Source organism: Nymphaea colorata, chromosome 4 (genome assembly GCF_008831285.2).
Source record: "Nymphaea colorata isolate Beijing-Zhang1983 chromosome 4, ASM883128v2, whole genome shotgun sequence".
Taxonomy (NCBI): domain Eukaryota; kingdom Viridiplantae; phylum Streptophyta; class Magnoliopsida; order Nymphaeales; family Nymphaeaceae; genus Nymphaea; species Nymphaea colorata.
In genome coordinates, this window is record NC_045141.1 from 20,327,098 (window position 1) to 20,611,457 (window position 284,360).

At 39.4% G+C, this 284,360-nt stretch overlaps 22 protein-coding genes, 2 long non-coding RNA genes and 1 pseudogene across 51 annotated transcripts; 9 read left to right on the plus strand and 16 right to left on the minus strand.

The window, feature by feature from the left end:
• Positions 1-19,314: 19,314 nt before the first annotated feature.
• On the minus strand, positions 19,315-21,714 carry LOC116253321 (high-affinity nitrate transporter 2.1-like). Its single transcript, XM_031628094.2, has 2 exons — positions 20,585-21,714; positions 19,315-20,151 (listed from the first exon to the last, which is right to left on the minus strand). The coding sequence occupies exons 1-2, from the start codon at positions 21,398-21,400 to the stop codon at positions 19,378-19,380; spliced, it is 1,590 nt and encodes a 529-aa protein (XP_031483954.1). The 5' UTR covers positions 21,401-21,714; the 3' UTR covers positions 19,315-19,377.
• Positions 21,715-24,133: 2,419 nt separating this feature from the next.
• On the minus strand, positions 24,134-25,021 carry LOC126410039 (uncharacterized). Its single transcript, XR_007573294.1, has 2 exons — positions 24,702-25,021; positions 24,134-24,620 (listed from the first exon to the last, which is right to left on the minus strand). It is a non-coding gene; the product is annotated as an uncharacterized LOC126410039 (long non-coding RNA).
• Positions 25,022-28,545: 3,524 nt separating this feature from the next.
• Positions 28,546-31,370, plus strand: LOC116252136 (thioredoxin-like 3-2, chloroplastic). Of its 3 annotated transcripts, XM_031626217.2 has the most exons (6): positions 28,546-28,807; positions 28,916-29,395; positions 29,570-29,644; positions 29,845-29,911; positions 31,037-31,057; positions 31,143-31,370. In XM_031626217.2, the coding sequence occupies exons 2-6, from the start codon at positions 29,055-29,057 to the stop codon at positions 31,239-31,241; spliced, it is 603 nt and encodes a 200-aa protein (XP_031482077.1). In that variant the 5' UTR covers positions 28,546-28,807; positions 28,916-29,054; the 3' UTR covers positions 31,242-31,370. The 3 variants fall into 3 exon arrangements, with proteins under 3 accessions (XP_031482077.1, XP_049933179.1, XP_031482078.1); XM_050077222.1 differs by having other exon boundaries at positions 28,547-29,395; XM_031626218.2 differs by having other exon boundaries at positions 28,551-29,395; positions 31,040-31,057.
• An 891-nt stretch (positions 31,371-32,261) lies between these two features.
• On the minus strand, positions 32,262-39,272 carry LOC116252424 (pentatricopeptide repeat-containing protein At1g09900). Of its 11 annotated transcripts, XR_004172170.2 has the most exons (4): positions 38,449-39,272; positions 34,685-37,839; positions 33,773-33,866; positions 32,262-32,947 (listed from the first exon to the last, which is right to left on the minus strand). XR_004172170.2 is itself a non-coding variant. In XM_031626679.2 (3 exons), exon 3 carries the CDS (start codon positions 37,574-37,576, stop codon positions 35,027-35,029), a length of 2,550 nt encoding a protein of 849 aa, XP_031482539.1. In that variant the 5' UTR covers positions 37,577-37,836; positions 38,465-38,533; positions 39,045-39,272; the 3' UTR covers positions 32,262-35,026. The 11 variants fall into 11 exon arrangements, 5 of the variants coding, with proteins under 5 accessions (XP_031482539.1, XP_031482538.1, XP_031482537.1 ...); XR_004172171.2 differs by lacking the exon at positions 33,773-33,866; XR_004172168.2 differs by lacking the exon at positions 33,773-33,866 and having other exon boundaries at positions 32,262-33,201.
• Positions 39,273-40,687: 1,415 nt separating this feature from the next.
• On the minus strand, positions 40,688-51,213 carry LOC116252635 (amino acid transporter AVT1C-like). 2 transcript variants are annotated; one of them, XM_050077375.1, is made up of 13 exons: positions 50,885-51,213; positions 48,699-49,010; positions 48,102-48,421; positions 47,457-47,671; positions 46,482-46,505; positions 45,893-46,073; positions 44,109-44,328; positions 43,846-43,981; positions 43,718-43,739; positions 42,183-42,326; positions 41,632-41,675; positions 41,490-41,552; positions 40,688-40,945 (listed from the first exon to the last, which is right to left on the minus strand). In XM_050077375.1, the coding sequence occupies exons 2-13, from the start codon at positions 48,875-48,877 to the stop codon at positions 40,850-40,852; spliced, it is 1,644 nt and encodes a 547-aa protein (XP_049933332.1). In that variant the 5' UTR covers positions 48,878-49,010; positions 50,885-51,213; the 3' UTR covers positions 40,688-40,849. The 2 variants fall into 2 exon arrangements, with proteins under 2 accessions (XP_049933332.1, XP_049933331.1); XM_050077374.1 differs by lacking the exon at positions 50,885-51,213 and adding an exon at positions 50,295-50,793.
• Positions 51,214-59,279: 8,066 nt separating this feature from the next.
• LOC116252915 (phytochrome-interacting ankyrin-repeat protein 2) lies at positions 59,280-66,165 on the minus strand. Its single transcript, XM_031627537.2, has 3 exons — positions 65,433-66,165; positions 62,981-63,152; positions 59,280-59,760 (listed from the first exon to the last, which is right to left on the minus strand). Exons 1-3 carry the CDS (start codon positions 65,562-65,564, stop codon positions 59,549-59,551), a joined length of 516 nt encoding a protein of 171 aa, XP_031483397.1. The 5' UTR covers positions 65,565-66,165; the 3' UTR covers positions 59,280-59,548.
• Positions 66,166-67,917: 1,752 nt separating this feature from the next.
• LOC116252288 (uncharacterized) lies at positions 67,918-71,773 on the minus strand. Its single transcript, XM_031626445.2, has 7 exons — positions 71,658-71,773; positions 71,241-71,503; positions 69,953-71,017; positions 69,633-69,827; positions 69,395-69,546; positions 68,283-68,393; positions 67,918-68,146 (listed from the first exon to the last, which is right to left on the minus strand). The coding sequence occupies exons 2-7, from the start codon at positions 71,358-71,360 to the stop codon at positions 68,089-68,091; spliced, it is 1,701 nt and encodes a 566-aa protein (XP_031482305.1). The 5' UTR covers positions 71,361-71,503; positions 71,658-71,773; the 3' UTR covers positions 67,918-68,088.
• Positions 71,774-75,730: 3,957 nt separating this feature from the next.
• Positions 75,731-93,301, minus strand: LOC116253533 (dual specificity protein kinase YAK1 homolog). Its single transcript, XM_031628380.2, has 19 exons — positions 92,683-93,301; positions 89,682-89,881; positions 89,232-89,385; positions 89,036-89,145; positions 88,880-88,949; positions 85,452-85,534; positions 85,299-85,377; positions 85,172-85,212; positions 84,212-84,334; positions 82,828-82,978; positions 82,621-82,735; positions 82,386-82,468; positions 82,211-82,285; positions 81,680-81,754; positions 80,675-81,492; positions 79,781-79,960; positions 77,758-78,044; positions 76,815-77,282; positions 75,731-76,228 (listed from the first exon to the last, which is right to left on the minus strand). The coding sequence occupies exons 1-18, from the start codon at positions 92,872-92,874 to the stop codon at positions 77,209-77,211; spliced, it is 2,910 nt and encodes a 969-aa protein (XP_031484240.1). The 5' UTR covers positions 92,875-93,301; the 3' UTR covers positions 75,731-76,228; positions 76,815-77,208.
• A 3,541-nt stretch (positions 93,302-96,842) lies between these two features.
• Positions 96,843-103,312, plus strand: LOC116252479 (pentatricopeptide repeat-containing protein At3g18110, chloroplastic). The gene is made up of 4 exons (XM_031626768.2): positions 96,843-100,683; positions 100,815-101,015; positions 101,688-101,778; positions 101,920-103,312. The coding sequence occupies exons 1-4, from the start codon at positions 97,040-97,042 to the stop codon at positions 102,481-102,483; spliced, it is 4,500 nt and encodes a 1,499-aa protein (XP_031482628.1). The 5' UTR covers positions 96,843-97,039; the 3' UTR covers positions 102,484-103,312.
• Positions 103,313-110,079: 6,767 nt separating this feature from the next.
• Positions 110,080-114,063, plus strand: LOC116253325 (F-box only protein 13-like). The gene is made up of 2 exons (XM_031628097.2): positions 110,080-110,606; positions 112,334-114,063. The coding sequence occupies exon 2, from the start codon at positions 112,334-112,336 to the stop codon at positions 113,594-113,596; it is 1,263 nt and encodes a 420-aa protein (XP_031483957.1). The 5' UTR covers positions 110,080-110,606; the 3' UTR covers positions 113,597-114,063.
• Positions 114,064-116,795: 2,732 nt separating this feature from the next.
• Positions 116,796-128,063, minus strand: LOC116252771 (rop guanine nucleotide exchange factor 14). Of its 7 annotated transcripts, none has more exons than XM_050077435.1 (10): positions 127,635-128,063; positions 127,137-127,374; positions 122,568-122,784; positions 122,182-122,361; positions 121,123-121,509; positions 120,768-120,922; positions 120,604-120,678; positions 119,129-119,398; positions 118,520-118,867; positions 116,796-117,542 (listed from the first exon to the last, which is right to left on the minus strand). In XM_050077435.1, the coding sequence occupies exons 4-10, from the start codon at positions 122,243-122,245 to the stop codon at positions 117,147-117,149; spliced, it is 1,695 nt and encodes a 564-aa protein (XP_049933392.1). In that variant the 5' UTR covers positions 122,246-122,361; positions 122,568-122,784; positions 127,137-127,374; positions 127,635-128,063; the 3' UTR covers positions 116,796-117,146. The 7 variants fall into 7 exon arrangements, with proteins under 7 accessions (XP_049933392.1, XP_049933391.1, XP_049933389.1 ...); XM_050077434.1 differs by having other exon boundaries at positions 122,568-122,789; XM_050077432.1 differs by having other exon boundaries at positions 122,568-123,037.
• A 9,288-nt stretch (positions 128,064-137,351) lies between these two features.
• Positions 137,352-139,154, minus strand: LOC116252322 (benzyl alcohol O-benzoyltransferase). The gene is made up of 2 exons (XM_031626497.2): positions 138,614-139,154; positions 137,352-138,423 (listed from the first exon to the last, which is right to left on the minus strand). The coding sequence occupies exons 1-2, from the start codon at positions 139,049-139,051 to the stop codon at positions 137,485-137,487; spliced, it is 1,377 nt and encodes a 458-aa protein (XP_031482357.1). The 5' UTR covers positions 139,052-139,154; the 3' UTR covers positions 137,352-137,484.
• An 11,230-nt stretch (positions 139,155-150,384) lies between these two features.
• Positions 150,385-153,773, minus strand: LOC126410047 (uncharacterized). Of its 2 annotated transcripts, none has more exons than XR_007573309.1 (2): positions 151,348-153,773; positions 150,385-150,628 (listed from the first exon to the last, which is right to left on the minus strand). It is a non-coding gene; the product is annotated as an uncharacterized LOC126410047 (long non-coding RNA). The 2 variants fall into 2 exon arrangements; XR_007573308.1 differs by having other exon boundaries at positions 150,385-150,818.
• A 2,217-nt stretch (positions 153,774-155,990) lies between these two features.
• Positions 155,991-166,607, plus strand: LOC116252491 (protein SAWADEE HOMEODOMAIN HOMOLOG 2-like). Its single transcript, XM_031626783.2, has 9 exons — positions 155,991-156,192; positions 157,117-157,202; positions 157,286-157,331; positions 157,410-157,551; positions 161,291-161,354; positions 162,690-162,741; positions 163,093-163,236; positions 163,345-163,464; positions 165,712-166,607. Exons 1-9 carry the CDS (start codon positions 156,139-156,141, stop codon positions 166,066-166,068), a joined length of 1,065 nt encoding a protein of 354 aa, XP_031482643.1. The 5' UTR covers positions 155,991-156,138; the 3' UTR covers positions 166,069-166,607.
• A 9,536-nt stretch (positions 166,608-176,143) lies between these two features.
• Positions 176,144-180,721, plus strand: LOC116252486 (long-chain-alcohol oxidase FAO4A). The gene is made up of 3 exons (XM_031626779.2): positions 176,144-176,688; positions 176,778-177,047; positions 178,694-180,721. Exons 1-3 carry the CDS (start codon positions 176,332-176,334, stop codon positions 180,542-180,544), a joined length of 2,478 nt encoding a protein of 825 aa, XP_031482639.1. The 5' UTR covers positions 176,144-176,331; the 3' UTR covers positions 180,545-180,721.
• A 2,843-nt stretch (positions 180,722-183,564) lies between these two features.
• Positions 183,565-185,621, minus strand: LOC116252489 (polygalacturonase-like). The gene is made up of 4 exons (XM_031626781.1): positions 185,136-185,621; positions 184,545-184,834; positions 184,194-184,422; positions 183,565-183,962 (listed from the first exon to the last, which is right to left on the minus strand). Exons 1-4 carry the CDS (start codon positions 185,586-185,588, stop codon positions 183,738-183,740), a joined length of 1,197 nt encoding a protein of 398 aa, XP_031482641.1. The 5' UTR covers positions 185,589-185,621; the 3' UTR covers positions 183,565-183,737.
• A 1,433-nt stretch (positions 185,622-187,054) lies between these two features.
• Positions 187,055-189,076, plus strand: LOC116252487 (pentatricopeptide repeat-containing protein At1g77360, mitochondrial-like). The gene has a single exon (XM_031626780.2). The coding sequence runs from the start codon at positions 187,223-187,225 to the stop codon at positions 188,786-188,788; it is 1,566 nt and encodes a 521-aa protein (XP_031482640.1). The 5' UTR covers positions 187,055-187,222; the 3' UTR covers positions 188,789-189,076.
• Positions 189,077-190,745: 1,669 nt separating this feature from the next.
• Positions 190,746-192,889, minus strand: LOC116252488 (pentatricopeptide repeat-containing protein At1g77360, mitochondrial-like; annotated as a pseudogene).
• Positions 192,890-211,060: 18,171 nt separating this feature from the next.
• Positions 211,061-213,290, plus strand: LOC116252356 (protein MODIFYING WALL LIGNIN-1-like). The gene is made up of 3 exons (XM_031626555.2): positions 211,061-211,632; positions 211,738-211,943; positions 212,726-213,290. The coding sequence occupies exons 1-3, from the start codon at positions 211,495-211,497 to the stop codon at positions 212,976-212,978; spliced, it is 597 nt and encodes a 198-aa protein (XP_031482415.1). The 5' UTR covers positions 211,061-211,494; the 3' UTR covers positions 212,979-213,290.
• A 994-nt stretch (positions 213,291-214,284) lies between these two features.
• LOC116252118 (protein decapping 5-like) lies at positions 214,285-219,867 on the minus strand. 4 transcript variants are annotated; one of them, XM_050077216.1, is made up of 7 exons: positions 219,560-219,867; positions 218,073-218,152; positions 217,591-217,662; positions 216,512-217,501; positions 215,234-215,425; positions 214,996-215,106; positions 214,285-214,795 (listed from the first exon to the last, which is right to left on the minus strand). In XM_050077216.1, exons 1-7 carry the CDS (start codon positions 219,702-219,704, stop codon positions 214,652-214,654), a joined length of 1,734 nt encoding a protein of 577 aa, XP_049933173.1. In that variant the 5' UTR covers positions 219,705-219,867; the 3' UTR covers positions 214,285-214,651. The 4 variants fall into 4 exon arrangements, with proteins under 4 accessions (XP_049933173.1, XP_031482054.1, XP_031482055.1 ...); XM_031626194.2 differs by having other exon boundaries at positions 216,512-217,498; positions 218,073-218,173; XM_031626195.2 differs by having other exon boundaries at positions 215,234-215,419; positions 218,073-218,173.
• Positions 219,868-239,668: 19,801 nt separating this feature from the next.
• Positions 239,669-243,162, plus strand: LOC116253418 (abscisic acid 8'-hydroxylase 1-like). Its single transcript, XM_031628220.2, has 7 exons — positions 239,669-240,178; positions 240,290-240,605; positions 240,852-241,238; positions 241,335-241,509; positions 241,845-241,951; positions 242,061-242,179; positions 242,466-243,162. The coding sequence occupies exons 1-7, from the start codon at positions 239,958-239,960 to the stop codon at positions 242,563-242,565; spliced, it is 1,425 nt and encodes a 474-aa protein (XP_031484080.1). The 5' UTR covers positions 239,669-239,957; the 3' UTR covers positions 242,566-243,162.
• A 12,923-nt stretch (positions 243,163-256,085) lies between these two features.
• Positions 256,086-259,638, minus strand: LOC116253703 (uncharacterized). 4 transcript variants are annotated; one of them, XM_031628664.2, is made up of 8 exons: positions 259,258-259,638; positions 259,100-259,153; positions 258,896-258,971; positions 258,422-258,501; positions 258,279-258,328; positions 258,130-258,172; positions 257,931-258,029; positions 256,086-257,082 (listed from the first exon to the last, which is right to left on the minus strand). In XM_031628664.2, the coding sequence occupies exons 1-8, from the start codon at positions 259,462-259,464 to the stop codon at positions 256,861-256,863; spliced, it is 831 nt and encodes a 276-aa protein (XP_031484524.1). In that variant the 5' UTR covers positions 259,465-259,638; the 3' UTR covers positions 256,086-256,860. The 4 variants fall into 4 exon arrangements, with proteins under 4 accessions (XP_031484524.1, XP_031484522.1, XP_031484526.1 ...); XM_031628662.2 differs by having other exon boundaries at positions 258,114-258,198; positions 259,258-259,635; XM_031628666.2 differs by having other exon boundaries at positions 256,842-257,082; positions 258,114-258,172; positions 259,258-259,637.
• A 1,964-nt stretch (positions 259,639-261,602) lies between these two features.
• LOC116252320 (F-box protein SKIP31) lies at positions 261,603-266,997 on the minus strand. Its single transcript, XM_031626492.2, has 9 exons — positions 266,537-266,997; positions 265,727-265,963; positions 265,552-265,625; positions 264,507-264,582; positions 263,470-263,580; positions 263,198-263,372; positions 263,008-263,126; positions 262,419-262,479; positions 261,603-262,094 (listed from the first exon to the last, which is right to left on the minus strand). The coding sequence occupies exons 1-9, from the start codon at positions 266,627-266,629 to the stop codon at positions 262,024-262,026; spliced, it is 1,017 nt and encodes a 338-aa protein (XP_031482352.1). The 5' UTR covers positions 266,630-266,997; the 3' UTR covers positions 261,603-262,023.
• Positions 266,998-268,961: 1,964 nt separating this feature from the next.
• LOC116252319 (RNA polymerase sigma factor sigB) lies at positions 268,962-275,417 on the plus strand. 2 transcript variants are annotated; one of them, XM_031626490.2, is made up of 7 exons: positions 268,962-269,247; positions 271,627-271,793; positions 272,112-272,714; positions 272,998-273,228; positions 273,307-273,447; positions 274,625-274,825; positions 274,936-275,417. In XM_031626490.2, the coding sequence occupies exons 1-7, from the start codon at positions 269,133-269,135 to the stop codon at positions 275,215-275,217; spliced, it is 1,740 nt and encodes a 579-aa protein (XP_031482350.1). In that variant the 5' UTR covers positions 268,962-269,132; the 3' UTR covers positions 275,218-275,417. The 2 variants fall into 2 exon arrangements, with proteins under 2 accessions (XP_031482350.1, XP_031482351.1); XM_031626491.2 differs by having other exon boundaries at positions 272,124-272,714.
• A 135-nt stretch (positions 275,418-275,552) lies between these two features.
• LOC116252318 (ABC transporter G family member 14-like) lies at positions 275,553-280,116 on the minus strand. Its single transcript, XM_031626489.2, has 5 exons — positions 279,763-280,116; positions 278,801-279,623; positions 278,331-278,585; positions 276,636-276,829; positions 275,553-276,504 (listed from the first exon to the last, which is right to left on the minus strand). Exons 1-5 carry the CDS (start codon positions 279,925-279,927, stop codon positions 275,854-275,856), a joined length of 2,088 nt encoding a protein of 695 aa, XP_031482349.1. The 5' UTR covers positions 279,928-280,116; the 3' UTR covers positions 275,553-275,853.
• Between the last annotated feature and the right edge of the window lie 4,244 nt (positions 280,117-284,360).

A 284,360-nucleotide genomic window follows, 5' to 3' on the forward strand; every position in this document is an offset into this window, starting at 1 on the left:
GTGCAGACACTATTTGACACCGGACACTAGAATGCCAAACCGATGAAAATTTATCTTGGTAGAGAGGAAAATCTAGCATGCTTTTGCAAATTAATAATAGTTCATACATCTTTGACGTGTTAAGACTTACAACCACTGCTACTTAAAAGCATGTACTGGTAAATAAAGCATCGTAACGCTATAAATTAGTTAGAAGATTCTTTTAGTAATCAGTTGCTGCTACCAACTAACAGTGCCATACACAGATATAGCACCTTGATGATTATTGCATTTGTGTCACTTTTTTGAGTTTCTAAGTACTCACGACAACTCATGGGCTACGACATGATTGACGATGCTTTGCAAGTCTTAATTGTTCCTTTCATTAGCCTTTAACTAATTAAAAAACAAAAACCAAATATGCCAGGTCATCTGGACGCAAGATTGCAGCAAATCCAGTAAATGAAAGAACTAAGCAACTGTGATCCTTTTTGAGGTTTTCTTGCAGAAGCAATTTAGAATCAAGCAAATGGTGATAATTCATCTCGGCCTAAGCATAGCCCTTAAACAAATCAATTTAATTAAGCATTGTTTAAGTTTGCTCATAATGGCATGTAAGGTGAAAACCAATGAATTGGCCACCAAGTACAGTTGATCGAGTTGACTATAGCAGGGTGAAAATGGTGATAAGAAGCATGCATGGTCAAGATCTCGTCAGTTGATGGGAATATTACATTGTGGGGAGAGGGAGAGTGGCTGAGGACCACCATACTGGTAGAAAACAAATTAACTGTGGCCTCTCGTTGCCTAGGCCAGGAACTTTCAACCAAGGGAAACCATAAACTCCTCTGCCCTCAATTTAAAATCCTGCTCACACTAGGGCTACAAGGTCACATGCAAATGACAAAGCCGTACCCAACCCATATTTTACATGTGACCCTTCTATGGATTTCTGGCTTCACAATAAATGGACCCTTTGAATAAGTAAAACTGTATAAAAATTCTATAAAATCTAACATATAGTTAATCAGCAAAGATATAAAGACTAGCTAGATGGTATATAAGATTAAAGTATGGCTACATCCTTTTTTTTTATATGTGTGTGTTGACCTAAAGTAAACTCTTCATCTTTGGTGTACTCCGTTAAGAAATGTGTGCAATAGGCAACGCTACTAAAAAAATATAGTTTGGCACGTTTCCCCAATTATTCCAAGCAAAAAAGCACCTATGAAGTTCTCCTACGTTACACCTCTCCCTTTCAGCTACTTAATCTATTGCGATTCAAAATTTTCACTAGTTGATCTACATTCAGAAACTAGAAGAAAAAAAGGAACTACGAAGACTGGGTCATATGCCTGGGAAAGTATTTTGGCTCACTGTGTTTTCCCTCAAGAGCACATGATGGCGTTGGGGTACTTCATGAATATTTTTATGTAATGACGACGTGTGCCAATTAAACTAGTGACAGACACGAGCTAAATCACCCTTGAATTGGTTCAGTGAGAAAATAATTGATTAACTATTCTAGCGATGATGTGTGTGTCTGCTAGAGAGAGAGAAAGAGAGAGAGAGAGAGCCGATAAAATGATAATGTATATCAAAATTGGGGGACAAGACGTTCCCTATATACAAAAATTGGGGACAAGAAGTCCCCTAGTTACAGTAACAAACCGCAAGACAAAAGCAAAAGAGGAAGTATAAATACAACGTACAGAAAAACAAAAAAATGAGTAGAAAAAGAGTAGAAGGACGAACCGACATCAACTCCCAGTCGCAGAAAGAGGACGACGTCGCAGCTGAATGGCAAAATGAACATCTCCCTGCACAAGCCGAGCCACAGACTCCGGCAAAGAGAAGGTGCCCATGAAGACCCTGTTGTTGCGCTCCTCCCAAAAAACACGGTCCCAGGAAACAGACAAATTGGGGAAAGAACAAAAAGAAAAAGAAGACGAATAGAAGGTAAGTCTGTAAGGCTACCAACAAGGGAAAGCCAGACAGAGACAATGACACTAAAGAAGAAAGGACGAGATGTAAAAAGGTGGACCCGAGACTCAGCTGCGGTGAGACAGATGGAACATTGGTTAGCTAAACTGATTTCAAGGCGCTGTAAGTGGTCAAAAGTATTAATGTGGTCAGCAAGAAGAAGCCAAGCAAAAGCAATGGCACGAGGAGAGGGGCCAGGGAACCAAAGGGATCGGGGTGGAAGCGACGCAACGAAAGAACCAAAGGAAGCCAGGTAACAAGAAGAAAAGGTAAAACTCCGGGTAAGTGAAAGAGGCCAAACGATGGAAGGTCGCGGATGAAAAGAGGAAGAGCGAAAAACATGTCACACCAAAAGTGAGAGGGAGAGAGAGAGAAAGAGGGGGGAGAGAGAGAGAGAGAACTTGTGCTCTCAAAAGAATAAGCTCAGTTAATTCCTAGGTCATCGGTTCAGTCTTTTTGGAGACTAATATATTAAACTGAGTCATGACTCAAACCTTTCCATTAATTATGGAGAATTCCAATCGCAATGATGCTTGGGTACATCTAGATTCAGAAAACACATTACAATAATGTTGACCATTTTCCAGAGAACTTAGCGGTTCACAGGGAAAATAATTTCAGGAACAGAACAAAAATAGTTAAAATGTATAATGACCCCTTGTTTTGGACGTATATATTGATGACAACTATCATGAGCAGAAGAAGATGACATATCCAGACTTCAAAATATGGTTTGCAATTTGACTGAACCACGTGTTGGATGGAAGGTTATCATCAGATTTTCAAATAATTCAACTGTAAACCTAAAGAAGAAAGAAAAAAAAAACGACGATCGATAAAATTTCGATGTTGCAATGATTTATAAGCTCTCCCCCTTTACTGTTTTTGTCTCAAAGTCGGTCACTTGGCTATCAAAAATGTTGAGAGAGGTACGCAGTGACACGGGAAAGGTGGTCCATTGTCTAATTAAATTCATAGGATTAGGGGAATAATGGATCAATGCTAGTACATTCTGTTGGCACTAGAAGAGGAAAGAAGATGGCGTACGTCTTTCACAACTCTCCTTTTTGGTTGCCTTCAACGGCGTACCAATAACTGTATGTGCTAAAGAAACTGATTCGGAATCATGAAGCAAAAAAAGACCAAATCGAGTAAAATGTTCCTCTTTCATTTACCCAAGTCGCTATCCCTTCTGGCTTAGATCTTCCATTGGAAATCTGAGATGGCGAAATTATCAAATCATAAGGTGCTGGGCTTGTCCAGTTGGCTGTAAACGAGAGAAATCTTGGTCCACATGACATGAATTGATTTTGATGGTATTATTTTACATATGTAGTTGTTTACCAATGTAAACTTATAATATCAAAGATGCCTCCAATTCATTATGACATAATGTGACCATGCTAGCACCTTTGCCCTTTTGAAGAGTTTTTTGTTTTTAGGGGAGACAGGCAAAGACACTATTTTACTTTTCTCCATTTTAATTTTATTCATTTTCAGCAATTATTTTTCTTGGTAACCATATGATAACTTTGTCTGTTTTTCTTTGTCTCTGTCTTAAATCCTAATAATAGAGAAATCATTCTTAGGATGGGAGATCACTTGGCAGCACATAGAGTCAAGCCAACTCAAAGCCAGCTCGAGTAAGCTCATTTAATCTATGTTATTTATTTTTTTTGTAGTTTTTAAATTTAAAACTAAGAAAAGAGATTAAGTCAAATGGAGAGTTGACAGAGTCAAGCTCAAGCTAAACTCAGTCTATCATGTCGAGCTCGAGATGACCTTGTATAACTCGAACCGAACAATACATGAGGCGAGTTGAGTCGAGCTGACTGAGCTCGAGATTGACTCGGCTCATGTACAGTCCTAACTGCAATGACTCAAACTGTGGCACATAAGTGTAAAACTCTGAAGTTAAGGCCCTTCTAAAACCTGAAAGCCTTCGCAACTCTCTGATGTCTCTGTAATTCTTATTACATCCACAACATAGCAGCAGCCTTTATAAAAGTGGAGCAGCCTCACGCCGAATGGCTTATTATTTTTGCTGCCAAGTGGACTAAAATTAGGATATTTTGCTCCTAAGATGATTGCTTGCTGTTAAAGCGCTCTGCTCCGGAGTTAGTTGGTATATATCTTAGTTAATTTGTTTGGTCTTCAATGCTGAGGAGGAAAACGTCAACTCCCAACAGGACTTTATTCGCGAGTTCCTATACAAACTGCGTAATTCCCAAGTGCTTCAGACCAACTAGAGCCTCAATGGTGCCATTTTAATCACTAAAGTTGCTGTCCAAATTTCATTATATATATGGGCTAGCTAATTGCTTCATTTCTTGGGCTGTCCCAAGAGTTCCATCTCTATTAATTCTTGACAGCAGGTTAATCCAACCACACCATCGAAAAGAAAAGTGACAGTTTGAAGTTTAGCTTAGTCGAGTGCTGATTTTGCCTAGTCCTTTAATGATCGGTTATCTGTCCCAAATCAATAGAACAAGGGAACGTTGGGCCATTGAACATGATTGAGTGATTCTTAAATGCATATGATGTGAACTTCAATATTCCCATCATATGATAATCTGCAGACTTACATACCTTAGAAACTTTATCGCTGTTGCAACATCGAGCTCTCTTCACCTGGTTCGGTAGTTGGACTTAAGATGTAAAGGTTAAATAAAGTCAAAACGTTCAACACCCAATTGGAGATATGTCTCATGACAAAAACTGGTAGATGTTTGTTTATATATAGAAAAAGCTTCACCGTTGTCCCTTTGCTCCTTGACTGGAGCAACTTTTTATGAACGGCAAGTTGAATCATAAAAAATACGGAAATTGTTCACATGGAAGACTTCATCAAATTTTGGAGTGCAATACCTCAGAAGATTCTCGCTTTGGAAATGGCAACGCCAGCCATCATATTTCCCATCATTGGTTCTGTTGTTGTTTCATCTCTGCACCTATTTATGAAATGCTTTCTCATCCCTCTTTCTTGGGAGGCTTTAGGCTCTAGGGATGATAATTTTAACATCTTCCTCTCTTTCTTTCTCTGTCAAGGTGAATTAAGTATTCTGAACCATAAGATGCAAAAGCATAATGTAACTAGCAAGTACAAGTAAGTGAAGGATGGTAAAGATTGATTAGGAAATGTGGCTACAAAAATACGATGATGGTTGAGATCCTGGAACGAATGCATAAACATTTTTATTGGGAAAAATATGAACAAATGCCTCTCATGAAGTCCTAAGCAGGCGGCTTGTTTGTTTGAACACTACAGAAAACCCTCTTTTTCATATGAAAGTTCTTTCATAGGTCTGCCTCCTTGAAAAACAATTCCCTGATTGATTCCACATGGTTACGGCCGTTTGAAGCCCATCCTTCTTTTCGATGTGTCTGCACTTTTTGAAACAAATGGGCCCAGCTTGTTGCTTCAAAAAAGCGCAGGCAGAGGTGTGAGGCTCTTCAAAACCAAAACTTCGCCAGTTGGAGTACTACTGATTTTATTTTTCCCATCAGATGGGCAGTAACAAAGATGAGGTTCGATTCATGACTTGACCGAGCAACTTGTTCACGAGATGTAAGAACAACTTTTTCTCTTCGAATCTTTAATTCCCACGACAGTTACAACTTAAGTGCGTGTTGAGGAAAAGTAGTTAAAAGATGGATCTACTGGTTCACTGTCAATCACAGTTCATAGATCTAGGAAAAGAAAACCTTTAGATTTCTTTCCTGCTCTAGTAATCGTTTTGAAATTAATGATTTCCCTCGCCCTCATTGCCGAAAGCAACACCTAGGCCTAATAATGCGTCATACGTAATGGTAGAAAGATATCGTTTTCGTGGAAATGAGTGGACCAATTGATGAATTCTCCGCTAAGACATGAACTCCCAGTAGAATCCGGATACCATGTCTCAGAAAACCAGTACGCCACATAAACAACTCAGGATTAGGGTGGCGAAGCAGATGCATATTTAGGTTAAGCGAAAGCTTGGTTCCAAGATGAACACTGCCCATATATGATATATCCTAGACGAGCACCCATCTAGACTGTGGCCAGTGCCATTCATTCACCCTGGAGCTATAGCACGTAATTCAGTAAATTCCACTCCCTCTGTCTTCAAATTTCAATTGTTTCTTTTTCTTATTAGTCAAATCTCAGATAACCAGTTGTTGGGGGCATGATTTTAGAGAGAGAAAGAGAGAGAGAGACAGTGCATATGTTCACTCGGCAAGAGCAAACCAAGGAGTTTTACTACCCGGTGAACTTCTGACCCCCTTCTACTGCTTGATATGAAGAACAAAGTTGACAGCCCATTTAAGGTGATCACCTCGACATTCTTCACTACCCTTTCCCACCTGCACTTTACCTGAGGCAAAAAAACGTCGATAATATCTATGTGCAGCTGCGGTTTGGCCGCCGTTACCAGAAGATGCTGTACTCTGCAAATATTTTAAAGAAGGATAGGTGAATTCGTTGACGAGGGTGAGTCCCACCAGCACTTGACGAGGCTCACCGGCATTTGTACTGCCTTGGTAATGAAACTGAATTTTCATAAGAAAAAAGAATACCCAGGTAATCGGCTCAGGTAGTCTATATACCCCTCTCTATAAATTAGTTATGAACCATAACGTATGTATATGTGCCTGCAAGTGAGTTGGCCCCAACAACGTCCCACTCTGCAACAGAACCTTATGTCATCATATTACGCCATGCAACTGCCTGATAATACATGAGGCATGGCGTCACAAAGAGGCAACCCGAGACATCAGCTTCTTTCCCTTTCCCATGGACCACACCCATATATAACAGTGCACAGCATTTGCAGACCACCATTAATTTACGCAGAGGTTGGTAAATGAGAAAATGAAGACAAGCTATTAGCTTACGTTGGGATAAGCTTATTGTGGAAAACATTTTCTTTTATTGCTAATCGAAATACAATTGAGACCATAAACCTCTCAAGTCATGTATGTCAGGAGCTTATTGTAGAAGATTCTTGTTTCAAAGATGTAAGTGTGGGATTTGGATCTGAAGTTGTTTACCTGCAGCAAGCCAATTGATTAAGATATGGACTCTCCCATATAAAACGGCCATCTTTAGATAACGTTTAATATTAGCTAAGAAATGCTGTTCAATCCATTGGAGCCAGAACTATGGTTTCATATGGTTTTGGTAGGTCTATAACATATCTAATCCGAAGGCTACTCTCAGTTAATTTTGTTACTTGATCACTAATTATTTGGAGATATAGCTTACCAGGCCGTAGGAAGAAGCCAGTTGATATCTTAAACTTCGTTTATGAAAATTATAAAGAACTTAGTGCATCATGTGTTTATGAACTCTATAACACAAAGATGATAACAATACTAAGAAAGCCAGAACCTCTTGCTTTGTTAACTCATGTCATGTGCATATATATATATATATATATATATATATATAAAATAGAGAGAGAGAGAGAGAGCGAGAGAGAGGTGCCCTCATTTGAAGAATTTTAATTGACCCCCCAGTCTGTGGGCAACACAAATGGCAAGTACAGGAGCATCAAATGGAGGTTTAGGGTGTGCAACGGAAGATTAATTTATTTATAATAAGAGCAGCAGAAGCAGCTGTTGCTGCAATACTAATAAAGTAATAGATATTATTGTAGGAAAATCATCATTATTATTTATTTTATTCTAAATAATTATAAATGTCGCTGTAATTATCATTATCAATAGTATGCTGGTGGTCCATTTATTAAGATATGGCTGAAATCTCCATGTTATAGTGAATGGCAAGGCTTGTGATACTCCAAGGAGTTGAGGGCTATTATGTTCCCGTTCTTGTATAATTGAAGAAATCGGCTGTCTCTTTTTCCACCCTGAGCTCCCTCCCTCTCCCTTCATGCTTCCCTCTCTCTCCCTCTCTTCTTATGGGTTTCTTGTATTCTTTATGGTTTTTGTTTTAGATGCATCAGATTCACCCTTTATTCCGGGTTCTGGTGCATTTCTTTGAGGCGAAATTCATGGCATGCTCATCTTGCCGTGTCAAGATCTCTTTGTAGGTAGATTTTGTAATCTTCATTTTGTTTTCCTTTCTCATCTGGTTTCTATCCAGCCATTAGATTAGGGCTGATTACCTCTGGACAGCATTAGATTAGATCTGATTGCGTCCGGATACTGTCCAGGGTCCATGGATCTTTCAGGCTTTCTTAGTTCAAAATTTTGGTTCAAACTTTTGATAAATCATGATTTCCCTTTTTCCTGCAACAATGATATCCTGGTTTTACATTTTCCCGATAAGAAAATTTCTTGGTTTGCTAAGTTACACATCTACCATCTTTCTTCAAGCTACTGGCCATTTTCACCTAGAGAATCAGTACCATCCCTCCAATATCAGGGCAACGCCAAAGGCAAACCACAGGTTTCCCTCAGGTATGCTCTTAAATCCTGCTGACTTATTCTCTTTGGAAAAGAAGAGCAGAGTTCTTTCAGTCGTGTTGGTTACGAATATTTCATTCTTTTCTCAAAATGGGTACCATAAATCTATTTTTGGTAGTCAACAAAACGTTTTTACGGCGATCAAAAAGGAGCGAAAACGATTCAGTTTCGGAAGCCTGCCTCGATTCATTCCCCAGTTTCCTCATAACCTTATGAGTTAGAATTAAAGGCCTCAATATGGTGTATACTTAGATCCTCCTCAGTTTCAAATCGATTCAGAGGGGACTTTTCGTTCTCTTTCTATTTTTAGGAAGAAAGGTTCTGATCATCTTTTTACCGATATAAATATTGCTAAATCGGAAACCACTTCTGACACGATCATTTACAGTTTTCCTACTATTCGTAAGCTACAGCTACCAGGATTCCTGCTTTTTTTTTTTTACCACGAATGTCTCTCTCTCTCTCTCTCTCTCTCTCTCTCTCAAAAGAAGGGCCAAGGGGTGCAAGAGTTGCATAAAAGTTGTACGGGAGAAGAGTGATGTTGTTTTCCATGGAGCTGTGGTGCATGCACCATAACACCGAGGAAAAAGGTGCTTTTGGTTTCAGAGGGTCCTCCTACTGTCTCCTGCCCACTGCTGCTGCTGCATGGATGGATCCATCGATGGATGGTTGTGGGGATATCTTTCGGTCGCTGCTTGCAGATGTAGCATCAACAAGATTCACATATATCTGAGGTGGCCCACTCCGCCATTTCTCTCCTTCTGCACATGCAATTACGTGCAGATTGTACGTGTGGGGACATGGAAAGAGTGACAGATATGAGAATCTTGATGATGCTGCATCGGCAATTAGCGACTAATTCTCGTTTTGATACGCGTTCGTTCTCTGTAGACGGATGGAAGCCCGCCTGAGGGGAAGAAGACAGGAAAATCTAAGAAGAATGGTTGCGGTTGTAGACTATTGAAAGGGTATTGTGAATCTATTATTGCGGTTCATTGTCACCCTGAACTTTTCCGTCATTTATATCCTTCCAGCAAGATCATATAAGGTTTGTGAAATATGCAGCTACTGGTCAATTTGCGAGGAGGAAGATTGTTTTCTCTAGCACCCTCTTCTTTTTTCGTAGAGAGAGTATATTGGATCCGTAGTTTCTTATTTTACTTCCTATTTTAGATGAATGCATCGTTCGGTTTAAGAGAAAGAAGAAAAAATTCTGGCTGTTGATTTGAGCTGTTGCAGCACTTACAGGATCTATTTTATTCGCCGTGGCCGCTGCACATCTGTAAGTGTTCCTTTTGTGTTCGCTCTCACGATCTAATGATCCGCGAATAGCTAAGTTATTTATCCATGAGATCTATCCTCTTGGCAGACAGAAGATGTACCATCTCTGCGATCTTTCGTTTTATACTTCCTAATTTCCTTAAGTTTCTGTTGCTAAAACTTCCAGAGGTCTGTTCTCCCTACCAAAGCAAATTAAAGAAGCAAAAAGAAGAAAAAATCCGCACATCGGATATCATCTTAGCAGACTAGTTGCTGATCTTAAAGTGATATGCTCAAGAAGAAATACAGGAAATTCAAATGGCCGAAATATTATATTCCACTCCCAAAGGAGTACTTTTGAAATGCTAAAGCAAATGATTTGACCTTTTTTGAGTGCTACTATTCTCGTTTGACGTGATCCGTGAACCAGGTTGCTTTTCTGAATGCAAGTTGACGTTTGTATTATTTTTTATTAGATTTGATTAGTGGTTGATGAACAATAAATTGAATTGACATGAGCTTCTTAATTTCTTAATGCCGTCCTATACTATGTAGAGTAGTGAATAAGTGGAAGCTGTTTAAGATTGAATTAGTGGAAGGAGATATGATAAATTGATCTGATTCTCTAATTAAAATATTGGTAAAGCTTTCCCCTGTTCTAGCATCAGTGGATATCTTTTTCAAAATTTAAAAATCTAGGATCACAACAAAAGGGGTACATGCCTTTCATAAAGGTACAATATTCCTTCATTTGAAGTTTTTCAATGGCATTAGCCATTATGGCATTTATATTCGCTTTTCTAGGTTGGTGTTCTAACATTCACGCATTTTTCAAGCTCTTCTATGCCCATGTTTTAAAAAATGTGCATTCTTGGTCCTTTCAGCTTCTATACTCTACCTTCTCAAGCTCATGCCCTGCAAATTCCCACAAAAATTTTTTCAGCTATCAATTCTATGTCCAGCCTCAAGGCGCCGGTTCAAACGGATTTCTTGTCGACTTCTTTAAATGGCATTGGGATATAGTTAATGAGGACACATGTAATATTTTTAGAGAATTTCATCGAAGCACATAGCTTCCTCTGGACATGTACAAGTGCTTAATCACACTCATTCTCAAGCATAGATAAGATAACCATACATCAAACTATTGTCCAATCTTTATAATGGGGAATTTAAGAAGGATTACTGCTAAGGTAATTGAGACAAGAACTAGGTCACTCCTCGAATTAATTTTGCATGATCTGTTTACACTTATACTGGAAAGAGATATTCAACATGCTCTTATTATGGCACCCATTTTTCATGTTTAAGGTGGACTTAAGAAAGGCATTTGACTATATATCATAGTCCTATTTGCTGCAATTGTTGAAGTATATGAATTTTGGTAAACAATATATGTCTTGGATCAAAGAGTTGCTTACCAAATCAAAGACATCTATCGTTATCAATGGACGCTTAAGACCCTCCTTCATACCACAACGAGGAGTTTGGCAAGGTTGCCCCTTTATCCCTGCCTTGTTCAACAAAACAATGGAAGGTTTAGTAGTTTTAATTAAAAGGGCAGCCGCAAGTGAGTTGCCTAACCCTATCAATGTGGATGACCTCTCATCTAATATTATTCAGTATAAAGATGACTTGATGTTTTTTGGGGAAGCAACTTTTCAACAGATAATGGTAACATTGCTCATTATTTGTATCTTCTCTATGACATCTTATCTTGACATTAATGAAGACAAATTGTCTATTACCTTGTTAAATGTTGATGCATACATTAAGTTTGAATCTTTGATGCATCTCTTTCAATGCAAATGATCGATCTTTATATTGAATACTTGGGGCTTTCCCTTCAACTACAAGCAATCAAAACACCTTCTTGGTTGCCAATCATTGATAATATTAACAATAGATTGGCTTCTTGAAAATCTAGACATCTATCCCAGCTAATAAAGTAACCATGATCAAGTATGTCCTCTCCACTCTGCCTTCTTATTTCTTGTCGGTGTTCTCCCTACCTGCTAAGGTGGAAAATGGGCTGAATCACATTCTCAAAAAAATTTTGTAATGTGGGCCTAGCCTGAAGAAGAAAAAACATCTTGTAGCTTAGAAATCTATTTCTCTACCCTTTTCTCGTGGAGGTCTAAGAATTCCACATATCAGAAAAAGAAATATATCTTTCATTTTAAAGTGGTGGACTTTTGTCCAAGACTCCAATTCAATTTGTGCGATGGCTTTCCGCCACAAATGCAATTTGCATAGTCTCTTATGTGCAGTTCAAAGATAGTTTCCATATAACAATTTTCTTCATGGGAATGAGATGGTGAAGGGCGTTTCTCTGTAGCTTGTGCTTACAATTTGTTTTAACCTCTCAGTGTTGATTGGTTCCTTCATAATATCCTTTGAGCTGGGGGTCCTACTCGACGATCCAAAACTTTTTGCCTAACTTATTAAGATGGACCACATATAGACTCAAAATAGCCTAATGAGGTCTGGTTTTCACCTTGCTAGCAAATAGCCATTAAGTTGTTGTGCCGAAGAAACTACCACTCACTTGTTTTGGTTTTGTTGAGTGTCTCAAGATATTTCATGTGCTTACCTGGTTTATGCTTGAAGTCAAAACATATCTACGATTCAGGATCTTATTCATGGACCAGTTACTTCTTGGTGGGTCATATGGAACTCCAAGAATGATATTATTTATAAAAATAAGGTTGTCTCAGTTTGCATTACATAATTCATTTTGTATGATGTTTGGTTAATTACTCATAACTTATAGGGGAATGACAGTATCTACAACCTCTTACAAGAATTAAGAGTTGAGTCTTAGAAGTAACCTATATTCCAAGTTCAACCCTTCTTTGGATGTTATTTTCCTCTCTCTCTCATCCCACCACCCCCACGCCCCTAGGTTGGTGAGTAGAAAACAAAGTTCAAAGGAAAATTACACCCTCAGAAATCGTATACAATATAATTAAATCATAGCAGTGGCCACACGATGTGCAGACACTAATGTTCGCAGCAGCTGGTCATTATAAGCAGTAACTGCTTAGAGTCACCTTGCGTTGCTCTGCGAACTGATCAGGCTGTACTTTTTTGGTCCCTGCTTCACCTATATTCATATATCTAAAAATAAAAGCTCACCCCCACATGGGCAGACATAAAGCACGTACGCAGTCAATCATAATCACATGCATGTTCATAGAAGCACACGCATTCCCCTCTTTCTCTCTCTCGGCTCACTTTGTGATGAAATACTTCAAACCAGCCGAAGGATTTTTTGCTAAACCTTTATCCGGAATTTTGTGTGGAACATGAACGAAAAGAAGAAAATCTTAAAACGCATATTTCCACTCTTCGATTCAACACGATGGTTAAAGACTAAAGAACCATGGACGTACAACGCATGGACTTGGTTTCAACATTACACTTGATGAACTTGGTCGATCTCCCTTTCTCCAGAAGCTGAAGTCCTGTACATCCAGATGGCTGGAACTGTAAATGTCTGTTTGTTGAAATATAGTCTTTTCCGTCTTCTATAAATCATTCATGCACAGTGAAAAATTGAAAAGAATTTTTTAGAATCACAAATCTTGCAAATTGGGACGGGAAAAAGAGGGTGACTGCAACACGTAAATCATTCACGGTTTCTACTTCAAATACAACGATGGTATATGTCTACCTTCCTGCAAATTCACCTTTTTATTTCATATATAATCTTTTAGAACTTCAACGTCTCCCACTCTGATCGAAACTACTTATTAACAGGAAAAAACTGCGACTATGGTCACCGACCATTCAAGCTAGCTTCCATCAGTGAATATTTTTTTTAGATTTCAAACTTCCTTCATGAACAGGAAGCTCCGTTCCATGGCGGTGCAAGGCCTTTAAGCTATCTCTGTAGGTTGTCTTTGATGCCTTGGGAAAATTTCCTGAGTGGGCCAGCAATTGCTTGTGGCATGTGCCCTACTGATATCAAACAGTTCGCCCATTGAGAAATCAAGGACAGGCACGCAGAGACGGCAAAAGGACCCTGCAGTGTCTCGATGGGAGCCATGCCATGCAGGTACCACCGTCTTTTGAACCATGCACTATATGTTGCCAAAATTAGCAGAAAGACAGCAACAGTAAGAGATCCCCTTGTTTGTTTGTTTCTTATCGTTGCCTAAAATCGTGACTGTGAGAGATATATATCTTTCTTCTATATTCAATATAGCTTAGAGTAATATGTCTCATTGAAACATATAACTTATGTACTGTAACCAGGTGAGATGTAAAGTGGAGATTGAGTTACTATAAGTAAAGGTGGCTCTGGTTCCAAGGGCCATTGATGTCTGGCCGTGCAAGATATGCATTGGAATGCTTGCCTATCGAATAATTTTGAAAATTAAAAGAAAATGTTCAAGAGGGCATCGGCTTCCTGGTGGTACGTACATTTTTTATTTGGCATGCATTGTTCTCATTGGATTCAGCTTTGCCCGCGTTACAGAGAAAATGTGTCCTAGAATATTCATCATTAGGCCACAGACTATTATTATTCAGAAACTGCCAGACGAGGACCTACGGTCACCAAATCGTCGTTGGTCGTTCTTTTTCCCCGAAAGAAAAATTCATTACTTCATGTTAAAAAAGTTTTACAACTTAGGTGGGCGTGTATTAAGTTTTCATTTTAATCAAGGACAATATTGAAAAGTATACCACTTATACATTAGGCACCTACATATATAGATGGTGTGTAAATCAACTTTTCAGAATTCAGCTACTAACTTACTAAGACATGAGAGTTGTTTGTGATTAAATTGCAGTCGTTTGCCTCCTCCATACTTTCAGAATGCAGTTGTTAGATGATAAGTTGCATAATTGACGATTCAATATCCAAAGTGCTATTCATCCTTTCTTGCGAATATGTGAAGTTGGTGATTATGATGCATCTCCAACTATGTATATGGATGGATTTATCGACTAAAACTATAAGATTCGAAATGAAGAATGAAAATCAAAAGTAATATTAGATATAATGGATAATATATATATATATATATATATATATATATATATAGAGAGAGAGAGAGAGAGAGAGAGGGAGAGAGAGAGAAACAGACAGACATGCAGACAACAGACACACCCAAGTCCTAATTAACAACTGTAACTATTGAGCCAGCTTCTCAGTTTTCTCCTTATTAATTAATCATATTTAATGAGAGAAAAAAAGAGATTAGGACATTTAAGGTTGTCGCCAATGTACATGTAAGGATCTAGTGTTCTGTTTGTGCATGTGCACGCATGCGTGTATGCCTCCCTCTCCCTCTATCTCTCTCTCTCTCTCTCTCTCTATATATATATATATATATATATATATATATATATATATATATATATATATATATATATATATATATATATATATATATATATATATATATATATATATATATATATATATATATATATATATGGGTGCTCTTGAGAACACCTTATACACCTAGTTATAGATGTTCATTTTTCATAAACAATGTTTTTTTTTGTTCAGCCAATCTTGCAGGTAAGATCTACATATATATTTTACTAGACAAACATATATATATATATATATATATATATATATATAGACACACACCAAATTTTGAAGACAAGAAAATTCATGTTTTCAAGCCCAACTTACACAATTTCCTTCATATAAAGTTCGTAACATAAGCATAGCTTCCGGCCAGAAGCACCATTGCATTATTCTCTCTTTCTCTCTCTCTCTTTCTCTCCCCTCTGTCTCGTTGCGGCTGAGTCTCGAGTCCACCTTTTTACCTCTCGCCACTTTTTTCTTTAGTGTTCTTGTCTCTTTCTGGCTTTTTCTTGTTAGTAGCCTTTTAGATCCACTCTCCATTTGTCTTTTTTTCTTCTTCTGTCATTCCCCTCGCTTGGCGGTTTCCTGGGGTTGTGTCTGGAGGTTGTGGCTCATTTCAGCTTAGTGGCGCATTTGAGAAGCGCGCAATAATACGGTCTTCAGGGGCGCCTTCTCTTCGTCGGAGTCTGTGGCTCGTCTTGTGCAAGGGGGTGTTTATTTTGTCATTCGGCTACGACGTCGTCCTTCGTCTGCGACTGGGTGATTGTGCCGCTCCGTCTCCCCACTCTCTCTCCACCCCTTTTATTTTGTTTTACTATACATTGTATTATATATTTCGTTTCTTTGCTTATATTTGCGGCTGTTATTGTATTGGGGGACTTCTTGTCTCGAAATTTTGGTATAAATTATCATTTTATCGGTTCTCTCTCTCTCTCTCTCTCTCTCTCTCTCTATATATATATATATATATATATAGATATATATATATATATATATGTTTGTGTGTGTGTGTTTATTTATTTCTGTGAAGAAATATGCCGTCTGACCTTTTAGAAAAACGAATCAATTTTGAACCTTGAATATTATAAAGAATTACATTAAGGAGGTGAATGGTTCATTCTACCTCCCCAAGCACTCAGTTTTTTTCCAATCTATAACGTTGGTACACAGAGGTACTTAAGCACAGTGATTTGTTCACATTATTCCATATAATTAAAAGGTACGTTACCTCTAACATCTTCCAGTGTCGTATATAGTATCATAGAAAAAGCTTGAAAAATAGAACCAGAATATTAATGTACGAAGCACAACGTTGCATGAAATGTAATAAAATGATCGACATGTACACAAATTAGAAAATAAAGTTTTTGCATGAAATGAATTAGTGAAATGAATATTGACTTTGCTACGTTTTCGCTAGTTGCCCACACATGCTATTCAGCTTAACCTTGCATAAAATGTCTTTACCGAACCCTATTGATCAACTGCCTATTTGTCACATCAATGTAACTGAAGTTTGTTGCCTCCACAGTGGCATCCGAAAGTTCTAAGTAGTTTGGTGAAGAATGAATAAAAATGCATTTTTGTAGGAGAGAGAGAGAGAGTGTGCATAACGACTCGTTGCAATACTAACTCGGGTGACTAGTATATGAATAACACTTATAAAACCTTCAAGGGTTCTTAATATTATCAATATAAAACTATTTTTACTTCTCTCGCATAAAGTGTCACCACCCTCCACTCCTTAGCTGACTACGATTCACTCTTAAAGAGACATGCATGTATTTGGACAATTGATAGTAAGGGTCCTAAGAAACTGTTTGATCCTAACAAATAAGGTAAATTCAAGGAACAATGTGTGTAGGGTGACGTGAATCTGCCTCTTTATTTGCAGAGATGATAGCAATAATGTGTTACTATTGTCAAACACTGATTTTCCTTCCATTGGAGGTTTTTTCTTTATTTGGCCCTTTCTATAAATAATTGAATAATTATTTTTCTAATTTTGTATGTTTTGCCTCGCACAGAATAGGAATTACCTCACTGTGTAAGAAGGCATGCATTATTATGCTGTGTATCTTGTATAAAAGACAAGCTAATGAAATTTTCAACTTAGCTCAACCTTTTAGGGTGGTGTTCACTCTTTCTGTATCATGTATTACGCTGTCCTGATCACTATACAATAGCATATGCCCGCTAGATCGGTCTGAGTTAGAAGTGGACAACGGGTTGGGTACCGGACGGGTCGATCAGGCCCGGGTTTGGACCCGACAAAAGCCCAGACTGGCCTAATTCGTTTCGATAACTTTTTAATATTATTTTTATTTTATTAATAATATATAATTTATTATTAAAATATATTATATTCAAAAAAATATTTTAAAAATATTTTTTATTTTGATTGGGCCTGGCCTGTCAGGACCTTACTTTTACTTTTGTCGGATTGCAAACTCGATGCCTAAGCTTAGTCTCAGTATTGCACTAACAAATGCATAATGGGTTCAAATCCTATAACTAATATTCTTTTGAACTGTAAATGATGGTGACAGAACGGGCATCATAGATTCGTAGGGTAGGGGGCGAAGAGAGGTTAGCTTGGCCTCTTGCAAACGACCACTATACAGTCGCATATTTTTTTTCTTGGCAATGGACAACAACTTTTCAGCTTAATTAATTCCCATTTTGTTCTCATACATAAGAGTGGACACCTTTTTTTTATCTTTTGAGGGTATTCTTGTTATTTCACCGCGTGGAAGCCAAACATATGATAGCTAGCTTCCAGGTCCAGCCAACTCAACCTAATAGGGTCACCTTTCCAACACTCAACCCCATATTGAAAATGAAAACCCTTAGAACCTCAAGAACCTGAGAGGAGGTTGCCTAGGTCAAAAGAAAAGGGGATATTTTGATAATTATTTAAAAAAATGTCCTTTTTAATCTTTTCATATTTTTTATTTTGTTCTTTCTCTTTACAAAAACTTTTCGTTTTTATTAACTGAAGGTATTTTCATCATTAACTATATTAATGCACAAAAAAATTGTGCACCAGGTGTACATAATCAGTCCCAACAACTTTGAGTCGCATGAAGCACAGGTAAACCCTGCCCCTGGAAAGGAACAAGTTGAGGGTTCAAGGACAAGAGCGAGGTTTGAACCCTCACCCAACTATCCACCGGCTTGCCCCCTCTTCAATTATTACGTAAAGTATTTGTACTTAGGAAAGTAAATAGTTATTATATATATATATAGCTATTGTATCTGTCTCAAAGATACAATGAATGAACCCACCATATAACCCATGATTTTCTTTGTGCTGCATGTACTCTTCTGGCATCGCCATTGAATTCAAGTATGACACATATTAATGTATATGCGCTTATTCTTTTGCAGTTTCGGGTCATTATCAACTGCTGTTGTTCATCTGTTATGTATAATATCGTTTCTCCTTGTTCTCTGGTAGCTCTGAGCTCTGCATGTATTGATTGCCAAGACTTGATAAGTTCATGATCCTCATAAATGCTCTCGTTGCCTGGATGCTGCATCATAAAGTTTGCGTCTTCCAGCTGCTAAGGGTGCAGACGGGTCGGATTCATCAGTCCCATCGAGTTTCTACCCATGTATTTGAATTCATTGTGGATCTGCATGCCAGTCCCAAACATTAATCAGATTGACCGCAAAAATCAGGAATCTGTTGATGGTGGAGTATCTTATATAGAGTAAGTGCCCGACATGATGCGAATTTGCTTGTTAAAACTCTATTAAAATTCAGATCGGACTCAAGTGTAAATGTATGTTTGAAATGTTAAATTAGTCGAGTTACAGTTGTAAGAACTTGACTCTTTTAAACTCAACTCGGCTCAACTATATAATGAATGCTGAACTATAATAAATGAATAGTTAAACGAGTAGCAATTGAACGAGTTGAACAAATTAACGATTTAAACAAGCTAAAAGAAACAAAACAGACTTAATAAAAACAAGTTAAGCGAGTTGAAGATGGTATCGTCAAGTCAAGATCGACATAGAATCAAGCTCAATCCTATTCTACTTGATCAGGTTCAAACAGTGTTCGAGCTCAAGTTTTTTTAGTTGAATTGAGCTCACTCGGTTCGTGTGCAGCCCAATATAGGGGTTGGGTACTTTCCGCAACAGTTGGTGAGCCTGATCATGATGAAGGGCACATGCCAATTGCCATACATATTTCAGATATCAAAGGGGGTGCCGACATCTTCCATAAAACAGAAATGCTTGTATGAACAGATCAAAGAGAAGCCTCGATGCCTGATGGATTATACTCTTGAAAAATGAAAACCCATTATGATTCATTATTAGGAGTTAGAACAGATCATAACTACAATGCTTATATTGTGTAAAGCCACGTGAAATGTACAGGGTAATTAAATTGGAGACTACACACGCGGGGGTGTGGTCTCTATTGGGGTTCTCACGGATGCCACGCGCTTGCCTCTCTCAGGCCTGCTGTTCTCTGCAAACTTCACGCTTCCATGGTGCAGTCCCTTCTCTTTCTCCGCGCCGGTCCACTCTGATGCATAGAAATGCTCCTCGGTGACGCCCTTCGATTGCGGCAGGAACATGCTCCCCCACGGAGGGAAGTGCACCAAAGTGGCCGGGAGGGTGCAAGCTATGATCATCACGCCCATGTAGGTGAGCCCATCTGCACCAGAGTATTTGGCGCTGGTGAAGAAAAGGAACTGAGTTAAAGCAGCACCCACATTTCCCCCGGCACCCGTCATGCCGGAAATTACGCCGAGGGATCTCCGGGATATGAAAGGAACGATGCCAAACGTCGCCCCTTCTGCCGCTTGTGTACATATGGAGAATAAGATCATGGCCAAGATCGAGAGTGGTAGAGTGTTGGCCTTTCCTAGCCAAATGCAGAAGAGACCTCCTAGAGTTTGCAGGATCCATAGGTTCCACAGACGGCCGCGCATGCCGAATTTTCGAGCTCCAAAATCAGACGCAAGTCCACCAACTGAGCGAGCAAATATGTTGGCCAATCCGGAACTAGCAGCAACGATGCCGGCAGTGTGGAGTTTCAGGTGGAACCGATCGTAGAAGTACTCGGCGATGACATTGTCTGTGGTAAGCTCGACGCCTAAAGAGTAGCCATACAGAAAGACAAAGACCCATGTCCTGTAATTGGTCACCGCACACCACAAGACCTGCAATATTTCCAGTACAGAAGTGAACACTTGTCCACGAGACAGAAATCATAATATAATTTGACCATCTAATTAGTGTCATTATATCTATAGTTCTGATTCTCTTTCTCTTTAACTATCATAATCTAGTTTTACAAAAGTACCAAACTTGATTATTTGCCCGAAAAGTACCACACTTGAATATTCAAAAGAAAAATATATTTTGTCTTAAAAGGTTAATTAAACTGTATTATGTAATACATTCTTTCCAACCAGAGAATGAAGAGCAGAGGTGATAAATAGATCCATATACAGCATTACATTCCGTTTGGGATTAGAAAAAGCTGTAATCTTACCTTCTTCTTATATCTATGATAAATACCATATGCACTTCTTTGAACTTGAATGGAGAAATAGGTTTAATTGTGTATGTGTGTGTGTAAATATATAATACCTTAGAGAATTCATCCTTGTGAACATCTCCCTTCTTGTGGAGAGTTCTCAAGTTTCCATCCGGCAGGTCCTGTCCTTGACAGAGGATAAGGATGCCCATGATGAGAAGCATGAGTCCAGGAACAAAAAAGGCTATCCTCCACGCAGTAAATGGAGTAACACCCATCTTGTGAATCACCTGATACAAGAGTGGCATGATGAGTTGGGTAGCTCCCCCTCCCATGTTACCCCACCCAGCAGCCGTCCCATTGGCAGTTCCCACGATTTTGCTGTTGAACATGACGCTCATCCAGTACTGGCACGACACGAAAGTCGCCAGCGAGAATCCAATCACAAACCGGACGGCGACGAACCCGGTGGCGGTGGACACCAGGGCCATGCAGAACACCGCCGGCGCCGATAGCAAGAGGAGGAATGCGCACCCATGGCGCGGCCCCAGCATGTCGCAGACGGCCCCCATGACGAGCCTGGAGAAGATGGTCCCGGACACGGAGGCGACGCCGGCGTGGCCGATGTCGGCCTTGGTGAGGTTCAGGTTGTCGCGGATGATCGGAACGAGGGGAGCGGCGGCGAAGGTGGAGACGAAGCAGGTGAAAAAGGAGAGCCATGAGAGATGGAAGGTCAGCATGTGTGGCCTGCTGAAGGACAAGAATTTGATCACTTTCGCCCTGTTCTCGGAGTCCACAGGCAATGCGAACCATGGTGTGGCTTCTGTGGGGACTTCAGGGGAAGCCACAGACAGGGGAAATGCCGACTTTGTGCCATGGACTCCGTGCATGGAAGTGCCTGGAGACCCTTCTGTGTTGTTGGCAGCCATGGAAGCAACTTCAGAGGTTGCGCGCAACAGCAAATGAAAGAGAAAAGGAAGAATGGAGATGTTGTGACCCCCAGGCTTTCGTTTGGGGATTTATATAAGCTTTAAGAGTGGAGATGATGCAAGAGATGCCAAAATGAATATACTGTGTGGGGGTCAAGAGTAAGGGAAGGGATAGGAATCCATGTCGCCACTTACAGCGTCTCTGAGATGGCCCTTTGGACCCGACGAGATTCCAAAGGTTGGAAGATTGAGTACTCACCAGTTCAAGATTCCATCTCAACATATGATCTAATATTCCTGTTTAAATGAATCAATCTCCGTCTTCAAACTCTGTTAAAACAAGAAATTAGTTTCCTTTTAACTGAAACATAGCTTTTTTCCTGATCGAAGGCAGCATCTGGGCATTCAAATATTTTTACAAAAGATAATCAAGAAGTCGTAATTTTAAAAAATTTTCAGGGCGCTAAAGATCTTTCTTCAAAATATGGTGGTTTTAATCTCTATCCAGAATGTGAGGGTGCCGAGGCCACCTGTCTAAGACTCTGCACTATAAGTCTCAAGTCGACGCACGTTGCCGTGTTGTGTCATGGAGGAGAGAGTACCCGGGGCTACGCTTTCGTCTCTTTACATGTGTCTTTAACGTTTTTTTTTGGTTAATAAACGGGAGGGAACCCACCGCCTTCTCACTTGAAGTTGAAGTATTTCCTCCTGCTTGTAAACCCTTTAGGGGTTTAGAGTAGCGTTTAGAGTTACTTCAGTAGTACACTCTTTTAACTTAACATGTTATTGTTTGGTTTTAACTTAACATGTTATCATTTGGTTTAAAAGAATAGTATCTATAGGAATCAAATTTATATGCATTGACAGCATGCCACTCGACCCGGCCGGTTATACCATGCTACTCAAGGAAGCATTAAATTGAATTTTGAGACGTTGGGCAGAACATTTTTAACAGAATAATAGTAACACCGAGCAGGGATATAAACGGTTTGGACCCAGATGCGGGTCTGCCATCTACCGGATCTGACTTAATTGGATTCTCAATCTAAATTGGAACTCAGATTCAAACAGCCATTTGATCTTCATCAGACTTTGAATCCCTTACAAACCAATGGATATAAACAAATGGCCTATTCCAGAATCCAACTTGTTTCTATGAATGTTTTATTGAGCTATTTAGGGGGCAATTGATTGCCCATCATCTAAAATCCTCAAGATTTGAAATCATTGATGTAAAGATCGTATCATTCCCTCTTCAAATGTAAAAAGAGAAAATAAGCATTTCAAGTGTGGATCTTATGTCTGTCCTAAGATACTTTAGTTTGATGAACTATGAATCTTACTGCTAACCTTTTGGTACATCAAATCCATAGATTTTAAATTCGAAGTAATCAAACACACCTTCAGATTTACATCCGGTTGGAATTTGGGTTGGAACTAGACATTTCCAAAATTAATATTTAATATGGACTGCATGTATGTAACGAGACTCCGATTCGAATGTTGTTTTTTAAAGCAAATTCTGGTCCAACAGATTCGTTGAATCATTCTTGGATCCTTATTGGAAGCGGAACCAGGATTTTTGCAGACTTTTCTTTCCTTTTCTTTTTTTTTTTTTGGAGTGCGGGCTTGTTCCAGCACCTCTTAAATTTACTGAGCATGGGTTGCCCAAGTAGCTACGCTCCGGACAGAAGCATTCAATGCCATTCTTTGATGAGAGACTTCATATTCGAAATTCAATTAAATCGTCAGATATTTGGGCACCTGTTATTCACGGAATCCTCCGGCAATGTACATCCATATTACTTCGGCCAATTGCTTTAACGTGACGCTATTTAAAAAAAAGAAAACAAAAAGTTGAATTCCTATAATATTAATACGTCAGTTTTTGAGGCCCCCCACTTGTTAAAATGAAGACCCAAGAAGAAGGAATATATATTGGAAATAGCCATCCAGCTCGTCCTTTGGGAAGCAGAAAAGCTTCTGGGTTAAGTCTATTACGATCTAATCCGCTCTAGCTTAATGAGACATATACTTGAATCATAAACAGAAGCAGAACAGTCAAAACCAAATGCTGATCACTCACTCGGTATAAAATCTCATGAGCCCCAATTTGGGCAGTTGGTCACACATTCATTTTGAACTAGGATCTTAATTTGGATTTAAACCTTCATATCGGGGATTATCCTAATATAATATGATTTAAATCCAATTTGTGCTACTTAATGGTAAGTAAGGAGGATGTTTGGATTCATGCTTTCACAGATTTGATCTGGATACAAATGCCAAACTGCTTAGACCCCCCTTAAGGGGGTGTTTGATGTGAAGGTCAAATTCACAAACATATTCCTTTTTCTTTTTAATGTTTCCTTGAGACAAACTTGAGATATGTACTTAGTGGTGAAGCCAAAAGGGGCCGGCCGGGTCATGGTCATTTTAAATTTAAAAAACAAGTAACTTTAAAATTTTTAATTTGCCACATAAAAATTTTGAAGAAATATATTTTGGTCCCTATCAAAATTTCGAAAATCATATTTTAACCCCCAAATAAAAAAATTCCTAAATGTTCCCCGGCTGGACCTATATCCCAAAGTCTTAATTCCATTAACAAATGGGTCTTGGGTCTCTTGACAGCGCCTTTGGGTACCAAGAAATTTCTCAACCCGTCATTTACCACCTGCGTGACACATGCATGCACACACACACACACACACACACAGAGAGAGAGAGAGATTGATTTGTATATTATACACTCAAATATTTGATATGTTTCCTTCTTTGTCTTAATAAAGATATGATATACAATGGAATATTGTATAAAAAAACATGAACTTTCACTTGCTATGAGATTTTGACAACATCTACACAAAACCGTATCCCTCCTCTGTAAAGGGAGGGTCATAAACCCGTATCCTCTCCTCACTGCCTCGGCTCAGACGCCGTTCGAGAATCACACGACAAGTACTCAAAAGGGTGAGAATTCACGTATCGGCTCGGCGCGGACGGCGGCGGCCGGAAGCCCTTTGGCAAGCAGTTCTTCAGCTGGGGGGCTTCCGCGGCTTGTTCGTGCTTCTTGGTTACTCTATGCACTTCGGCAGCAACGTCTCCGGACTCTACGGCAAACGCCTGCATCGCTGCGGGACCAAGCCTCCGGTAGGTCGCTGCAGATTCCGGCGGGAAGAGAAGCAGCAGCAGGACCATGATGATCATGGTGGTGGTGCTACAAGGGGCCGGAGACATTTTAAATTCAAAAGAGAGAAAGAGTATATTGATTCTTAAATGGTAGGGCACTGGGAAATACCTTATATATATATATGTATCAGTATATATATGGGAGAGAGAGAGACGAGCAGGTCTAATAAATGAACTCGTGACTACCGCATCGCATGTTGATGGAGAAAGCAGAGGGAGTTGTTCTTGGCAAGGCAGGCGGTACAGCTCATATCCCCTGGTGGGGATGGCGTGAACCCCCGCAATTTGACCACATTGTGGGGAGAATGCTCGTGCACCTCCATTAATTTACTCCCTCCGAGCTCTGCGTCGTATGGTACAGGACCTCCTCTCCTGCTGGTCAGATAGAGAGAGAGAGAGGAGCTTATTACTCAAGCCTCAAGGCCTGTGTAGGGCACCCCTGCCCCCTTACATGCCCACACATGCGTAAAATTTATAACTTCCCCTCATAGATGCATAGGATACCCTTTAATTTGAAGAGGGTACTGGTCTTTTCCCTTTTTTTTTTTTCTTTTGCAGTACTGCCTAGGATGATTTCATGCATCCCTTTAATCAAAGGAAAGAGCATAGGTGATCCCCTTCCCACTTTTCCCTCACATTTAAGATCCAATGTTTCTTTGGAACGGAATATGTTTTGATTCGAATGTTGCACATGTTACTACTCTTTGCAGTTCAAACAAATAACACCCATAAAAATTGGACTAAGACTATATCATCAACATGATACTCAAACCAACCTACCACACCCTTAGAGAACTTATGATTCATGAGGTTCGTTAGCTAGATTCCCACAAGAAAAGTCAAAAAAACAAGAGCAGCACCAACATTGTCAACGATCTAACACTAGGCCCTCTTCCACCTTAAAACTTTTAAATGGTCAATCTTCTTGCATCTGGTCAGGTTGGTAAGGTTTTTCACTTTATATTTGTATGAAAAGGATCCATCCGCCACTTTATAAGGTTCGCTATAGTATCAACTAAAAACATGAACCTAGCAAAAGATATTCATCAATTGACCACCATTAAGTTTCACTGTCGTAAATAATTGTTTGATTCACACCTAAGGCAGTCAACTAGAACTGCTGTGGGAGAAATAAATAAATAACCAACCTAAGGTGGTTAATTGGCCGACCTATCACATTATGCCGACTTTCTGACTTGGCTCGGTAAAGATGACTAGTTCCCAATGGGAAGCAGCCACTTTCCTTGTGATGGACCGACTTTATGGCTTTATTGTCAACTGCCGGCCAGTCCACCAGCTCCCCTTCAACGTTTAGTCTACCGGACGAAACGCAATTGGAGGGCGCGGGACTCTCTCTCGCAGGTGCACTGATAGATCTCTCAGCCACCTAACGCTTCTCAACTGCAAATTCAATTCGGTGGAAACGATACTTAGCATCAATGTTTGTTCACTTGTGATTAAATATCGGGTCCCGATGGGTAATTGAGTATCAGATATTGGTATATAAAATATTTTTAATTGTCATGCTAATAGTTTGCTCTCTTAAAACTTTTGATGCTTTGTCGAGGGTTTCTAAGATACGAAAAGAAGAAATGTTAAAGGTTTAGTAAGTCTTGAACCGGATTCAATGGACATGAAGTTGATAGTTGGGTGAAGTCCAATAACTAATTAGACTAGGAAGGACTTCAGGCCTACCCAAGCCACGCTTTATCGAACCTCAGCCCAATGCCCATCCTGTATATAGGAGGGCCTCTGTGTTCAATCCAGTACCGGACATGTTTTTATATGTTTTGTATGTTCAATTTGAGGGCATTTACAAAGGCGTTCTTCCAAGTGAAACAGACACTGAGGGGCGTTCCGACTGTGCCCTCTTCTTGCCATGGACTGACTTCATCATGAAAAAACGTTCTGCCCCTATAATAGGTAGCTGTTCTTTTCTGGCAAGTAAATGAGTTTGCAGAAACTGCAAATCCAAGTGTTGAATCTTTGACAGTTATATATACATGCATACATACATACATACATATAAAGGAGCATGGGCAGAACCGAATCTGCTAACTAAAGATTGACAAGCTACTCAAGCCTTATCAGACTGACCCATTTGCAACTATTAAAGGTAGAATATACATGTGGAAGTTTATGAGTTTAACATAAACTAAATGCTCCAGTTTTGTATCCATGAACAGGGTTTATTTGCTTGCGCTGTTCATAGCTCCTGTAGTGAAAGCCTAAGATCGATCTAGTATGAGATCAAACCATGATTTTGTATTGAATTTTATCAGTGTAAAGAGTAAAAAGAAGATTTCAAGTGAATCTTTGGTCATTTGACTTAAGATGCTTAGTTTGATGAGCCATAGAAAGGGCCAATAAGACGAATTGGGAGAGAGCTTGTGTATTGTGCTAAACACCGATGAAGGAAGGATGCAAATAAATCAAAACTGATCACTAATAATCTCACTAATGTAAGAACCTGCTGCAAAAATTGACCTTTAGCCGGCTTCAACTTGTATATTTAAACGCTCGAAACCTTGCTTAAGAAACACCCATTTTCGTATGTTGGACCTTATACTATACAAGCAATTAAGTCCTTGAAGATGTCTTATAATCTTTATATAAGACTATTATGGCATTATTCTCAATTAGTCTTCCACATTTAAGTCCTTAAGTGCATTTTAATAATTTCAGTTAGTTAAATATGGTTTGCCTTAATGTTAACTAGGCATAAGTTCGATAACACATACTATTAGTGCATCTAGCTGCGTGGGGGAACACAAAGGTCTTACTATGATTGGGATGAACGTTAGGTACTTACTACTGAGGCACTCTTTCTTCAAAACCAAGTAATGGGAAAATTTTGCCGAGATTTAAGTTTACATGTTTAGATGGCTGCAGGTTGGGGCTTTTACTGTTATTTGATTTCTTTTAAAATTTTCATTTACAACATACACGAGATATTACAGTGCTTTTAGTTGAGAGCTTCAGTAGCTTGCCTGAAGACATATAAAACCTACAACAGTCGGATCCAACCCACCTGAAGTTGTGTTTGCTCCAAAAGCGCTATGAAGCAGAACATTAGTCATTAAGCCAATCCCTTTATGAACCCTTCAAAATTTCCAAGAATCTTCAATAAAAGAGTAAATTCTCCCATAACGAGGTGACATCTTGCCTTAACTATCCTTTCTAACCCTTGGAGCTTTATTTATCTAAAAGTTAAAATGTCATAAAATCAAATAAGGCATTGATCGTTTTCTAACATGGGAAGAAAGGAACTAAGAAATGGCTTGATTACTTTTCCATGGAACATTTGACCAAAAAAAAGAAACACCCAACTTTCTAGAGAAATATCAAAAGCATATTCTAGTTTGATAGTGCTAGTTTAACTGCGAATGGCATTGGGTTGGAGATGATCCAATTTAACAATTAAACGGAATCATGCTGCACTTTGAAGAAGAAAAGCCTGAACGATAACTGAATTTTGATAACAAAATAACCTGGTTTTATGTAAGTTTCGGATGTCATGCCTGTCAGATCCAGATTTGGCTTTAAGAATTCAAATCTGAGTCCCAACAGGATTATCTCTGACTCAGAAGATTCTAGGAATGAACGAATCAGAACCATTTATTCCCTAAGCGCAACAGTGTAGTGTTTAAATAAAAATCACATTTTACTATTCCTTTGGGAGTTAAGAATGTCATGATGGAGTGTTCTTTTCTATTAACAAATGCCATTCCCACTATTTTCTTCGACTTGAATTGGACGTCGACGAATTTTTCTCTAAAACCAAATATGGATGCAAATCTTTGTAATAAGATTCAGATTTTTTAACGAATTTCATTAATTTCAATTTGTACTACGATTCGAACATGATACTGCAAATGTGCTCCCGATCCAGTGTTGGTTTCAGTATCAAACTGAGGTAATGGGATCTGAATTGAGGTCAGCTATGAAATAATCGGATCGATGATGTTCTAGGTTGCAGTCAGCATGAAACAGGGCCCGCTTCGTTCACTTAACAGGAGTGGAAAATCTGAATCAGTTCCGACGCCATTGTTGAGGAAAATGTGACGGCTTGAAAATGCGGCAAAATTTTTCCTGACAAAGGCTCCTGAAAGCGGATCAAAGCAACTAAAGCCCCCTTGAATCTCTCCCGCGTATCTTCGTGAATCGCGTGGGAATCGTGAAGCAAATCATTCTTCAGGGGCTAGGATTCATAGTGTTGGAGCTATAAGAAACTTTTCTGCAGTTCTCCTCTCTTTCTCAAACGGTCATCATTAGCTTTTCGCTTACCTCTGCGGTCTTTCCTTCCTCCTCCTTTGATTGCAGGTGTGAATCAATTACAACACCCCCCGCAAGAGATCGATCACGGTTCGATTTTTGTCCATCTTCCCTCTGTAACCCTCTCTTCAGAGGGCTTGCGATCGTGGTTCACTTCTGTTTTCTTGGGCTTCTCTCAAACAATACCATGTATGTGGTCGCCCAAAAGTTTTTGTCTGGATATCTGCTGTGCCCACCGAAGATTGCGGCGCTTGGAGTTGTGGACGTGGCGCCGTTAGATCATTTGAGGTTGGCCGATCAGTTTATTGTTCATGATGGCAGAAACCCATCAATTGTTTCGACCAGAGTTGGGTCCTCTTTCTTTGGCAAGAGATTTTTGAGCGCAAGCGGGAGATTGGATGTAGAGGGCGTTTGTCACGACCTCGACTTGCCGTCTTCGATGGCACTGGCGCGAATCGATAGTGAAGAACAGTTTAATCGAATCATCGCCGAAGCACAGCGCCTCGGAGAATTGCTGATTATTGTCTGGTTCGTCTTCCCGTCTCAGTGTTTCACAATCGTGAATTTATATTTGAAATCAGCTGAGTCTTTAAGTGCCATCTAGATGGCTATTGGTGGTCTTATTCTCTAAGGTTGCTTTCAATATCTTCATTTATTAATGACTAGTACTTTTGAGCGCTGTTGATCCATTTGAACTTGCAGGGCAGCTAGTTGGTGTAGAAAATGTATATATTTGAAACCAAAGTTGGAAAAATTGGCATCAATGCACTATCCAAGGTTAGTGCTCCCCCAGTCTTCCTATAGTTTGTTCTGTTTATCTTTCTAGGTACTTTTTGAAGATTAATTTCCAATGGTGACTGGAACTCATGAAACACAGGCCATTTGCAATGCAGTATTTAACTGTTCTTATGCTCTTCGTCATCTGCAAGCTGGAAAGTTCTTTGAGATTGTAATTCACTTTCTTATATTTCCTTCAGGGTCCGTTTCTACTATGTTGATGTTAATGCTGTTCCTCAAAGGCTAGTAAATCGAGCAGGCATCGTGGTAAGTTCAGCACAGAATCCATGTATGAGTTGGCGTTCTGCTTCTTTGCTGGTCTTAGACTCATCTTTTTCACTATTGCGTTTCTGTTTTCCTTTTTGAAGTATGCAGACGCGGTCTTGTGTAACGGCCTTTACCACAGTAGGATAATGGTATGGCTTAGAATATCCCTACCATTTGGAACAAATGTGAGAAGGAAACATACATTATAGCCTGGGCGATTGGAGAAACATCTCTAATGTATATGGATAGCAGATCCCAGAACTATTTGTCAATAGAGAGCAGAACTTTGAAAACTGACCATCTCCCACTAAGAGCAGTTACAAGAATACTTGGACATACTGTGCCAAAAGAGCGCAAAGTATGTTGTGAACAATGAAGTACATTGTTACTGAGGCGTGAGGGTATTAGATTAGTAATGTAGCATATGAGATCAAATATCGGTGTAAATCTTATTCTTTTTTCTTAATACTTCTCTCTTTTGATGTTTCAATGAAAATGTGAAATATATAAAGAAACTCTAGACATAGCGGCTGTCAAATATTGGGTACTGAACTGGTGGGAGAGATTAAATATAGCCCAAGGCGTGTCTTTTCAGCAAGATACTTGTGCTTGTAGTTTTTTATGTCTTGATGTTTTACCATGGCCTGCACTGTGACTGCACACAAAGAGTCTAGCGACTTTAATTTTGACCGGGATGCCGTTCATGTGTTTATTGGCTAAAGCTTGCTTCATACTGAACAAGTCAAGGTTGAGCAAATAGCCCAACCTTACTTTCTGAATGAGCAAAGCTCGATTTGCATCCTTCATTCTTGATAGGCTCATTCATTAACTGTTATCGTCTTTCTTTAGTCCTCTATTATTGCTCAAGCATAGTGCAGCGGTTGCTTCAGTTATTGGCAGAGTGGTTCTCGACTGAGTTTCTCTTCTTTCTACATGTTTTACAGACTATGCCGATTCACTCTGTTTTGCCTGAACAGTATGCTGACATTGTGATACTTTTGTAGTTTCCATCGCTTTGGATGAATTTTAGAATTTCATCTGAATGTTTTATTACTGCGGCACTGACTTACAATTTTTGTGCATTGTGTATTTTTTGTTCTATCCTTGGACGTGATCAAAATTAAGCAGAAAATGCCAACTATCCAGGTGAGCTTACCTCCAATCTATTGTTCTCAAAGTTCAGATTCCAGAAAGTTCATTTTCTCTAACTGGATAAAATCCAAATATCTAGCTGTGGAAGAATGGGAACAAGCAAGAAGAAATGATTGGTGGCCACAAAGCCTGGATTGTTGTTCAAGACGTACATCAAATGATTGAGAACGCCTATTAATCATTAACATCTGCAGTATTTGCTGTATCGGTGGTCATTTGCGATCCACAATTTGAGAAAATTGATATCGTCTTTCATTAGTTTGTGACTAGTAATTTTTGTTTCAAAAAGGAAATTCCTTCTGCTTCATACTTGCTCCTTCCAAATGCGGGATGACCCCAAATTATGTTTTCATGGTTCTCATGTTCATCCATAGAGATTTGCCTAGGTATCTTTTGCATCTCGCTTAGTGCTGACAAAGCAGTTAAATTTCAAGGTGAATCCAAATTCTAAAGTTACTTTGAACTTTCCTTTATGATCCACCATCCTCAATCTTCTTTTCTGGGGTTGCTTAATCAGAACGAGTGACGTTCCCCAAGTTTTGAGCACTTTTTTTTGCATGCAGTCAGTTTTGGGGGATAATATATGGGAAATTCAGATTTTCAAACTTTATGTATTATCCAGGCCAGGAATCTCGATTTAATTAGATTATAATGGAATTATAATTTGGCGGATTATCCAAATATCCCATTACTTAGATGTTATTTGATTCATCGGCATCACTGCATTGATAATGAGAAGTGCCAAGCATGGGCTTTGGAAAACCTGAGAATCTACTTGAAAAATACAACTGAAGTCTACCGATTGAGGTTGCATACGCTGGGGAGCATGAAGTCTACCAAATTTTCACCTATAAAAGGTAAATTAAGGAAAAATATTATGTACTTTTGAGTAAAAGGCACTACCTGAATATTTCAGTCATCAATATTTCAGTCACCAATGTGCTCATGAAACTAAATGAACAGATGTGATCCGCAATTTGTAAGTGGAGCAATGGGCTAATTTGTTTTCTTTTTTTCTTTGTAAAGTTCTTATTCTGTAAAAATTCAAAAGTCAAGTGACAGAACATTAGTAACTTACGGAATGATAATTGAACTTTGAAAAACATGAATTACTTTAGTCTATGGTTTCCAAAGATGAAACGCACATTCGTATTCTCGTGAAGTTCAAATTGTGATCAATGGAGACGTTGAAGTAGTATGCATTGCACTTGACTTTACATTAACACTTTCCAGTCCAAGTTTTCCTTCCAAACATATTTTTGCAAAAAAATATAAAAAGAATAGAAAACCAACTGCACCCAAAGGATTCTCTTCACAAACGAATCTTTTATTATACGCAGAATGCAGATACATGCACAATAATAATAATTTAAAGATGTAACTGGGGTGCTTAGGACCGCTGTAGCCAAATAGGAAAGATCGTAACTGGCGAGCGTAAAAGTAGTTGAATCTTCGATCAAACAGTAGACATGTCCCGGAAGGCAGTTCGAAAGTAAACCCCTGTGATCTTTCTAATCAGCTAGTTTGCTGTAAATAAGAAAGAAAAGAATCAGGAAAAACTATGGTTACTTGCATGCGGAACCCCTTTAATTGATGTCGGTAAGACGATGATGATGATTCGCGTCGGTCATGACACCTCACAATGAATAACACATAATACAAAAGAAGCTTGTCCAAGCTGGTGCTGTAGCCATGCCCCTAAATAATAGTTTTTTATCAGCTTATGATCCACTGATTTTATGCCGTACATGCCACTGGAATTACAAGAAGCCATCTACAAGGACCATGGACCTGCTACAATCAAGGTGCTTTACCATTTAGGGGTTGAGAATTTTGCCGACAAACATCGCAGCTCCCCTTGAAAATGTGGTACACTTGTAGAACCTGAAATAAACTGCTGTCAATGAGATCCAGCAAGCACATTAAATGGAGTGTTACCATGGTCCGGATGCCATCAAGTAGTGAACGCCTGTGGTAACGGATAACATCTGTTCTATGATTGAATATTAAAATCCAGCAGCAGTTAGGTCTGCTTTCTTTAATTTTTAGCCGTACTGTTCCATTGTTCATATAATGCTGATCTATGTAAAATCACTAGTTAAACCTGGAAGGTTCAAGTTTGAGGCGCTCACTTTAACCTGAAAAAGGGAGCAACTTTTAAATTCAACCGAAATCTACCTCTAGCAATGAAGAATAGACAATTTATTAATCTACTTCTGCGGCTCTGCCTATAAATGTACTAGCAAAATTTCCAAGCAACTAATTTAAACATAGAAGATACATATCTGGTACACAACCAATGTAAAGCATAAGAACATAGGTAGCAAATGGCATATGCAAAGTGGAAAAGTAGGAAAATTGTGGTTTCCAGACCCAGCCACATTATTCAAAACAGGGTAAAAAGAAAAGGAACCAAACAAAGAAAACTTGAAGAGTAGAAATTACAAAGGACGATATAAAAGCAACTACCTAAATAAAATAATGCATATACCCACAAAGTTCTCAAGGTCTTTTTCTAACTAAACTATAAATGGCGAAACTAGAAAACCTTAAAAGATGAAATGCATTTGGTTTCTTTTCTACCACAAAAACAAATGAGCAGCTTCCTTCTACGAAGGAGAGGGAGCTGTTATAATTTGTGCAGTGCATTTTTTTCCTGATAAGCCAGAAAAATATTACGTCATAGAAATGTCCATGGTAGCATCTTACCTCGATGTTTATCTCTAAAGAAAAATCTCGCAGCATCTGATCATTCAGCAGTACACCAAAATGAGCCTTGTGACCACTAGAATTTAAGCCCCAGCTGCTAAATATATTATTGAACAAAATGAAATTCTCTAATCTAGCATTCAAGGTGCAGAATCAATCTGACTCTTTAGCATCAAATGCATAAATTAGGTTTCTTGCTAAATTGATGTGAACAAGATTGTAAACCCATGTTTACTTAAGTACGGAACTGCATGTAAGCATGAATAAAGCAGAACTACATTTTCATTTTTTGATTAAACAAATCGAAAGAGGATAAGGAGACACAGACAAAGTTCTACTGCCACCATATGCTACATGAAAGACAAACCATCCATGCCCAAATCTTACAATATTAGATGTCTATAAATTACAAATGGATTTTATTTTTCAAATGTATTCATACTTCGGCACTTCTGCAATAGTAGATCACACTTAGATGCACACAATTTATTAGCACAGTTTGGCTTTGAGGAAGCAACTTGAAGTGACGGGCAAAGCAAAGCAGGGAAGTGAATATTAGAAAAGGAACACTAATTTCTTGTTAGCTATGCATCTTAGTAGACCAAAATAGATGGACCTGTTAAATGGTCAACTCCCAAACTCACGCTACCATCATTTATTTATTTATTTTTCTTTTAGGTGAAACCAAGTTGAATCTTAACTCATTTCTTTATGACAAATAAAGCATGAAAAGTGACATGTTAATGGTCAATACAAGCATTTGTCATGAGTTAACCAGAAAAGGAAGCAAATATCCAATACCAACTTCATCTATTAAACCAGGGGATCGCAATAAAGTTGATGGTCAATAGCTCCAACACTCGAACTACACAATAAGGAGATGACCAGAATTATAGAAAACATAAAACTTACTTTATGCTTCACGGAAGGTGTGCAAATGCCTAAGAAAGCTGCATGAAGAGACAAGGCCAAAGTGTAATCTGGGACAAGTCCAAAGTGTAATCTGGGAAATATTGAAATTGAGATATTGGAAAGGCACAAATATCTGACATGTTGGGAGCATCCTGCCAAGCCTTCATAGGAAGAATCAGTAGATCTGTTACCTCCAAAATAAGGTTTTCCAGATCCTAGTTTCAACTGTTGGTCAACAAACAGTTTGCAATTCATGATTCTGGAAGCATTTTCTAACACATAACCATCATCCTAGACAGCTTTGTGGCCCATAAGCAGCAATTCTGCTCAAACAAAGAGATATTACTGCTGCTGAGGTGAAATGCATCCCCTTTCCACAAATTGCACCATAAGCCTCTCTGCTTCACTTGAATTTCCCACTAGAATCAATCTCTCCTTCACTTTTCTACATATTTTTACATCAGGAATTAGGTTTCTCTTAAACATTCGGCAAGCAACTTTGTAAGACCATAGTGGGAGCCCTTCATCCAAGAATCTCTTGATTAGCACATGACATGTATCAGCATCTAATTTGGAGGCTGTCCTTAAAACTTTATCCAGATGCGTATAAGCCTCCTCAAGTTTTCCAAATTTACAAAGCTTCTCGATTACCTGGTTATAAGCAGTCCTAAAATGATGCTTCTGCATCATCTTTTCCAACAAGCCCAATAGTTCTTCAACCTTTCCCTTCTCACAATATCTATGAATTACTGTTCTGTAAGTTACAGCAGAAGGAATCAACCCCTTTTTAAGCATCTGGTTTATTAGTCGAGTTGTTTTGGCTAGCATGCCCTTCCGTCCGAGAGCATCAATCAACGTAGTATATGTCACCACATCAGGATGCCTATTGTTCAGATACATGTCATCAAATAATGAAAGTGCAGATTCAGTATCATCTTCCTTGCAGAACCCATGAATGAGAGTTGTGAAGTTCACCACATTAATCTTACATCCCTTTCTCAAGCATTCCTCCATGAATTCTTTTGCATTAGCTGATTTCCCATCTCTACACATATCATAAACCAGTAAATTGATTTCAACAGCAGTAGGAAAAAACTGTTTCTCTATCATCTTCATAACCAATTCACAAGCCTCAGCAAATTTCCCCTCTCTTCGAAGACCATGAATGACAGCACCATATGTGATAGCATTTGGAGTCCACCACCTCTCTTCACTTGCATCAAGCATTACCCTTGCCTCAGTGGACCTCCCCAGCTTACAAAGCCCATTAAGCAAAGCAGTATATGACACAGTATTTGGCTTGCATCCATTTTTATGCATCTCCTTGATTATCTTCTTTGCATGGTCTATCTTTCCTACCCTACAGTACCCATCCACAACAGCACTATAAGTTACGACATCAGGAATGCAACCATCCATGAACATCCTATTAACAACCTCTTTGGCTTCATCCATTTTCCCTTCACGGCAGAAAGCATGAACTATTGCACTATATGCGACTTTATCAACTGGAAAGCCCTTACTCTTTGATTCCTGCAGGAATTCAAATCCTTCTTTTGCATGTCCATTCTTTGAGAGAACATGTACCAGTGTGGAATATGTAACCTGGTCAGGAATTAAGCTATTCTCTGTCCACATTTTCTCCAACAAGCCTCTTACTTCTCCAATCCTTTTATACTTACACAGGAATACCATTATAGTATGGTAGCTAATCTTATCAGGTGAACACCCATTTGCTTGCATTTCTTCAAATAAATCTATTGCATCATCAACTCTGTGACGAATACAAAGGCCCTTTATCAAAATATTGTAGCTAACAACGTCAGGAGGTACACCTATCCTCTGCATTCTGTCCAAGAACCGCATTGCCTTCTCTAATCGGTTGGCCATGACAAGGATGTGGAACACGGTGTTGCAGATGAACAAGTTTGGTTCACGCCCTGCCCTCTGCATCCAGTTCAGTGTTCGCAATGCACCTCTTAACTTGTTTGCACGGCTACAAGAGATCATCACGTTTGCAAAATCCTCTGACCTTTGATCAATTCCCCGGCGCTTCATCAATCGAAGGATCCGACGAGAATCTTGGCAAAGCTTGGTCTTGCTGAGGACCTCAAGCATTGTGTGGTAAACTTTACCCCCATGCCGATAGCGCCATTGTCGATCGGCCCAATAGAAGAAACTGAGGGCAACATTTTCATTTCTCTGAGCACGGAGAACAGCACAAACTTGTTCTTGTGTCAAGCTTCTGAGCAGGTTCCTCAACTTCCCTTCCAAGTCAGTATTCCATGAGAAGCGTTGCCCAATTAGTCTACAGATTTCTCTTACTAAAGGGTGCTTAGCTGTATTCTCATCTTCTTCAAATTTCCGAATTTGCTCCTTGTGTTTAATATTCTCAGAAAATACCAAGTCTCCACATTCAAGGTTTGATTCTGCCTGTAATTCCCTATTTTTGCACTCGCTGTCAAACTCTGCAACAATTTGTCCCTCTTGGTCTTCATCATCACATTCTTCTTCTTCTTCTTCTTCTTCTTCTTCTTCTTCTTCTTCTTCTTCTTCTGTTTGATCATGTTGTTGATTCTCTCCATCCTTCTCTACAGAACCCAAAATTCTGAATCCCAAATGCCCTGTCTCTTCAACCGCTGCTCTTTTACTGCCATACTCAAAAATGTTTAGAACGTCAAAGCCTTCCATGTTTTCTTTGTGTCTCCTAGACTTTACAGACAGTTTCTTCACAAACTGAAACTTTTCATCATCACCATCATTGCAGTGTTCCGTATCAGCATGGGGGTTGCAAGAATTGAAGGTTGCAGAGTCAAAATTACAGAATAATCTAGAAACTAGAAAACTACATGGGCAGCCATGCAGCCTCTGAGGAGTTGCTTTCAGCAGCATGGTTGACCACTAAAAAACAGATGCCCCATAAACTTGTGGATGTTCTTACATAAAAGAAAACAGAACAGAAGTTTCAAGTTAGCAAGCCCTGCCCACTGTCTTTTCCACCAGAATTGTAAGCTAGACTGGTGAAGAATCATTGTAAATGGTGTGAGTTCTGGAGGTTTTCATATACTCGGATGCTGGTGCATGTTTGCACTCAGAGTACTCTGTTCAGAAATATTCTTCTTCGTAGAAGACGTACTGAAAATTAGGCAATGCTTCTGGGATGAAAAACATAAAGAAGATCATGTTTATTGCATGGACGTTCCAGAAATATTTCAAAGGTACGTCAATGAACAGATGTAAATTGGCGGAGATTGTCAATACAGAAAGAAATGCAGCTAACTATCCTGTTAAGTGTTAACTGGGTTAGACATGTCCAGAAACAAATTGAACACATATGGGAACGATCTCAGTAAACAGATGCCGTTTTGAGTTTTTGATGCAGTATCAGCTGAACACTGTTAAAGGTACAACAAAAAACCCACAAATAGTAACCCAAAATCTCAAATGAAGCAAATTTCTGCACTAAAATGGTAGCAAGAAGCACGAGAAAAACAAATGGAATTTCTCCATTACACATTCATATTGAGCAAGAAATATGCACCTAAAACAGGGAATTCTTCTGAGGGTAAGTACTATTTAAGAGACTTGGAGTTTGGAGTCTATACTCAAACAACGTTTCTTTGGGGATCATTTACAACCAAGAAACCGAAAAAAAGTTCACATGCACGACAGTTTGATTTCAAAAGGGATATTTGAACATTACGAGTGAAGGGTGAAAAAAAAGCATAGGAATACAATGAAGCGTGAAAACAAGGAAGAACCACCTTCATAATCACGTACGTAAGATCAGCATGGAGGAGAATGCATGCCAATTTTCTTCGAAATTCGCCCAAATTGATGTCTTCAATCCTGCCATAAAGAAGGTCGTCTTCGTTTGGTAGAAGTTGCAAATGGAGTATACATACGGAAATGGAAACTGCAAGGACGATTCAAAGTGAACAAGAGCAAACTAGTAGATGAGCCGGCAAATGCAGATTGCCGGATTCTGCTCGAGGATGGTTCCTCCTTGGCCATCCTTGGACGGCCATCCTCGGCTGGAACAATGGAACCCTGGCATCGGAGTTCCCGGCCCGAAGAGATGAGTATATTCCGAAGAAAAGCACGACCCCACCCCGCCACATCGATACTCCCATAAATAGAGAGAAAATTAGGCGCCAACAAGTTAGAAAACCCAACTGGCTACCATATAACTAATACACAAAGACGAAAAAGAATGCCTAAATTTCTCCGATACAGAGACAAATGAGAAAGAATAGCCAAGGTATGTGACGTAGTGGGCTCCCAGAGACTGTCACCGGTGCCTCCAGCCGGAATTGCCGGTCTTGGCTCCGGCGCTGCAGTCCACTGATGAGAGGCAAACCTTTCATAGCCGGAGAACTTGACCAACGCCGTAGACGTATGCCCAACGGACCAGCTTCTTCATGCTTCCCTCTTCTACGCGCCGGCGGCTGGCTAAGAGAGGGAGTCAGAATGCGACGGAAGGCGCCTTACATACAGGGTCGTTTATGGCCCCATTCCAAACCAGTGAGATCCAAATCTGGTGTGGGCGAGAGAGATCACTCCCATTAATGTATTGTTCAGTTTGGAATATTTGATTGAACCTTGTCCCACATGGATCAAATAACTGCATGAGGCCGTTTTAGCTGTTACCATCTTCGACTAATTGGATTTTTTTATCGGACATAAGATTCAAATTCGAATGTCCAAAATGCAGAACCAAAATCAGACTTGCATGTCTGTTAAATTAGATCTTCTCTGGGCTCTCGAACTTCCTAATGTCATTACCAAGAAAATTTAATACTGAATCCAAATTCCGTCGTTAATCAGAACCGCAGGCGCAGTTTCTTATTGCGACAGACTGAAAGAATTTTGCAAGACCGCACTGATCCGATTTCCCTGGCTTAATGTCCTCGGCCTCTTTCACGTGGAGGGAGAGAGAGACGATCGAAATGACTTGCTCCTCGGGCTTAATGGGTGACTTCAGTAAAGTCTTTGCAAGGTGGACATGAAGATGTGAATTTTAACATTTTTTTATTAGGAAGGATTGAAGATTTGTGACTTGACATTAAAATAAAGTAAATTAAGCCAGCATTGAATCAAAATTCAATAAAGAACGTCAAGCCTTGCTACTACAAGAGAAGCCAACCTACCCCTTAACACTTTGTTTGGATAGAGAGAAAAGGGAGGAAAAAGGAACAGTCAATTTTGTCTTTGGGTTGTTAGTTCTAAAAGAGAGAAAGGAAAGGATTAAATGAAGTGTATTTGAAAAGAACGGAAAGGAGAGGAAAGAAAGAGGTCGTTCATCTTCAATCCCTCCAGAAGTATCATTTCCTTTTCATTCATCCAAACAAAGCCTAAAGGTTTGCTGTTGATTATCTTTATCAAAGCCTCTAAGCATATGTCATGCAAGTACATGCTGCTCCATCCTGGTGTCCGAGATTACGAACTTAGTCCTAATCTCCAACTCTCTGTTCTTTCCACTGGATTGAACAATGATTGACTTTAGTAAGCGAGAGATGCCCAAAGACGGCCTGATGCTATCCCCCTTTCTCCAATCCCCAAGGCCCAAGATTGCTTTTGAATTTGGATGGATTCCAGTAGACCCATCAGCTTGAGTATTCTGTGTTTTACCGTCTCCAATCCAAAACATGCTGCCTACCCAACCAGCTATGCTACATCATTTGGAACAGACAAAGATTGTCTTGAATCACGACAGTTTTATTATGTAAAAGTATGTTATCTAAATCTTCAAATTTGGCATTTTTATAACTGAGATTTACAAAAGTGAAAGGTAATCTTATTTAAGGAAACCTGCTGACGAAGTTCTCTAACTATTACAGCTCTGTAATAATCTTACTAGCAAACAATTTACGTAACCCCACACACACACACACACACACACACACACACACACACACACACAGAGAGAGACAGATCTTGGACAGTAGGTAAGAGATCCTGCGGAAACATAGACAAGGCTTATTGGCAGATGAATAGGCGGCATACAACAAAAAATGAGAACATCTATATCTCCACTCATCGAGACAAAATTTAGGCCCATAGGATGGTTCATTCTTATCCGCTAGAACATACAAAAACTTAACTTGACAGTGCCAACATATTACAGATGTGCCCCTTCATGTGCACGAGAGAGAAAGAGAGAGATCAACCTAGGCTTTCAATAATTTTAGATACAGCAGAATATGTGCCTGAAATAGAGGAAGCAATCCCTACTGTGATAATGAAGGAGCATAAAGAACCCTGCAAGAGCGACGAATATATTCAAATCGATTGAGTAATTAAAAAAGAAAGGAAATATTACGGAAGGTGCATAAACAACCAGTACACATGATCGAACACAATGAGCTATAGCCAACCACCAGAATACACAAAGACACTTCAATGTGCTTTCCATATAGAAAATAAAATTTGTCAATCTGGGTTATGAGCCAAATCTTGACAGCTTTGACCAGCAATTTCATTTAGGTAACTGCATGACATGTCGGATGTGCATCAATCTGGCTCTGATTTCAAACACATTTATATTTTTAATGGTCCTCATCTAGTTTAGGTTGCCCTCCTTTTTCATTCCAACAAAAATTCAGGGAGATGATACAGAAATTCTAGTGGCAGCATATGCATCTCCAGAAAACTGCATTTCGCCTAAACTACTTCTGAAGAATTTGTTATTTTTATCCAGAAGTATAAATGAGTTATATATATATATATACCAATGATCTCAATTAGGACCCAAAAAAAAACATTGGAAAAGCTTCACCGGCCAGCCATACAAAAGATCAAATACCTGTACAAATGTGATCTTTCCCCGAAGGATGCTGAGGAAGCAAGCACAAGGAAGAATCAAGGTCTGTCAAAGTTGAATGCACATTTAGTTTCTGTAAGATAAGTAATGGACAAATAAAATAGTGAAAAGCAATGTCACATACAACAAGCATTGTTAGGAGGGACCCAATCAGTGCCATCACAAGACCTGTTTATAAGATAAATAAAACGTCAGAGCTATCAACTATAGCTTCCATTGGCAACCAAAATTTTAATTGCAAGATGACAGCGGTATTGAAAAGGATTCTCTCATAGAATGACAAAAAATATCAATAAAGAACTATCCAACTGCTATTTGTGAAAGAAAAAATAAAAAACGCTGAATGCTGATAATTTGAAAAATTCTTCAGTGTACAAACACAGCTATACTGGCACCTTCAAAGTGCTGACTGTCTCTGGAAAATATAGAGTATTATCTTTGCAAACAGCTATTCGGTTCAGGAATGTACATGATAATGCTCTGAAATAGTCCCACCATATTCACACAGATTTTTTTCACAAAGAACAGGGGGAAATGGTCCATGTTATTCCCAAAAATGAGACAATAGGAAGCAAACTTTCTGTCACTATATGCAAGCACAAGAGCTAGTAACAGAAGAGTATATTCTAATGTGGTAACAAGTTTCTCTAAAGCAGATTAGGAAATCAAACTCACCAAAAAATGGAACACTCAAAGCCACAACCAAGGTGGAGATGACAAGCACTGTTCTGATGACGATTGCATAGATGTGAGACTTGAGGTGGGTTGAGGGTATCAACTCTTCTAAACTTAGAGCCACTGGAGACAATGTCAATGCAAATGTACTTCTTGTTAAGGAATGCAACCATCAATAAGTGGACAGGTCCAGTAAATTTGAAAGGATGAACTTGATGTATGATACAGTGATGCCAAAGTTGTCAAGAACTATGGCAAAACTAATAGCAATCATGAATTATGCACAAGAGTTGTGGAATCTATGCAATTCTTGCCCACATCCATGCAAGGATGTGAAAGGCCAGGAGCCCAATCCAAGGTGTACCCAGAAAAACGAAGTTATATAGGAGCTGAGAAGGAAGAATAAGGTCTTCTTCCTTTTCCACACTCAGCCTAATCTTTGGAATAATATGATTTATCATTTGCCCCCTCTAATACCCCTTCCAATAGCCACTAGGGGAACAACAATATATCAGCTCTGAGTGTATTTCATGAATTACCAGATAGTAACAGAGTAAGACTATTTCTATTGTAGAGAATTACTAAAAGATGAGATGCAATAAGAGAAATCAGTATGTTGTGTGGTAAATATATAAATGTACATATAAAATACTTACATAAATATATACATTCATGCATGGATTCAGACACAGACACACACAGAGAGAAGAAGAAGAAGAAGAAGAAGAAGAAGAAGAAGAAACTAAAATCATTTCTGCATGCACATGCAGATTTTGGAAAAACAAACTCCATAGTAAATGCTTGGCAAGTCAAAGGGAAATGGCCAAAAAAATGGAAAGAGATAACAAGTTGCAGAAGTGTAATAGTTAATGAAATATGAATTATATTTTATGAGAAAAGAATAATAAAGGATCGATAGATAGAGAAACATCAATCATCAAATTAAAAGGAACGTAAAAGAAGTCAATGAGGCCAGAGATGAACTTCATAAGAGGTTGACGAAGGAATGACACAGAGACTGTCACATGGATACAGATGAATGAGGCAATAACTGGATTTGCTTGGCAGAATGCAGTCATTTTTCAAAATCAGGATATGGGAACACAACACAATTCTCAATGCAAGCTATAAAATATGATTATTATCAAGTTATTATGATAAAAAATAATTAAAAACGAGCTCAAAAGTTAATATAATGTAGTTCAGGACAAATTACAGGAAAAGCCAGGTGAACACAGAATATGAAATCAAGTCTATGGAGACCATCGAAGAATAGATAAAGCCAAATAACACATTTGACGACAGAAGACATTGGCTTGTCTGTATCAACCAAGTATCTTAGCATGTAGGAGAAATGGAGAATCATGTCATGTCGGGAGGGGTTACACATGCTAACTCTCAAGCGGAATTCAAAATTGGAAAGCTTTCTTAAATTAAGCATTATGTTATCCAGAATAAACCATATTCTACATACACATAAAATGTCTTCAGCAAGTATTAAGCTTAAAACAAAAGATCAAGATAAGTTTGTGGATATTTTGTAAATGGGTTCACCACCTGCAAAAGAACCACAATTAAGTCATCCACTTGCTGAAAAGAATAAATTGTTCCAAGACAATGTTTGCAGAAGCAAGAAAAGGTACTACATGTTCCAGCTGCATACCGTTGTCCAAACTGCAATCTTTGAGGCAACAAAATTTTGGGGCATGTTCAGTGTGAACTGTGAGGCTGTTGCATCTCCAGACATGGTGTAACCCATGAAAGCAACTCCAGCATATAAAATTGTACAAATTACAAAGCTGAAATTACAAAATAAATCTTTTAATGTCTCTTTAATGTCTCAGAAAATAGAGAATGCTCAATAACAGAAGAGATACCAGATAATGGTTACTGAGGTGGTCAAGAAAGACAAAAAAAAAAAGACACCTTGTCAGAAGAACCGTTGGGTACTGGCTGGGTTTCTTCATTGAAGAATAAATATTTGGGAAGACAGCATGCCCCGAATAGCAGTATCCAAAAAGTCCAATTGCAACAGGGAAGTTGGTCAGGGAGAGAGCAGTCCCTTTATGTTTGAAACCAGCTTGATCGACCAAACCAACCCAAAATAAACAAAGTGCAACCAGTATTGATGCAATAACTCCTCCAGCTGAATATTAGCAAAATCAGACAAAAGATTTTGCAAACCAATAGCATGAATGTGTTTGCCAAACAAACTCCCATTGCATTTAATATGTAGTCAGTCCATTCTTAATTAAGTGGAAATCACAGAAACAAATATCATATTAAGACAGCAAAAAACCAGAGGCACAGCAGGTATCATTTTTCTTTGTGAATTCATGTCCTGATCAACATTATACTACAACCAGAGAAAAGATAATGCTTGGTAGACAGTAAAGGTACAGAATTGGTTTCCCTTTATTTAAGCAGTGGAGCCCATCTTGCTGGACAAAACAGTGTTTTCATCAGCTGGCAATGGTGGAGCCACATATGAGCCAGAGGGGCCACAGATATATGACAATGGCTATTTTTCTTCCATTCAGCTAAAATGGTTACATATCTATACACACCACACCCCCCCCCCTCCCCCAACCCCCAACCACAAAAAAAAAAAAACCTGTAAATTTATAGTATTACCACTAAGTGACTGGGTTAATGCAATGCATTCCAAGCCAAAAACAAGTCCTGATAGCCCAAACAAACAAACTCTTCATGACATGAGTTCTTAATGTGTAAACTTAAAGTCGTTGGAAAGAGTAATGAGGGAAAGAAAATTCTAACAGATACATATGTCTATGTTATGTTGGACTGACGAGGTACAGCACCACACACTGAGTATTCTTCATCAATGCTCTCAGAATAGGCCTGAATGAATCGAATCAGTTGAATCGGTGGGAACTGATTCAATTCAGTGGGCAATTTAAGGGTGTCATCTGTCAGCTTTTGACACATTTTAAATATTTTAAGATTTTTGTACGGTTAATTTTGATATATTTTCTTTGTTTGTTTTGTTCAAAAATTTGTAACATTTTTAGCTGATTCACAACTGAATCAGCTGAATCAGTGAATCAGTTGATTAACAAAATCAGCGGACCTGCCAATTGATCCAGTAACTAATTTTTGCAATACTGCTCCTCATTGTTACCCCACTATTCTAGACCATCAATAGAAAGTCTTTTCAGGTATGTCTCATGGGTGTGAGTATGGGCATGGACACAAGTGAGCCTGCGGACATAGGTGTGGACAATTCCAAAAAAAAATGAGTACAGACACAGCTATATTATGTGTGTGTGTGTGTGTGTGGATACAGAAGTATCCACATCTGTGTCCAGCCATATTGACACAAATCTGGCACCCATTTTGTCATGTCCGTGTGACAAAGATTTTTCAGTCAGTCAATGCTGGTGTGGTGTTTCAAGAATATGTTCACACGCTAAGGGGAAAAATTCGAAACATTCACGAGATGCAAGTAACTCATTTTTTGCCAAAAATAAAAGTTTGAAATGCAAGGGTGGTATATGCTATAAAAGGAACCCAGAAAGTGGAGGGACTTGTGAAAAGTTTGCAAGGATGGGTGCAGCACTTTTGGACGATGGACAAGAATCAAGCATACTTTTGAAACAAGCACGGATAAACACATGCATAATTTGGCCTGTCATCAAAGTGATATAAGCCTTTCTTCAATAAAAAATGACATCAAGCAAAAATTATACCTGAGATGTAGCTCAGTAAGCTTAGATCGCGAAGCCAAACAGTGGGAAGGACAGCAAGGCAGGTCATGATAGCGAACAGGTGGTGGGGATCAAGTTCAAAGCCACCTAGACTTAGATGTGCATTGGGAAAGAGTGAAGTCAAGTTATCACTCTCAAGAATTATATATTCAACACAACAAGCCTGTTTCAACAAAGCCAACAAAACCAGCATTAAAAGGCAGCGATACAGTGGGAACAAAGAACTAGGTGGCATCATATTGGCATGAACAAATCCTTGGCATGTAGACGCAGTTCAGATCATGTGAGAAAATTCCCTCACTGAACTTACATCACACAAACATTTGACTCATGAATGAAAGTGTGTGAGATCAGATCACAAGCAGGATATCAGAATCAAGAGAAAAGAAAAAGGTATAATTTGAGTGCCGAACAATTTGAATCCTCTTTCTTTACTTTTCATGATATGGTAATTCAATATTTCAACCTAATTTGCAAACAGAAGAACTCAGATATGTAAAAATAACTTTAGAAGTCCATAAGACAAGAAATGGGTAGGCATATGAAACTGTGAAGAGAGAGTCACACTTACGTACAATTCCGTGTATAAAATTATCTGCATAAAAAAAAAGAGAGAGAGAATCTATTAGCTTACATATCAATGACAAGTTGCACAAAACAAAAGTTTGTAGGAAACAAGTAACATATTTTGACATACTGCTTATGTTAGAGAATGCCACAACACCGAAAAAAAACTTGAAAAAAGAAGAATTAGATGTCCCCATTGCAATGGATGCACTAGCACTAGCAGTACGGCATAAAAGATTCTGTAACATTACAAAATGAGCTGCAGTAGGTCATGCGGGCAAAAATAGCACGTATGACATGGAAGGTGAGATGAATGCTCAGCATTCATGAAAGGAAGACTAACAGTTTGCTTCGAATTTTAGAGTTAAATAAGAACCAAAAGATTTAAGAGACTTTGAATCTCACCTTTGAACTACTGTCCTACCTTCTGGTACGTATAATCTACAAAAGCAGCATTCCTAGAAAGGAAGAAGCTAAGCACCAAGGAATCACATTCTTATTTTTGAATACCATATATTAGAGCAATGTACATGGTGAATTTTTTTGGTACAAAATGGTCTTGTACAAGTATTAGGTCCACTAGGTAAAGACCAACATGAGATGATTTTCTGAAGTAGAATGAGCAAACAGCATGTGTATATGCATGTTCCGTGTACTAGACGGAGGGGAGAGACAGCGACAGTATGAAAAAGGTTCCATGACTTGACTTGATGTTTAGCAACTCTAAACTAGTGTCCTTATGTACCAATTAGTGTCATTGGCATCACTGAGTATTTCTGTAGCTGTCCATAAACATGCTTCATCTGCCAACACATATTAGAAGTGTTCAATTGTTTAATAGTGTTCTGCACAGTTGTTTGAAATATTCTGCATAATAAAGGAAAATGCAATTTCCCTACCAGCAAGACCAGTTGAAGCTGCTGAGATTAATACGCAATCTTAAAATTTGTACTTTTCATAAGAATAATAAGAAACTCACGGATATAGCAAGACGACCAAAGGTGCCAAATGCAGCCTGTCCAATATCAGGGTAAGTTTCGAGCCCAGGTTCACTGTCCAAGCAGTGGCGGAGAAGGATCCCCGTATAATAAGAAAGAATGCCAAAGGTAAGCAACACTAGGAGTCCAAGCCACCCTGCTTCCTTAACTGCATATGGGGTAGAAAGTATTCCTACTCCACAGAGAACATTTATCCCTAAACAAGAATAGTAAAGAAAGGCATGTCAGTTTGTATCAGGAGTAACTATTCACTGGCCATCACAACATCTAAAGAATAGGTGCATGCACCTCATGCAATGTTAGTTTCACACATTTTGTTGGCACCTCAACAGGAAATATGCATGTGAGGAAACTCACCTTTCCTCATAATCATTTTTTTTTCCTCCAAAACTCCATTCACTCGTAATTGGATTTCACAAAAAAATTAAGGGCTTTCTAATATCCATATTTTCAAGGACAGAAAAAACAGAAATTTTGAAAATCAAGTTTTGGCAGTCAAAACATAGAACACTAATTTGAATAATTTGGTTCTTTCACGAATCAGTATAATCCATCAATGACTTTTGGGATTGGTGAGTGGCTGTGCTTCAAAAGATTACTGAAAAGAGAACTAAAATGAAAAGTACCATTGATCACTGACTGTCCATAAGAGCAATCACGACCAACTGGCATCTCATGTGATGTCCATGCTTCATCTTTTTCATGTATTGCCTTCTTTGATGAAAGCCATGTAGATTCTGCAGGTATGGAAGCATGAGAATCCTGCTCTTGCTGCTGTTCAGACCTTGTTGGTAGTAATGGCTTAACCAGCGAAACAAGTATCTCAGGAGTATGCATTCTTTGAAGTGAACTTGTTAAATAAGAGCTGCTCAAGCGGGACAAATTTGGAGTGCCCAGAAACCCGATATTTGGGGAAGCTACAGTAGTGTACATATCAATGGATTGCCTGCATACAAACAATACTACTTTCACTTTACCAATAGATTTGAATTTAGACAAAACAGATGACAAGCTAACGGTTTAATCTAACTGCAGAAGAGAGAACATCAGTTTAAGCATGTATCCATGAAGCTTCAGCCTTTTGTCCAAGCCCGTAAAACAGAAGAACCTTTTGGCCCAAGAACAAGAGCTCTAACACCATGATAGTCGACAGTTACAGCCAAAAATATGACATGCAAAAGAAAATCACTTCACATAATATCTCAAACTACAAAACATTATACCTGTAACTTTGTGGCCATGATGTGGTATACGAATTCGGCCGTGTACGCTGAGGGCTGTCAGGTGGAGAAGAATCTGAAGAATCCGATTCATCTTCCTCTCTTCTTTGATCCTTGTCAGCTGCACTTTCATCATCCTCGCTCTCAATGTAAAGCCTCTGCTCGGAACTCAACTTCTTCATGTTTTACCCCAATAAATGTTTTGTCGATGTGTTGAAAAAGGTAATTGTTATAAATAGCCAAATCTTCAAGTGGGAATGGCAGTTCTGAGCAGCGGAGTTGCCCTCCACTAACTGTTAGGCAAAGATACACAGCCTGCTTGGAGATAAAAGAATCACATATCCTTCAGCTATCAATATGCCAAAATCAAAAGCCGTAGACAGTGAGTTAAGATGAAGGAAGACTATTAACAATAAAGTATGAAAAAACCATTAACAAATATGGCAAGCAATACAAAAGTCTAACATGCACCGTCAGGGCACTAACCAAAAGCTGAAAATGCAAACGGACTCACAATGGTTTAAACTCTCACATTGGGCACAGCAACACGAACCAGACATAGGATATCACGAAAAGACTCTTAAGGACAGGATGTCTCCGGTTTCAATGACTCAGATATCTAATTACGGACGAAACTCTTCAAATGAACAACATCCAAGTGACCACGAAAAACTTTGCATAAAATTGGCCAGGAAGTATACCTGAAGTGGCAATTCACACATAAAGGCAGGAAAAATCCGCCTTTTTGAACATCAAGAAAGATCATCCAAGAGAAACGAAGAGAAGAAAAGGGGAGTAGAGAAAAGAAAAGAAAGCGAGATTCTTATTCTTAAATTTGGATCATGAAAGGTAAAAAGGAGACACGTCTGCAAGATAACTAGGACCTTCTGCGTGAAAAGAAAAAAAAAAAAACAAATAAATGTAAAACTCAAAGCCACTTCAGTCAATCAAGAAAAGCAGAATCTGCCGATGAAGTTCTGATTTTGCAATTTTACAAAGTTTCAAAACAAAAACATAAGTAAACACAAAAATAAAATTGAACCTAAGAAAAGCTACGAGATCAGGGAAGCGAGTTCGCAATGTTCCAGAACAACTTGAATTTCCACGGCGGAAAAGTGACTGCTATGAATAACGTTCTACAAACAAAGGAGGAGGAGATCATTGCTTTAACGAATATTAAAATCCCCAGAAACTCAAAAAGAGCTCTAGTAGATATTTGAGAGCTAAGACGTAACAAATTCAAAAAAATATCAGATCCAATGTGGAGCAGAAACGTTTGAAGGCTTCGAAAACCAGAGTAAATCGCAAAACACATTCCCGAGATTGAATTTCATAAGAAAAAAAAAATCTTCGGAACCAGAATTAATTTCGAGAAAATCTGAATCAGCTAGAAAAAAGCAATACTCTGTGTGTGTGTGTGTGTGAGAGAGAGAGAGGGAGAGAGCTTCGATCTCCGCTTCTAACAAAGGAGGACGTGTATCTAAAAGCATGCTTAGCATCATTCGGACTAACTAAATCCAGATTGCTTCTGCAAAGCACGCTCAGCGGAAGAGAAGGAAAAAAGAACAGATACTTCAGATCCATAGCAAAACAACTTACCGGGGCGAAGAAATCCGCACCTCAACCCAATCTCTAACTCCGACGCTCGTTTTTGCGAAATGTGACAACAAATTCTCACAGAAAACTAACAGAGAAAACAAGCACCAGAGACTGGACAGCGAGCTCTTTCTTTTCCTTCCTATATCTTCACTGCCTCGCTCCTTAGCTTGCCACAAAAGATGAAGAGCTCCGGATGAAGAAAGAAAGCGATATGAAGAAGAAGAAGAGAGGAGGAGGAAGAGGAGTATAAATAGAGAAGAAGAAGATGAAGAAGAAGAAGAGGAAGAGCGTTCTTGCTGGCTCAAGGCTGAGTCACGCAGAAGTGAGTGGAATGCGGGAGCTTCAGGCCGCCTCCGACGTCATCCTCTTATTTATTGACAAGCATACAGAAGCAATCAATTGGTCGTCTCGGCTCTCCCGGGGTGGGGGACGCCCCCGAAGGTACCACATCACAAATCGACGGGACGGACGAAGGCCCACAACGAAGATTAAAAAGAAAAAAAAAAACTATCCAAATAATAGACGGAGGAAGGGGGAAACTGAAATAATGAATATAATAGAAGGCGAGAGGGATAGGACGTGGGACATACGCCGTCGAAGTACTTTCTCCTCTTGTCTTCGTCCCCGCTACCAGTCTACTGCAACCCTCCTTCACCGCACAGAGAGAAATGGAAAGCAATAAGATATTCAGATTCAAACCTTTCCACCTTTTCCTCGAATCTCTTCTCCTCCGCGAGAGAGGACTCGCTTCTTCCAAAATGAACAAGTCTCTCTCTCCGTCTCACCCTCCCTCCAAGTAAGGAAAGCCAAAGCTCGAAAGGAAGGAGATAGCCTTCGCCGGAAGGCCTGGGTTGTGAGAAGCAATCGTCTTCGTCATCTCCCGCCATGCTCTCCATCATTTCTACGGTTTGACAGGTTTCCCGCTCGACGTCCTCGCCTTTTCTCTCTCTCCCTTTGACTCCTTCGTTCAGACAACCTCCGGGCCGCGAGCTGAAACTCGGACGTGGTCTTCGGCGTGTTGATCTGAACTGCGAACCGGGTCCGACCTAGCAAAACCAAGATCCAGTCCAGATGCATATTTGGATCAAGTAGGGCGAACAAATTATGTGTCCAACCAAACGTTCATATCTTCTTTCTTGTTATTACTACCAGATTCTTTGCCTTTTCTGCTTATTGTATGGTTCGTATACTATTTGATGGAGATTCATTTTCATGTTTCGTATTGTTTTTTTGCGTTCATTTTTGCTTCGGATTTCGCGTTCTAGGTCCATTTCATATCTTGGTAGTTGCTTCCAACATCGCTGTCCGGGTATCCAGTTGGTATCTTTATATCTACATGGCTTTGATATGAGGTCGACAAAGCAACCTATTTCAATATGTCATAAGTCCTCGCGTCTTCTCGATACATCAAAATATTCTCCAGATAATGTTCATACGTCCTTTTGTAAAGAGTTGAATGTCACGTTCTTGGGACATCGAAACTTCAAATTTAGTGCACAAGTAGGACAATGTCATGTTACGCTCATTCCAGGCTTCCGTATTGCCCAATTTGAGACCATGCCCATTTTTATATTTCATAATTAATTAATAAATTAAATGTATTAATATTTTAAAATTCTTGAATTTCCAATTATTATTTAAGCCCATAAATGGATTCACATGTGACCTTTAATTTAGAGAGAGAGAGATAGAGACCTTATTGTTCCTAAACAGCAAACCTACAAAAACTCACATGGGCTGCCATCACACAGTCTTGTAGTTAGTTGTTTTCTATATTTCACCTGCAACGGTAGAACGATATTACAATACTTAATGAAATATACCAATGTTCTTGTAAGCATGTAAAAGATTTCAAATACACCAATGTTGCCAAATGATTGGAGATTAGAAATTCACAACATATGTTGCAACAATGGTTTATGTTTGTGTTTTTCATTAATAGTTTAAAGTGCTTTCAAACAACAGATTTTTAATTTTTAGCCATTTAATAACATACATCTAGAAGATTTAAATTATATGGCAAATACAATTTTAGAAAACCCTGATTGTTGTTTCCATATCTTCTTCTTCTTCTTGTGTGTTTGATTGAATCATAAAAGAATAAATGAAAAAGTAAGAATTGCCAAAAACGGCTTGACAAAATACCCAAATAATTGCTAACCGAAGGCCAAAACTTTGTTTGAATGTTTATTCAAATCAAAGAATTTAGCAATAATGATCACATTTACTTGAATGGAGAAGATACATGAGTGGCCCACACCAGCGTACCAAAAACTTCCACGTAAAAGGACTTAAAATTTATATGGAGTGCTCAAATCAAACCGACTAGAGCGCCGTTCAACCAAAAAATCCTGGCTCTGCCACCGACTTACGTGCTTACATATGCCGGAAAGCATGTTGCAAGAGATTTTTCTTCTTGACGTCCGACTCGGAGTATTTAATTAAGCCATTAAAGTGAACGGTCCATATGTAATCCCACATTGGATTTAAAACTGAATCCAACAAGCTAGATTCTAAAAGAAAACTCAAATCTGATTAATTATTAACAGGATTCTGATTCCGTATGCAAAAGAAAAGTCCCTTGCCCTAATCTTGCTCTTAAAGGCGAAACAAGCAGTTGTTGGCAAGCAGTTGTCATTTACCTAAAAAGCATTTAAAGATTGCCAAGTACCCCAATAATTGAACATTACCCAAATGCGGCTGCCCAATATTCTGGATTCATATCTTTCAATCCCATTTAATGGGGCGGCTTGATGCGAGGAAATAGCCAATGCGAGCAATTAATTATGTAAGGATATTTCTTTCAATTGTCGGTAACATACAACTTGTGCTTACATTAAGTTGTCGATATCAGAATCGGAGATGAATCATTTTATACAATGACATAGGGAAGTGGGACACCTCAACCATATTAAATGCGGCCACAGGCATAATCATTGTATGAAAAATGCGTTTGCTTTAATAATGGCTTTAATTGCATGACAATGCATTAAGTTATCCATAGGTGATTGCATATGACTTGACAAGTCTTGGTATTTTTCGTTTGATTTTCATAAGCATTAATTTAGTGAAGGAGCATTAGGTACAAAATTTTAAACTTTTAAGGGGGGACATCAATATATAATTTAAATGAGAAAAATAGTCCTGAAACATCAATATGACAATGAAAACTTTTTGGGTATGTGCGGACAATTGCTCACACTCAGCTCGCACCTGCCTCCACCCCTGGCATTAACCCAGTGCAGCCCTGAAGCCTAAGGGCAAAGAGGAGAATGAACTTTAAGGGTCGTTCGGCCATGGGAACATTAAGATATTGTTTCGTGTATATGACTTAAAAATTGGAGCACATATATGTAACATTTTTCTATTAATCTATCTCAATCTTTAGGACAGATACATAGAACGGTATGTTACTAATTGTATTCCCCTTAGCTCCTCAGCAAACTATAACTTGGTAATCATAATTGTGTTATAGGTAAAACTAGGGTTAGTCTTATACCTAGCCAAATATTGAAGTATTCAACTCTTCTAATCTAATACCCCATGGTTTGAAATCCACCGTCCGAGCCCAGTGCACAAAATGAATAGCTTCTAACAAAGAAAATACAAAAAGATAGAGATTTTGATAGAGATTTTGTTTTCTTTGCAGTTTTTTTTTTCGTAGACTGGGAAAGGGATGGACCGAGATAAGGTTAGCCAATAAGTTATCGCTAGAAACATGTGGGTGCTGGTCCCATCGCTTATCTCTAATCACAAACTACTTATATTCATAATCATATGATAAGGAACAAGGGCGAAGCCAAGGTAGGGCTCGCATGGACCCTGACTCCACCTCATTTTTTTTATGTAAAAATTTTGAAAAATGATATTTCCACTCTATTCAAAATTTAGAAACTTTAATTCTGCCCATCTAACAAAAAATTTCTAGCTCCGCCCCTAGTAAGAAGATTTTATAAAAAAATATATATAAGATTAACTCTTATGATAAATGAAAAATGTTGGGTGGAAAGAATTATATGAGGGGGGGCAACTGATGTAGGACATGATTATTATGAGTCAGCACCTTCAAGTCCAAGACGAGGCCATTCCATCTCCCTTGTATGTCAAAATAAGCCAGCGCACATATCCAGAGCAGAGGCGTTCGGCCAAGGGTGGCGGGTCCCAACTCAGTTGGATTTGCCATGGAGCCTGAGCTCAACGGACCTCGATAGACCATGCTAGGCCCACTTCCTGCTAATGACGACTCGGCATCTCGATGTCGTGTTCTATATGAAAATTACATGCTACCAACCCACTCTGTATGTGAGAGAGAGGGCGGCATTTGACAACTGAACTTTCAGATTTTATAACAAATGAAGCACACAAATATGATTTTCAAAAAATTCGACAATCCCTATATGCAAATAGGACTGCATAAGCTAATCTCATACATATTTTTCAAGAACTATGTTTCTTGGGGTTATCAACATGATATTGATGTTACCTGACTTGAAATTTATAAAGGGAAAATACCATTTTAGGCATGAAGATGGGGGCAGATTAGCTTGAGAGATTGCTTGGTCAGGTGCATTCCAATGTAAGGGTCCACCTTATATGTATTTATTCAGATTATGCATGTTTGTCACATGTATGCCAGGCTAGGGGCCCGGCTTGTGAGTATATGCTTCAAATTGAAGGCCATCACAATCTTTGTGGTCAAGGTATCTCGTAAATTTTGAATTCGAAATATTCAAAGTTACATATGCATATATCGTGTCCCATTTACGCCTTAACGCACCCTAAAGAACAAAATGATGCGATGAATAATAACGGAAAAATGACCATCATATATATATATATATATATATATTTATTGAATTGTGACTTTAGCTTTTTAGAGTCACCTAGTCATTTAATCAAGACCATTTGATCTACCACGATGGATGGTTAATAAAAAAAATACACAGAAAAAGGTGATGGACATTTATATCATCTAAGTTCTCACATTTTTCTTTATATTTTTCTTTCAACTATCCATCTACATTAAATGGCCTTGGTTAAATGATTGGGTAGCTCTTGATAACCTGAGTCACCATTCTATATATTTATTTATTTATTTATTTATATATTTATATATTTATTTATATATTTATTAAAACTAAGTAAACAATGGTAGGTGAGATGCCTCACGAGGGTTGGTGCACCAGCTTGATCCAGTAAGTGGTAGGTGGTTAGCCACTAGTTCTAGTGGTGTGAGTGAGCCAGTATACTAGCTGACATGTAATGGGTCCCTAGAGTGCTAATACAGCCTTATACCTTAAAGCCAAAGGAAGGGAATGAGGGCTTGTGCTCTCACTTAAACAGAGGCGCACACCTTCCACTCGCTAGAAACAAGTAGCGAGATTTGGAAATTAGTTCAATCTTCTCATATCCCAAAAAAAATTGGTAATTGTTCGAGACTTGATGGAATAATCTTGTTTGAGTTGGCATTAAATATTGAATTTGTGCATGAAAGACATCTATCATATCCGGTTTTTGTGGGCCAATAATATCAAAATGTTTAGTAGAAAGATGAGGATAAGTTGAAGGGAAAATATGAAATGAGTTTGTGGGGTTTCCCACATTTGGAGTTGGAGCGCAAATATATAATGGAGGATGGAGAAGGGAAGGGGCCCCCATGTGTAGCCTCTCAAACCCACACCGTATATGTACGGACATAATACAGGGAGGCCCCAACCCTTGTGAGTTTCCCTTCATCCTTATCCATCGGGAATTACATTTTTACTGCGCTTTAAGTCCACAAAATACATACATGGGCTCGTCTTCTAGCGTAATTTGAACATGTGCCTGGTATTTTCTTATTTTCTTATACAAGTTCAAAACTTTTTCTTGTCGACAGTTTATGGGTCATGAGACCATCGGAATTGCATGGCATCACAACATTTAAAGGATTGAACCTTTTGAAAATGTTAGAACCAAAGTAAGACAAATTTTAAGAACCAAATGAATTGGAATAGCATCTCCAACATGTGTATATTTTGTCCGTGTTTGACTGCCATTATCCTCGTGACATGAGATCCATGGGTTTAAGAACAGATTTTAGAACAACACTTTCTTCAAAGTAAAAAGGTAAAATGAGGATCTCAAGTGTGAATCTTAAGCTTGATTTAAAATCCTTAGTTTGATGAACCATGACTCTTACTAAAGACATGATCAACACAAACATGTCACATCAGATCCATGGATCTCAAATCCAAAGTAATGAAACACTCCTTTAAAGTTATAAACAACCCAAAAGTGGGTAGAGTACGTTACATGGAAGCATCACGTGGTCAGACTTGATCGTACAGAACTTACTGGACCCACTGGGCGGACCTTGGACCCACTTACGCAACCTTTTATAGCACCCACCAATGATATTTGCATCCTTGGAATTAATTTCTTGGTGCTCGCGAGAATCATTGTCGGTCATTCGACCATGCTCATTCAAATGATTTCAAGCACAACAAAAAGTAATTTGGTGAAGTCCAAGACAAAATTGGGGTGAAGAATATCCAGATTTTCAGTTTTATGACCAATTTTAGGCATCTCATCAGTTTTGATCAACACATCAACTACCATTTCTTTTTCCTAAGATTTTACAAATTAGAACGTTTCGCATTCAAGCAAATGAGTAGATCTAGAAGCAAACGAAAAGAAGACGACCTTTAGCCAACAATCGAATGTAATATTTCATCTAAATATAAAAATCCTTAAAAAGCCACTATGTTTGTCCGATACAAAAACCACACTGAAGCCATTTCTTTACTTAATATCTTAACTAACAGATATGCTTAAATTATCTAAGAAACGAAAAACTCCTAAAATTTCAACCCATGTATCAACTAACATCATCTCTCTCTCTCTCTCTCTCTCTCTATATATATATATATATATATATATATATATATATATATATATATATATATATATAAAAGGACAGACTCACATGACAGCACATGGCAGGACATCCGGACTGCTCATATGTCAGTTTAATGGATGTACATGAATGTGACGTGGAAAAAAAAGGCCGTCGACTGTTTCATCAAAAATAGCTGCTATATATATATCTATTTATCTGTTTGATCAAAAATAGCAGTCATATATATATATATAAAGAGAGAGAGGGAGAGAGAGAGAGAGAGGGAGGATAGGAACCATCGGCCATTGAACTGGTGGGGCTCCATTATTGATCTATGATTAAGAGCGAATCATGTGAGTAGCACGCCCAAAGTTATCATTTGGGGCCCCAAAAATTGAGATAAGCTGCTCATAGGGTCCCTTCCTATTTCGGCTGCCGAAGCGATTCATTTTTGTACGCCAAAGAGTTTCGCGTATAATAGCTGTACAAGTGTAGAACGTCAATTTTGTTATTGTGTCTTGAAACATGTTTTTATTTTTCTCTTAAAAAGTGAAGTGGAATTGGGTTCACTTCATGACCCTATGATTTAACTGTAAAATCACATAATACATGAAATGACCTATGGGACTCAAGGATCTTTTATGGCTGTTTTGACATATTTTAGCTCTCATCACACATTGTTATTGTCTCATGAATGTGTCTCAAAAAATAGGATAGATCTATAAAATGCATTGTTACAATGCTTGTCGAACATGTCTCATTTTTCAGACTACATTCACGGGACGATAACAATGTGTTACTGTTGCCGAACGACCTTTCAATGTATTTAACTTGCTTGCATCTTTCCTTTACTTGGCAGGCTGTGCGAGACAAAACAGGAGATATGGTTTTTCAGCATCGCCAGAAGGTTGGTACCCATCATGTAGGCTGTCTAGTTTCATTGTATCCTGAGCATTTGTATGTCCAGATTCAATGTATGAACTAGGCATGCCCAAGGTGGGATCCACAAAGTTCGTATTGGCTGTCGGGAAGTGACTCTTTAGGCAAACACCAAATTTTGTCATCCCCCATCAACACGTAATGGTTATCTTCCTTTGCTTGGAAAAATCATGGTTGTTTCTTTAAAAAAAAAAAAAAAAAAAATCTTCTTTGGTTAATTGCACCGGGTATCGCACCTCGTTCGGAGACTAAGTGGCTAACTCAAACCAACGTCGTCACACCAAAGTGAAATTACAAGCAGCAAATACCAAGTGGGAGTAGTGATCCACATTTCCCTTTGTGTACTCCCTAAACTAGTAGCAATTTAGAAACGTATGCTTTTTCCCTTAGTCACGTTCTTATCATACTGCCAAAAGTTGAGATCCTTTCCATTTTTTATATGTAAGGTTTAATCATCTTTTTCCTAAGTCACTAATAGAGGTGCAGATACTGCTTCTTTGCAACAAAAGTGAGCCTGAACCTGAAGAATATTTTGCACCCTAAAAGAAAAAATGTAAAAACAAAAATGAACGTCCAGTCACTTCTATAAGAACATTTAGCAGGGCAATTTGCTTGTAAGGTAGGCAGAAATCCGAAACCAAACTGGACTGTCTTAACTAAAACATGCTACACACGTCGAGATCGACTCTGGGAGGAGCTTATTAAATCAAGTGTGTAACTAATCTCTACGTAAAGTCAGATCTCATGTACACAATATAGAGCGCAGGATACGCTTATCGGAAAGGCTTGTTTGAACCTCGCTTACCTTCCCGTCCACAGATGCCAATTGAACTAAGGAACAAAAAATTTGAAGGTTAATGACATCTGTATCTTTTCAGCATTATCGTCTCAGTTAGGAGATGATCTTTTGGATCCTTTGGTGGTCAAACGAACCATGAAATCTCTCAGGTTGAGAGAAAAAAAGTTCAAATCCCTTCCGTGAAAAATCTTGAATGCTTGGGATTGCATGAACTTCTCCGTGGGTCGTGATTTAATGAGAGAAGCTAGAAAAGGACGGGGCACTAAATTTAAGGTTCCAACCATGCCCGCACTCAAACGCGAGATAGGAGGCACCGCGAACAGCCCTCACTACCCTTTCTTTTCATTCCAACCACATCATTCACAACTGAAGAAATAGACAGTCGTATCTTAACACACTATAAGTATCATTCAACAATCCGATTAACACAGAGATGTCACTCTGACACATTACACGCACAAAAAAGCGGTCCTTAGCAGATCGCACCAGTAATATCTGCACAAATCTACAAGCATATCATAGATATCATAAATGTCTAACAAGTCCGGTTTATCTTATCGGTCGTTCATGGTAGAGACGACAGGTAGCACATCAAGGACATAAGCAAGCCATAGGCAAAGAACAGGCAGTAGATCATCAGCTGTCAGATGTTGAAGAACCATCACCAGAAGACTGACTCTCATCACGGAGCCTCTTCATTTCATAAGCCCACTCTAAGCCAGGACAGTAGTGCAGAGGAGGATTGAATCTCATGTCATTGATGTCGGGTGGCAGGAAAGCTCCATTTTCAATCAGAAATTCTACTGCCGCCTTCTTTCTAGCCTTCGCTGCATTGTGTAGAGGAGTCCCTGGTAGAAATTGAAGGACCATCCACCAATTACTAAGTTTGAAGATTACGTTAACAAATAATGGTAGCAAGCAGTTCCAAATGGCAGATAGGATCACTCATAAATGATAAAATCTATGAGTACTGTTCAATCAAAAGAACAAAACGTTCCTCAACAGTAATTGACAAAGGGAGTCAAATGCATCAATACTTGCACCCTCTATGGAGAATTCTACCGTCCACGTGGAAATATAAATAGCCACTTCTGCACGAATATCTTTACATGTGTGTGAATCATACTTTATGCACACAACCACGACCAATAACTAAAATCTTTTATTCATGGCCTCCCAGACCTCCAGGTGTTGTTATCCTTAAAAAAGCTTCATTGAAGAAATGCACTTGGATTTCACTTTAGACTCATGAATACTTAATCTATTGCTTATTTGACATTAAACTAATGGTTTAGACATTGCTGCTGAAGAACTGGCAGCTTACCTGTCCACAAAAAATCGAGAATACGGAACATCCACAAACTTACGGAGGTATAAATAGAACAGATTCATTAACTGACAAATTTTTAGCCCTATTTAGAGCAACCTGTTATGAAATTTGAAATTAAAATTTCAATTCAGATTTAAAAATGTGGTTAACAACCAATTTTCAGAAGAAAAATATATTAACATGCACTAATTTTTAGTGCGACGTTAAATGTACAGCAACACAAGCCTACAGACATGTCTGCATGGTCCACATTCATGGCACATCTGTACATTTGACAGCATTCCTTGCGCGAAAAATGAAGATTAATGGCCTAATTACAGATTTCACCAAATTTTAAATCATAAAAAGATCATTCATGAACGAAAAAAAGGCATATATAAAGGCCTACAACCATGGTCATCCATGACCCATATTCTCGATCTACCCTCTTTAGTTCGCGCTACAGTTTCCTATCACCTAGCAGAATGGCAAGTGTAGCTTAATTTCTAGTTTAAACACAACTAACAAACTACCATAACAAGATTGTTACAAACGCAGAAAATCAAAAACTTGCTTAACAATACAAGTTTAAGTAATTTAAGAGCCATACTAGATAAAGACTTCCAGCTAGTGTCATCCGTACCATTCGATACGGAACCGTATCATGATACAGTACCATCCTATATGACACAGTATCAATACACAATGTTTGTGTATTGATACAGCCCCCATATTGATACGGGCCATACCTTACAATGCGGCGCTTTTTTAAAAGGAGGCCCCACGCCCCTGTTTGCCGAGTTCTCTGTTCAAAGCTCCTCTCCCCTTTTAATTTCAATGTTCCTAAATGCTGTGGGAGGGGGCGTTTTTACCGTTTTAGAGACACAATGAAGCAATGAAACAAAAATTGAAGCAAATGGGAATGAAGATAGGATGAAGATGAAAAAGAGATGACGATATATCATATTGATTGATGACAATTGTCACTTAAAGATAAAAATAATTTCAGTTTTCATTTACAGTGAATAATTACGAATTGGCTTGGATGTGATGCAACAAATTTTAAACTTTATTTTATTAATATGTCATTAACATACTAATAGCTTATGAATGATTAATCGTGAATGTTAATTAATGAGTTTCATACAAAAAAAAACCATTTTTCTTGATTTTTTCTGAAATTTTCTCTATTTATTTTATTTTTCTGATTTTTGTGCATTAAAAAATAATTTTACAATAAGTCCACGATATGTTACAATACATGTATGGGTCAGCATGATCAATACACATTAAGGTAACTTTTCATGGATTGGAAACTTGGAATTGAAAAAATATTTCTGGAAATAAGTTTTTTGGAATAAAGGAATTGGAAAAATCTTTCCGATTCTCATTTGGATGTGTGTGTGATGGCTGAGAAATAAATTTCAAGAAATTTATTTCTTAGTTTGATGAAAAAGAAATATATTTCCAAGTGAAGAAGGCGAGCCAGGGAGGAAGAAGGGAGGCGAAGGAAGAAGGGAGGAAAAAGGGAGGCAGAGGAAGAAGGGAGCGAGGGAGGAAAAAGGGAGGCGAAGGAAGGGAGCGAGGGAGGAAGAAGGGAGGCAGAGGAAGAAAGGAGCGAGGGAGGAAGAAGGGAGCGAGGGAGTAAAAAGGGAGGCACAGGAAGAAGGCGAGCGAGGGAGGAAGAAGGGAGAAAAAGGAAGCGAGGGAGGAAAAAGGGAGTGGGAGGAAGAAGGGAGAAAAAGGGAGCGAGGGAGGAAAAAGGGAGTGGGAGGAAGAAGGGAGTGAGGGAGGAAAAAGGGAGGCACAGGAAGAAGGCGAGCGAGGGAGGAAGAAGGGAGAAAAAGGAAGCGAGGGAGGAAAAAGGGAGTGGGAGGAAGAAGGGAGAAAAAGGGAGCGAGGGAGGAAAAAGGGAGTGGGAGGAAGAAGGGAAAAAAAGGGAGCGAGGGAGGAAGAAGGGAGAAAAAGGAAGCGAGGGAAGAAAAAGGGAGCCGCAGAAAGAAGGGAGAGGCGGAGGAAAAAGGGAGCGAGGGAGGAAGAAGGGAGCGATGGAGGAAAAAGGGAGCGAGGAACAAGGCGAGCGAGGGAGGAAAAAAGGAGGCGGAGGAAGAAGGGAGCGAGGGAGGAAAAAGGGAGCAAGGAAAAAGGGAGCGAGGGAGGAAGAAGGGAGGCGGAGGAAGAAGGAGGGAAGAAGAAGGAAGGCGGAGGAAGAAGGAGAAGGGAGGCGCAGGAAGAAGGGAGGCAATGGAGGAAGAAGAAGGGAGACGCAGGAAGAAGGGAGCGAGGGAGGAAGAAGGGAGGCGGAGGAAGAAAGAGGGAGGAAGAAAGGAGGCAACGGAGGAAGAAGAAGGGAGGCGGAGGAAGAAAGGAAGCAGCGGAGGTAATGGTCCAAAAAAAAAAAACCGGAAAAATTTTTCCGGCTCTCAACAGGAAAAAATTTTCCGAAAATATATTTCCGCGGGGCCAAAAAAAAATTTTCCATGTTTGATAATATGAAAAAATTTTAAAAATTTGAAATAAATTTCCTGTGCTACAGTGAATTTCCAGCCCATCAAATGTTACCTAAGATACGCCTTTTACAACAATTGCTTCCAACATTATCTAAAAGCACAGTCGATCTGAAAAAGGAAGCAGATCATCATAAGCAAAAAACACTCCCAAACCAAGTCAATTTCAGGAATTCATGGAATGCAATACCAACTTGGATTAAGTTTCAAATTTTCCATCATCATCCAAATTAGTGACATTAAGATACTTACAGCCACAAGCACCTTTCGTTCTAGCATCGATATCAGCACCACGTTCAAGTAATTCATCCATCACCTTGAGGTGGCCTCCTTGAGCAGCAAGGTGCAGTGGGGTCAGACCAAGTGATCGGGGCCCCCATGCTGCAATGTTAACGTCAATGCCATCCTCAAGAAGCCGTCTCACCTGAGGAAAAATAAAGCATTACAATGACAACCTTTAAGAGGGCGTTTGGATGACATCCTCATCTAACCCAGCTTTTTGAAAATTTGGTTTTATGAAGACAGAGCTTTTTAATGGGTTTAAAAAACCATTTGTTTGGGTGACACACCCAAAACCTGGTTCTTGAACAACCTGAGGGGGGCCAGGTTTTCCACTCTCTTTTACAAAACCAAGCTTTGTCAAAACCAGGTTTTTCCTCATACCCAGTTTTGCAGACACCAAAACATGCCAAAAACCTGGTCTTGAGGTGTCATCCAAACAGCCATTAAACAATAATGAGATAATTTGTGCATAAACAGTTTCTTTGCAAAGTGCAGACCAGGTTTTTTTCCACCATTCAAGCAACTTAAACAAAATACATGAGGAAAAAATTACATGTTTTTCCTTCCATCTAACCATTACAAAAAAATAATGACAAAACAGAGACTAATATTACATCCAAATCAATGTCATATACCAATAAGAAATAGATTCGTACAGAATCCCGTTTAATAATGAGAAATTGGACCAACTAAGAAAATTAGTGTAAACTTTAAAGACTTTATCCTATAAACGTGAAGAAACAAATAGCACAAATCAACCCAACAAGTTACAAACTCATACATCTCAGTAATAGTGAAGTATAGTCACAAAAACATGATAAGCTCTTCGCCTGAACTCCAAATAAATGCATAGTTGAGAAAGTATTGCCTGCAACCACCAACAGGCAACAGCCACTTATTTGCGCCATTATATGCAACTTAGCTTTACAATGACAGGAAGGCATTATCTATTAAAGGCATGTTCTGGATAAAATTCCTATACCATATTAGAGCATATGGTACTTTTCCTTTTTCCGAGAAAAATAAAAAAACCTTTACGAGGGTAAGATAACAAACAAACACATAAGAGAAGATTTGAGAGGTCACAAGAGATCAGCCAAATGAAAATGGAAGAGAGAAATGTTCTCCAAAGACAAAATTCCCAGCCAATAATATTTGAATATCCTCACTTTGTGCCCATGTGATCAAACACCTCCATAAGTTTGTAATTAGCATGAAGGTTAATTCTACATCATCTCCCTACTTTCTTTGCAGCCAGAATTTTCATGGGGGCAATGTGTCACTCATCACTACATAATACAGCCTACAGTGAACGACTTTAATGCCAAAACAAGAAGTGAAAGAAAATTTGCATTTTAAATTTTCAGTCATTAAATTTACATTTTAAATTTGCAGCAATTTCTTCGGCAAGTTTGAAGTGAACTCATAGACTATGAATATCATCAACTCATCCTGTTTGTATTCCACAAGTTTTTTGAGTCTTTGACATCACGGACTTGCATTCTATTTTTATTGAACAGCCTCATTATCTTTTTCACCTCATGGCTCATACACAGTTGTTGTTCTTTACTTATTCACGCAGTCAAGAATCCTTCATTTTCATGTGTTATTCTATTGACCAACAAAACTAGTTTTTAGCGTTTACCATTTCTGTACCAATTTAATTTAAATTTGCATTTAGAGTCTTAGACATCATCCCTATAATCTGGTTTGTATTTTAACAAGTTATTCATTTCGGATCAAATAATTAGCATTTGGTAATATGCTTCTCACTTAGTTGCTTCCCGAATCATCAAAATTTTTGAAATGATCACTTCCTATTTTTCAAAGCCTTGCGTCTTCAGACTCTTCACATTTTTGTTCCAACATTCGAAACCATGGTTTAGTCAGAAATTTCATTTGCAAGAATGAAAAACCAATGGCTCCAAAGTTCTGGGATTGCCGTCTACTTTCTTTCTGGGATTGCAGTCACTCAGGTAATTACATTAAGTGGTTAAATTGTCTAATGTGACAAAGTTTAACATCAACCTTGATACAACACTCGGACACCAATCTTATAACCGCAAGACAACGTTGTGATACAAATCAGATGCAAAAGCAAAACAGAAAGAACTAGGATGAATCAGACAGCAAAGGCTTTTTCCTTTTTATCAAACAAAGGAACTGTAAAGCAAGCTCAACTTGCAGAATCGAAGAGAAACCCATCAAAAATTCAAATCAACTTGTACGAGAGGAATATTAGAGGAGATCGCAAGAAAGATCTTCGAATCTAACTATACCATATGTATGCTGAAGAACATAGAGCGATAGCCTTTCAACGTTAAAAGAGCAAAGACTTCACAAAGCTTTTCCAGAAACTACTGCACTTCGCGACCGCTGGGAATAAACTATAAAGATAACAAAATAATGAACAACCCAATACCTCCTTCAGATCGCCTTTATGAGCACCAACATGAAGAAGAGTCCAACCTCTATCATCCCTCTCTTCAGGACATATCCGCAACCACCTTCTGGATAAATTGCGCCTCAAAGAAGGCCTGCACTCTTGAGGCATATCTCACGAAAACAAAATCGTTGACAGTTTACCAGAAATTACAACAAGAAGATCACTCCCGGAACACTCAAACCGAAGACACTTTTTCCACAGCCCTTTTTGTCTATATCAGAGAACCTCAACGATTTCAAACACAACCAGAATTCTTAACGTTCCATAAGACCATAAACAACTGTCTCACGAGAAACTAAACCGGGATTTACATGGCAGGCTAGGGTTTGGAAATTAACGAGAGAAGAAGGAATGATTCGCCATGCCGTATGGTGCGAAGGGATTCAAGCCGGGACCAAAGATGCGACGGAGGTTCTGAGACGCGAAGCACGGGAGGAGTTTCAATGGGGAAGTGATAATCATAATGGAGATCTTTGAAAGAATCGAAAAAAGAAACAAGAGGAAGAAGAAGAGAATCCTTAGAAGGAATCAAAAGAGGGAAGAAGATGGAATCATCACACAGATTAGAACGTGTTACCTCGTGAAGGAGGAGGAGAAAGCAGAAGTCGTTGGAGAAGAAACATGAAAAACTGAAACCCTAGAAAGAGATAAGTCACTCTCCAACGCGAAGAAGGATTCCCTGCCACCCGGGAAAAAGCAAAACCGCCGTCCCTGCCCATATATACAACAATCCGTCCAATTGTCTCAGATCCAAATCCGATTAATCCGGATGAGTCCACGTTTTGTCTTCCCCGATAGCCATCGTACTTACCCGCCGGTTCTCGACGTGCTCGAGCGGCAGTTACATGTGTGAAATTTTAAATAACTTAGCTACGATTAGTATTTACTAATTGAATATTTGCATGTAAATATCAAAAACTGTAAATAATATATGCTATTACCGGAGCTTACTAATTGAATATTATGTGAATATATGCGGTAGTTATGTGTGTAAAATTTTTAAATAACTTAGCTACGATTAGTATTTACTAATTGAATATTTGCATGTAAATATCTAAAACTTTAAACAATATAAGCTATTACCAGAGCTTACTAATTGAATATTATGTGAATATATATAAAACTTGTTTCGATACAAAGCAATATGGCTGGATTGGTATAGCAGATCCTTACCCGTTTCGTAGTCAGCTCAGTTTGTATTTAGATGGACACGGATCTCTACCCGTCTCTTAATCTGCTTCAAACCGTATTTAGACTTTAGAGGGAGCACGTAATCAAGGCACAAGGCATGTAAAAACATACTTTCTTGTCGACGTCCAGAGATGTAGGAGACATATATACACACGAATTATATGTTTAAAACTTATTAGTAACATGCAAAAATTGATGTTGCTCCTTGATTTGATAACCAAATGCTTAATACAATTCACCATGCTATTTAAAATAAAAACATAATGTTTTTCAAACATGTATTCTAAAAGCATATGTCCCCAAAACACAATATTCTTCGTAAACGGCCATTTAATAAGAAGAAATTTTGGAAGCAATTACAAAGCGAAAGCCAGGCGTAATTATGAATCAAGCTAGGTTGAATTATTTGTTTTTGACAATAACTGTGTTGGGATTTTTATTCATGGCTATGGGTACTGATTAAAGTTATGTTGTTAATTTTTGTGTTGGCTTCCTGCAAGTTTTCCATATTTAACTAAGTAAATACTAACCATTATAGTTTGCTGCTCAACATTCTTTGGTGAGTGAAAGGAAAATCCAACTATGCAAAGAAAATCTCAGAGTTATACTCTCTTTTTTTTTCCGATCTACAGGGTTTTTTTTCCGAACAGGATTCAGGGCTGCATTGACGTCTACCGGCAAGGCTGCTGAACATTCTCTAGAGTGTCGGTAGAAGTAAAACGATGAACCCTCAAGCCTTAATTGACCCTCCTCAAGGTCAGGAAGCAGAGCCATGAATGAAAGAAGATAACGGCTCATAAGACTTACCGCGCAACCACCGACTAAAGCCAACACCTTTTAGAGTTCAACACAATTTACAGGTTACACTTTTGAGAAGGACGGATCAAAGACAAATCTCGATCCGCAAAACCACGAAAATATAGGTAACATGGAGTTAAACTTTCAAAAAAATTTGCATCAGAGGTGGCGTGTCAATTAAAAAAAATTATATGCATTATTTCTCCAGGAAGATTTAAAGGAAGGAGAATCCTCTAATCCCGGGTTCCTGCCCCTGATTCTAAACATTTATTTTTTTCAACTAACTTGTCTTTTTTCTTAAAAGATGCCGGGGCTAAAATTCGAAACCATGTCCTCTAACCATCAGGCAGAGCATTTTTCTGATTGCACCAGATTTTCTAGGTGTTTCAGATGTAACAAAAGACTGACCAGACTCGTCCTGCCAACGAATATTGCAAAAACTAAATCACTTGATGAGAGCAGGTGACCGCCGTCAACAGAAGAAGCAGCTCATCCATTATGGAGAAGACAATGCTCATAACAAATTAAATCAGTATAAAAAAATATGGGAACCTGGCCATTATCTGTTTGCATTATTGGTAAACAGATATACAGATGAGGATACAAAGGAAACTAGCCACTATCTGCTTGCATTTGAATCGACTCACTCCAATGGCAAAGAATCAGACAAACAAACATTTGTTCGGCAAAGCGGGCACACCCTGGATAACAATGGTAAAGATAATCATAAATCTCAACAAGAATTTTGGAGCACGAAATTGGCAACCAGATAAAACAGCAGACAATTTCGTGGTGATAATCAGTGACAGGAAAATGCGCATCAAATATGCAGAGTACCTGTGAACTTCTTTCAACCACTTGTCTACACATGATTGGTGGAACTCATGCTGGCAGCGGAGAATTCTCATCCAATCACCTTCCTCATATTCCACAAGACAAATGTGGCATCTGCAGGAGACGCATACAAGAAGTAAGACAGTATGATGACTTTCCAAATAATAGAGCCAAACATTTTGCAGACCTTGTGCATCGTGCTGTGAAAGGGATAAGTTGCAGAGAAATGAACTGTTGTCCCCCAAACAACTTCTGGAGGGCCTTATCTTTGCTAAAACAAACTAGTATAAGCTTCAGAAAGTAAACAGAGAAGTTGACTCTTTCACCCCAAGTACCCAAGTACAACATCAGATAAAAAATTCAAAATATAAAAGTTAAAGCAACTAAGAGTGAAATCACGTCATATTTCCATTGCACACGCTTTTTGAAGAGAAAGTACTAAACAAGCATCAGTTATTTGGGCCACACCAATATTCACTCCTGGGCCCCACCATTTTGGGCCAAGACCACATGTATGTGGTCCTTTTCTTTAGGGGTTCCAATAGGTTAAGATGTCTTGAGAAGCTAGAACTCTACTCCTAGTGAAAACCATTTTCACAAAAAACAGTATCCGATTGTTCAACTGGGAAGATCTGACTGGTCAAGCACATGAGATTATAACTAATATCAGCTTAGACTTCAAAATGTTTACTTTCAAAACCCCCTTGGAGCTCTTATATCCATACTTCAGCAAAGTTAACTTACATGGCTTCGATATGATATTGGTTGCATATGAATGGAATACAATGAGTTGAATCAGGACTGTGATTTACTCATATAATACTCACCAATTAAGGTTTAACCCCGTACTCTAGTATATAAGCTACCAGAATAATAAAGCACCAAAATACGCTGTAAGCCCATTTGGATAACATGAATAAAGTGCCTCTGAACCGACTATAACGGAACCATCCTGATCTTAATAATTCCACACTAACTAAAATAGGAGATGAATCCAACCAATCAAACCAAGTATTTAGCTGAAATTTCATATGAAATAAACAAAAAGTCGGTACATTTACAAATATACAAAAAAATATTCATGAAAACATCAAGGTAGATAGTTGACAACTTACTGGGCAGCTTCTTCATTCTTAATGCCAGATCTAGTATACAGTTTTAGAGGTAGACGTTCTACGTCCTCCTTTGGAGCAGGCACGGACCCAAAAGAGGAGACAGAAGGGCGAGAAGATGAGACCACCGACTGCTGGTGAATTTCATCCAGAACCTAAATAAAATACCTAAATGTTCATACTCAAAATTATACCATGTGATCAGGAAAATTGTTCACATAAAGATCATGTAGCCTCTTACTTCAAATAATGCTTCTGCCAACATAACGATTCTTGATATACTTGTTCTAGTGCTTGGTTCGTCTTCACTATTCTCTGCCCGAGTACCAGTTCGGCACCGACAACGGCCACTGCGATAATGGCCAGATAAGATGCAAGACCTATCATGGCCGACTAAATTCTCAAAACGGCTACCCAAACGCTGAAGAGCATGAACCTGAAAATTACGTGTTATTAGAATTCCTACAAGCTATTGTAGATTGAAAATCGAAAAGATTCATAACCAAAATATATGCACCCCAACTAGGAAGGAAGGAAGGAAAGAAAAGTGGCATGACTTGCCTGAGACCTCACTCTCTGTCTTCGTTCAATAAATGTAGATCTATGCAACGGAGGAGTATTATTATTAGCATCTGCACCTGCTTGTTGATTATTCAACCTGAATTGGTGGCCGTTGTTAATGGATCGAACAGAACTATCAGCATTAATAACATTATAATTGGAGGACGTTTGAGGATTTTCAGCCCTTTGATTGATGATTTCTTCAGTTGCATGGTCCAAAATCTGTCTTACAGTACCTTGTCTAACATCCCTAGACATATCATCATTCGCTACATGATTGAATGAACCCCTGGATGATGCATTTCTTCGCAGAACTCTATCACGAAGTCTGCCAACACTCAATGTCCGGCCAAACTGTATGCCGTCCCCGGCAGCTTCCAGAGTCCCTGTCCTTCTGCAGGGGCGCCTTTGTTCACCACTAGTTGTTCCAAGATGGCCCAAGGAAGACCCACTTCTAGAAGTTTCAGACAATCCAATAGAACCGTGACCTTCTCTATCCTGGGCAGTAGCCAAAACCGGACCCCGCTCCTGAACTACAGAAGCAGAATTGGCAAATTGCGGTTCGGCACAAGAAGAATCTACATCTCGAAAAACACCATTTGATGGCTCCACCAAAGGAAATGTAGATAAGGAGCATGAGTTATCGTTTGGAAGAACGCCACTCTCAGATTCCAAACCACCTTCTCTACAAGCTGCAAAAGAGCTTGAAATTTCAGGACCATTGGACAAAACTGAGCAAGCCTCAGAGGAGCCAGGGCTTGTCTCTTTGTTCAATACGGCGCGACCATGGTCAGGGATCACATTCAAACGACGGCTCAAGCGGTTTGAGGATGCCAATGGTTCAGTAGTACTCGGAAATCGTCCAGAGTTGCTTTCATCAACGAACTCAGTTGATGGTGCATTTTCTTGAACCCATCCATCAAATCCTACACCAGAGTTGATCTCAGTTGTTGGAATACTTCTCAAGCCATCACCTTTTACACAGCTATGACATTTAACCCCATCTGGTTGCCTTTTGGCGTGACGCCTGAATGGTCTCCAACGTATCCCGCATCTTTCTTTTCTCTGAAGAAACATAGCAACACATGAGACTTGATCTCTAGGAGTAAAACGTCTCAAGTTTCACAATAGGACCAAAATCAAGATCTTTACGGAAAAGAGGACAGAGACAAAATGTGCATTAAGAAACAACGATGATGAAGGGGGGAAAAGACTACATTCCATTGTTTACATGAGAAACAGAAAATTTCAAATTTTCAACTCAAACAAAAAGAGAATATATTCAGACCTGATCCCGACCATGAAAGCTATGTGCAGAGCAGGAGAAGCCTTTCAAACAGGATTGGAACACCGTGCTTTTCCTTCGGCCGCAAACTGAGTCCTCCACCTTGCTACACCCCGCCCCCATCTCACCTCCCTTTCTTCCTTTCACTCCCACTTCACTCACTCCATCAAGTCCACCATCACTTCCAGTGTCATCCTTCTTCCCACATACAGAGGAAGTAAACCCTAGATTCTAGGAATTGGTAACAAGAAGGAAACCGGCAGGATCTGCACAGGAACGGAAAGCCTGAGCAATGGGCAAAATAATGCTTAGAGATAGAACAAAACGAAATTATTATCTCTGTAGTTGTAGTCTGTATTCATAAAAGCTCGTCGCTTTTCCTATGCGATTTTCTCCTCCATTCCTTCCTTTCATTCTCACCTTCCAGATTCGAACTTTATTTCCCAGTTTCCGAAGACCAAGATGATTACGTCATCGTTTTCAAGAGAAAGGGAAAAGAGAGAGGTGGAGGGGCTCAGAGTTGCAGGGAATGGGGGAGTGTTACATGGAAGCCTTTAACCGCGTCGCCCAGTTTGATATACATATTCTCCAAAGCGGCTCTGAGCTTTACAAATAGCAGAAACAGCCCTCGCGTAACTCGGATCCAAGCCTTTTGAGTCTACGTGTGTGGTGAGAGGGAGGGGTGAACAACTAGTTCCACGAGTCGATTCGTTTAAATAATCGAATTGAGTTTGAACTCAACATGTAACTGTCAAGTCTAGCTCGAGCCTTAATCGAGTTTGTCGAGCCTTAATCAAGTCGATATATTCAAACAAGTTTACGTGTTTGTTAAGTCTTAATCAAGTCAAGCTCGAACTCAACACGTAACAATGAATATCAAATCTATTCAAACGAGTTTGTCGAGTCTTAATCAAGTTGAGCTCGAGCTCAACACATAATTACTTCCGTCGAGCTATTCTCAAACTTGAGGTTTCATTAGCCGAGCCGAACTCGAGCTGACTGAACTCAGGCTCGACCTTGGCTCGTGTTTACTCCTAGTGGCGGGTAATGCCTTGATCTAAGTTAACTAATTTGGATCTCATTGTATGCAGATCCAGCTTTGTTTTATTTCGAAAATCTTAAAAAAAAGATGGGCCTTGGCAAGGGTTTTAGACTCTACATAACCTATTCTTTAAAACCTTAATCCAGTGTTTAATTTTTAAGGCAGCGAATTATTGTCCCACATACCATTAAAACTTTATTAACTATATATCTAATGCTTTAAAAAAAAAAAAATTGACTTCGCCCCTAAACCTTGAAAGGACCATACTGAGAAATCTATCCCTATCTCTGGTATGACGAAAAACGATGGCACCTCATGTGAAATGGACCGCGTTTTAAAATTTCCAGCCAAAGGCTCCCCAGTTGTGGAGCGAGAGAGGGAAAGCAAGGACGCTTTGGAGGCAGCGCCAGGTCGCAGAGCAGCACGTTGAAGTTTTGAACAGTGACGCATATAACCTTTGACTTTCTCCCTCTTGACGAGACCTCAGGGGCATAGAAATAGTGACTTGCTTTTTCAGGGTTCTTTTAGAATACATGGAATTTTCGTCACCAATATGTAAAATGCATAGAATTCGGCATCAGATCGAAATCCATAAACTTTTGATACGGCACCAACTCTCTTGCTGGTCGATATACGTTGAGTAGATGATACTTTTTTTTTTTAATTTTTTAGAGTGACCTTTGTGCATTGCTGGATATGGTAGTTCCTTTCCTTGATATGAGATGGAAGCCAATAATTATTCACCGGAAGGAACGTATTGGATCGTATTAGATTATACTTAGCCATGCAATATCATTATTGCTATTATTCTATTGATATAACAACCCCCTGTCAGAACAGAAAGTATTTTTAAGGGGATATAAGACTTACTCTATCTGCTATTCTTTCTTCCTTTCGTCAAAGTACATCCAGTAATTACCAGCATTAATTACATACGACTCGAAAGGAATATTGGAATTTATACATCTTTTAGTGTTGAGGCTATATATATACGTATATCCAAATGTTCAAAAATGTAAAAGTTATTGCTAAAGAACAGTGCCGAGAACCAACAATGGTTTATGGTATAGCAATGTTTATGGTTACCGATATCGGGTATATTCTTTGCTATATCTGGTTTTAAGATGTTCTTGCATCAATATTCAAATTTGGGTTTGAATAATAATGAATGTAAATTGATACCATATCTGAATCTCAATTTACAACATGAATTGCATGATCAAATAAATAATGAATACAAATTCATACCTACCGCCAGCCCCGGCCGGATTGCAGCCTATCTCCGGCTCAAAAGAAATCAGGGATTAGATGTTTCTCTTTGACTGGGCCGTCAAACGCCTCCCAAGAAATACTTTCTCAAAGCTAGCTGAGACATGAAAGGAAGAGAGCCACGTGACCTGTAGCTGCTTTAGGTGGCAGAGTGCCCACCTTCCATCACAGACCAGCTGGCTCTTCTCTGCAATATTCTTTGAAATCAAAAACTCTCGTCTGCAATATTCCTTCAAATCAAAACTCTCGCCTCTTGGTGGTTGCTGTGTGCTAGTTTGGTTCCAATTTTATGCAACAGAGGCGCGTCTATTCCCACCAGTCTTTTTCTCGGAAAAAAAGTTCCAATAAAAATGATACTCCAGAAACATGTCTTTTGGTTGTTCTAGTTCGAGTGGATTTTGTCCAAATTTCGGTGGCACTTTAGGGCGTGTTTGAATGAGTGGATTGAATGTCTCAATAATATATACCCCTTCGAAGCAATGGCAAAGTCAGAACTTTTAAATCAGATGGATGGAAAATTACCAAAATACCCCTATCGACTGAACGGATGACCTCATACCTATAAGGGCAAAATTGGTATTAAAAATCCATTGCCCCTCATCCTATACCATGCTAACGCGCGGAAATCAACATCTTTTTATCTGTGGTGGTCAAATATCAAACCATTTGAAAAATCTTAAGACATTTTATCAGTGAGAGATACCAATATGTAAATAAGAAAAATTACTGTAGAGTACTTATGTCTAAATAATGTCCAAAAAAGCCCACATGTGGCACTTTCTGGAAAAAACTTTTCAGGTACTACTGGAACCAAGCAGCAGAATTGCAGCGTTTGTCTGGGTAGTGAGAGAAGGGCGCCAAAGCCCTTTTCCTGATGTGGGTCACATAGAAACTGACAAAAGAAATGCATCCTGATTAAGATTTATGTGTACTTTCTTGTGAGCTACAAGTTCATTCATACTGCTTCAAAAGAGGCCCAAAGAAGCCTCCATTGTCCTACCTCCAAGGTTCTAAGCTGCATCGGCATACTTGCTGGTAGTTCTGTACCTTGAGATTTCATCTAAATGTAAATAGAATTCGCTTCTAACAAAGTGAGAATCTGACCCTACTCAAAAATAGATCAGACATCACAATTCAAATCTCTCTGTCACATTCTCTTTTAATTAATCCAACTCGAGAATACCAAATCTCTTTTAGATAAAGACCAACGGGCCTGCAGAAGTGAGAAGGGGAGAGGTGCAGCCTATTCGATGAAGCTGGATGGGGGGAGGTTGAGTTCACGCGGATTCACGTGCTCACACAGCAGTCGGTCGAGGTATGGGCAGCTTCCTTTTGCTTGGATCTGCGTGTACACACGACGGCAATTGAACCAGCGCTCGTCAATTTCTCAAACTCTTCTTTTTTCAATTTAGGATAGCTCCCCACGAGGAAAGACGGTTTAGTGATATAATAAAAAATAAACCAAAGAATCATATTATGTATTAATTAGTTAGTCTACTTATCATCCCATATCTCATCAATAGGAGGCTGTTTGGTCGTTCAGACTTTGAAACTTTTCGAAAGAAAACGTCAGAGCTGAGACTCAAATTTTGGCAAAACCTTTATGGGTTGCCTCATAAACCAGAAAAAATTCACCTTTTTTTGGTGGTTGATGGCAACCCGGACAGGGTGGGAACTAAACTTTTAACAGACAAAAATAAGCCAAAAGGGAAAGAAAACACCCAACTATCAAACACCGTAGGCGCCAAGATCCAGACAATTTAAATAAAACTTCAAACTTGGTAAGAGTGAAAAGGCGATCATATTGGATATTACTAAATCATCAGAATTACTGTTTTTTTTTTAAAAAAAAAAACATTTGGTTTGAACTGAAGGACTTGGTTGCAACCTATTGGCAGTCAAAGGGAACATGGCCAGAGGGTGAAATAGCTGCAAGCATGATAATTTAAATGCCAAGTTAATGTCTTGCAATCTCAACATACAGAAAAGACATTTAGAATAAAAGTTTGAAAATGGAAGCAATGCTGCTCAAACCCCACATCTAGAATGCTCATGATTTGCAATAATACACATAATGAAAAGCCATACCAATCAGCCCCATAACGGAGGGTGTTGATGATCCAACATATGAGCCCATTCTCTCCACTCGGCAGACAAAGGCATTTACCGTTGAACAAACAGATTACACCAATTGTGAACACCACATTTCATTTCACTTGATAAAGGTCGGATCACGTTGATAATGGTGACCTCAAATACAAGCTTCAATGTCATTCCAAGTTTCTTATACAAGGCAAATGTTATATGGGTGTTATATTACATATCTTGTACTATTTGGACGCAGCAAAGAGCCAAAAGCCGAAATAGAGAAGCCACATATTTCGTCCCATACGCTAGGGGACCAAGAATTCCAGAAAAAAGACCTCTGCTTTGGAGGCCGCCATACCTGCATCTTTCAGATAACTTCCTGTAATGTTTAGATTTGTAATCCGGCTTCCTCACACATCCAAAGGTGTTAACCCGTCCACTGATTAACAAAAGGAAAGAAGATCTCCTCGACCACTGATTCAGCATCATTCTGCTCGACAGCATTTATCAAAATCCAGTTCATGTATAGGCCTCCTGGAGGAAGTGAACGGAAGTGCGCAATCATGCAAGATCCTTGCCTCTCGAAACAAATCTTTAACAGCAAAAAAGGAAAGGATCAATATAGATTGTTAACCTAACTAGATACTTGATGGGGAGATTAAATACACATAATACAAGTTCCGTTAGAAGGAAAGTGCATCTGATGAAAAAAGTTTGAGAAAAAAACCAGCATCAGCTAAAGGCCAAGGAATTAAAAATTTAAAACTATATTGACTATGCCAAAAAGCAAACAAACGATGAATGCATGACCTGGGGAAAAAAATATTCAAGATAGTTCAGTTTCTTTACGTTTTATGAGAAACTTAAGAGATGAAGCACTCCATTTAAGTCTATATAATCTTAGTTTCCTAATGGTTTAAATATATTCATTATTCAATGAGCAATCTTTGAAGAAAAACGACCCAACTTCAAAATACTAGCAGTCGCAGGCAAAAGCCCCTGCAAGCCATTGCACTCATCATAAATCTCTTTTATACATGAATCGGCCTGAGCTTAAGCCTACATAGCATCAAGCTGATGGGATCAAGCTCACAATTGCAACATAGCGAGAACTGGGAACCTGTAAAATGGCTTGAAACATCATAAAGAGTAAGACTACAAATAAAGGAAAAGGCTACCTGCTCAACCGCCAGGGCTTCTGGTTTCCGTGGATGAACATACTGAGCACTAATGTTCCCTTGATTGTGAAGTATCTGCACGGAAAAGGCTTGGCAAGACATTAGAGAACCTTGCTGAGCATAAGCACACTAACATAACACACCTATTCATCCAATGAAGAGATATGGAAAGAGCCCAACATCACAAGCAAAGCAGTGTTTGAAGAAATTGACAAACACAGAAGGACAAGTCTGTGCCATAATTGTAGCATTATATTGATGATGATAATGCTTTAACATTGAGAGAGATGAATATTTCCTGAGGCAGGACAGGCCACGACAGAAAGATCCAGGTACAATATATTCTTGCCAAGGAACAAATTTTTCCACAAAAGTGCACGAGCTTTATGTATCATCAAATCCTTGCAGATTCTTTGGCCCCTTGAGGATGTGGTGGAATCGTCACCATGGAATGGCCAGCCCTTTGTCCTACAATAAAGGTTAGTTTTTTCAGCCGTTATAAGCAGACAACCTAATGTGGATGGCATATTTCCATGCCCAGCAGGTGATACAATAGTAAGGAACACATAGAACTCACAGATCTTAAGATGACCAATTGATTAAAAAACCAAGTAAAAAAAGATGGGAAATGAGATACACAAGTTTCGTTTTTATTTCTTAGATGAGACCAAATATACACGAGAGAAAGAAAGAGAAGGAGAGAAACTATAATACATATTTCTGTTCTGTTTTCCAAAGAAAATTATTCTCAAAAAGAAAAAAAATCTGCCCACATCTAAAAGAACAGTTTGATTCTTTAAAATTATACTGCATCTACCATTGAAGCTTTTTATTTTTCAAACTGCATGTAATTCGCCAAATATAGTGGCAAGAAATATGCCCACCAACAGATAGGAAAAAGAGAATACAAAATTGTGGCAAGAGATAGGTTAAGAAAGAATACCCCAGGAACTGTCACCGGCGAACAGGCTTTTTCCAGGAGAACGAGGGCCAACATTCCAGTAGGAAGGACCCTTTGAATGCATTCTTTCCTCTTGAATATATGCCATCTGCAAGGGATTATTAGACCGCAGAAGAGATTGCTGCCCTAGACGGCTAGGAGAGTGCTGTGAGGCTGGATGAGATGTAAGATGCGATGGCTTCGACATAGGGCGACCATAGCCACAATGCACATCACGGGCTGATGAGGTTGTCTCATCCATACGTGCATATTGGGATGGGCCACTTTGTCTGGTATCAAAAGAAACAAAAAAAAAAAAATTGAAATTGCTGACCAGTTACACAACTAACAACATGACGTATAGGTCATTGCTGAACTTCGCAAAAATTAAACCACTACCTGAATAGGACATTGGGACAGCCAGTCATTACAGACCTCAACAGAAACCAGATTCTGGCAATTCAGAAGTTGATTAAAACCAAAACCAGCACTCCAAAGATGTCCTACATGTCTTTTTTATTTAAATGTGATCCAATAATTTAATTTCCATGGACCATGTAAGGCCAAAGCCTTGACAATTGAAAATCTGGATTTCTTGTAAAATCAAACACATTCAGATTTGACTGTTTTAGGTGGTTCGAATTTGTCTAGGAGCTACCACTTTAAGAGACATGCATACACGTAATCGCATCCATTCACCACAATAAGATTAACAAGGATGATAAAGTAACCATACAAAGACTGGATCTAATCATCAATTATTAGTGGAGAAACTAACATACCTTACAAACACCAAACTTGAGAAGATATAGCAGGCTACTAATTATCCATGCACAGAGAGCTGTAGCAGTCAGAACATGGATCCAAAGAGTATCCACATAGACACTACCCAGAAAGGTCCACTGAACACAAATTCTACCATAGCGTGCCATTTTCATAGAAATGATGCATAACAAGTATAGCTTCTCAACCTTAAGATGTAGACTAGATCACGGGTCACCATTTATATATAGGGACCAGAAAATGGACCAACTTTCGATTGGCAGATGACCACCCTGATACTTTATCACAGTCAAAGCCACTTTTCTTTTTTTTTCTTTTGGTGCGGAAGAGGGGGTGGGTATGTCTCAATAAGAAAATTCTATACAGAACTCAAAAATGTCAAATTTGGATTTTCTGATCAAATTATATGTTGATTGGCACATAACTATTGAAATTCCTATTTCTAGAACTTTGGATTTTAGCAGAAAGTACGCAATTCTTTGCCAGAAACCATCTAATCAAGAAAAGTGAAAAGGTGTAAGAGGATTATTTAGAGGAGAAATTATGGATGGAACCTCCAACGTGTTCTACGAGAAGCTCACTGACCGACAGGCTGACACTATTAGCAAGGCAATTAACAAGGCAAGACATGCAAACATTATACTATGAGGGAAATGAACTGATGCACCCACCCCACATGAACAGCAGTTATGAAACATAATGTTCCAAATAGTGCTTATTCTTGTGTTATCTAGAAACATAGGTACCTCAGCCATTTCCACATAATAGCTTTATCTTGCTAACAGGACGTCTGAAGTAAGTGCTATAGCACTACATTCAACCCAATATAAGGACATCGTCATCTTTTCCTGTCTGAAATGCATTCTTGTGTTCTAAATTAAAATATACATCTCCATCGGGTATCTGCAAATCGATGTATTCTGCATTTTCAGTTTTTATTATATTGTATGGGCAAGACCAGAGAAGGAAATAAGATAATTTTATATATTATCTTATGGTTTTCAATTTCAAAACACAATTCAACACCTAGTTTGAATAGGAGCAAGATACAGACAATAATGAATTCCTGTAGAAGACATAGACCATCCAGAAACAAAATACATATGATTAACGGAAAAAAGTTTTAGCTTATTTGTACCAACAATATCACAGGCATAGCCATTACAAACTAGATGCCACTAGGAAGGCCAAATCGCACAAAAATTTCTAATAATAGTTACTCTTCTTTAAAATTAGTGCACACCTATGATTAGCCAAATTGTAATTGAAGGATGGTTGTGCCTGGTTGCCACCACGATTAGATCTGCCAATTCCAATAGTTGTATTTGCAGAACCAGTTACATGGTTAATACGCATGCCAGTGGCGACTCCAGAACATAAAGAGCTCATATCAGGATTATCATCTTGTAAGAGAAGATCATCGCTGAAAACCAAGAAAAAAGAAAAGAATTAGCACGCCGTCCTGGCCACAAGCAGCCATCTCAAGATTGTGTGAAGCAGGGAAAATGAAAGCAACATTTTATTTTCCATCCTTTAGTAGAACATGCAAAAATTTATACATTGACCAGGAACTCCCATTCAGGGAGTTGTTCTGCAGCCAGAAACAGGGGTATCTCTTGGTATTTATCAAGTAAACCTTCTGGTAAACTTAGCTTCCTTACTCTGGAAATAGCCAGACAAAGTGTATTGATCATTAAAACTTCAAAAGAAGAAGCAAAAACAAAGCACATGCTAAGAATACAACCCTCAATCGTAAGGGAACCTATGAGACACTTCCTAAAGATTCATCTCTAACCCCATGCTGGAACTCCAAAATGCTTGTCAAAGATTAACTAAATGTCCTAACTAAGCGATATGACCTTCTCATCCAAAGCATATCCATGCACAACCAGATATAGACAACATTTATTAGACAAAATAGAAAAAAGCATACATGAATACATGATTAAATAGCAATTAACTTCAGCTTACTATATAAAGCAGCATGCATGAACAAAAGATTAAACAGTGATTAACTGCAGCTTACTATATAAAGAAGCATGCATGAACAACAGATTACCTGCAGCTTACTATGAATCAAAGAAAAAGATATTCTTAGCTTTTAATTCACAGTGAACTGATTTAACCATGTATATACCTGTAATTGGGATCCCAATCTCCCGGATTAGGTATTGATGAGCTGCATTCAGGTTTATCAGATGCAGCCTCCACGGAAGAAGCAATGCCATGCAAATAGGGTGCAGAAGGAGCCAAAGTTTGATGGCTGGACGAAGTTGATGCACAAAGAGGAACACCACTTGCCCTTTGGTGTGGCCAGCTTGGATGGCTGGATGATAAATGCAGACCATAGGGAGAGCCCATATGCCCTCGAGGTTTTCCTTCACCATCATTATGATGCCCCAACCATTGTTGAGATGATGTGTGCTCCTGAGGTGACATGGACATCATTCCAGGTTGGCCTAAACTTCTCCTTCTGTTGTATTGACAAACAGCAGCTGCCTTTCCCAAAGGTGATCCATGAACTCCACTCCTTGCTGGAGAAGTAGGGCAATGCATGCCAGGAGAACCAGCTGATATATGAACCTGGGAGCTTGGAGGAGTAAACTGCGAAGGACTAGTTCCCAGGGACATGGTTCGCATATTGCCACAAGATGGACTAACACCTAAGCCATTTACATGAGAAACATGAGGTCCTCTCCACCAGCCATCTGGGCTAGTCCCAAGTGTTGTGCCCCCTCCATGTGCCTGGATGTTCAATCCTGATGGACCAACATTTGAATAATAAGAGTGAAAACTGCCATCTGCATAACCTTCAAAACTGCTTCCAAGTCCAGTACCACCATCATTATAGCTGCCATAGCTTCCAATGCTTCCATAGCTACTGGCATAGGAAAAAGGAATGATTTGCATGTAGGAGTTTGCCTGTGTTGGCACTCCCCTATTCATGCTTATGACCTGTTTCAACATGTGACAGGATTCTTATCCAAAACTTGAACATGCAGACATTTACACAGACTGTGACATGGCATTTTAGAATTAGACAAGACAAAAGGAACATCCAAAAGACATCTTCTCTTTATCTATAGAACTTCATATAAGTACCAGATGGACTAATATCAACAGAAGGACACAGAAAACAAACCTGAGGAGAGAGACCAGCAACGTACCAATGCCCTGATCCAGGATTATGGTTCACTGTCAGAGGCTGACAAACAGGCTGAAACAGATGAATGTTTTTTATTAACACATGGCAAAACAAATGCTGACTAGCAAGCCAATTGAACCAAACAAATATCTGCTAGTGTTTTGGCAGGCGATAAGGGAATGCTTCTAGTATCCTGTCCTTTTTGCAGTAAGGTTAATAGTGTCTAATCACAATTTTCTACATATCAAGGCACATCCAGAATATTCAATATAGTATCCATTTTCTTTACATGAACCAGAAGAGATTCATATGTTTCGCATTCAGCAAGCAGAAAAGTATACAGACAAGGACTGGTATGTTCTAACTTCTAACCCATTTGTGCCTCATCACGGAAATAGTGGCTTTATTTTTTCAGAAAAGAAGCAGATTTCTGTTCAAGCAGTTATTCGAGCAGGAGCGTATTCTATTCAAAAACTTAGATGTATTTGGCAGCAAACAAGGTGCAATCTTACTCAAGAAAATACATACAATGAAAGGCGACTCCGCAGGCGGTTCATATGGGCGTAGCAATGGTTCGTTGGTAATGAAAGGGTGGAGCAAAGCCTGAAAGGGTAAAGGTAGCAGGATACAAATAATGTCACACACCATTGCACAAATACAGTTCAATAAGAAAGAAATTCTTAGCATGCATAACATGAACAACCTGAGATGGAGTCCATCGGTTCAATGGATCAAAACGAATGAGACCTCTCAAAAAATCAACTAGAGCTACTCGACTTCTATTTTCTGTAAAAAATGAAGAATCAGTAGCTAACATCTAAGAGAACCAAAAAGCCTAATCAAACATTTGAAACTTTTTAGTAACGTCAGCAAACAGTTGCCTTCATTTCATATTAGCATAATTTTCTTCAAATAAATAATAATATATTTCAAGATACCTTGAGATATCTCTGCATCTGAAAGATTCTTCCTATGAGGGTAATTCATGATGATATCTTCAAGCTTCACATAATTGAAGTAGTGCTTCCCAATTACAGGTTTCTTTAATTCTCTCTGAGAGGAAAACAGGGAAAGAAGAATGAGAAAAACTAACCCAAGAATACTCCATAAAGACTCAAACAGAACACACATTGTTCAACACTCACTGCTTCATACTCTTCTTCGGTTAAAAACTGATAAGCACTCTGGTTCCCTTTACTGGATTCATCAGCATCCAAGCAGTGGATGCTACCGACATGCTTGAAGAATTTATTTGCATTTTTCGCATCTCTTAACATATAATCTGGTGGTTGTCCACTGCACAATAAGAAAAAGAAATATATTAAAAGTAGCAAGTATGATTAAGTACATAGCTAGACTAGAAGTACATTGTCCTTCTAGTATTTGCACTCTAGTAAAGATGAAATGTTGAGGAAAACACAAGCCTTGCTTGGTAAAATTGAATAAAAACTTAGAGATGGAACAAGAAAAGAGGATAATTTCAATTGAGTTCCTTTCAAGTTTCAACACGAAGAAAGAAAAACCCAATATCCTGATGGGGTGTTTCCGCTGCTCCTTAGAGGCAGATTGCAGCTACATCAAGTGATCCAAGAATAAAGAAGATACTATTTCTATGCGCCTGACATTTTTTATGGTATGCAACCAGCCATGGATCTAGTGATCTGATCTGATGAACAATGTACCAGAAAGCTTCAGCTATGACCTTGGGTTGGAAATGGGAAAAACTAAGAACCATAAGCAAATTTGGCTGGGGCCAGATCATAAAGTTAAGCAGAATGGACGAACAGAAGATTTTAATGAGAAAGCTCTGATGACTTGAAAAATGCCTAACGATTCCTAGAACCTTTAATATCCCCAAGGACCATTCCATAACTAAAAATTTAAAAAAAAAAATCTTTTTAAACAGACCCCTGATTTTTCAAATTGCTGACCATCGATGCAATATCTTCTTCTCATGTAAAAGATGCCATGTTCGTGATTGCCACTTAGAGAAGTTGATAAGTAAAGGTCATCCTGGAGGCTCCTTCTACAAAAGGATGTTCCATATCTTCCTAATGTCTCCTTTTATACTTTGAATTTTGAAATGATGAAGTAAATTTGTGACAGAAAAAGGGTATCACAGTGTCTCCAACCTCCCAAACATGGGAAAAATTCATACATGTAAGATTTGTAATGATCATTAACAAACTAGGTATCTTCCTTTCACAAAATGACATTTTGGGATGCCATGTATAGATGTACCATTTTCAAAAACTTGAAATGCCAAAATTTCCACATAAGCATCCAAAAAGTATGGTCAAATAACTACGAATCAAAGATCGACCACTACTACAACGTGAAGACAATAACTCCTTTCCACCACTTGAGTTACATGCAAACAGAATAAAGATCCATATCTATGGCACAAAATCACAAGTGGTGAGGCATTACTTCTAAGTTTTAACAGTTATCGATGAACACAACAATAGCTGCAGTAGAGTTTCTACCTTCCATAAGTCCACAGAGCTTATGATATTATAAATTACATACCCAAGTGTTTCTCTCATTCGACGGATAAGATCAAATTCTGATGCACCTGGAAATAAAGGGAACCCTAGAAATAACTCAGCTACTATACAACCAACAGACCACATATCAATGGCAGTGGTATATCTAAACAATAGTCAAAGACAAAACAAAGAAGACAACGGGAAAATTCTATTAAAAGCACAAATTTCACATGCTCAATTTCATGATATAGACCACATGTTTCATCATGGAAACTGCCAAAGTACAGAACTCGTAAGGATGATATGAATGGTTCAGATTTTCATTAGTTTACCATGCTTAAATCAAGGAGATGTGGTTTTTGGTTTCACATATTGCCTTTCCAAGATTAAAATTATTAGTTCAACCCCACATAAAAGAAGTGATTTTTTAACCATCATTTTTACAAACTTGACATTATTACCAAGTTTACATGAAAGAGAAAGGCATTATTGTCAGTTTAACCAATTTAGTTGAGATTTAACTGAGCTAGCAAAAACATTACAGAAAGACAATTTTTTGGTGGCTTAAGGAAAACCATAATTTATTGGTGGCTTAAGGAAACCAAAGGCTCAAATAGGTAAATTTAACAAGAAGGCCATTAATCTGATTCAGGACAAAGCCTTAAATCAAATTTTCCAAAAAAGAAAAAGTAACATTTTCATATGAAATTCTACAGTTCAGAACAAATATTGTAAAATGAAATATAAAAGGAATCAAATCAATATCTAACATCATAACAGTATTATTTCCAAACTCAGAACCAAGGTTTATATACATGTTCAATGGTTAATCATCAAATTCAGAAAAAAAAAATGATGCAGCAAGACATTGAAGTATGTCAAATTGCTAGCCAACAGGCAACTGGAGGGGGGCCACTGAAGGACTTAGGTTATCCACAAAAACCCTGATTCAACAACGACAACTGTCAAACATTACTAAAACTCTCAATGTATAGGATACGGATAGCCAAGAAGAACTTCTGGAGATCTGTAATAACGACTCTGCAGAACAAAATAAAGAAAATGACAAAATGTTACAGCAAATGCAATATCAACACACAATATCATCATAAAGGAAAAAATACTGCCTGAATGTAAGAATAGACTGTTCGTGTCTCCATGCAGGCAGATCCAAAGTCAATTATCTTTATCTCTGCTGATTGGACACTGCAGATTGTAGATCAAACCATGTAATAATGAATTTAAAACCCAACCATAAGAAATCCTACTAAGCAGGTTACCTTGGACAGAGGAGAATATTTTCTGGCTTTAAATCACAATGTATGATACTAGCATGCTTCATGATAATCAACGCATCCAACATCTAAGGAGAAAAGGAAAGTCAGATTAGTTGACAAGGAGAAACAAAAAATGAACTAGAGCCCAACGAAGTAGCTGAAACATAAAAAGAGTTGTCAAGGGAAAGCAAAGGTAATAGACAAACCGATAAGGCAATAACTGTGCAGGCACAGGATTTAAAGGCTTAACTTAGCAGTAAATTATACGATACAACCCAATAAAATTCATTCAGTGTTCTTTGCACTGTAACAAAAATTACAGTTCTTTTTTCACCTTCTGCAAATGAAGGTCATTTAGATCTAATTTACCAATGAAAACCAAAGCCAAGTGATGTCTTCCCCATTTGTACAAGAACACATCCCTAAAATGTCAAGGTTTAGGACTTAAACAAGTGACTGCTTCAACCAACACAATCATTATATCCAGTCACATATCACAGATATTGGTAAAGAATATTTTGGGTTTAACTTCACACCATCATTTTTTCTTGATAAAAATAGGGAAACCTCAGCATGTAACAGCAAAGTAAAGATAGCATGAAGTATGGAAAACGGGAAGAGCTATCTACTTTTACTGGATCAATGCTGTACCAAATAGCAAATGAGCCATTCCCTCTAGCTAAGAGAAAGGAGGATGTTTTCTTTCCTTTCATCTCAAAACTGCATACACTAGTTGCAGTTTCCTAGTAATTAAAGCTCTCCTCTTTCAAAAGAAGAGAATAAAAATTTACTTTTTAATCAGATCACAAAGATGAAAGGTACAGACCAGGTAACTTGACAAATTACCAACTCCATCATTCAAAATTCTTATTATTGTCATGTGATATTCAAGCACAGCAGCTCAACTTCAATACCCAAAACATGATAACAGCATCTGGCCATTAGTTTTTTCAAGTGCATTCATTTGAAGGGTGATTAAACGAATTACAATGCAAAGCACAGGGTAGAATTCTCTCTCTTTCTCCTTCTTTCTCTCTCTCTCACATACATACACATACACACAGATTTCTCTTTTCCATTTCTCAGCTCCCTGTGTCATTCACAAGCCTTCAAGGGTTTCTGAATTAGATCTAGATCAAATCTAGCCAAGAAACGAAAGAAGTGCTTCTGGGATGACTGACAACATTCCACAAAGCAAATATAGAGAGACAACTGTATGCAGAAGCTTCAATGCAATCAAGCAGGCATTAGTGTCACTTGGTTTCCATAAAGCCAATATAGAGACACAACTATATGCAGAAGCCTCTTCATGCAATCAAGCGGGCATTAGGGCCACTTGGTTTCAGAATTACAAAAGTGCATTTAAATACAAAGTTATGATAGGAGTGACCAGTAATTCACTGTTCATATACAAATGCTGCAAGAAGATTTTGGTGTAGCACTACCCTACATCAATCGCATTATGATTCCAGAATGATCATAAGCCCTTGAATTAGACAATTCCTTCATGAAAGATCAGAGAGAGACGAGATTTTCTTACAAAAATTTACAGACAAGGATTATCAAATCAATCTGTCTCAATAAAAAAAAAATAACATAAGAAAAAGAACGTGGCCGTACACAATTGAACGCAGACAGCTTGCACTATAATCGGAAGTTGTCAGAGACTCAAAGGTGAGGTGAACGTGTTAAAAAAAGAATTTGGACATACTAGAATATGAACATTTATGAAATACCTCTAACATAAAGTTAAGAAATTGACAGTTTGTGCATTGTCTATGCTGCAGTGTTAGTACGATACGGACCTGTATTGTACGATATGACTCATCTAGGTGAAAAAAAACCTAGATGATACGCGCTCAATATGCGATACACCCGCGTATCATGCCCATATCGGGTGTATTGTACGATACAAGGTGATGTATCATATGATACACATGATACACCCAGTATCTTATACGGGGTTAAAATTTAAAAAAGGGGCCTCGGGTCCCTTTTTGCGTCATTCTTTTAAATCCAGGCCCTCTCTCCCTCTCTCTAAACTTTTCTAAAGGCTGTCAAAGGGAGAGATTTTGCTGGTTTCTAGAAAAAATCACTGATTTGAAGAAGAAATCATCGATTTGATGAACTCATAATGTAATGTACTAAACTCTACAACACTCGAAGGTCTAAACTCATATGTGATAGATGCTCTTGAAAACTATGTCACATGGGTGCGGGGTGCAGGTGTTGGTGTCGGTGCCGATGCCAGATGCGGCAAGTTCCAAAAAAAATTGGATGCAGGTCTGGTGAGAGCATATAAATAAATACATATATATATTTATATATATACATATATTATATACATATATATATAAGATATATTATATACATACATATGTTATTTGTTATATAAGTACTTTTATTTGTCTATATTTTTAAACTATTTTTATCAAGGTTACCTTGAATCGATATATCAATGAAAACTCGGCCAAAACATTTTTCAGCACCCGCACCGATGCAAGAGCAGGTGCACCACCATAGTTGGCGCACCCGTGTGACTTAGCTTGAAACTTGTGATGGATCATGGTTGTTTTAATTTGTTATTTTGAATCTCTTAGTCTTACTTTTCATTTTCTGAATTTCCTGCTGATATATATGCCTATGGTTTATGAATGATGAATGATGAATTATTATTGTTCTCTATGTGATGAATTATTATTGTTCTCTATGTGATGAATTTTTTTTATATGAAATACATTGTTCTTAAGTTTTCTGATTTTTGGCTATTTCCTTGATTTTTCATGATTTTTTACTAAATTTTTAATGTTTTTAATTTTAAAAAAAATTACGATATGGCGTTTAGGTCGGCCCGACTGATACATGATACAATACGCCATTGACAACATTGAAATGCTGTACCTATTTAAGCACTAAAAGGAATTATGAAAAATGTAAACAATGAATCATATATGTATTCTTTATTATAAGGTGAGCCTATACACAAGCCATCTAAACTATTGAGAGGATGAGAAACTAGTTCAGCAGGATACTCTCACACAGGAAAATCAATTTCGAGTAACTATATCTTTCGAGGGTGAATAATGTGCCAAGAAATTATTGGAATGTCGACACAAAAGATACCATTAACAATTATGTTTCTCTTTCCCATGTTCCTTATTGCAAAACCATGTTAGTACATTATCTTTCATTCTAGCTTTTCTTTCCAATTACTTACTTATTCAGTTAAACTTCTTGTTTAGAGACCCTTATAATTCCCCATGATTTAAGGTTCTCATTGTAGGTCAACATGCATGCATTTATGCATGTAACAATGCATAACACGCTAAACATAAATGCCAATAGGATAAAACACATCACCAGCCCAAAAAGCAGAATAAGTGCAAGCCAGTCTTGCATTTGAGATAAACGAATAAGACATCATGAGCTACCTGTTTAGAAAATACACGAATAAGGTTTGTAGACATCCCTTTGAACTGGTTCATCTTGATGAGTTCAAATCTATGTAGACAAAAGGCATGATCAATTGCACAACCAGAAAGATCAAGAGCATGCAAATGATTAACCAAGACAAGTGAGTATCTTACAAATTAACCCCAAGCATTTCAAATGAAATGCATAGATGGTTTTGGTACAAAAAGTGATCAAGCATGCGGACGATATGATGCTTATCATCGGGATCAAACTTCTGATTTAGCTGCATGACAACATATCAGGTTAAGCTTATAAAATGTAGAATGCAATATTTTCGGTGAAAGAATGCAAGGAAGAGAATGCACATACTGTAGCCAAAATGGAGACTTCAACAAGTGCTTGATGATAGTAGGCAGGTTGATTCTTTATTATCTTGACAGCAACAAAGCTATTAGTTTCCAAGTGCCAGCATTTCACAACTTGTCCAAAAGTTCCCTGGCCTAGCATATCTTTGACCACGTACCTAATGCATAGGTCAGCATAAACACAAGAAATCAATTACAACAAAAAAAAGATAATGTGCCTTCTCGTGATGCTTGATTTGTCAAGAATGCAGCAAAGTTTCAAGTACGGATTTTTACCCTCCATAATTAATACAGCAAAAATAACTTTCATAACATAAAAGAAAATTAGTTGTAGTAGAGAGAGAGAGAGAGAGAGAGAGAGAGAGAGAGAGAGAGAGAGTATAAAAGAAGGAAAGGCATTCCTTGCTTATGTCAAGGTAAAGAAGACTAAAAAATGAGATATAAAGGTGCAAACCTTTCTCTGCTTCTGGGATTCACCAGGACCAAATTGACAAATAATACAAGATCTGAGTTTTCATTGTCAAAACCATCATTGAGCACTGGTTCAGATGGATTTGTGAGGTACCGCTTCACATAAACGGACTCGCAACACTTGAATTTGGGGTTACATATCTGATATGTCTCAATGATATCCTTTGTCAACCTGACCACCAGCTATACATGATAAAACAGCAATAATTAAAAAACATCTATCATTGAATTATTAATGAAGGAACATGACATTGGTTAAGCCAAAGCCTCTTATAACATCCATACGGATAAGAAATCTACTAATAAATCTACTAATCAGGGGAAGATGTTCAGGATAGCTAGCTTGCTTAGTAGTTGAGCTTTTCCATAAATTGATGCTTATTTGTTTAATTTACAATCAGCAGAAATTATTTTCTTTTTTTCCATTACATGATTAACAAAAGTTTTCCTTTTACAATTTTCCATTTATGAAAAAAAATTATGTACAAATTCATGTGTGTTTAGAATGATATGTAATGCACTAGCAACATATTTAGAACAAGCATTTCATGAACTTTCATATTTCTATTATTGTACCCACACGTGAATGTAAGTGTATTTATGCATATTTGCAAACTTTGGTCGCAGGCCCTGCATGTGTTGTATCCCATGCATATAAGTTAGTCTGGTGTTCTTTTTTCAGGAAAGAAAGCATGACGAGTTGACGACAATCAACGGTCATAGTAGTAACTATGTCAACTGGGCTTAAACTTGAGCAATGTCGAAGCTTCAGTTCAGCACTTGAAGTTGCACGCATGAAGCAATCAAAGGTCAGGATAGAAGTGTAGCAGGTAATACAAAGCCCAAGTTAAAGGATGAGCAAGGGATAAAAGAAACAGAAGAACCTTGAGAAATTAATCATCATTTTGTTGTTGACCTGGATTTTGAGTGTCACTCCATCAATATTAAGGAACACCACTACAAATGGGCTTTTAGTGTTGTTTGGACATATATTATTAACAGATTACTATTTGAAAAGCATTAGTACAAGTAATAGAGGACAAGGAAGCAAATATAAATCAACATGATTAATTAATGTGATACAGAAAAAGGCACAAGCAATCAACTAATCATAACACGTAACAAGACCACGCATAAGACTGAAAGTTCGAGTAATTCTACAAAACCTATCCTGAAATGGTGTGTGAATTAAATAAATAGGCTATGATGTAGAAGGAAACAGATTCAATGAAAAGAACTCCTGGAAATCTCCTAGCCAATAAACATTAAGATAGTGTAAAATTATTCCAGTTATGATAATTCTTCTTAAAGGACCCCTGACTTGTTACGTAAATAAATAAATATCAAACATAAGCTCCCCGATAACAAGGATGAGGACCAATCAAATCCTTCAAGGTGCATTTGTGACGTAAAACAATTCAGGCAATACACAAAAAATTAGTCCTTGACTTACGAAGGATCCTCATCATTGTTATAAATTCTACCCTGAGCTCCATGCTTTTTACTAGTTTTGGCACTTTATGAAGAAAACAAAATATTGTACAAGGCGGTGACACAACCCAACCATTTTTCATCAGTAGGTTGAATGAGAAGATAAAGTCATCAGGTTGGCATCTCCAGCCCATAATTGTTCATTCTTCCAGTTTCTTTTGATAATAGCAGAAATGAAACATTGGAAGCATAAATCTCCAATCTGCATCTAATACCCTCCTGTTTTCATGATCTTAATGTGCCCCCAGTAACTAAAGTATGAAACTCAGGCAAGCTGTGCTAAGAATGGTTGTTTCATGGCAAAATATGGAGCTGTGATCCGTTGCTTTCTTAATGTCTACTTCAATGCAGCTTTTATGAAGATGTTTCTTGACCAGGGCAACGAGATGCCATAACTACTCATCTCTTATCCAATAATGGAAAAATGAAAAGAGTAAAAAGATCCATTACTCCTCCACAAAAAAAAAAAATCACAGGAGATACTGGACTTGTGTCAAGTATCAGAGATCAAGCCAAATGATGTACATTATGTAAAAGGGATGAGACAAGCCAAGATAATCCGTTTTACCTAAGCATTATTAAGAAAATAACATAAACAATGAAAAATAGTTGTCAGCTGCATCTTATACTTATACTGCTCCTTCAGTGCCAAAGGATGAACCATTCACTCACAACTAAGTGACCAAGGATGATAGGGGCGTTTGACTAAAAGAATTTCTGACAAAGACTAGGCCTCCACACATGTTATTGGAAACTATTTTTCATTCCTACAGGTCTTGTTCAAGGTTGTTATCGGGAAGCCTTATGTATTCCCTTGAGAAATATGGTTTTTGACTTTGCATGCCCTACCCCGAATATGGAGAAAAAATAGACAAATCAGAATCTAAGAGAATGATAAAGATGATCAATTTCCTTCTGAACTTGGCAACTTGTAGGATCAGATAGGCAAGTGCTTGCAAATGCAGATATCAACTGGCACATAGTTATTTGTGAACTCTATAGCAGGCGACCCTGATTGTCATGTACAAAAGGAGTCAAAGTTGTGCAGGCATCTGCAGCATTGATTTCCCACAAGGCACCACTTTCAGCCTACTTAGCATCATCTAGAGCAGATTTATGAAATTCAATCTCCCAGCTAAGAAAATAGGAGTTTACACACGCCAAATGAAAAAAAACAAATTGCAGTAAGACGTCCCAGAAAAGCCCTCCAAGTATTGCGCATACGATCTTGCAGTTGACCAGATGAATGACAGCGCTTTTCAGGAATGTGCAGTTAAGCAAACTGTAGCTGTATGCATGATGTTCCAACCAAGGAAAAAAAGAAAGGAATACGACATTATTCAACACGGCAATCACTGGTGAAGATCCCATTAGGATCTACAACGACATGAATTAACTTGAAATTCAGCTAAAGATGGGATTGATCGCCTGCGATTCAATTTGCTAAAGGAATTTCCGCAAAGCAAACACGAACAAATGGAAGAAATGAGTACCGGTCTATTGACGATCACCCTAAGGCGGCCAGATTTCTGAGGGGTTCTGATCTCCGGGAGGCCAGTGTACGGCTGGAACCTTGCTTTGCAAGGACTCCAAAGTGGAAGCGGCTGCGATGACGAAGTAGAAGCCCATGCCTCGGCCTGCCGGGAGCTGGGATCATCCTCATAACTCGTGCTCGGCTCATCCATGGCGTCTCGCTCTTGAGTTCAAGCAAAGAGGAGGAAGAAAACGGTCAGTCCGACGGTCCTCATCGGCTGAGAGAGACCATCCTTTTATCAATTCCGGGATTCGGATCTCCCCGGACGATTCCAATCTCATCCATCTGCCCTTCTTCAAAAGCCTGTGGACTAGGACAGGCCGATCCTCATTGCGGACTTGCGGGCGGAGGATGAGAAACCAACGGAATTGGAGACGAATTGTGGCGGTAGAAAGCCCTAGCTCGGAGGGAAATCGGCCGCAGAAGCACCAAGGATCGCAGAGGAGGAGGGCGGCGAAGAACGCCGATACGTCGTGGTGTCGATGGCGGTGGCGGGAAGAGGAGAATCCTTCGGCCTCCACCTCCGCCTCTTTTTTCGTCTTCCTCCCCTCCCTTCTTCTTCTAATAATTTTGGGCTTGCCGTCCGGCTCCCACCCATCCGCCGACCCTTTTTATAGTCCAGCTCCCTTCACTAACCACGGTTAACGCCGACCTCAACCCTGAGTCAGTGGACACAACTTACCTGTCACCACGCCACTTCGACGCCTCCAAATCCAAGCGACCGCCGACTCGTCCGGTACGACACTCCGATTCTTACAGTCAACCCGGATACCGGTTCGGCTGGAAGGACAGTCTTTTTGCTCTTTTTACAAGAACCCTTCAAACACTAAAATGGATACTGGATCTATTGTCGATTTCCGAACTGATTGTGTACTTTATCTCTAAAAGTTGCATCTGAGATCCAAATCCAGTTCAACTGACAACATCCAGCTAGGCGTCGATGGTGTCTGATCTAAGAAGCTAGTACTGGATCCGTGTGGTGTGCCCAACTTCAGTCGAACCAAACAGAGAAAAAGCCTGTGTAATATAAGAACTAGATAAACCAGACCCGCTTTTATGCAATAAGACACTATCTATCATGTTATTTTTCCATTGAAAATGTCTGGGTCTTAGTCGGAATGAGATCTGGTATGAGATTCGGAATTACCCCCAAAGCTCCTCATACTAATTGGACCCGACTCCTTGACAAGACCTCTTTCCAGGTATTGCATGGGTCAGGTCCAGTTCAAACCCGACCCGTCGGCACGCCCTAGCTTAACCACCTGAATGGATTTGAATTGTTCGGATATAGCAGTTGATCGAGTTCTTCTTCTCCTGGATTTTATTATTATGAACCTGGGCAGGTGGGTCAACGTGGGTCTGGTTCATAAATGCAGTTGACCACGACTAAGAGCGTATGAGATCCGAAACCTAAACAGCCCGCTAGTTCCATGGATAGGAACGTGAACGGATCCCATTCGGAATCCGACCCGTTCGCAACCCTTACTTCTAGTTCAAGTGTGAAGGTTGCCGAATTCAACATGCCTTGTTGGCTGTTGCTTTTCTAATTAGATTTAAGTTTATATTCATATTTAAATTGAATGAATAATGACATACTCCTGGATCCTGCATCCAACTCGATGGATTTGTATCAGATACTGCATTCTGGATCCTTAAAAAAACTCCGATCTGATTCGGCTCCAATTAGTTCCTGATGGGGGGTGAGGCGACCCGGTTTATGTCGTGATACCAAGTTGCCAACGGCGTTCCGGACCCTGTTTTGGTCCTTTCTGGTCCATATCCACGATGTTCAATAGCTAACTTACCAATTTCTTATAATTATTTAAATATGGAAAAAAGTCAAAAGATGCATCTTGGTTGGGCATGTCGTTTGTGTATATGCTTTATGGGGACCCAATGTCTTCAGTGTCTCATAACAGGCAAGCTACTCAACCCTAATTTGGAACCCTAGTTTGAAAACGTTGAGATGCTATCTGTAAAAAGTTAGGTTCATTGCCGTTCTTTGTCTTAAATGGTTGAAGCGCATTGAGCAGCAAGGCGGTCTACGTTAAAGGCATTTGGATTGGATTACATGGTTGTTGTCACGATGTGTTACTTTTTTGAATAATTGATACTATGCTCTATGAATCTTAAGAGTAAGGGGGTAGGAGTTATCTGAATTTAATTTTTTCAAAACATACCAAAAATATACTGAAAATAATTAAAATTCCACCCACGGCACTCCTGAATCGGTCATTAAATTGAATCGATTTAAGGAAACCGATTCGCGCCGATTGGCTTGGTAATAATAATGTGCCTTGTTTTGGACCACCCTGTACAAGTGGTTGGATAACAATTATTATGCTCTAAACATAGTTGGAGTAAACCAATTTGTTTAATGTTTGCGTGGTGTGCAGGAATGTTCTAAACATGAATGATGTATCCAAAATGCATACATGGTTCTGTATATTTAATATTTATTCTGAGTTGAATCCGATGGAGTCAAATTAAGCAATATCCGCATATTATCTGAATAGTCGGAGATGATACTAGTTGTATCAATCAGTCGACATTGCTTGTTTAGTTGATAAATGATTTTAACTAACAGCAATTTTCACCATGAAGGGGTTAAGTGATGTTAAGTGAGAGCTTCGGCAACTTTCAATCAGTCTGTTTCTTGTATTCCACGCACAAAATAGTTTTTACAGCGTATCGGGGTTGTATAAGCACCGGTCCATATGAATTTATTTCATGGCCGTTTATAAAGTAATCGAGAAAATACAAAGTCCATGGAATGAATGTCAGCCGATCTAATATAATAATGTTTTTTTTTTTTTAGAAAAAAGAAAGAAAGAGGGGCTCTTTTTTGTTTTATATTTTTTATGAGGAAGCCATTTTTCACGGTAGAGCTTAATTGGCACGAAGTTGCATGTCTGTGGCCCATTGGGCAACCAATGTGCCGGTAGCTATCAAAATTCCATGTTATAATCTCTGTCAATGGAAACTCATAATGAACTTCCAAGAGCCCTGCCGAAGTTTATCTCTTAATGGGACGTTTGAGTCAAGAGGAAGTCATGTTCGCCATGGACGAAACGAAGAATGCCCATCTACCAATTTCATAGATTTCTGTCGTAGTTATCAACGAAGAATGCCCATCTACCAATTTCACAGATTTCTGCTCTGCCATAGTTATCCACATTTGCACGTGGACCACTGCAAGGTGTTTGTGGCTGTGGATGAGTGAGTTGTGTATGCTTATTTGGGTAAGCAGGAAGAATATTTCATTACATCTTTGGAGACGAGTTGATGCGAAGGAGCCCTAGACTTGCATTATTGTAATTGACACAATAATAAGCGCCCATGCTAGTTAAACCAGCGAGCAAGACTGACCAAAGTAGGTTACTATCCGTGGTGAATCCAAAAACATTTGGCTAATGGACACCGTTGTATAAATTTTCATTTTTGATGGGGCACAACATATACAAATAAGTAAATGATCTATATATATATATATATATATATATATATATATTTTTTGTATGTATGGTGCTACATTCCCTTCATTGGCACAATAGTTGTATATTTGTTGGATTACTCCACGTCTAAAAAATGGATATTCCTCAAAGTAATTGAAATATGCATTTTTCAATGCCAAAACATGTTTAAAAATCTAACCAAGTGGGAACAATGGTAGATTTGAGAGTGCGATCTTACGCATGACCCATGTTAGATTTATGGTTGTAACAAATTTTAGGTCTAAAAAAACCATAAGGGCATGTTTTGTTTCACCGATGATTTTAGATTCATGGTGGTATGCGATTACTAGAATCTCAGATCTTAAAACTACGATAGTTTTTTTATGTGTCAAGTGGATTTAAGATTTACCAAACACAACCGAAAATTAAAAGTTTCAGCGTCCTTTAGATTCATAGATCACAAGGACTTGAACGGTCGGATTTGAAGTGCATTTATTTTAAAAGGCGACGATTATAAATGTATGATGCATGCATAACGTGCTAATGGATTTTTCAATGCGTCCGAACCGAGCGCGAAAGAGTTATCAACAGGTCCGAATCAGGGGCCGGAACCGGATGCATCTTATAAACTAATACGAATCAGAGTAAGCTTTTCCTTATATCAGAAAACTCCGGATGGAGTTATGATTCTCAATTTCTGGCGACATCCGAACCGCTTCGGGCAAGATATTTTCCCTTCTCATGGAGGAAGAAATCTTCCCTCTGGGATGATATCCTGTGGAAGGCAGCCCCCAGTTGCGGTAGTTTCATTTTCTTCCCCTCCTTTGTTTCTTCTTCCTCTTGCTTCTCTCGTTCTTCACCATGGTTTGCACAGGCTCGCCGCTACCATGTTCGTTGCCGTCAAACGCGCTCTGCCCAAATGATTTGCCTCCCTATAGACTATGCCCAACAGCCACTAACACCATCACCAGCGTACGCTCCTCTCTGGACTCATCTTCTTCTTCAACAACTCTGGAGCAAACTAATGTCCAAGATCAGTTTAGGTATAGCAGAGCATCGCCGTCCGTACGATGGCCGCACCTCAAATTCGAGGGCACCACCACTACCAACAAGAGCAGAACAGGCGCACCAAGTCTTCTCGTGGAGGAACCTGGGTCAGACTATTCAACCATCGATTCGGGTAGTGCTGGATTGGAGCAGAGTTCTCAGAATGTAGAGCGAGAGGCTGCAAAGACAGGGGGTTCTGATGCTGTGAATGAAATTGGTGGTTCGGTGGAGTCGCAAAATGAGAAGGATGAAGTTCTACCTTCTCGCAGCAGAACCAAGATCAAGAAGATGAACAAGTTGGCGCTCAAGAGGGCGAAGGATTGGATGCAGAGGGTTCAGTTCGTGACGGACGAGATACTGAATCTGCGACCGGACGAGTTCGTCGCCGACGTGTTGGACCGCCGGAAGGTTCAGATGTCGCCGACGGATTACTGCTTTGTGGTGAAGTGGGTGGGGAAGTCGAATTGGCAGAGAGCGCTGGAGATTTATGAGTGGCTGAATCTCAAGCATTGGTATACTCCTAGCCCCCGCATGCTAGCTACTATTCTAGCTGTGCTTGGCAAGGCCAACCAAGAAGCTCTCGCGGAGGAGATTTTCGAGAGGGTGGAGCCGGGGATCGGGAATGTTGTTCAGGTGTACAATTCGATGATGGGAGTTCATGCCAGGCACGGCCGTTTCGGTAAGGTCCAGGAACTGTTCGACTTGATGAGGTCTAGAGGCTGTGAGCCGGATCTAGTGAGCTTCAATACCTTGATCAATGCTCGCGCCAAGTCGGGGATGATGCCTTCTGGTTCTGCTCTGGAGCTTCTGTCTGACGTAAGAAGATCCGGTCTTCAACCCGATACGATTACTTATAATACTTTGATTAGTGCGTGCTCCTTGGGGTCGAACTTGGAGGATGCGATTAAGGTCTATCGGGAGATGGAAGCTAAAGGTTGCCAACCAGATCTCTGGACCTACAATGCCATGATTTCTGTTTATGGTCGAGCCGGAATGGCGAAGCAGGCCGAGTTGCTGTTCCACGAGCTGGGGAGGAGAGGCTTCTACCCAGACGCAGTGACGTTTAATTCGCTCTTGTACGCGTTTGCAAGAGATGGGAATGCTGAAAAAATTGACAGTATCCGGAAAAAAATGGTGGAATATGGATCTAAGTTGGACGAGATTTCATACAACACCCTTATTCACATGCATGGAAAACAAGGTAGGCATGACTTAGCGTTTCAATTGTATAAAGATATGAAATTAGCTGGTTGCAATCCTGATGCTGTCACGTACACGGTGCTAATAGATTCACTTGGTAAAACTGATCAGATATCGGAAGCTGCAGATGTGCTGCTGGAGATGATTGATTCAGGAGTGAAGCCAACGTTACATACATTTAGTGCATTGATTTGTGGGTACGCAAAGGCTGGGATGCGTGAGGAAGCTAAGAGAACTTTCGAGCAGATGGTGAGCTATGGAATAAAGCCGGATTCATTAGCCTATTCAGTCGTTTTGGATGTAATATTGAGGTCCAATGATACTGCAAAAGCTTTGATTATTTATCAGCGAATGCTTAGAGATGGTTTCAGGCCAGACAGAAATCTTTATACATTCATGATACAGATGTTTTCTAAAGAAAACAAACACGGAGATGTGGAGAAAATGATCCAGGATTTAAAGGAAATTCATAGTGTGGATCCAAGTGAAATCTGTACCGTTCTTGTTAATGCACAATGCTATGATCGCGCCTCTGAATTTTTGAAGATTGCTGTAAGACAGGGCAGGGAGCCTGATCAGAGTAACTTGTTATCTATCTTGAATTCACATCTTTCATTGAACAGACACACGGATGCAGAAGAACTCATTAATTTTCTGAAAGAGCAAGCGCCGGCCGCTTACTCTTTAGTGCGTGAGGCATTGATCCTTGTGCACTGTAAATCTCATCGGTTGGAAGCTGCTATGGAAGAGTATCATCAACTTCGTGGCATTGGTGATGTTAGCGTTGCTGTTTATGAATGCCTGATCCTATGCTGTGAAGAGATGGAATCATACGCTAACTGCTCTCAGCTGTTCTCTGATATGAGATTTTATGGTGTGGAACCCACAAAAGAGAGTTATAGACGTGTTGCTGTTGCATATTGCAAATTGGGTTTTCCTGAAACAGCACATCACTTGATTCAAATGGCAGAACAGGCTAATATCCATTTTGAGGATTTCTCTTTATATGTCACTCTAATCGAGTCATATGGTAAGTTAAAGCTGTGGCAAAGATCAGAAAGTGTTGTTGGTGTACTAAGGCAATCTTCCGCCGTTGATAGAAAGGTCTGGAATGCTTTAATTAATGCGTATGCTTTCAATGGTTGCTATGAGCAGGCGAGGGCAGTTTTTAATAAAATGATGAAGGATGGTCCATCGCCAACTGTGGAATCAATAAATGGTCTAATGCAGGCTCTGATTAATGCCGAGAGGATAGATGAGCTTTATGTTATTGTCGAGGAGTTACAGGAGATGGGATTTAAAATAAGTAAAAGTACAATACTCTTGATGCTTGATTCTTTTGCAAGATCAGGAAACATATTCGAGGTCAAGAAGATATATCATGGAATGAAAACTGCTGGATATCTGCCAACGATGCATCTTTACAGGAGCATGATTGGATTGTTTTCAAAAGGCAAACGAGTTAGAGATGTCGAAGCAATGGTGGCTGAAATGAAGGAAGCAGGCTTTAAGCCCGATCTTTCAATTCTAAATTATACGCTTAGGCTCTACACGGAGATCTCAGATTTCAGAAAGACCATAGAGGTTTATAATCAAATTAGGAAAGCTGGATATGAAGCCAACGAAGATACTTATAATACCATTATATGCATGTACAGTAATGACCTTAGAGCAGAAGAGGCGTTTTCTTTGTTGCATGAAATGATGGAAAAGGGATTGCAGCCTAAGTTGGAGTCCTACAAGCGTTTACTTTGGGCATGTGGGAGGCAGCAGCTTTGGGACTTGGCTGAAGATCTATTCCAAGATATGATTTCAAAGGGATGCAAAACAGATCGTGCTCTTTATCATATGATGATGAAAATCTACAGAAAGTCGGGGAACCATGTTAAAGCTGAAAACGTGCTTCTTTTAATGAAAGATGCAAACATCGAACCAACTGTAGCAACAATGCATATGCTGATGGACTCCTATGGCATGGCTGGACAACCCACCGAAGCAGAAAATGTTCTTAATAGCTTGAAAACTTCGGGCTTAATTATCGGTATGGCACCCTATGCTTCTGTCATCGAAGCTTATCTCAAGGCTGGTGATCATACATCCGGCATTGGAAAGCTACTCGAGATGAAGAAAGATGGTTTGGAGCCAGACTACAGAATATGGACTTGCTTCATAAGAGCCGCAAGTTTGTCTCAGCATTCCAGCGAAGCACTTGAACTTCTAAATTCTTTGCAGAATGCTGGGTTTGATCTGCCTGTCAGGTGTGGCCTTTTTCCCTTTCTGTTGCTTGGCCTTGAAATTGTCAAACTTCCCTAATGGTGATGCCTTGCATGCCTGTTTGTTTACATACTGTGGGAAGATGGATTTATTTATTTATTTATCTTTCCCTTAGACTCTTGACAGAGAAAGCTGAAACATTGGTCCGGGAGGTTGATCTTGTTCTTACCAAATTACAATCTCTTGAAGCCCATGCTGCCTTCATATTTGTCAATGCTTTGGAAGATCTTCTTTGGGCATTTGAACGGCGGGCTACAGCTTCATGGGTTTTCCAATTAGCAGTTAGTAAAAGTATATATGGCCATGATGTTTTCAGGTATGTAATTGCCTTTCTGCATTAGAGATGGAATATGGTAAGTTCAGACTTTTGGTTCCAAAAGCCTTTTAGTGGAAATAAACAATAATAGATCTATTCATATATTTGAACTACGTGAAAATCCTTGAAATGGACTTCAACATCATGCTTGTCTACAGAACAGCTGTAGACAACAAAGGGTATTGATTGGCCTAATCTAAACCTAATAATGCATATCTTTTATGGTCTTCAGGTAACTGATCTGCTCCGCCCCAACAATGGGGCATAATGTTGAGTTCTCTCTGTGAACCAACCATGGGGTGTAAAGCTCAGTGTGTATAACATTCATATTACCAATTAAGCAGGGCAATAAGCCTGATTGAACCAAACTGGAAAACCCAATCTAGACTTCTTTGTAATTATTTCTATCAGAGACTCGGACGGTTGGACCACTTTATACATTACAGTAGCATAATTTTTAATTTAGTTATTGGGATGGTGTTTAGCTGACCAGAAAAAATGTCAGGAGACTCGTTTCTTAGTGACCTGCAAAGGTGACCTTCTGTCAATATCCAGTGAAAACAAGTCATGATTTTTCTTTATACATAATGATTTTTTTCTGCCAATTGTGAGGACCTTATTCTTTTCATGAATTAGTATATGAGAGTTATCCTTTTATTTTGTCTGTCGCAGGGTAGCTGAGAAGGATTGGGGAGCTGATTTCAGGAAACTTTCACCTGGTGCCGCTCTTGTTGGCTTAACTTTGTGGCTTGATCACATGCAGGTTAAATTTCACATTTGAGGCATTTATTAAGTTTCCTTTTTTTGAAAAGCACCTTGTGAAATATTCGAAGCGTCACTATAGGTAAGTTAAAATTAACATGTATGACGTGTTTTTCCTGATGCTTCCTTTTATTTATTTCAGGATGCATCATTACAAGGTTCTCCGGAATCTCCAAAATCAGTTGTTTTAATAACAGGAACTGCAGAGTATAACAGAATCTCACTCAGCAAGACCATCAAAGCTTATCTTTGGGAAATGGGTTCGCCATTCCTACCTTGTAAAACTCGAACTGGGCTCCTTATAGCAAAGGCACATTCTCTGAGGATGTGGTTGAAGGATTCTGCCTTCTGCATGGACCTAGAACTGAGAGATGTTTCAACACTACCTGAGCTGAACTCCATGCAGCTCTATGAAGGAGCTTTTATGAGAGCAGGTCTAGTTCCCGCGTTCAGAGAAATTCACGAAGGGCTTGGAGAAGTGAGACCAAAGAAATTTGCCAAGCTGGCCTTGCTGACTGATGAGAAGAGGGACAAGTTCATTGCGGCAGATATAAAAGGCAGGCAGGAAAAGTTGGAGAAGAAGAAGAGGGGTGGCTTGTTAAATCTAAGGAAGAGACACAAGCGTCATGGGAGGAGACTTGTCGGGAGAAGTATGCCACCACGTGAGGAATTTGGTGCCTCTGCTAAGAAAGAGGCTGTGAGATGAGCATGGCTGCATTATTCATCCTCAGGTTGGTGAGCCTCGGGTTGGTCATGAGTTTACTTTCTCACCGCCCCAAGCCCGGGCGTGAGTCTTGTATGATTGAAGTCCGAAGGGACTTGGCATCTGAAGCGAGATCGAGTTCCTGGGTTTCGAAACCAACGGGAATTGCATCTTGTGCAGGTGATATGGAGAGCATGGGCCAGCCAACCTGAAAGCAGTATGATGGGAGTCTGGTTGAGTTTCCGAATTTGACTTTGATGCTACTAGACCAGAGCCTCTGTTGTTGATTCTAAATTCGTTTACCGGCTTATGGAGCAGTCAACCGTGCCACTGATTCTGATCCTAGGGAGAATTCATGGCTAAGAGCGTTTTGCAGATTTTATGGTGCTGCGACATTCTATCCCAACTTCTGGTCAGTTTGCATTGAGATCACATGGACCTTGAGATGTATAGGTGATGTTGAGGAAGCATCTTTCGTGTCAAACATGTGCTATATCATATGGATCGGGCTTTTATTTTGACATACTGCAATGACAGATTACAGGATTCATCAGACAACTGATTATTTCTGTTGATCCTCATTTACCAAAATGCTTACTTCTGCAACCATTCAGTTGGCTTCCGATCTGCATTCCTGAAGTTTAAAAGTGATCTAACAGTCACACAACAAATGACAGGATGTCTGGAACTAATTAGACATTACTTTGTTCATGCTGGAAATCGGTTCATATGGGTCGGTCTGAACAATCACAATCCAGCAAATCGTATGTTACATGTCAAAACTTTTTCTATAAGAAAGCTAGTGCTCAGTTGTCCTGGTGGTTTGAGGTTTGCCTGTTGTCCATTTGTTCTGGTCAGTCATGTCACGTAGGCTGTGGACGGGTTAAAACTACCTCTATAGAGAAGGAAAAGAAAGAAAACGGAAAGGTCCTTTGTTCGTCCAACTCTTTCGGCTTCATCATAAGGATATTGTACTGAGTGGGGATTCAGTATAAAGCCTTATCTAGAATCTTATGTAGGAGTGTTACTTAAATCTCGGAAATTTTAATAAAGTTGAACTCTATATAAATGATCTACTTGGTCGATTCGGCCAGACTCGACTCTTGAGCATTAGATATATGTTGAAAAAATTTATAGCCTTACAAGGGTGGACTCTTAGGAGACTTCCAAAAGTTAATATTTGCTAGGAGAAAAAAGGCAGAGTCGGAGGTAATTCTTATCAAAGTAGCCCTTTCAGTTGCCTCATCTAGATGATTAAATTCGACACAAAGAACCATAAATTTTGAGACTCAAAGGCTGATACCTTGTCAAAGCTATTAGATATTCCAACTGCACCCAATTAACATGTAGGATTCTTATCAGTGCACCAGAATTTGCTAACTCATACCATCTCCAATTTGCCGCGGTGATTATACTCTCTCTCTCTCTCCCTCTCTCTCTCTCTCTCACACACACACACGCACCCGTGCCCACACACTCGGAGCTTCATTATCATTGATCAAGGTCTCTATCTTTTTCTCTCTCCTCTTTTGCCGAATGCTAAATTCTTGCGCTTCGTTATATGAAGCCTTTACTCAAAATGAGCGTTAATCAATCAAATGCTCTTTAGAGTCGATTATTTCAAAAGAGTTGGTTCCATCTTTGCCAGAAAAGCCTTAACCTCGTGCTGACAAAAGCCCAACATGTTATCCGAGAAAGATGAACCCCATCATTTCTTTAGATAGCTAAACTTGGGTTGAGCAAATACCCACCAGTTCATGTCAAACAATCACTTCATACGTTGAACTCTTCATCCTTCTTCAACTTCTACTTTAGGCCTAACTTCCATCCAAGTTAATGATGCACTTGTCGGCAAGATGCCACCAATTTGTTTGTCAAAGATTGAGGAATTTCAAGTGCTTCAAAAAGGAGAAATGGAAGATAGTCAGCATCATTCTTTAATGGTTTAGACGACGTTAATAATTGGTCGTGGTCCTTAAGGTGAAAAGGAAAAGATAAAGCAACGCACATCAAAGATTCAAAATATGGGGACAATTCGTTGGTATGTGTCTTATAATTTCATGACTCTAAGATTTAACCTTAGCATCTTGTACCGCTGGGACTGCAAGTTATTAGTAGGCCATCGCCACCGCTAAATACTGCACTATCAACTTCATCTTTAAAGCGATCTCCAAAAGGGTTCGCACCAGCGATCAATCTCCATTTCGAGTTTATGGGGCATCATTGATCATCTCATTATGTTGTAAAGAGGAAGACACCAATATACAAGTTGAATCATAGCAATCACAGGGATGCGTGAAGGCTTCGACTCTCATCTGGGTAGTAGTAGAATGAAATATTCATTCCTTTCACCCAAAATTTTCATCCTTAGAATGGGTTTGGAGAATTCTGTGCATATGTAAAGTTGTGTTATCTCTTGGGTTTGAATTACTTTTCACTGGTGAATTGTTCACCTGCAGAAATTTCTGCGGGGAACTTCCTTCCGCATTCAAAGCCGCCCAAAATAAATTTAAGCAATAAATTTTCAAGACCGAGTAAAAGGGCCGACGTTTTCCACGCGGAGTGAAACTTGATTGAGACCTCCACTACCCAGAGTTTTCAACTTGGCACCTTTCATTATCACAGGAGATTGGGGCCTTCAACTTATAATTCTTATTGTGGCGGATGCTTTATTAGGTGTCCCCCAAGATTAGTCAATAAGCAGAAATTTAATCAACTGATTTCCAATGATTTAACCAAGTCGACATTAACCTTGATTTTCTCATTGTAAATGATCTTAAATTATAGATCTGTTAGACTCTCTCTCTCTCTCTCTAAAAGATAAGAAAAAGCAATAGACAAACCGTGCGTGCGTAACTTTCAAGAGCATGGAGAATTCATTTTGCATACTTCCATCTTTTTGGAACAACCATTCAGCGTTGAAGTGCAGCAAGATTGAGTGTTAAAAGCAAAATTTTCTCATTCAAGTTTCAAGGCTAAGGATCCTCCCAGTGGATCACCTTGGCCTGGCCCAGCCTATTGATGACCGGCCAACCGCCTTTGACCACTAAGACATGTCCAACCTGATAAGCCCATACAACAGCTCATAATGCTTCTTACGTTTCATGACCTTATGTGTGCGTTTATCTTAACAGCTCTAATTATATCTTTTATTTCTTCACTTGACTCTTGAAAGAAAACAAGAAATAGAACGATTCTCTTTATGCGTTTTTATTTTTCTCTCATTCTTTCCTTTTTCTTTTGTTTTTTTTTTTTGGTGGCTTTCACGACTATATTCTCTCGCCCTGCTATTGGTGGATCCTAGAAACAAAAAAGAACTTGAAAAATACAGTTTTATTTAAAGTTGATAAGTTGCTTGTTACAAGTTAAGCTGACCTTTGCAAGCATGGAAAGCACAAAGATGAAATTGAGTTGTCACACAACCATACATGTTTATCTTGGCCTCCCATGCAACCAGCGGGGAAGCTAGAAATTTGTTGCTGAGGACACTAGTGGAGCCAGAATTTTTTTCTTGTGGGGGCACTATTCAATACCTTTAATTTCTTTGAGACACTTACATGTATAACAATCAAATATATCAAAACATTAACATATATATTAAACTAATTTTATGAGGCTGGTGTAGGCAACTACCCGCATCAACCACAATGTGGCTAAGCCACTGGCAAAGGAGCACATTAAAGCGCACCTGGCATGGTGGGGCTAGCTCGTATGGTTGGTCAGAGGACTCAAATCCATTTTCCATTTGAAACGTATAGGCTCTACCTTCATGTATAACTTAGCTGGCCAGATTAAAGTATGTAAGAAGACATGTCTCTAGTTTGATTCTTGTGGACGTTTTGCTCTTGCCTGTGTTAAGGTGATCTGACACAACACCTAAGTTGAAGGGTGTACCACCGCCACTGCCACTGCTGATGTCGACACAGCTCAGAACCCGAAATGGAGTGGGGAAGTCGATGGCCTTCGGGCTTCAATGTGGGTGATAAGGATGAGCCTCTTGCTCACCCAAAAAATACATGGGCAGGTAAAAATGAGTTGTCATAGCTTCAATCATGCAAGAAGAAGAAGAGAGAGAAGGGAGGCATGATCTAAAAGTGGGACATGCAATCTGTGGGCATAAAACGGATCGTTGTTGCTGCAGCATCTGCAAAGTCAGGTTAGTAATGAGTCCAAAACAAGCCTGCTGCAGCAGTGCCAGATCTATAAAATCTAAGCATGGTGGACACAAGTGATACAGTGAGATAAGAAAACATTGATTGCTGAGAAGAAAAACTCATGCAGTTAAGAAGAGAAAATCACCAAACAATGACCTCTGACCAGCATCAATGATCAATGAAGAATGGGGCCACACAGATAGAGAGAGAGAGAGAGAGAGAGAGGGAGGTGGTAGGTGCTGCCAAGATAAGGTTTTGTTTTCTAATATAATAAAGACAGGCCGCTTCAGGGAAGAAGAAACCATTTCAGACCATCTGTAGCTTTTTTTCCGAAAGCTGCATGGTGGCGGAGCTAGAATTTTTTTTTTTTTAACCGGGGTTTCAAAAGTTTTGACTAGGGCCTAGTGAGAATTTTGATATATTTAGCGGTGCTTGAGCCAAGAATGTTGCACATATATCTTATTAGTTTTCTATAAATGTAGTTTTTAGATTAGAACATAAAAGATTATATCATCAACAGGCATTGCACATGACGTGCATGGTAGATCTGATAAAAAAATGCGCCCATGTATAAAGTTAACGCATATTTACCTGCTTTATTTTGGAGGCTATTTATTCAACATAGAAAAACAAGACTTTAAAGTGATTGACAATTTGCTTTACACATAGCATGGCAGGAACTAAAAGGGCATAAAGTCAAGAGGCAGAGAAGGGGTCAGTTCCTTTTAGCAGTTTCATATGAGTCAAAGCCCTAGAGAGGGAATGGGGTTTTGACTAGATCTAATGTCAAATCTACCTCTCTAGGGTTAAAGATACATAAAAAATATAAAAATTTTAAAGAAAAGGAACATGAAAAAAGTGAGCAAACCAAAAGCCCTTGTTTGAGAACAGTGACAAACCATGACAACACAAGCAGCATCCAAGGCCATATCTTTTTTCTGGGTCACATGGAAAAAAGTCAAAAATGCAGAAATATTAGGCATATACAATATTTTATTGGGGAGGTGTTGGAAACTTTCCCACTGAAGCAGGGAGAAAAGAGGATACCCATTTTTCTTTTTCATTTTTTTTTTACTAAAATCTTTGTCAAATAATTGTTTTATATGATAATTTTTTTTAAGGAAAAAGTTACTCTAAAAAAACTCTATGTAGACTTTGTTGTTCACGTAGCAGCATAAAATCTCGAAGATACTCTTTGTGCCTGATAAAAACATATGGAACGTTTAGTAGTTGGAATAATTTGTGAGTGTTTTATAAATTTATAAATTTAATTCGAGCTATAAACTTATTTTAGTTTTGATTTTAAGACAAATTTATGAAACTTATACAAGATGTTTTATTTACCAAAAGACTTATAAAAATTTAATGTAACTAATCAAATTGATCTTTAGGTAGTTATAGACCTTGAAAGAAAAAGAGAGGTGGGCTCTTCGTTCATCCGAGCCACGGCAGCAACTTTTAGAGAGAGAAAAAGAAGCTTTTTCTTTGTCAAAGCGTTTTGACAAACACAAACGTATAAAAAAAAAAAAATTAAGAAATGAAAAAGCAAAGGGAGAGGGGAGGGGCTCGTGGGGAGCGTTGAAAGAGCGTTAAAGATGACACTTTTTTTTTTTCTCTCATCTCCTTCTTCCATGGCCGACCTCTTCCTCCATCTCTCTCCCCCACACGCACGCATGTTCTCTCTCTGTATCTTTCTCCTTCATCTCTCACTTCGCTTTTGATTTTTCCTTTTCCTTCTCTTGCAAAGCCCGAGGCACAGCCGAGTGGAATGTCAGCCGAAAATTCGGCCTTCCCAACCACATACACTTTGGCTTCTTCCTCCTTCCTCCTTATTCCTTTCCTTCTTTTCTCTCACCGATTCAAACTGGTAATCAAAGCCAACAATGGCTTCTCTTCATAGTTTGAGCCTCATAGTCTGCACTGTTGTTACTAAAATGTTGTAGTTTCTGAACATGTTTCAAAGGGGAAGCCAGATTGATGGGTTTTCTTTCTTCTGTAAATGGTTGGAGTTGAACTTTGGCCTTCTTCAACTTTAATGCCACCTTGAACATCTTGCACTGCCTTATCGCTCTATCTGCAGCTTAAACATCGCTCAAGATCGCACATTATCTTCTCTTTAGAACGGGGCAGCATATACATATTTTGCTTTTCTGATTCATCTTTTAAAAATTAGATTACTTTAGTTAACTTACTGTAAGACAGAAAGCAGGCGGAATCTGCTGGTCTCTATATAGCTAAGTGTTTTTGTTTGGACTTTGACTCTCTCTCTCTCTCTCTCTCTCTCTCTCTATATATATATATATATATATATATATATAAAACTAAAGTATAAGCTGCATGATAGTTTGATAGCTGTCAAAACTCCAGTGCAAAGGTCGGTTTTCGGTTGAGCTGTGACAACTACTAGAGTTGAAACCAGTGTTCGTAGCTCGTACTAAGCCTGTTTATAACATTAACCAACTTCATCTTCTAGACTTTCATTAATGCATGACAATGCTACAAGCAGCACAAATCATTTACGTTCATCTTCACTCATAACAAAAATTTCAAAGTTTTTTTTTTTTTTTTTTGCATGGGTCGTGGGTGATTAACATACTAATTCAATAAATAAATTTCAAAGAACTCATTAAATATTTGGCACTCGATCGATGGAAACAAGAGCACATAAAAGTAGGAAATACCGCATGCAGCTGAGAACAGAGTGTTTCAGTCCTGTTCCTCAAAATGAAGGATCGTTCGTCCACTAGGGAACCATCTGCACCCCTTTTCTCAAATCTAATAAGCACCACTTGATCTCATGTTCACTTTTTCCTTGAAAAGAAGGACAACCTGCAGATCTACCATGGTAGGATCTTCGTCCTTCCGTAAGATGTATATATATATATATATATATATATGTTCAAGTTATAAGAAGATCATACAAGTGTTAAATAGCCTTAAATCTCTGAATCTAAAATAATGTTTCTCCCCTAAACGCATCTTAAGAAAGCCTGAGATCTCTTCAATAGAAAAAAAAGAAAGCATTTAAGAAGATCCATCACTTCAAAAAAACTGGTTTCCTCTTTGGTCGTATGTGATTCTAAGTCTGGATATCTGGTAATTGTGAAGCATGTAAAATACTTTTCGACATTTTTTTCCATCCAAAAAAGAGGAATAATCATTCTAAAAAGAAATGACTTGCCCCCTCTGTTTAGGGGTTGAAAGGGAATGGACTCCATGGTGGGGGCAGTTACGTGGTTTCGAGCAAAAGCGGGTGCGTTTTGGCGAAGGAAACGAACGGTCAACGGGTTGGGGGGCTCTCTCGGGTGAGGGAAGGGGGCGGGACCCACGCACACGCACACGCGCCCGGTGGGCGTGTTCGTGGGGCTTGGAAGAGCGAGAAAAGGGTGGGGCCCGCGGCGGTGGGTGGAGCAATTGCCTCCTTCCTCTCTCTCTCTCTCTCTCTTCTCCTGAGTTCAGACAGAAAGAGTGAGCGAAAGAGAAGAGAGAAAGGGGAGGAAAATCAAAAGAAAGGAAAAGGAACAAGGAGGAGGAAAAAAAAAAGTAGAAAGAGAAATTGGAGGGGAGGAGGGGTTCTCTCGTTCCTCACATCTCCCTCCTCCCTTCCTTCTTCTTCCTCTTTTGCCTTTTTATCCCTTGTTCGATTGGATTGGGATTCCTTGGGAGGGACAGCCTCTCTCTCTCTCTCTCTCTCTCTCTCTCTCTCTCTCATGGCGCCGGGTGTGGCATCGGATGCTCAAAGCAACCGAACCTCCTAAGTGTTCCATGGTGGTGTTGCTTGTGGTGGCCGCGAAGGCTTCTTCTCCTATTTAGCTTTTCTATTTTCTCTTTTTCCTTCCTCCTCCTTCTCCTTCTGCAGAAGCAGCGGCGAGCGGCACCACCACCATCACCGGGAACGCTGCGGTCTCCCTCTGTCCCTGCTTCTCGTCCTTCCCTAAATACGTTGAGAGAGATCATCAAAGGCATCACCCTGTAAGTTGTTTTCTTAATATAAAAATTGGTTGGTTCTTGTTTCAGCTATGTTTAGTTCCTCCTCCCTCTTACCGGTTCGTTCTTCTTGGGTTTTCTTGTCTTTGATTGTGATCATGTTGGCTCTACACGCGCTGGGTTTCCTCACCGTAGTTTCTTTTTTTTTTTCTCCTTTCCGGTTTGTCTCTGTTTTGTGAAGGTGGTTTTGATAGGAATGGCTGTGCTGATGGTATTTCACGTCCGCGTCTTTTCTTTTCTTGTTTGTCTGGAGTTCTGTGAAGAATCTTTTTTGGATGGTGTTGGTACGAACCTTGCCTTTTGTGTGTCTCTGTGTATGAGAGAGAGAGAGCGAGAGAGATAAATGGTTATCTGCGGCTTTTGGGGTACTTTGAACATTATTTTGAGTGTTCCCACAAATTGGCTCTCTTGATTGGTCTGCTTGGTACTATGGAAATCGCTGAGCTTCCATGGCCTGAGATGAATAGCCCACCAGATGAAGGAATTTAATTCCAACACGCATATGGCATGGGCTTGGTGTTGGATCATATGATTCACGGCACAGAAAGTAGTTTTCTTGTTCTTTTTCTCCGTTTTTTCTTCTTATTTTTCTCCGTTTTTTCTTCTTCTTTTTATCCGTGCCCACTTCCCACTTAGAGCATGGCAATTGGCAAGGGTTGACCCTAGTGTCAGGGTGAGACTCACCATCCCGTTGATGCCTTGACATCGTGCATCATAAGGGAGGAGGACGGCTTCTGAATAAACTAGACATATTCAATTCGTTAAGCAGCTTTTGTCTTCTAAATCGTTTCCTGGACTTCAACGCGCTTATGGTTCGGTGGTGGTTCACAATTTCTTGAGTTGGTAGTACAGTTCTGCATTTTAGTAATCAAAGGTAGCGATGGCCTTTTTAAGGAGGGCTTGTGATTGTGTTAAAACTTGAAATTCTGTTGCATGTGATTGACGATTAAACTTAAAGAATGATTACGATTATACAAGAAAGAGTTGGGCGTTTAATTAGTTTTGAGACAATTGTAAAGCTTCTTTTCCCTATCCTTATGGCAAATATCTCTGGAAGACAACCTGAGCAGCAATCTTCTTGTTGGGAACTTTGTTCAGTGATCTGCAATCGAGAGCATCAATATTATTTTCTTGTAATATGTAAAAACTATGCTTGGATAATCTGTTTCTCTTTCACCATAGATCATCCAGCTAAGAAAATGAAAACCTGTTATATGAACAAAATTCGAGCTTGTAGAAGCACATCCACCAGTATCATCCTTTTTGTTATTATTGGAAACAGGAATCTTGGGTTTTCATTATTCTCTTATGTTCAGTGAACGTCCAACAATGCCTTCATGGCTAATGCACGGGTTTGTATGTCGGGTTTATTAGATCATCAAGCAACCTAAGTACACTGAGGAGGCCTTGCTGACTTAATCTTGTACCCGAGGAAGACATAGACTTACTGGGCAACTTGTATAGTTTCTTGTTAATCAGAACTACAGTCTGTGGCCTTGTTCTCAAACCTGATAGAGGGCTATGTAGGTTGGTAGTCAGTAGTCATTGATTAGTTGATGTTTGATTCCACATCTTCTTAAATTTGAGCTTGGAAAAATTGGTAGGTTAAAGAATATATGCATGTTATTTTCTATACAATCAGCCTGTAGCTGTATTTTCTTTGACAAGATATTCCTAACTGATGCTGACTGTCTTGTAATGTTTAATTTCAGATGGATATGGAATTCTTTTCCGTGCATAAAAGACCAACTACTACCATTTGTGAAGGTAGTGGCCCAAGAAAGAGGAAGAAAAAATCCAAGGACAAACACCAGTTAGAGCATGTGTGTGAGCCTAATGATGAAGCACAGTGGGGTGACTTGGATGACGGTGTGCTTGAGCTGGTTCTAGCAAGGCTCCCTGTTTCTGACTTCTTTCGGTTTCGTTCAGTGTGCAAAGGATGGAGTTCTTTGATTCGATCACCAAGCTTTCTTACAGCATGTAGTGAAGTGAGCTTGCGTGGCCCTTGGTTTTACATGCTTGATTCAAAGTCTGATAGTGGTGTCATCTATGACATGGATGTTGGGAGGTGGCGGCATATCAGTTTTTTGTCTACTTTAACTGGTCCTGGAAAGTTGATTCCTGTGGCAGCTGCAGGTGGTCTTATATGCTTCCGGTCGCCCAATGGTGATTTGTCAGTATGTAACCCACTCACTGGGTCATGCCGGGAACTACCACCTCTGAACTCAGTGTATCCTATTCATGCTATTGCTATGCATGCCTCCAAGTCCTCGTACAGAATTGTTGTTATATTTGGAGAAATACTAAAATTTGGTGTCAAAGTGTATACATCTTCAGAAAAGCAATGGGTTGAATTACCTGTGAGTGGCAGCATTGAAGATGCAGCGAGCAAACTTTTTGAGAAGCAGACCTCTGTTCCTTATGACGATGGTGCATACATCATGGCAGGTCCTAGTTTAAATGACATCCGCTTGAGCATGACAAAAGAATTTTCTGCAGTTGGTGGCGAGGTGATTCATTTCCTCAATGGGAATGGCAGGGTGGTTGCCTGTGACACCCGCAAAGGGACAATGTACAGTTTCCCTGCAATCCTTCCCCCTGACTTTGAATACTCAGTTGACATTGTTGAATGCAGGGGAAGGGTGCTGCTGGTTGTACTTCTGGAGATGATGGAAACTGCAACAATTCGAGTTTGGGAATTTCAACAGGCAGAGATGGAGTGGGTTCAGGTCTTGGCAATGCCACCAGCTATGTCCAACACATATTATGGAAAGAAGGCCGATATCAATTGTGTTGGCTATGGTGACTTTATAATGGTCTGTATCAGCTCCAGGCGTTTCCATCGAGTTGTGCTATGCAACGTCACTAATAACTTGTGGGCTGAGCTGCCAAGATGTTATGTTCCTGGCAGCCGGAAAATTAAGAGGTTCGTGTCTTGTTTCTGCTTCGAGCCTAGGATTGAAGCCCGTGTTTAACGGGAACAGTATATAGCACAGGACCATTATAATTATAATGGAAATCCTGTGTCCGTCGAATGGCGGAACCCACGGATAGCTTAGTGAGTGTTGCTTCCGTGCTGTTAGCTGAACATAATTATTTTGATAGGAGCATTGAGAGCACAGTATTCTTGTATATTCGTTTGATGTTCATATGCGGAATCCCCTTGGATGCAGCTCAGATGTAGGCATGTCTATGTTAAATTGTTGTCTATAAAAGTGTGCTGGTGCGTGTGCATGCACGCACATGGAGTTCCTCCTGTTTAGTTAAGAGCCGGCAGTCAATCTTCATGATTTTCTTTTTTGTTTTTCTTGTTCCTTTGTAGAAGAGTTTGAGAGATGTCTCGTTCCGCCTTTGTATTCGTTTGATTATGCTGTTATATCGTGTCTTCTTCAGTACAATGAAATTTATCAAATGGATAGTGCAGCGCATGTTGATTCTATTATTCGTTGCATTTTCAGTGTTAAACAAAAAGTCTACTACTCCTTGCATTTTCTTTTGATGACTTTGTGCTTGAAGTTTAAGATCCCAGCATCTGATTTCTTGTCAGAGGCAGGACCTTAGTAAAGCCAAGTTTCAATTGGCTTACAGTTTTTTGCTTTTAACAACTGCAAATTTATTGTATATAAAAAGTGGTTTTTAACTAATCCTCGTTTTCACATTTTTCTTCTCTCATTTTCGGACCTTTTTATTTGTAGATAAAAACATCTGTTCCTAGTCCAAGCTCATTGGATTCTGAATTGGGGTCAGGCCAAAGTCATGGGATTCTGAATTGGGTCCTTAACCAGATAAGGCTGACACATTGGCACACCTGCTTCAAGACACAGTGGGTTGGGGGTAGTCAAAATTGACCAACACAGTCGTGGTTTGGGAAGTGTGGGAAGTATCCTTACCTGCTTCTCGTTACCCATCGTCTTTTGGCGGCAACTTGTGGGCGAATCTAATTCTTTTTGGCCTTTCAGCTGGGTCAATATACAGATGTGATGCCATCACAATTAAATGGTAGAGCCGGTTTTTCTTCCCCTTGATATCGGAAAAGGTACTGGTGCTGAAGTATTTTTACATCATGAAAAGTTCAATGGTTTTAAATTTTTTGCTGACCACTAATGTCTTAGTAGCTTAATTTTAATCCTTCAAGTCTTTTCCTTATATATATATATATATATATATATATATATAATGTAATAAGCCAATTTATATGCGTCTGTATAGGCAAGATTAGTGCGGCCAGGCATAGTGGAAATTAGTGGGATGAAAACAGATGGAACGAGGTAATTTATTTTTAGGTTGGGGAGAGGAAAACACACAACCCTCTCTCTCTCTCTCTCTCTGTTTCCACCGAGTCCCTCCTTGTTGAACGCCTGGCAGAAGCGCCTTCACCTGTTCGTTCTACATCGACTAAGCGACAAAGGAAAACAAACCTGGCACCTGTTCTAAGGTCTAGTCGAATCAGGAAGCCGAAACTCTACTTCGACTAGTTCTGGTCCATTTTGACTGTTGGAATGTGTGCGGTATGCATGCCTGAGAAAAGCAACAATTTTTGGATGCAGGATCTGTCTTTACGAGGAATAAGTTATGGACATCGTTGTATCAGCTAGATGTGAGATTGGGATACGCGATGGCTGCTTCTCCGCAAGTCAGGTCCGGCTGACCATTGCAACCTTAAGAAGGGAAGATGGCGATGGAAGTGCCGTCTCTTTACCACCTGAAGCGCAGTTTGGCTTAGGCGTATTGTCATTCTTTTACAAGGATGATGCCACGATAGTAGGAATCTGGAGCCTGACACTTAGTTTGATATTGTAGTCTTGGTTAGGAGTTCTGCTAGGGTGAAATATCAGATCTTCGTTCTGAGGATTTATTTTTTATTCACTCTTGTGTTCATGTACCGCAGGAAAAGTATGCGGTGATTGTTGGTGGGTGGGCTTTGCAATGTTGAGTCAATCATTTCTCTCTCTCTCTCTCTCTCTTGCAATTCTAAAGCCATCACAAATAATGCATTTTGCAACAAAGTTGATTGGTTACAGTTTTAACTATGGAATGCACAATTGGTAATGGTTTTTATCGTCAAAAAATTTAAAAAACCATCCGCTACATTCTCTCTCTTATATATATATATATATATATATATATTGGTAAATGAAAAAGAGATAAGAAGGAGGGAAGCAAATGTTTAAATTACTAAATTTGCATAGGGAACGGGATTTGGGGAAGCGGGTAATGGGGAGCTACTAGAAAGTCGGGGAATGAAATTTCGAAAAGGGAAGCGACAAGCGAGTTTCCTGCTAACCGTGTTTTATGCGTTACGCCATCAAGCAAGGCTTTCAATGTGAACGAGAACTTCAATGTAAGTAAGCAGACAGAAGTCTTTCATTGATGCGGAATTTCAGTGGCCTAGATACAATGAGAAGTGCATCATTGAAACTGAAAATAGGCAGATCTAGACACATATATGAAGCTACCAGGACAACACTTCTGCGTCTAGATAATCATCTATGACTAAGGGATTACGATAGTTTCTTCTCAAGCGACGGCTACAAATTCACCATCAAAGTAATCTTTTGTTCGCTAGCTTCAGACTGTAGTAATTTGGTTTCAAATGACAGCCTTGAACAAAATCGAGAAGACAAGCAACTCTAATATTGAATGAATCTTCAATGAAGAAACTCTCAAAATGACCTCCAAAAGATCACAAAGCTAAATACTTTTTATAGTCATTTTTTCAGTTGTAGCTCCAAATTTTAGGAACAAACAGTAAGGGCAATTTGGGAAGTTCTCCGGAGGCATTTGATAGCTCTTGTACTAAAAACTGGCGAATTTTCACCTATTCCTACACATTGAAACTAAATACGAGTGAGTTTTCAAAAAAAGATGAAAAGAAAAATGTCGGCCCTCTTGGGGCCGACTCTTTCTTGAAAAATCTTCCTTGGCATGCGCAAGAAGTTCAACCTTTAAACAAACAAAAAAAAATGTTGCCACCAAATTTTAAAGGAGCTACAAAGTATCTGAAGGACATGGTTCGGTAGGAATTCTTTTGAAGGAGTTGGAATTTCTTTCTTATGAACTCCGCAGTGATTCCTCCAAAGATCAAGGCAGCCATTTTCATTGTCCTACACTGTTCTGCTCAGTACAAAGAAAAATGAGAAAATACTTCGATGAAGTGAAAAGCTAGACAAGTCATTCAGAGAACAACAGAAATTCTTTCCGACCATATTGTATCGAAAGTACCTAATCATTCCTAAGCAGCAATGGCATATATTTTTCCATGTTCCGTATGTACATAATTAGTGAAGCTTTGGATTCCATAAGTACCTTATATTTGTCATACAGTGGATTACATTTTAGTGGGGAACCTACTATTCGAGAAGGATATTATACACAAAGAGGATAGCTACGAGCAAGTAGACAACTTTCTCTCAGGGACATTGAGCATGGTTGACGACCTAGTCCCAAGAAATAAGCTGAAGCTGACGATGCTTACAAGTGCCAACCTCCCTGTTTCATTTAAATAAATTTGAGGAAGAAGACTAGTCAAGGGGAAATCAAAGGGGTGACAGTGCTAGAGCTTTCTCTGCCATAGCAACAAGCACTTCCTCTTCCAGTTGCCACTGTCATTGCACCCGTTTTCGTTCCACTCCCAGCAGAGTTCACCTCGACAGGTTTATTTCCATCGTCAATTAGACAAGTAGCTCCAGACAATCGTTTTGAGCATGTTTGTGAACAACCTTCACGAGTAGCAGAAATTTGTTTTCCATCTACTTCCGCCAATTTATGACATCCAATTACGGTGATTGGATTGTGCGGTTTCTCAAGGTAACTCCTGGTCATCTCATCTTCCTGCAAGACATCTCTAATTCTTGAGAGAATGCTGTATGCCAGGTTGCCAAGGACTCTAGAATAGGCCTCCAGAATTGCATATCCAACATCCTGCATAGCACCAAATTCAGACAGAAAAGAGAAAACTTTAACTACATGAAATAAATGTTAAGTTGAACTAGTACATCACTGCTATGCAATTTGATTGTATGGTTACTCGACTTTTCATCCGAGCACAGATTGGTTTTCATTTCTCTTAGAAAGAAGGAACGGCAGAGAATCCAACCGGAGAGGCCAAGGCTAAGTGCCTGTGTAGAGGGCATCCCACAAGAAGCAAGCTACCATTCGTGCCAGTTGGTTTTTCAGCTAAAGAAAAGAAGCCACATGGAAGAAGGGGTTTGTTCATATCAGAAAATCGTTTTTCAGTCTTACTGCAATAATCTATGGAGAGAAGAATCCCACCAAAGAATAGTTCCCAGAGAAGCATTCACTTCCAATCCCATGAAACATGGTAGATCATGGATTCTATGATGCTAGATTGGTCATTCGTTTTCAGGGCACACAGTGAGTCCACCACCGGTTCAAGTTCCAGAGGGAAGCTAATGTGTAAAATTCAGTAGCTTCAACTGCCAGGCCAAGGATGTGGGGTGGCACGTAAATTTTGATTGGAACGTTCATACTGCAAGATCCCAGCAGACATTGCTTTGGAAAATAACACTCTTAGGATCAACATGCTCGCCGCACATAAGCACATTTAAACCAGGCAGCTGCAAAATCACACACATCGGACTAACATGCTAGCCACACATCCGCACATTTAAACAATATGGCTCCTCTCAGTGAAAGGATTTAAGTAGAGCACACAATCTTCAAACTAAGATTGTAAAAGATTCCAGCCACACTGTTTGATAGCTCAATCAAGTAAAACCCAGGCATCATTAACACATTATTAAGCCATGCATAAACTAAATAAAAAGAGTACCAATAACGAATTAATGTTTCACTATTTCATGCTTTATGCATACCTACTAAACAATTAAAATACTTCTGTTCGGAATCTAGTAGTTAGTGGGATGAATATGGCTTACCTTGTTGAATCGGACCCTGATGATGTCAAGATATGTCTGTGGAAGACTTGGAAATTTAAGTCTGAGTTGTAGTAAAAGGGCTTCAGCTTGCTGCAAGCAGCCCATTGTCTTGTCCAGTTCGTGCTCGTGATCTTTCACAAATGCCCATGAATTTCGAACCATCTCCTTCCCGCATAAGTTTTCTGTGAACATTTCTTTCCCTACGAGCATAGCCATCTGTAGTTTCTTCGTAACATCTAAGGCTTCATCTTCTGATGTCAAGTCAATTGACTGCACAATTTGTTCTGTAGATCCTGACTTCATGCTTAAGGTTTTGTATAGAGATTCGCCCAGACATGCTTTCATTGTCTGCATAGCGAGAAAAATTAACCAGACAATTTTACCCGTTTCAAAGATTCAAAGAGTTTTTGACAAAAAAAAAAAAAAAAAAAACAAGAAATAGCTTCTATAAAGAAGGATCATGATTTTTTTCTTCCTTTTAAGCCTTTCAAAGTGTCATGATTTAGAGAAAGCGGATTTGAAGTTTGTCATTTCATCAGAAAAAAAATGTGATATTATGAATATAATAACACATCCAATGGGAAGAGAAAGAAGCAAGCGATATTCCACCTTAGGGAAAGTATCTTGAATAGCTTGAGGAATTGGAATCTCTGCTAGAACTTGATCATTTATAGACCTAACAGCTTTTAGCACTTGGCGTGTGGCCTCTGACTGCAGGACCAACCTTTTTCTTGCATCAGCTGAAAGGCCAGCCAAAGGGACCCGAGGAACCGGAAGCCACCATTTCTTGCCTTGTCTGATGGGTTTGCTTCTTCCTTCTGCTCTGCTGCCTCCTTCTGCATACCAGAACTCAGTGTCCACCATTGAATCCAGCATTTCCTGAACAAGTTTTTCAGTTTCAATTGGTTGTAATAACATATGGAAAAAGGAAGAATAATAAGTTTAAGACTTTAAGATCTTGAAAGGCATGCTGCTTCCAAACTTTCGGTACTTTATTGTTGAAAAGAGATGACAAGAGATGCCAACTCAAGCAAATTGACCCATCCACGGGAAGACATATATAAATAGTGTGCCCTCAAAGAAAACGGTATTTGACCTATATCAAGGTTATATACGGCCGCTGGATTCATGGAGCTTATAGTTATGCTTCACCAAAATAAGTAACTGCATATTTGACAAGTTGCCACACCAGGTCCAAGTATCTGCGTAAGATCACTATTATGGACACTAAACATTTATGATCACGGCTCTAGGTTGCTCTCCAGCTTCCGCTGACCAAAAAACTGCATCGGTTGAAGAGATACTCATCCACATTGTTAACTTCTAAAAGAGTGAAAAGTTGAGAACTCATATGGTTGTGATACTCATGAACAATGCCATTTATCAGGTTGGAACTCAAAGGTGCTGACTGTTTCATGGGTTACATGGAAGAAAAATCCATTCTCCAAAATGAAGTAGTTAGCAAGCTGATTTTCCAAATGAAGTAAGAAAAGGAGGAATAAACTGAGACATTATAAAGAAATGCATCAACAGACAAAGGATTCTGGAGTCAGCATTCAGTTCAATGGAACACAGCTGCGCGACAGTGTTTTTAGGCGATAAAGGAAAGCACTCAGGCTTGTAATATGATAATGAGATCTTTTTGTTCCCTCCTATGCCAAAGGGATACTCCATTTTAGCTCCAATTTCTATCCCATTATATCAAAGTTACATTTGAACTTAACAAAAGATGGCGGTACCCAGATCCTCAACGAAATCTGTGTGATATAGGTCTCCATCCAACCTCCTTTCATTGTGCAGAGATTCGAACAATGAATTAAACCACACTAAAATGAATGTCAACCAAATTGGCTAATCAGAAACTTCGGCCAAATCGGTTGATCCAACAATTGAAAACATACACCAGTCAATGTTTTCTGGGTTCTGTAACAAGGCTTCCCAAAGATAAGCGGAGGAGAAAAATAGCTGAGAATTTGCAATCCATATGGGAAGATGCAAAAAGAGGTGACAAGCCGTCACCAAATTTCCAATATTCTGCAAAAGAAAGAAAATAAAGTGACAGATAATCTATTTGCTCAACTTACTATAAGCATGACATCAAGCTTCTTAAGTGCTGGAAGATTCATTTGAATGTCACAGCGGACTCTGGGTGTCATTATCTGCAAAAATAGTTGAACGGCAAAGGGAAATCGTTTTAGTCAATGTAATGCATCACAGGCAGTTAGACTATCCATGTCCACGTCCATACCTCCAAACATCGCCCATTTGGCTCATGTTGCTTGGCAGGAACTAGCTCAACCATGTAATTAGCAGGAGAAAGCAACCAGTCCATTTCCTTTTGCCACTTTCCTCTGCGACATTCTGATAATGGCTCTAATTTCCATAATTCTCCAAAGACAGATGCTATACAGAAACTATGGAACATCAGAAAAGAAAAGGGATAAAAAACGGGGCACATAATACATCTGAACTACAGCTATGGTCAGTTGCAAGCATTGACACGTAGGATTTGAGAGCCTAATACCAAACATGACAACTTGGTTTTACACAAATGGAATCAGAAGCAAATACTTCTATAGAAGAGATTAAAAGACGAAAGGAACCTGCAAGATTGGTTATTGCATTTGACAAGGCAAGTGCAGTGCTCAGCCCTTTGCACCCACCAGACATGTCTTCACCAAGAAGAAGCTTTGAAAACCTCTCCTTCATTGCAATAATATCATCCAACTGCAAGGTGTAAGATGGCTTTTCTGTGACCAAGAATCGTTGGCTGTTAAGCGGATCACATTCTCTACTCTGTTTTGCTTCCTCTTTGGTCGGCAGCAATGGGAAAGAGAAAGATGCAGAGCCCTCTTTGCTTGATGAAGCGCTTGAGGCATCTTCCTCTAACGAATCTGCAGAACAAAATTCTGCCAATGTGCTGCTGCTCTCGTTCTCAAAAGCACAGTTATCATGTATGCAACTTTCAAGACCATCGTATCTCATGATCCCTGCAGGAGCTAAATCAAGATTAAAATCCGGCTCTAGTGACAGAAAAAAGCTTGTGGATAGAATTTCTACAAGAAGTTACTACAGGAAACGGGTCGATAAAATAGGAACTCCAGGAGACCGTGATTAAAACATGATAGAAAAAAAATCGATCATACGACAACACCAGTTATGCTTGACAGTAGCTGGCCCAAAATCACAAGAGCAACATGTAACCCAAGCTTGCTTGGAGCAACCTGTGAGCCGAAATCTCATGAGAAAAAATTGCAGCTCGCGTGATTGAAGATCACATGATTGAGGAACAAATGGGCCCCAAAAAATTCACAAACATCAGAAGGTTGCGAGCAAATGGGGCCCTGATACGGTCTTTGAATCTCACTGCTCAAACTTCGCTAAATTGATGACGAGAATTGGTATTACAAACAATTATCTGCCAAACAAACGTGTCCATAGATAATTGAACGTTTATTTTGGAAAGACACTTGTTAGACATAAATCAATCACAGAGGACGGTGCCCATTAATGCCAAAGACATTTTGTAAATTTTGTGCATAGCTAAGAAAGATTGAACGTGAGCAAGCAATCCGCAGTAGAACAACGAAAAAGAGGATGGTAAAACTTTCACGTGACAAAGTCGGCTGCCATTAGGAACAACAGGAGTTACGGCAACTTACTCTCTTGTTCCTCGAAATCCATACTGAGCTCCCGGTCTTTACGGCAACACGCTAGCCTATGCATGATTGCCAACTTGGTGAAACGGTTGAATCGATGAACTACCGTGTCCAAGCAGGATTCTCTTCTTCTTCTTCTTCAATTGTAGTTGCTGCTGTTAGTATCTCAATTTATGGCCCTGTCTGCAGGAGGTGAACAAATGGTCGTCCTCAATGATCATCAGAAGAGGAAAGAAAACAAGCAAACGACAGCAATATGCTACCATCTCAACGGGCCAAAAAGGAGGGATGAAAGGTAAGCCAAAGAAGATACAACGTCGCAAGAAAAAAAAGTAAGAAACAGAGACTCGAAAAAAAATGGTAACAGAAGGAACAAGACAAAAGCTTACAACTTCAGAGCCCAGAAAATACATGGTATTTGGGTATTGAGTACATTCTGCCATTTTATCTCAGGCTGCCGCAAGGGGAAACTTTGCTGGTGGTCAAAGGCTCTCTCTACACACATTTTCTTAGAGACTATTGAACATTCTGCGTGTGTGTGCTGGCAAATTGATTGCTCTCAGCGGTTCCCAAGAAGGTGGCAGAATGAGCACATAAAAAGATAGCCTGTGCTGCAATAGAAAGACACAGAAGTAAAGCAGACGGGGAGGGATGCACTTAAATGCAAGGAGAGGGGAGTCTTAAATGCCGCAGAGCGTGCTGGTTGGGTGATCTTTTGGAAGTGCTGCCATTGCTGAAATTACTCTGGCTCTCAATTTCTGATCAGCAGCAGCAGCAGAAGCGTGAAAACTAAAACCAACAACCCCACAGGCGATCATAATAAGAGACCGACCGCCTGCCTCTCAATCGAGTCCAGTCGCTACATCAGTCAAGGCAGCTCAATCAATGATTACAGTCTTCAGAAACGGTTCTCAAGAATAACAACTAAACCACGGCCCCCATGTGAGGACGAGCTTAACAGAGCATCAAATCTGACAATCCAAGGGAAACTCCCTCAGTTGGTCACAGTTCTGCCAGTCCTTGCCAAATTAATCTGGCGTCGTCTATAAGGAATAGGACGAACATATTTATTACTACAGTAATAAAAACCAATACAGCACTTGATTTCGTGATTTATACAGCAAAAAAGGTTAAATCACATACCAAAAATGCTTTGAAATCTCTGTGGTATGTATTATCGTGATTAGCCATCATCATCATGAGCGCCAATTATTATATTTATTCTGATACTATTATTTACTTACCGAATTGTCCGGTGAGATCGGCAGATCAATGAGATTAGTACTAGAGTATTTCACTGTTATAACTTGGTAGATCAGCTGTCATAAATCTAGAGATGGGACATAACTTGCAGGACTGTTCATACTCAGGCCAACTGTCGAAGGCATAGTCAACTCAGCCTAGCCGTAGGTGGAATCTAATAAAGGTTTTATCAAAAGATTGTTAACGTGTCATTTAATCTAAATGTTTTAAAGTTTTAATCTGTTCTACGCGAAGATAATTGAGATAGATATGCTTCAGATACATGGAAAACGGAAAGTTCAGTGAGCAGAAAATATTATTTTCCAAGAAGTTCAGACTCGATTACGACCAAATCGACCATATACGTTATACACAGATCTGCATGAACAAGCTTGCTTAAAACGATTTAAATTGATATTTAGAGGCCTTTTCTGCAAAATTTTCTGCACAGGCTTTCACTTGACCCGGACAGGTTTAACTGAAAAAAATAATAATAAAAATCGGCGATCACTTGATAAAAGAGACTTTGAGTCTCTCGATGAAAGCTGAAAAGTACTCATTTGGTTAAAAAGAACCACAAGAATCTATTATTGTAGTACGACCCCGTTTAAAAAAGAGATCTTAACTTCGGGTTCTAATATATATATGGAATTTTATTATAAACACTGGGGTTGCCTAGAGGGGAAGAGTTCGACCTGTATCATCAGATCTACCAAGGCCAGATTCCTTTCTCCAGAAGTATGATAAAAGCTTTGTTCGAAGCGGAAATTTTCCTGGTAAAAAAGAAAAAAGATGAAAAGACTACTTTGCTGAAAGAGGAAGAAACGAGCAACACGCGGACAGATTCCCCATCACAATGCTTTAAAGATACCTCCTTATCAATTTCTTACACTACACTTTCAATATGCTCCTCTAAAATAAATTATATATATATATATATATATATATATATATACAGATTTATTTTTCAATTGAGATTTATAAATTTTCAAGACACTTTTGTGCAAATACAACATTTATTGCCGTCCATTTGTAAGGAAGTCCAATTAATACGAAAAATTAAAAATTTTCAAAACAAACCAAACATTTAAGAAAAAAAAACAAAAAAGATATCACCCCAAGATTTTGATGTTAAAAGTACATGAAGAAAGGTGCAAGAATCGCGTCCTCCAAGTTTGCGATCAAGTAGGAAACGAGAGTACCTGTTTGCCTATAAACCACAAACGATACAAAATAGTTACAGACTTTCACGAGAAACAAAGAGACAATTGGATTTGGATTTGTCCTTTTGTTGACTCTAAACAATAAATAGGGAGAAGACGAAGTAAGAACTGTTGAATTACTACACGGCTGCAGAAATTTCCAAACGAAATTAAAGGAGTGGGGAATGTGAGATCCAACAGTCAATTGAATGAAAGAAATCCGATTTAATGGTATTGACTCATTAATTCACCGTCAGTTCGACGCTACCATATATATATATATATAAACTACTAAACTACTTTAGACTTTATATCTTAACATGTTTAATTTGGCGAAAATTGCAATACCTGTGATGGGGACCAGACGGGTGAAAGTGAGACCTTTCTGTTCCAGAGAAAAAAGAGAAGAAAGAAAAGGAAAAAAACAAGGAGCATGTATAATCATACCACTCATACTTTTTCAACAATGAAAAATCGATTTACAAGAAAGACCCTTTGGCATTATAAATATCCGTTTTCATATTGCATGGGAAACTTCAGAAAATGAAAAATATGCCCATGCCCATATATGACACTTTCAATTTGTATTTTAAAATAATTGATAAATATTTTAAAATATTGAATAAAACCAAAAATATTTTTGAATACGTGGATATACACAGAGGCACTAAGGTGCAACGCGAATATACTATAGTGCGTGTCTACTACCCTCTACCTACCAACCAAATCTTCTTTCCATTACTTTCATCTTACAGTCAACCAAATATATATATATATATATATATATATATATATGAGGAAATCCACCGTCATTTGAAACTCCGTCTAAACCCGGATGGAAAAATCCTATATAAGAAAAATGGTATATCCCAGGACGCTTAGGTCAGGAATAAAAACCAAGCCTCTTAAATTCTTGTTAACATACTATTTTTTAAACAAAATATGAACACCGTAGATTGTTTATAAACACTAATTTAACATAAAACAAGTCTTAATTCCAGTTTTCTTATGAAAAGTACTGACTTTTCTACTAGAGAAATTTTGACGTTGTAAGAGTTATTCATTTTTTTTTTATTGCCATAAAAACATTATTAGATTCGAAAAGGATTGACTTAATATATGTTTCTTATGATAATATTCTTAAGGTCACATTTATGGTTGGATTGTGCTAAAAAAAAAAAAAACGTTTTAACAACAAGAGAGTCAAGTTTCCGTCCCTACCGAATTAATGTGGAGTAGTAATACATAGAAAGTAATAAAATCTAAGAGGACTGTAATCATATTATTATTTGACTAAAGACGCAACATTCAACAAGGGGACAAGATGAAGATGCAGTTTTCCATGTGAACGCTGTCAGGCGAAGTAAAGGTGGTGTTTTTCAAAAAAATTCAAAAAACCCGACAACCTTTCACTAAACTTATGTCAGAAAAATGAGAGCCCAGCGGAAAAAACTACTGAAAAACCAGCGTCTTCCAGACCAACCAAAATACTCTGGCCACTGCGCTTTTACCAGAGTCGACCCTCTTCGCTGCAGGAAAAATCTGCTGTCATTTTCATTTTTACAGACATATATATATATATATATATATATATATATATATATATATATATATATAGTCCACTGACTTTCGCTGCTGAACAGCGTCAGAAAGAAACAGCAATGGCCTGGTCACGCTGCCCTTCAAAGATCTAAATTCCATAAGTGACGGGTGAGCTGTATATTCCTTAATTGTACTCTGTTGGATCATTCATTTTCATTTAGACTACGTACGCACTTAAGGAAGTAAAGAACTGAGAAGAAATATCTATTTCAAGATCATCTACCGTGAAGCAGTAAAAAGTGATATGCTTTGGAAAAAGATGATGATTCAAGAACTTAACTCCCAACCAAAGGAACATGCTGAATATACACGGGAACTGACTTGGTCAACATTTAGTAAATAAAAAAAAAAATCACAACCATTCATACCAAGTGTCCATTTTTTTCCACGCTCCGGAGTTCTTAAAGTTCAAATTTTATTTTTATCTGAAACTTTTCAAGTCAATTCCGCTTTTCTCTCAGAACAGCAGTGTCGAGGCACTGAAGTCACTAAAACGAAAAGTTTCCTCCTGAAAGAGTTGTTACCCTCTCTTTCGATGCATGTAACCTGTATGGTTCAATGCAAAAAGGGCTATTTCCGGGTGAGAAACCTTACTATGATCTTCATGTGTAAAACCATGGAGGGAAGGGTCGTCGAACTAACAAGAAGGAGCAAAGAAATGCACCGCAAAGGTCGTAAAATTTAATTTTCAGCATGTTTTGCTCAGGAGACGTTAAAAATGCGAATGTGCGAAGGTCACGAGATCTTTCCTCACTGAGAAAATTTTCCGAGAAGGAGAGTAGGTGTGACTGTGATGGAGCCTGCATAATCTGGCTCAAAACAGCAGAGACGGAGCTCGAGCACAGTAACAAATACCAACTACAGTTTCAGGAGAAAGAGGGAGCGAAAGGGAGAGGATTACTCAGTACTCACTTCACTGCCACTGCTGCAATCTTCAATCACTCGAAACAGAAAGTTCCACTTCTTTCTCTCTTCTTTCTTTTTCCAACTGAAGAGGCAGAGAAACCAACGGGGGCAGATACTGCCACTGCTGAAATCTTCAGTCACTCGAAACAGAAAGCTCCACTTCTATCTCTCTTCTTCCTTTTTCCAACTGAAGAGGCCAAGAAACCAACGGGAGCAGATAACTCCTTCAATGACTCCGGTGAGCCTGAAACCACAAGAAAGACATTGAAATCCCAAAAAGAGGAGCGGAAAGAAGTCATCCTCGTCTTCGCTTTTACAGGACCTTTCTTTAATGTCTTAAGAGAAAAAGAAAAAGAAAAAAAGAAGGCAGAAAAGGAGACAAAGGTTTGAACTTTGAAGAGCAAAAAGGGAACATTTGGGAAGGTGGGGTTGGGTTTCCAAGTATTGCTAAGGAGAGGTGCCGTTTCGGTTCCGGTTGTTCCCATCTGAATCTTCCATGCTCACCTGAAAACGAGGCTCCATCGCCGACAAGAGAGAGCTAGAGAGAGAATAGGAATCACATCGGACGGTGGAAGCAGAGAGTGGTGGTGGTAGTGGGTGATGGTCAAGCAAGAAGAGAGAGAGAAAGAGAGAGATTGGCAGTGGGTGGCTCGATGAATCTGTCCGGACGCGATTCAAAATGAAAGACAAAAGAGTTGACCACAGCAGGTCGATAAATGCACCAGCCACACCGGAGCTCAACTCTGCCGTATCGGCCCGTCTCGGCCGGAACCGGCCGCCGACGACCCCATGAAACTTTTACAACCTCGACTTAAAGATAACTTTCGTTTGTCTTTCCAACTTCAAAAACGAAGCAAACGAGCTCACCCTGATTCAGTCGTTTGGCTAAATGAACTCACTCGCGGAACTGATCCCCGAGAGGCCCCGACTTTCAAATTTGAAATCTCTCGAGAGCTGAGACTGTAGTTATTTAATGTTTCAGTACAATCCACTTCGTTTACAAACTTTTTCTATCTTGTTGTTTTCTGGGCAGACGAGAGAGAGAGAAGAAGATGGGAAAAGCTCACCCACCCACTCGTTTTCTTGTTTATTGATGTCGGAGGAGAAGTCAGTCGGTAGTGGAGGAGGGAATCGAGGGAAGGAACAGGCGGTGGGGGAGGGATCGAGGCCGATCTAGACAGTGACTTGACGGCAGTGACGCTTTAAGTATCCAAGGCAATAAGAGAACACCCACTTCAGACTTCTTTCTTCCTCCCCAAAACATCAATCAGCTATCGGCAAAATTACGTTTAGGAAAACAACTCTCCCGGATTCTTTCGTTCTTTCTTTCCTTCTTTCTCGGAAATCTCGCCCCATAGATCACGCTCTCATCCGCCACTTCAAGTGCATCGACAAGCCAGTTCCTTGACTCAAGTAGATAAAACAAAACAAAAAATTTACTGATCTGAAATTTTATTAAATTATAACATCTCGCTTTGCACCACTGATTGAACTTTTGATAATATTATTGGTAGTTTTAGATTTTTGAAAAATCGCATGAAAGTTTTTTTTTTTTTCTTGAAACGCAATTCAATTTGAAAAATTCTGTGGTAACATGTTGGCTTCATAAATGTTTCTGAAATGACATTTAGTTCCTTCGTATAAGCTCCCAATTCAAAGAGATCAAGTTGCTTTATCTTTAGTGCTAGACAGCCGTAATGCCAATAAAGTAGTTTCGGTGGGCGCTGCCATCTGCATTGAATGGCTGCACCAGTGCAACTTACCACCGGTTCACTCTGGTTATGAGATCTTCTTTTAACTGAGATATAATTGAGTTTTGGTTGCAGAGAGGTAAAGTGTTATATGATTAATGATCTGATTAACAAATACAACATGGGCCACTACTGAAATTTAGCATTATGTAGAGAATGTGAAAACTAATTGTAAATTTCAATTGAGATTTTCAAATTTTAACGGGAAAATTACGTAAAAACTTTATGGGCACATGTATTGTAAGAACATTTCTTGGTTTAGGACCCATTTTTTTAGAACCCCAGTTTGCTCATTCCAAAAGCATGGCGTTAGTTTTTCATTTTTGATACCGTGATTGGATGCGTAGTATGTTCTTTATCTACTGCTGATACACTAGGACACAACTTTTGATTAATCGGCTGTACGAAAGGACTTATATAAATTAGATTTCGAGGATATGATATAAACAAAATACGAGCATTGAATTATTGATCTCTCTAGACGTTTTAAAAAAATGCATGTTCTGGATTAAGTAAAAGGTTGTTAAACTGTGAGGTGAATTTGATCTTGTAAAGCTTGATGATTCAGAAAAGCGAAATGGTAAGAAATTAAATCATTAAATAAGTCTAAGAATTACATAATTTGCAGGTATGGTGACTATTGGTAGAGGCAAAAATTTTGATTGGAAGGGCACTAATTCCAAAAACTTCAATGTCTTTAAAGGCACCTTTATATATATATATATATATATATATATATATATATATATATATATATATATATATATATATATATATAACCAGTTAATATTTGAAGCTAGTAATGTTAAAATAAACAGATTTTATGTGGCTGGTGTGGTCAACTGCCCACACTATTCCCCATGTGAATCCGCCACTAACGGTGAGAGACCTACAAAGATGTAATACATGAAGGCATTTGACGAAAAAAACCAATATTCTTGGGATATACGTTCTTCTAGAGTTTAGCAAATTCAACTTGAAATTGCTCAATGATCTCGTGGAGACAAGCCGTCGCATGAATATCTGGGCCAGTTTCGTCGTCTTTAAGATGAACTCATGTAGTATAGGCTGGCCACCCTCTCATTCTAATATTTACGGGCAAGAATTTTTGTTAAGGCCAGAATTGTGGAATCCTAATAATTCTCATTTTTGATGAAACGGAAATTATGTTATTAGAAAAAAAAAATTGATTTAAGAATTATAGGCTCATTCTTGAATCAAAATTTTGAAATTGTGATTCTACTTCAAGGGGTGGAAATTATTCTAGACTTTAGAATTTGTTAATCTTTCTTTAGGACACATGTCATGATGACTTTAGTTTATGAATTCTGAAATTTTAATGATGTGTTATAGAACGAATCATTTTCAATTCTGAAATGAAAATGTCAAACTATCAACCACAAAAGGAACTATAAAATGTCAAACTATCAACCAAGAGATATAGGAATTGAGAGAACTTCGAATTTCTTTTGAGTGGTGGAATGACCTCCGGCTCACCTAAAGCTTGCAGCAGCAGGGGAACCTTTATAAGCATATCGGTAGTAATTTGTGAGGTTAGGCACAAAGGCTTTGAAACGATTGGTAAAGAGTTTGGAGACGCAGGTCGAACTCCGTCGACCGACACCAAGTTCATTGTACGCAGATGGCACTGTTAAAACACCCAAGTTCAAGCTAGCAATAATGAACGGCTTGGACTTGAGTTAAGAGGGATGGAGCGTGAGAAAGAGAACTGAGAGCCACAGCATCATAATTTATCAGATACCAAAATTCAAACGCATCATAATCGATCTGCATGGTGAATTTCTGTCCCTTGAAGTCCGATTCCTGCAACGAACTGTTCTGGCTTTGTATTATCCCTTCCTTGCCACTTGCCAGTGGTGGAGCTTCGGCAATTGCAGATCGTCAATTGTCCTCTTTCGAATTCGTGAGATGGTTGGAGCTGTCCTTCCTTGATCACGAGCATCTATCAGCAAGAATACCAGCAGCAGAATGTTTTGGACAGTTCAACACATGGTGATCCCTTCATTCTTTGTCCTCACTCCGCTTGTGTCCATCAGAAAATTCAAACTGGAATGTCGACCAAATTACAGTGCCTGGAATAATTCATCATTGCTGTCGTTTCTTACTAATTTACATTACGGCGGGAGGTTATTCCCATTGCTTTACCGAAGAGGCCGAAGTCCCTCCATCCCTTCAAGGCTGCTTTGAGGAGGTGACACTTAGGCTGTGTTTCAACTTGTATATTGATATCTTTTTCTTTTACAAAATCCAAAACAAAGCTACCATTTCACCAATCCCCTCATCAAGATTATAGTTTCTTGTATTGGAATACTGCCATCTTCTGTGCAATTAATTTTCTCGATGCTTTTAACCAAAAACTACAACTGCCCATTTTTTTACTTTTGTGGGAAAACATGCATGCAGCGGATGGAAAAGCAATGGTTTGAACTTTGAACAATCGTTTTGATGAACTGTGTGATGTGAATGAATGAGAGTGAGGACAGGAAATGAAGTGATCTCACAAGATGGGAGACGGTGGGCCGCAAGGAAAAGGAAATTAAATAGCTACTAAAATTTTGAAAAGCAACCGTAGATTTATATATTAATACTTCATTTCAATTCAAAGTCTATATGGGTTTTTGTTTTTGAAGTCGCCCAAAGGTCCTCATTCCCCATAGGTCTTGGGTTGCCTCAATGTCAGCAATGACAACTTCAACTTTGTTGTGCTCCACCAATTAAAACTTAGAGACGCAGTGGCCACTCAAATCAAATTGATCAAATTGCAACAATTTCAAAGACTTCTTCTCTCACGACATGTCCCTTCTTCTTCTCCTCCCTCCCATTCCTCACTCTTCATCATCTTCTTCTACCAATCACCATCCTTCTTCTTTCACCGGTTTCTTTCGTCTTTATTTATTTCTTTACGTTTGTTGTTAATTCTGTCATTCCGTCAGATTTTTTTAGTGTAAATTTAGTGTTTATTGCAATTTTGTTCGGATATGCGTTCTTTCTAGCTTGCAGTTTCCTTAAATTGAATATAAACTCTTTTGTTCATGGTTTTGCATATACGAAACAATATTGTCGACGTACTTAGTGAATAAATGTTGGATTCCTATACTTGTCATCAATACATATGCAATGCATATTTCGTCGAGAACAAGTTATCATTGCCTAGCAAAACACCCATGGAAGCACACAAATTAGGAATTATGGTTCCACCACAAATCAATAAATTTAAAATAAGAAGGCGGCACATACTGTTTTAGATTTTTAATACAAAGGTGTTTTTAGTGCAATTGTTATTGCTGTATTATGATGCATCATAATACTATGAAAGGCTTGGTTGTGTTTTTGTTGCTATGAATCCATTATCTTTTATTTTTCAAATGGCGAACCAAAAGTTTTTCATATTGTTAAAAATATGAAAGATGTTTAAGATCCAAAGAAGGAACGAGTTACGGGGAAATCAAGTTTAGGATGAGAAGTTGGGACAGAATTTTGGGCCTTCAACCGATCCACTCGACGCCCCTTTACATACACGAATCGGCCTACACGAATCGAGTCATAAGGATTAAAAGGTTTCATATTTGGAAATGAAAAGGAAGAAGTAGTGCTGCATAACGAACCCAGCCAACAACGCTCGAAAAAAACTCGACTCGTGTTAGACTCATTTATAAATGAGCCGAGTTCGACCTTGCAAAGATACTTAAAACGATAAATAAGTCAGCTCGAGTTTCAGGAACTCGACTCGACTCACAAACCGGTACTCTATATAATATTATCAAAACCGGTTCAGCGATTTTAACTTTTAAGGTAAAAACAAATTTTCTTAATTTACACGAGCTAAACGAGTTACATGAGTTAATGTTAAACCAACTAACGCCTAAATGAGTTACATGAGTTAAATGAGTCGAGTTCGAGCTTTATTTTGTATAGTTGAGTCGAGCTCAAGCTCGCTATAAGAGTACGACTTGAGTTCGAGCTGAGCTCGAGCTCATGTCTTTTGAGTCGAGTCGAACTCTAGTTGGCCAAGCTTGGGCTCGACTCAGTTCGTGTGCAGCTCTAGGAAGAAGATGGAGCGTGTGGGTCAGGATGAAAACCGAGATTGGTATGGAAGTGTTCTTTAAAAAACGAATTTGGTCAAACACGGGATATTAATGACCAGCTAAACGCTCTCCTTAATTGAATATTTTAGAGTATTAGAATGACTTTTAAACCTTTGCATTTCTTTTGCCCTTAAAATTTGTAGAATCTCCATGGGTTCCGAGTTTGAAATTGGATACCGGATTCGAATCACCCCGGGGTTCAAGTCCCAACAATACCTATATCCGAATTTTTTACTTTTATCAGATCCAGCTAAACGGATCAGAGATTGAATCGATAATTGAATGTGTCAGATCCATTTACGTCCGGCCTAAGGCTGTAGCTCATACCCTGTGGTGATTGTTGGCCACTCGCCGGAGTGGGCCGGCGAAGCAGGCACTACCTGACCACGGTACCGTTTCCGTAGCTATTATTGGTTTCAACATCACAGAAACACTGAATGGTGCAACAGAACAGCAGAAAAGTTGAGTAGTAAGCTTCGGTATATATATATATTTATAGTAGATGGTCCAGGTAGCAGTTATCATCAGTATCCCTGCAGGCCTCCATCACAGTTTCCTCACCTAGCTCAGACATAGTTCACCATCTTTCTAGTTCCAACCCGCCTGCTCCCACTCGAACCCTTCTCAAAAACCCTTCTCAAAAGATTATCATCTCATAGATCCCAAAGAATTAGCGGTGTCTGGAAGCAGGGGCGCAGAGGGAGGAGGGGGTTCTGCCTAGGCCATGGCTCCACCCCAACCAAATGAAAAAAAAAATACAATGTAAAAATTAATTTTTTTTTCTTTTATGTATTTTTTGAATGTGAGTTCAGTTTTATCCTACCCAATAAACCTATCTCCCATTTGGCCTGCCCCTGAAAAAAAAATCCTGACTCCGGTCCTGTCTGAAAAGATGTTCGGGTAATAGCGTGCAGTGCAGGGATCCAACAAAGACCATGGGGCAGATTGTAGGGGAACTTCAGTTGTCACTCGGGTCAGTGGGATTTCCTCTTTACTTCAACAAGTGTCTAGTCTTGGGAAAAGGTTGTTTCTTTTAATAGAACTAAATAAAGAGTTCCACGAGTGCGCATATCATGACTGGTCAGTGCTTAACTTGGAATGGCAACCACATTTGAAAATTTAATTCTTTATTGCGTAACTTGAACTCTATACTTCTTTCTTACATGGGAAAGCTAGAAAAGGCTCATTTTCCAATGATGCAAAGTTGTTTGAACTCGTTTTGAATCTTTTAAACGACAACCCCTTGTGCTATAAAAGAAGGGTCCATCATACATAATACATCAACCCCCTTCGCTCTGTTCGTTGTTTTTATCATATTCTTCAGTTTTATTCGTTGTTTTTCTCATATTCTTCACCATGTGTTTTAAATTTAGAATATGCACACGCGTAAGGCACAAGTAAAGTCTAGATTGGTTGGTAGACCAGCCTCATAGATCGCAGGGTTCGAACTTGCAGCAAGTCAGAAAAAACTGGTTGAATTTTATGACATGATTTGTGCCCACTTTGCTTAAACCGATCCCCGTTTTCCATATGCAAGAAATGAAAAAGAGCCCTTATCTATGACCCATTGTCCCATCCCAAAGGTTGCATCCGTGGAAAAAGTAGAGCTTTTTTAAAACGTCACCGTGAAAAGTTGATGACTTTTAACTAGGCAAATCTTTTCAAAAAATCAATGGTAAGGGACACCAAGTAAATGATTACGTGACACTAATATCAAACTCAGTAGTAGTGCCATGTGTTGTGTTTGTATAGGCAATTCTGAACTAATCCGTCTTCCAATGTAGCAAACTATCTCGGGCCTTATCCTTAAAAAGGTTGCTCTCAGCATTTTTTTTTTCTTCCTAACTAAAAATATCGCCTAACATTTGAATTCAAAGACTTGTTAAGAGGAAAACTTTGTGTGTATATATATATATATATACCCATATTCATCGTTTGGCATTTTGTGAGATTGATAGATTGCTAGGGTACGTAATGGACAAATTCAATAGGCGTCCCGTTTGATTCGTAGTTCCTACCCGTGTTGACTCGTGATAATGGTTTACATAAATTTTCTCGAGTGAAAGCCAAAGGGAACCACGTTACTTGCGACTTCAACTAATGGCGACAGGCAATTAAGAACAGGGGGAGTTTACGGCATTTCAAAGGACGCTTAGAGCTTCTTTTATCTGTTTCTTTTGAATCTGATCTGAACTGGCTTGTGAGCTCACTTATGTGTTCTTTATTTGTTAATTCTGTGCATTAATGGAAAGGAACCACCCCGGCCTGTTCTCGTCCATTCCTCCATTCCTTTAATTGATATAGTAAATGGGTTTTCTTAAACGGCATTTGGTAGTTGGAACAATGTGTTCTAATCAAGAATGAGGTGCACCAAACACCGGGAGAACAATATGCTATTGTGTTTTCTTAAGAACAAAAATTTAAGTCCTTTCGCGAAAATTCAAGCTAGCCTTCCTTCATTCGGCTGCATCAAGGTGCACTCTCTCTCTCTTGTAATTCTTCGGCATCATCACCTATGGAGATGTTAGTATATCCAATTTGGATCAACCGAAACGTTTAAAAAAAAATTGGATATGGAAAAAAAATTTAATTTCAGATCAGAATAACAGATTGGATTTGGATTTAAAAATGACGTCTGATTAGATTCGGATTCGAACGTGCATAAATATCCAATTGGGTTTAAGTAAGGATTCAAATCAGATATATTTTTAATCGGATTTAAGAAATGCTACGTGTTGTCCCAACTTGTTTTTCTAAACAACAACTTGATCTTCGTTAAAACACATGTTCCTGGAATCACCTCTCAAGAACGTAAGTTCCAGACATTGGCAGAGGCAGGTGTGGGCTATTGCCCACATAGCACCACTAAAATTGCTTATCAACTTATATGTCCATACTTCATCTCTAAACTTACTTGAAGTAATAATGCCAAAAAAAAAAAAAAAACTTTTAGGGTTTTAAATCTATTAGATAAAAAATTATAAGATTACATTCCAAGGAAACTGGTAGTCGGTCGAATCACGAATGCCAATAGACAGAACGGAAGCAACAAAGGGAGCAGTGAGTGGGATCCAAATAGGAGATCCACCAAGCTAAGGGACCTGTGCTCCTGAAAAGTGAAGAAAAAGAAAACTTCTGCATAATAATAATAGCGACGATAATAACAATAACAAAGAAAAGGACGATCTGTTTTCTGAACTTTTCTGCCATCCGTCAAAAACCAAACCCCATAAATTTGTCTTAAAAGATCTTTTAAACATAATGTTAACCTCGTACTATGTTAATCCTAATTTAACATGAATAATGTCTCCGGAAAATATTTCTTTAATAGTGTGAATGCGATATTTTCATGATTGAAGGCGTTTATAAATGCCATAACTTTATTTCTACCATGAAATTATTTATAAATTGTGATTATTCAACATTTTGAACCTTAGTTTCACGGACACACAATTCAAACATTTCTTTGTGATGTACTTACACGCAATGCCACTCGTTCTCCAAAACACACACACACATATATGTACACTAAACAAATTAAAAATGGTTGCCAAAATGTTTATTAGCCACAGTTTATGGTGTAGCAACCGTTTACGAAGCCTTTAACTGTCATGTATGGTACTTTTAGTGACAGTAGAATCATTCAAACCATGTGGCATGCACATGGTAGTAAGACTTTGAATGAGTGATGATAGAGTGATATTCACGAAAGCCAGCGGCCAATTAATGCATATTAACAAGTTCAAATGCTGCATGAATATCAACCTTCTTTAACCAAAGTCAAGCATGTATGTGCGCATGATGTAAATGTGATTGATTTTATTCGGAAGATCTTGAAAAGATTTTGTATACAACGACATGACATGGAAATGATGTGCTTCTCGAGCTAGCTGATCGGATCAAACAACAAGTATTGCAAACGGATCCAATGAATAAGAACACAAAAACTCCCAATTGGAATAAGAATTGGTGTAAGAAGTGGAACAAGAAAAGATATTCCTCGTCACGTCACAGCAAGAGGAGCACAGGTCATATTGGTGTAAGGGGGCCATGAATTTGGATTCGAGCACCCGGAAGACCCAATTACAGTTCAATATTTTGAGTTTGAGTCGGATATTTTAACCTTCCTACCCAAACCCGAGAAGCTGCATCCATCCTTCACCACTGTCGCATCAAATATACTCATGAAACGAAAATCTACTAAAAAGGCACTATCAAAAGTGTAAATAAGATTTACATGCTTCACAAGTTCACGTTTAGAAACTGTCGGCATAAAGATATACATGAGTTTCTTAAGGAATCGTGGCCATCGTAGCTCCACCTGAAAATTTCATGACAGTGCCGCCGGATATTTGCTTGGAAGCTTCATAAAAGTTTCATGCGTATTATTTCATTAGCGTAAGCACGTAACGGAGGAAGAATACATACACATATAATAGATGGGGGTGTTGTTTTTACAATTCAGATTCCTTGTTACTGCAAGGAACGACAATTCACTCATAGAGCAGATAAAATGAAAGCGGGGGCTGGCTGTTTCAGATTTGATGACGGTCCGTCGAGCATCTTCTTGACCTCCTGTTCAAAGATCACCATGGCCGGAGACGGCAAACAGACCGGAATCACTGCCCCCTCTTCTCCATGCTTGTTCTTGAACTTCATGAAGAAGCTGGCGACTCCAGGAATTGCGCCGACGCCGCCTTTGGCGGCACCGCCGTAGACAGGCATCCCCCAGCCGAGGTCCAGCTCGCTGAACCCAGCCTTCCTGATGTCCGACACCACGAAGGCGCGCACGACCGTGAAATGCGGCCTTCCCTTGAGCACCATGAGGTCTGCCACCGACCGCATGTACTCGTCCGTCACGTCTGCCTTGGCCTTCCTCACCAGCTCCACGGCGTAGCCCAGCGGGTTGATGCTGAGCTTGGCTGCCGTCGAGACGGCCGCCGGTAGAGAGAACGCGTTGCCGTAGTAGCCCTGCGGCAGCTGTGGCTGGTACTTGGACCGCGCATTGAAGATACACAACAGGCGAAAAACCTCCTCGGGATCAGGCTGGAGCGCGATGGTTCGGCATCGCCACAGGCAGCCAGTGATGATCTCGAAGGAGGTGGCGGCGTCCCGGAGGTGGGGAGGGAGCTGGCGGCGAAGCGCCTGCACCTCTCTGGCGCCGAAAAAGAAGGATTTGTGGGCCATGTCGTCCAGCGGCATCAGCGTGTTCTTGGTGTCGGGGACGTCCTCGTACTCGCGATGCACCCGCGTCACCGCCGGCGGGTTCCGGGCGTTGAGGAGGTGGCGCTCCCAGACCGGCAGCACCGACGGCGCCGCCGCTCCCTTCGCCATCTCGCATACCGCCGTCAGGAACTGCATGAGGCCAGAGGCATCACTCATGGTGTGATTGAGCCGCACTGCCCAGATGAAACCCCCACATCTCAGACGCGTCACCTACATCATCACCAATCTCAACTTAGAAAAAGAGAGAGAGCCCACTCTGTTTCTTAAACAGATAGTTCACTGACATTCCAAATTCTTTATAATTTTTCTACTGCAAATCTGTCGACTATAATGAAGGGAACCAGTTGAGGAATGTTCTGAACTGCCGTTATTTGGGAAGCATGTAAGTTAATATTATTACCTGAAATAGCAACAAAGGGCAGTTGGTGACCTCCCCAGAAGCAGGGACTTCGTAGAGGAGTTTTTCGAAACAGGGGAATGGTGGCTGCAGGGCGTCCCCAAATTCTTCCAACGTAACGTCGGCGTCGGCCTCGACGAAGAGAACGCCTTCGCCGGTGCACTCCACCGTCAACTTCCGGTTGGGGCCTTCCCGCAGCCTCCCGGCGAAGGGGTAGTAGAACACCAGCGCTTTCGCCAGTGCGTCCTTCATGACGGCGGCCGGGTCCCGGCCGTCCATGGCTGGGTTCCGACGATAGAACTGGATGACGGGGATCTGAAACCTGAAGCCATCTTGGTCGTCAATGTCAGACAGAGGTTTGAGCTCGTAGGGAGTGGGTTTAGCTGGAGGGACGAGGACGGGGTCGGCAATCTTGACGTCAAACTTCAGGGAGGTATCCATTGCTGCTGCTGCCGATGGTGGTGGTCGGCCTTCAAGAAATTTGAAGCTCGACGACAGGAAGAAAGGAAGGGGAGAAGGAGCTGAGGCTGTGAGGAGATGGTTGCCTCTGGACAGGAATTTATAAGCGCGCCCTCCACTGCAGTGGTTGGTAGTGCAGTATCCAACAGAGGAGACGGAAGTTACCTGGATATAAAGTTACCTGGAGAAAGTGCTTCGATGAACCATCTCAAAAATTCAGTGATGATTTTATGAATGGTGAAAATTTCCTTTGGCAAAAATTAAAACTTTAAATATTTCTTTGGAATAATTTCATTTTTTGGTAGGAGCTACAACCTTGAAAACTAATTATATTTTTACCCTTGCATGGTTTTTGTATGAATACCACCCTTGCGTAGTCCTTTGTATCAATAGCGGGGAGCGAAAAAAATTTGCTGGAGTGGCACATGTATTAAAAATACTCAAATTTGGTGGGTACTTATATATATAAAGATAAATATTTAAGGTTTCTATTTAAAAATAAAAAACTTTTGTCAGTCACAATGTGGCTATACCACTATATGATTTATGTGTGAGCCATGACTTGTCTATCTCTATTTATCACAATCCTTCCAGGACTCATTTGGATGGCACATGTATCTAACCTAGTTTTGTGAAAACTTGACTTTACAAAAACCAAGATTTTTAATGAGTTTTAAAAACTTGTTTTATTTGTTTCCGTGGCACACACAAAACCTAGCTTTTTATAAATAACCTAAGGGGTTCAGGTTTCACTTTCTTTTACAAGACCAAGTTTTATCAAAGCTGAGTATTTCTCGAATTCACTTTTGGTGGCGCCTAAACACTCCAAAAACTTAGTTCTAGAGTCAAAAATTGTCCTTCTAACTAAATCTTGAAGTTCTGAATTCATTTGAACAGCCACCGATCGAAAAAAACTTTACGACGATCGTCAACAAGATTCGACAACATTTCAATAAAAGACAAGAATGCAAGCAGGTTCAAAATTTGACAACTTAGACGATGAACATCTTTTCCTGCTAAGAAAAACGATTCACAAGTTAATCCTTGTCAAATCGAACACTTGGTAGACCACCCGCAATGACACTCGCATACTTCTATTCCAACAAGGCAAGCAAAAGCATTTCTTTTGAATTCATGCATATATGATATGAGGAGGGAAGGCAGCCTTCCAAAAGTTGAAAAAAACTCTCACTCTTACTGCTTCAAGCAAACTAGAATGATTCGACCAATTCCATCACCATAGTTGATTCCTATTAACAGAACTCCTTAAAAGTTCTCTCCCCAACAAAAGTTGTGCTCTTCTACAAACAGAAGTTCTTCTGTACATCCGATTCTCCTTGTGTTCCGGCGTTCCGGCTACAGTTCCGAGTTCTAGTTAGGGCAAAACGGGGAAGCCGCCGCAGGTGTCCCTCTCGAGAAGGTGCCGGGCTTCCGGTCGTCGTTCAATGTCAGATGTAAATGTCGACCAAGAAAAGTTGGAAAAGGGGAGTCAAAGGAGAATTGCCGAACGTCCTCCCAATTTTCGACGAACTTTCTCCCACTCGGATTTTTCTCAGAAGGCTCTCAGTAGAGGCTGGGAGCTCCCATGGGCCCGACGGCAGACACAGGGCGTCGCAGACTGCAAGTCTCCATATGTTAGGTGGGTCAAGATTTCGAGGTGAGTCAAGGTTTCGAGTCTTTTGTGCAATCTTTTAAAGATCGAGTCGACGGAGAAGGCGATCTCACCTTTGTTGGTGCTTAAAAAACTAACCCAACAGGAACCAACAAAATTGGATGACACCAACCTTCTTTTTTCTTTTTGGCTCAGTTAGATTCAAAGTAGCCGTCTCATTGGCAACTTCTACAACTTTTCACTTGGGGGAATTAAAAAAGGCGAGCCGATGATGCAGCGCTGGCCCTTGACGGTTCAATCATGTCCTGGATCGAAAGCCATGGCCCTTTTTCTTTTCGACTTCTTCTTCCTGCCCAAGTAAATATTATAAAACGGTGGGACGTGGCGTGTCTGATCATCGGCCTTTCCAGTCCATCTTGACCGGCCGATCGTTTGGTGTTGAAACCGATCATGGTGTCCCTTGGTCCTCGGTCCTTATAAGTTCCTCTTCTTAACTTCTTGGGAGTGATTTCTTGATGCTAACCTTATACGATCTTATCGCACCAAAAAAAAAAAAAAAGACGTGATCTTTCCTCCCTTGTATCCAGCCAAAATTAATCCATGCACTCTGCATTAGGAGTGATTAGGACTATATATTTTGTTAGTTTGTGTGTGTGGTTAAAAATATTAGCTTTGTTTTGGTGAGTGGAGTTTCTTACGACAGGAGCTAACCTCTCATTCTCTTAAAGTATAGAGTTTCCTTTGAGTGTTTCAAAGTTATGTTTTAGTTTACTTCTTAATGTTTTAGACGATTTGAAACAAAAACTGACCTTGCGACAACTCTATCAGCTATATCTAAAAAGGTCATGGCAGAATTTTTCTTTATTATGTTGCATTATGAATAATTAAACAAGCCTTCAAAAGGCATAGCATAGTTGGTTTGAGAACCTTTATGTATATAGGCAGGTTTTTAGTTCGATTCTTATAAATGTTATGTTTTTGTATCTTAAGGTGATAAGTCACGGCATCCAAGTTGAAGAGTACACGGTTGCTATTACTGACACTGACGCAGTTTAAGACTCCGGAGGCAAAAGGAATGAAGGCCCTTCAGGCCTCGTTTTGGATGGTGGGATGAATCTCTAGCTCACCCAAACAACAAAACATGAATTCCAAGATTACATTTGTCAAAAAAAAAAAAAAAAAAAAGATGATAGTTTAATAAGTAGATGGATTTCATTCAAAGAGTAATAACAAAACTCTCTCGACTCCAAAAATTATATATAGGCAGTAGATCTTACTCCGACATTTCTTTCACATTCCGAATCGGTTTATCTGATCATCAGCATGGCTGGTACAATCCAATTAATAACCGATGACGTGTTTGTGTATAAGGGGCGGACTATCTTCCGATTTTGGGATACAAAATTGACCACTTATTTTTAAACTTTTGACTTGGGCCCTACAAAAACTTTGAAAAATATTGTTTAACATTTTTAAGAATTTTAAAAATAATTTTTCGGCCTCCAACTAAAATTATACACCCCTTTCTATGTGCGTGGATGAGCCAAGGTTGAGGCAAAGGGAGAGTCGCCATATTTTAACTTCTCTAACATTCAATTGACTCATTAATTGTTTTCTTTTGGGTGGCACCTCATGGGCCATTTAGAGTTAATACATAAGTGATTGAATGGTGATTCCAACTATTCATAATCACTCATTTAATCTTAATTGAAAGGAAAGCAAGAATAAAAAACGTGTAAAATTTAGATAAAACTTTTTTTTATTCTTCTTTCAACAGTTTATTATGATGGATCAAACAGTGAATAAATTGACTCTAGATAGCTAAAATAACCATTCAATTATATATATATATATATATATGTACATTTTGCACAAAAAATTTGGTTTCTCAAATCATGAACCTCCACTGCATTTTAGGAAATTCATTTTAAAAATCTCTTTTGGGTAGAACTCTCAGCGCTAAAAATCTCCTTCGGTGCAAATCAAGCGAAGGCGACGTAACTCATATGAGTACATTTTAAAAAAGCAAAAACAAAAAGGAATGGCCTAAATTAGAATGCCGTATATTTTTCTCATTTTATGCTTTCTTGAGGGCTCACAGATTACACAATTATTGTATGTACCCATCTCTCTCACCCTCTCCTAGAGCATGTTTTTTTCCTTGTCCCAACTGTATGAACTTTCTTTCTTTCACGTTTTCTTCATTTCAACTTTTTCAATCCTTGCTCTTCACCCAGGGACAGGGATGTGGAGCAAAAGCATAAGAAATTACGCCCAAGAGGGAGAGATCATCATGCTTCCAAAACTTTCAACACCACACACTCACTTTCCTAGAAAAATGTTGTCTTTGCGTAGCTCTCATCCTTCGAACCACTTGCCATTTCATTGGAAAAATGATCTGAAGTAGGTTTTTTTCAAGTGTGAAGCTAGGTTTTTTTTTAGGGGCGGGCCAAACAATCCAACCCCTGGATTTAGATGAGACCAAACTGAACGTCAAACCAAATAATGCATGGCGCAACTAAAAATTAAAAAAATTTTCAATGTAATTTTTTTTTTTCAATTCACTAGAGTGAGACCATGGCCCAGGTGGCCGCCCACTCCCTCCGCCCCTGATTCTAATATGATGTGCTAATCTTCCGGACATTGACGTTTACATGTTTGGATTTAAATGCAAATAAAGAAAAGTCTATACCTTATCTGAATTCTATTTGTAATCAAATTCTGAAATACATCCAACTTTTAAATTCTAAATCCAATCAGAACCCAACTTTTAAATACCCATTACAGACCGATTGAAGATATTTACGAAGAAAACAAATCTGAGTCCGATCAGGTTTGTAACTAACTCTGAATCCTAATCCAATCGGATACCATTTTCTAAATCCGAATATGATCTCATTTCTTAATTAATTGGATGTTAATTTTCCTTTTTTTTGATGTTTTAAATAAATCCGAGCCGAGAAATATTTTATTTAAATTCGATCCATTGACATTCTTATTGGGCAGCTGTGGAACCAGGCGGTTGGCGTGTCCACATCAATACCATTCACTTGCGCACCATTCAAGCTGCCTAATCTTTCCCCAAGTCTGAATCTTCCCACTTCACTTAATTGCAGTCCAAGTAGGAGAACAATTTTCGTCCAATGGCCGGAGAAAGTCCTGGCTGTTCGTGGTCCTGGTCCGGCACACATGGGCCTTCTTTTGGGGAACCAATGTTGGCTATTCTACATTCTAAAGTCGGTCAGAGGGACCTACCGGCTTCCGTCACAGCTTCCACGAGAGTCCAGGACTGTCTCCCCTTGCAACTTTCAGTCAAAAAATTATACTGAGTTTGGTGTTAAGACTTACAGTAACACAACTAGCTCAGGCGCCGTCTCCGTCAGTTGTATCTGCTTTTTGATATTTCTCTCTTTTCCAAAGATTGGCGATGGCAAATTCAACAAGTCGACGAGAACACGCGGCGTGCAGCTCGTTGTTGGTTTCATTCGTTTATTATCTAGCCATAGATCATGCAAGTCAGACTTCAAAATTGAAGAAAAACCAGCTTCTTCTTCTTCCCAAGAAGACATTCATTCAACTTGATGATCACCTACCCAGGACATTCTTGAATTATTTACGCCTCTCGCTTTCTCTCTCACTATCAATGACCTGTTTAAATAATTACCAAAAGGCGTAGTCTCTTTTACATAAACAATAAACAATAAACCCCTCCACAACCACCTCCCAACTTATTAAATTTAGTACCTTAATTAGGTATGTCGGCAATTGCACAATAAAACCCTGAGAACCGTAGGAAGAACATGGAAGCAACTGTTCAAGATGGGAGTCATAAGACTTTACGTTGCTTGACTTGCGGTCAAGCGACTTGACCTAGGTCAGCTCCTTTAACTCGTCGAACAATTTGCATTTATATAAAATTGCGGATTAAACAGGCAAGGACCCGAGGATGAATTGCTCTGATACTTCTGGAAATTGACCCATTTGTTGTATTCATAGTTGGACTTTTGTATGTCGAGGAATCTGACCCAGCCTCTCTCTTTCATCCTTTATTTACCAGTAAATGAGTCAAATTCGGATCAATATGGTCAGTCTCTGATGTGGTTGAATAGATAAGGCAGCAGCCGGACCGGTGCTTACAGAGTCTTCCACAGTGTAGACCAAATGAATCGCAGTCAGGAGTTCCCGACTGTTGATCATAAATGATCACACCTACTTGTTTCCGATCCGTCCGTCAGTGTACTACGTACTGAGGAAGTTACAGTCGATCTGAAAGTCACGTTTCTGAAAATGTATGTTTGCATTCACATTGTCATTCACAGTACTCCATTGTCAACTAGATGGAGTGAAGTTGATTACTGAATCAAGAAATTAACCACCGAGTTGTGATGTAGAACCAGAAATATTGCTCCTGGAAGATTAACCAGAGACCAGATCATGGCGAACAAGTGCTTTTCTTTCCCTGGTTTCTTTCATAGCTTAACTGGTTGGACTACATGTTTTTAAATCATTAGTTCGATTCTAGTGGACACTATATTCATTCTAGTGCATTGTTGTCATCCCTAACGCAGATGCACCCTAGACTCCTGAAGTAAAAGGAATGCGGGATGATAATAACAATAATGTTTAATAGGAAAAGAGGAATCGACCATAATGATAATAACAATAATGTTTAATAGGAAAAGAGGAATCGACCATAATGATAATAAACAATAATGTTTAATAGGAAAAGATGAATCGAGGAAGAAGCTACTTGGTTGCACTTAGCTATGTGGTACTGATCATGATCTTTCCCAGATATTTTATAAAAGCTAATGTAGGCTGGTGGTTAATTTAACAACAAATTCTTGAATGACATGCCCTCACCTCAATGGTAGAGCCACTGTTCAACTTTGTTTTAGGGATTGCGAATTTGTCTTCTTCTTTTTTTTTTTTTGGCTTAGACGGAAAACTTGCAGATAATTTAATTAATTATACAGTTATTTCAAAGCATAAAAGAAGTTGCAAGAACATGCACTTTCTGATCCCCACCAGCCTCGCTCTCTCTCTCAAAAGAAAAAAGGATAAAAACATACGTTCACCTAATGAGCCATTAATGTAAAAGGTAGTTTGTTTTATAGCATACTATAGCACATTATTAATTAATGAATACCCAGAGAAACGGACATTCTACTGGCAGTATATATAATAGCATGAGAATTGTTCCCATTATGAAGTTTCTTCCTTCTTTGAGCTGCGAAGCCTCGTGGAAGTCCCTCGTTCAGCAGGAAGGAAAAATATTGACACTTAACGGGAAGAACTAAGAAGGTTCCTTGCCACATAAAGAAATGGAAACCACCAAAATTTTAGGTTGAATGCTATGAATAGAAGAAACTTAAATTCATTCTTTGCAAACCTAACAATCTTGACAAGTTTGTCTTTATATCTTCGAAAGATAAAGCTGCACACGTGTCTCAAAGGGCATAACACGACCGGGTGGTATCGCGGTTCACATTTAAGGTGTTTGATGTTCGAAACCAATGGCTGCTATCACGTTCTACTGTGTTGTTTCTCTGAGCTGCTAAAGGTAGCAAAATCGACATTCAAGTTGAAGGGTATATTGTAAATCTACCCACACCCCGAAACAAGTCAAAACCTTGGAGTTGGAGGTATAAAGGTATGGTCTTTAAAAAAAAAAAGAGTCTCAAGCTTTTGGGGGGCGAGAAACCCTTCTAAAAAAGAAAACTCTGGATGTGAAAACAACTTGTTGAGTCGTTATTTTGCTTTGGAATTTAAATGTTTTCAAGGAAATGTTCGTCCATGAGTAGTAGCTGGGTTATATATGAGAACAAAGGGGTTATGGCATTTATTAATGGACGCATATTATATTTTTGAGGTCGTATACTTTGGATCTTAATGGAAACCATATTTAATTTTTTGATGCCGTATATTTTGGATCTTGCTAGATTTCATTGCTATCGGCTGGCGTCAAGAGTTTTCCAAATTTGACTGGTTCATTTGGACTAAGAACGTTAACAGAGCGGGAGAGAACTGTTCAAACTGGGTCTTAGCATGTTCGACTGGTTCAATGTGCCTTAACCGAACGGATAAAGACCTGAGTTCATTGTAAGACTCCCCCAACCAGATCTTAATATGGTGAAAAAGAATTGCAATTAGTGCTGAAAATTTGCGGTTTCTGTAAATGAAGTACTGTAGCTATTTTTGTACCCATTTTTGGCTATGGAAATGTCTCTGCAACCAAACAGGCAGATCACTTATAAAATGCGTTTACAATGACGAAAATGGGCCTACACTTTTGCTTGATTTACAGATGCAGGCCCAACGTTTGAAGTATAACATTTAGGCACCTAAGTTCATAGGTAATTCGAGTTAAAATATAGTTCAATATAAGTTAATGACATGAAATGAGAGTGTCATTCTTAAGATATCATGATCGTGCATTTAATTCATTCACCTCCGACACATGGTTCTCCCCAAAACGAAATCTTCTACTTCAACTGGCGTGATCTCATATTGCACCAATCGGCATCAGATCAACCGTAGGGCTTTCTAACATCGCAGCTGCCCTTCTTCCATGTGAGTTGCTGGGGATGGATTATGCGATCAATATTGGTCTACGAACCGCATGTTTACGACTTGTGTGATTCTTTAAAGATCAGTTGTGCCTTGGTTTTTATTATTTTAAATTAAATCATGTGAACAAAATCGACGTAAAATATCGGGGTTTACTGTTAAGTGTTCACTTAAAAATCAAAATGAAGACTTTAAGGAGCTAAATGTATAGTAACAAAATAAGAAGATGGCATCCAATGCAATGGGAACTTGCAACATAAAAGTTCCACTAATTCACGCAGCTAGCTTAATAGTAACGAACTCACTGACAAAAAATTAACAGCAACTAAACAATTAGAAGCAACCCCTATGGACAAATCGAGAGAGAGAGAGAGAGGAGGGAGAGAGAAACTAAAAGTGGAAAATGTAAAGAAAATTGTGATAAAATCTCAAGGGGGTATTGCTACAAAGTTGTTAAAAGTTACTACCTCGGAGTGACAGTATCTAAAAGTGATTCAACTACGCTGTACCATGTATTCATTGCTTGATTACCTAAGTGGCATATACCCAAGATTTTTTTCTTACGTTTGATAATTTAGGTGATCTATCCAGGATTCTATTTTGTTGCTTGATCATAATAGATGAAATTATCCAGGTCGAAATAAACAAGGAGATCGTTTTCAATATGTATCTACGTTGTAATTTTATACAAAATTTAAGAATACCATACAGCATACGTGACATCATTTTCGTGTCTAGATTAACCTTCTCTTGCTTAGATTAAGCAACACTTGGTGCTAACAATCTAGTTTAAAAGCATAGTTCCAATAAAGAATCAATAACATGGTCCAAGTAATACTGTTTTAGCAGATGCAAGGATCAAATAGAATGCAACCACTAATTGCCAATTTTACATCATGAGCAAATACAATATCTAAGAAACATATTGCTACCTCTTTAGTTTGCAAGCATGTGAACCACCACAGTCAATCGTGAAATGGCTCTTGGACGATTTTTGAGAGAGATATATAGCTGTTAACATCTGTTTAAAAGGGCACCATGTAAAATGTTCATTGTTTTCTGCAAAAAAAAAAGTATGTTGGTTGTAAGATAATAGTTTAATAATGCCATGTTTAGCTGGAAATCTTGGTGTTGGCAGATAGTGAATGTTCATTTTGTCTTTAGAGCCAAGTGGATGACATCCTAAAGGCGAAGAATATAGAGGATAGTTGTGTTTTAATCAGATGAAGGTTAAGTATAAGAAATTTTGGTTCAGCTCACTAGATTGAAGCGTGAGCTTTGCCGCCAAAAATAGGAAAAACAGTGACATAAGGTTCACCTGATACCCATTAATTTCTATACCGTAGGAAAATGGGTGGTTCATTAGCACCTTTCATTCATCAGTTATGCTGATGCAGAAGATACATGCGTTCGTGTAAGCTCCCATGTGATGGAACACGAATGTTTCTTCCCATAGACCCCTCTTCGTCCGACTCGACGGAGATGGGATCAGAACAGTTATTTTCCGCTTCAGAGCAAAGAAGGTAGAGATGTATATAACCATTTGCAGAAGAAACACCAAAGAGAGAGTGTGGCGCATTGAGAGGGAACCGGTTCCGATTGTTCAAAGGACGGCTCTGCCTCTGGTTCTCGTTAAGATTCACGCTACGAGCAAGCAGATTGGAGAAACGACAGATCATTAAAGGGATTACTTGATGAACTGCTGGTTGATCAGGTGGTGGTGGGGGCAACGATGGGGAAAATGGATGTAGTTGCCTCAGAAAAGCTGAAATGTTGTGAGAGAGTCGTGGAAGCCGAGAAATCCTCTCCTCACTACTTGAGTGCGTGAAGAAATGGAGTATTGTTCGGCTTTTGAGACTTATCTAGTTAACTCAAGCAGTAAAATTTAAACGCTGAAATGTGAAGGTTGTACTGGTAAAACGATCAAAGAATAGGTGTCACTTCCTACTTTTTCCAAATACCTTCCTACTCTTACTCGCGTCCAGACACATGTTTTCCGCCGAATGGAAATCAGCTTAACCCTGATGAAAAAGTCTGTCACAAGATCCGGCATCTGCTTACCTTCAGATTGAGATTCGTATCAGATGTACAAGCCGGACTCGCATGCAAGAAACAATGGCATGTTCGGGCTTTGTTCCTGGGCATACCACGCCCGAACTCTCGGAAGAAATCTGAATTTCTTCAAATGCAACAAACCCTTTTGTGAGCTGCAAATCGAGGAGTTATAAGTTGCGTCTGGTATGCAGGTACGCCTATGGAAACAATCATAAGCTCATCTTTCTTTCTTATAAAATTTGTCCATGTCACCCCCCAGTCAAATTCAGTTTTCGCGCTCACCTCATTTTTGTCGACCAAAAATTTAGGGCAACAAATTAAGATTGGCCAAGTGTGTTCTTTGTTGTGAATTCCAACACAATAAGAAACCCCAGCTTTTTTCTCTTCGTCAACTTCACCGATATCTTCATAATCGGGCAAGATCACCGTACCGGCTTGCAGCGACTGCGTTGTGAAATCTCACCCAACGCATATGTTCGCACATCCATGGGCTCTAAACTAAACTACTGTATCATTACCTGCGCATGTGGACGTGGGACCAACAAATCTATGAAGCCTATATGAGAACTAGATTAAGTTCCGTCAGCCTGGTTTCACCAGATTCTGGCTGGTTATTGGAATTCCAACCATAGTTTTCCAAAATTATATCGCAATGACCGTAAAAATTAAAATTAATATCTTATGTTTCATTATATCATAATTTATAAGCTTTATCCATATACACAGTTTTGGACAAGCCTTCCAATTTGTGAGGTAAAATTTTGGAAAAATAACAGACCAGCCACAGACCAGCCACAAGAACGATCAGACAGACCACCCCCTATGGATGGGTGGTCGGAACAATCCAATATATTATGATATAATGAACGTGTGTCCATCAGAATTGTTCCCATGTTTATTGCTCATTCTTGCTAGAATAGCCCTTTTTTCTTCCGTAAATGGTCATGAGTAACACTCACCTTTTTAAACATCAAACGAAATTTCAACTACTCACACAATTTCGTCCTAGTTAAATCAGATTTACAACCCCCCACCCCCAGTTTGACCCGTTTTATAAACCTTATATAAATCAGACAGCTTAAACAAGCTCAAACGAGGTATCTTATTCATCATACGTCTCGAGCTGGCTTCGCGAGAAGCCTCAGCCAAATTTGAGAAAATAAAATAGTGAATCGAGTCTGAACATCCCTCTCTCTCTCTCTCTCTATCTCTCTCTCTATATATATATACACACGCGTCACTTTCACCGGCCGCACTTTAGAGGAGGCTGCTGAAAGAAGCCCATGTTAAACTGAGGAACCGGGACAGGAGAACAGACCGTCCTGTGGATGGACAAAGAAATGTTGAGTTCTCATTAGTGCTCTTGTTCAAGCCTCAAGAATCAAGAAGCTAGCGCCAACAGAGAGCGCGAAACACCAATGTTCTGCCACAGCACTGGCCCAAAAGTGAAAATGCGCTACTGCTAAAGTTGCCTACAACAAGAACGAGTCTGCACTACAGCAACGAAATCCCCTGCAGAAATAGGGAGTGCAGAAAAAGAAATCAGTCCAGTGACCAGTCACAGGTTCCATGGGATATCTTTTCCTTGTGAGAAACTCGAAACAGGAAGAAGGTTCCATCACAACAGATTACGATGAAGTATCTGTTGCATCTTTCGCAAACTATCCGTGAGTTGATGAACGGAGACCAAGATCTTAAAAGTAAACGACAAAAGTGACTACTGGTCGCGGGAAAGCCAAACAGACAAGTTGACGAAGGTGAAAAAGGAAAAAGAAAGACAACACGAGAACAGGGAAACTGTGCCCGTGCTTCAAGGGGGAAAAGACTACAAAACGATTTTGACCCCCAGACTAAGAGCATAGTAGAAAGGCATGGACACCCAAAACAGGCATTATGACAGAGCCATAGCGGAAACCCATTGACGTAGAGAAATAAAACATTAAGTTTCCAAACACAAACACACATGCACGCAGAGAATATATTCCTGGTAAAGATATCATAGAGCACCATTCAATTCAACCAGACTGAACTACTTACGGACCCGTAATTTTTGAACTGTTGATACTTAAACTGGACAACTTGATTCCACCACGAAAGCACTAGTCACTGTTCTGGTGACAGGTTTCTGTTTTCTCCATGTTCAATAATTTTAGTAGCACTTCACCTTATAAGTAGGTAGGCATCCGTGACAGCGCCATCTGAAACAATTCAAAAGCCTCCCAAAGCTGCTCCCCTGGATGACAGAGGAAATCAGAGTAGGAATACATGGCAGAGTGGAGAAAAATCACTAAGGAAAGGTCTATCAAATTAACAGCGTAATACTTGATCTCCGTAATATACTTGATGTCCGTTCTTGTCCCCAAACTTTGCTATGAATTCCCATTTTATCGGCTCTCTCTCTCTCTTTTGTGCATCAACTACGATCAATGATTAAGAAACAGACAATGTTTGACAGATACCTGATCAGCACGACAGTAATCAAGTACTTACGTGCAAAGCCATTGTTTCATAGTGAATTAAAACAGAACAGACCATATGAGAAAAAGTTAATGAGAGGAACTGTCGCCGACCAGCCCTGCCAGAATATTGTGGGGATTCTTGACACAAGAAACTCAACAAAGGGGAGCCCCAGGATAAGCTCCAAACAGAGACCTTGACGAATAAGAGCCGACAGTCCTTGTGACACGTAACCTGTGCCCTTCCATGTTCATCTGTGACCCAGAATCTTACAGAGACGTCTGTGAAACAGCCACCTTATCCTGAAAATGGACCCACTTCTCATTCCATTTGTCGGTCTTTCATTCCTCAACGGTTTTCAGTTTTTTCGGATCAAGTGAAAGTCCTCGACCAGATATCTATACTAGAATAAAATTTCTGTACCCAACTTATCCATGAAATTCCGAATTACAGAGCTTCAGCTTGCTTATCAAAAAAAGGAAATTCTGGATATATATATATATATATAGTTCTTTCTTAGAACTGGAAGCATGTGAGCTGGAACACAAATAACCAAAGAAGTATATAAACATTTGGTGTTAAACCGATGTAAATCAACATTAAAAAAAATGACATTTTTGTAAGCAGAAATAAGAAGTCAGAACCCATCGTATATGAGCTTCTGCATGTATGGGCTATGAAGTAGAAACTAGTAAGCATGACATAGATCTAAAGGATTGAAAACTTTTTGAGGATTTAGATGATGGGTCTTTGTAGTGAGTGAGACTTGGAAGACAAAGACATTTAAATTAAACTTGGCAAGAACATACAGATCTGGAAACTGGAAATGTTTCATACTATGTACTCCAGTCCATTGTCTGGATTTTACCGGGGCGGAATATCAGTTTAATTAAGGTTCCTAACTCGATTGAGTTAACAAGTCGGACATCCGATCGCAGATAAAGAGGAGATTCAGATCAATCAGGCAGAACGAACTACGAGTGAAGCCTCATCTACTCGCAACAGCTGCATGTTTGTGCCCATACGTGTGCATCCCCGCTAAACAAAGAAACAACCAGGACCACCAGCAGTTCCCTAGTGAAGACTTGAAATATATAAAAGGCCAGCTGGGAACGAGTTTTGATAGCAATCAATCAGAAAGGCTGTTGCCTTTTGCCAAATTCTGAGAATGCGGAAAAGTATCTTTACATCAAATAGAAAATAAGATCTAGATATCAAAGCCACAAGTCAAAAGCATTTACCTTGGTGAAAAATCGGAAATCACGTTCCTGGATTCCTAAGAGCAAACCAGCAGATCCTTCAAAAGAATCCACAAATTGAGGACTCACAGAGAAAAACTTATGAACATTTCTCATGCATCGATAACTTAAAAGAAAATAAAAACTTTAAAAATTTAAAAAGCTAGAAAATTAGGAGAGTATTCACCGATCAAGTCCCAAAACGCCAAGGAACCAGTCATTAGGATTTCCGATCAACTAACAAAGAGAAAAACCCCCGTCCAAATCCCTGAAAACCTGGACTTTCAGCTCGCAAGAACGCGATCCTAATAAAAAGGAAGCTCAACCTACCAAACCGAGATGCAAAAACAGCAGATCGCCGCATATCAACCATATCACCGAAGCAGGCGCGAAACTCAATATCTGGTAATCAAGAAAAGCAATTCAAGATAGCCAAACGGCGCGACAGCACAGAGGGAAAGATGGCACCTTTTCGCCCGGGAAAACGCTTCGGGACAGCCGACAACCAGTATCGACCCGATCCCTCTTTTCACTGTCGTCTCCGATTCAGTTGATGCAAGGCGGGAACCCGACCCTTTCTCGATACCGCAGGGAAAAGACGCGAACGGAAGGAGCATTCCCGACCTGCACCAAGCGAATCCAAGACAGAAGTGATCTAGCGAGCGAGAAGAGAAGCGGAAGGAAAAAGAGAGAGAGAGAGGTCTCCCGAGCCGCTGCTGGTGACAGAAACCCTACATCAGCTCCCGCATTTATAGTCCGGCGGTTGGTTCGACCAGACTACTGTCTGACCGCCACGTACGTGTTCCGGCATTTCCTGTAATCACGAGGGTAGATGTCGGAAAAATTGCACTAAAGGGACTTCCCTCGGCTGACGTCATCCCATCGGCCCCCGGGCAAGCTGGTCCGTTTCGATCGGGCTTAGGTTCGAATCCAAAAAAACATAGCAGGTCCCTCGGGTTGGCTTGACGGGATCTGATTTGGTTTGATATATAGTTTTAATATTATTTTTATTTTTATAATGATATTATCACATGTATTTTATCATAATTAATGATATTTATGAATATTTTATATATACAAATATATTTTTATTTTAACGAACTGGGTTCGAACTCTGGTTTCGAGTGTCGAGCTGGGCTTGGGCGTTAGTTATGAGCTATGGCCCGACCCATGCCCGAGGCCCTGCCTAGCGTATTGCACTTTACAGTAGCAATTTCTCTCCAGTTAGGTCTGAGCCTGATATGGAGACATTTTGACCATGTGTTTGCGACCCCTTTTTGTCGCCCATTCCGCACATTTTCCATGTTAAAATCGTGTTTGTGTGAAAATTTTTCTTAGCTCCCACAAACGCCTCCAAATTGCATTTCTGCAGTTTCTTCTCAATAATTTTCGGAAAATCTCATGTTAAGAAAAAAAAAACATTTGAACAGCAAGAACTTTCATGGAGAAGGGTGAAAAAAAGGGGTAAGGGGTGCAGGGGGGACTTTTTGGGTGGGCGAGATGTTCATTTTACTATCCAAAATAAGGTTTGAAGGTCTCTTAATTTTGTCTACCTCAAGGGTTCTGAGTTGTATCGATATTGGTGATGACAACAATGTATATTTAAATTGAATGTCGCATCCTACCACCTTAAACGTATTTTGACAAATTCCCAATCTAATAAGCTATCCTATACTAAAACTGTGGGCGGTGAACTTTAATGGAATAAAGGTTTTTTTTTTTTTTTTTTTTTTTTTGGCCAACCGTAATTTAGTGTTGGGAAGTCAATAAAGTGGAAAGGAAGGCCGGTCTGTTTTATGCGCTTAAAGGGAAACAAAATTTTTCATTTTACTTCAATGTATAAGGGAGGAGGATTCTGCTAGAAAAAATATCAAAACACCCGTTTGGCAATTGATGGAAAATTATTTGTAGCCTTAGGTACTTTTAGAAAAGTATGATATCCGGAGATTCATTGCTACTGCACCCAGCAGGCCACCCAATTTAATATGGTATTCTCGTTCTAGAATGAGAACTTTTCTTTCACTCCTTTTTAGAACTCAAGCAGGCCCTGCCGGGGTTTTGTAGTCTGATTTGAAGGCTATTTGTCCATGTAATTTTTTGGACACATATTTTTGGTAAGCGATTTAGAGATGAAAAAGAGTCCTGACATTTTCTTTTTTCATTACTTCTACTTCTTTTGGAGAATGTATAAATTTCTTACTGTTTATAAACATCAAAGAATTAGTTTTATCTTGTTTGAACTAGGCTCCACTGAATTTTCCTTGATCGGATTTTTTTTGGGGTTGCAAGAATCTGGCTGAATTGATTTGAATATGTCAATTTGAGTCAACTTACAGAAACAAAATTTTAAAGATTTTATTATGTAATTATTATGCCTGATTCACTGAATTAATTCCCAAAGCCATGAACTTGATTGAGTACACTTAGATTAATTTGAGTATAATATTTAAAATATAAATTTATCCAAAGGAGCCCAAATCTGCTTTGCTTAAGCAAGCTCCAATATTTACATTCAAGCAGGATGGTACTGGAAAATCATACAATGAAGTTTGGATCCAATTACTATTCAAAGTTTTATTCAAAGTTTTCTATTTAATAAAAGAGACTTAAATAATTTTTTTTTTTGTTGATATGCAATATGTAAGTTGAAATATAATGGAAACATCACATCAAGAGATTTAAAGCAGCTCTCAACACTTCTTTTTTTGCGCATCAAATGCTTTTCACAATAATTTGTTATATTAATTTATAATTACTTCCAATTTTGTTACTTACGATATATAATTTTGTTTTCGCTTTTATTCAAAATTGTAGTATTTTTCCAGACGATTACTTAAATTTGAATAATGATGGTGACTTCTTAGGCTGGTTTATAGAAATCGACAGCCTTTTCGTTCATTTTGGAGATGGTTCAGGTTAGGGTTGAACGTGACCCGCACTAGGCCAAGATCCGTGTCCCGTAAGTCGAGGCCGCACTAGAAGAGGTGAGATGAAGCTCCCCAAGCGTCGTCCCTCGTATTGGGCAGAACATTTCCCGCTTTCTCTCGCTCTCTCGTTCCCGCTCTCTGGGGTTTTGGTTCTTGTCTTGGATTTGGGCTTCGATTTGATCGTGGTGGGAGATAAGGGCGCGAAAGCTGATGGGGAGACCATCTCAGAATGGAGCTCCAGCCTTCCGTTTTACTCCAAACGAGGTAAAAAAAAAAAAACTCATCCACAAATTCATTGTTCATTCTTCATTTTTCTGGGGTTCTCTTCAGTCCCCAGTTGAGGAATGGCCACGGTCGTATCCTGATACGAGCGGCGCGAGGGCTGCCAACATGATCAAGCACTTCCGCACTGTGCAAGTGCCAAAATTGGGAGATTTCCATCTTGAAGGGAGGGGGTTCCATTTATATGCTGTGTCTTTTTCCTTTTTCTGGTTTGATTTAAGTGGAGAAACAAGAAAGAAGGGAAAGAATTCCTGCTACGTGATCGCATCAGATTTACTGTGCTCGCTCGATGTTTCTGCTTTAGAAATCATTAGACAGTTCGCTGCCAATGAGAAGAAATAAATTAGCCCAAAAGTAGGGGCATCCAAAAAAGGCGCACATGTTTATAGCAGCAAAGAAGCTCAGTTTACAAGTAATATCCCGGGAGTTGTCTACTGGATTTTGCTTTTGTGAGAAATTTTCATGTTACACTGCAACTTCTGTTGCATTGCTCTTGTTACGATTTCACTAAAACATGAAAATCATAGAGCCTTCAGAACTACCGGAATGCATGTGTTTGTGCGTGTTTTTGGGCATATGTGCGTGAATGACATTGTCCTAGCCTAGGTGCTGGGTAAAATGTAGGGAACGATTCTACTAAGGATGACCTTCAGACTTGCATCAATCCCTGATGGTTTCTTCCAAATTCGTACAGATTGCTGCATCCATAAACGTGATACATGGGCATGATGTTTATTTCCTTCACTGGCCCCTGTGTTATTTCTGCTGGTTATCTGTTTATATGTTCGTGTCTGCGTGCAAATAAAGTCTTTCATTTTAGTTCTGAAGTACCTTTTCTTGTAACTTTTCACTTTTTTTTTATTTGTTCTAAGTATTTTAGTGGCTGTTTTGGCTTTTTCCCTGAAGGTAATGGAAATGGAATCATGCCTGCGTGATGCCAATAATGGGATGCCTGCACGGGAGGTTCTAGTTATGCTTGCAGAAAAATTCAGGTAGTTATGGTTTTCATATTGAAGCCTTAACCACTACACTAGAGTGAGGTTAAATGAATCTAAATGAATTTTACTTGTTGAAGTGCATCGGCCGAGAGATCTGGAAAGGTTGTTGTGCAAACAAAGCAGGTTAGATATCAGCATCCATCAAATTATTGATATTTAATGGTTTTGTTTATTCCCAATATCATTCTTGTTCTTTTGCAGGTATGGAATTGGTTTCAAAATAGGAGGTATGCTCAGAGGGCTAGATCAGCTAAGCCTCCTGCAAAATTATCAATTTCACCTCTTCCAAGGGATGATTCCATTTCATCAAGGCATGTGATTCATCCTGCTCCTGCTGCAGCAGGTAGTTTTTCTGTTTTGTTGTTGTACCATAAACTACTATTGAATTTTATGGCACCTTTTGCATCAAGTGGGGAAATGATGTTACTTCATTTAGATGTATAACTTTCTATCATTCCAGAGAAAAATAAACTAGGTAAATTTCCGTTTGATTTGAAGTCAGGTTTTGAAAAGAATATTCAACAATTTGTTTCATGAATTCCTCATACTGATTTTTGACTTATATCTTGTTACATTTTTTTATCTTTCGTTGAAAGTTTGAAACATTTGGTTTCTAGCTGATAAAAAATGCATGTACAAACATTTTTTGTACATATCGTAGGATACAGAGCCATATCATACAATGTGTCTTGTGACATTTGTGAAAATCAACACTATACACCTCACCATAAAATGGAGGTGCATCGTATGTACATATTACAATATAGACCCCATAGTATATGAGGTTAGCATGCAAACATGGGGTCTGACTTTGCTTTTCTGGGATGTGTTCGAAAACCTTTCTCCTTCTCATTTGTAAACACTCTTGAGATTTCAATGAGGGGGGAGCTCATGTCAGTTTGAAAGAGAAATTGTTGTCTTGAGGGAAAAGTCATTGATTTGAAGTTGAAATTGGTGGTTTGACTTGTTTGAGGGAAGACTTATGTGTAGGAGATCAAATTGTATTTGAAAAAAAAAGGATTTTTGGTTTTTTATATAAAAAGTATAAATTATAAAATCTTTCATTTTCATTATAGATTTCTATTATTTCCTAAATTTATATTGTCTTTTTATTTGATTTTGAAGATATGGCATCTGAACCTGCATGGCAGTGGTGCATAAGGGTGAATGAGAATGATCAATTTAAACTCACTTGTAAGTTTTGCAAAAATCTGATATTAGGAGGGATTTCTAGACTAAAACACCATTTAGCTGGGACACACTTTAATGTATCTGTATGCAAGGGTAGTAAAGATAATCCACTGCCACAATATGTGCAAAGGCAATGTTTGGATATGCTCATTGCTTTAAAGGAAGAAAAGGTTGATGAAGAAATGGATGAGACAGAAATGGGCTGTGGTGAACCTTGGGAAGTTGATGATGAAGATGAATACAATGAAGATGATCAGGATCTTGATGCTAGTCTAGGATTAGATGTGGCTAGCTCGAAAGGAAAAGGGAAAGATGTCAGGCATGCAGGAGGCAGATCTTATAGCAGAAATGGAAGAGGTGCACCAGGTGATTGGTGTAATGATACAGTATCTAGTGCCGAGTCCAGTACTCTTGAACCAATCAGAAGCTTTTTTCCTTCCCATATTGTTCCAGGTTCTCAGCGCTACTTCCGTACTGTTACGACTTCGAAGGGTAAGATAGAACAAGCGGATATGGCAATTGTGAGATGGTTTTATGATGCAGGTATTCCTTTTAGTGCAGTCAACTCATCTCATTTCCAGGCTATGGCAGATGCAATTGCTTCTGTAGGTCCTGGATATAAAATGCCTTCATATCATCAGTTGAGAGGAGAAATTCTTGATAGGGTACTTAAAAAAGAAAAAGCATACTGTGATGAGTTAAAATTGAGCTGGAAAGAAACAGGCTGTAGCATTATGGTTGATGAATGGACTGATACACAGTCAAGAACACTTGTAAACTTTCTGGTATATTGTCCCAAAGGTACTATATTATTGAAATCCCTTGATCTATCTGATGCTCCTAAGACTGCTGAAAGTTTGTGTAATATTTTTGATGATATTGTACAGGAAGTTGGGCTTGCGAACATTGTGCAGTTTATTACGGATAATACAAAAAATTATAAAGTTGCAGGCGAGCTGTTGTTTAATCGATATAAGTCATTTTATTGGACTCCATGTGTAACTCACTGCGTGAATCTCATACTTGGAAGATCTTAACAACACATATGAGATGACATTAGTTGTTGAACAATGCCAAAAGATTACAAGGTATATTTACAATCGTGCTTATGTATTGAGTCTTATGAGAAAATTTACACATGGAGTTGAATTGATCCGACCTGCACAAACTAGACTTACTACAAATGTTTTGACTGTGCAGAGAATATTAAAACAAAGAAATCCTTTGAGGAAAATGTTCTCTAGTGATGAGTGGGTTGCATATCCACATGCCAATGAAAGAAACTCTTGTGCAATTAGGGATATTATATTCAGTAACGAATTTTGGGAATCATGCATGAAGTTATTGAAGATTTGTATACCTTTGGTCAAAGTCCTTAGATTGGTTGACAACAAAGACAGACCTTCTATTGGATACCTATATGAAGCTATGCCTAAAACAAAAGATGCCATTAGAGACAACCTGAAGGGAGAAAAGAAGTTATACATGCTTATATGGAACATTATAGATCAGAGGTGGACTGAACAACTCATGCAGTAGCTTACTATTTAAATCCCGCCGTCAGATTTTCTCCCACATTTAAAATGGACAAAGAGGTCATGCATGGTTTGTTGGATTGTATTGGAATATTAGTTAAGGAACCTTGCGAACAAGTTGCTATCCACAATGAGATAGATTTATATGATCATTGTATAGGTGACATGGGAACAAGTACAGCAATTCGAAATAGGACAACTATGCGTCCAAGTATCACATAGAAAATTTCAGTTTACTTTTTGTTACTTATTTGTTATTTCATGGACTCATAGTATTATTTTTTATTTATTTTTTGTTTAGATGTGTGGTGGAATAGGTTTGGGTATGATTGCCCACACCTTAGAAATTTTGCAATCAAAGTCCTCAGCCAGACGTGCAGTACTATTAGATGTGCAAAGAATTGGAATGTTTTCGAACATATCAACAACAAAAACAGAAATAGGCTGGAAGATAAAAGGTTGAATGACCTTGTTTATGTTCGATATAACATGAAGTTGAGACAAAGGTAATAACCTAATAGCCTAATTTGGTGGTGTTTTATAAGTTATATACACTTGTTTTGTAATATATATTAACAAATTTTCTCTTATTTATTTTAGACATTTAGAAAATACATCAACAACAAAGCATACATCTCAATTTGATCCTATCAGCTTGGAGAACCGGGATCTGTTGGACTCATGGGTTGAAGAGGAGCCGACCACCAAATCCGATGAGGAGGAGCTTGAGTGGTTGAATATTGAAGGAACGAAGAATATGGATGAAGAAGAGCCTGTGTATGCTGGCGAGGATATTCAATTTGAAGAAGCAACAAATGACAATGAGAACAAAAATGAATGTGACAATGAAGATGAAGATGATCAATGATAATATTTTCATTTTTTTTTTTGCATCACACTATTTCTTCTTGTAATGTGTAACACTTTAATCTTACTTGTTGATATGTGATGGCTTATGACATTATGAATCTATGATTATGTTATGTTCAATACTTAAATTGGCAAATGTTCATTGCTATGACCTTTGTAAAACATGTTTAATGTATAGAAAATGGATCTCCTTGAATTTTCCTGATTTTTTCTCTATTTTACTATACATTTACAATACATTACAATATGATGTATCTATTGGCCCAACCAGTACTTAAAACATTGTCTTGTCTCTATGGTACTTATTCTGACATGACACTAAGTGGGTAATAGGCTCGACTAAATGTTCCACTACTTTGTTAGGTACTTAGGTTGCTTAAACATTGATTATTTTACTCTGGTCTTGCTGGTTAGCTTTTCCTTCTTGGAGAGTTTATTCTCTGAATATATGGTGATAAATGTGGTTTTGGTGATTTTAAATGTCAGGAAAACATGTTTCTGATGGCTCCCAAATGGAGTTTGAAGCCAAGTCAGCTAGGGATGGTGCATGGTTTGTATTGGATATTTACCTAGCCCATGAATTTCTTTTGCAACTTTTGTTCTTTTGTCCTTTACAAACTTGTTTCACTTGTAAAATATAGCAAACATCTTTAGTATGATTCTGATACATGTTTTGGATAGCATTTTGCTGTTCGCTCATTCATATCTCAAATAATCATTTAATGCTTGTTATATAAGTAGCTAAGTGACAAATACGTTATGCAATGCAGTGCTTGTTTATTAACCATTTTTTAAACAAGGTAAGTTTAATTTATTTTCCAGCAGAGGATCTATTCCTTTACTGGAACCTGTTCTATCTTGCTTTCTGGATATACTGAGGCAGAAAACTTAAGAATATTTATGCGTGTGTCATCAAATACTAGATTATTATTTGTTATCTTAGAACAAATGCCATAATGCTGCCTCTTACGATTGAGGGTTGGAGGCTGACTTGTTTGGAGTTACACTCACTTGGGCTGGGCTCTTTAGGATTCATCGAATTGAGTGCAAGTTGGCTTGTCAAAATATTTTATTTCTGCATTAGTAACCCTTTATGTGGATTTACAGAGCACCCTATTTGGCTACTTATCCTTTTATACACAAATGATACATGCTTATCTAGATGAGCTTGTGTGATGATGAATAAAGTCATAAACAGTTAAACACCCATATAGGTGCTTTCCCTGCTTGTTGGACGATCTCCCTGTGGCTGCTTATTGAGCTCATTTCATGTGCTAGGAGCTTCATTCAAGCCAAAATATACTGAGCTGCTAGCAGCTTGCTCAGTTATAAGCCCCATATGGGGGCTGATGAATTTATTGCCAAAAATATTGGAGTCGTCTTCATGGGCACATCCCCTGCTTATGATGTCTGTTTGAGCTATCAGAAAGGAAGGTCTATATGCTAGTAGAGTGCCTCCAGGAAAATGTCCTTTATATGTTTTAAAAGAGCCATGTTTCATTTAACTCAAAAGCTTTTCGTTTACTAGCATATATCAGGAAAATGATTTTCTTACCAAAGTATTGGAGTGCCTTCATGCACATCCATGCTTATGATGTCCGTTTGAGATACTATTGAGGAAGGCCTGGACTTTACTGGGTTGCCTGCAGGAAAACAACCTCTTTGGTTTTTCAACAAGCCGTATTTTATGGATCTGAAACTTGTCATTTGGAAAACCGGGGCAAGTCGTGATCTCCTTTCATAACTTTGAGTTGAAAAAGATCATTTTTAGGCTTTTGGCATTCTGGACTGTTTCTAGTTGTGGTCTGTGTTCTTCTCATCATCTATAAGGCACATATTCTGTTTTCTGCTTTTTGTTTGACATTGTGATGGTTGTATTTATCAGGTATGATGTTGCGAGCTTTGTTTCTCATAGGATGTTTGAGACTGGTGATCCGGTAATGTCGTGATTTCTGTCGACTTTTATTGAAGCTACATGTGATGATTGTAACATATTTATTCTCTATCATGTATGAAAAGGATTTGACCTTTTCATTAATCACGGCAGATGGAACCTCATAGGGGAATATATACAAATGTCTTTTGATGTGTTTTATTCTGATATTCCCCCACCCCCACCCCACCCCTACCGACCCAGTTTCCTTTTCCTTTTAAATCTTCTGTTGCATAAATGCTTTACTGTTAGTGTGCATTCACACATTGAACATAAATGAGTTCTATTTCATATTTTATCCTCAAACAATGATCAGGCCTCAATATTAATGAAATATATAAAATTGCCATATCAGGAGGTTTGTGTAAGGTTTACAGGGTTTGGTTCTGAAGAAGATGAATGGATTAATGTGAAGAAGCATGTCAGGCAGCGCTCACTTCCATGTGAGGCTGCTGAGTGTGTTGTTGTACTTCCAGGAGATCTTATACTCTGCTTCCAGGTCTTTTTCTTTCTTTTTTTCCCTTTTATTCTGTACTTGGTGCATTGGCTTGTCCATATATTTGGTTTTATGAATTGTATATGATACTTTGAATTTACTTGTATATAGGAAGGCAAAGAACAAGCTCTTTATTTTGATGCACATGTTCTTGATGTTCAAAGGAGGAGGCATGATGTGCGTGGATGCCGTTGCAGGTTTCTTGTGCGCTATGATCATGACCAGTCTGAGGTATGTTTTCATCTACGCATTACATACTTGAGTATATTGAGGGTTGATTCATCCATGCCGGCAAGTTAAAGGATGGGGTCCCTTTTATGTTTTTAACATGTAAAATGATTTGTGAATACGTCTACAAAAACCATCATACCTGATGATGCTTGTTTATTTTATCCTGTTGAGGGAGAGTCATGTAGTAATTCTTATTATTGATGCCTACGGTCAAGGTTATAAAATGGTGATTGCATGACGTATCATAAAAATAATCCATTTTGTTTGACAATTTTGAATTTCTTAAAAGTGAAAAAATTTGTACAATTGTCTAACATCTTCATTAAGCAATCGTGAACTTCACTGAACATCCAAACACTTGTCAACATTGTGTGCTAAGAAGGAATTCATATCTTGCAAGGAGTAGTGAAGACAAGTTTACTTGTTCATATAAAAGTGCTACATGCTTGTAGTTTTTTTCATAAAAAGTTTGCCAACAAATAATTAGTGGATATCAGTCATCATCAAATTTTTATTGTTTATTTCATCATCATGATTTCATCATATGTTCTTCTCTTCCAACATCTACATTCTCCCTGGAAAAACATGTAAAATTTCAACACAAAAAAAATTATCTTATTGCCAGAATTCTTCTTGTGACGTGGGACTTGGTTTGGAGTTGGTTGACTCATAAGTGGCCAGGTGAATTAGATAACTTGGTCGGGCAACTTCATTTTCTATTTGTTTTTAATGCTTTCTATTGCTCGTATATTGCAGATTATATATGTGCTAATGTATATAAAGTTATAAAATGGAACTGTTAATAATATACTTACTAATTATTATTGCTCTATATGTAAACACACGTGTGTGCGTCCTCTGTTTCTTTCTGTGTCTCTTATATATGTGAATGACTTGATTGGACTAATTTTGACTTGATATGTGAGAAAAATCTTGTGTCACTTTGACCATGCTAAAATGTGATTCAGTCAATTGGGTCGGTCCAGGCTAAAATTTGGATGAGTTGGTCGTGCTGTCTCATGACTTGGCTGAGTATTGTCAACTTTCTGATTGATCGTTTGTTTAACCATGTCGTAACTAAGTCAAACTAAATCAGCAAAGTTAACTTTGTGAGTTTCCAAAGCTGGTGTCAGCACTCTTTTGAGTAGAGTTAGTCACACATATATCGTTTATGGGTATATATGGCGAGAAATTTCTTGGGTATAATATGACAAAGTTGTATATCTCGGAAAAAAAATCTTAGGAAAATCTTGGCAAATTTAGAAGAAAATTAAAACATCTTGAAAATTATGTAAAAATAAAATAAATGAAAAATTAATAAAAAAATGAAAAAATGTATTATATGTGTTTTTTTTTGTGCCTGGTGGTTTTTTGGAAAAACACATCTTATTGCCATTTTATTCGGCTGACTCATTTTTGGCATATTTATCATGTTTTTTTGATTAATACACGATATTTGTGATAGTGGCCATGACCCAGCTTCAAGGCGAAGCTGGGCCAGTTCAAACTTGGGTTCGAGTCCTAGCAAGCCCAGCGAGCTCGAGTTGAATGTGGAACAATTCTGGCTCTAGCTTAGCGGAGCTCTGTATGAAATTTCTTTCTCTTTTTGTTTTAACATATACGAAGTGAGGCAGTGAGTGGCCCTACCTATGAGTGAGATTGGTCGTAATGTCTAAATGTACTTGCTCATCTTTGTAGGAAAAAAAAGGTACAATAGTTTGTCTAAATAATATTTTGTTAGATAAAATGGATATGGAAACCATGAGGATGGTACAAGTTGCTAAGGTTGCAGTTTGGTGGTTTGTCATTGGTTAAAACACCTCGTATGGCCTCTTATGGGGCAGAGCTTTGCTACACTTGCTTAGGTGAAGGCTTGTTGGGTTCAAAGGGCATTCAAATTGAATTGATGGTTAGTTATACCTATCATGCGAGTCTCTTACTTTGGAGGGTCTCAGTTTAAATAAAACATGGTACAGTGCGTATGACATTGCATTGTAGGATAACATGGTCTATATTAAGTTATATCAAATGGGAGACAAATTGGTTTTAGGTCCGCAATAAACTGGTTTTAGGTCAAACTGCTTTAGATATTCCAATTACAGGACAGGATATATCCATCAAAGGTGCAACACTACTGTCCTTATTCTGTTTGACAATGCTTGTGGGCTCTGCAAGAACAGTTTAATCATGTTGTATTTGTTTACTTGAATCGAGACCTGCAATCATGATTCCACCTTCCTCTTCCAGGAAATAGTGCCTTTGAGAAAAATTTGCCGTCGCCCAGAAACAGATTATAGGTTGCAACTGCTGCATTCTTCCAAGAATTTGCCAACGTCAGACCTGAAGGCTGCTATTCATCACAGTAAAGACTCTCCTTTTCTGAGCTCTTCAAGGGAATATCATTCAAATGTGCCAAAGCCCAAGAAGCAAGATAAACTAGTGGACACTCTTGTAGATGGGTCAGCAGCGGGTAGAGCAGAGAAAGATTCATCAGCTGCTGATAATTCTGCCCCAGTTGCTTCCGCTGAAAAGGATTTAGTTGACTGTGAAGCGAGCGTCGATGGTGATAACAAATTAACAGTTGATGACCGTGAAAAAAGTTAGCAGCTGGTTCCCTTTTCTGCCACCTATAAAAGCTCCCTCGTTTTGTTTTCCTTTTCCATGAAATTGCCAAACACTGTATCAGCAGCCTTCTTCAACTCTGTACATATATGTGCACGTATACTATGAGGAATTATTTACCTCTCTCTCATACGTGTGATGCTAGCAAGGCGCAACTTCAAATTCTTATTAGGTGACCTTCAATGCCTGGAGAAGGCATCCCTAAGGGGATTTGGTAAATTAGGCAGGTCATCGTCTGACATGAAAGCAGTTATAATCAGAGCCTAACAGGTGCACTCCATCTGTAAAGCAAAAAGCACGCTTTGCCCCTGTTTCCGAGAGATCAGCCCGAGGCTTTTTTGCTGCGGGGGAGTGCGGTTAAGGCCGACTGCTGCGTTGCGGTTTCCTGCGGCAAAGAAAATTCTCGAGAGTTGAAAGGGTGGACTTCTACCTCTTTTTTATTCAAGAAATGGATGTTTGTGGAGTAAGTTACAAATTACTTGCTTCTGAAAGGATGTATTGAGATAAACATCATTTTTTCACCCTTGTGATTCCCTTTCACCCTCTAAGGCCTCATTCGTTTCATAAAGGGGGCACGGGACCAGTGGGTCTCAAAGATCGACCTTGTATGGTGCAACGCCAAAGTACAATTACTCCACTCTAGGGCCAATCAATTTTGCCATTGGAGGAAATTTAGGAGAGAAAAGTCTGGGCCAGTCATCCTCTTGGTTAGACTTTTCTTGCCCACTTGTTTTGCAGGGTTTCCTTCAATTGGACATGTGAAAATATCGGAGCATTTTCTCATGATTTTATGCTGAGAACTGGTCTCTTAAGAAGCGGCGGGATACTCCTCTCTGTTATGTACGCTGAATCGCAAGTTTGTTACTTTTCTGGTGTTCAATTCGACAAGAATTAACCATTACGAAAAAAACATGAGCTTTCCTGCTTCGCGCTCTCTGAGTTATTGCAAACTGGTACTCGAGTTATGCATGACTCTCTGACCTATGAATGATCAGAACATTGTCTGTTCTTGATAGGCAAGCATGGATTAGCTGGAGCTCTACCATTTTATGGTAGATAAAGTACTCAAAGTTCTTGACTGCTTTCAAGTCTTTTTAAGTCCCATGCCCAGCCAGGCGGGACGTTATCTTATCAATGTATCGCTGCTAGAGTGCACGCTTGTGTGTGGGCATCTTTCCATTATATCTGGGGGTGTGTATTGTATGGCCACACAATTGGAGCTTTGTTTTGTATGGTTTTTCTAAATCTTCTGAATCCGACTTTCTGTGTGTTGAGAGAGAGAGAGAGAGAGAGAGAGAGAGAGAGAGGTTCTTATGTGTGACGGCATCTCTTGGAATAGAAACTTGGGTCGGTTCCCACCTGGACCTTGCATCAGTTTTGGTTGTATTTGCCATATGTATATTGTGTGTGATAGTATGTCAAAAGATCAGATTCAAATTGATTATGCTTTTAACTATATCAATTTTTTCGAACACTCACATATTCAGATTCAAATTCAGATGAAAAAAAGCTATATCCAGATCTGATTACGAAATCTGATTTCACAATCCAAGCCTGACATTTGTATTCGCATCTGAACCCACATCCAAATTTTAAATTAAATGCAGCTGATTTTCAAAAGTAAGGGCATGGGATGTATGGGATCTGCCTCTAGCCTTTGCACTCACTCTGCTCGAACGTGTGATGTTTTAACGAATCTGTCCCACCTGCTCGGAATTCGTAAAGACAAGAACTGAAGCTTATAACTTCCGCATAATGAATGATAGGGCAAGTTTTCAACTGCCCAGTTGTTTTTTTGTACGTCGTCGTCTCTATCTCACTTTCTGCTCCCTTTATTACTCTCGAAACTGTAGTCCGAGGCCATTACTGTTTGGGCCTGCGATGTGAAGAAGCTTGTCTGTCTATGTAAAGGCCCTACTATCTCCATGGCGTATTAAATGTGCAGAGGTGTTCCACGGTATCTACTGTCAGACAAGTATCTGAATCTCGCGAACTGTAGTTGGGGTGCAGTAAATTCGAAGTCCATTAGCCTTTCAATTTTTATTGGTTTTCACTTTCCCAATGATTTTAACATAAGATTTGCTATGCAGCATTTTGCATTTGACATATAAGAATGGGTCGTGCACTCGTGATGTCACAGCATTTATAATTAAAACCATCAAACTTTGTTCTCACTCACTCACTCACTCTGTCTCCCTCTCTCTCTCTCTCACACACACACACACACACAGAGATAGAGACGCATATAAACCGATATGACTTTCCGATTAACTGCGTTGCTAGTTCACAATGTGATAAGTATAAATTTGTTTTTTAAACTCAAAGCATTAGTTGTTATCCAACTTTTCTAATATTGCAGTTTTACTTTCAAGGAAGATCTTTTATTCATGCTTGTTTATTTTTCAGGCCATTTTCGAAGTCATTAAGTTGTTATATTTCTTAATTTATATAACTGCAATAAGCCGAATCTGTAACATGGCATTTTGGTCATTGAAATAATGTTCTTGTTACAACTCGTGTCACATAAATTTATTCCTAAATCTGTTACGTGTATTGGAATGATCTTAATAATGTTTTGATGAGAAACGACATTAAATTAACCTTTTTTAGTCTAATAACTTTTTTTTTTTACAGTAAGGGAAAACCAAACATCTCTCATAACATAATTGTTTTACTAGAACAAAAATGATTCACAAAACAACCATGAATGTAGACTTGTTTTAAGGTAAATTAGTGTTTACAAACATTCTAGAATGTTCATATGTTGTTTAAAACACATTTTAGTAAGAATTTAAGAGGTCTGGTTTGTCATCTCCGTCCTAAGTGGCTTGGGATAAACCAATTTTCATTATGTATATGTATCTATAGAGAGAGAGAGAGAGATGAGGGGAAGAGGGAGAGACAAGAACCAGTCCGCTTAACCACTATAATGGCATCCTTAATCCTCAGCTCGATATTCATCCAAAGATTGCACCCTCCAAGAATTGAACTGACGACGTGGCTATAATACGTCAGCTGACCCAACCGGTTGCTACCCAGAGAGAGAAAGAGTGAGAGAGATATTAGTAAGTAGGTAGGTGAGCATGACCCATAAGAAATCGGTAATAACCTTGACAGTTGATCTTTTCAAGCACAGAAGAAATTGATGAGAAGTGCTATTTATTTATTTATTTTAGAGTGTGAAGTCTCAATGCCCCATGCATTAATTCGCTAAGATAATTTAGTTGGGTCTTCACCAACCCTCTTAATGAAAGGTATCACGTATATAGGGTTGAGTGCATTCACTGTGATTCTTTTAGGATAACATTGAATCGAAGAGAACTTGAAAGCCCTTGTGCTGTCTGCGACTGTTTACCTGAAGAGGCATCTTTCACGCTTCAAATTTCTTTACCTGCAGTTGGTATCAATCACATTTTCCTTTAATTGCAGGTTGGAAGAGGGCAGCCGAATCTTTCCAGACCGTGGGCCTTCTCTGTTCTTAATTTCTCGCCTGCAGAGGTTCAAAATCCACATGGGCTCTGCAATTCATCGTGTATCTCTTAATCAGTAAATGAAGAGTTGAAAGAAAAAGACAACCTGCAGTGGTTTAAATCAAATACAGATTGAAAAACAATATATCCCATTTTGTTCTAGGCAAATTCGAGGTTTACCAAGATGGATTTTGATTTTTGAGGAGCTTATTTTTCATGTTTCACACATAAATACTTGTACACCCCATCAAGAAGAACCCACCTTATCAATAATGGAGCTTATTCATGCGAGACAATTATAAATGGCTTTGGCCTTGTGATGAGGGTTGATTGTTACCTGTGTACTGCCACCAATTTGGTAACGTCCATAGTTTGCTCTTGCCAGGTGAGAGATGCTTTCATATACTTGTATTCTTATCCAAGTTCTAAAATTTTACCGGCGGAGGGAATGATTGGATTTCAGGCCAGGATCTGGTCATCTGTTTGGATCGAACATGTAGTCAGATGTAGTTCTAACCACCATATCAATTTTTTGAGATTTTGTTCGTGTGTTCAGTTTCCAATCCAATGAAGAGGCGTACACTATACTGATTTTAAACCAAATTCAAGCTACACTATAATATGTTTAGAACCGATGTTCACAATGTGCAAATTTTGGATATATGATGTTAGTTTTACTGATAGATCTGATGTCCAAATCTGAATCCGATAAGATATTTTTTTAATTTTGAATCTGAATGTGGTAGGAGGATGCTATTTCTTAAGTTGGAATCCAGTCCATTTCTTGATCGGATGTTAAATTTTGTTCCACAACCAATGTCTTTTAAAGCAGTTTGGTCAGATATCGGATCCAAATCAGATTTATTGACATGCCTACCCTCTTGCCATAACATATGCGGCTGCTGGTGAGCCAGGGGTACATAGGCCGACCCTTGGGCCAGGGGCTCGCATGGGCCTTGGCTCCACCTCAATTTTAAAAAAAAATTACATGTAAATTTTAAAAAAAATTAATGTTTCTATATAAAAATTTTGAAAAATGATATTTCGATTTGTATCAAAATTTAAAAAATTTAATTCGACCCTCTTCATAAAAAAAAAAAAAAAAGGGGTTGTGGTCATGAATGTGGCCACGGCCCGGGGCATCCAGCACTGCTGGTAGCTAGAATAGTATTTTAGCGGCCAGCAAGAAAGAATCGTCGTTTCCAGGTGGTCCTTAATTAAGAGCCATGCATGTTAGGTCTCCTAGCGGACACATTGCTTTGTTCTGGTTCACACACACGGGGTGGAAGTTACTTACGTCTTCAACCATCTCTCGTCCCTTCTCTCTTACATTCATACCACATTATTTCATACCTTCATATTTCGAGGTAAGCCAGTAAATTCTGTAATGGACCACAAAACAAGACCTAGAAACATATTCTATTCTTCCAATATATACTTTTTGTGACATATATTTTGCCAACGCCATGCTTTTGTTTCGCAAAATATGGTGTAATTATGGCTACCATTTGATTATTGTTGAATTAATTTATAATTAAATCCATAATTCTTTTTCATCATGTCTTCTTGAACAAAATCATGGTCTTTTCAGATCTTGCATTTTAAAAACATGAGTTTCAAAAACAAGACATGTAGTTCTTCTGATGGATTTGCCTTTATATATAATTTTGGAGGTGCTTGATAAGATAAGAAGAACGTTGTGTTTTTATAAAAGTATACGTTCTTAAAATATATGGTCTAGAAAAACCATGTTTGTTTTCTGTAAAACATGATGTAATTATGGAAATTGTTTTTGAAATCCAACGTCCAAACATTGAGTATAATGATACTAAGTTGCATGGTTAAAAAACAAAAATTGGTGTTTTTAGATCTAAAAGCATGCGTTTCAAAAACAAAATATTCTTTAAACACCCTCTTAGAAAGGGACTTGGTCTTGCAGGATTTTTCCCTTGGACGAGCCACTGTATTTTTCAAAGTTTTTGCCGTAGTCAAATTTAAAGTTTTGAAAATATTTATAAATTAGATTTTGATTTAATTTTAAATACTTATAATGTGCTTTTGATAGAGAGGAGGGGTGGTTGACAAGGTGGGGTCGCCACTTATCGCCATAAAAGAAACTAAATGAACACTTAAATTAATTCTTTGATATCATTTTATTGACATAATGGCTAATGAAGAGGCTACATTAATATTGGTGGGTGTTAATGTGAGAGCTCATTTTGAGCCTTTTTTTTACTTTTTTTTTTTTTTAAAAACATTGATATTACGCAAGATCCGTAGATGTAGATACAGACCGACATTAGTAGCACTGCTTTAGACACAAATAAAAAGGCCAACTCGAGGGAAATGTGATGGTACAAATAGAGCTATATATATGACAATAATGTGGCATGAAATGAAGCGTATAGCAAATTAATATAGGCCCACAAATATTGCCAACTTACTAAAGTTGCTTGTCTTTGGGCACGGAAAAAGATTGAAATTAATATTTTAGCTTCCATTATTTGACGCAATGAATAAGCTTTCAATGAAGTGTCGATCCCTTCTCGGCTTTCATGAAGTGACAAGAGCTCGTGTTTCGAAAAATGTGTCAACATTCGCAAGAAGTTATGGAAAAAAGTTGTTCACTTGGTTCAATCATGATCCACCTAGCAATTATAGCAATTAAGGTGAAATTCCAGATTAGGTTAAATTATTAAACGGTGTTGTTTTGAATGACACTTTGCCGAACATAGTTTTGTTTTTTTAATTTAATTAGTAAGTTTAGTTATAGAAATATTAAAATGATATTTTTTTATGTATAGTTTATATGACAGGTGTAAGTTATTTGTTATCGTCGCACGTAAAAATGTGTAAAACAAATAAAGACAGTGCAACGATGAGATGACTTAACACCAGAAGCACCCTCAGTGGTTCTTAGGTTGTTGATGTCCTGTCCTTTTAAAAACATTGGTTTGTCAAAATTGAGTTTTTCACAAACCAAGTTTTATGGATAGTCACTCAAAATCCTCCAAAACAAAACAACATTTAAGTGTACCAACCAAACACGCTCTTAGTAATTGGATTTCAATTTGTTCTCCTACAAACATGAGCCTGGTTTGGTTTTTTTATCTTTTTTTTTTTAAGTTTTTGAAATTCCTTGTAATTTCTTCTGATTTGATCATTTTTTGAATTTAATTTTTATTTATGAGATCATTTTCTCAGCAGCCTGATGAAGATTCAAAACCTCTTGATTGTTTAAACAATGGGTCCTAGAAAGTGTGAAGTACCCTTTACTATTTTGTGACATTGATCCAGACCAAATTAAGGCTTGCCAGTGCACATTTATCCTGGCGGTCAATTAATTCTCTTTCTATGAAACGTACGAAGGAGATATAACAAAATTATATATATATATATATATATATATATATAATGACCCCTTCCTTTCATTGGCAAAAAATTGTTTATGTTATTCGAAAGATAGCATCAAATCATGCTCTTATATTATATATATATAAGAGCATGATTTGATGCTACCTTTGGAATAACATAAACAAATTTTTGCCAATAAAAGGAAGGGGCCATCCCCGGAATAGCATAAATGCGTCTTTCTGAGCAATAAATATGAAAGCGCAAAAACTGATTAAAGTAACGAAAAAGATGTCTTGAAAGTGCCCATTCAGAGATGGGTTTCTCAGTCAGAATTACTTGAATGACGAATTTGAAGTTTTTTACTAATTAAATATTCAAAATTGTAGATGGTTATTCATGACCGCATCTCACTTCTTGCTTTTTTAATGTTTTCTTGTTTATAGTTTGTATTTTTTTTTGTTTTATGATTTTTATTTTCCTTTCTTGAATAATTGTTCCATAGACACATTTCATTTTCTCTTTAGTTTTGTTTTAAGATTCTCTTCTCACTTATGTTCTCTCCTTTGTATCTTCAATCATGGTCAGTGCAGGAGAAGTTTATATGTTCATTATATCCACACACACACACACACACACAACGGATGACAATTAGCAATCTTTTGTGGGATAAACTTGATATACGATTGCATGCTTATGTCTTAAAATATCTTGAATGCTTCAATGAAACACAGTTGTAAAACTTTAGCTTGATCTGTTCTAAATATAGATGTGTTAAGTCATTGGTTCTCGCTCTAAGTCAGCATGAGATCAAACTCATTTAATTAAATCACTTTTTTTTTTTTTACTCATCAAGTGTTTATGATAGCATACCGATAGATCTAGACACTTACAACAGAGAAAAAAAAAATGTAATTAATGTACATTTATTATGAAGTGGCTACAAGATGTCCTGTATTTCAGATGAAGCAAATTATGCATAAAAGCCTTTCCCTCTAAAGTTGCTCACAGTGTTCTGCAGACAAATTGTTCAGTCGGCATTGATCAATTTCTCTTCCTCTATTGATTTCTTCAACGCCCTTTTTTTTTTTCCTGGGCTCCACATTGCCCACCCTGAAAAGTAACATACATATGTATATGTACATGCGTATGTATGTATGTATGTATGTAGTTATTATAGAAAATTGGACTTCTTATACTGCAAGTTTACTGCAATCTTAGCCATTTCTTTCTCTTTCTTTGAGGAACATGTATAATTCACATTAAAAAAGTACCTGCTAACATATCTAACAATTTAAATCCCTTCGATATACTTTCTAAAGGGTCAAAAATACGATCCGGAAATTCATTTCCTCTCTTATTAATCTGTCATTATCAGAATTACAATATCAGATTACAACTCCAAAAGTTCGATTCAGTTGCTTATTCTAATACACATATTGAAATATATAGGCGACCATTTAGTCGATGGCTGTTGATATATTCGATGCTGGTGTCACAGACAAGCGCATACATTAATTTAATTCATGTTTTTAGCTTCCGGCAACGTGCAACGTCCGGACCATTATATTTCTTGATCATATGCGAAGTTCAATGGATGTGCATTATTTTTATGAAAATTGTGAACCTTACTTGCTATTTATTTAAAAGTATAAACACTAGGTGCAGATCATTTCTGAATAAAGAATCGCTTTCTTAAGCAAATAAATTAGAAGTAGTTCTGTACGAGAAGAAAGATGATGAACTTATCCATGTGGGTCGTAAGGAATAGGCGGTGTTTGAGAGGAGGAGGAGGGAAGGAAGTCGGGCCCTGATCATGACATTCAATCTCGCATACCGTGAAGAAAGTAATACATTCTTATGAAAGAGAGACAAAAAAAAGCGGAGATATTTTATCCAAGGCATTTATTAGTTTCTCGGATTTGGATTCGACCCACACTTTGTGCAGTTCAAATACGTCATAACACTGGGAAATTAATCACTTTCTAAATGGAAAAAACTGATTAGAGGTGGTAACGTCTATGTTTATAGAAGCTAAATCCTGATTTTTAAATCCTAACAGTACTCTGACTTGCTTGTCTATCTTTGTGCCATCAGCTGGATGTTTTGAAGAAGCCCGCACGATTCATGTTGTGAATTACTTGAACATTAAACTAATACATATATACATATTAAAAGACTACCATTCACTACCTAACTATTATGCTCTTTATTATTAAAGATAGAATACTACTATTAGATGATAATGGACTTTTTTTAAAAAAAAAAACTAAAAATGCATCGAGTCAGAGCAAGAAGCTCAAATGTATGACGAAGTAAGTATGCTTTGTAAGCAAATTTTAAGTACAAATTGTTGGGAGGTAATTGAGATATACAAAAACTAGATTGTGTTTCCAAAATTGGTATCTATAATAAGTCTTTTGGGGGCGTTTGGATGCCACTTTAAAACCTGAAAACCACTTTTTAAAACTGTTTGGATGATAAAGAAGATGTTGTTTTGTGAAAAATGGAGAAGTCAGTTTTTACATGAGGATGAAAAAGCTGGATCCACAAAGGTTTTTCATCAAAACATGGCTTTTACTTTGTTATCCAAACATGCAAACTAGGTTTTCTAAAAGCTCATAAAAAGAAAAAAAACCAAGTTTTTACAAAACCTGGTTTTGTGAAAACCAAGTCTTAGAGAGTTTGGCATCCACCCTTATAGTTTTGGGCAACTAGTGACAATAGGGCTCTCTCTTATACTACTCTCGGGCTTTTAATTTGGTAGATCTTAATTTACATTCTTGTTCTAAAAAGCTAAAATTAGAATAATGAATTACTTAGCAAACTCTTTTGTAAAATTTTGAATATTTGCAATAACTTTTTTTTTTACGGACAAAAATTATGGTAACAAAATAATTTGGGAGTGTTTCGTTCAAAAAAATAAAATAGATTTATAAAATAATAGTTTTAGTGCTTGATGAATCTAAATTTAATTTTTAAAATAAATTGATATGACACTGACAAAATGGGAAAGTATTTGAGCCTCTTTAATCAGATTTTTCAAAGAGGAAACGGGCGCCATGTGGGAGTGAGATGTGCTTCCAGCCGGCGCCGATGGAATCCACTCTACCTTCACTTTTTAATTTCGGTCAAAAGAAGAAGCGGACAGCGCCGGAGACATTTGGCAGCGGTGGCAAGATATCGGAAGGGACTGTCCCCACGCCAACTGCCGTGGCGGTCGACGGGTTGGATGAAGGAATTGAATGCTCCCTCCCACTGCCACTTCACCTCCCACGTCCTCTCCGAGTTCGGTTGCTCGTCTATAAATCATGCATCTTCCCTGGCCCTCCCCGTGCTGTAATTTTCTCTCTCTAACCAACAACTCAACTCAATCCATCCCTCTTCCTCTTCTTCGATCTTGCTTGCTTGGGACCGGTCGATCATGTCGAGCCGTTACAGTCTGGGAGGCGAAGTTCATCCCGAGCCTGCGCTGGAGCTGACCGAGGTGGCCATCGAGCTGGATGGCGAGGACACGATGAGCAGACGGTCCATGAGCTTCCGGTCAGACTGCGACGAGGCCAACAGCCACCGGCTGCTGAGGGGCGGAAGGCCCCCTTACCCCCACTCCTACTCCCGCCGCCAGATGGAGGTGCTCACCGCCGTCTGCGACACCATCCTGCCCTCCATCGACTTCGACCTCTACAAGCGCAGGACCGTTCCGGAGCCCCCCCTGGCCGCGGAGGAGTCGCTCAGGACCTTCTTTGCTACCTCCGCGTCCATGGCCGGCACTCCCCAGCATGTAAGAATCCTTCGTCTTACCTTCCCTTCCCTCTTGTCGGCCGACAAACTCTTTCAACTCTCACCACCTTTCTTCTTCATCTTCTTCAGATTGCGGGATTCATCAGCGAGAGGATGAAGCACCCGCTGCTGGGGCTGCTCCGCATGGCATTGTTTCTGCTGTCGACCTGGTACGGCACCTTCATCTGCTGCGGCTGGCTGAGCGTCGGCACCGAGTTCCCTTACTTCCGCAAGTTTTCCGATATCGAGCTTCACAGACGGGAGGCCATCCTGCGGTCCTGGTCCTCCAGCTACTTCACCATCCTCAGGCAGCTCTTCAACGCGCTCAAGTTCCTCACCCTCCTCACTTTCTTCACTCAGGCAAGTATTCACCGCCCACCAGCAACTTCAATTTCACAGTAAAAGTACTTCACTTCATTTTCTTAGTCCAACCTCAGTTTTGCTAGCTTATTAGTTATTAAGTATTGCAGAAAAAGAAGAAGTAGGAAAAACACGCTGTTCTCCAAGAGGAAGTAGAGTGATTTACAAGGCATATAGTTAGGCGTGCCGAGTCCATTGCCAATCATTGGCAGCGCTACCTACTAGCGCTTTCTCGTGGAAGATGGAGGGTCGAAATTCTGCGGTTACTTCCGATGGATGGGGGCGACGTTAACCATCCTGCTACGGGAGAAAGCGTCCCCAAGCAAATTTATGACGCGCGCCACCTGTCGAGTGCAGCAGCACGCTGTCCGGCATTCGTTCTTCCAATGGCATCATTAATCGTCGTTCCGTATGGCCTTTTCCGGAAATCCTACTTTCACACGGAAGGCATTCTGACGCGCGTGAAGTTCTTTCAGCTCTCCGTCGAGCTTCTCATACTTCGCTTTTATTTCATTGAAATAATTAGAAGCAGCGAGAGCACTGTAAGTAGTTCCGGCTCTTGGAGTGCACTATAGTTCACTCTCAAACAAACCAGAACACTCCAAAGAGAATGGCTTTGAGAGTTTTACGCAAGACTAAAAAATGAATGATTTTGTATACATATTATATATAGAGGATAAGGTAGTATTATTATTCTATGCTTTGATCCAAAAGGGTGGGATGGCTATCCTCCTTTCCCAATTCTTTTCCGTTTCAATCCGTGGGCCTGAGTGACTTTTCCGGCTGCCGATCGCCCACCAGAATCCCGAAACCGGACCCCAGAAATCGGCAAGTATCTTCAAGAGAAGTAATGAGCACGCTGCTGCATTAAAGGGGGTCCCCAACTTTTTGAAGACGCTGCTTCTCTCAAAATCATTTACAAAGAGCTTTCCCCATCGATCGACTATTAGCCTCTTATAAGCGTCTTGCCAGATAGATAGATAGTCGAGCGGTCGACTTCAACACCAAGGTCGTCGCTTAAACGTACATTCTGGATGGCAAAGCTTCCATATTGGTGTAACTGTAGAATGTTCTGCTGCTTTAAAATTTAATGTATTTTGAAGTTAGTCGCTTTATAAGTTCTGCACATTTACTGGGCCATCGCCATGCGGCGGCCATTAATCAGTGGAGGTCGGAACATGAATGAGGAACTAATAGTAAGATATTGAGATCTCGTGAAAGTTACCAGGAGCGACCATGACAAACCACCTTAGCTTTCATCCGGAAATGGCGAAATGCTCTGGACTGCCAGATCAGATGAATTGGATGGGAGGATGAGTGGGGCCTGTCATAAAGGGGGTCAAACGCAGTAGGTACTGGAAGTAAACTTTCTCAATTGTTCACGAGCGATGTGATAGTGGTTTTTGAATTGTTTTTAGAGACTAATTGTTCGAAATCATTAGCGTTTCTTGTTTTCTTTTTTCTCGCTTCTAGAGAACGATTTAAGCATGTACTGACTGTGAATCAAATTTTGCATGGTGAGTATTTCTTTCCCAATTTGGATTTGTAAGTTTTGTTAATTGATTAAGATGTAATTGAAGATTAAGAAAAGATGCAATCCTTGGTAGAAACATGTTGACGCTTTTAGTTCGTCGATTTTGGGGCAGGTGGACCAGAAGAACGAGAACCCGTCGTGGGCGGCCCTCGGGTACTGTGGCCCCGACCCCGAGTTCGCGAACCGAAAGAAACGGCCGGATCACCGCCAAGGCAAGGACGGCGACGGCGCTGAGTACGGGCCTCTGCATGGCGCCGTCATCGACATGGAGAGCGCGGAGGACGGCGACATTGCTGCCTCCCTCAGAAACTCCGGCTTCTCCGTCACGATCCACCGGAGGACACGCAGCGGAAAGACGGTGGCCAACATCATGAAGAAGCTGAAAGGAAGGGGAGGCGAGTGCGACGACGTGGACCCGGCTGTGACGATCCGCTGCGACGCCGTAGTCGTCGGCTCCGGCTCCGGCGGAGGAGTGGTGGCGGGTGAGATAGCTAAGGCGGGGTACAAGGTGATCGTGCTGGAGAAAGGGCGGTACTATGCCAGGAAGACGCTGTCGCTGCTCGAGGGTCCGACGATAGATCAGATGTACGAGGGCGGAGGCGTTGTAGCCACCGACGACTTGGGCATCCTCGTGCTCGCGGGGTCCACCGTTGGCGGCGGATCCGCCATCAACTGGTCGGCGAGCATCCGCACGCCGGAACACGTCCGGAAGGAATGGAGCGAGAAGAATGGGCTGGAGCTGTTCGGAAGCGAAGCGTATACGGAAGCCCTCGACTCGGTGTGTGATCGCATGGGCGTCCAGGCGAAGCCACTGAGATTAGAAGAGGAGAGCCTGAACAGCTCCGTTGTGAGGAAGGGATGCTTGGAGTTGGGTTATCCGGTGAGCGATATTCCGAGAAACTCCCCGTCCGACCATTCCTGTGGGTGGTGCTGCTTCGGATGCAAGGACGGCAAGAAGAAGGGCACGCAGGAGACGTGGCTCGTGGACGCAGTGGAATCCGGCAACGGCGCCATCATCTCCGGCGCGAGGGCATTGAAGATCGTCGGTGTCAAGCAGAAGAATAGGGCGAGGAAGAAGGCGGCGGGCATTCTCTTCCAGCGGGCGAACAAGGAGAAGGACGTCGTCTACTTCATCGAGTCGAAAGTGACCATCGTCGCGTGCGGGGCGCTCAACACGCCGGTTCTGCTGAGGAAGAGCGGTCTGAGAAACCCGCACATCGGGCGGAACCTGAAGCTCCACCCCGTGCAGATGGCGTGGGGATACTTCCCGGAGGCGGAAACAAACAACCGGAGCTACGAGGGCGGGATTATGACGGCGATGTCGACGGTCGCCGCGAATTTCAGCACGACCGGCTACGGCGCAATCATTCAAACGCCGGCGCTGCACCCGGGGATGTTCTCCGTCTTAGTGCCCTGGGTCTCGGGGCTCGACTCGAAGGAAAGAATGAGCCGCTTCTCGCGAACGGCTCACGTGTTCGCGCTGGCCCGTGACCGAGGGTCCGGGGTGGTGGACCTGCCGCGGTCGCTGAGCTACCAGCTGGCGAAGGAAGACGAAGAGAGCCTGGGGAACGGGTTGGAGAAGGTGCTGAGGATACTGGCGGCGGCGGGGGCGGAGGAGATCGGGACGCACCACGTGGGAGGGGAGAGGATCAATGTGAAGCGGGCGAGCTACAACGAGTTCGAGAGGTTCGTGGCGAGGGCGAAGGAAAGGGGAGTGAGGGGGCTGTCGACGCCGCTGTGCTCGGCCCACCAGATGGGGAGTTGCAGGATGGGGGTGAACCCGGAGGAGTCGGTGGTGGACGAGAGGGGGGAGAGCTGGGAGGTGGAGGGCCTGTACTTGGCCGACGCCAGCGTGCTCCCCGGCGCCCTTGGAGTGAACCCCATGGTCACCATCATGGCCGTCGCCCACTGCACCTCCAAGGTCGTGGTCGACGTCCTCAAGAGGAAGAAGAGGACGCAGTAGTCCCACAAATACAATGGGGTGATAACCAATCTCTAAAAGTTTACTACTGTTTTCCGTGAATTTCGTGTTGGGAAGGTGCAGAGATGGATGTGTGCTTCTTCTCTTTTTTGTGCTTACTTTGTAAATTGGTGCTCATATTACACATGAATTGCAATGTACAATTTGTCTCTTATTTTATCGAAGATAGTATACCGTATTCCTCGTGCCTTTTTTCGTTGATTCTTGTCAAAGATTTTTTTTCTCCAGCGGCTAACCTATCAAGTGGGAACTACAAATTGCGATAACGTCCTCCTTTTCTTCCGGCAGGAGACACGCCGCCTGAAACCCCAAACGATGCTTGAAAGATGACAACATATATATTTTTTTCTTTCAAAAAGGCAACGGTGACCTTTCAACGCCGGAGATTACATAACTCTTTTTTCAACATTTTAATGATTTCGCCAAGTTTTTAAACATTGGGTATTTAACTACATCATTTGAAAAAAAAGACATTCAGAAAGAAAACAACTAAAGTTTTGATAACTGGGTTGCATGTCAATTGTAGTATTTGTACTTGATTCACCGAATCAACCCACTGACCCAATTGACTACCGATGATATCTGAGTTTACCAACTATGGTTTTGAATTCATATTCATATTCATATTCATATGGTTACTTTTAGAAGAAGTTGCTATAACCATCTTGCGTTTGTTGAATTCATATTCATATTCATATTCCTATGGTTACTTTTAGAAAAAGTTTCTGTAACCATGGTGCGTGCGTTTAAGACGTAGGCCCGTTGATAATACACAGCTCATACGTCGGATCCCAATGCAATTATGTTATGCGCCCCAAGAGAAAGAGGTCGCTTTTGCCAAGAAGCCTGTTTCCTTTGGTACCTAAAGATGTGACGGATACAACTAAGCCGGAATCGGAAACGAAGCAGTTGCATGTTCATTCATCTAATTTGGGTAGGACATCCCACCATATATATATTTTTTTAAATCAGTTAAAAAATAGTTATCCGATTAAGAAGCCAGGTTGAATTCAGATGTAAAAAATGACATTTGGTTTGATTCTCATTCAATTTTGAATAAATATCCCATGCATACCCAATATGCATCCTCTTCAAAGCCAGTTCTTGATATATCACAATGCTGTTTGCATTCTGTTTATTGGATTCAAGTTCAGAAAGGTATATTAAGAGGATGTTTGATTGTCTCATATGTAAGATCCGAAGTGACAGAAGGTCTCTTGATCTTAAGTTTTATAAGCGCTTAAAAATGTTTAATTTGCACCTAAAAATTTGGTTTCTTCTTTTTCTTTTTCTTATTAATCAACGAAATAAATGATTGATTGTTTCCTTCTTTTTCCCTCCATCCAAACAAGCTGTTAGAGTGAGCCTGCTTTCAGCCATGCCCATCAGCTGATGCGTAGCTTTTGATGGAAATGACAAGGAACATGGCATAAGAGAGCTCTTAACATTCATGTGTTCCAGTCTGGTTTGTAGTCGGTCTAGCCCTTCAAACGAGTGGACCGTGGAGGTTGCCTGCCATTGGCCAACATTCATGCTTATTCAAGGAGATGCTGGAAACGTGGCGGTCGCCGGAGATGGCTGCCAGAGACTTTGCTGTCGATCTCGATCAGCAGGTTGATCATTTTTCGCCATTAATACAGAAGCTAGGTCAGGTCATTTCCAACTCTCTGTTGAAAAGCGACCTCCAACTTCCAGCTTTCTTCATTCCATGGCGACGGTTTTACAGTCATTGTGTCTGTGGCGACGGGTGATGGCTACGTGGTGGAAGAGTCGCCGGTCGCGGAGGGCACGGCGAATGGAGAGCAGGAGCTGCCGCGGGCTGGCGGAGTTGGTTGGGCTTTAATTTTCCGACAGCGACCCGCGGGCCTCATCAGATCATTTAAAATATGATTCAGCCATTAATTCTGCTGTTTGGGATTGGCGACCTAACTCCTTCCATCCACCCAACTCCCACCTTGGTCAATTTATCATGGTAGCTCAAAGGTTAGTGTCTGTTTCTCAACGGTTCAGTTCCAAGCGGAGGAAAGAGGCCATGTCATCTTCTTTCAGTCTACATTTTTCCAATTTCCAAACGAAATTCTGGAAGGTGATGTTTTTTGTTTCATCTCCATTTTGCTAATGGGGTTTGATCCCACCTTCTCTCTTTACTAGCTCATGCTGATCACAGGTCCAACAACATCTTCTAGTTAGCGTACAAAGTTTTGAAAAATTTCCTGTAAAAAGTTCCATCTGCTTTTGCATCTAAAGAAAGTTGATTTCACAGTCTCCGTGCCTGCCTGGTTTCGATTGACGTTTCAAACTTCTCTTCCCAATGAAGGCCAGAATATCGAATCGTGTCATGGCTTTGGCTCCTCGCAATCCATTGGAAGCATTTAATGAGTTACGATCAGTGGCAGCCAAAAAGTTTAATTTGCTGTCCAAAACTTTTATTGAAAATTAAAAGACACTGAGATATCAAATTATATATATGTTCCTGTCAAGTTTCCCCATCTCTTATATGTGGATCTGCCACCGCATGATAATTATATGCAGCAACAATGTTATCATAACATGTTCATTGAGAAATCAAAGTCTATTTCATGAGAACTGAGAAGCCCATAAGAAGTGCAGTCATATCCTGATGATGCATGCTTCCCAATGAAGGCAGTTGGAATGGACGACATATAGAAATGTCTCGGACCATTTATCCGACCTAACAAGTCACACATTCCATGCCTAAGTACTGTAGACAATACAATTTTCATGTCTCAAATTAACAATACATATATATACACACACATACATACATACCATACATGTATAGTTTCTAGTTTCGGACACCTTCAACCGATCAATCTTCCGGTAATGTTCTACTGTACGTGAGCTGATGATGTTCTAATATTCGGTGGATGCCAGAGCTAATCAGGCAATGTTTCAATGTATGCGCTCCGGTTCATTGAAGAAAAAAATATTTCAAGTGAAGAAATCTTCATTTGGATTTAAAAAATAGAATCAAGCTGCTCCAATTCTTTATTTGTAATACATTAAAGAATTCCATTGTACAGATTATTCACAACAACATTGATTGATGGACCCGAGACAAACACAAACTAGATCTGACGGTGTGGACAACTAAACATTACAGACGAAGCAACGATAAATACTGTAGAGTTGTATATATGCATTCTCAAGTATACTATTGCAGACAATTTATTGGTGGAACCACGCCCGTGCTTGCGCTCCCATATGCATATTCACAATAGGACTTCGAAGGCTTGCTCATGTATGTTAGCTGCACATTTGATACCTTGATCCCTTGGCACGGTGTGCTTGAACTGCAATTAAAGGTTACCGCCGCTTGTGTTGCAGATGTCCCTTTTATGTTGTTGTACGTTATGTCTGAGATCTGAACTCCAGAGCTCTGAAACAAGCAAGAACATTGACGATCAATTTACCATCTACAAGATATAAATTAGAGATACAAGTATACATGCATCTCATCGTCGTCATCAACTCTGTAAGGAATACAGTTGAAGACAAAATCAAATCCTGATCATGTCTAACTTTTCTCTAGCAGGTGATCTTAACAAGACATTCAAATCTCTCACTGTTGCGGCTAAGATTTGTGAATACTGTAAGAAAAGAGCATCACCTCCGCAGGGCAGTCGATGTCGTGTGGACAATAGTGCTGGTCTATGATGATGGGATTATTAACACCGTCCATGGTGGCTCCATCATACGTTATTCCTTTAGCAAAACTACTGCTGCTTCTTGCCCACGATTTTATTCTCAGCCCATTCGTGGACCCTGAGAAAGCGACATTTTTCACTGTGACATTTTGTACCCCAGCTTCATCTGCAGACTTTCCGAGGCTTCCAATACTGCCACATACACGAAAAGCAACTTACTCAGGAAAATCACACAAGAATGTTGAAGAAGAAGCCAACTGATGAATGTTGTCCCCTCAGACTGACGAATTGAAGTAGTCAGGGATTTGTTTTACCTTATCCCATGTCCTGGACCGCACGTCACTTTCTCTATCCACAGGTTTTGAGTTCCCGGACCAATGGATATGCAATCATCTCCAGTCTTTATAACAGTGTTCGTGATCTTCACACCCGTCGATTCCTCCACGTGTATGCCATCCGTGTTCGGGCTTGATCCAGAGGCGTTGACCTTCACTGCATCTACTTGTACATTACTAGATGAGTCGATGACAATGTGATAAAGCTCACTGTCAACTGAGGTGAGGCTTGTTAACAGAACATCTTCCACATTGTTGAAGAGGAGGGACTGCGTTAATGAAAGGAAGAGAACCATCGATCAGAATCTTACTCGAATATGAAAAAACCATCATGTGGAATTTAATCATGTTGAGTTAAATGACTTGCAAGTTTACGTGGACAACATTTAGTTTAGAATGGAAATAGTGCATAAAGACGACTGTACATTAGGTTAGGGTGTGTTTGTTTCACCGTAAATCTACGGAACTTCACTCCAACCTTAAATTCATTTTCTTTTTTTACATGTAACATGGATTTAAGATCCATGTTACTGCAAAGCTATCAAACACAACTTTAAAGAGCTTACTTACCGTTGCACCGGATGGGCATGTCCCTGAGCCTGCCTTGCAAGCCCACAACGCCGAGCCCTTGCCGTGGAGATATCCGCCTTGGATTGTCAGCCCCTTCACCCGGTCGAACTTCAGCCAGTAACCCTTAGCTCCATACAGAGTGTAGTTGGAAGAAGCAACCAGGTAGCCGTCGATTTTGACTGTGATGTTGCCATTTACACAGGGACCGGAGAAGAGAGTCGGGTGCAGCAGGTACTGCCCGCTCGGCACATACATTGTGGTTGCAGAACTTGTTGCAGCAGCACACATGGCCGACCACGCCTTGAGAAACGCAGGACTGTCGTCGGTCACTGCATCGGCCTTGGCACCATAGCTCAGAACGTTGAAGGTCTTCTCTGCTCCAGTCACTGATTGGAGAAGCACCGAAGGAAGGAGAAGGGCCATGAGGATGGTAGTTGCAGGAGCAGTCCCCATGGTAGCAAGAAGAGTGCAAGCAGAAATGTCGTCTTGCTAGCTAGCTAGTTTGTGAATGTTGATGGGAAGGCTTCCCGTAGCTTAATCTATATATAGGGACCTTGGCCTTGGCGTTGGTGCTTAATTTGATGTTTACGTAGTGCATGCATGAGGGAAGGACTAAAAAGAAGTTTGGTGATTGATGATCACTAAAAGAAGAAGAATCGCATTTCAGTACTGCAACCTGCGAGCGATTGATTCTTCTTCTGAAATTGGACATCGTAAGAGGAATATAGACAGCTAGCGTTTTGAATTCTTAGAAGGAAACTGAATCTAGATACATGTGGAAAACTGTATCTAAGTGAGGAGTTAATTTCACATTTGAAAGATAGTTTTTGCGTAGATAACTACAATCAGAAGGCCGAGATAGAGAGAATTGCAGAGGTGTTCACATGTTAAAGGTTTTCCCCATTCATACGAGAAGCTAAGAGCTTGGAATCAAAAGACTTCCCCAATATATACGTATCTGTTTTGGTGGTTTTAGTCCTTATCTAGCTAACATTATGCATGAGAAGATAGTTAATTTTAAGCATGAAAGAATCATGCGCATGGCAGTCGAGAGGATGAAAAGAAGAGCCGTTAGGGTATCTTCCTTAGTGTAAACATAAGATGGTATAAGAGATTAATTTCCAAAAGATCATCGAACTCCCCCAAGAAAAGAATTCGATCCAGTATTGAATTTACAAGGTATATTGGCGTCGTTTTCCATTTGGTCTCTATCTTCCCTTGGACGAGACATTTTCGAATTCGAAGTGCGATGTGGATGACATAATTATGAAGATCAAATCGACGGGAAGTCAACGTTTACGGTCAAGAGATAAAAAGGGATTGTCATCTTCTCTTCTTTTCTCTTTCTTTGTGGAATGTTTGTCAAACCTCATATGAAAATTAATCTATGTTTAATCAACACATATACAAGTTTTTCCTTTTGACAATAGTTAGATTTATGAAAGTCAAGGAAAAAAAACTTGTATATGTGGTACAACATCACGGAATGTAAGCCATACGAAGCAAAACTTAATCTGATTGTTGTAACAATTTTAGGAATCAATCTATGTAGTGAAGCTGAGTCGAGTTAACCGAGTTTTTACAATTCAAACTCTACTCGTTTAATATTTTGAGCATACATTTGAAATCAAGATCGATTTGTTTATAGACAAGTTGAGTTGAAGAGTTTTAACAATGAAATTTGAAGTTTTTACAATTTAACTCGACTAGTTTAACATTTTGAGCATACATTTGAACTCAAGATCCATTCGTTTATCGACAAGTTGAGTTGAAAAGTTTTAACAATGAAATTCGAAGCCAGCTTGAGTCGGCTAAACTCCAAGGACCATGTACAGTGTCGTGCCTAACGAGCTCTGCTCGTGTCCGGCCTTAGACCGCAGAACAAACATTTCGTTGGGTGGGCTAAGGTTCGTGTTCGAACCTATCGCCGTTGAAACCCATTCCCATTTCCGTGAGTCCGCAGCCATGCCGACGGCCCAACGGAGATCCCTTCCTTCCCACCAGCGGCTGAGTGGGAGTCGCTTCCATCGTCTGGTGCTTGGAGCTACCCATCTTTAATCTGCAGCTTGCACTTCTTCTTCTTCGAAATGGTGAAAGTGGGCAATCCCAAACGCTCGTCGAATGGCCGTTCTCCTAAAAAGCGCCCGAAGGAAGCATCTGCGTCCACCGCCAAACCATCCACTGCGTCTCCGACCCTGCCCCCAATCCCTTCTGTCAAGGGCGGCGACGACCATGGCATCGCCCGAAAGCCTCCGAGGCAGACCTTCCCCTCCCACCTGGACTTCCCGGACCTCCCCCAGAGGATCAGATTGCTCTGCGAACTCATCGCCGAGACGCCGGCTGAGAACATTGAGGCTGCCCTCGCTAAGACCCACATTCCCATCTCCCCTGAAGACGTCGAGGTCGTCCTCAAGCTGTCCTATGGCTCCCCCAACGCCGCCGTCAAGTTTTTCCGGTGCGTTCTGCATAGGGTGCGGGTGAACCCCTTCTCCTGGAACCTGGTGGTAGACGTTTTGGGGAAGAACTATCTGTTCGATGAGATGTGGGACGCCGCGAAGTCGATGAAGGCCGGCGGCTTCCTCTCTGTCTCTACCTTCGCCTCCGTCTTCAGCAGCTACGTGCAGGCCGGCCGCCTCAACGAGGCCTTCATGACCTTCGACGTCTTGGACCGGTACGGCATCCCCAAGGATGTGGTTGCCGTGAATTCCCTCCTCAGCGCCATCTGCAGGGGCAGGGAGACGTCGGAGGCGCTCGAATTTTTCGACAAGATGAAGGGGAAGGTCCCGCCGGACGCTGATACCTTCGCCATACTGCTTGAGGGCTGCGAGAGGGAAGGGAACGCCGCTAGGGCAATGACGACCTTCGCCGAGATGATCAGTCGGATGGGATGGAATTCAGAGAACAAGTCGGCCTACGACGCCTTCTTGACCACTCTGGTCAGGGCCTCTGAAATCGAAGAGACTGTCAAGTACCTAAAAGCGTTGCAGAGCCGAAATTGCTCGCCTAGCATGAAGTTCTTCCGGAACTCTGTCAGTTTGCTCGCTGAAAGGAATGACCCTAAGGCCGCCTCTAAGCTCTGGGATATCATGATCAGTAGCAATTTGCTGCCCAATGTGACAATGTATAATACGATGATTGGCTTGTTCTGTCGAGCGGCCGATGACATGGTCGATGATGCTTACAAGCTCCTGGATGAAATGGCGTTTAATGGCGCATTCCCAGATTCTATTACCTACAATACGATCTTCGAATGCTTGATTAAGAGGGGGAAGACGGAGGAGGCAGCTAAATTTTTCGTCGAAGCTAAGAAAAACGAATGCCATCTTAGTGATTCTGTTTCTGCATCGGCGATCAAGTTCTTCTTCGAATCAGACGACCCTGAAACAGCCATTGAGGTATGGACATACATGGCCGAGAGTGACATTAACCCTAGGGAAGAAAGTGCGAATACTTTGCTCACCTGTCTTGGCGACCTTGGTAGGCTGTATGAAGTGCGAAAATTCTTTGATGTTGTAACTGATAGCGGGATTTATATACACTCTTCGACAATGGTTAAATTGAAGAGGACGTTTGTGGATGCTGGGAAAGGGCAGTCGTATGAAAGGATTGCTAGCAGGTGGAAGGCACGCTCGGATGGCATTAGAAGACTATGAATCTTTTCTCTGCTTGTACACCATTTCCTCATCAAGTAATGAAAAAATTGTTGCTGCAAATGTGATTTTCACACCTTTCGTAGATGATGCTTGGAAGACAATGGTTTTTATATGTAACACAGAGGTGTTGGTACCTCCAGATTTGATAGATAAATTCGACTACACTGATTTAGTATGGAAAGGAATTACAGAGTCAAGAGTTCATACTTCTGTTGTACTCCATCAGCTTTCTCTTTACCCCTTGTATGGTCCATCATTTATTCTTTCTGTCTTATGACTTTTTCCTTATATCTTTGTGCACGTTCCTATTTCCTTTTCTCTTTTCTTCCTCATCACCTTATTTGAGTAGATTGTACCTCTTACTCCAGTAAAATACTTGGTGTTTTTCTTTTTGATTCTGGAATGATGCAAAATTGTGCCATGTTCTTTGGCTTTTGTCGTTCTTTTGTCTGCTGGTGCTGAAGGTACCATTTGCCAAAAGCTGCTTTATTTGTTTTTCTCTTGTATATTTTGCTTGTTTATGCATGTTGTGAGATGGCTTAGCTGCTTACCCAACGTCTACAGCGTGATGATGCGTTCATTCACATTATTGTGTTTTCCCTTTATGTACCGAAGGTTGCTCATGTTTCTAACATGGTCTGACTGAACTTGCTGTTTCTTTATTATTCATGGATAGAGACTAATCTATAAGGTGCAATTCTTCTGTCTTTGCATCTTTAGTACAGTTCATCTTTCCAACAGAAATGGAAGACGGACATTTTCAGACATTTCACGAAATTATTTAGTACTCCTGGTTTCCCAAATTTAACCCCTAACTACGTTTCTCTTCTGGACACATTATTTTGCTGTTGAACTGCTTGTGCTTTAACAGAAGAACAATTGGTAATCTCCTTTGATCAACAATAGTTTAAGTATTCATCTCTTGATTCTGTTTGACTTTCTTTGTTTCATTAGTAATATTCCACTATGTGAAGCGAGGTCTACCTGCGCATCCACTGACAGATTTTTTTTTTTTTTTAAAAAGAACTTCCTTTTGGCATCGTGATCTAATTGCTGCTGACTTCCATTAGATAAGCAAGATTTCAGTTGCTTCTCAATGCGAGTGGAGAATATCGGTTATGAAACTGCAAGAGGCTAAGCTTTAATCACCAATGAATTTCTTCCTGGTTGCTGGGATGGAGTCTAATTTTATCTAAATGATAAGTTCGGTAACCAAACTTTTGCAGTTGTCACTTCAGCAACTTTATTTGATCGGGGAGGCGCATCTATATTCTAGTTTAATTTCTGAAAGTGCCTTGCAGTTCTCTGACCTTCTGCAAGGTCTGAGCTTTTGTTTCTGGAAACTCCACATCTCAGAGCTGAAGAATTGCATATAGATTACTAAATTACCGACTCGTTTCATACATTGTTCCCTGGTTATATTCCACTCCTTTTCTCCATGATCTCTCCCTTGCTTTCCACCAGATTTCTGTGCCACGCTAATATATGTAAATTACAATAAAAAGTCTTTACAGTCGCATTCTTGTTTTAATTCTGCGTCATTTCCCATTTGCATGAACGTCGTTTTCGTTCATTTCTGCTTCCTAAAACAGTCTCTCCCCACAATTTCAGTTTTACTTGTCAAATCCTTTTAATGCTCAAGGAATTCACTCTATTCCCTTTATGCGCTGCCTTCTAATGTTCATGCATCAACTTATGCTTTAGAGATCACTTTTCATATCCTAATAGACACTGTGATATAATGGACTTCTACCTTTTTTTTTTGATTCAAGAAATGGATGTTTGTGGAGTAAGTTACAAATTACTTGCTTCTGACAGCATCATTTTTTCACCCTTGTGATTACCTTTTACTAAGGAACCAGTGGGTCTCAAAGATCGACCTTGTATGGTGCAACGCCACCTTGTATGGTGCAACGCCAAAGTACAATTACTCCACTCTAGTGAGAGTGAGAGCCGATAAAATGAAAAATATATAATAAAATTTGGGGACAAGACGTCTCCAATTTCCTAAATACAAAAGGGATGCAAAAACAAAAGCAAAAAGATGAAATATACAATACAATGCACAGTGAGAAGTAAGGTGGTGTGGACAGAGAGGAAAGAAGGAGTGACACCGCTGCAAGGCGCCTCAACCGAATGGCAAACTGAACATCCCCGCACAAGACGAGCCAACCGAATGGCAAACTGAACATCCCCGCAGAAGACCAGCCAAACCAGCCAGTAATTTGGAGAGAGAGAGGTTCATAGGTGTGACGGTATCTCTTCACCTCCGCACAAGACGAGCCAGTAATTTGGAGAGAGAGAGAGGTTCTTAGGTGTGACGGTATCTCTTGTAATAGCAAACGTCCTCTTCAATTTAGCCATTATCGAAGAGTGTATATAAATCCCGCTATCAGTTACAACATCAAAGAATTTTCGCACTTCATACAGCCTACCAAGGTCGCCGACAGGTGAGCAAAGTATTCGCACTTTCTTCCCTAGGGTTAATGTCATTCTCTGCCATGTATATCCGTACCTCCGTTTCAGGGTCGTCTGATTCGAAGAACTTGATCGCCGATGCAGAAACTGAATCACTAAGATGGCATTCGTTTTTCTTAGCCTCCACGAAAAATTTAGCTGCCTCCTCTGTCTTCCCCCTCTTAATCAAGCATTCGAAGATCGTATTGTAGGTAATAGAATCGGGGAATGCGCCATTAAACGCCATTTCATCCAGGAGCTTGTAAGCATCATCGACCATGTCATCGGCCGCTCGACAGAACAAGCCAATCATCGTATTATACATTGTCACATTGGGCAGCAAATTGCTACTGATCATGATATCCCAGAGCTTAGAGGCGACCTTAGGATCATTCCTCTCAGCGAGCAAGCTGACAGAGTTCCGGAAGAACTTCATGCTAGGCGAGCAATTTCGGCTCTGCAACGCTTTTAGGTACTTGACAGTCTCTTCGATTTCAGAGGCCCTGACTAGAGTGGTCAAGAAGGCGTCGTAGGCCGACTTGTTCTCTGAATTCCATCCCATCCGACTGATCATCTCGGCGAAGGTCGTCATTGCCCTAGCGGCGTTCCCTTCCCTCTCGCAGCCCTCAAGCAGTATGGCGAAGGTATCAGCGTCCGGCGGGACCTTCCCCTTCATCTTGTCGAAAAATTCGAGCGCCTCCGACGTCTCCCTGCCCCTGCAGATGGCGCTGAGGAGGGAATTCACGGCAACCACATCCTTGGGGATGCCGTACCGGTCCAAGACGTCGAAGGTCATGAAGGCCTCGTTGAGGCGGCCGGCCTGCACGTAGCTGCTGAAGATGGAGGCGAAGGTGGAGACAGAGAGGAAGCCGCCGGCCTTCATCGACTTCGCGGCGTCCCACATCTCATCGAACAGATAGTTCTTCCCCAAAACGTCTACCACCAGGTTCCAGGACAAGGGGTTCACCCGCACCCTATGCAGAACCCACCGGAAAAACTTGACGGCGGCATTGGGGGAGCCATAGGACAGCTTGAGGACGACCTCGACGTCTTCAGGGGAGATGGGAATGTGGGTCTTAGCGAGGGCAGCCTCAATGTTCTCAGCCGGCGTCTTGGCGAAGAGTTCGCAGAGCAATCTGATCCTCTGGGGGAGGTCCGGGAAGTCCAGGTGGGAGGGGAAGGTCTGCCTCGGAGGCATTCGGCGGTGCCATGGTCGTCGTCGCCCTTGACAGAAGGGATTGGGGGAAGGGTCGGAGACGCAGTGGATGGTTTGGCGGTGGACGCAGATGCTTCCTTCGGGCGCTTTTTAGGAGAACGGCCATTCGACGAGGGTTTGGGATTGCCCACCCTTGCCATTTCGAAGAAGTGCAAGCTGCAGACTAAAGATGGGTCGGTCCAAGCAACAGAGGATGGAAACAACCCCCACAGAGGATGGAAACGACCCCCACTCAGTCGCTGGTGGGAAGGAAGGGATCTCCGTTGGGCCGTCGGCATGGCTGCGGACTCATGAAAATGGAAATGGGTTTCAACTTCGAGAGGTTAGAACGCGAACCTTAACCCACCCAACGAAATGTTTGTTCTACGGCCTAAGGCTGCACAGAGCAGAGTGGAGCACGAGTTCGGCACGACACTGTACATGGTCCGCCCACTCAAGCTGGCTTCCAATTAAAACATTGTTAAAAAAATCTTCAACTCAACTTATTTATAAACGAGTAGATCTTGAGTTCAAATTAATGCTCGAGTCGAATTTGATTCGTAAAAAGTTGATTAACTTAAGTCAGCTCCACTACATAATGAATTCTGAAATGTAACGAAAGAAGAGTTAAACAAAAAAAAAATCAGATTAAGTTTTTGCTTCGTATGGCTTACATTCCGTGATGTTGTACCACGTACAAGTTTTTCCTTGACTTTCATAAATCTAACTATTATCAAAAGGAAAAATTTGTATATGTGTTGATTAAACATAGTTTAATTTTCATATGAGGTTTGACAAACATTCCACAAAGAAAAAAAGAAAGAAAGAAGAGAAGATGACAATCCTTTATCTCTTGACCGTAAACGCTGACTTCCCGTCTCTTTGATCTTCATAATTATGTCATCCTCATAGCACTTCGAATTAGAAAATGTCTCGTACAAGGGAAGATAGAAACCAAATGGAAAACGACGCCAATATACCTTGTAAATTCAATACTAGATCGAATTCTTTTCTTGGGGGAGTTTGATTATCTTTTGGAAATTAGTCTCTTATACCATCCTCTGTTTACACTAAGGAAGACGCCCTAACGGTCTTCTTTTCATCCTCTTGAGTGCCATGCGCATGATTCTTTCATGCTTAAAATTCACTATCTTCTCATGCATAATGTTAGCTAGATAAGGACTAAACCACCAAAACAGATACGTATATATGGGGGAAGTCTTTGATTCCAAGTTCTTAGCTTCTCGTATCAACGGGCAAAACCTTTAACACACAGCAAATATTTGAACACCTCTGCAATTCTCTCTAGCTCGGCTGTTCTGATTGTAGTTATCTACGCAAAATCTATCTTTCAAATGTGAATTTAAACCTCCTCACTTAGATACAGTTTTCTCATTTAAATGCAATACGTGAACATCAAATTAAGCACAAAAGGCCAAGGCCAACGTCCCTATATATAGATTAAGCTACGGGAAGCCTCCCCATCAACATTCACAAACTAGCTATCTAGAAAGACGACATTTCTATTTGCACTCTTCTTGCTACCATGGGGACTACTCCTGCAACTACCATCCTCATGGCCCTTCTCCTTCCTTCGGTGCTTCTCCAATCAGTTACTAGAGCAGATAAGACCTTCAACGTTCTGAGCTACGGTGCTAAGGTCGATGCAGAGACCGACGACAGTCCTGCGTTTTTCAAGGCGTGATTGGCCATTTACACATGGACCAGAGAATTACTTGCTATGTTTTTTTATAAAGAGGCATTTGGTTTCCCAACTACGATTTTTATTTCTTAACTCTTTCATAATCATTGATCTATTCATCGTCCAAAATTATGGACCAACACAATGCATGATCACAAATGATGGCTTGTGAATAGCAAGTCTCTGGCATTCAGTGCATGCAATTTTCCAACAGCTGTCTCAAATGTTATGTTGTACAAGTGAGTTTAATGTCTTTTCATTAAACGTGCATGATTTTTTACCATGGAAGGCCACCACGAGTCTTGGTTACACAATGCATAAGACGAGTTTAAATAATTAAAGTTCCTATAATCTTGGCAACGATAAACATGAGAATATGATTTTTGTGGAACGATTTTCTTTTTCCTTTATCATTAATTTTGATTGATGTTGCTGGGATTCTTTCCTTGAATCTCTCTAGAACGGCTGCCTTCCAATCTTATTGTTAACATCCTCCCTTAAACTGGACGATAGATCTAAAATCCAAATTTGTTGTAGAACTTTGTAAAAGGTGAACATGCCATCTATTTGGTAGTGATTCAATGAACCCAAATTTGCTTCATGAAGTTTTTTGTGAAGGTAAATCGTGGTTTGACAGTGATTCAGAAAACCCAAGTTTGATTCCTCGAGATTTTCTTCACAGGAACGAGTCTTCGCTTTGGAGAAGAAGGCAACAATGTATCGGTCGTCTGCAGGCCACCTATGGGCTTGCTTCTTCTTCGTCAAGCATTCTGCTTTGATACTAAGTTAAAAAATAAAGAAGAAACAAAACAAATAAAAACTAACAATAAAAAGATTCTTTCCATTGAACGTGCATAGTTTTTCACCATAGAAGGCCACCATGACTCCATGAGCCTTTGTTACACAATGCATAGAACGAGCTTAAATAGTTGAAGTTCCTATAATCTTGGTAACGATAAACATGGAAAACTAAATCTGATTTTTGTGGAAAGATTTTCTTTTTCCTTTATCATTAATTTTGATTGATCTTACTGAAATTATTTCCTGAATTTCTCTAGAACAGTTGCCTTTCAACCATATTGTTAACACTATAATCTTGGCAACCATAAACATGGAAAACAATATCTGATTTTTATAAAAAGATTTTCTTTTTCCTTTATCATTAATTTTGATTGATCTTGCTGATATTCTTTCCTTGAATTTCTTTAAAACGGTTGCCTTTCAACCATATCGTTGACAAAACGAGGCAAGGGTAGCAGAAGAACAAACACGACAACATATAAGTAACTTGCTAAGGGATGCATAGAGGAGCCTTAACACAGAGCTGCTCTTGGCTCAGCAGCAACAACAACATACCACCTTCTCTCGTTCCTTCATGAATGCGAATCTCAACATTGCGAGTGTCTCCCAGTGCATGTACGAGTATGAAGATGGGGTCGGTGTCTTAGAGCAAGAGTCCATGGACTGAGTCTACTCTCTCATTGCCAAGCCCATCCAGACTGTCAAAGCAAACACCAGTCATTGTCCCCCACTCTATCAACCATGTTGGTGCCCATTAACCAAATCCCACTTATGATGATATGTATCATCATGTAATAAATTGGGCACAATAATATATTAAATTTAGTTTTTTGTATCTCTCTCTCTCAACACACATATGCACAAGTACGCACGCATTCTTCCTGGTTGCTGGGATGGAGTCTAATTTTATCTAAATGATAGGTTTGGTAACCAAACTTTTGCAGTTATCACTTCAGCAACTTTATTTGATCCAGTTGTTAGGGGAGGCACATCTATATTCTGGTTTAATTTCTGAAAGTGCCTTACAGTTCCCCTTCTGCAAGATCTGAGCTTTTGTGTCTGGAAACTCATATGTCAGAGCTGAAGAAGAGCATATTGATTACTAAATTACCGACTCGTTTCATACATTGTTCCCTAGTTATTTTCCGCTCCTTTTTCCATGATCTCTCCCTTGCTTTGCACCAGATTTCTGTGCCACGTTAATATATGTAAATTACAATAAAAAGTCTTTACAGTCACATACTTGTTTTAATTCTGCATCATTTCCCATTTGCATGAACGTCGTTTTCGTTCATTTCTGCTTCCTAAAACTGTCTCTCCCCACAATTTCAGTTTTACTTGTCAAATCCTTTTAATGCTCAAGGAATTCACTCTATTCCCTTCATGCGCTGCCTTCTAATGTTCATGCATCAACTTATGATTCAGAGATCACTTTTGATATCCTACTAGACACTGTGATATAATGGACTTCTACCTCTTTTTTGATTCAAGAAATGGATGTTTGTGGAGCAAGTTACAAATTACTTCCTCCTGAAGGGATGTACTGAGACCAGCATCATTTTTTCACCCTTGTGATTACCTTTTACTCTAAGGCCTCATTCGTTTCATCAAGTGGGCAAGGAACCAGTGGGTCTCAAAGATCGACCTTGTTTGGTGCAACGCCAAAGTACAATTGCTCCACTCTAGTGTGTGTGTGTGTGAGAGAGAGAGAGAGAGAGAGAGAGAGAGGTTCTTAGGTGTGACGGTATCTCTTGTAATAGAAACTTAGGCTGGTTCCCACCTGGACCTTGCATCAGTTTTAGTTGTATTTGGCATCATGTATATTGTGTGTGATAGGGATGTCAAAAGATTAGATTCAAATTGAATATACTTTTAACTATATCCATTTTCTTGAAGACTCACATATTCAGATTCGAATTCAGATGAAAAAAAGTTATGTCCAGATCCGAATTCGCAATTTGATTTCACGATCTAAATCTGACATTTGTATTCGCATCTGAATCTGCATCCAAATTTTAAACTAAACGCAGCTGATTTTCAAAATGTAAGGGCACCGGATGTATGGGATCTGCCTCTGGCTTTTGCACTCACTCTGCTTGAACGTGTGATGTTTTGACGAATCTGTCTCAGCTGCTCGGAATTTGTAAAAGACAACAACTGAAGCTTAGAACTTGCGCATAATGAATGATGGGGCAAGTTTTCAACTGCCCACTTGCTTTTTTGTCCGTCGTCGTCTCTATCTCACTTTCTGCTCCCATTACTACTATCCGAAACTGTAGTCCGAGAACATTACTGCTTCGGCCTGCGATGTGAAGAAGCTTGTCTGTCTATGTAAAGGGCCTAATATCTCCATGGCATATTAAATGTGCAGAGGTGTTCCATGGTATCTACTGTCAGACAAGTATCTGAATCTCGCGAAGTGTAGTTGGGGTGCAGTAAATTCGAAGTTCATCAGCCTTTTCAATTTTTATTGATTTTCACTTTCGCAATGATTTTAACACAAGATTTGCTATGCAGCATTGTGCATTTGACTTACAAGAATGGGTTATGCACTCCTCATGTCACAGCATTTATAATTAAAACCATAAAACTTTGTTCTCACTCTCTCTCACAGACACGCAAACACAGATAGAAACACATATAAACGGTTCATCCGATACAACTTTACGATTAACTCAGTTGCTAGTTCATACGCATAATTTGTGTTTTAAATTCAAAGCATTAGTTGTTAACAAACTTTTCTAAATAGCAGTTTTACTTTCAAGGAAGATCCTTTTATTCGTGCTTGTTTACATTTCAGGCCATTTTTCGAAGTCTTTAAGTTGTCATATTTCTTAATTTATACAACTGCAATAAACCGAATCTGTAACATGGCATTTTGGTCATGAAATAATGTTCTCGTAACAACTCGTGTCACATAAATTTATTCCTAATCTATTACATGAGAAACACATATTAAATTAACCCTTTTTTAGTGTAATAATTTTTTTTTACAGTAATGGGAAAACGAACATCTTTGATAACATAAATGTTTTACTAGAACAAAAATGATTCACGAAACAACCATGAATGTGGACTTGTTTTATGGTAAAAACATTCTAGAATGTTCATATGCTTTTTAAAATATATTTTAGTAAGAATTTAAGAGATCTAGTTTGTCGTCCCTCTCTCATCACCGAGAGACAAAAACCAGTCCACCTAGTGCACTTTTTTTCCCTAAACATTCCTCAATACCATCAAGATATCACTCTCCAAAAATTGAACCGAGAACGTGACTAAGATACACCAACTGGTTGTGCTAGAGAGAGAGAGAAAGGGATCGAGAGAGAGAGAGAGAGAGAGAGAGATTAGTAGGCAGGTGAGGTTGACCCATAAAAAACCACCTTGACTGTTGATCTTTTCAAAATGAAAGGACAGAGGAAATTGATGAGAAGTGCTATATATTTATTTATTTTAGAGTGTGATATCTCAATGGCCCATGCATTAATTCTTTAAGATAATTCAGTTGGGGCTGCACCAACCCTCTTAATTAAAGGTATCACGTGTATAGGGTTGAGTGGTGGCCTGAAGTTTATATGGTGACAAGGAAGAAGGAAAGATTTTGGCAACATTTCTTCCGGCTTTCTGCCTGTCACGTTCGCTTGAAATGTCAGCATTTACTGTGATTCTTCTAGGATAACATTGAGTAAAAGATAACTTGAAAAAACCCTTGTGCTGTCTGGGACTGTTTACTTAAAGAGGCACCTTTCACGCTTCAAATTTCTTTACCTGCAGTTAACTGCAGGTTTTTAACCATATCAATTTTTTGAGATTTTGTTCATGGTTCAGTTTCCAATCGAATGAAGAGAAGTACACTATAATGATTTTACACCAAATCCCAACTACACTACAATATGTTTAACCCACTTTCACAATGTTCAAATTTTGGACATATGATATTAGTTTACTGATAGATCTGATGCCCAAATCCGAATCTGATAAGATATTTATTTAATTTTGAATCCGAATGTGGCAGGAGGACGCTTTTTCTTAAGTTGGATTCCAGTCCATTTCTTGATAGGATGTTAAATTTTGTTTCATATCCAATTTCTTTTCTTTTGAAGCAGTTTGGTCAGACATGAGATCCAAATCAGACTTATTGACGTGCCTACCCTCCTGCCATAACACATGCGGCTGCTGGTGAGTCGGGGTACGTAGGCCGACCCTTGGGCCAGAAAACTCAAATGCCTGATAAGTGTAGACCCCGGGTCCCATAGACAGACCTGCTCATATTTGCAGAAGTAATTAATTAAATGGATTAATTTTTCTGCTCCATTGTGGGCAGCCTATTACATATCGGTTAAATCTCACGCGCACACACATGCACTGATGCACACACATATATATAAATGTAAGTGCCCCTCAAGCAAATATATCTGGCTCTGCCACAGTTAGCAGCTGATCTACAGCTAATTGGCCAATGGACAAGGCCAAGGGTGGGCCAAGGGGGGCAGCATGGGCCCTGGCTCCACATCGATTTTTCTTTTTTAAAAAACTTTACATTTAAATTTTAGAAAATTTTACTTGTCCTATATAAAAATTTTGAAAAATAATATTTTTTCCTGTGTCAAAATTTAATAACTTTAATTCATCCTATTCATAGAAAAATTTCTATCTTCACCCTAGACAAGGCACAGCCTTTCTTAGGCCATCAACAGAAGCATTACTGCAGCCTTTCTTAGGCCATCATCAGAAGCATTACTGCAGCCTTTCTTAGGCCATCATCAGAAGCATTACTGCGGTGAAAGGTCTGGGTTGTGGTTATGGATGTGGCTACGGCCCCGCGCATCCAGCACTGCTGGTATCTAGAATAATATTTGAGCAGCAAGTAAGAAAGAATCGTCGTTTCCAGGTGGTCCTTAATTATGGACCATGCATGCTAGGTCATCTAGCAGCTTGTTTTTGGACACATTGCTTTGTTCTGGTTCACACACACGGCGTCGAAGTTAGTTACGTCTTCAATCATCTCTCGTCCCTTCCCTCTCACATTCATACCTTATTATTTCATACCTTCATGTTTCGAGGTAAGCGAGTAAATTTTGTAATGGGCCACAAAACACGACCTAGAAACTGTGTCAAGAGCTGAGCATTACACATAACGTTCATAATATTATGAACGTTGACATGAGGAATGGACACATGTGCGTTGGCATGAGAAATGTTGGGATGAGAAGTGGACACACGTGATATCCTCCATCAACACATTGCACGCAAGGAAATCCTTGAAAATAGAAAGAGATAATTGATGGTTGCCATTCTCAACTTTGTAGACGTTAATCTTGTAAACGTTAAAAATTCAAGTGTATATATTGTTTTGTAAGCCCTTTCAAATGTGTTAACAAATAAAGAAGATTTAGTATTTTTTTCATTGCAACTTTAGTTCCCTCGTGATGCTCAACTTCTAACATGGTATTTTAGTTCCCTCGTGATGCTCAACTTCTAACATGGTATCAGAGTTTTGAAGCATGAACAACGAAGGAGCAAAATTGAGCGATGCACTCCATGGCGACTCCACTGGTTCAGATCCATACCAGGTGATGTCTAATCTTTATTACATTCACCATTCAGATAATCTTGGAAATATGTTGGTGTCGCAACCTCTCAATGAGGATAGTTATGGTACATGGAGTAGGGTTATGTCTATGGCTATTTCAGCAAAAAACAAGACTGGTTTCATCGATGGTTCAATTATTGAACCTATGAAAACGGACCCATTGTATCTTCCTTGGGTTTGATGTAACCGTATTGTATTATCGTGGATTTTGAATTTAATTAGCAAAGATATTGCAAGTAGCGTTATTTAGTTCTTCCTCGGGCATAAATTTATCTCTTGCTTTACTTATTGATGCTCATGTTAATCGCCAAAAATACTGCAGCTTATGGCTTGATTCATGGTTATAAATTGTAATATCCAAATTTTCCTAGTTGTACTCTTCCTTTCTTTTCTTATTGAAACTGGAAAAGTTTCAGGGGAACTGGGTTTATTGGCACATTATCTCTGGTCTACAAATGTCGTCCATTATTCATCTGAACTAATTTGTCTTTGGCCTCTTTTTGCTTCTCTATGTGAGTATCAATTTTAAAACTCATGTAACTTTGTTACATGTAGTTGCAACAAACATTTAATGATGCCTTCCTTGCTTTGGAACTTGTTGAACAAGAATTTGAAGTTAGCTAAAATTGGAAGTATTAAACATGATAGATGCTCCACACATTTCCTACAGAAGCACACTTGCTTTGCTTGGTATTCATGTACTGATTTGGGTCCTATTTGCAGTATGAATTGCTTTGATGAAATGATGGATTTTGGCTGTCCTCAGTATACTGAGGCAAAGATTCTTAGTGAGTTTATCAAAACAGATGTTTATAGGATGGAAGTCATGCAACGCCCTTCCATGGCTGTCACTAATGCTGTATCATGGCGCAGTGAGGGAATAAGATACAAGAAAAATGAAGTGGGTCTAATTTTTATTTCCTGTATGAGTGTTTGTTTAAATTTGATTAGTGATACTATATTTTAAGCTCTTAGAGCCTATCACATTTCAGGTGTTTTTGGATGTGGTGGAAAGTGTGAACATACTTGTAAATAGCAATGGCCAGATTATTCCATCTGATGTTGTTGGTGCCTTGAAAATGAGAACATATTTGAGGTATATCATTCCCTTGTTTGGTGTCGTTATTTCTCTATAATTTCTGTAAATCTGAAAAAATGTTTCCGAATTAATTTTCTGAAAATCTGGAAATATATTTCTTTTTCATCAAACATAGAAATATATTTCTGAAAATATATTTCTCAGTCATCACACACACCAAAATTGGAATCGAAAAGATTTTTCTCATTCATTTTTTACAGGAAATATATTTCCAATTCCACATTTCCAGGCCATCAAACGGCCCCTTAATTAAGAGGGTTGGTGCAGCCCCAAGTGAATTATCTTAGCGAATTAATCCATGGGGCATTGACATATCACACTCTAAAATAAATAAATAAATAGATAGCACTTCTCATTAATTTTCTCTGTCCTTTCATATTGAAAATATCAACAGTCAAGGTGATTTTTTATGGGTCATGTTCACCTACCTACTAATCTCTCTCTCTCTCTCTCTCTCTCGGTAGCACAACAGGTCTTATTATAGTTATGTCTTCGGTTCAATTATTGAAGGGTGCTATCTTGATGGTATTGAGAAATGTTGAGCTAAAAAATAAAGGTGTCTTTGGTGGACTGGTTTTTGTCCCTCTTTTTTCCCCTATCTTTTCTCTCTTGTTATATATATATATATATATATATATATATATGTAAATTGGTTTATACTAGGTCGGGGATGACAAACCAGACCTCTTAAATTCTTATTAAAAAGTATTTTAAAAAACACATGAACATTCTATAATGTTTTTACCGTAAAACAAGTCTACATTCATGGTTGTTTCGTGAATCACTTTGTTCTAGTAAAACATTTATGTCATGAGAGATGTTCGCTTTCCCATTACTGTAAAAAAAAATTATTAGACTAAAAAAGGGTTAATTTAATATGTGTTTCTCATGTAATAGAATAGGAATAAATTTATGTGACACGAGTTGTTAATTTCAATGACCAAAATGCCATGTTACAGATTCGATTTATTGCAGTTATATAAATTAAGAAATATAACAAGTTAAAGACTTCGAAAAATGGCCTGAAGAATAAACAACAACGAATAAAAGGATCTTCCTTGAAAGTAAAACTGCTATTTAGAAAAGTTTGATAACAACTAATGCTTTGAGTTTAGAAAACAGATTATACGTATGAACTAGCAACTGAGTTAATCGGCAAGTTATATCGGATGAACCGTTTATATGTGTCTCTATCTGTGTATGCGTGTGTGTGAGAGAGACAGAGTGAGAAGAAAGTTTGACGGTTTTAATGATAAATGCTGTGACATGAGGAGTGCACAACCCATTCTTATATGTCAAATGCACAATGCTGCATATCAAATCTTGTGTTAAAATCATTGGGAAATTGAAAACCAATAAAAGTTGAAAAGGCTAATGAACTTCGAATTTACTGCACCCCAACTACAGTTCGCGAGATTCAAATACTTGTCTGACAGTTGATACCACGGAGCACCTCTGCACATTTAATATGCCATGGAGATAGTAGGCCCTTTACATAGACAGACAAGCTTCTTCACATCGCAGGCCGAAACAGTAATGGCCTCGGACTACAGTTTCGGATGGTAATAATGGGAGCAGAAAGTGAGATAGAAACGACGACGGACAAAAAAACAAGTGGGCAGTTGAAAAATGGCCCCATCATTCATTATGGGGAAGTTATAAGCTTCAGTTGTTGTCTTTACAAATTCCGAGCAGGTGAGACAGATTCGTCAAAACATCACACGCTCGAGCAGAGTGAGTGCAAAAGCCAGAGGCAGATCCCATACATCCGATACATTTTGAAAACAAGCTGCGTTTAGTTTAAAATTTGGATGCAGATTCAGATGCGAATACAAATGTCAAATTTAGATTGTGAAATCAGATTGCGAATTCAAATCTGGATATAACTTTTTTTCATCTGGATTTGAATCTGAATATGTGAGTGTTCAAGAAAATAGATATAGTTAAAAGTATATTCAATTTGAATCTAATCTTTTCACATCCCTATCTACATGATGCCAAATACAACCAAAACTGATGCAAGGTCTAGCTGGGAACCAGCCCAAGTTTCTATTACAAGAGATACCGTCACACCTAAGAACCTCTCTCTCTCTCTCTCTCTCTTTTGTGTCTAGGGGACGTATTGTCCCCAAATTTTGTTATATATTTTCTATTTTATCGGCTCTCTCTCTCTCTCTCTTCCACAACACATAGAAAATCGGATTCAGAAGACTTGGAAAAACCATACAAACAAAGCTCCAATTGTGTGCCCATACACAATCGATATCCACACACAAGCGTGCACTCTAGCAACGATCCATTGATAAGATAACGTCCGGGCTGGCTGGGCATGGGACCAAAAAAGACTTGAAAGCAGTCAAGAACTTTGAGTACGAGTATTTTATCTACCATAAAATGGTGGAGCTCCATCTACTCCCGGCTTACCTATCAAGAACAGACAATGTTCTGATATTCATAGGTCAGAGAGTCATGCATGACTCGAGTACCAGTTTGCAATAACTCAGAGAGCGGGATGCAGGAAGGCTCATGTATTTTTCGTTTATTTGGTGTTTTCTTTCTTCACGTATTTGATATACATTATAATCCGATTCTTTTGCCTTTGAGTAGTTTGACACTTCAATCCTTTCCTTTTTTTTAAAAAAAAGAAGGCTTTAAGGCCCTTTCATTTCCAACAAGGAAGATGGAAGTTCTAGAAAAGAGAATCGTCTACTTTCTCCCCCACTTCCACTAGGCCATAGAAACAGACCTCCCACCAAAGCTTCCCCTTATGTCTTGAAGCAACCCCACACTCTCCTTTACACTCCCTCTTTTGTCGGATTTCAGGTTTTTTATGGATCTAAAATCCACAGATTTAGTTTCCCACCACATTCATTTCAAAATGTGAATAAATCCAGCTTTGGTTCATGCGTCCACAGATATCTACAGTTCAATCAATGGTCTTCTCTCGATTTGTGTCCGCAATCTGAAGGGAAATAACATCAGACATTTAAATAGCAAGAATGTGATAGCGTCAGACATGTGGGCGTCTTTGATATTGTTTTCTGAAGGTAAAAATTTGAAAAAAAAAAAGCGCTTTATGGTGAGTGGTATCATGCCATCTTTAGGATTCACCTTGGTGTCTTGTTTCGTTGATGAATGGTGTCATTTATTCTTCTGTGATCGCTTTCAACTCTACTTAGAATACATTTTTTTCAAACAAAAACTTCAGAATTTTTTTCTAGGAAGTAGCCAAATGAACTTGTTTTCGTAGTAAAATGTTTAGATCAGGAAAGGGACTGCATCTGGGGGGTAGAAATATTCATTTCATGATTCCCTTTGGAGTTGCATTGATTACCAAATTGGGATACTGCAACGCCTGCAGGAAAATATCTCGTCGCAGCGTTCGCTTTTGCCTTTTATTTTCTCAGTTTTTCCCTTTTGATGGCAAAAGCATTTCTCTGTCTGTTGGGAAGCTAATAAACGAGGAACAAAATAGTAAGCATCGACTCTCAAGAAGAAATTCCGGAAATAAGAAGATTTCTTAAGCTAAGAAAAGGGAATCAGTTCGTTTCACCTGTTCTTTCTCTCTCCGCCATTTAGCAGGGGTTTAAATATGTGAGTAAAATTTGTCAACAGTTTCATTTTCTGTGTACTCTGATTCTCTGTTTAACTGAATCAATGGACACCTTCATAAACACTGACTATTAAAATAGTTAAAGTAATGAAAATTAATTTGTGTAATTTAAAACTGCAAAATAAATGAAAATGGAAGCTAATACATAGATGCTTCAAAATATATTAAACTGAAAGATATGAGGAGGAGGTTTGCTACTGCAGCAGCTCCACATTAGATGGATGTTGAAAGAAGTATGTATGCCTGAACCAAATAATATTTTCAAGAGAAAAAACGGTTCAATATGGGTGGTGCTTTTTAAAAGTTATTCCTTTCGAAAAGGTGAACCCACCGGCCGGCGGCCGGCCCCTCCCTCGTTCGGACACAGATGCCATCGCCGTAGTTCTTACGTAGCATCTTTTTTCTCCATATTTACTTCCTAAGCGATGGACATATCTATTTTTGTTTAACGTCCGAAAATTAACTCATTTCTGACGTTTTCATTTTTTTAAACTGTAGTTGGTTACCTAAAAGAAAACAACTCACCATAATATTGTTTAAATATAAAACCTAAATACCTAGGGACCACAAAACAAGCACCAATACTAAAACTCTTTCTTTTTTCAAATAACCTTTTATTCAGAACGGGCCTAAAACAGAAGACTCTTCGTCAATAAACATAATATAGCTGGTCAAGCGTCGACGGTTTGATTCATGTGGGTGCTATTCCTCGAAAAAGATGAGTATAATATAACAAAGAACAGAAAAATATTGGTAAATTTAAAAAAATAAAATAGAACATTTAATAAATTTCAAAAAATATAAAAAAACAAAAAATATAAAAAAACACAAAAAACAGGTATAATACGCATATAATACATGTTTTTCATTTTCTAACGTTTTTTTAAGACGGAAATAAAACGGGTGTTACTGTGTTTAGTTGTATTCTACGCGTCTTTTTTCAATGAGTCTGTTTTTTGTGACAGTGAGAGAAATCTATTTGAAAGAGTTTTACTTTGACAAGTTGATTTGAAACTAGTGCCTCAGTCATGAACCCTAGAGTCAAGGAGATTTTGCTTTGTTTTTTTGCTTGGTCGAAATCTGGTTTAACTTTACATACCGAAATGAAATTAGTTGTTATGATACTGGTGGTTTTATTTGCGGTTGTCAGGTTTTACTTCCGAGAATAACCTTGTATCTATTGCTGGCAAATTCTGTAATTACTAATTAGTCTGTGCCACTGTTGCAAGAATATTTATTCTTTTGACTATTGTTGCTTTCAAGTGCAGGAACAAAATTTTTTGTGGTATACAAAACATGGAAGCCCTTTTGAAGTTTATATATGAATTTATACACTGATTATGTTTTGAAAAATTCATTCTTTGAACTTCATCTTTCTCAAGCAGTCCGGAAAGACCGCATAGGCTTAATTGGGCGATAGGCCAATCAGGTCCTAAATTGAGAGATTGGAACGTCTACAGTTTTTTTTACTTGCAGGTGCTTGTTTGTGGTTCTATATCCTGTTGATATTGGTCAATAGTCAACTAAGTTGGTTTTCTATGGTATCTGTACACACACTTTCTTTTCAATGCAAAAAATGCATCGTTATTGCTCATTGCTAGGTGACTGATCCAGTATTTTCAGCAGCAGGATCTCGAGTTCTTCAATCTGGAATTTGATTTTGTTTCAAGAAGTGGTTATATATATATATATATATATATATATATATATCAAGGAGATACCTATACTAACAGCGCTGGTGGAAATTGTAGTTTGATAGCGAGTCCTGGTGACATTGATGCAACCCTAAGGAGTGTAGCATAGCTAGTTGGTGTGTAAATATTATGTTGTTGGTTCCTGTGGGTGCTACTAAGAGGTGTGGGGAGTTTTGGACAATTGCCAACCAATAAAAAATGGTTATTTTTATATTGAAATTTCATGGTTTTTTTTTTTTCTAATTTGCATAAAGGCGTCCCTTAAAAAAATCTACAATTATATTAATTAGTGCCATTTTGCCGAAATTTTCGGGCTCCGACCTTAGTGCTTCGCTCCTAAACTGCAAATGGTAGTGTTGCAACTACCTAAGTTTTGGAGCAAACCCTAAAACCCCAAGAACAGGAGACCTCCAGGAAGGGTGCGGTGGCTTGGAGAAGTAAGACAAGGTGTCCTCAACCAGGAGAATTTCTCCGGGGTAGAAAAGTCAGCCACCTACCAATCTGACTCTTTAAAAAAAAAATCCGCAGAAAAAATAACTGAGGGCGGACATATATATTGCAAAAGAATGAAGAAATACAAAAAAAGAAAGAAGAAAGAAAGCAAAAAACTGTATAAAATATACAATTATTCAACCAATAACTGAATCACATTCAAGGAGACAGCACCGTCTCTAATCTGAAACTTATCAAGAGACAGAACGATACGTGGCGTAAATTCTTTTGGAGGCAGACAAACAAGCCAAAGTCTCGAAAAGAAACCTCAGCAAATGATCGTCGTGAAGAAAGAAATCATCGTCAAAATAAAGAAATTTCTGTTTTAAGTCTGATCAGACATCCAAAGACGAAGGCTGATCTTCACTTACTCTCTCAAAAAAAGGAGAGAACACGTTAGTCCTGAACCAAGAAGAATGGCTTTCCTCACCTTGTCTGTCCAATTCTGTCTTAAAATCACCTCAGAACGAAGACTTTGCAAAGCCCCCACGTCGGAAAATGAAGGCCACCGCATCCCCAACCACCACAAAATTTCCAAATCTGCAAAGAATAGGAACATACGAACAGGAAATGGGGACTTTCTTCCCCAGACTTTTCGCACGGAAAGTGGCATGGGATGAGATTTCTCACGCTTGAAGAGGACATGTACATCGGGGACATCCTCCATCTGAAGTGAAGAATGTCTTGTTCATCAAACAACCTTTGGAGTTCAAAGAGGATAAGAGTTCTGCACACAAAGGTGCAACTATTCAACATACCAAAGAGGACGTATAGTCAGCATATGATTCCGCTCCTAAGGCTAAGATCTTAACCACATTGAATTAGTGACTTGCAACCAAGCACGGATATGGGCATGATCATTGTAATGTCACAAATTTTCACTTTGCTTTAAGAGAAAGTCAGGATTTTCTTTAGGGGCGGGCCGACAACCTCTGAATCCGGATAAGACCAATTGAATTCAAATAAAAAAAATACATGGCACAATTAAAAAATTTTATTTTTTTCAATGTAATTTTTTTTTCATTGGTCGGGATGGGGGGCCATGGCCTAGGCGAGCCCCCTCCTCCTTCCGGGGCCATGGCCTAGGCGAGCCCCCTCCTCCTTCCGCCCCTGCTTGCCTGCATGGCGCTGGTCAGCAGACTTTATATTCGTGACAGTAGCGGAGTTTCATGTAGGCTGATATGGGCATTTACCAGCCCACAAATTTGGATGATTTTACATATGATTTTTGGTGCCCCTAAAAACCTAAAATTATTTTTGATTAGTACTTTTAAACCCAAATTTTCTAGCTCAGTCATTAATTCGTGGCAATCATGAAGGGATTCAGGTTGACCAGACCATTCGCCAGTGGAAAAAGTCGAAAATTTCGAGCTGCAAATGGATCCATTATGGTTTTTTGGGTTATCTTCTTTGTTGTAATAAATTTGATCCGGATCCAACCGTCCTGGACCCACATTCTATGGCCGATTTAAATAAATAATAAAGAAATAAACAGTTAGTAAAGGATAGACAGAAAGGAATAGGTCTTATGTGTTTTTTGACATACCATGCGTAACAGTTTATGTAAGTTTTATATCTCCAGCTAGACGGTCGTGCCCGACCATTCAATCATCATTCTCCCCTACCAAGTTGGACCCGTCTCCATATAATTCTGAATTTGGCATGATTAATTTTTTGAAGTAAATAAGCACCCAATTAAATATTTGTATTTTAGAAGCACAATGTTCTTCAGCCTTTTAATGAAACGAAAAAAATTTACCAAAGTTTGATTTTTCATTTTGGTTTTTTTGCTTAATCGAGAGAAATATGATAAGAGTAGGCAAGCAATGAGTAATCCAGCCTACTTTTTTACTACCTTTTTATTGGGTTCAGGTTTTTGGTTCGATGGATTTCAATTCATCCCGTACTAGTTTCAGAAAAAGGTTAGGAATCAGAATAACTAACCACTTAATAACCTCCTTTATAAGTTATATTGAAGATTTCTCACAATCTTCAATACAAAACTAAAACTAAAATTTTGAAACATATGAGATTTTTGAGTTTTTTTTTTGTTGCTAACTCCCTCCTCACCGGACAATATCTCTTTTAAATTAAAAAGAAAGAGTAAATTAATCCAATGAAAATTAACTTTTGTAATTTAAAACTGCAAAATAGATGAAAATGAAAGCGAATTTGTAATTTAAAACTGCAAAATAGATGAAAATGAAAGCGAATACATAGATGCTTGGAAAATATATTAAACTGAAGATATGGGGAGGAGGACAAGGTTAGCTATGCAGCAGCTCCACGTTAGATGGCTGTTGACCTGAACCAAATAATATTTTAAAGAGAAAAAACGGTTCAATATGGGTGGTGTTTTTTTAAAAGTTGTTCCTTTCTAAAAGGTGAACCCACCGGCCGGCGGCCGGCCCCTCTCTCGTTCGGACACAGATGCCATCGCCGTGGTTCTTACGCAGCATCTTTTTTCTCCATATGTACTTCTAAGCGATGGACAATTGGACATATCTATTTTTGTTTAACGTCGGAAATAAACCCATTTTTAAAGTTTTCATTTTTTTAAACTGTGGTTGGTTACCTAAAAGAAAACAACTCACCATAATTTTGTACTGGCCAAAACATATTCGATTACTCTTGAGCACTTGTAACTCATTTTAATTAGTTACTTCCATGATTCCATTCATATAATCAAATAAAAAGCGTTAAATTTAAATGCTTAAATAAAGAATCTAAATACCTACGGACGAATATGTGAAAGAATCTAAATACCTACGGACAATATGTGAAAGGACCAAAGCAAGCACGAATACTAAAACTTTACGAATTCTCTTTTGTTTAAAAAAGTTTCAAATGAAAAGGAATTTGCGTCAAAGAACATAATATAGCTGGTGGAACGTCAATTGTTTGATTCCTGTGGATGTTATTTCTTTAAACTACACATGATAGTGCCGCAGCTATGAACCCTAGAGTCAAGGAGTAGGTTTTGCTTCTTGGGCAGCTTCCCCAAACAAAGAAAAACCCATTTTGACATTAGTTAGGCCAGCAGAGAGATGTGCCGTGCACCAATTAACTACTGTTTTTTGTTTAGTATATTCTTTTCGATCATCTGTTTTAGATAAACCCAAAAACATGCATTTTTCTACATTAGTTCTGTAGATATACAGTACTTGTATTGTAAACGACACTAAGAAATTAAAGAAAATAAGTACCAACCTCTAATTACTAAGTTCTGCCCAATATTCTAACAATACAAAAAATTAGGACAGCTAACATAAGAGACACGAGACATGGCTTGAAAATTTTGACCAGTCCTTCGCTGGAAAACAGTAACAAAGAAAATTATTAATATATAGTTATACGTTTGGCGTAATAAAAATATTCTACCATGTTTAGACTTTGTGGAAGAAAATATTGAAATAGAAGAATCCGTTTTCCTGTGAAAATTGGTAAACCGATATACGCGTGGAATGAAATGAAAAATGTTCAAAACTATTTTTCCTTTACGACGACTCTTTACTTCTTCCGCAATCATTTAGAAGAAAGGCGTCACAAACTACCAACTACAGCCGCTGCACTCGATTTTTTAAATCGACCACTCCCTTTGAATTTTCAAACCATCATCCATGATCCCCAAAAAGTATTCATCAACTCGGTCAATAATGCCTCGATTCGCCTCCTCCATCGGTCAAGTCCACAGCTCTAAAACGAAAGTTCTTCAATAGGAATTTCAATCTGGGCATCCGATTAAATCACAGAAAAGAAACAAAGACAAAGAAGAAGTGGTCGTGGAAATTAGAAGCGTCATTCAAATTGTTGGGGCTGCTGGCTGCAACTTAAAGCAGCCATGGAGTTGACCCACCATTCCTTTCAATAAGAGAAACGCCTGCCCGGAACAAAGGCGGCCTAATCCTTCTTCCAAGGATCTCCAGAACAACGCCGGCCGGGCAAGCAAGCCCGGACGGGAAGCCAAACGGAAGCAATTCCATTACGTGAACCCGACCCTGAAGTTTTCTCTCCCTGAGTTCTCTTGACTTTTAATTCCCCTCCCCCCGACTCAGCCTCCATGCCTTCGTTTTCCCTTCGCCTTCTAATGGAGCACAAGCTACCCATCTCCAGAAACAAGGCACTCTACGCAACCGTGGCGTTCCTCGGCCTCCTCTCCTTCACCACATGCGTTGCTGCAGAGTTCAAGAAGAACCAGGTAAGATAATTGAGAGAAAGGGAGAGAGCTTTCTTGTATAGATTGGTTTTCTGGTGCAGTTTTTTGATTGTTTTAGTTTGTGGCGGGCCGGGTTCTAAATTGAAGTTGAAGGACCTGAAATTGGACGCGAAATTCTGTTCTCTGCCGAAGAGTCCGGCGTTTGAGTTGGGGATCACGGCGGCGGCCTGCCTCCTCTGTGCTCAGGTGATCACATACGCCTCCATCGCGAAAGCCTATTTCTCCAAGGACACAAAAGCTCAGTTCGGCGAGAGGATGACGACCGTCCTCATCACGCTCTCCCTTCTGTCCTGGTAAGCCTATCTCGGTCCTTGTTCGCTTTTACGTTGGCTGCGTAAATTGCAAGCGTGTTCTCCTCCTTTCGTTCTCTTTGGAAGAGAAAATATCATTTTTTTGTTCTTGTTTGTTAAAGTAAAGTTTTTCGTTAAGAAACTCTCCACAAAATTGCACAATGAAAACTTGTTAGGCAATTCAGACTCTTCAACTCGACATCCTTCTTTCCCAAATCTTCTTTCCGTTCGAGCACCGCATAGGTGATAGAGATTCTGAATTCAACATCACATCTAGTTCATCCTCATTCAACTGGTCATGGTTTCTGCATAACTAATTTCTCATTTTCATTGAAAGCTGGTTGGCATCCAAGTCTACGCATCTTTTAAGACTTTTAATAAATTGCGTATGGTCAAGAGTTCGGCATTAAGCATCCGTTTCTTCCGCCAACTTATGACAATGTTTGTCGAGGGCTCCTCGCCAGCTGCCCAGTTTTAAGTTGATTTTTTTTAAATAAAAACCAAGCTTTTAAGGCTGCGCATCGAGCCAAGCCTAGACCGATTCAAAGTCAGGCTTGGACCAACTTCAATTTGTGCCCGTGGCCCAATGCCCATTGCTTAAGCTCCACCATCAATGCTTTAATTTGAGCTCGGCTTTAACATAATTTTAATAAAAAAAAACTTAAAATATGTAAAATTTAATTATATTTATAATAAAAATATGATTAAAAATAATTTTTAACATATATATATATATGTAATGGGGTAAAGGCAACCGGCCTTTGACATAGTAAAAAATTGTGCAGGGGGGTTGGGGGACTGGCGATCGTGTTGCTGGGGGTGGGGTCGAGCATGAACCAGAGGCAACCATATGGCGAAGGATGGCTGGACGGCGAGTGCTACGTGGTGAGGAGGGGAGTGTACTCCGGTGCATCTCTGCTCGCCATCGTCACCGTCGCCTCCGCATTGACTGTTCACTGTGCAATCAACAGGAGGCACGAAGGTGCGGTAATGGCGGACGCGAGGCTGCCAACAACCAAGAAGAAAGCACCAAGTTAAAGAAACAAAGTATAGTAAAAATGACAGAAAAGATGCCACGAAACAAAGGGAAACTGTATAATAAATAATGAAAGGGAAGGGGCGCATATGGGGAGATTGGCTGGGGAGCGTCATGGAGAGTAGGAGATGACCTGTTTGTTGGAAACCAACAAATGGGTCGACCAAATCATTTTTTTTTTTTATTTATGTAAGAAGTCGTTTAAGATAAAGATGTACCTATTTTTTCCTTCTTTCTTTTCCCCCACTTTTTTTTTGCAGCTTTGATTGTACATGTTTCAATTGTTAAAAGGAATGATAAAGCCAATTGCTCAACTTTTGAGCTTAAATGAGCGGACGAGCTTCTCTTGTGCTCGTCAAAATCAGAATCTTATCGAGACATGTCTGCGATCTCCTCCTCTTAAAAGAAGCATTCCTTCATGGGTGGGTGACATGGCCACATGGGTCGTCGTCAAGCTGACTATCCTTGAAAGCCAGTGGTCTGGTTCGGCTAAAAAGAGGGAATCCATCTTATCCTCTCCCCTTCATGCAAGCCACAGGAAATTTCATCGCTCAAACCCTGTATCAGCCGATGTGCATCGTTTGAGAACAACGTCAAACCCTCCTATTTATCAGACACGCAGGTCTGGTAATGGGCTGCACTTAGGTGTCTTCTCGACATATGAATGAGAAAAGCCAGAAGGTAAGAGAATGACAAAAACTAAAAACCACTTTCATACCCCAAATCTTATGGCAGCTTCCAAAAGGGAACGAGGGATGAGTCGAGTTACGTTGATCACAAAAGTGTGGTTATGAAGTGTTACGCACCGAGCATAAAAAAGATAGGATCCTTAGAATGTAAATAGTTAATCTTTTAGCTTTTGTTCCAAACACATCCCTAACTTGTATGCAATTTTCAGTTGACGCATTCTTGTCCTCGCACTTTAAGAGAAGCATATATTCTTGGTAGTCTAAGCATCGTTAGCATCTTAATATACTTACGTGGTCACAAAATGGGTTTTTGTTATTCAAGAACCACTTTCATAACAGCACATCCTTTTTCATAAAAAAAACCAAAAAGTTCAACAAACTGCTATCCCAGGAAAATTTTGCAGCAATCCCATGTGTTTTTTCAAGCCATCTGTTTAAGTAGATATGAAGTCCAGGAGGTAGTATGAGTGGTAGTATACTGTATTCCTAAGCAGAAATGTTCTCAAAGCAATCCGCACTACCAAGATAAATTTAACAATCCTAAAAACCTGGTGACTTTGAAGGGGTCATCTCGGATCTGCACTGACCAAGCATATTTGCCTTTGTCCAGAGACCAACAAGACCAAAGGAAATATAACTAAAGTTCCAATGACATTTGTAACATCCTCACATGTAAATTAATTACATCGAAAGCATGGTTGAGTGCCTGATGACTAAGAAGACAGTTGCGAGCTAGCTCAAGCAAATAGCATGCCATTAAGTTTCCGCAGCAGAAGTGCTTTATACAGAACTTAATATGTAAGTGATGCCTCGTTGCTTTGGGAAGAAAATCCTAATTCAAGAGCAACTGGAAATAAACTCAACGGTTAAGACTCTTCTGCTCAAATACCAGAGGGACTTACATGTGCAGCTGCACAAACCAAAGCCACAGGCATACTTGAACACGTTTCTCTTGATTACCATGTGAGATCACTTCTTTTCAGCTGTCATCCTTGTTCACCTACACCATCCTCGCCACGCCCCCTCCACCCATGTCTATAACCTCTTCCACGGTAATATGCACCTCTGTAGTTTGCAAGGTATCCTCTACCACGGCCTGTATAGGGCCTCTGCTGGAAATCACCAAAAGTCTGTCCATTGTTTTTGAAATAATTAAATGAGGAAAACCAGATGACAAAACAACGGCAAAATATCCTTAACATTGAACAGATATATTTACGCCGACCGTTTGACAACCACTTCATCTGATATCAATCCTTCATAAGAACTTTAACAGATTTCCACCAGAGTTAAGAGCTTAAATAAGGAACATAAAAGCAAATGCACTGACCTCAGTATCCACTTTTGTCCGCTCAGAATATCTGCCATGTTGGTTCCGCCTAGCTCTATCTAATGACCCACAAGAAATTGAATCAAAGAATTCATCCTTGACATAAACAGCCTGCAGAACATAGAGAAGCAGAAAATACTTTCCGTGAAGGGCACAATTTTGAAAGTTCTCTTAAAAAATTTTCATTTGAATGAAAAAATAATAATTTGTATGATTTAGTTACTAAAACAAGACATACTCTATTACTGAACTTTGTGAATTGAGCACCATCATTTTCATTAACCAGTTCATCTACATCATTCTCATTTCTGCCTCCCGAAGTCTTCTGCATAACTTTGCCCAAAGTTCCCCAAACTTCTTCCTTCTTAAACTTCTCATTCATGGCTACAAAGTCAAATTCCTCAGCATATTCCATAGCTTTAAGCTGATTCTGCCAAGAACGTTAAAAGAATAAAAATGAAGATCAATCCATGGCACGAAAAATCAAGAAGCTGCGAAGCCTAAAGTTGCCTAAGAGAATTGCCATTCAAAACCCCCACAAGCAAAAGCTCCACAGATGTACATTGAGCATTTAATACATGGATCTCCATCATTTCTGCAATTTGATGCTAGAATTAGATGTGAAACTTCAAAAACCGAATCATAAGAAAGCAAGAATGCTCAGGAGTAACATTTACATTTAGAAAAGGAATAACTTTTTGCGCTAAATATTTTAACTTAACATAGAAATTAACCCATTATGCAAGTCCTAAAATTCAGATCTCGGCCAATCTGAACAGTGACCTGAACAAAATCCTACGTAGTGAACTAAGATCACAAACACATCAGATGCATTTGAGTGAGTAAAACCATTGTTGACACATTTCATCAACCCTATGGAAGCCAACTGTAGATAAAGAGTTGGCTAGATGCTTCACTCATATCCCACAAAACTGTTGACTTCTATTAAGCTCGTCATGAAAAGTCTACATATAAGATTGGCTCACAGTCCAGTTACACCGTAGAAGTCAAATTGTGGCGCATATTCCAAACTGCAGGTCACAAACTGATCTTCTAGAAGGATGCCCAAGAGACAGTACCATAAGGTCAAAATATTAAACACTGACTTCACTATGCAAATCATAGGCAATGTGCACACTGTTTTCCTTCATATTCAAGGCATTATAACAGAACATGCTCTTGTGATGAATCCAGACTGCCATAAATCGGATCTGCCATGTAAAGAGCTTTCGTACTTTGCTATTTTACTCACGTGAAAAGTAACTAGAGGGTTGACCCAGAACTGATGCAGAAAACACCATAACTGAATAAAGGGATATCATTAGGTTGCATGAAAAGCCAACATGCAACAGGTACTTATGAACCGGCACAAGTTCAATAAGCAACAACTCCAAGAAAAGTGAGAATGTAGATCCATAATTTTGAAAAAATTGCAAGTAACCATCAAGAAACTGTAAGCTTAAAACGAAGCACCATAAAATACATGTGCAACCTAGAACAGGGAAAAAAATCAGACCTGCTTATCTGAACATATGGGCGTGGACGGCAAAGTTCGCTGAGTATTCAAAGTTGAGACAAATGATGACATCTTTGATGAAGATGGTACAGTAGCCTCTCTGATTTCCTTATCATTGTCAAAGGTCTGCAGAAGTGAATCATTAAAAGCACCAGGTTGTAAACATTGCCCGGGTTTCAAAATTGAAGGCCCCAGTGCTGAAGGACCTGAAGTGGACGACTCAGTAGAAGTTTCAGACTTAGGCATCGACCAAACAGCAGGATTTGTTACTGGTGCATACCAACCATTGTTTTGGAAAGGTGATGCAATTGAGTTCACTTCTTGACCATAAGTTGGTGGTGACACTCTTATTGAGTTAGTAACTAATTCTGATTCAAGTAATGATGTCTCAGGTACCTTAGTGGGGGTGATGGAAAATGTAGAGGAGGATATATCACTTTGAACGGATGCACTCATTGATGGCAAATTGTTGTATAGAAGATTATCAGATGGCATAACAGGTAAAGCTGAAGCATTGGCAACTCCTGACGTAGGGGAGATAAAAGTAGCAAAAGGATGAACCTCAGAATGGTGCAGTTTGTGCCCCAGGGAATGGGGAATGATAGGCCTATGCAATGAATTTGCAGTCAAGTCTGGTTTTGGTAACAATGAGGCAGGTACCTTAGTTGATATGCCATAGGCAGTTAAAGGTGGAGGATCAACAAGACCTGACACAGAAGAACTCAAATGAATGGAGGGCTGAATCAGAGAATGTTGTAGTGGGGGCTCCTGTGAGCAAGAAGTGTAAGGAATCCCATTTGATGGTCTATAACAACCATGCCAATCAAGTGACAATGAAGGATTGCCGTCTTGGATAGATGGAACAGTAAAAGAATTAGATCCAGCTATGTGTGAGGACACGTAACCCTCATGGTATGGCATACTTGTCATGGCTGTTCCAAGTGAAGAAAACCCCCTGGAATCCAGTGGGCCCTCAGAAAAGTGTGACTGCTGAAGGAGAAACAAAAAGATATCAGACTCTCCTTTTCAAACAAATAACTTGCATATGTAGAAGTTTGTCACAAAAAAAACACACAAACCTGAATAATAGCAGGATCATGATGAAGCTCTGGAGTATTATGAGCAGCTGGTGTATATTTCACTTGCAAATCCTGGAAATATTAAAGAGAAAAGGAATATACTACACACATTATTACAAGTTCAAAAGAAATGGTCTAAACAACGGTATGCCCAGGAAGAAAGCAAACCATGGATATTTGTCCAAACAGAACAAAAATAAGGAGCAAGAAAATTTTCAGTAAAAAGGAAAAGAAAGAACCATAGTGCATTCTGCAATCGAAATAAGCCAAAGGTCCAGCAAATGCACTTGTCACATTACTTTCTGATATACAGCTCAATGCCAAAAGGCTCATAGACAAAGCTCATTTTCTGTTGGCCTAAAAACTAATGTTTAGCAGAATAATTCCATGATTGCTAAATATCAATAGGTTGAATTTACATACTTTGGCATTTTACACTCTTATTGCCCAATCAATATCACACAATAGAATGCAGAACTAACCTTGATATCCTTCCCTCTGAACAAAATGTATTCATAAATTTTATCGCTTGGAGGTATCTGTTGTCCATCTTTTTTCCGCCCTTCAGTACCATATGACCTAACTGTTAAGGACAGTGAATGCAAGTAACTGCTAATTAACAATAGCAAGTTGAAAACAGCAGTGCAAGCAGATGCCAATTACAAAGAGGAAACTAGAAACGATAGTTTACAAAGCATGCTCAGAAATAAAGATATAATATCCCTTTCTTCTGATAATTGAAAACTTCAAAATAACTAATAAATAGAATCTTCTGTGATTACATGGTAATAAAAATAAAACTAGGAACTAGGAACCTTGACGTTAGCACACAATGAAATTTCCCATCCAAGACACAAATGAACAGAACAGCTTGACTTCATTTTGCATCATATACTCTAATGTCCTGCCCCAGATAGATCACTCATCAGTCAACCACACACATAAACGAAGCGACACTGGAAGCACTAGACGCCCTGTAGAAACAACAAACCAGAAGCACCTGCCTATCTTTCTGAAATCCCTGGCAAGGAAATCAATCACCTCCTGTCATGAACACACCCCACTTCCAGTGTCAATAAAAAGATCCTCAAAAACTGTCAACGGTTCATTATCTTTCTCCTGCAATAGATCAGACACCATTTGTTTCCCAAGCTTGTCCTATAAGGTAAAAATGGTGGAGCGGTCAGGTTGAAACCCGTCTGCTTGGGAAGAAAGTTGAAAGCAGAGGGCTACTGGATTTCGGCCAGGTCCTATTTGCTCTAAAGAACAACCAACCGTGGCTACATCTTAACGTATATAAGCTTCACCATGCATGACGGCTTTACCAGTCGGAATGGCACCCAAGGAAGTCACAGGTCATCCGCTAGCATTCCGGCAGCCAATCACAAGAATATATGTAAACCGCATGTCAACAATCCGAAACAGCCGAATGTAGCATTCCGCGATATAAGACAGACAGCAAGCAAAGACACCAGATACCTCAAACCTCAGAAGAAACCCGCCTTCAAGAGAATAAAAATTCATAGATTAAAGAAACGAACCAACTCATAGAGACGGCAAAGGAAGACCTCACGCATGCAGCAGGTAGAGCCAAGATAGTTCTAACTCAACCAAGAGGAACCGTACATTTCCTCAACCCATTCCGTAAGATTAAGATTCTCCTTCAGGTCCTTTTTTTACACTGCAACCACGTCTCCAAGACCAAAGCGAGAAAAACAGAAAAAAGGAAAGAACAACTGGTTTGCCGCTTCTTCTCTGCTGTGCCTCATCCCATTAAGTTTCCAATGCAAGAACCACTCATAGAAATCGACCATGCATTTCCCATGAACTAATTCGCAACTCAACGGCTAACAAGAAAAAAGAGGAGAAGAAGGGAGAAAACAAAGGACGAAGACAAAGACGCGAGAAAGGAAAGCGAGAGCAGCAGACAAGATAGAGAAAAGGGTAGGAAGAAAGGATTAATACATACCATTCTGCAAGCCGATGCTGGATTCTTCGGTGTTGATGGAGGCGAGAAGGCCTTCGTACCTGATCTCCGACTTTGAAGTCAGGCTGATCAAACTGCCAACGTACGAATCTGCCGCGCCGGATGAGGTTTTTCCTGAGTCCTCCATGATCACACAAATACCTCCCTCCTTCCTTCTCTAAGCTCTCTTTTCCTCACAGTGCCTCGCTTCTTTCTAGATCCTTGCCCCCCAAGGAAGGCGAGAGGGAAGGGAAGCGCAGAGAGAGGACGGGCCAGAGGAGGACTTTTTTTAACTTTACTTATTCGGTTACGCTTCCGGCGGGAGAGAGACACGCCGATACCCGCCTTTTTAACCTCCTTCTCCTTTGGAGCTTAATGGATCGGTACTAGATCCAACCCGTACCCAACGCCTTTGCAATTGCCGGTGTCCTGTCGTCGCTGGACCAGTTCATTCCTGTTTCCTGATCGAACCAGACCCGAATCTGAAAAAGTTTGAAGATGCATTTGATTGTGAGAACAAAACCTTTCATGAAGAGAGAAAACGGCTTCACTAAGATAACACAGTGTAAAATAACTAAGATACAATCAGAAAGAAAGTCCAAACAGTAATTATAGTCAATGGATCAGATTTGGATTTGATGTCTAATAGTAATGCTTCAACAAGAAGTTGGATATGGAAAAGGAAGCATTTGATTAAGAAGTCCGATCAGGTTTTGATTTAAAAATATCATTTGGTCGGATTCGAATTCAGATTTTATTGTAAAAATATGATTGGATTCAATTTGAATTCAAAATAAGATATCCTATATATATCCAACATGGCAACATCAACATATTTTGAACGTTGGTCGTTGATATTATAATATTGTTGTCCATATTCAGTTCTGTATTTAAAAGCAGGATTCGGATTCAGTTTCTAATTGGGTTCTAATCGGATAAACATTTTGAATTTGAATATGATATATTTTTTGGTTCGCCTGTCTGATTCATGTTTGATTCATTGACATCCAAATCGTAATTAGGGACACTCCGATGTCAGCATAAAAAAACTTGTCACTTGCATATAGCAGTTTACGTATTTCGTTTTCGACTACCCTTAAAGTTTAAACTGATAAATGGAATGGCGGAGTTGTTGGGTATCAGCCAACTGAAGAGCTTGCAGGAAATAAAACTCTTTAACTTGTGTTTGATTCACTGGCAGATCCATGGTGACCTGAGGATCTCTAGGATCTCAAATCCATGGATTTAATATCGGATACCCTTTCCCTCTCTCAACCCGATCTTAAATTCATAGTTTTTAACATGTAGCATGGATTTGTAATCCATGTTGCTGAGATCCAAACTGAAGATCGCCTAAGACACGTGTTTTAATGTAGCCTCAGATTTAAGATTTGGGGCTATCAAACACAACCTTAACAAGTTCTGATGTGATAAGATTGTTGTTGGAGGTGATTGTGTCCAGGTGATATATACATCATCTTAACGCTGGTAAAGTAGTCCCTTCATTTTTACATGTTATTTTACACTTTTCAATACTTTTATCTTACAGTTATTTAAAATTATGGATACCGTAAGAAACATGCTTCGGAAATGTGTAGAATAGATTTTAAAGTCAGCAGTTTGATCATTTGGCTTTATGGCTTCTAAAATTCATTCTGCATATCCAAGATGATCGTTATTTTGATTTTTACTTTCCTAAAGAAATTCAACTCGCAGGTTTGTATTTGTCTTTTCGAAATATGCAGACATATAACGATGTATTCAACCAATTCCATTTTCGGGATTGGTCCAACCAGTGACTTCATTTTTAATATTTCACTTATTGTTTGTATAGTTTACCTTATAAATGTGATCCTTATATTTAAAGCATTATAAAGACGAATAAATTCGGTTTTAACACGTGCAACTAAGATTTTATGACAAGGAACTTGAATTCTTTTGCTTCTGAAAATTTTTTCTTGTTTTCACTCTCTCTTCTTCTGTTGCCTAGCTGGTTGGACCGGCCACATATTTTGAAGTGATCTTTGAAGTAGAAGTTAATTGTCTAGATGTGAGCAACATGTCTAAAGTAATGGAAGTCAAAATAAATGTCATATATATCTTTTGAGCATATCAGAGGAATTATGTAAGACAAAAGATAAGGCCGTACACATATATTGTTGAAGACGGTGAGATCACAAGTTAAAGCAAGAACTAATCAAGATAATATTTCAAGATATGGCAAGGAGGAAAGAAAGATAACTCACAGTCATTGTGCTGAGGAATTTGAAGACAATCATGCTGGCCTTGGCAAGGATGGTGAAGACAAACGCGTCAAAATGTAATGGGCAGGAAAAAATTATGTTTAATTCCATAGAAATGATGAAGAATCTTATTTAAGTTCACTAGTGATACTAGGGTTAATTAACATGGAAATTCACTACAATGTCTGCATTGTGGATGATCTAGCGATAAGGAGAGAGCGTAAGTTACAGAGCGAGCCATAATGGCTAATACGGGTTTGAATTTGCTGATCATATATGCATGAGAATAAACAACAAACTGAAGTAATGCTTCCCATGTTGGAGTAGGAACATCAATAAAGCAATTGGTCATATTTCTGCTTGTTAACTTGTTCATCAAGTAGTGCTTAACTTGGAGAACAGGAAGATCATATTACTGTCATTTTGTAAAACGCGTCTGTGTTGATGGTCGAACAGGAAGATCACATGCTTTGCCCTTTTTTGATTCATTGTATAAGGTCATACACTATTGACACCAATTTGTATGTCTTCTTCCCTCCACCTGAACCACTTGTGACAACTCACCTTATGAGCACACCATGAATGGAATTCTGTCCCTTCATATGTTTATCCCATATTTCATTCCCGTTGAAGCATGCACACACACACACACACACATATATATATATATGAACGCACAATACATTGATACATAAGAGTCAAATTCTCCAAAAACCAAACTTGAGTCAAGCGCATTGATTCTTCTCGTCAGATTGCAAGTATTTTCACTAAGTCCTACTACTTGCTTGTTTGAGCAACTTAGATCCTGATTGAATGCGCTTTCTGGACTGCTGAGTTTGTGGTGGGGTGTTAAAGAATGTAATATCATAAGTTATAGCGAGAACGGCAATCAAGTTGGCAAGTAAGATAATCATGGTAATATAACAAGGTACCACATGGAGGAAACATGTAATAAAATTGACAAGATAGCCACTCTGGCTTTGGCAAAGGTTAAGGACAAACACGTTGGTTTTGGCAAGAACTGAAATGAATCAGGCATGCCAATGAGATATTGGATTCAGCTAGCTGAGCTTCACATTAGCTTCTGATTTAGCTCCTAATTTGAAAAATACATGTATATAGCCTGACTATAATATCATTCTAGGCATAATTTTTCCCAAACTACTTAACGCAAGCTAACAACGTTGACTTATAAAGTAACTCGAACTTAGCTACCTTGGCTGGTATATATATATATATATACATACACACACACCAATGTGAGTTATCTACTCTTTATTCATGTAGTTTCTTATCTATAGGGTCGTTTGGTAGCAGAGAAACTTTGTGAGTATCACATGAATCTGCCCAAAAGATTAGCCCGACTCATAGTCAGTGTCTCCGCAGCCAAACACTACCCTATAATGTACTTTTATGAAGAAGTTGACGACAACCAATTAAGAGATTAATTTTAAAGATCACACCACGTGCAATTCATTTGCCCAATATTTTTAATGATCAAATAGATGGATCGATCGGTGAACGCTGATATACTTTTTACGCACATGTTGAAGGAAGGCTTTGACTTGTGTCAAGCTTGACAATTATAAATTTTCAACTTCTTAAATATAAAATTTTCCTCTTGTGGATGCTCATTGTTGAGCATTGAACAACAAACGAAACAAGTACCAAATAAATAAATAAATATTAATTTCTATGATATCGTATTTAATAAAATTTAACGTCAAATTTTTGTCTATATAAAGCAGGATTTAGTTTTACCGTTGAGGTTGAGCAGGCGAGTATGAGAAGTGGGTCCAAATATTGGCAAGACCCACTGGTCAGCATCGGCAGGACACAACAGATACTCAAGGAAGTTAGCTTAGGTTGCATCCGTCTTGCTCAATGCAGGCCCCATTAACATGTAGCCAATGTAGTCGATTCGGATAGACCACTAGCGTCGCTAATAGTGATCTCCATGATGCATATCTAATCGAAAGGATAGAGACAACATCACAACGCCAGATTAACCATTTGGCATGCCAGATCGCCCAAGCAACTTGCAAAAGAAAACGCATATCTTGAAAGCGCGGTGACAATATCATGACACCAAAACCTTTTGATAGATCCATCGCACCATCAATTTGCACGACATTTAAAACTGCAGAAAAGAAATGCGGCCGGCCGATCTTCTTTCTTTCTCTAGAAGGAAAAAAAAAGTGAAAATCCCAAACTAGTGGTGCATGATGAAGACGTAAAGGGTTCAAATTAATGTTGTTAGAAGTCTCCAGCCTGAATCGAGCAGTTAATTGTACCATATGTTAGCTTTTAACTATGCTTACATTGTTTTTGTTATGACTTTTTGCAGTTTTAGATTGGAAAATTTTTGGCCGATCCACAACGGATCATTGAGCTGAATTAATGGTAAATCAGCTGGCCTGTACATCACTTGCCACAATGGTTAACTTTGAGAAGAATCGGATTCAGAGTGGTTCTCTGTTACCAAATTTGATGGATTTCTAGATGCAATCACCCGACCTTGTTATCAAAATAGAACCAAAGGATTTACAAAAACTCAGCTGAGTCAAAAGCACTAAGCAGAAAAAAAACAAAAAACAAAAAGGAAATCATGAAATGATTAGAAAAGAAGTCCACCCAGCTGAAGTGAACGCCACCTTTGTTAGGAACGACACAAATTCTTCTCTCGCACTCTCAAGAGAGGGTTAGAAACAACAATGAAGAAGACAAAGATTTACGTGGTTCGAAGTAATAATCTCTTATGTCCATGGTCGCACAGATCTTTTACTATTCACTCACAGATGAACACAGACACTCACAGAGAAGAAGACAAAGAAAACTGCGGCCCTCCTTTCAACATAAAGATTAGGGCGAAACCCGCATTTGTACAACAGCATGTATGAATCCACGGTATTGCATATGAGTGTCCAGTATGGATCAAGTTCCATACACCAACACCATCAATTGCTCAGTCCATCGAAATGAAATTATATCGACAACATGTGTGGGGAGACACTGCAAAAACAAGACAGATTCACCGATGGGTGGAAAATATTACGTCGGTGAAAGACAACTTTTACGGAAGTTTTCAAACACAAATGTTGGTGAACATCAATTTTCATCGACGTCCATAAAAAGACGTCAATGAAAAACAGCATTCATTGACTCTATGTCGTTGAAGTTGTACTTTTACCGATGTCTGCACCTCAAACATCACTAAAAATGAACTTTTACATATGTTCAGTGCCGGACATGTTCTTTCACCGATATGTTCTGGCCGTTGAAAATGCCTAGTTTTTTTGTAGTGAGAAGTTGTCATTAACAACATGAACATGCGAGTATAACCTAGATAGATTAGGATCTGTTGAGGAGCTGATTTCTGCCTTCAAACGCAGGATCCTCTTTCATCTACTATTATTGGAGAACACTCCAATTCTAGCTGGTGGGGTAGACAGTCTTTCCAAGCATTGGGAGAACATCATGATTTGATCAGAAAAAAATTGTGATCTCCAGCATTATCAATAGCATCAACATATAAGATTTCACAAAGGTTCAAACTAATAGCAACTCCCAAGCAAGAAACGATCTCCTACCTCAATGGAGACACTGTGGATGTAGCAGTCATAAGAGCCATCCGGGGGCCAAGGGTCGGTCAGTATACCATATTTGAACCATGTTACCACCTCCTTATAATGTTTGAGCATCTTCCTCATGGCAACAACATAAAGCATATCTATTAGGGATCTGAAAACCGATTTCTTTTAAGTCTCGCTTGGGTAGCAATTTGGTTCTCACATACCAGGAAAAGAGTCCACTTGCTACGAGGGTGACACTGACTAGACCAAATCCATTCCCTCCAGCTTTGACGCGACGTGGATAAGCAATTTGGGTTCATATTGTCAACCATTTCACAATTTTGGAGTTTAACAGATATAAACCTACGAAGATATTCATTCCATTCTAGAGGAGGAAAAAAAAAGACGCATTTGCCCCACAAAAATGTGAATGCTAAAGCAAACATGATCATAATTCTCTACATGAATTTCAGATAGAGAAATTGAATTGTGTCAAATATCTGGCCAAAATTGTGTCTGTTTCCCATCTCCAATCCTCCAATGCACTTGAGATTTAATATTGCTCCAGGCTTTCAGTAAATTCTGAGTGGTGGTTTTCTCTAGGACAAGTCCATATACTGTCCTCCTGCAAATACTTTGTTTAAGAAGTTTTCTGAAGAGTGGAATGAGAGATCGAGAGGGCAGAGATCCAATATTCAACTATTTGAGAAATGACAGATTTGAGTAAGCAAATCCTTCCTAAATATGACAGATTTGAGTAAGCAAATCCTTCCTAAATATGACAGATTTGAGTATGCAAGATCCTATATAGATATGTACACTTTCTAACAGCCCCGAGGAGTTTCCTTCTTCTTCATCTTCTTTCTAATCTTCCTCGCAACTACTCATGGTAGTACATACTGTGAAAAAAGAAGGGTCCTACGGAACAAATCATGCCGTCATAGAGATATTGGCTGCTTCATACACGAAAGTTGTATCGCACCTTCTTAATTAGGAAGTGAAATTTTCAGACGCTCGCGAATCATGTGATGCTGCTGCACTGTGTAAAAGAAAATAGAATGATCAGTCAAATAGAAGGACACGGTAAAGGCAAAAGAGAAGAGACGGAAGGAAGACACTGCAGCATGACCCACATTCATAAGAAAAGGAAGGGACTTTTCCTTTCTTTTTATCTTCCATTCAGTTTCTTAACACATATTTTCGTAAGTTCAGTATCTTATTATTAATTAAGAAACCAAATGTACAAAAGTTACTGATAAGAATACCAAGGATAATGATCAAACTCTATGTTTCTGTCAAACTAATTGGAAAGATCACAGAACCGATCGAAATCGTTCATGTGCGATCAAAGTGAGTCTCTAACTTGGAAGCATGAAAAGAAAAAAGGTCTGCAAGAAGAAAATCAATTGACTGTTAATTACTGGTATTAGGCAGCAGCTTACGAGAGACACTGACGCTAGAAGATGGCGCACAATTGCGATTTGATAAGCAAAATCCATCATTCTCAGAACTTGAAAATTATTGCTTATAGAGGTAACGAAGCCGCAGCTCAAACATGTTTGCCTCAAAAGCTGCACAGGGAAGATCCGGCGTTGCCGTAGCTTGATAGATGGCGCATGTCACACAACACAATTAAGTTGTACAAAGAGGAGGTAGAGTGAGAGAGGATCTAGCTATTAATGGCCTGATAAAAGAGTATTTTTAATGGAAATCTACAGTCTTTCCTTCCTCTGAAGCCAGTAAATCTTGTCAACTAATTATTAAAATAGTTTAAACGACCTTTTCTCTTTATTCCTTCTACAACATACATTGCACCATTGTTTGCATAACTTTTGCTGTGGCCAATAACCAAAGCGGACGTTGCCAAAAACATTTTTGCCAGCGATCCCCAAAAGTTATAATTGGCCAAAGCCAAAAAACTACTATAGGCTGATCTCACTAAATTTTCATTATTAAACATTTGGGAAAAGAGATAAGGAATCATCTCATCCTGGTCGTCAATCATTTCAAGATGGATGATTGAAAAAAAACCCACAGAGAAAAAGTTATTAACTACATGATTAAAATATTTTACTTTTTTTTTCTTTTTAAAAGCCACCATATAAACTGTCATTGTACCATAAACTGTGGTTGATGTTAGTTTAATGACTATTTTACAATGAATTTTTAAATTGTAACCATCGGGTAATGTCCTCACACAACAGCATTGAAATAAATATATATAATCTTTGTCATTGTACAAAGTGGTGGGGTCTATGTTCCATAAAGGACTTCCCCTAGGGGAGCAGGTCTTGTCCTTGAAAGATTCCTTGATTTCAGAAAAAAGAAGAAGAAGAAGGAAAGAAGAAACGTGGACCCCGGTGCAATAATTGGAGCTAAGTGTATGTGGGTGTCGTGCATCCCTGTTGCTTGAAATGGTACACCCAAAAGCACCGGTTTAGACGATAGATTTTCATCTCTTTTTCCACTTCTTTCATGTCACCCTGACCTGAAATCCACATGAATTTGTTCTTTCTTCTCTCACATTTTTATTGACCGGCCTAGCTAGCTGGTCGCTTTTGAATGACCTCAAAAGATTGATGAAACTTGAACCACAATTTTAAATCTCAAAAGGTTTTAGGCAACTATGACAACCAACAAACAGAAGTCGATCATAATTAGGAAAGAATAAGCAGCCACCTTGCTAGTAGATGGGCGATTGAGAGCTTCAATCCCCTTATAGACTTGTGCCGCCAAAAACGGCATTTGATAGCCTCAGATTTGAGATCTTTCGGATTTGAGAACCGAGGAAGAAACAAATACAAAGAAAGAGAGAATGCATATTAACTGTCTTCTTTTGGTCAAACTACAAAGGTTTCTTTTGTTAGATGAGTCGGAAGAGTATTTCATAATCTCACTCTTTGAGCCACGCTTGCATCCAAGATCTAGAGCTACATTTGTATTGGTCGAGATAAAGTATGCACTACATATCAACTATGGCATTCACGCTTGATAATCTTTCGCGCTGTCTCTCCTTTGATGTCTATGTGTCTATATATAACCAGTAGCTTCTAGGCCCTCATGATATGCCGGATTTGATAGGAATTATTTGAGTCATTCATTTGTTTTTTAAGTGAATGATATAGATTAAATTGAATAAATAGAAACCAAACTGAGTAAAATACTATAAAACAAGAAGACAAATAAATTTCCTAAATGCTAGTCAAACAAGCAAACCACAAATAATAAGACAATAATACTTAAATTTGTAATGTGTCCAAAGTGCCGGTTTTTTTCTTGCTTTTCCATTTCGCACTTCTAGAGATGATGGGCAGTTCAGAGTTGCCACAAAAGAAGAGATAAAAGAAAAGAATCTGAATATGATTACCAACAAACGACATTAGCGATTAGGAGGTTTATGTGTTGATGCCGCGTGGCGACTTAACAATTAAGCTCAACTATTGGATCTGACATCTCAAAACGTCGTGTTTTCGAGCATATCACGATCCATATCCACAATTGGGTCCACAAGAATGAGCAGACATATCTGAGCCATGAGTATCCTGACCAAGATCCATCTCGATTTCTTACAAAGCAAAAGTCCAAGAAACATATGCCCGTGAAATTGACAATGACACCAACACCACATTGAGACGTCTTCTTCCAAATTCTTCCTCGGTTAACGATCTGGATATTGCATACAAAAGCCACACAACAATGATCTTTTATTTCCACTATAGACATAACTGTTCCTGTCCAACTCCCCCTCTCTCTCTCTCTTAACAATCACATGTTTACTAGAGTCACATGCTATGCTATTACCTCGTCAACGTTTAGGCCTTCGACACAAGCGAAGCTGGTTATATACACATGCTTGTGCTTCGACACAAGCGAAGCTGGTTATATACACATGCCTGTGCTTCGACACAAGCGAAGCTGGTTATATACACATGTCTGTGCACAATTGCGTTGTGCAGAGACTCCTGCGCATGCCACGCACTCATAAAAGTGGGCCAAAAGCCCAATGCAAGTGGGCCAAAGGTAGAGTCAGCTTTTTAAAAAAATGTGCACGTAACCATCTCTCATACTTTAGTGTTTGGTTGGTGTTCCATTAGTGGTACCATCAAAAGCCAGCCAACCGAGGACACAGGTATGGTCCTCTTTGGTATTGCACATATAATGCCAAGTGTATGCACATAATGAGGGAATTGTCTGGGATGTCAAGTTTTGTGAGAGATATTTGATATTTCCTATGAATTTGAACCTCCAACAGTTTGTGTCACTGTTCATAGCAATTTTGCATGCACTTTGTCATTTGACGACGACAAAGGCATCAAACTTTTCTTCTTCACGCTACATAATGGCTTCTAATTAAGTTTAGATATGGATGTTCGATGTACAAGTTTGCCGTGCTTCATGAAAGTGCTGCCATTGAATCATGTAGTACATAATCCAAATAAGTTGAAGGCAAACTTCAAGTGAAAATTGAACTGATCTCGAATTAGCTCTACCTGTTGTGTCTTTCGAATTAATACATAATATCCCTAATATACATGGTGTTATTGCAGATACAATTGACAAATTTAACAATTAAGCACAGTAAACACTGTATATTTTTTAAAACAAGAATATGGTGTTCGTCAAACACGTGTTTTAGAAAAGCATGCTTCAAGAGCACAGCGTTCTTCTTATCATACAATGGGGGAATGCTAGCAAAGTGTGTTTCAAGAACACAACATTCTCCTTATCATACAATGATCAATGTAGAATAAAACTAAACGGATACTTAGACGTCAATGATGAATGATACATGGGTTTGTTCACTATGGGACCATTAAGTAGTATGAATATTTTGTGAGTGTTTCATATGTCTGACCTAAAGATTGTGGCAAATTCATGGAACTTATGTCCTAGTGCTCCAGGAATCTGCCACAACCTTTGGTGCAGATTCTATTTCATGGAACATTCACATAGTTTTCTTTTGCCAAATGACCTCTGCAGGCTGCAGCCATGCTAGAAAATTGAAAACAAACTTAGTTAAACGAAACCAATGTACTAAGGACCAGCTTCCAACTGTTGGGAGAGGAACAATAAACTTATATATATATATATATATATATATATATATATATATATAGAGAGAGAGAGAGAGAGAGAGAGACTGTGTTAAGTTTGTGCTGCAGCGTTGTACTTGCAAGCCGACAGTACTACATATATATATATATACTATTATTTTATTTTTTGTGTTTGTTTAGATATCATTAGCATCTTCGTTAATCTTGGCACGGATAGCGAATCCTGTCACAATCAATTACAAAACAGTTGCTGCGTTCCTATCAACTTTATATACATAATATATATATATATATAATGTGTTTTATATGTTTGCCATAGGAATCCTGTGACAATCAATGACGGGTGTTGTGTTCCTATCAACTTTTATGATGGTTATGTTCTCAATTTGACGATTAGTCAGATTGCCATCACCAAAAAAGAGCAACTTGAATAGTATTTATCTCTAGTAAAACTGCTTACATGTCCTTTTCTCTTAATCTTAACAGGCCCCATGGAGATACCGAACAGGAAAAAGAAAGAGAAGAAAATATGTGTCTACATCCTATAGAAATACAAAGTTTTGACAAGATTACTAAGATCATCTTCACATATTCAAAAAATATGTGAAAGATCAACCAGCATTGATGACTTACATTTCAGACTTCATTCATCCCCCTCTTTCAAGTGGAGATCAAGTCATATCCTACTCCTAATCATTCACTGAGATCTGCAGTGACCCCATCTGACTTTAAATCCATGGTTTTTAACATGCAGCATGAATTTAAAATCCCTGCTACTTAGATCTTCGATTTGTTTAGACCGATGACCTCCCAAAACGCACATTTTTATGCAGCCTTCGATCTTAAATCTAGGCTATCAAACCCGATCTAATTGTATTGTTCTTCTTAGTCTGTAAAAATTGAGTATGGGAAAAGTGTGGGACAAATCTTTCTCACAACCCTCAATAATTAGAGTACGAATTATGGTGCTTTTGATAAGGACTATGGGTTAGGCTCACCTCCATTATCGGCCTACCAATCTTCCATTTAAGATTGGCATGATCCAATAGCTAGGGACACACTCATGTCACTGTCTAGAAAAGCCAAAGTCGCTCTAATGATGAGAAAGAGGATAATAACAAAGGAGCCTAGTGAGGCCAATGCCGTTAATATATATGGCACAATTTTTTTTAAAAAAAAATGTTTGTTGACACGTGTATGCATGCGCATGAATGTGGACGCAAGTACATGCGAAATATCATTTTGTTTTTTTCTCATTGGCAAGCAGGAGTTAGGCAGACTCCTTTCAAATTATGCTAGCACTCGTGCATCTTAGAATATTGAACTTGATCAAATATTTGACATCCACGAAAATTTCGATTTTCTACAGTGTTTGCCGACTTGTATATTTGAAAAAGTAATGTCTTTCTCAAATCATGATCTTATAAGGTGTGTTTGCTAACAGACATGGACGGAACCAGAAATTTTTCATGAGGGGGGACGAACTAAAGTTTTTAAATTTTGATGTGAGTCGAAAAATCATTTTTCAAAATTTTTATATAGGACAAGTGAAATTTTTTAAATCTTTACATTATAAATTTTTCTTTTTTTTGAGATGGGGCTATAGCCCTTGCACGGAAGATTTGAAGTTTGACAACACGCACAATCGGACTTTAACTCCATGCTTTTTAACATGTAGCATGAATTTAACATCTACTCTACTTAGATCCCGGCTTAATGCTATCAAACACCTGCCTTCATGTTAGGTAAGTGAGGATTTTGTGCGCTTTACGTGGTAGTGAAGGGAAATACTTCAATACCAGAGCTCAAATTATGACAATTTCTTGACAATTCAAGGTCTTCAAATGTGCAGCAGCAACAAACAGTAACTGGTCGGTATATATATATATATATATAGACACGCCCACTTAATGTTTGCCAATAACTTAAATACCAACAATATAGTAGTAACCATGCGCGAAAAGCAGTTTCGCTTTAGCTTTTAGAAGTGCCAAGTCTTGTCATTTTTATTATCATTTATTGGGCAGAGCTCGATTAGGCAATGGTACTTGGAGCCCCACTGTGTGCCGCCGCTTGGCCGTAATTGGGTCAAACACGACTCCATAAGGAAAAGATTTTTATCGATGGTCTGTGATTGATTATTCAAGCTCCATCTAGAACCTAATCATCATCAGATTCAGCTCCCACTTCTTTGCATTAACTCTAGTACATGTTGAGGACAGATAGTTATTTGTTTAATGAAAGATTGAACTAGAGCTAGCTCTAAGGCAGCTGCACGATTATGGATTTAAATTTTGATCTAAAGATTCATGGTGAGAGAGAGAGGGAGGATGATCATTTGTTCTATGCCGATGGTAGCGCGTATATACTGGATGTGGAATTCTTGATCTTCTTTTCACTTGAAAACCAAAATGTTTCTTGTCAAATCCTTAGCTTGTATTCGTCAAGAAAAGCAAAATAATGCATTCACCACTTTCTCTAGAAAGAAGACCTTTTTTATTCCCTGATGTAAAAGCCATCCTCTTCATACACGAGACATGAATCAAGCACTTGAAAATAAAAATCAAGAACTTTCCTCAAACTTTGAGGCCAGAAGGTGGGTGAGGGAGAGGTACCAATTAACTTTCTTCACCTGGTTTTGAGGATCAAAGTGAAGTTGATGAATCAAACACACTCTTAGGAAGGTCACCAGGTTGCTAGAGATAAGTAATCTCGGGGTTGGACTGACCAAGGGATGCACATGCTCCATTTTACAAGACACAGACAGGGATGGGTCATGTTTATCACGTCCCAATCCTGTTTGCCCAATAAGATCTACAAAGGAAAAAAAAAAGTGGACCAAGTTTCTAATCAGGACCAAACCTTTTTCCCCCTAACACTACCATCCAAGATTTCATCAATCATTTAAGGGGCGCGTTTGATATACCCAGAATCATGAAAGTTTGGAATCAAATGCTTAATTTTTTTAAAAATGAAACCATTGAACAGATAAAGTATATTGGGTTTCCAGCTAAAACTTAGAATTTTGATTCCATTCCAGTTTAAGGAGGAATTATGATTGTGGAATTGTTGTTCTTGAATCAAAATTCCACACCATCAAACACTCCCTAAGTGATTTTTTGTCTGTCATGACTCACTTCCTCACAAGCCTAATAAGCTGCAGCTACCTTTCTAGCTAGGGCTTCCTCCAACTCTTTTTCTAAAAGAAGCAAAAAGAACTGGAATCATGATCACGGACTAACATTTACAACTTTTATGTCTCTGGTCATGTGAGGCGACCCAACATAAATTTTATGATATGTTTCACAGAGAAAAGGTGAGCGGTTGCTTTCTGTTATGTTGGAGCCAGAAAAGTTACTGCCTTCTGGAGTCATCTGGAGTTCACTGCAAGGTTAATAGTGGTTGACAATCAAACAGGTGTCGTTTCCCAACTCGGGTCTGGTTGTCCTCTTTTTCTTTTGGTAGAAAAAGACCATTATGCCCTCTAATGTTTGTTGATTATATGATCGAAATCTAGATATTCGGTGCCTAACAAGAAGACATTTATTTCATTTTTTATGAAAAGGGTATTTTTGATACTTTTGGAAAATGGGTATTTCCATCATTTTTCAAGAAGGGGATCTATTGCTTTTTTTTTATTTTCCTCTTGCAAGGTACGAGTCTCCTCTGAAACGCTACTTTTGCGTGCATGAATTTGAGAGATAAAAAAGCAAGTGAAAGTGAAAAAGAGAGCAGGAATAAGTTTTCTCAACCACTTTTTAGGGAGAATATCTTTAAAAAGTTCAGTTTCATCCCTATTCTGCTTTTCATCGCCATTTTTTTATGACCATCTTATTTTGCATTCAAACATAAACTAATTAGGCAGAGCGGTAACCAAATTCCTGTTTGCATGTCACTACCAAAAACGGTAGATTCGTTTCTAAAAGTATAGCAAAAAGGGTCGTCCTTCAATGCAACTTTTATTTTTTTCATCTCTTGCAAACGTTACGGGCTAATTGAAGACCAGCAGCTGCCAGGTCCATGGAAATAAAATAAGGTGAAACTAAGAACACCGAGTGACGGACATGACGGTTCCGGACCTGAAATGGTGAACAACTGTAAGGCAAAGACTTCTCTTTAGTAGCGAAACAAGAAGAGAGAGAGACCATATCCCTGACTCGTCCTGTCCTTTATTTCTTATATATATATATATAAAGCTGGCAATGACTTGGGTCAGTGCTTGCGTATCAGAGGGATGGCCACAGCTTCTCCGTTCAATAAATATGGGAAAACCTATCTTCTACCTTATAGTACCATACGCTATGTTTTCTCAATCTTATGCAATTTTATATATATTTGTGATTCATCCGATTTAGATTGGATATATGAATTCTCTTTGACTTTTACACCAAGCTCGAGTCCTTGGTTTGATGGATCTCAACTTATCTCTAGCATATTTAGTTTCAACATTGAAAAAACTATGAATGAAGACAACCAGCCACTTAACAACCTTTTTTATCAACTCATGAAAACCTCTCACAATCTTCAATGCATAACAAAACTTGTCAAAGTAGGTGCTACACCTTAATCTCTCATGACACACCATCATGCATTTCATTGAGCAGACTTGATTGGCCGAAGTGTGGATGGCTAGAGAGATTTAGTCTCTCTCTCTCTCTTTTCTCTCTCTCCTATATATATATATATATATATATGTGTGCTTGAATATCTTCAAAAAATTCGTCGTGCCATTGTTTTCTTGAATTCCTAGGTTATGATATTTTGATCTGTGGATTATATTTTTTAGGACTTCACACATCAATTTCCAATGAAGGATGCGCACGTCAGTTCAGTAATCTTTTTTTCGTACATTGAGGTGATCATGTGTGTTGAGAAACATTATTTTAGAGTCGCTTGGCAATAGTTGCAAACTCACATTTCTGTTCGGAATTTTAACTGGGGGAGGATCGCAGCGATCGTCTTTTCGAGAAGAGAAATGAAGACTGTTTTCAGAGATATATAAATTTTAAGGCAAGTTGTTTCACAACGAAAATTGATTTAGAACATTAATTTCTATCAGATTATGTCACAGATTCTCTTAAACCACGCACTAATCTAAGCCTGAAAGTATCAAATCTTTCAAAAATCGAGCCTCCGATGGAACGCCAGGGAACTAAAAGCCGTGAATGTTTGCTTAAAATGGTTTAGTGGAGGGGAACGGATGCTGTTTCACGTTTACTTAATTAGTTTCAATTTGTTAACATAAGATATTGCTCGACCAACCTATAATCAGTGAGTCAATGAGCATTCGAAGCTCAAAAGGAGACATTCAACCTTTTTCAAATATAAATTAAACTGAAAACTTCTTACGCTTTATATATGCTCGAGTAAAGCGACGCATAAGTAAACTATTATTCCCTGGAGGGATCCATCCAAGCATCAAAATGTTCCAAAGGCCTAGTGATTTTAAATACAACATGCTTTTCACCTTTCCCACTAACAATCTCCGAGCATGAGAATTTTCCATAAAGTAGCCCAAAAAACCATCATCCACCCATATGAACAAGCCAAAGAGGGAGAGAGATTAGACCAAATGTAAATTGGCTAACAAAACCAGTGGCGAGAAGTTGCCAAGTATTACAAAGTTTTATAACAAGCAAACAAACAAACGTCATAAGAATAGAGATGAGAGAGAGAGAGGGGAAATCAGATGGCGGCCAATACAGAGGGTAAGGTAAGGTGGATGTCACTCTCAAGAGGTTGAAACTAGAAGATGTTCAGAAGAGGCTGAAGTTCTTCCTCTTTTCTCCGGTAGAAACACTCTAAGTTTAAATTTCAAACTTTAAATCCATAGATTTTGGAAACCATTTGGCCCGTAACAAATTGGAGTTGGTAAATTCAATGGTTTAGATATATTTCTAGAGTTTTGCAAATTTTAAAATCTCGAAAGAATAAATCATGAAAAGAAATTTACCACAATCCATGCTGCAAGATATATATATATATATATATAAAATGGAGCCAGCTGTATAGAAAAGCTTACATCGTCGGCCATGGAAATAGGAAAATAAAGAAAGGGGGGGTATGGTGCATGTGGGATTCTGTCCTAATCATATAGAAAATCATGAGGCTCCAAACCGTCGGCCTTTTTCGCCAGCAATAGCATATCGTACCTTTGCCCATTCCGGATGTCAACGCGTCCTGTGATCCCACCGCGCTCGAAAGCAAATCGGGTCCGTCGCAAAGGAAAACCAGATCTGGATTGCAATCATACGCGAATATATTTCTTTTATAATGTAAAGTTTAGGTGAGGGGATCTGGACTGGAATTTAAGTCCCGATAAGTGTTGAGCCTGCTTACTTTGTGAAGTTCGGGTCTGGAGCTCGTAGAAAATCTGAAAATCCCTGTTTGATTTTGAGTCCCTTCCAGTTAAAGAAAATCTACCGGCAAAATTTCTCCGGCCGAACTACCGTTCGCTTCTAACACGCCGACTGATGCAAACACACTGGTTGGGAAGAACTGCCCAATCGAATATCCCAAAAGCCAAGCAAACAAATCCTACACGACCTCGGGAAACGATGGTTGATAATTTAGGGTTTAGTTTTAGATATTTCAGGATTTTAGCATGGTCCGAGCAGGATAACACTGTAGATCCTTTATCTTTTTTTATTTATTTATTTGTTGCTTTCATAAATTAATTAAGTGGAGATTTTTTGATGGGATAATAATGTAGTCCTTGGTGTAAGGTGTCTCGACCGGAGTGCCGATAAGAGTTTCGTTGGTTCGAGAGTCCCAAAGTAAGACCGCATTAGAGTAGAAGAAAGTTAATTAACAATAACAACATTTTTTTTTAAAAAAAAAAGTGAAACATGAACACGAGAAGATCAACTCTAGGCGATTAGGATGGCAATGTTGGCGGCATTTAAGCATGTTAAAGTATAAATAAGAGTGAAAATGTGGGCATATTTTCTCTCGTTTAATCCGCACAACTGATAAATATGATCATATATATAGCTATGTGCATGTATCCTGAGAGGGCTTTCTATAGCCATAGGACACGTGGAAGGAAACACGCGTGTCCTATTTAATTGATTTTTTTTATCAAACACCGTTCGCAGTATAAGATGACACGGTGGGAGTATAAATTATCCTATGTTCCATAAGTGCAAGTTGAAATTTGAATAAATCTCACCACTTATACTGAAGCACCCTTAGGTCTTGAGGGCAAGGAAAAATAAATATGATCATAGTGAAGGGACTTCTTAAATTCGAAAGCTAAATTAATAAAACTACTTTAATTTTGGGCAATCAACAAATGACTAACTTTTCAGGCCCAGCAAATAAGCCTTCAAGTTTTTCTCATGGTTATCACGTTGTTATTTTTTAAAAAACGTAAATTAGAGGGTTAATTTATAGAATTATCCTTCTCAAAAGCAAAAAAAATCTACAAAATTTAGAAAATGAAAAGTTGAAGACAAAATAACTCACCGGACAGCATCGGTTGGCCATCAAACCTTATCTATGAACCATGAGGGTCGAATAAGGGTCTGTTCTTGTTGTTTGTGCACAAGAATGTGCACATTTGTATTGTGAAGAGGCTCATATGCATGACACGTACCCTTAAGAGTAAGAGTGGGTCAAGAACTTCGTCGAAGTGGGCCAAGAGGGTAGATGTTGTTTCCTATGGGCTGTATACCGTGCACGGCCGTGCAAGTAACCACGTCTCCTTGTTGTTTGGCAAGCCACAACCACCATCTCATTGTCCGATGATAGTTATGCCCGATAGTGAAAGTTTTTCGATTTTTTTGTGTCGATTTTTTTTTTTTTACTTTTGCAAGAGCAATTTACGAATTTCATATTTGGAACTTATTTGTTATTCTACAAAAATTGGGCAGTCATGTGTTAATTGCCCAAAAGCCAGGTGGCCTTTGGTAAATTTTTAAAAGCAATTAATACCTGTCCTACAAAAGTTTGTGTCTGAAGAGGCTATAGAATGTGAGTTTATACCAAAATTTGAGGACAATAAGTCCCCCAAACAATAACAGCACAATAACTGCAGCAAAACAAAGTTTGTGTCCGAAGAAAGAAATAACTTTCAAAAGGCAAAACACAGGAAACAACTAGAACATATAAGCATATGATCCTTTGAATTTCGAACATTATTATTTGACTTGTTGAAACGACTTTTGATGTCATGAAACATATATATCATCATATTTCATGGCTTCCACGTTCCATCTTCGGATCATTAAGAATCGCTCGCTACTTCTCCTTGCATCTGTGGTTCTGTCTACCGTGCACCAGCTTCTTTTTAGATGATAGCTCTGGTCTTGGGCCCGATATCTTTCGGAAGAAAGCGATGCAAATATTCCAGATTCAGTTACAAGAGAGGACGGACTCTAAGGTCTCGGTCGATTCACAAGGTCCCAACACATTCATGCACAGACCAGCTCAGAAAGAAGGCAACGTCCTTTCGAGGATAAGGTTGATGAAGATGGAGGCCGCCGCCGCCGGCAGGTCAAGTCTTCAATGGTAGCGGCGCACGTAGCATTATATATATATACACATATACACACATACGACACGTGTCATGAAGTCGCTGGAACACGGAAAAGCAGAAGTGGCCGATGAGATCTTGTTTTGGTGGCAACGAGGACTCCAAAATCTGGTTCGTAATCTTTGGGGCTAGGCTCCAATCTGACTGACGCCAGGCTGGAGGGAGAGGGATACCCCTCTCTACTTTCATCACTCAAATTTGGTGTTTCTCAATGACTCACGTTTGTACATATCACTGCTTAACTGAATTGGACAATTTTCACTTGAAAAATCAGTACTGTGCTTATGAAAGTTTATCAAAAATTAAAGAAAGTGAAAGAAACTTTGGAAAGGAAATGTCACAGTTGCTAGTAAGTATAAAAGAAGGCGCTGTTTAACAATGTTGACTTAACAGAAAGTGGTGCGGCAATCCTGAAAATCAGACGACCAGTTCTGCTTTTTGAGATTATGGATCAAAGGTAGGCCCCTACATAGAAATTTTCCGGAACAAATGACGGTGATAAATCCATTTGGGCAGACTGATTTTATTGAAATAATGAACAGAAACTTTTAAAATCGAGCGCCAACCTAAAATATGTTGAGTGCCAACTTAAAATATTATGAGAAAGGATGAAAAGGATCCCTTCTCTGGAGCTCTGCCCCCACCTCTTTTTCCCTCAATAAATATTTTTTCTCTCCCTCTCTTGCTTTTTACATCAGTGATCATGGAAGACTTTTCGTTACATGGGCCAACGATGTTAGAAGTCTCACGTACATCTCTCGCTCTACATACATTTTTTTTCAGGCAGTTTACCCTTTTCTGTATCTGCAGCCGTTGCCGTAGCTCCCCCTTCTCTCTCCGTGTGTTTTCACCTGAGCTGGAGCAGAGATTCTGTGGGTGAATGCGAGCTGTATTGATTTTCTAATCCCCCGCCTCGGTTTTCCTTATAAATACCCGTCTCCTTTCTCCACCACTTCAAACAATCGAGCTCTGGTCTTACTTGAAAGCTCCCCAAGGATGTCTCTGTTCTCTGTTACACTCCCACTCTGCTTCTGTTTCTTGTCATGTGTTTTCTGCCTCTCTATCTTTTGGTCTTGGGCCACCGGCTTCTTTTCATGCCGCAGAAGCCGCAATAAACTATCCTTACCCCCTGGCTCCATGGGCTGGCCTTATGTTGGAGAGACCTTCCAACTCTACTCCCAGAATCCGAATGCTTTCTTCTCACAGAAACAGAGGAGGTTGGTTCTCTTCCTCCGTGTATCTGTCTTTCTGTCTCCTGCCAACTTAAGAGCTTGTTGGTTATGATCACTTTTTTCTTCTTCTTCTTCTTCTTCTTCTTCTTCCCACAGGTATGGCTCGATCTTCAAGACACACATACTGGGCTGCCCGTGCGTAATGCTCACGAGCCCAGAGGCTGTCCGGTTTGTGTTGACTCAGGCTCGTCTCTTCAAGCCAACATTTCCGGCGAGCAAAATGAGGATGCTAGGAAGGGAGGCCATCTTCTTCCACCAAGGGGACTACCACTCCAAATTGAGAAAGCTGGTCGTCAGAGCCTTCTTGCCGGAATCCCTCAGGAACAAGGTCGCTCCTATAGACTCTGTTGCCCTCGACGCTCTGCGTTCTTGCGACGGACGATCTGTAACTGCTTTCCTGGAGATGAAGACGGTAAGAATCCGACTTCAAAATCCCTATCCTCCTTCTCCTTCGATTTGCTTATTGCTTAGTGCACTATTTTTCAAGTGCTCTGGCTGCCAGTGAGATATTACGGGGACGGACTTTCAGGCTTCCTCTCTTTTGCAATAGGCAAATGGTCGGGAGTTGGGTTTGTCCCCGTGAATACAGGACTTCACTGCGTATAGTCTCAAGGTGAACTGCGAATCACAAATTAATGAAACCTTGTCTCTTTTGCAGTACGCTTTCAACGTTGCCCTGCTCTCAATTTTCGGCAGAGATGAGTGCTTTGACAGGGAAGAGCTGAAGAAACTGTATTACGTCTTGGAAAAGGGCTACAATTCCATGCCTGTTAGTATCCCTGGAACTCTGTTCAACAAAGCAATGAAGGCAAGGAAGAAATTAAGCTTAATCGTGGCACAGATCCTTTCAACTAGGCGGCAACAGAAAGGAGCGCAACACAATGATTTGCTGAATTCATTTATGAAGGAGGAGGCCCTCACTGACGGTCAGATTGCAGACAATGTCATTGGGGTGATATTTGCTGCCAGAGATACCACTGCTAGTGTGCTCACATGGATCCTCAAGTATTTGGCAGAGAACCCATCTGTTCTAAAAGCAGTGACGGTAGGTGCAGCAACATAATTTACTTTCCTGTTTTCTTCTCATTTTTCTTTGGAATTCAATCACGAACTTAATCCAAGGAATTGGACTTATGTTCAGGAGGAACAAGAGGCAATAAGGAGGACTAAAGAGAGCAGCTATGGGGACAAGTCCCTTACTTGGGCAGACACAAGGAATATGCCTATAACATCTCGGGTGATATTGGAAGCAATGAGAGTAGCCTCTGTTCTGTCATTTACTTTTAGAGAAGCTGTGGAAGATGTTGAATATGAAGGTCGGTAGCATGCCAACGTTTCTCTTTTATTTCGCTCTTTCATAAATAGCATGTGAGTGGAAGATATTTAGCACGAAAGTTGGTGAAGTGCCACTGGTTCATTTTAATTTGCACGTCTGCTTTGAGATTGGCCACGGCCACAAAAGTAATATCATTTTTTTGTGGGTATCTCATATAACTGCAAAAAAATATTGTTAGTTGACATTATGAAAGAAATAAAAGCATGAACAAAATTCGTTGGTACAGTACTTTGAACATCTTTCAAGAGTATTTTACTAAAAGGCAGGTCTCATGGCGTCTAAATCTCTCGCACTGTTGATTGGCATATGTTTCAGGGTACCTGATACCAAAAGGATGGAAGGTCTTGCCTTTGTTCAGGAACATTCATCACAATCCTGATATTTTTCCTGAGCCCGAAAAATTCGATCCTTCGAGATTTGAGGTAAGCCATCTCCCAACATTTTCGACAGAAACTACTCTGCCTCATTCTCCTTTTCCACTTCAAATTCTCAAGTAACATATTCAAGAGCCTTTTTATTAATCTTTGACAGGTTGCTCCTAAGGCCCATACTTTCTTGCCATTTGGAAATGGCATCCACTCATGTCCAGGCAATGAGTTGGCAAAGTTGGAGATGTTGGTCCTCCTCCATCACCTAACCACAAAGTACAGGTGTGAGGCTTTGAACGGTCTACACATATCACTCACATCATATGTTTACATAAAATATAAATATAATCGGTGATTTTGTTCACTCTCACCTAGATCTGGAAACAGTTTCCAAGATGCTTGAACTGTTACATACAATATAACCTGAGATCTGCAGTTGTCATGAAGGCATTACCTCTTAGTGATGCTGTCAAATGGAATTTTTGTTTTGTCGTAAAACACCAAACAAGGAAGCACCCATTACTGCAATCCTCTCCCCAATTCATTTTATGCATGTTTTGGGTTTCAGGTGGACCATCTTGGGGTCACAGGATGGAATTCAATATGGCCCATTCGCTCTCCCTCAGAATGGACTGCCCATCAAGTTATCTCGTAAAGACATGGCTTAGAGGAAGCCATTCAAAAGGGAAATGGAGGAGAAAGCACCAACAAACAGGAACTTCCGGTAAAACATACGAAGGGATCAGGCATATCATGATCATCTAAAGAAGAACACAAAGAGATGGAGCTGAAGTCTTCAAAGTTCGGCTGTGGGGTTTTCAGCAATTTTGTATGGACCCTCAACGAACAGAAACTTGTCATAGTTGCAGAGAAATAAGGGTAGTTAAGAGGAGCTACATATTTGACAGAGGAAGGCCTTTCTTTTTCTAGCAAAGGGCTAGGAGAAAGAGGTGGGGGACAAGTGCTGCCATAATGTATACAGAAAGTAACGCAGAAAAGAAATTTTGTACATGGTGAAAGGGCACCCTGTAATCTTGTTGCAATGAGACAAGGACACCAGTGCCACTCATCAATCATTTTATCATTATTGATCTGTATTTTACCAGAGAGAGAGGGAGAGAGAGAATGTAAGTAGCAGTACGTGCCACGCGAGCCTCTGCGTGTGGTCCTGCTTTCTTCTGTATCTGCTCCATGTGATCTTCTTGGGTCGTCGTTTTCGACCACTGAATGTAAGGAAGAAGGATCTAAGCCGATCTTCAAAATCATGTCCTTTAGTTGTACAATCTCTCTCTCTCTCTCTCTCTCTCTCTCTCTCTATATATATATATATATATATATATATATATATATAGCCGCTCACACCGGGCCGCCAGCTGAATCAATGAATCGGCAGCCCAAGAACCGAACTTCACAACCTCGCTTTGACCTTTAATAAGGGAAATGTAGCATCTTTTGTAATTTTGGGCACCCAAGCACTGTTTCCAACACAAAGTCCCCATGGCATTAACATGTACTTTTCAGTTTTACTTAGGGAAATCCCTTTGGACAACAAATCTTTGAAAATATACCCTTATTCTTTCAAAGTTTTGATTTGTTTCAAGGTTTAAATAGACTTATAATATATTTATCAATGTGTGTTTGATACTTTTTAGCAGCTCAAAGAAATAACACAATGAAACGTGGCAGCGGCCATGTGTTTCAAACCTCTGAAATGTGAACTATGGTATCGCCCAATTGTACTTAACATGAATTTGATCAGTGCAATCTTTCTACCAATTAAAGTAATTCATCGTTCTAACAAAAACAAAGAGTTTCTTGCTGCATACACGGAAAGCGAAGGTGGGGTGATGAGAGAAAGTGAGATCCATGTCAGGGAAACTGCAGGTTTCATTTTCAAGCACATGCGTTAGGAGGTTCCCAGGTGAACTTTTAGTTACTCTGCATTTTCCCCACCTTTTCTTTACTATACTCTGTGGTCTACCATCTTCCCCAAGCCAGCTTGATGTGGACGCATCTCCCAATGTAAGAAAGGCAGGAAGCGGAAGGACATCTGTGATACGGCCGCTGATGATACATAATCGCACTGGCACTCACGTGTGACAGCACTCCTCCTCCATTATTAACTTCTCCCCGTCACTCCTTTTTCGAGCTTTTGTTTATCAATGTTTGAATGAGGAATGATATTATATGTTTAAAGAGGATATATATATATCCCGTACAACATATTGTCGGGCGATTACAACTTTCAATAGACAATACAAATCTAGTCTTAGTTTAACGTGGTGATAATAATAAGTTTTGTTGACCATGTCGTAATACGTGTGTCGAGCATTCTTTTTTGGGTGAGCGAGAGGTTCACTCCATCTTTTGAAGCCAGGCTCGAAAGCTCTTCATTTCTACTGCTTTTAGGATTATGGGTTGTATCGGTGTCAGTGATAACAACGATGCACCATTCAACTTGGATGTCACGTTCTACTACTTTAAGTCACATGAACATAGCGCCTATAAAAATCAAACTAAAGATTTCCCCTTGTACAAGATGCCACCTTTAAATGACATTTTGAAGACAAAATGCAAAAGTCGTTTGTGGTATGTTTGAATGACAGTCAAGTTTATAACTAACAATTAGTCAGTTTTGAGGAAACAATAATTTCAAATGAAAGCGTTTTAGATGTGTCACTAAAACACATAACTCTGTTTTAGAAATATATTAAAAAAAACCAAAACATGGTCGTTTTTTTATGACGCGTCATCACAAATGCTACCTTCAACTTGAAAAGGCAGTACAAAAGAGTAGAGTGTTTTACTTCTAAAATGATAATTCTAATGTGTGACGCCTGTTTGGTAATTGCCACCGAAAACGAGTCTTGTTTCTAAAATATATGCCAGCCGGCTTAATGAAGACCCTCAAATCTGAGTAGTGTCATTTGAATAATATCTTCTACTGCTAATTAGTCAATAGAACCTTCAATAATTCTCATTTCTCCCCCATAACAAACATCTCTCTCTCTCTGTCTCTCTCTCTCTCTCTCTCACACACACACAAAAACGGGTTAGGAGTAGAAGGGGACAGATGCCGGCTTGACATCTTTGTCTTCTTTGAGGAATTCACTACCAACTATGTGCTCCTTCAAGAATTCAAGGAGTGTTCTTATTCCTAAAAATGCCAACCCCTTGGATGTCTGCCTTTCGGCTAATCTCCTAGGCACTCCTTATAACCTCATTGCTAGGCTCCTTGCTTCGTGCCTATGTTCTCTTATGCCTACTCTCACTAGTCCTTTCTAGGCTTCTTTTACCTTGGGGGTGTTGTACACTTCTCATATCATATGTCGCTTATTCCATCCTTAAGTTGAACATTTGAAAGGTGTTCGACACTTGGAGTTCCTCTTTCACACCTTCCAGTATATGGGGTTGTGTTCACAGACTTGCACTTAGGAACCCAATTGCCATCTCTTTCAATGGTTTGTTGGTAAATTTCTACCAGAGATGTTCTTTTTCCCCCCTTCTTTTTAATTTGGTTGTTGAAGTTTTTTCTAACCTCTTTGGCTCTGCCTCGACCTCCTGAGTTTTTTCATTGTGATTTTCTATGCCACTTCTCATTAGCAGCTCAACAAGGTCTGCCTTCTGCTCCATGTTTTCGAATCCATGCCTCTAGCCATTATCCTACCCAAGTGTCACTTACCATTCTTCCATGTCAATCCAGCAACTGTGTTGATTGTGATGTTTGCTTTGACTGTAAAGCCTCTTCACTCCTGTTTGCCTGTCTTGGCCTCACCGTCTCTCCTTTCCCACTGCTGCCTTCCTTTTAGATAGTCATCAAGCAATGCATGGTTGCCGGCTTACAAGGCTAGCAGTGTAAGTTATTCTCCCTCGCTCGCTGATGATACAATCACTCTTGTCAGACATTATCTTGCCTCCATGCCCTTGCTCTTTACAAACCTTCTGCCGCTCGGTTCTGTCGTCTTAATCGTCTTCTCCAACGCTTCCTTTCTCTAGAAAGGGAATTGCCCCTTGGATTGTCTGGCCCCATTGGGATGCTGTTTCATGTTCCCATTTGCTTGGGAGTATTGGGATCCTCGGTTTCAATCGTGTCTGCACAGGACGCCATTTTCTCCTTCTTAGACCCTAATATGGCTTTACAAACCTACGACCTCACACCTTTGGAACAACATTGTCTATGCCCTTTCTTTTTTTCCTCCAGCATGCTCCCCTGTCCCCATCACATGCCCCTCTTTTGGCTGTTATTGTCTTATGCCACCTTCACTTTGCCTCTGCTACTACCTTTCTTTTGGCTCGTCCCTCTCTTGCTCTCTCTTAGATCGCGAGGCAAAACCAAGGTAGAGACCGTTTGGGCACTGGCCCCACCTGAATTTTTGTTTAATTATATGTAAATTTAAAAAAAATTCACTTGTTGTATATAAAAATTTTAAAAAATGATATTTAGGTCCTAATCAAAATTTAAAAATTTCAATTCGGCTTGCCTCATAAAAAAAATTCTAACTCCCCCTGTTTGTTTGCTGGTCACATTAACACCTTTAACCATTTTCAGTGCCGTGGTTTTCACCTACCTAACCAATGTCCCTCTTGTCAGTACCGTGACACCGCATTTTTACCTCCTACCTGTCTCTCTGATGCCAGATCCTCTCTCACTCATCTCTTTCATCATCTTATCTCCTCAAGGTAGTTTCTCCTCTTTTCACCATCGCCCTCAGCCAACTGTGTTTGGCAGTTCACATGGCCGTGTTGACTTATTAGCTGTTGGTGGTAGATATGAGAGGAGTGCATCAATAGGGTCTTCAGGAACTTGCCATCAAATGTCAATTCAGTCAAGTATTTGGTGAACACTAATGTCCATCTAGCTTTTCGTATTGGTCGGAAACTGCAGTCGATCCCACCCCACCCCTCCTCTCTCACTTCCTCATTTTCCTAGCTTCTTCTCTTTTGTTTGTTTGTTTTTTGACATCTTTTCACTAACTTTCCATTTTGTCCTCCCCCTCTCTCCCTCTCTTTCTCTCTCTTGAAGAGAAGAAATAAGGAAAACGAATAAGTAGATAAACAAACGCAGGTCCAACTATCATATTAAAACACGTCGTTCAACCTCTTTCCTCACATTTATATGTACGTGTAATTATTCACTGTCAGCTGTAGATTCTACGCAAGTGCACCGGATAGAGTCAAGAGAAACCAGCTCTGCGAGACTTGATTTGGTCTATAGACTCCAAACAAAAACAAAATTAATACCCACCCAGCCAGCCAAGTACTTCAGAATTATTCCACATAAAATATCAAGACAAAGCAACTATATACATATAATATCTTTGGAGAATCAATCCATCAGCATATTAATTTAGTGCCAAAAACATTTTGAACCCACAAAAGCTTATTAGAGATCACATTTTAAAAAAAAAAATCAGAACATAAGAATCTTGAAATTTTTACTGAAACCAAGAGGCTAGCTAGCTAGTTGTAAGCGGAGGACAACTCACATTTCTTTCATCAAGGATTATAAGTCTGATGTCTATCATTATTGAAATCGGAGTCTCTTAATGATCTCACTCTCTTCCCCATGAATGTCGTAGCTTCCGGGAAGCTTCCCTACAATATTTAATAAAAATCCATATCTCAAGACGCATTAAGTAACAGTAAATAATATGCATAATCAAGCCAGAGAATAATAGAGTCAAATCTTACATCTTACATTTCCCCAGCACACATACATCTGACATCTTCATCCAAACAATAGTAGTGAACATAATTAATTAGTTGCTCATGTTGAAATTATGTTTTTTTTACCATTTTTTTGAATTAGATACATAATAGTTATCTACTCGTCATTTATATCTCAGTCTTTCTGGAGATAAGGTTAAAAACTGTTTTCCTTAATTAAGGTTGACAATTCTTTTGTCCATCGCTTCAACGCTGGTTAACTTCAAGGACGGCTTGTCAAAAAAAAGAAAAAAAGATCCTCCTGCAATTGTGGTCAGATTATCTTTCAGAAAAAAATAGAATCCCATCCACAAATTTTTTGATAAAATAGTAGCAGTTTAATTTATTAAAATTTCTGGTTCCAGTACCCCTGAATAAATTGTTTATTTGAGGGAGATTGGAATTCTCGTGCACCAGGTAGCAGCAAGCGTACCAGTGAATTAGAAGACAACGAAGTCACACGTGATGACCTTCAACTTACCTAAATTTAACTTGTTGCCACCTAATTGTTATCAAATATTAAGCTGGAACATATATATATATAAGCTGACATGGTGAATCTATTGAAGGGATTGCAAGTTTCATATTATGTAAATTTTTTATATTCTAAAAAGTGCATGAACACAACCACGTGTTTAGTTGTGAAACCAGCTGTTTCTTTTGGGTGATTTCATCCTACTGTTCAAAGGAGAGCTAGAGCTTTTACCCAACACTTTGTTCTGTTAAGGTACATGGCTTACTTTTAGTACCTCATAGTGTCATCCTTCCGTACTTCAACTTGCACGTTTGTGATTATCTTTTTTGCAAGAAAGAGAATAGATGTCATGAGAATTCAAAATGGGAATTGACCGCCTACTAGCCTCCACCCGACAGTTGCGCAAACCCTCTCACAAGCTGTTTCTTGAATGGCTTCTTTCAACTTCATCGTAAAGATTTCACAGGAATTTATTTAGTGTCTGCAGCTATTCAATTGATTGCATTCGGGCACAAGTAGCTATTGCCATATCCAATTAATAAAATATTATTTCTAATAAGTAAAATCCTTATTAATATCAGATCTTCAAAATAAACAAAGCCTTATTTAAATTTCGTGAAACTGGGTGTCCATCAGATTAGTTAAAAGAACACCACATATATACTGAATCCAATCTCGATCGGTTGCATATTGAATACAAGTTCTTCAATCCAAATCCCAAGTTGTATTTGGATTTGAACCGAATATCGAATTATATCTGAAACGATCGACGTCCCTCGGCTACAAATTCAACTTTAGCATACAAAAATGGCGAACAATTTTTACTAATTTCGATCCAAAGGTGCCATGACAGTACAGAATGGCCTTTCTAATCTTCTCTTAGTTATTGTATGATCACGTGAAAGTTTCTTCTTCTCGATCATAACTTTCTGCTTAAAGAGCACAGCAACAAATCGGAACTTACAAAGTTTCATGCAGTATTTTGAAGAACCTAGAGCAAAGGAAAGGCAGACTAAATTCACGGCTGATCTATCTGTGATCTTAGCTCTTTCTGCATAATTTACAAGCAAAATTTCTTCCAGTTACTGCTGATTGAGCCCTTTGTTCCACAGGCAGGCAGTTGCTTACATCCTTTGACGTCCCCCATCAAACTCAACCGCCTATTTGCTTTTGCTTCTGCTTTGACAAATTCTCACATTTTCTGATTACTAAATTATCATACTCGCTTATCATGAGATCATAGTCAATGTTGATTCTCAAAAACTATTATCTATTAGGTTTAATCTGTTAATGAATCCAGTCCCTAACCAGAATTTGTCCACCCAAAATGGCTGAAAGTGCATATATAGCGCATGAATAATGACTCAGATCATCTAGAGTTACCTAGCCATCTATGTGAAGTAGATGTATGATTGAGAGAAAAACGACGAGAGAAATGTATGAACTAATATTACATGACGAAAATGTCTATGACATTTTTTTCCCTTGTTTTTTTCTTCGTCTATTATAAAGGATCAAACGGTCTTCATTAAACAGTTGGGTGATTCTACAAGTCAAAGTTACCATTCAATTTTCCTATATATGTATATATAACCAACCAATCTTTTTTAGATCAAACTTCACCAAAAAAACACCAGACAGTGTGTTTAGGCACATCTTTCAAGTCAGATCTAAAATCCAAAAAAAAAGAATGGTCATAAACAGTGGATGTACATATAGACACATGGTTGGATTACCTTTAATTTTTTAAACTTAAAAATGTCAAAATTTACACATCTCATTTTTCACCATCTTTTATCTTCTGTGAGTCACACATTTTGCACCAGCTCAAATACATGGTTGGATTTGTGGAAAATGCTTTGCATAGGGTTTGAGATGTGGGTGATAAGATAAAAGTGAGTGTGTGTGAAAAATGTTCCTTTCACAGCCGACCTTATAGATATGATCTAGAAATTACATTTCCTAGTAAAAAAATAGATTATATATCTTGTAATGTTAGCGTAACATATTATTTTAGTTATGGTCACTGCTATCCGATACGTAATGACCGATACGGGTGATGTGCCGCATCGTTTAGGCTTTTGATACGAGACAGACTCCGATCTTTACAACATGAGGACTTTTCATGACTCGAAATTGAACCCGAATCTCTGATTTCTCGTGTCCATACAAGATCCAATTAATTAATATGCTATAAATTTACGATGATATATTTTCAAAGAATTTCATAAAGCAGTACTTATTATATTATCTTCTAAGAACAAATGGAAACGTCCTGTGACATGTTGGTCCTATTAAAATTTAAACTCCTTTTACCCTTTCTCTCTCTAAATTCAGTTCGTATAATCCTAGCCTGCCCGTTTCTTTGGTCCGCAGTCTTTGACATTTTCCACAAGCAATCGTATTCTTCAAGGCAAAAACAACTCCGCAGCTTTCTTCTCTCTCTTTCCCGATCGCGTTATAAAAACAGGGGATTGAGAACAGTAGTCGCAGTATTGAGCCTACCCAGAAGGAGGATTCAAGAATAGCCTGCTGCCTCTCTCACTAAATCTTTCAGACATGCTCCGAGCGTCGGTTCATGGCCGATCCCTCCTCCTCCTGCCACCTCTGCTCCTCCTCCTGCTCTTCAATCTTGCACCGCGCTGCATGGCCGGCAGATGCGGAATCAGCCCCACCGACATTGCCGGAAGCAATGTCGACGTCGCCCGCGGAGCCAACATTCCCCGCAGATGTCGAGCTTTTACAACGTTCAATCTCTTGCCAAGAGGCACGCAAGTCCCACCGTCCGGCCCTTCGAAGCGCCACAACCAGCTCGTCGACGATCTCGGCAAGAATCACGGCGGCTTGCCCTGAAAAAGAACAAAACAGAAAAAACTAGCCGTGGCTGATGGCTCCCCTGTTCATTATTGCGGAAATTAATCATCTTCAGAGGGCGATAACCCCTTCTACAGGAAGAGGAAGGCCGATACGTTTCTTTTAAGGGCTATCTCTGCTCTGCCAAAAGAAGAGACTGTAACAAAGCTTGTTACAGAGAAGATGCGTTAACTTTAGTCAAATTGCCGGGATATGTAAAAGATTGGCTACATTTGGAGGGGACGAAGAAATTAATTAAGCCCGTTGATCAAAATGCGATTGCTAATCATAATTTGGAGTTGATGAGTCTTGGGGTCACGCAGCCAATGGGTACTGCCGCATCATCTTCAGAAGGAGGGCAGAGGGTTTATTACGTTGGAAGATGATCTGTTCAGTCTCAGTAGTCGCGTTCCTCAAAGGCAACACCCTGTAAAACCTTTACCTCTACATAGATGAACGACGTTCTGATGTATATTCGTGTAGATGTTGCCCACTAAATTCTTAATTCAATCTATATATATATATCTAAAGTGTTATATGTGTATCTCTGGCCAAATGTATACTACTGGACCATCGTCATTAAAGATGAAAATAGTTGAACTCAAAACCTTGAAGATCCTGCTTGCTGCTCACAGAATTGAATCGTGAGTTCGTAACAGTTGAGGTCATTGCAGTGACCTTGGCTATGACCGTCAACCTTGTCAACGTAATATAGTAGTAGAAAGAAAATGAAATGAATGTTTTAAGTGGTGTTCACACCAAACGGCGTAGCATAGTTGGTTGAGTTGGATTGCGGGTTTACCACATGTCAACAACAGTTTGATTTCTTTAGGTGCTATAGTTCAGCGCTCAAGGGGGGATGCGACACACTAATTTACATGCAGCACAGACTTCAATCCAAGCAACACAACTCTAAACCCAGCTTAATGGAGGGGGTTTCATCTCTTGCCTTGGATGATAGGATGAACCAATTCACCGAAAATTATTTAGGAAGTCTTTCACATTAATTATACATTGATTAAAGTACAAGCCTGTGATAACTATTGGTGCTCACTAAATTAGCATTTGCAATGCTTACTACTATTTTTTTCGCAAAAATTTCGAGCTTACCTTTTATTAATGAAAATAAATAATGAGCATAGTGAGTGCAATTCAATATTTTTGAACGGAAATTAATCAAGTCAAATTAGGTGCAACTAAAAACAGCATAATTCAAATATATATCAGAGAGGGCATTGCTTATGCCTACTCACAAATAGGTAAATAAAATAGACTGATCATGAGATATTCATTGAAATAAAAGAAAATTTAGAAAAATAGTACACTTTCTTTGTTTTATAAACCAAAAACTCTTTTTTTTTGTGTTTGTTGCACAGCTAGCTAACGGAGATAAACTTCTACATGCAATTAAGTTGTACACCTGAAAAAAAAATTCCAAACTCATCAAAAGCCACCTAAGGTATAATGATTATATCCTCAACTCTTGGCTGGCCCTTCACTTTGGTCTAGCTGATCATACATTCAATTTATTTTTCAAAACCATAAATAAGAGCTTCTTTTCTAAATTTTTATTTGAATCACATGAGAAACAAAAGTGGAATGGAAGGTCAATGATGCTTTCAAATTCCGCCTGCTGTGTTGTTCGTGTCTGTCCAACTTCTATTGTGATAATTAGAAAGCTCACGTTAAAGCTCAAATTATATTAATTTATCCCTAAAGATTTCTTAAGTGTCTGGCTTCATAATTATCATCAATATCATCACATTTGTAAATGCATACGCATGAAGATGCTAGGTCTCCTGCCTTCAACAGTTTATCAAAGTTATCGTCCATCAATTTTTGTAGCGTTAAAACAACTCAATTTCTCTGTTGTTTCTATGCGAAAATTACTAAGAGTTTGATGCTTCTGCGGTTTATAATGCACTAATTACTCCATGTTTCGTTTTCTTTTCCATTTCATTATGCTTTGGTGAACCCAAAAAATAGATCGATGTCATGCCAATTGGTATGTGATATTATATCGAATTGACAACTTTCTTGCACAGCTTTTCGAGAGATTTGATTTTTCAGCTATCGATTTTCAACCCATCTTTTACTTTGAGTACATCTTTAAAATCTTTCCAATTCGTTCTGAATATATCAATCACTGAGCCGCTTCAAAGGTTGAAGTTATAGTTTCTTGACTTCTTCCCTTTTCAGCTTCCAACTTCGAAGCGCACCTCAGCAGTAAACTCGACTATGCATGGGTAAGCAGAGAAAAACTCTTCTTATCCCTCGATAAGTGCACATTAAGTATACTTAATGTGATTCGTCCTATCTCTCATACGTTACTTTTGATCAGCAGGCTTTTACAGCCTAATTACGAAACCTTCAGTTAATCATTCATCGACCGTCTTAGGAAATAAAGAATAGGCTTGCAGGATACCTTCAACTGCTTCCGTGAATGCCTTGTTCAGTAAAACTGCCCAATCTTGATCTAGAGATTAAGAAAGAGAGCTCATAGCACATAGTGATTCGTAAATTTGATTATAAATTCCTACCCTTTTTTAGTTCTTATAGTTTTAAAGCATGTAACATAAATACACATAACATTCTTCTTACTAAACACCATTTTTCATTTTATTCATTACAAAGTTGACAAGTGATAGAATGAAAATACAAACCTAAAAGCAAACGGCGGTTTCGAACGTCTCATCGCTTCAAGGATAAAAATTGGCACACACTTATCAAAACATTCAAGTACTAGATCTTATCTGGAAATTTGACCTTGTTGGGCATCAGAGCTTTGGTATTGAAATGCAAAGAAATGTCCTTTTTCATATTGGGAACACCTCACGATCACATGGAGCCCTTCTCAATTGGCGATTACTTGTCAATTGTTTTCTGGTGGGGGAAATAATGATGGAGCATGTGTAGACCTCACGCAAAAAAAGCTCAAGCTTGCCTTGTGGATCACATAATTGGACTTAACCTGGTAATCGTGCCTTATCGACCACATTCATGGCGGTGGAACCGTTGCTTGGCTTCTATCACCCTGTGGAACCCTGCCTTTACACGCAAAGCATGGAACCTTATGGCTTTCTTATGTTCGTTTTCTTGGTTTTACCCATTCAAATCGGGGACGGGTAGGGATGTCAATCTGATTTCAAATCCATTCAGTTGGATCCGTTAAATGCTTTCAGATTCGAGTACCAATTGAATTCATATTGGGTATTTGGTCTCATAACAGAAGAATCAAATCCAAAAAAAATAAACAAAATGACCAAATACGGCTTTTGTTTTTCCCCTTAAAATTGAAGGGAAAATGGTGAGATGCCAAAGAAATTCTCATCTACTGACTTTTAATATATATATATATATATATATATATATACACAGCGTCTACAGATGTTAATATAAGAATCCAAGTTGCAGCAGCTTTGCCGTGCGAGGGACAACCGGTTTTGTTATTTCGAGCTGAGGATCTTCCAAAGTTTTGAAAGAGAGGAAAATATAATTATGAGAATTGGACGACTGTTTAACTTCCAAGGGAGAAATTTTTGTTCGAAAATATTAGATGGACTTGGTTCATCTTAAGTGGAATTACTCCTGCAAAAAGAAAACTCGTGCTAAGGCATTTGCAGTGACTAACCATAAAATCATAATGAACACATTTATAGGTCTATTTATACAAACCATACCAAGAAGAGTTGTGATTTTTCTCGGTCTTTTGGTGCATGTGCCGTCACCGATCAGAGCGTGGAGACTTGTTTAGCATGACCTCTCATGTGAACAATAATCTCCTTGGATCGTGTTCCCTGGCTTTCTAAGACTTTGGAAATATAGATACTTGTTAAGAAGTGTTGATTTCTATTTGAAATTCCACAAATACTAATAGCACGAGTTATAAGTTGACGTTATAGTAGCGGACGGTAAATTTAAACCAGGCAGGCCACTGCTTGGTCGGCTGGCAAAAAGCTCATTCACAATCAGCCCATTAAGAAAAACGGGTCGAAACACATAATCATTTGTGTCCTTAGACGAGCAAAGTATTCCGGACTTTCATTATTGCAGCTGCTGCTTGTAATGTGGTACCAAAAGTTGAAGCTACAATAACTACAGACACCATGTTCCTTGAGATCATATCGTTAACATTTTGCCTCCGAAACACAGGTTAAAGAGGTGTGTTTTAAGAAACTGGAAGAGGGAGGGATTGGCCCAAGAATAGGATTCAGGGAACTAATCTTGATAGCCCGTCGCTTCAAAAGCAGAACCAAATTCCACTGAAAAATCAGTTCTCCTGCATGTAATACGAATTCTTGTCTCCACGTAAAGCAATAAAGGCTACCTGTAGAACAGCGTGACCTTGCATCATCAAACTGTAGAAGATTGAACGCCACCAAACGGTCCAGTGTATTTGAAGTTTCCAGAATATTGTTGAGAAGCAATAGCAACTTCAAGAACAAAGGCCGATGTAACAAATTCTGATGTTCTTTATGCAATTACACGATCGCTTGTTCAAAGGCATAGATTGGGAGAGTGACCTCTCATAAAAGTTTGACATCCATAGATTTCCTGTTCTGATATTTCTGACATCCAAGTTACCAAAAGGGTTGTGAGGTGTGTTACACGCCTTACATCAAGCACCAACACCGTCATTCTGCACCTTGAGTATCTTATATTTTTGTCTCATAAGATGTGACCGTTGGAGTTCACCTCATCTTTTGAAAAAATAAATAAAATCCAAAAGAAAAAAAACCTTAGTATGCACCAAATGCTTTGATAAGAATACGCTTAACAGAGTAAGAAAATTACATATTCGTTGCCATCTTACTTCTGGATGCTTGAGTGAATTTTGCACTTCCTGAACTATAATTACACCACACTAGGGGCCTTTCTGAATTCTTCATGCCATTGACAAGGCATGCTTTGACGAGTCTATGTCACAGGAGGCCTGCACAACTGGAAAACTGCTAATGCACCAAACGTCAGTATCACCATTGAGAATAAGAAGTTAAAAACCATCTCGAAAATGCAATTCAAAATCTTTGCATTTGTAAGCTGGACGAGGTGCACTTTATCTGAAGGCTTGATCACCTACCTATTCGACATCATCACAGCATTATCTAGACCAATCCGTATATGCTTTTGCCCATTTTAATATTTGGACATATGTAAGCAGATACTACAAGAAAACCCTTGTACAATATCAAATGTTTTTTGTTCAAGCATCTTCTTCACAAAAACATGATTCACCAAACAGAAGTTCCTTTCAGACTAATAAAGATATAAAATTCATACAAATATCCACGCAAGATGCTATCCAGGGTAACCCTGTCTCTGTTCCTCTGGAGCCTGATATGCAATACATAACTGGCTTAAATCGCTATCTATCGATATGTTGACTGATAATCTGTACCGCCAGGCCAAATGAGCGGAATGTCAAGAGACCGTGTTTTGCTCCATGTTGGGGTATGGTGCTACACTGGGCAAATCCAAAATTCTGTGACATTTTAATAGGATAGAAGCCCTAAAAGCTGGCCTGCACATCCAGAAACTCCAGAAGAAAATCATCCTTTGGGAACTGAAAGTGCTACCAATTTACATGGAAGAAATCAATCGTGCTTGCGAGTCAGTGATGCCAGCACTCTCCAGTCTCAAGAAAATGATCGAACACCATGAAAACTGACAGATAATCCACTGACTGCTTTGTCACGTGTTCATTCTCATGCTCTTACTATCACCGCAAACAGTTTGGTACAGTATGAGCAACAAAACTTAGGTTTAACTTAATCTGCATAGATGTCAAACATATCCTGAGGGACCGTTGAGGAGATGAGGAACATTCATATTTTGAGAAGCGCCCATACAAATGAAAATCTCTTTCTTTACTTGGCATGCAATGTGGAAGCGCATGCCATAATTGTCGAATGATAGAAACAAAACAAATTTAAATTTTCTGGTACATTCTTCTGTATATTTTTGCACCCTCAGATTCTGCATGGATCTCTCTTTCTGTTCTAATTCCCATAGGGTTTGACAAAATCCATCCCTCCGAATCACATGGAATGTCAGGGTTTATGATGTCAATGTGTTTAAAAATGCTCGAACAAGCATCAAATTGATCCCTCATTTCATGTGCCACTTCCAACACATCTGACTGCATGAAAACCTGCTTATCATTAAAACATCAACAGTAAAGCAAATTGCATTAGTAGCAGGCAATTTACTAAATGGGAAGCTCATGCCTCAAAGGAACTTAGTTCAATACTTTCAGAATCTTGATTTACTGACCCAGCATAGCTGTAAGATTAATAATCTGAAGTGCCATATAGAGGAATAGTAGGAGCACATAACCATTATGCTCCGGATGTGCCCAACAGCCCAATTGTTGATCGGGTTTCAGATATGGGAAGTACTGCTCATGGTAGCTACATTTGTTCCTTTCCCTACTCCTATTTATGGACAACCCTAATCAACAATAAATTTCATAGTGGACCTACAAATTTCTGTAATTTCTGTTCTAACTAAATTGTTAAGTCTTCAAAATCGCCGTTGCCACCCATAGCTTTTAGGCGAAGTTCACCAGAATCACTACCCTTCCATTATAGACTCTCCAAACTTTAGCCCTCGGCCCCTTGCATTTCAAAACCAGCTCAACAGATTTAAAGCTTTAGAAACAGGAAAACAATGAAGAAGACCGTTTCTTTCTTCCGAAAGAGGAAGACTCATTTGGCTCAGTTTTATCATCATCCATGCTTGGTCTATTCACCAATAGCAACAAGTAGAATCTGAAACACCTCAAATTTGGCTACAACTATATTGCAGACCTTTAGTCCCTGACTGGACATGGGAATTGGGAACAGTTTCTCCAAACTAAGCAAAAACGAAATTCCTACCATGGCACTTGCACAATTCTAGCTCGTTTTGCCCAGAAGCTTTATCTACAAATACACTGTTAGCTTCTCCTAGAGACACTATTTGCTACTAACAGTATAAAAGGATTGGCAAAGGATGTACCTGTCCACCAGGCACCAAACTTTCCAGTATAGAATCCACCAAGGGCTTCTGTAGCACCCTTCTCTTGTGATGACGTTTCTTGAAATGTGGATCTGGGCACTGTGAGGATAGATGATTCTTGTATTATTCATTCACTTCAGGAATATTAGCTTCAAGGAAGAAACCTAATGGATAAAAAATTACCAGTATCGAGACGCACATTAAAGGACCTGGGTAAGCAGAAACCAGCTCCTTGAAAGCAACTGTGGCATTGGCAAACATAAAATGTCTGCTTTCGTGTGCAATAGGTTTCAGAAAAATGTTAGTTTCCGTATGAGAAAATATTGCATGCTACATTTGATTGCTTACATGTTCTTAAGCGATAGCTCTTTCACCCAAAATTGTGCACGCTTCACCAGCTGCATTGGCAGAAGAGGATCACAAATTACAAGTTAGAAACGGTTCTAGGAAGTACAGTTGAGGTTGCACATGTAATCTAGGAAAAATATTACCTTCTCACGTATTTCAAGTCCCAAATAGTTTCTTGATTGAGGGTGTTTCTTTGCCAGCCACATGAGAAATCTGCCACTACCTGGAAGAATAAAATTATTAGCTGAATGTCAACAAGCTTCATTGCTTATTCTCACTCCTGCACCAACTATCTGTGCCGCTGAATCAGAATAAAACATTGTAGGCGTTCGAACTAGTTACGACAGTAAGAAGTCCAAGCAGTTCCTATGAATCATGAAACTGGTGCGGTTAAAGAACTTGTGTTTTACACATTCGCAAAGACTTCCGAAATCCTTAGAGCTACAATAGATGCAATGCAGGACAGTTATGGTGCAGACGACAGCGAAATTATAGAACGATAGTAGGCGTAAAAGGCATACAATATTGGAGACATCCATCAGAACGTTCGAAATTACGTCGCTACAAGGACTACATGAAAAAGAAAGAAATGCAAGGAGCCAAAAAAAGTTCACTACCGGAACCAATGTCGACCATGAGCGGCAATTTGGGGTCTTCAAAAACTCCGTCCCAATTTGGTATCTCTGGAGAAGTCTGTGTTCAAAGAAAATCAATCAGTAAGCAAGCACAGAAGAAGCCAATAATAACTCAACGAGAAAAGGAAAGTCTAGAAGAAGAGAAATTGGTCGCTAACGGGTGTAAAGAATAGGAAGAAAACTTACAGAGAACGACGCACTGAGAGGGTTCACATGCTGTCGAATGCGAACATGACCCACCTGGAAAAAAGAAACGCTAATCAAAACGGGTGCGCGCGTATGTGTGTGTGTGTGCATGTTGTTTTGGAAGGGGTGGAGGATAGAGGGGAACGAGAGAGAGAGACCTCTCCTACTTTCTCCTTGAGCTTGAGGTCGGCGTATTCTAACTCGACAAGGTCGGGGCTTCTGAGATGTTGCTGTTGAAGAAGAAGAGGACGGTGGTTCTGCAAGGAAGAGGCCGATACCATCAAGGCCGTTCTCCCTAAACGGGACGGTGCGGAGGAGGACAAGTGAACCCTCGGCGCCAAAGCCATAAGATGAACACCTGCCATTCCCTCTTTGCTCTCTTTCCCCTCGCTCTTCTCCCCCTTTACCTGTGCGCAACAGACTATTCCGGTCGGCTTGAGGAGGGAGGAGGTGGAGGTTCAAATGGCTCCAGAAATTTACGGAGATTTCCTGCAGTCGCTTTGGGCCTGTAAATGCTATTTTGTCCAAAAAATCTTTGCAAATCAGAAGCCAAAATCGCTAGTATTAGTATTAGTATACTCCCACGAAAGGTCTTATCATTTTGGATATTTCATTATTTAACTTTTTGTGGCAAGCGGTTAAGCAGTTGAATTCTTGACTCCTTCAATCTAGAAGCCTTCTCGTACGAGTTCGATGGATATCTCCTTAGCTTTGTTTTCACAAAAACCATTCTTTGGCTGCTAACTACCAAATAAAAGCCTGAAGTTAGAGCCCACCTAAAACAAAATAAAGATATGCCTTTTCCCAACTAATTCACAAGTACTTGTTATAGGAAAAGTAAAGGGAAGGACGCTTCTTGCTTGAAAGTTCTCGTTATGTCCGCTAAGCATAGACTTGATCCACTCTTTCTCTTCAAAGCACTTAACTGCGAGATTCAACTAAGCGAATTCTTGTATTTATGTACTCGGACTGCATTTATATTTCTTAAACTTTGTTTACGGTGGGCGACAAGGTACTGCCTTGGAGAAACCATAAGACCAAGGTAGAACGGTATCTTCTTCGTTTGTTTTAGACACCCGCGTTTCACCTGAACTTTTGCTTGGCAAATTGTAATGCAATTCTGAGTTACAACTTTTCGCCTCTGCAAAAAAATATGATTTGACGGATATGTTCTCCTCGTGTCCGCCTACCTTGACTATGTTCATGACCAATGTAATCGCACTAACTAATAACGTTCTGTCGTTGAAATTTTCTGATTTTGGATTGACCAAGAAGAGCGAGATAGAGGGTTCAAACTGCTTGTTTAAATGAAACGATAAAATGTTGTAACTTCAATCCAAGCAGAGGAGCACTATATGCCAGAGTGGGAGCAGTGCTTACACAGAAGAGCTCGAAAAGCAGACCGAGGCGATACCACATTTCGAGACGTCGCCAATAAATAGACGAACTTGAGACTACGGAAAGAAGAAGAGTGAAACGAAGCCATTCCACTCCACTAGAAAGAGTGCTTTCTCGCGTATAGGGTGAGGATTCTTTAGAGATACTTGAGAGAGAAAATATCAACAAATTAAATAAGGCTCCCACGAAAATATGACATAAAAATACGACTGTATTGGCTTTAAAGCAAATAAAGAATGCATTATTATTTTGCATTGTTCAGGTCACCTAAAGTTGCAGTTGAGCACTGTGAAAACACGACCAAGACCACTCGTTTCCTAGACCCTTCTCTATCATCAACAGCGGACCAACACCCCAGAAACATGAATGGTCTTTGGATCATGTCGCATATTTACATCGGCAGTTACACTCTAAGTGAACATTTAGGCATCCAACAGAAAAACTCAGAATACCTCTATCCTGGACCGAACTAGGATTTTTAATACCCTCAACTTTGAAGAAGGAAGCTAGAATTTTTCATGCACGAGTAGACAAGATGTTTCACCGATTGAAGTGAGCCCCTTACCAAGTTCGACTTCTAGTCAAGCAGGAACAATCTTGTAGAAAATAAATTAACAGTAGCGTTTAGGGAGCAGCCAAGCCTTTGTGAAATGCACCACATGCAGTCAATGCAGTTGTCACTTGTCACCTGAATACACGGGCTGGTTAGGCATCGAATAATCGACATGCTTCTAACTTGATTGAAAGAGAACCATGATTATAGTTCATGCACCACGGTAGTGAGTCTTGAATTGGTTGATCTAAGAGAGTGTAAGCCAATTATTCTGAGAGAGTATTAACCTATGTATTGTTCCAGTGAGAGGCCGATACGAAATATCAATCGCTGAATTCCACAGTATTAATGTCACGGATGCATCCAGTATAGCTCTAGAAATCAGATCCCATTAAATCAATGGTAGACTGTAACAGCATTAAGAACAGGAACAACGAAAGGCTGAATTTATCAATCACCGAACCATAACCAAGAAATTACCATAAACAAACTATCTCAACAAATCGTACTCCAACAAGTCGTACTTTTCGTGTTTACTGCCAGATTCCAGGATTCTCAATGAAGGAAAAAATATATATTATAAATGATATTGACCTATATGATGGGTGGCTTTTCCTGGATTTGCATACCCTCAACCTAACCCCATGAAATATCAATGCTTGGCAATGACACAGCTTAAGGAGCCATAACTACCAAAAAATTATTACAATGTTTTCTTTATATTACATGTAGAACAACTGTAAAGATGTATCCGTACATTATCAAACATTAGTAAGAAGCTTTAGATGCTGTAGTGCATGTACCAATATGTTCAACATAACCTTAGTTGCCAAAGTTCAGCCACCTCAGCGCAACTGCAAAGTTAAGAACCTGCTAAGGAGCTGAAGATGTGTTGAATCCTCCCACTCCTCCCACTTGAAACTAGATGGAGAGATACTGGATGAATCAACTTGACATTGAAATAAACAATAAGCTAACAAAAATATAAAGCTGCCTCCAGCTCTTTCTCATCAGCACAGTTGTAGCCAAGGAGGTAGGCACGTGCTGCAAAAAAGAATAACGAATTTACACAACCATCAGCATATGAAAATCTTTCACCTATTTGTAGGCATTATAAGTCTGGTGAGGTACAGATGCCCTGGGAAAATGTGTTCATCTGCCTAACATTTATGTCCACAGGAAAATACACACACACACACACACACAGGAAAAAGATGCAACAGTTTCAGGTCCATAGAGATCGGATGCATTCTTCAGACACGCGAGAGAGAGGGAGAGAGAGAGAGAGAGAGCATGTGTGCCCTGTGTGCGTGTGCATCGGTGGCTAGATCAGGTCACTAAGTGCATAAAAAAAGCAATCAGATTTACCAAATCGTCCAGATCCCATGAATGGTTCCTGTTCATCTGTTGCACCTCCTTGTTGCTGATCCTGAAATTTTAAGCAGACTGAATTAGGGAATAATGCTATTTTAAATTTTTCCATAGCAAGAAAAGCATCTCCAGTTCACCATGATGTGACTAGGTGGCAAACATGTGATTAGTCATGGATAAGCAAAGATAATTCCTCATGAAATGCCATCTAAGAGAGTCTAGGATATACATGTAAGCATCAATTTAATAGAGATGTAGAAAAGAATTCTACACCCACAAGAAACAAAGATAACACAACAGAATTAAGACTTGATCACTAGTTACCTCCACAGGAGGATACGTAATAGAAATGCTTAAGCAAGATATTTCAACTTTCTCACATTCTGGGAGGTAAAGAAAACAAAAGTAATTTCCCAACTAAAGGGGTGAAGAGACTCCAGGCAGTACAGAAATGGAGTAACAAAAAGCAAGGGAAGGAGTTTGGAGAGAGAGAGAGAGAGAGAGAAAAGAGTGTGTAAGCAAAACTAAAAGCGGAGAAACAAAGAGAGGAAAGGACCTCCTATTGAGGGGCAGAGGTATAACTCACCATGTCAGGTTCCTCCTCTGAAGGTGAAAGCCAACTATCAAAACAAAGACCTGATATCGTACAAACCAGAAGGCCACTGGACGGGTCCAAGATGGTTTCTCGACATGTATCATCGCATACTGCACAGATAATATTTCTGCTTAGCATATCTATCACAAAATACATTCTTTATGAACAATAATTCACCTACCATGTACACGACCAGTTTTCTCACAGATAAATACATCTCCGATTTGAGAATAAGTGCATGTCTCCCCTGAGCATGCATGGTCAGGAGCCACATCATCAGTCAAGCCTCGGCTACTTTTCCAAATAGAAACCTGATCTGCCACTGTTTTGTCAAGAATTATGCTGTCATCGTTCACCTTCATAAGCCAGAGTAAGTAAGTAGAGAAATAAACAAGAAAAATCCTATTTAACATAATACATCATAAAGTTACTTCTATAAGTGCAGGGGATTACTTGCGAAGGAAGGGGAGCCTGGCTTCTCTTTGCAACCTGCATTTGAATATAATACTCCTTAAACTCAGCTGGGGTATTCCTAACAAACTCAACCATGTCCTCTTCATCACGCTGCAAAAGAGACAAGTCATATTGTAAACCACTCAGAATCAATCTTTAGCCTTCACCAAGCTACTATTCTTTGAAAGGTAAATCCAAAAAAGCATATCTACAACAAATAGCATCAAATACACAAACTTCAGCATTGAAATTCCAAAACAATGATAAATAATGGCAAATTTATTTCTCACCAAAGAAATGGAAAACCAATCTAAGTGGCTTTCCTGTTCTAAATGCACTATTTCAAAGTTGACGTGCTGAGACCTACAGTGTTTCAAACTACAAGCCAGAAATTGTACCTTTTCATAATGTTTTTAAAATGAGAAAAGAATATTAACACTCAACACAGGTTATCATAGTAATTTGTCAATTGCCAAACATGTTCTGTGGTGTCTCTTAAAGACCTAGAAGGTTTTCATAGATAAAGACTAAAGAGGAGGACTCACCTTTGTTAAAGTCAATATTATTATTGCACCTTTTTTTTATCTATGTAATGAAATAGAAACAAATTATAGAACTATAGAATATGAAACATGCTAGGCTAATTGTTCATCAGAATTACAAATACATGCAACTTTTTCTAAATATACAGTTTCTGATCCCAATATCATGAAGAGATGGAACTTTTTCTTCACCAATATTGGTAAAATCATTACAAACCCAAAAAACACACTTGAGGACCTTCTGAGGACTGCAGAAAGCATAGGGACGGTTCCCTCAGAAGAAGCACACTTTTCCAGCATAGGGACGGTTACCTTCAATAACAAATGATTATGTGCTAGAGTAGAACTTAATGTGGGGAAAGATGGAAAAAAAATGTCATGCCTTGCTTTTATCAACAAAGTAGCAAAGACAAGGAAACAATTGATTGACCAACAAAAAAAAATACACATCATGTATATCCAACCTGGTCCACAAATTGTAATTTAAGCTTTTACCTGTATATAGAGTTTCTTCCATGCACATGCACGTGGTTTCCCAGTAGGGGATGCCAGGCCCCACCGCATGCAGTACCTGAAAATCAAGTAAACCCAAGTAAATATGCATTTAAATAAACTTATTGTACTAGTTCACAACGGCGGAAAAACGTGTTTTCTTATATAAACAAATTAATGCGAAAGAGAAGTAGTTTAGTGGATCCTAGGTGAATCATGAAACTTTTAGTTGTTTTTCATTTATATTCCTTAAACATATCGCTGTAATCATTCCCATCTCATTTGTTTTCTGCTTATCAACTCTGAATTCTGTTAGCAACAAGCCACCACCTGAGTCGAAAAGAAAGATGCCAAAAGGTAATATGTGATACTCCTTTTGTCGGACCCTTTCATATCATTGACATAAGAAACATTTAAAGCATGTATATTTGGAAGCAAAGTGGAGAAATAAAAAACGAACAGAATTGAATCATTCTTTGATATTTCTTTCTATATCATAATTCTGTTTACAAGTTTGATGAGGGGGAGTTCCCACTAAGCGTATTAACCACTTTCTTTAGTTCCAATATGTCCTTTATCATGTTCTTGACTTCTTCTTGATCAAGGTCAAAGGATCCTCCTCAATTAACTTCATAACATATTAAAATTTATGCAACTAAATTGCATCTTCTGGTAGCAACAAAAAAATAATGTTACTTAACAATCTAAACGATAAGCCAGTCCTAATTCCTGAAACCTTGGTGCAGTAGTAAAACCCTAGAGAAGTCCTCCCCGACCCCACAAGGTACAATAATTTCAGCTTAAATAAGGAGTGATAGACATAAGAATCAAACTACGACTGCCCTTCTCACAGACATGACCCATCTGACGATACCAATGCCTTTGGGTTAGAAACAGCATACACTTCTATGTGGAAAATCCCATGGGTGTCTTCTCAATGGACTTGACATCACTATCTGAATTCTCAGAAAGCAACAACTGTGGCTAAATCAGTGTAACGTTTGAAGCTAAGAGACGATGTGAAAGTTAGACAAGTTAATTTACTTACAGGCGACGCCATAAGAACTCATCAGAGGCTGCAAAGTTAAGAAATCGACAAACTAGCGCACATGCCACAAGATCCTGTACAAAAAAACAGGTTAGGAACATGCAGCATCGATCACGAATAGAGGGGATCACAAAGTGGAAATAGAAAATCTATGGGAACACGAACAATCCTTCACCTCAGAAGACAAAAATTTGAGGATGTGTCGGAAAAGCTCTGGAGGGATCTTGCTGAACATCCCGCTCATGATGTATTTTGTCCGCCAGCTGCGGTCAGCGGGACCTTTTTCCACACTAGAGGTAGAAAGAGAGCCGGTCTCCAGAACAGGTTCACTTTCTACTGGACGGCGTCCAGCCGCAAGCAGTGGAACATGCGAAGCGCATAACCTCTTCTGTGGCCTCTCCACAACCTCTTCCTAGCAAACACACACTCAACTAGTTTAACAACCATTAACAGATATAAGTATCCACACGATGAGGTTGCAACATTTACAAGGAAGGTCTCTTTCATATCTCCAAAACTTCCCTAATTCATTCACTTGTGTGTGTTTAGCATTCGCAATGACATGGCCAACAATGAAAGAAAGTGGGCAGTGTCGGTGACAAATGGCCATGCAAACTCTTGCTCCATTTCACAGAAATGAATGCAAGGATTTGATAATCTCCAAGAAAGTACCAAATACCACTCAACCTTTTGGACACCGACATTGCTACTAACACATACGCCAAGAAGTAACATGCAAGTCGAGGAAATGGAGCAGTAATTCGCGAAATTCGTGCACCCACGGCAAAGAGAAGGAGAACGAACCAAGGTAATGGAAAGCAAACATGGAGCAAGAAAACCCTAATTTCTATAATCACACATCGAAATGAAGAAACGGAAAAACCCGATTGGAGAAGCCACAACAACCATGGTTTTTCACCAAAACAGCACAAGAAGAAGAAGAAGAAGAAATTGCGGAGGTGCGCAAACGAAAGGGGTGACTCACATCTTCAGATATCTCGGAAAGGACCTCTGCTTCCAGGAACTGCGCTAAAGCTTCATCTTCTTCTTCTTCTCTTCTCTTCTCGACGTCAGTCATTCTACAGACCTTTTTCCTTTCTCTCCCTCCAATGAGCCCCCCGAAACGATGAAGAAGAACCTAACGCCTGGCCGCCGGAACAGCCAAGGAAGGCCGGCCGATGGTCGGCGAACACAAGACCAGCGACAAGCAGGGTTTCGTCCCTACCCTTCCCCAATCGTGGTCGGAATTTTGGACTCGGAAACAGCAGTAGCCTCAATCCAACGCTAAACCCCGATGATGACGATCGACGACGACCGCGGGTGATGAGCAGACGGTTCTCCCGCCTCCGCACGGGCACGCCTGGTCTCTTGCAACCGCCCGACCAAAGGCTCCCGAGCGTCGGCCGCTGAAAGAATCCAATACCGAGACCCGACGCGAGACCAATCGAGCTCGGTTAGGTTTTAGCCATGGCCAGCAGCCTAGGTCTGCCATTTGCATGAACAGGAGGACGTCGGGTTGGGTCGGGTAGTTGACGGGTACTCGGTATTTAACTCGAGATTCGAGCTCAAACAAAAAGCACCGGACTAACTAGATAAGTTATCAGTCCGACTCGGGTGAGCCCGACTAAACGTGGTTCAGCTTGATAAGATCTTTTTACACATATTTTCTTAATTTATATATATAATTATAGTATTTTATTAATTATATTTATATATTATTTTATATTAAAATTTATTTTTTAAATTTAATGGGGCCGGGCCAAGCTTGGGCCTTAGTTTCAGTGACGGGCTGGTTTCAAACCAACTCTTTATTGGGCCGGGCCAGCCCCATGCCCAGGCTTACTCAAATATGTTGTCCTTGCATCATTTGTGAATCCGTTCAATAAATTAAAAAGGCGTTTGAAACAAGTTTGATTAAGAGCAATTGCAAACACCACAACAGTTCTTAGTGAAAACTGGTCGAGACATAATGTTTCTACATTATAAACGTTGACAACTGCAACATAGGTGTATTATAGGTGAAACAACATTGGACCCAAGATGCGTGAAGTTGAACAGACCTTACTAATTTATGTGAAGAGGTGTGACAGACATCGAGCTCTTGACCTCCTTTAAATCTTTAGGTTCAGCCTCCTAGTTATGTGGACCAAGCTTTTGCTAACTATTGTAATCTAAGGAAAATTCAATGACATTGTAGTGGTTGTTAGCCAAAGTGACACTGACAGCGACAAAGGAATTTTAGGTTGGAGATCATAATGAGGTTTACCTTTTAAAGTGAATCCCCTCAGCATTATATTGCTTCTTAAGCACATGAAATGAGACTATGTGGAGGGCAACTTGTGGACCCGTGAGAGTATTTGGCTTCTTGTGTGATTATGCTAACATTCAAATTCAAGTTACTCAATAGAGTTCAGTAAAGTTTGTATTTTAGGTTGCAAAGGAACTTACAAGAAATGCCAGTCCTCCTGTTCCGGTGTTCCCTTGAACGGAAAGAAATCTAATTCAGTGCTGTTAGGAACTTGTTTTTAGTGCACAAGAAACACTCACCTAACTCGATGTTATTGTTTTTCTGGCATTTCTTGCGGGATTTTGCATGAAAACTACATCTCATGTGAAATGATGGTCGCACAGGAGAAAGCAATACTCGATCCTTTTGCTCTTATCTTTCCTTTTGATATTGAGCTTCTTAATTTTGTAAATCTGCAACCACAGTTTCCTGTGAAGCGAAAATGATGCTGAAAGGGATAATGAAGCAAAAGCAGGAAACCAAGCATTTTGGAGTATATTGCATTAACATAGATGATGAAATTTAGGAAAGCTGTGTGAGGTGAAAAGCACATTTTCGGACAAAAAAGAGAGTTGAATCTTCTTATTGGGGGCCATAACATATAACCTTCCAAGAACGATTTAGTTTCTGGTAAAAGCACACCATTAAGATCAGTTCAGAGATGAACTGGTAACTAACCAATTTAGGCAATTTTTTGAACAACTGCCTAGTTGGCCATATAATGGAACCAAGGTTGTAAATGTCGGTTTCCCTCTCTCTCTCTCTCTCTCTCTCTTTCATATATATATATATATATATATATATATCAAAACCTGATCCTGGGCCAAGACAAAGATGAAACCATCGTAGAGAGATATACCATTTTGGTTAGGGGCTGATACCCACCTACGATGATAACACCGTATGGAACCATCTTACAAAGATTTGAAAATATTTTATATTTTTAACCGGCCTTTGAAAACAATTGAGGGGCAGAAATCGCCGTATGACTCTGTTTGCCAAAATTGTCGCGACGAGATTTTGTTCGGACATGTCGGCGACCAACAAAAGAGATTTGAGAGGGAAGACCGAAGCACGGACCGCCTCGCACCCTCACCGGGCTCACACCACTTTAAAGATCTTCGCAAAAGAGGGCGGGGTGCCGTTCGGACACAGGTGCCGACGCGCCGTTCCTCTCCTCGCTCTTTCCCCTTATCCATATCTTCACTCCCGAGTCCTCCGCGCTCGCTCTCTCTTCTCTCTCTCTCTCTCTTCCTCTCTCCCTCTCTCTGTGCGTGTGGATTGAAGAGAGAGCATGGCGTGCTTTGTGCCACAGCTCATGCGACTTTCCGACGCTCATTCCGTTCATTTGAGGACGCACCACCACAGCCACCAACATCATCAACACCACCAGCATCACCATTCATACTGTGAGTGACTGCCATGTTGTTTTTTTTTAATAAGTTTTCTGGGTCTATAGATTAAATTGTTTCTTAATGTGGAATTGGGATTAGTTTCCTCAGTTCCAAGTTCATTCCGGAGGAACCAAGTCTTGCATTGTCATTTTGTTGTTTCTGACGAATGGTTTGGAGTTAAGCGTGGTTGAATAATAACGTTTTATTCTGCCCTCATCCTCTTCTTTATGTCCAGAGATTGGAGCCAGTTTGGAATCTGGCTATTCATTCCAGTGCGGTCTGTTATGTTTCTTTTCTTAAATTTTAATTATTTGGGACGTTTCGTCTAAATTTCCCCCCTCTCTCTAGATATATATATATTTTTCCCTGAAGTAATGCATTCAGCCATTGTTGTTTTCTGCTTGAAAGTGTGCATTTGGTGGCGGAACTTACATGGTAGGCCTTCCCATAGAGTTTCCTAACTGAACAAAAAATCATGATGTCCCTGTTCTCAAACACAAGGTAGGTTTAAAGAGCAAAATGTGACTATAGAAAAGCTATATTTGTCATTTAGGCTCAAATAGTTACACGAATGAACCTGTTCTGCTGTATCTTAATAATTTTGGTGCTCGAGGCTCTAACAATATTGGCCATTTCGATACAATTTAGGCCCAATTTTGTCCTTCTATATCTTTTCTTTCTTTGCTGGAGGACTCTCACCATATGCCCATTTCGAAAACTAAAAGGGGTGTAATGCATCTCATCCTCAATGCTTGTCCTTAGTCTTCTCAGTTCTGGCTGTACTAGGGACTTAAACGGAAGTTTGTAAGCGATGCAGTGAATATATCATGGACCAGTCAGATTAGTTATTGTACAAGTATTCGCTTGTATGATGATAAAAGCTAGAGGTGATTGTCATTGTTTATTCTCACTAAGAGTGAGGTTGTTATGACAAACAAAGCAGCTTCAAATTGAGAAGAAAGAAGCTGTGTACTCAACTTGTTTCCATCGTTAGGTAAGAATTTTCCAGGGATGGAATAATTATGGTTAATAGTATATGACAAGCCTCTTCGGTATGGTTGTGGAATACGAGTTGGCGCTTGGAAAAATGATGTGCTGATTGCTCTGTTTGCAATTCAATTTTGATGTTTATATGTACTCAAATGCTCTTGTAGTGCAGCGAGGTTATGCTACCAAACAAATGGTTTCTTTTACTGTTTGAATGAGAGAGCTTATGCAATTTAATTACTTATTATGATGAAAATTTGATGTTTGCCATTCCATGGTGTTTTAAATATTTGGGCTTGTGCTATATGAGGTTCATTTCTACTTTGAAATTTCTTTGATTTTACCTGAATTTTGTCGAATTATTTATCCATGCTGTCAAATGCACCCTGAGGGGTCCAAGATAATCCTATACATGTTCATCTAAAAACATATTTATGTCTTGTGCTGGACTATATTTGTTTTTAGAGAGACATTTTATTGATAGGTTCCTGGAAATCATATAAAGATTAAAACCTCAGAAAACTTAACTTGGTCTTATTTTCTTTTAGGTAACTGCTAGAAGAGACATGTTGCATAAATTGAATACCATGAAACATATCATGTCCATGAGGTAACTCGAAAGACTCAAACCAAGCTTATTAAAAGCCCTATAGACAACAAAAAGGCACATTTGTTATAATCACATTTAAGAAGTGTCTATAGACCACAAAAATGCATATTTGTTATAATCACATTTAAGAAGTGTAAGTGTCATATTTTGAAAGTGCAACTGAAGGCACTACCTTTACGAGAAAAGCAAATATTCTGCTGGGGGCTTACTTTCTCTTCCTCTTCCTCCTTTTTCTCTTTACTCTTTAGTTTATCATCTGGTTCCAATTCATTTCAGGTTTGACTTTCTCGTTTGGGATTTTACTTCTAGGTTGATTACTTGATTCCCCTAGTTTTAGTTCCTGCATTTGCTTATTTGTTTGTTTCTTATGTATTAATTACCTTGATGGCTTGATCCCTTTCACAGCTAGCTGTGTTTGGATCTGGAACGCGCTTCTCACCCCATTTCTAATTTCTATTTCACATCTCCTCCATTATCGGCCATAGTTCAATAATTTATTTGCATTTGTTATTACTTAATCTGTAACTAGTAGTGTGAGAAAAAAAAATCATAAACCCTATTATTTCGTTCTCACTTCTCATTGTCTGAAATGAAAATGTCTTGCTCATTTTTGTCAAGCTACTAGTTGGACAGTTTAAACAAATTAACTTTTTCGATGGGCACATTTCCATTAGAGTTCAATTTCCAGAAGCAGCTTTTGTTTTTCGTTGTTGTAAACATCCAAATTCGCATGGTATTAGAAAGGTAACTCATTTGGTGACTGCTGATAGTTATTCTACTGAAATGTCTGCTTCCAGTAAAAACTAGAGAGGCTGTATGTTTCCGAGGGCAGTGTATGTCATCCTCTACAGCGGCAGTGATTGATGTACAGAAGCTGCAAATTCCAACTCTGGATTCTCATGCAACCTCATTACAGACGATTGGATCATTGCCATATATTGGAGCTGTTGGTCCTCCTGGGAAGGTTGGTAATATTTGAGCCATTTCCACAATGTTTGTTTCTTCAAAACTTAATGCAGTTCTAATTTTAGCTGAAGGAAAAATAGTTTTATTTGAAATGAATCAAAGTATAGGTTAACAAAAAGTTGTTTGATAAATTCTGCAAGATCTCCAACTTTAATGACAGTCCTGTGTATATTATGGTAAAATGTGCAAGTGTTTCTGTATGTGTAGCAGGAGAAACTTGAAGTTGCTTTGTAGCTTTAGAAAAGTCATAATACTGGATTAACTTGTGCATGTAGAGACATTTTTTTTAATCGACTTTGGCATTTATTCTTTTCAGATTGGTTTTCAGGAAGATCTAACGGCTGAAATATTACTTAGAAGTGATGAGGCAGCAATAGAAGCTGCTGCCGCGGAGGCTGTCGCTCTTGCCAAAGCTGCTCTAGATGTTGCCAAAGATGCTGCTTCAATGGCTGGTGACTTTCAATCTACAAAATCAACAAAACCTGGAAAAGGGAACTTGGAGGCTGAACTTCTTAGGATGGAGATGGATAGGCTTACAGAACTGGAAGAAGTTGATTCTGCAGATATTCCAGCTACAGATGAGAAGACAAGAACTGAGAAGCAGAATCTATCGTTGGATGATTCTGATGATTTAAATAATTCAGACTTTGATGAAGAGTTTTACTGTTCTCAGACACATCTTAAAAGCATTGCGGTGAGATCAGGACGTCAAACTGAAAGACGGGCTCGGAGAGCAAAGGCAGCTGAAAAGACTGCTGTTAATGCTAGTTTTTTCAAGTTTGGGTCCGTGGGAAAGAAAAAGCATGCTGCTTTACAGGATATCGATTACTCTGATCCACTACGTTACTTGAGAGCCACGACAAACTCAGCAAAACTGCTCACAGCAACTGAAGAGCAGGAGCTTTCAGAGGCAATACAGGTAAAGTGTCCATTAGAATTCTATTCTGAAAAGAGAGAAAAAAAGTCAGACACGTGCTTCGCCTCACAGTGAAGACTTTCTATTGTAAAGTTCAAGTCTTTTAAATAATTATATTTATTTCCCCTCAATCCTACCATGTGACTAAAAAGGTCCCTGTAAAGTCGATGCACAGAAGGGTTTAGTCTCCTCAATCTAAAAGCATGTTAAACATTTTGACTGTACAATGTACGATTTTGCATCCATTTTATGTCACTGTCTGACATGGTACCAATTACCACCACAGGATCTGCTAAAATTGGAAAGGCTTAAGGTAGAACTTGCAGATCAATATGGACAGGAGCCCACATTTGCTCAGTGGGCTGCTGCGGCTGGGCTGAATCAGAAAACTCTGCGGCATCGTCTAAATTATGGGACTTTATGCAAGGATAAAATGATAAAAAGCAATATACGGCTAGTAATATCAATTGCAAAAAATTATCAAGGAGCTGGAATGAACCTTCAGGATCTAGTACAGGTAAATTGCATAGTCTCTTGAATGCAGAGAGAGATCAGATTGCATCAAAAGAGTCTCTTTTTCTTTCCTATTTTGCAGGAAGGATGTCGTGGTCTTGTACGTGGCGCAGAAAAATTTGATGCTTCCAAAGGTTTCAAGTTTTCAACATATGCACACTGGTGGATTAAGCAGGCAGTTCGGAAATCTCTATCCGATCAGTCTCGGACCATCCGTTTACCTGTAAGTAGCTTTTCATTTAAGTTGGAACACATGATAAAAATCTCAATATCGTGGATGTGGCTATTCATGTAATAGAACATTGGCCATCCTGTTTAGTATTTTCTGAACCTACTTGGCATTCATCGGTTTCATGCTTCAAGAGACTGCAGTGATTGTTTCAGTCCGGGCTATCTTCTGGTTCAACCCAAGTGCTGGGCGTCAAGAAAAAAATCTCTCTCTAACCCTTTCTTCTCCTCTGTTACGTGTGTAACAAAATCCTGTTGTTTGAATAAGGATTACTAAGGGTTTGTCTTTATTTAAGCAAAATTATACAAACAGTTTTTTAACCAACCATGACTTGGGACTTCTGATTTCAGCATTTTTTTTTCTTCTCTTGTCACATGGGTCGTTTATATTTGCATCCTCTTGGAAGATATGACAAAAAACACACTTTGACACCAACGTGATGTGCAGCTCTGAAAGAAAATAAGAATGGTGTTAACAAAGGAATAACATTGGCTCTTCGTCTATATCATGCTTATGTGGTGTTTCTTGCAGATGAACTGCATTATTTTACATGTCCAGAAATGTATGATCCCAAAAAAGACCATGAATTTTTTATGTTTTGGTTGAATTTTATCTTGTTTAAAATAAACTATTAACTATCTTAGCTTTATTTGTTTGTTAAATCTGATCCACATATTGAAAAATTTTAATTTTTTTTGTTATAATTTTGGATACTCGGAATCCATCTCTGCGGTTAGATTTAGAAGAAAGGTTAAAGTACCAGACGACACAGTTGATGGACTATTTTTATATTTTTTTTTTCTTTGTCGGTTGTCAAATTAATTCATGGGTATATCCTTGGAGGATCCTGTCTTTTCAGTAGTCACATATATACAGAGCTTCAAAACCTGCATCTACCGTGTCAAAATTCTGTATCAACAATGTTCTTCTTTTACATCAGAAAGGACCATGTCCAAACATGTTACCGTTTGGCCCTAATACACATCTAGTTAGTCATTTGGGGCATACTGCCGCACCTATGCTTTTCCAAACTTGAAAGTGGATTCACTTGATTGTGTTCCATCTGTTTTGGTTTCTTTTTTATCTCTTCTACTGTTCTGTTTCTTTGTTAAAAAATATTGTGTTATTTGTAATTCATTGATCAATCCTTTGTTTGTACTTGTTCTCATAGTTTCATATGGTCGAAGCAACGTATCGAGTCAGGGAGGCAAAAAAACAGCTGTACAATGAGAATGGCAGACATCCCGACAATGAAGAGGTTGCTGAGGCAGCAGGGTTGTCGATGAAGAGGCTTACTGCGGTCATGCTAACACCAAAGGCCCCAAGATCACTGGATCAAAAGATTGGGATTAATCAGAATCTGAAACCCTCGGTCTAATTTCTTATCCCTTCTGTGAATCACATAATGAGAACAATCTCTCTCTTCTCATGTTTGTTGTATCTAAATTTATGCAATGTTCTTATTAGTGGACTCCTTTTCAGGATGTGATTTCGGATCCAGATGCAGAGACATCAGAAGAGGTGTTGATCAAGCAATTTATGAAGCAGGATCTTGAGAAAGTTCTTGACAGCCTTACTCCAAGGGAGAAAAAGGTGATAAGATGGAGATTTGGTCTTGAAGATGGCAGGATGAAGACTTTGCAAGAGATTGGAGAGCTTATGGGTGTCAGTAGAGAAAGAATTAGGCAGATTGAATCATGTGCGTTTAGAAAATTGAAGAATAAGCGAAGAACCAAGCATCTGAAGCAATATGTTATGTCTTAGTCATATATATATTCAGAATCTATGCTGGTGCAATTTAAGCCCTGAAAGCCTCGTTTCTCTACCTCTATATAGCAGCAATTTTCTATGCTTATCCTTTCTCTTTTTGTCTTTGTAATTTATTTACAAAATTGGTTGTACAGGGTCAAAAATTCTTTATGAACATTGATTATTTGAAAAAAATAATCGTCATCTTATTCCTAGTGCTTTTAAAAATACGTATTCTGCATGTCCTTTTTTCTAAGCAGAAATGTATGGACTCGTTCCCATCATATCTTGGCAAGATTCTGCTTCTTTAAGCATATATATTTATATTCTTTCTAGCACAGGTAATCTCATAAAGAAAGTCTATGGATGCTCTATTTATTCATCTTGTTCTTATGGTGGAAGCCGATATCTGCTCTTACAGTAATTGCTTAGTCATGACAGAATCTTGATCTTTCTGAAAACAAGGAAAGAGGTAACTGGAAAAGGAACTTTCTTTCTTGTAGTTATGCCTTGTAGACCAGGGGCTTTTTGCTCATCCATGAAGCCAGAGCCCAGAAAAAGGAGACAAGGAACAGGGCACCAAGGCTGAAAAGGTCTTGGTCAACACCTTCAAAATTATGGTTATTCATCGCATGTGCAGGCCCAGCTAGGTTACTTTGGCTGAACCTTGCGCAATGCTGCATATGCGATTAAGCGGTAGCCGACCATCATTAACAGCATAGCGCTGACATCCAGCTCATTGTGTGTGAGCCCGACAGACTTGATGGCAGGGAAGTCGATGACACGGCATAAACCACCAGGCCAGCATTTATATGTATCTCCCTCATTGAACTGGACACCGAGCAGGAGCTTGTAGCTGTAATAACTGAAGCTCAAATACTTCAACCAAATGATGAAGGGAGGAATCTTTTGGATGTAGTATCCACCCGCCAGCAGGAAGACAAGTGTGGTCACAGAGGCCAAGGTCGTGGCCTGCTTGATCTCCATTAGACATGCACCAAGTGCGAGGCCAAGGCTCTGTGATACCAGCACATTGAGGAGCACAACAAGCAGGGAGAGAATGAAAGTAGCAGGGTTAGCCTTCAGGCCACCCATCCAGTATGTGATGGTGACAAAGGCTGTTGGAAGTGCAAGCTCCATTGGCAGATCCCCAGCAGTTCTAGCTAAAAAGTAAGATGACAAGCGATACATGCCGGAGGACCTTTCCTTTATCAGCATAGCACGTTCTTGTGGGAAGGTGAAAACTGCATTATACAGTGGGAAGAAGCCCCAGAATATGGAGTAGAAGAACATCAGCGCAACCTGCAAAATTGTAAGGCCCAGGAGTCAGAATCGGAAATATGACGTCCCAGAGTGAAAATCAAGCCAGCAAAGAGTTATTTGTGGAGGCCATGGACTCCAAGGCCATGCAGAAATAACGCAAAGAAACATACCCTGTCTTGAAGATGGGAGGGGTCTGAATGCCACCACAGGAGGCCAGCCAGTGTTGCAACTGAGATGACTTGGAAAATCCTGAGATTGGAGAACGATTCATGTCTTCTCTCTTTCAACCCTCTCCGCAGCAGAACGGTAAACTGCTGCCACCAGCTTGTGCACCACTGGTCCTCTGGCCTTTTTCCTCTGTTGCCTGTGGATGAGCTTAAGAGGTTCAGTTACTCATGCATCTGCACTGGCAGTATCCGTTGTGCTAGATATGATTTGTCTTGTCACTTGGACCGACACAGGCATTTGAACACATATGGGATTCGAAGTGGAAACCTTGTTTATCAATTTGTGCAAAAGGTCCCACAGCACTGAGAGTCGGCGGCTATACATTTATATATAGATTGTTGTAATGATAATCAATGACAAAAAATAATTTACTTCATAATTGCAAAAGCTAATAAGAGCTAGCTTTCTGTGCTAGAGGGTTGGGAGGGACCCCAATTTCTTATGCATTACTGGGACTCTGCCGTCCACCTCATAGATGGACGGTTGGTGGGGCCAAAACTGAGTGACCCCTGTCCTGATGAACGGACCATCTCATCATGCTCAATCACGGTTGGACAGCCAGGAGTGGGGTCGGATGCAGATCGACGGTCGCCTGCTCATCATCTTTAAATCATGCAAAAGGTGCTCCTAGGTCTAGTTATTGATGAACAAAACTCTCTCTCTCTCTGTTACATGTGGTTCCTTTTCCTTTTCTTGTCCAGTATAATAATAAAGTGTACATAATAGCTGATGATGACAAGGAGATTTACGGGTGGTTGGTGGGCCAATCGACATAGGGTTCCTGCCCATGAGCACCAACTTGGGAATGGATGGTTGGTTGGTTGTCCTGTTCATGTCATCTCCTTCACACGCATGGACAGTATGTGGTGTTACGTGAACATGCATTCTGCACTTGCACACACATTCTCTCTAGATTAGGTAGGGCCTCCATAATTTATGCCCAGAGATTGATTTGGGCATTGAACTCTTGACCTCTTTCGCGTTACAGTTCTTAATTTCATCCTTATAAGAGATAGTCGGACCTCCTGTAGATCACTACTTTCTTTCTTTCTTACAGGAAGATCTTGTTAGATCTCTCTCCGTCTCTCTCTCCTTGTTGGATGATCACGCCGTTGTCATGCTGTTCCGAAAGGTGGGCCAAAAGTGGGTGCTACCAAAATGTGTATATCAAAACATAAAAGATGAGATCATCCCAAGTGGTGGTGTTTGAGCAGTGAGGCCCATGTGACCCCACTCCTCTCACGCTTGATGACAGAAGAGCACATTCTCTATGTCCTCCGCAGGAAACCAGACGGCGAGTGCCAAGTTCGATCCAACTATAGCAACCACTGATCCCAACTCACCATAAAATAACTGGCTACACTCTTACTGGTGGATCTGACCTCTAAGATGAGAACCGTGAAATTTCTAAAACACTGTCATGCCACAGAGAGAGAGAGAGAGAGAGATGGTTAATTACTTATGAGACCGGACACGACGCGATTCATGTCGACTGCAATTGCACTCATGCATTCCCTGTGTGTATCCATGCAAAAGGAAAGTGCTTTTGAGCGTGTGCTTGTGCCAGACCCGTTGGCTGTGAGAAAGAGAGAGAGAGAGAGAGAGAGAGAAGGAAGAGAATATGGTGAATCACGTACTTCTAGACGGCTCTCTGGCTGAAGCAGAGGAGCCATAGGTAGAGCCATAGCCACAGCAGACGTCGGATCGGCTAATCTCGGACTTCAGCTTTTCGGATATGTGCTTAATATAGGCTTCCTTCATTTCCTCCTTAACCGATTTCCGATCGGTCTCGGCCCCGGCTTGCTGCCTATCTCCGCCTTGCTGCCTATCTCCGCCTTGCTCCGCCGAATCACCACCACCTCCGCCGCTCTTCCTCCCCTCCGGTGCTATCCCTGCCATTCCGTTTCACACTCTACACCATTAAGTACAGACCAACAAGCAGCGCCGGAGAAAGACCAACGAACAGAAGAAGAAAACGATGAAGAAGAAGAAGAAAAGTGGACCCAACAAGTAGTCCAAACAAGTAAAGTTCGATAAGAATAGGTTCCATTTTGACCACTCAAGGACGAGATAACGTTCAAATCAGTGTCGAGTACAGCTTGCTTACCGTTGGCAAGATCAAGGAGGAAATCGGCAGGGTTCATGGTGACTGAGGTGGCGAAGCCGATGGAGGCGAAGTAGTCAAGGGCGGCGGAGGCCTGTCCATGGTAGATCGGGCAGCCCTCCGACAGGAGGATCACCTTGTCGAACATGTGGTAGAGCCGACTGGATGGCTGGTGGATGGTGGTGACGATGGTTCGGCCTACCCTGGCCAGCCCCTTGACCGTGGTCAGGATGCGCTGAGCCGTGGTCGAGTCGAGGCCGGACGTGGGCTCGTCCAGCAGCAGGAGGCTCGGGTTGACCAGCATCTCCTGGCCGATGCTCACCCTCTTCTTCTCCCCTCCTGATATCCCCCGCACCAGCGCCCCTCCCACTATGCTGTCCCTGCATTTGGTGAGCCCCAGCTCCGTCAACACCGACTCCGCGTGCTCCAACTTGGTGGCCAAGCTCAGCGAGCCCGGCAGCCGCAGCAGCGCCGCGAACACCAGCGTCTCCATGACCGTCAGGTGCGGATACAGCACGTCGTTCTGCGCCACGAAGCCGATGCTGCGCTTGATCGACCCCGTGAAGGGCCGGCCGTTGTATGTGATCTTGCCGGAGAGCTTTCCGGCTAGTCGACCGCCTAGCGCCGTCAGAAGCGTCGTTTTTCCGCTGCCCGATGGCCCCAACATCGCAAGGATCTCTCCGGGGTACACCATACCGCTTATCCCACTAAGTATCGTCTTCTCCTTCCTACCAGCACCGCCGCCGCCGCTGCCTAAGTATGGTACCCCCAAGCAGGACTTACTTCCCTTTGGTCCCACTTTCACTCTGAACGACACCTCCTCAAACTACACAGAACAAAGGCGAAGATCTCAGCAGAGGGAGAAAGCGAGAGAAAACACGGTCGATCGCGTGGGAGAAAGAAACCAAGAAGTAATAACTACAAAAACAAGTGACAGAAGATAAGAAAATGAAGGCTTTAGCTACCTTGAGAGTTATGGCGAAGACATTGAGGTGCAGAACGGAAGAGGGAGGATCAACTGTGGGCTTCGCTGTTTCCTTGGCATCGGAGGAGTCGTCAATGATGGGGGGAAGGGGAAGCAGCCTCGGTGCCATCTCCTGGTTCGATGAGTGCTCGATAGATGGCGCCATCTTTATTATGCTCTGGCCTTTCCTCTTTTTTGTGATTGGAGAGAGAGAGAGAGATGTGGGGAGTGTCCTGGCTTTGGTGAGTGAGATCACAGCATGGCATTGAATAGAGAAGGAGCCCAACCCATTGCCAAGAGGGCTGTGTGCGCGGAATGTGTGGAGATGTTGGTGTGGGGATGAAAGTGTCCTATTTAAGCAGCGAGAATGGGGAAGGGAGGGGGAGTCTTTAAGACGACGGCATGACGTACGTACTGTTCTTTCCTTTTTTTCTTTTGATTATTCTTCCTTCTCCCTGTTATTCTTGTGATTACTATTACAGTAAAAGTAAACAGAATAAACAATTTCACTGTCATGGTGGAGGCAGGAAACATTAGGATTAGGTCCTATGACAGGAAGGCCGTGGTGAATAATGATCACCTTCACATGATTTCTTTTCGATGCCCATATCCTGCTTCGTGATCTTTAAGCAACATGCTTAAGCACATACGGTTGACGTTGAGAGATCTTGCCAAAAAAGGTGGATTTGCGTCTAGTTTTGCTCAATGGCAGGCCAAATTCCGGCCGGCACCTGCCTAGATCTTGTAGCGAGCTCATGATCATATATATAACACCAACACTTCTAGTTAATTAAACACGCGCCACGATGAGCCCAACTAGCACCGGCCGGCAGGGCCGCGCATGTCTGTGGGTGGTATGGGGTCAAATTCTCAGGCTGACTTTGTCACGTAATGTCAGGTGAGATGTACCTCGGGTATTGAATTATCAATCCCTTTTAAACTCAAACTTGCTTAATACTACACTCATGGTCTGGTACTAGCTGAGCTCATGGTTGGTCGATGAAGCACCAAACTAGACCATGGCTGAACACATTGTTTTCAAAAGGACAAAAGAAGATTAAGAAGTACTTAAGACTTGTCAGCTTGGTTATTTCGGCTTCTTTTTCTCTTTATTTGGACACAGGGGTCCCATATTATGCAGAGCTTAACGATTGCTCGGTTACTTCATAAGCATGCCAAGTGATTATAGGAATTCAAGTGTTTGAGCACTTTCCGCTTGCAGAACCATGGGCTGCATGCACGCTTTATAGTATGAAACACTTTTTAATGAGATTAATTTATGTTAATGGGTATAGTTGTTTAATTAATTAAGCAAAGTTTGATCAGCTTGTGACCCCCTTGCCTTCAACTCCAAAGTCTTCAGTCTTCAGTCTTAGAGTTGGTCGCCCCCTTATGATGCGGTGGAATGGATCTCCTAAACGGGAATAGATCAGCTGGGCCCAATGGACCGAATCATCGTGAGTCATTACTTTTACACTAGCTAGTTCGGATTGAGAGCAAACAAGTAGACCACGAGCGGTATTTCCTTTTTTGCCTTTTCTGTTGAAGCAAAGCATAGTGGAGCATCCAAGTGCAGTTGCTCGGGGACATGGGCGGTGGCCTCCAATGCAAAGGAGCATGTGCTTGTGGGCTAGCCACTTTCTATGACCGCATATTTATAATCACTCACTAATATTAACCTGCCTAAGGCATCGCCATTGTTGAGACCATATATTCTGTGGCATCATCAATATCCCAGAATATGAGCCATTGAGCATTGTTGCATGTGTATATGTTTGTATCTCTCTTTCTCTCTGCTGCTTCTTTCTTTTTCTTTTCACCCTACGAGACGCAGAGAGCCATGATACTTTCAGAAAAATGCTGTTAAGGAAAGTGGTGTTCCGATCATGATTGTGATATTATATATGATGATGATTAGATCGTAGGTGAAATTTATTTTGACGCACATACGGAAAGATTTTCTTGAGGACGGAGTATATATTTTCAGAACATGATAACGAGATCTTTCGGGATGGATTCTTTCTGAGGCAGAGAGATCTGCGAGGTGGGCACACGGTTTTCTGATTGTGGGGAGCGATCACACCCTCCCCTCCTTTCAAAAGGTAAGAGATTTAACACTTGTCGACTGTTTTCTGGGAGGGTTGGCAGTTCTCAAGAAGAGTATCTGAGAGGAACTGAGCACGAATGAAACAAGTGATTAGCGGCAAGTAAAGTACTCTAGAGAGATTCGGGGCAAAATAAAGAGGCTTTGAAGGAGGGATTAACAAATGGAGATGAAGGGGAGATTGTGGCATCCCATCCATCCATGGAGGTCGAAGCGCACTAGAGAGAGAGAGAGCATGTGGGGTTGCGTTATCTTTAGCCATAGCCCGTGCGTGTCGGAATCGAATGCATGCTGCTTTCTCTCTCCTTTTTCTCTCTCTTGATCTTTTATATATATATATATATATATATATATTGAAAATTTTAGTTCTCCATTTGCTTTCTCTCACTTGAGGCAATCAATGAATATGAAAAGGCTAGGAACATAAAGCAGGTGCACCATCGTTTTTAGTGTGTTAGTGTTAAAAAGGCAGTTCCATTATTTATATAGTAATAATATGGCGCTCCACATGCCCACTGGATTTTTGGCAGTTCCAATTATCACCTGAAGCGTAGAGAGAGAAAGAGAGAGATCTGGAAAACTTTTGGAATACATCGGACTTGGACTACTAGTACTCTCTCCCACGAGGGTCAGAAATGACAAGGATATCGATTTCTTCCTAATAAGGATTGCAAAAGAATGGTCTGAATTGTATTGCATTTGATCATAACTTTTTTGTTTTAAAGCAGAAACGGTAGCAAGAAAAATTCCGCTTTGTGAAATCTTAGAACAAGGAATTTTCTGACAAGATATTCAAATATCTCAGTAAATCTTACAAATTCTAGAAAGGAAACCCGATCCCCCAAAAGCTCTCTCTCTCTCTCTCTCTCTTACTGTTAGTAATTCTGAAAATACATATGTCCAAGCATGATTCCCATTCAGGTGCTCGGATTTTGCCATGAATGAAATGAAGATCTCATGTATATATTTCTTGGTTTTTCTAGCACAGTTATGCTCTTTCAAATAAAGGACCATAACATTGTTCCACTATTTTATCTTGAAGGAAAATTTTAAAAACACTTATTTTTTCATGCTTTCAAAACATGAACAAGTTTAGGCCTCCTCTGACAATAATCAGCGAAAGTGACGACGCTGGAATTAATAAACATTTTCTTGTATCTTCTAAGTTGAAATAGTGGCGGCGTGGTTGGCTTACGACCTTCACCCTGAAGTTCAGGTTTCAATATTCCGGCGGGTGCGTTCCTTCTCCCCCATCAATAACGTGAGGCTACGATTAACCAAATTGAACTTAACATCCGAACTTTCCTGTGAATCCTTTTTACCAAAGCCAAAAACTGATACCATTACTTTCTTGGTAATAACTCTTTGTTATTTTTGCTTCTCTCCCCTTCTCTCTCTTTCTCTCCCCTTGCAGAAGTTTGTAGCAGCCTGTTTTCCCATGTTGTTCTAATGCATCCTTTTATTTGATTCTTCTCTTTACGTTGGGTAATCCAACCAGTTCGGTTGGGTGGTGTGTCATAATCATATCTTCAGCTCTAACCTTAAAAAGTGTTACTGTGATGGTATCAATGAGTGTTGATCTTGAGATTAGAGTTGTTGTTCAAGCCAAAATACCAAAAACATGCAACCACACACAGAAGAAGCTTTCTCCAACCACAAATTTCACAAATAAAAAAAGGCAGTCAATAAACTAAAGCAACAACGATGCCATGCCTCGAAAGAATGGCCAAGTGCACGGCAGCTAAGTAACCTAAACCTGGCTAGCTTTTCCTTTACAGAAATACATATATAGTAGATGCACAGAGTCATAATTGACATAGAAATTGATCATGTTTGCGGCTTATTATATAATAAACACCCTTTCGTAGTGATTCCAATACGAGAAACCACCAAGGCTGCATTCTTTTAATAGAAGCTGATTGAACGAAATTATATACCTGGGAAACACTGTTTACGGTCCTGATTGGCATGGGCGAGTTGTATAATTTAATGCACTGCCATGTAGATCCTCGCTAGAGCTTGCGATTCTATTGGTCTTTATACTGATAGATATGCCGGTCTAGTGGTTTCTTGTTGCAAGTTTTTAATGAGATAAGTGAGTTCAATTGATCATTGAAAAAAAAAAAAAAAGTGGCAGTTGTTTCTATTGGAAAGATAAACTTTCCTTTTTGACATGAATATGGAAATGTATATAAGATTTTGCTTTTCCTCCACATTTTTGTAAGCAACCTGTCTGTATATATTTTTCCGCAGTTCCTAATGTGCTGCTATTCCAATTAAAAACGATCGCTTTCTAATAATGCTATCAAGAAGCAATAATTAATCCTTCGGTCCCTAGTAAACCATTTAATGATTGGAAGTAGATAGGCAACTGTTTAGAAATATTAAGGATGACGCAGAGCAACATCATCCGGCTAACGGCTGTTAATTGTGAAAAGGAAACGGCGGGGTTATTCACATCCACCCCTTGTTGTTAGTGATAAACAAGTACAGTA

Coding starts and splice junctions, on each gene's coding strand:
- LOC116252356 (XM_031626555.2), top strand. CDS start 211,495: ATGCCTTCGTTTTCCCTTCGCCTTCTAATGGAGCACAAGCTACCCATC. Junction 211,633..211,737: donor CAGAGTTCAAGAAGAACCAG/GTAAGATAATTG, acceptor TCTAAATTGAAG/TTGAAGGACCTGAAATTGGA. Junction 211,944..212,725: donor ACGCTCTCCCTTCTGTCCTG/GTAAGCCTATCT, acceptor AAAATTGTGCAG/GGGGGTTGGGGGACTGGCGA.
- LOC116252487 (XM_031626780.2), top strand. CDS start 187,223: ATGGTGAAAGTGGGCAATCCCAAACGCTCGTCGAATGGCCGTTCTCCT.
- LOC116252491 (XM_031626783.2), top strand. CDS start 156,139: ATGGGGAGACCATCTCAGAATGGAGCTCCAGCCTTCCGTTTTACTCCA. Junction 157,203..157,285: donor ATGCTTGCAGAAAAATTCAG/GTAGTTATGGTT, acceptor TACTTGTTGAAG/TGCATCGGCCGAGAGATCTG. Junction 162,742..163,092: donor TGTTTGAGACTGGTGATCCG/GTAATGTCGTGA, acceptor TTGCCATATCAG/GAGGTTTGTGTAAGGTTTAC.
- LOC116252424 (XM_031626679.2), bottom strand. CDS start 37,576: ATGCTGCTGAAAGCAACTCCTCAGAGGCTGCATGGCTGCCCATGTAGT.
- LOC116252319 (XM_031626490.2), top strand. CDS start 269,133: ATGGCGTGCTTTGTGCCACAGCTCATGCGACTTTCCGACGCTCATTCC. Junction 272,715..272,997: donor AGCTTTCAGAGGCAATACAG/GTAAAGTGTCCA, acceptor TTACCACCACAG/GATCTGCTAAAATTGGAAAG. Junction 273,229..273,306: donor ACCTTCAGGATCTAGTACAG/GTAAATTGCATA, acceptor CCTATTTTGCAG/GAAGGATGTCGTGGTCTTGT.
- LOC116253325 (XM_031628097.2), top strand. CDS start 112,334: ATGGATATGGAATTCTTTTCCGTGCATAAAAGACCAACTACTACCATT.
- LOC116252320 (XM_031626492.2), bottom strand. CDS start 266,629: ATGACTGACGTCGAGAAGAGAAGAGAAGAAGAAGAAGATGAAGCTTTA. Junction 264,583..265,551: donor GAGTTCTTATGGCGTCGCCT/GTAAGTAAATTA, acceptor CTTGATTTTCAG/GTACTGCATGCGGTGGGGCC. Junction 263,581..264,506: donor GGAAGAAACTCTATATACAG/GTAAAAGCTTAA, acceptor TCTCTTTTGCAG/CGTGATGAAGAGGACATGGT.
- LOC116253533 (XM_031628380.2), bottom strand. CDS start 92,874: ATGGATGAGCCGAGCACGAGTTATGAGGATGATCCCAGCTCCCGGCAG. Junction 88,950..89,035: donor GAAATGCTTGGGGTTAATTT/GTAAGATACTCA, acceptor TTGTCTACATAG/ATTTGAACTCATCAAGATGA. Junction 81,493..81,679: donor TTGCTGGTCTCTCTCCTCAG/GTTTGTTTTCTG, acceptor ATGTTGAAACAG/GTCATAAGCATGAATAGGGG.
- LOC116252771 (XM_050077433.1), bottom strand. CDS start 122,245: ATGCATAGGCTAGCGTGTTGCCGTAAAGACCGGGAGCTCAGTATGGAT. Junction 121,510..122,181: donor GGATTTCGAGGAACAAGAGA/GTAAGTTGCCGT, acceptor TAGCTCCTGCAG/GGATCATGAGATACGATGGT. Junction 119,399..120,603: donor AGCTTGATGTCATGCTTATA/GTAAGTTGAGCA, acceptor AAACTTGTTCAG/GAAATGCTGGATTCAATGGT.
- LOC116252288 (XM_031626445.2), bottom strand. CDS start 71,360: ATGGGGGCGGGGTGTAGCAAGGTGGAGGACTCAGTTTGCGGCCGAAGG. Junction 71,018..71,240: donor GCTTTCATGGTCGGGATCAG/GTCTGAATATAT, acceptor ATGTTTCTTCAG/AGAAAAGAAAGATGCGGGAT. Junction 69,547..69,632: donor TGGCAGAAGCATTATTTGAA/GTAAGAGGCTAC, acceptor TATTTTATTTAG/GTTCTGGATGAAATTCACCA.
- LOC116252479 (XM_031626768.2), top strand. CDS start 97,040: ATGGTTTGCACAGGCTCGCCGCTACCATGTTCGTTGCCGTCAAACGCG. Junction 100,684..100,814: donor GGGTTTGATCTGCCTGTCAG/GTGTGGCCTTTT, acceptor TCTTTCCCTTAG/ACTCTTGACAGAGAAAGCTG. Junction 101,016..101,687: donor TATGGCCATGATGTTTTCAG/GTATGTAATTGC, acceptor TGTCTGTCGCAG/GGTAGCTGAGAAGGATTGGG.
- LOC116252915 (XM_031627537.2), bottom strand. CDS start 65,564: ATGCCTCAAGAGTGCAGGCCTTCTTTGAGGCGCAATTTATCCAGAAGG. Junction 63,153..65,432: donor ATAAAGGCGATCTGAAGGAG/GTATTGGGTTGT, acceptor ATTTTTCCTCAG/GTGAGACGGCTTCTTGAGGA. Junction 59,761..62,980: donor AACGAAAGGTGCTTGTGGCT/GTAAGTATCTTA, acceptor AATTTCTACCAG/GGACTCCTCTACACAATGCA.
- LOC116252136 (XM_031626217.2), top strand. CDS start 29,055: ATGTATGTGGTCGCCCAAAAGTTTTTGTCTGGATATCTGCTGTGCCCA. Junction 29,396..29,569: donor GAATTGCTGATTATTGTCTG/GTTCGTCTTCCC, acceptor TTGAACTTGCAG/GGCAGCTAGTTGGTGTAGAA. Junction 29,645..29,844: donor GCATCAATGCACTATCCAAG/GTTAGTGCTCCC, acceptor TATTTCCTTCAG/GGTCCGTTTCTACTATGTTG.
- LOC116252118 (XM_031626193.2), bottom strand. CDS start 219,704: ATGGAGGACTCAGGAAAAACCTCATCCGGCGCGGCAGATTCGTACGTT. Junction 218,174..219,559: donor CAGCATCGGCTTGCAGAATG/GTATGTATTAAT, acceptor TGTCCTTAACAG/TTAGGTCATATGGTACTGAA. Junction 217,502..217,590: donor ATGATCCTGCTATTATTCAG/GTTTGTGTGTTT, acceptor TTTCTCCTTCAG/CAGTCACACTTTTCTGAGGG.
- LOC116253321 (XM_031628094.2), bottom strand. CDS start 21,400: ATGGCTGCCAACAACACAGAAGGGTCTCCAGGCACTTCCATGCACGGA. Junction 20,152..20,584: donor ACAAGGATGAATTCTCTAAG/GTATTATATATT, acceptor GAAATATTGCAG/GTCTTGTGGTGTGCGGTGAC.
- LOC116253418 (XM_031628220.2), top strand. CDS start 239,958: ATGTCTCTGTTCTCTGTTACACTCCCACTCTGCTTCTGTTTCTTGTCA. Junction 241,239..241,334: donor CTGTTCTAAAAGCAGTGACG/GTAGGTGCAGCA, acceptor ACTTATGTTCAG/GAGGAACAAGAGGCAATAAG. Junction 241,510..241,844: donor GGAAGATGTTGAATATGAAG/GTCGGTAGCATG, acceptor CATATGTTTCAG/GGTACCTGATACCAAAAGGA.
- LOC116252322 (XM_031626497.2), bottom strand. CDS start 139,051: ATGGATACCTCCCTGAAGTTTGACGTCAAGATTGCCGACCCCGTCCTC. Junction 138,424..138,613: donor GCCCTTTGTTGCTATTTCAG/GTAATAATATTA, acceptor GTGATGATGTAG/GTGACGCGTCTGAGATGTGG.
- LOC116252318 (XM_031626489.2), bottom strand. CDS start 279,927: ATGGCGCCATCTATCGAGCACTCATCGAACCAGGAGATGGCACCGAGG. Junction 278,586..278,800: donor CCTCCTTGATCTTGCCAACG/GTAAGCAAGCTG, acceptor ACGGAATGGCAG/GGATAGCACCGGAGGGGAGG. Junction 276,830..278,330: donor AGCCAGAGAGCCGTCTAGAA/GTACGTGATTCA, acceptor GCTCATCCACAG/GCAACAGAGGAAAAAGGCCA.
- LOC116252635 (XM_050077375.1), bottom strand. CDS start 48,877: ATGAAGAAGTTGAGTTCCGAGCAGAGGCTTTACATTGAGAGCGAGGAT. Junction 47,672..48,101: donor TGGACAGTCAGTGATCAATG/GTACTTTTCATT, acceptor ATTCTTGTTTAG/GGATAAATGTTCTCTGTGGA. Junction 42,327..43,717: donor GGTGAACCCATTTACAAAAT/ATCCACAAACTT, acceptor CAAGAAGTACAT/TTGCATTGACATTGTCTCCA.
- LOC116252486 (XM_031626779.2), top strand. CDS start 176,332: ATGTCGAGCCGTTACAGTCTGGGAGGCGAAGTTCATCCCGAGCCTGCG. Junction 176,689..176,777: donor TGGCCGGCACTCCCCAGCAT/GTAAGAATCCTT, acceptor CATCTTCTTCAG/ATTGCGGGATTCATCAGCGA. Junction 177,048..178,693: donor TCCTCACTTTCTTCACTCAG/GCAAGTATTCAC, acceptor ATTTTGGGGCAG/GTGGACCAGAAGAACGAGAA.
- LOC116252489 (XM_031626781.1), bottom strand. CDS start 185,588: ATGGGGACTGCTCCTGCAACTACCATCCTCATGGCCCTTCTCCTTCCT. Junction 184,423..184,544: donor GGTCCAGGACATGGGATAAG/GTAAAACAAATC, acceptor TGTATGTGGCAG/TATTGGAAGCCTCGGAAAGT. Junction 183,963..184,193: donor ACATCGACTGCCCTGCGGAG/GTGATGCTCTTT, acceptor TGCTTGTTTCAG/AGCTCTGGAGTTCAGATCTC.
- LOC116253703 (XM_031628662.2), bottom strand. CDS start 259,464: ATGGCAGGTGTTCATCTTATGGCTTTGGCGCCGAGGGTTCACTTGTCC. Junction 258,972..259,099: donor CTCTCAGTGCGTCGTTCTCT/GTAAGTTTTCTT, acceptor CTTTGAACACAG/ACTTCTCCAGAGATACCAAA. Junction 257,083..257,930: donor GTTTGGTGCCTGGTGGACAG/GTACATCCTTTG, acceptor AATGATAAGCAG/GTTTTCATGCAGTCAGATGT.